The 288358-nt window shown below is 43.0% G+C and overlaps 2 protein-coding genes, 5 long non-coding RNA genes and 3 pseudogenes across 17 annotated transcripts; 5 read left to right on the top strand and 5 right to left on the bottom strand.

The window, feature by feature from the left end:
* LOC132356734 (AP-2 complex subunit beta-like) overlaps positions 1-256 on the top strand; it is an 860-nt pseudogene extending 604 nt beyond the window's left edge.
* A 15968-nt stretch (positions 257-16224) lies between these two features.
* Positions 16225-101387, bottom strand: LOC132356424 (uncharacterized). Of its 2 annotated transcripts, XR_009499854.1 has the most exons (4): positions 101307-101387; positions 53378-53504; positions 17916-20864; positions 16225-17082 (listed from the first exon to the last, which is right to left on the bottom strand). It is a non-coding gene; the product is annotated as an uncharacterized LOC132356424 (long non-coding RNA). The 2 variants fall into 2 exon arrangements; XR_009499853.1 differs by lacking the exon at positions 16225-17082 and having other exon boundaries at positions 17802-20864.
* On the bottom strand, positions 61772-62496 carry LOC132356716 (AP-2 complex subunit beta-like; annotated as a pseudogene).
* Positions 101388-111671: 10284 nt separating the features above from the next.
* On the bottom strand, positions 111672-114868 carry LOC132356425 (uncharacterized). Its single transcript, XR_009499855.1, has 2 exons — positions 114785-114868; positions 111672-112176 (listed from the first exon to the last, which is right to left on the bottom strand). It is a non-coding gene; the product is annotated as an uncharacterized LOC132356425 (long non-coding RNA).
* Positions 114869-115015: 147 nt separating this feature from the next.
* On the top strand, positions 115016-128834 carry ZNF596 (zinc finger protein 596). The gene is given in 8 exon segments (XM_059909666.1): positions 115016-115052; positions 121732-121948; positions 123244-123326; positions 124892-125018; positions 125738-125833; positions 126704-126795; positions 127265-128440; positions 128443-128834. Coding segments are annotated over 6 exon segments (1566 nt in total). The 5' UTR covers positions 115016-115052; positions 121732-121948; positions 123244-123314; the 3' UTR covers positions 128506-128834.
* Positions 128835-136092: 7258 nt separating this feature from the next.
* On the bottom strand, positions 136093-165142 carry LOC132356674 (uncharacterized). Its single transcript, XR_009499973.1, has 3 exons — positions 165010-165142; positions 137177-137308; positions 136093-136203 (listed from the first exon to the last, which is right to left on the bottom strand). It is a non-coding gene; the product is annotated as an uncharacterized LOC132356674 (long non-coding RNA).
* An 87-nt stretch (positions 165143-165229) lies between these two features.
* LOC132356673 (uncharacterized) lies at positions 165230-221620 on the top strand. Of its 2 annotated transcripts, XR_009499971.1 has the most exons (5): positions 165245-165277; positions 182450-182572; positions 183639-183863; positions 215579-216031; positions 221414-221620. It is a non-coding gene; the product is annotated as an uncharacterized LOC132356673 (long non-coding RNA). The 2 variants fall into 2 exon arrangements; XR_009499972.1 differs by lacking the exon at positions 182450-182572 and having other exon boundaries at positions 165230-165277.
* LOC132356715 (ubiquitin carboxyl-terminal hydrolase 17-like) lies at positions 177733-178870 on the bottom strand (annotated as a pseudogene).
* A 21-nt stretch (positions 221621-221641) lies between the features above and the next one.
* LOC132356672 (uncharacterized) lies at positions 221642-236479 on the top strand. 6 transcript variants are annotated; one of them, XR_009499967.1, is made up of 8 exons: positions 221642-222372; positions 223086-223215; positions 225588-225828; positions 226031-226239; positions 230168-230277; positions 231136-231261; positions 235383-236034; positions 236161-236479. It is a non-coding gene; the product is annotated as an uncharacterized LOC132356672 (long non-coding RNA). The 6 variants fall into 6 exon arrangements; XR_009499970.1 differs by having other exon boundaries at positions 225588-226239; positions 235383-235566; positions 235918-236034; XR_009499966.1 differs by having other exon boundaries at positions 221642-222027; positions 225588-226239.
* Positions 236480-237988: 1509 nt separating this feature from the next.
* Positions 237989-288040, top strand: FBXO25 (F-box protein 25). Of its 4 annotated transcripts, none has more exons than XM_059909439.1 (11): positions 237989-238107; positions 244430-244570; positions 261733-261836; positions 262782-262831; positions 265422-265514; positions 278697-278790; positions 280040-280224; positions 281315-281494; positions 282723-282866; positions 286286-286312; positions 286906-288040. In XM_059909439.1, the coding sequence occupies exons 2-11, from the start codon at positions 244437-244439 to the stop codon at positions 286993-286995; spliced, it is 1101 nt and encodes a 366-aa protein (XP_059765422.1). In that variant the 5' UTR covers positions 237989-238107; positions 244430-244436; the 3' UTR covers positions 286996-288040. The 4 variants fall into 4 exon arrangements, with proteins under 4 accessions (XP_059765422.1, XP_059765424.1, XP_059765420.1 ...); XM_059909437.1 differs by having other exon boundaries at positions 237990-238107; positions 281312-281494; XM_059909441.1 differs by lacking the exon at positions 286286-286312.
* The last annotated feature ends 318 nt before the right edge of the window (positions 288041-288358 follow it).

The raw sequence follows: 288358 nt of genomic DNA, 5'->3' as shown, positions 1-288358 counted from the left end.
TTAAGGAAAGTCATTTAATTGCTGACACTGTTTCCAGCAAGTTGCAAAACAACAACATTTATACTATTGCCAAGAGGAATGTGGAAGGGCAGGACATTCTGTGCCAATCCCTGACTCACTAATGGCGTTTGGGTTTTGGCCCAGCTCCATAGCAAGGCAGAAAACCCCGATTACACACTGTTGCTGAAGTGTAGAGCTAGCTCCTGAAGCCTCCCAGTACATCTATCGGGTCTATGACAGCGCTCTGAAAAACTAATAGACTGGTCCGGTGCCCTCAGGCCATCCTGTGATTGGTGCAAGCCAAGAACTCTTAACTGGAAGAAATTGTATTGCCGTGTGGAATCTGAACCCAAACACACGGAGGCCACCCGCCAAGGTAGTGATGGGTCTGACCTGTGCTAATATTAGAGCACAACCTTTTGGATAGTTTTAGCTATCCAACACTGAGCATTTGTAACCACAGCTTCAATCACTTCCCACCTCTTGCCACCTGCTGCTCTCTGTCCTTACTTGTGGGCTTCTCCATCCTGTGCCAGTGGCTGGCATTTTTGACTATAGTTTGATATTTTGTAATTGAGAGCTCGCTTCAAAAGCAGCAAAAGACAAAATATATTAAAGCAAGGAAAAGTGTCCCTGAAAGAAAAATAAGTTATTTGTTGTGTTTTTTCTACTCAGCTGTTTGAGCATATTATACATATTAGAGAGGTTTTCCAAATATTTCCCCCATTTTTTAGTACACTCTGCTCTCTGTAAATTGTTTCCTTTGCTGTTCAAAGCTTTATGGTTTAATGCAATCTGTTTTTCAAAAAATTTTTTTCTTTTGCTGCCTGTGTTTTTGTGGTCACATCTAAAAATACATTGCCCATAGCACTGTCAAGACGTTTTTTTGCCCCTATATCTTCTTCTAGTAACTTTACAGTTTCGGATCTTATATTTAATTCTCTAAACCAGTTTGAATTAATTTTTGTATACAGTGTGAGATACAAGTCTAATTTCTTCCTTATGCTTGTGAATATTCAGTTTCCCACGAATTTACTGAAGAGAAGATCCTTTTCTCATTATATATTCCTGGCACTTTTGTCAAGATCAATTGATTGTAAATATGTGGATTTATTTCTTAGGTCTGTATTTCGTTCCATTGTTCTATATGTCTGTTTTTGTACTGTGACCATACTGCTTTGATTACTATGCTTTGTAGTATAGTTTGAAATTATGAAGCATGATACCTTCAGCTTTGCTCTTTGTGCTCAAGATTGCTTTGGATATTTGGGGCCTTTTATGGTTCCGTATGAATTTTAGTATTTCTTTTTCTGTTTTCTGTGGAAACTGTCTTCAGAATTTTGACAAGGATTGCATTGACTCTGTAGATTGCTTTGGATAATATGGACATTTTTAATAATGTTCATTTATTCAGTCTATTAATATGGGCGATCGTTCCATTTATTTGTGTCTTCTTCAAATTCTTTCATCAATATTTTATAGTTTGCAGTGTACGGCTCTTTTATATTCTTGGTTAACTTTATTCCTAAATATTTTATTATTTTCACTGCTATTGTAAATGGGACTTTTTAAAACCTTTTCTGATAGTTTCTGTTGTTAGTATAGAGAACCACAAGTGATTTTTTTTAAATGGATGGCTAAATGGGTTTTTATTTATTTTTGGCTGTGCTGGGTCTTCGTTTCTGTGCGAGGGCTTTCTCTAGTTGTGGCGAGTGGGGGCCACTCTTCATCACGGTGCACAGGCCTCTCACTATCGCGGCCTCTCTTGTTGCGGAGCACAGGCTCCAGACGCGCAGGCTCAGTAGTTGTGGCTCACGGGCCCAGTTGCTCCGCAGCATGTGGGATCTTCCCAGACCAGGGCTCGAACCCGTGTCCCCTGCATTGGCAGGCAGATTCTCAGCCACTGCGCCACCAGGGAAGCCCCCACAAGTGATTTTTATATGTTGATTTTGTGTCATGCCACTTACTCGATTTATTTACTAGTTTGAACAGTTTTTGGAAGTGTCATTTTTAGGTTTTTGTAGATACAAAAACATGTCATCTGCAAACAGAAAATTTAGGGTTACCTTCATGATTTGGATTTATTTTATTTATTTTTCTTGCCTACTTGCTTTGGTGAGGAATTCCAGTACTATGTTGAAAACAAGGGGCAAGAATTGGTACCCTTGTCTTGGCTGAAACTTAGGAGAAACACTTTGGGGACTGTTAGCTTTGGGCTTGTCATATGACTTTTAATGTGTTGAGGTATATTCCTTCTATACCTAATTTCTTGACAGTCTTTATCATGAAAGGAAGTTGGATTTTGTCAAATAATTTTTATGTATCTATTAATATGATCATATTTTCCCTTTATTCTCTTAATGTAATGTATCACATTTGTTGATTTGCATACATTGAGCCATCCTTGCATCCAGGCATAAATCCCACTTAATCATGGTGAATGAATCCCTTCAATATGCTGCTGAATTTAGTTTGCCAGTATTTTGAGTGTATTTCATCTATGTTATTCAGGAATGTTGATCTGTACTTTCCTCATCGTGCCCTTGTCTGTTTTTTTTTTAATTTATTTATTTTTTTATTTTTGGCTGTGTTGGGTCTTTGTTGCTGCACGTGGGCTTTTCTCCAGTTGTGGTGAGTGGGGGCTGCTCTTCGTTGTGGTGTGTGGGCTCCTCGTTGCAGTGGCTTCTCTTGTTACGGAACACAGGCTCTAGGCGCGAGGGCTTAGTAGTTGTGGTGCACAGGCTTAGTTGCACTGCAGCATGTGGGATCTTCCCAGACCAGGGATGGAACCTGTGTCCCCTGCATTGGCAGGAGGATTCTTAACCACTGCGCCACCAGGGAAGTCCCCCTTGTCTGGTTTTGGCATTACCCTTGTCTGGGATGCCTCATAAGATGGGTTGAAAGTGTTCCCTCCTCTTTAAATTTTTGGAAGTATTTGAGAAGTCTTGGCTTTAAATACTTTAAATATTTGGCATAATTCACCAGTAAAACCATCTGGTCCTGGGATTTTATTTATTGAGAGGTTTCTCAATACTGTTTCATTCTCTTGACTCATTACTGGTCTGTTCATGTCTTCTATTTCTTGGTAGGTTGTATGTTTCTAGGAGTTTCTCCTTTTTTTCCTACATAATCCAAGTTGTTTGCATATGATTGTCAATAGTACTTTCTGATTGTCATTTGTATTTCTGTGGCATCATTGTAATGCCTTTATATGCGTGTGTGTGTTTATTTGTTCATTCATTCATCATTCATTCAGTTGCTCTTTTCCTTATTCTTGCTAACAGTTTGTCAATTTTGTTTACCTTTAAAAAAACTCCAATATTATTTATTCTTCTACTGTTTTTAGTCTTTATTACTTTATTTTTAATTTTTATTGGAGTATAGTTGATGTACAATGTTGTGTTCAGTAAAGTGAATCAGTTACATGTATATCCACTCTTTAGATTCTTTTCCCATATAGATCACTACAGAGTATTGAGTAGAGTTCCCTGTGCTAGACAGTAGGTCCTTGTATTACTTTTATAACTGCTCTAATCCTTATTATTTATTTCATTCTGCTAATATTGGGCTTAGTTTGTTGTTTTCCTAGTTCCTTTAGTTGTAAAGTTAGGTTCTTTAATTGATTTTTTTTTCAGAGACAAAAGGTTTTATTACTTATGGCACAGCAAGTGTGAGCATAATATTGTATTGGTTCTCCTTCTCCACACCCCAGTTCCCATTGGGATGACAGAGTGGGATCCAGTTGAGTGCTAGGCATGTACTTGGTTGTGTTACACTGAGGAACACTGAGTTTGAGGAGTCCACTGCTTTTAAAATGAGAGGTTAGCAAGTTCCTGTTTGTCTGAGGGAGAGACATTAGCTCATTCCTCAAGGCCGTTCATTACAAACACACTCCCAAGAAATGGCTCAGGTGAAATGCTGTCAGGGCATGCATTCTTTTTCTTTCCTCTTCTTTTTTTTAATTGAAGAATAGTTGGCATATAATATTACATTAGTTTCAGTTGTACAACATAATGATTCAGCATTTAAGTATATTAGAAAACGATCACCTTGATGAGTCTAGTAACCATCTGTCCCCATCCACAGTTACTGCAATATCATGAACCATATTCTTTATTCTGTATATTAAATTCTTGTCACTTTTTATCATATAACTGGAATTTTGTACTTCTTATACCCCTTCACCTGTCTTGTCAAAGACCCACTCACCTCCCCTTTTGCAACCACCAATTTGTTCACTGTGTCTGTAAGACTGGTTTTGTTGTGTGTTTTGTTTTGACATTACACATAGTGAGATCATGTGGTATTTGTCTTTCTCTATGTGTGAGTTACTTCACTGAGCATAATACTGTCTAGGTTCATCCATGTTGTCAAAAATGGCAAGATTTTATCTTTTTATGGCTGAGTAATATATAACTGTATATGTACATTTGTATATACATATATACATGTATATGTATCTCTATATGAGTATATATCTACATATGTGTATAGATACATGTATATATGTGTATGTATGTGTATATGTATATGTGTATATGCGTATGTGCATTTTGTATATTCATATGTATGTGTATACGTGTGTGTGTGTGTGTGTGTGTGTGTATATATAAAATCACTTTTTTATCCATTTGTCTATCATTGAACATTTAGGCTTCTACCACATATCGGCTATTGTAAGTTATGTTGCAGTGTACACAGGGGTGCATGTATCACTTTAAATTAGTTTTTTGCTTTGTTTTGTTTCCTTTGGATAAAGAACCATAAGTGGAATTGCTAACTCATATGGTAGTTTTATTTTTTTATGTTTTCAGAACCCTCCATAATGTTTTCAATAGTGGCTGCACTGATTTACATTCTTAGCAACAGTGCAGGTCAGTGCTCTTTTCTCCACATCCTCAGCAACACTTATTAACTGTTGTCATTTTGATGATAGGCATTCTGACACCTGTAGGGTGATCTCTTTTTGTGGTTTTGAATTGCATTTCCCTCCTGATGATTAGTGATGTTGACCATGTTTCCATGTGCCTTTTAGCCATCTTCTTTTTTTTTGGCAAAATGTGTATTCAGATCCTCTACCCAATTGTTTTTTTGTTTTATTTATTTTTTAAAATCATAGTTTATTTACAATATTATATCAGTTTCAGGTGATATTGGATTTTTCACAGATTACACTTGATTAAAAGTTTTTACAAGAGAATGGCTATAATTCCCTGTCCTATACAATATATATTTTGTTGCTTATCTATTTCATACATAATAGTTTGTACCTCTTAATGCTATACCCCTAATTTGCCCCTCCCCCCTTAGCTGTCCCCACCGGTAACCACTAGTTTGTTTACAGATCTGTGAGTCTGTTTCTGTTTTGCATATACATTCATTTGTATTATTTTTAGATTCCACATATAAATGATATCACACAGTATTTGTCTTTCTCTGACTTACTTCATTAAGCATAATATTCTCGAGGTCCATCCACGATGCTGCAAATGGTAGCATTTCATTCTTTTTATGGCTGTGTAAGATTCTACTGTACATATATCCCATATCTTCTTTATCCATTTGTCTGTTCATGGGCATTTCGGTTGCTTTCATATCTTGGCCATTGTCAGTAGTGCTGGTACGCACATTGGGGTTTATGTATCTTTTTGAATTAGTGTTTTCATTTTTTTCCTAGATAGGTACCCAGGAGAGTTATTGACGGATCATATGGTAGTTCTATTTTTAATTATTTTGAGAAACCTCCATCCTATTTTCCATAGTGCCTGCAACAATTTACAGTCCTACCCACAGTGTACAAGGGTTCACTTTTCTCCACATCCTCTCCAAAATTTGGTATTTGTAGACATTTTGATGAGAGCTATTTTGACAGGTGTGGGGTTGATATCTCATGGTTGTTTTGAATTGAACTTCTCTAATAGTTAGTGATGTTGAGCACCTTTTCATCTGCCTTTTAGCCATCTGTATCTTCTTTGGAAAGATGTCTATTCATGTCTTCTGACCATTATTGATTGGGTTGTTTGTTCATTTTTTGTGTGTGTGATATTGAATTGTATGAACCATTTATATATTTTGGATATTAACCTTTTGTCAGTCATATCATTTGCAAATATTTTCTTACACTTTGCACTTTGAATTTTGATTTTGTTGATGGTTTTCATGGCTGTGCAAAAGCTCTTAAACTTTATTTAGCTTCCATCTGTTTATTTTTGCTTTTATTTCTTTTGCCTTAGAGGCCAGATCCCCAAAAAATTATTGCTACAATTTATGTCACAGAGTGTTCTGCTTATGTTCTCTCCTAGGAGTTTTATGATTTGGTGTATTACCTTTAGGTCCTTAATCCATTTTGAAGTTTGTGTCTGGTGTGAGGAAATGTTCTAAAATCATTATTTTACATGTAGCCCTCCAGTTTTCCCAACACCACTTATTGAAGAGACTGTCTTTTCTCCATTGTATATTCTTGCCTCCTTGGTGCTAGATTTATTCACCATAAGTGTGTGGGTTCCTTTCTGGGCTCTCTATTCTATTCCATTGATCTATGTGTCTGTTTTTGTCATTATTGTAGCTTTGTAGTCAGGGAGCATGCTATCTCCAGCTTTGGTCTTTTTTTCTCAGGATTGCTTTGGCAGTGTGGGTATTTTGTGGTTCTATATTTGTTTGGGGATTATTTGTTCTGTTTGTGAACAATGTCATGGGTATTTTGATAGGGATTGCTTTAAATCTGTAGGTTGCTTTGAGTAATGGGGCTATTTTAGAAAGATTAATTCTTCCAATCCAAGAGCATGGGCTATCTTTTCATTTATTTGTGTCATCTTCAATTTCCTTCATCAATGTCTTATACTTTTTAATATATAAATCTTTCACCTCCATGGTTAAATTTATTCCCAGGTATTTTATTATTTTCGGTACAATTGTAAATTTTTTTTTCTTAATTTCTCTGATAGTTTATTAGTGAAGAGGAAAATAACAGATTTTGGTATATCAATTGTGTATACTTCAATGAAAATAAAAATAAAAATTAACAAATGGGACCTAATTAAAGTTAAAAGCTTTTTTGCACAGCAAAGGAAGCCATAAACGAAAAGACAGCACTCACAATGGGAGAAAATATTTGCTAATGAAGCAAGTGACAAAGGATTAATCTCCAAAATAAACAAATAGCTCATGTAGCTCAATATAAAAAAAAACAAACAACCCAATCAAAAAATGGGTGGAAGACCTACACAGGCATTTCTCCAAAGAAGACATACACATGGCCAACAGGCACATGAAAAGATGCCCAACACCATTAATTATTAGGGAAATGCAAATCAAAACTACAATGAGGTATCACCTCACACCAGCCAGAATGGCCATCATCAAAAAATGTACAAACAATAAATGCTGGAGAGGGTGTGGAGAAAAGGGAACCCTCTTGCACTGTTGGTGGGAATGTAAATTGATACAGCCACTATGGAGAACAGTATGGAGGTTCATTAAAAAGCTAAGAATAGAGCTATGTTATGATACAGCAATCCCACTACTGGGCATATACCCAGAGAAAACCATAATTCAAGAAGACACGTGCACCCCAATATTCACTGCAACACTATTTACAATAGCCAGGACTAGGAGGCAGCCTAAATGTCCATCAACGGAGTAATGGATAAGAAGATGTGGTACATATATACAATGGAATATTACTAAACTATAAAAAGGAACGAAATTGGGTTATTTGTAGAGACGTGGATGGACCTAGAGAGAGTCATATAGAGTGAAGTAAGTCAGAAAAACAAATATCATATATTAACGCATATATGTGGAATCTAGAGAAATGGTATAGATGATGTAATTTGCAAAATAGAAATAGAGACACAGATGTAGAGAACAAATGTATGGACACCAAGGGAGGAAAAAGGGGGATGGGAGAAATTGGGAGATTGGGATTGACAGATATACACTATTGATACTATGTATAAAATAGATAACTAATGAGAACTTATTGTATAGTACAGGGAACTCTACTCAGTGGTCTGTGGTGACCTAAATGGGAAGGAAATCCAAAAAACAGGGGATATATGTATACGTACAGGTGCTTCACTTTGCTGTACAGTAGAAACTAACAGAATGTTGTAAAGCAACTATACTCCAACAAAGTTAATTTAAAAAAAGAAAAAAGCTGTGTATACTTCAAATTTACTGAGTTTATTTATGCTAATAATTTGTTGGTGAGATCTTTAGGGTTTTCTCTACATATTATCATATCTGCAAACAGTGACAGTTTTACTTCCTTTACAAGTTAGATCCTATTTTGTATTTTGATTTTTGTCTTTTGACTGTGGCTAGAACTATTAATCCTGTGTTGAATAAAAGTGGTGAGAGCAGGCATCCTTGTCTTATTCCTGTTCTTGGAGGAGATGCTTTCAGATTTTCACCATTAAGTATGATGTTAGGTCTGCTTTTGTCATATATACCCTTTATATTTATTCATTCATTCATTCATTCATTCAGGCCGCACCGCACAGCATGGGAGACCCTAGTTCCCTGACCAGGGATTGAACCCACACCCCCTGCAGTGGAATCACGAGTTCCCAACCACTGGACTGCCAGGGAAGTTGCTGTCCTTTATTATAAAAAGGTATGTTGCCTCTATACCCACCTTGTTGAGAGTTTTTATCATAATTCAAATGTTGAACTTTGTCGAATTTTGCCACCTCCTTTGCTGGAAGTGTGAAGTTGATCATATGATTTTATCCTTTGTTCTGCTAATCTGGTGTGTCAATTGATCTGCATAGACTGAATCACTCCTGCATTGCTGAGATGATCCATGTGATCATGGTGTATGGTTCTTTTAGTGTATTGTTGAATTCAGTTTACTAATATTTTGTTGAGGGTTTCTGCATCTATGTTCATCAGGGATATTGGCCTGTAATTTACCTTTTTTGGTAGTGTGTTTATCTGGTTTTCATATATGGGTGATTCTGGCCTCAGAAAATAAGTTTGGAAGCACTCCATCAGTTTGGAATAGCTTGAGAAAGATAGATGTTAACTGTCCTTTAAATGTTTGGTAGAATTTATTAGTAAAGCCACCTGATCCTGGACATTTATTTATTGGGAGTTTTTTGATTATTGATTGATTTCATTTCTAGTAATTGATCTGTTTAGATTTCTTATTTATTGCTAACTCTATCTTGGAAGATGTATGTTTTTAGGAATTTATCCACTTCTTCTAGGTTATCCCATTTGTTGGTGTATAATTGTTTGTCGTAATCTTGTAGGATACTTTGTATTTCTGTGGTGTCTGTTGTAACTTCATCTCTTTTATTTCTGATATATTTGGGCCCTCCCTTTTTAAAAAAACATACTACTGTTGTCTTTTATTCTTTACAGAAGCTTAATAAGTGTTTGATCTACTACCCTTACTCTATGTATACTTTTTGCAGTGAGATTTTTACTTTTGTTTGTTTTCTTGTTACTATCAATAATTAGTGAGACTTCTTTTAAGCTTAAGTAAATTCCTTCAACATTGCTTATAAGGCTACTTTATTAGTGATGAACTCTTTTAGCTTTTGCTAGTCTGGGAAACTCTTGATCTCTCCTTCAATTCTTTTTTTTTCCACATAAATTTATTTATTTATTTATTTTTGGCTGCATTCGGTCTTTATTGCTGTGTGCAGGCTTTTCTCCAGTTGTGGTGAGCGGGGGCTACTCTTCCTTGCGGTGCGTTGGCTTCTCATGGTGGTGGCTTCTCCTGTTGCGGAGCGCAGGCTCTAGGTGCACGGGCTTCAGTAGTTTCGGCTCGCAGGCTCACTAGTTGTGGCTCACGGGCTCTAGAGCACAGGCTCAGTAGTTGTGGCACAATGGCATAGTTGCTCCGCGGCATGTGGGATCTTCCCGGACCAGGGCTCGAACCCGTGTCCCCTGCATTGGCAGGCAGATTCTCAACCACTGCGCCACCGGGGAAGCCCTCTCCTTCAATTCTGAATCATAATCTTACTGGTGGAGTATTCTTGTTGTAGGCTTTTTCCTTTTAGCCCATTGAATATATCCTGTCATTCCTTCCTAGTCTGCAAACTCTGCTGAAAAGTCAGCTGACAGTCTTATGAGAATACCTTGAACATACCTAGATGCTTTTATTTCACTGCTTCTATGATCCCTGTTTACCTTAAATTTTTGGCACTTTATAATATGTCTTGGTGTGGACCTGTTTGTCTTCGTCTTGTTTGGGACTCTGTGTTTCCTGGACCTGGATGTGTGTTTCCTTCCCCAAGTTAGGAAAGTTATCAGTTACTATATCCTCTAATAAGTTCTCTGCCCCTTTCTCTCTTCTCCTCTTTCTGGGACCCCTGTAATGCTCATGTTAATATTCTTGATGTTGTCTCAGAGGTCCCTTTACCTATAGTCTTAATTCTTTTTTCTTCGTGCTATTCAGCTTGGGTGATTTTCACTACTCTGTTTTCCATTTCACTGATCTGTTCTTCTGTATCATATAATGTGGCTTCCCTCGTGTGTGTGTGTGTGTGTGTGTGTGTGTGTGTGTGTGTGTGTGTGTTTTAATCTCATTTATTGTATTTTTCAGCTGTTTGGTTCTTTTTGACATTTTATTACTCTTTGTTGAAATTCTCACTATGTCCATCCTTCTCCTGACTTGGGTGAGCATATTTATAATCATTACTGTGAACACTTTTTTTTCGGGTAGAATGCTTATCCCTGTTTTATTTAGTTCTTTTTCTGATGTCATGTCTTTTTACTTCATTTGTAACATATTCCTCTATTTCCTTATGTTTCCTAATTCTCTCTGCATTTCTATTCATTAGGTTCAGGTTGTTACATTCCCGGGTCTCAGAGAAGTGGCCTTATATAGGAGATGACTGATAGGGCCCAGCAGCACGTTGTCCTCTGGTCAGCAGAGCCACATGCTCCAGGGGTGTCCCCTGTGTGGGCTGCACACACCTTTCTCTTATGGCAGGGCCAACTACTGTGGAGAAGCTGGTAGGCAGTGTTGGACCCTGGCCTAAATGGCTGTGAGGCCCCGTGGTATGTGATTGCCATGGGTGTGCTGGTAGCCCAGGCAGCCCTCCGTTATGGGTGGCTGTGTGGTGCTCCAGGTGCACAGGTGGATAGGGTAGGCCCCCAGTGTGTCTAGTTATGAGGCCTTGTGGTGCAGGAGTGCTATGGACATGATGGTAGATGGGGCAGGCCCCTGATTCTAATCAGTTCCAGGGAAGACTCTAAAATGTTGCTTGCCAATGTCTCAGTTCCTAGCGAGAGTCCCAGCTGCCTCTTGCCTTTCCAAGAAGCTCTCTGAGATTAGCAAGTGGGTCTGACCCACGTGTCTTTCACACTGCTGGCTCTGCACAGGGACTGAGAACGTGTGAGATTTGTGTGTGCCCTGTGAGAGCAAAGTCTCAGTTTTCTTTAACCTCCACCTTTCCTGAAAGTAAGCCCTGCAGGTTTTCAAAGCCAGACCTGCTGTGTTCTTTTCTTCCCAGGGCAGGAACCCTGGGCTGAGCAGCCTGATGCAGGGCTCAGACCCTTCCCTCCGTGTGGAGGACCTATGCAACTGTGATATCTTCCAGCTGTGGGTCACTGTGCTCGAGGTGTGGGTTCCAACTAGACTGTGTTTCCAGTCCTCCTACCTGCCTTGTGGGTTCTCCTTCCTTATATCTTTAGTTGTGGAAAAGTTTCCCTGCTAGTCTTCAGGTCATTCTCAGAGATAATTTCCGTGTAAGTTGTTGTAATTTGGGTGTGTCTGTGGCAGGAGGGGAGCTCAGTATCTTTGTACTTTATCATCTTGATCGCCTCTCAAGAATTCTTTTAAAATATATGCATTTATTACTGTAAACATAACTCTTTGAATTGCATTGTTTTTCCTGTATTCCATACATTTAGGTACTTTGTGTTTCCAATTTTGTTTGCTTTAAGATTTTTTAAAAATTTCCCTTTTGATTTATTCCTGTATTCACTGGCTATTCAGGAGCTTATTGTTCAATTTCTGAGTGTTCTTGAATTTTCAATTATTCTTTCTAATATTGAATTTCAGTTTCATACCATTGTGGTTGGAAATGACACTTGATATGATTTCAGTATTCTTGGATTTTTGAAGACTTGTTTTGTGGCTTAACATATGATGTACCCTAGGAAATGTTCTATGTGTACTTAAGAAGAATGGAAATTTTGCTGCTGTTGAGTGGAATGTACTGTATATGTCTGTTAGGTTCATTTGATATCAAGTGTGTTTTCAAGTTCGGTGTTTCCTGATTGATATTCTGTCCAGTGATCTATACAGTGTTGAAAGTTGGGTATTGATGTTACTTACCATTATTTTATTTCTGCATTTTCCCTTCATGTGGGTTAATATTTTCTTTATATGTTGAGAGGCTCCAATGCTGGATACATACATATTTATAATTGTCATAATTTCTTGATGAATTAATCCCATTATCATTATATGATAACCTTCTTTCCTTTGAGAGGTTTGACTTCAAGTCTTTTTTCCCTGATAACAGACTAGTCAGGCAAGTATCATTTTCATGGAGTATTTTTTTTCCAATCATTCAATTTTATGCTACATATACGGATTTAAAGTTAACATGAATCTCTTGTACACAGTATATAATTGAAGTTTCTTTAATCCATTCAGCCACCCTATGGATTATTTAAATTGAAGTATAGTTGATTTACAATATTACATTAGTCTCAGTGGTGCAACATATGGATTTAATATTTTTACAGATCGTGCTCCACTTAAAGTTATTACTAAATAATGGCTATACTTCCCTGTGTAGTACTATATATCCTTGTTTGTTTATTTCAAACATAGGGGTATTGGATTTAGAGAAACAAACTACTGTCTTTCCCTGCCCCCTTCACTCGCCCCACCAGTAACCACTAATTTGTTCTCTGTGAGTCTATTTCTGTTTTCTTATGTACATTCCTTTCTTGCATTTTTTAGATTCCACAGAGAAGTGAGAAGATAGAGTAATTTGTCTTTCTCTAACTTATTTAAGTAGGTATAAATATTCTAGGCCTATCCACGTTGTTGCAAGTGGCAGAATTTGATCCTTTTTAATGGCTGAGTAATAGTCTCTTGTGTATACACACCACATCTTCTTTATCCACTCATCTGTTGCTCGACATTTAGTTTGCTTCCATATGTTGGCAATTGTAAATAATGCTGCTGTGAACATTGGGATGCATGTATCTTGTCAAATTGGTGTCTTCATTTTCTTTGGACACATACCAAGCAGTGGAATTGTTGGCTAATAGTTCTACTTCTAGCTTTTTTCAGGACCTCCACATTGTTTTCATAGTGGGTGTACTAATTTACAATCCCACCAACAGTGTACTAGGATTCCCTTCTCTCCTTGTCATGAACAACATTTCATATGTGTAGACTTTGGAATAATAGCCATGTTGAGAGGTGTGACGTGATGTCTCATTGTGGGTTTTTTTGTGGGTCATTCATTTAACTTACACATGAAGGTGATAGGCTGGATGTGATCTCCAGGTTTAGTTTGCTGATGCCTGGTATAGGTTAATTTGAGGAGAATTAATACCTTTACAATGTTATTTAGTGCTTCATTTTTTCAGGTTGACATTTAATGATCGGTAACAGATTTAAAATTTTTTCTCGCTAACGGATATCTGAAGTCTGTCGGTTTGTTTCTGTTTTATAAATTAGTTCATTTCTATCATTTTTTAGACTCCAGTATAAGTGATATCATAGGATATTTGTCTTTTTCTATCTGACTTACTTCACTTAGAATGAAATAATGCCATTTGCAGCAACAGGGATGGACCTAGAGATGATCATGCTTTTTCATTTCTGAGTAATAATCGATTTTGTACATGTACCACTTCTTCTTTACCCATTCATCTGTTGATGAACATTTTGGTTGCTTCCATGTCTAGGCTATTGTAAATAGTGCTGCAGTGCATGTTTGGGTTTGGGTGCATTTGTCTTTTCAAATTCTGGTTTTCTGCAGATGTACACCCAGAAGCAGGACTGCTGGATGATATGGTAGCTCTATTTTTACTTTTTAAAGGCATCTCCATACTGTGCTTTATAGTGGCTGTTACCAGCTTACATCCCACCAACAGCATAGGAGGGTTCCCTTTTCTCCACGTCCTCTCCAGCATTTATGGTTTGTAGACTTTTTGATGATGGCCATTCTGACTGTGTGAGGTGATACCTTGTTGTAGTTTTGATTTGCATGTGTCTAATAATTGGAGATGTTGAGCATCTTTGCATGTTTTTTTTTTAAACACTGAGAAAAAGTTACAGTTGAAATTGGCTTCTTGAAAGTCTGACTATTTTGAATTTTTTTTCGATAACTACCACAGGACATTTGTTAAGGGCAGGTGTCATTTACACCCTGGCAGTCCTTGTGAATATTAAGTGCCCATAAGCACGTTTTAAAGTTGCTGTTGTGGAAATGTGCACAGGCGGTAGGATTTCCTTTATGCCCCTCTCTGGTTACTTGGGTAAGCTGAGCTGCTGTGGAAGATGGGCTCCTGGATTGTAAATTAGTGTGGACTGTGCCAGAACAAACCCAAAATCTTGTGTTTTGTTACTTCTTTTTTTTTTAAATTTAATTTTTCTTTTTTATTGGAGTAAAGTTGATTTAAAATATTGTGTTCGTGGTAGGCATACAGAATCTTGTTATGTATATTCATATGTCTATTCATCTTCAGATTCTTTTCCCATATAGGTTATTAGAGAGTGTTGAGTAGACTTCCCTTTGTTATACAGTAGGTCCTTGTTGATTATCTATTTTATATGTATTAGTGTGTAAATGTTTTTCCCAACCTCCTGATTTATTCCTTCCCCCCACCTTTCTCATTGGGTAACCATAAGTTTGTTTTCTAAGTCTGTGAGTCTGTTTCTCTCTCTTTTATTTTTTTGGCTGCACTGCAAGGCATGTGGGATATTAGTTCTCCCAACACCAGGGATCGAACCCACGCCCGCTGCAGTGGAAGCTCGGATTTTTAACCATTGGACCACCAGGAAAGTTCCTGTTTCTCTCTTGTAAATTAGTTCATTGGTGTCAATTTTTAAATTTCACCTATAAGTGGTATCATATGATATTTGACTTTCCCTTTCTGACTTACTTCACTTAGTATGATTATCTCTAGGTCCATCCATGATGCTGCAAATGGCATTCTTTCATTCTTTTTCGTTTCTGAGTAATATTTCACTGTGAACCTGTACCACTTCTTTTTTTTTTTTTATAAATTTATTTATTTATTTTTGGCTGTGTTGGGTCTTCGTCTCTGTGCGAGGGCTTTCTCTAGTTGCAGCGAGTGGGGGCCACCCTCCATCGCGGTTCGTGGGCCTCTCACTATCGCGGCCTCTCCTGTTGCGGAGCACTGGTTCCAGACGCGCAGGCTCAGTAGTTGTGGCTCACGGGCCCAGCTGCTCTGAGGCATACGGGATCCTCCCAGACCAGGGCTCGAACCCGTGTCCCCTGCATTGGCAGGCAGACCCTCAACCACTGCGCCACCAGGGAAGCCCCCATGTACCACTTCTTTATCCATCCATCTGCTGATGGATATTTTGGTTGCTTCCATGTCTTAGACATTGTAAATTGTGCTGCGGTGCACATATGGGTGCATGTGTGTTTTCCAATTTTGGTTTTCTCTCGTTATACGCCCAGGAGTGGGACTGCTGGATCATAATGGTAGCTCTAATTTAACTTGTAAAGGCACCTCCATACTGTTCTCTATAGTGGCTGTTACCACCTTAGATCCCAACAGCAGCTTAGGAGGGTTCCCTTTTTTCTACCTCTCAAGCATTTATTGTTTGTAGACTTTTCAATGATGGCTATTCTGACACACGTGAAGTGATCCCTCATTGTAGTTTTGATTTCCATGCCACTAATAATACACAAATTAGAGCATCTTTTCAAGTGCTTTTCTTTTAAACAGTGTGAGTAAAATTTACCTATTGAAATAGGATCTTGAAAGTCTGTTTGTTTTGAATTTTTTTTTTGGCTTACCTACCCCTGGATATTTCCTGATTGCAGGTGTCATTTACAGCCCTACAGTCCTTGTGAATATTAAGTACCCATAAGCATTGGTTTTAAAGTTGCAGTTGCAGGAAAGGGCAACAAGGTAGTGGAATTTGTTCATACTCAACTTGATTGCTAGGGCAAACAGAGCCTTAGTGGAACTCCTGTTCCTAGGTTGTAAATTAGAGTGGAAAGTGCCAGGACAAATACACAAAACCTTGTGTCACATTACTTCTTGTTTACTTTAATTTTTATTTCTTATCAGAGTAAATTTGGTTACAATGTTGTGTTTGTTCTAGGTGTACAGAATCTGGTTCATTCATACGTATACATATATCTAATCAGGTTTAGATTCTTTCCCATGTTGGTCATTAGAGTGTTGAGTAGACCTCCCTTGGCATCCAGTAGGTCCTTCTTGATTATATATTTTATATGTATTATTAAATGTATGTTAACCCCAACGTCCTAATTTTTCCATTCCTTTCACCTTTTTCTAAGTCTGTATGGGTCTTTCTCTGTGGGAATATGTTCATGGGTATCAATTTTTAGATAACACCAGTAAATGATATCATCGGATATTTGTCTTTCTCTTTCTGACTTCCTTTACATAGTATGCTTATCTCTAGGCTCATCTGTGGTGCTGCAAAAGGCATCGTTTCATCTTTTCCATGGCTAATATTCCATTGTGTACGTACCACTTCTTCTTTGTCCATTCATTTGTAGATGTACATTTTGGTTGCATCCATGTCTGGCTATTGTAAATATCGCTGCAGTTCACGTTTGGGTGCCTGCGTCTTTCTGAATTCTGGTCTTCTCGGGTTATAGGCCCATTAGTGTTTCAGCAGGATCATATGGTAGCTCAATTGTTACCCTTTAAAGGCATCTTCATTCTGTTCTAATTAGTGGCTGTTACCAGTTTACATCCCAGCAACAGCATAGGAGGGTACCCATTCTCGGAAACCCATTCAGCATTTATGGTTTGCAGACATTTTTTTCTGATGGCCATTCAGACTAGTGTGAGGTGATACCTTTTTGTAGTTTAAATTTGCATGTCTCTAATAATTCTTGATGTTGAACATGTTTTCATGTCCTTTTTGAAAAAAAAAGAACAGTGTGAGCAAATTTACCTCTTGAAATTGTCTTCTTGAGAGTTTGCCCTGTTTTGAATATTAATGTCCATTCCTGACCTCAGGACATTTTTTGAGGGCAGGTGTCATTTAAAGCCCTGCAGTCCTTGTGAATATTAAGTGACCATTAGCACTAGGTTTAAAGCTGCCGTTGCGGGAAATGGCCAAAAGGCGGCAGATTTCTACATTCCCAGTTTTGGTTACAAGGGCAGCAGAGCCTTCCTGGAAGTCGTGTTCCTAGGTTGCAAATTAGAATGGAATGTGCCAGGAAAAACCTCCAGAAGTTTCTGTCTTAGTACTTCTTGTTCATTGTTTTAATTTAATTTTTTAAATTGAGGTAGTGATTAGAATATTGTTTGTTCTAGATGTACACAATCTGGTTCATTTGTACAGTATATATATTTATTCACGTACTCATCCTCTTCCCATGTAAATTATTGCAGAGTGTTAAGCAGACCTCCCTTGGTATATGTTCGGACTTTTTGATATATGTATTTAATATGCATTTGTATATGTATGGTAACCCTAATCTTAATTTATCCATTCTTCCCACCTTTCTTTTTTTTTAATTTTTTAAACATTTTTATTGGAGTATAATTGCTTTACAATGGTGTGTTAGTTTCTGCTTTATAACAAAAGTAAATCAGTTGTACATCCACCTTTCCTTTTACATAACGATCATTTGTTTTCTAAGTCTCTGAGTCTTTCTCTGTGGAAATATGTTCCTTTGTGTCAGTTGTTAGGTAACACCTATATGTGATATCACAGGATATTTGTCTTTTGCTTTCTGACTTACCTCATGTTCTGTGACTATCTCTAGGCTCATCTGTGCTGCTGCAAAGAGCAGTGTTTCATTCTTTTCCATGGCTAGTATTCCACTGTGTACATGGACCACTTCTTCTTTGTCCATTCATCTGCTGATGGACGTTTTGGTTGCTTCATTGTCTTAGCTATCATGAATATGGCTTCAGTGCAGCTTTGCCAGCCTGCGTCTTCTCGATTCTGGTCTTCTCAGGTGATAGGGCCAGCGGTGGCCTGCTGTATCGAATGGTAGCTCAGTATTTACTTTTAAACGCAGGTCCTTTCTGTTCTCATTATTGGCTGTTACCACTTTACATCTCACCAGCAGCTAGAGGGTACACAGTTCTCTAAATCCCCTTCAGCATTTATTGTTAGTAGACTTTTTGATGATGGTCATTCGACTGTTGTGACTTGAAACCTTTTTGTAGATTAGATTTCCATGAGTCTAATAATTCCTGATGTTGAGCTTTTATCCATTTTCCTTTTTTTTTTAAAAAAAGAGTGAGTAAAACTTACCTCTTCATACTCTCTTCTTGAAAAATTTGCTCTGTTTTGAATTTTTTTGGCCTTTCCCTACCTCAGGACGTTTTTTGAGGGCAGGTGTCCTTTACAGCCCTGAGTCCTTGTGAATATTAAGTGACCATTAGCTGTGGGTTTAAAGCCGCTCTTGCGGGAAACGGCCACAAGGCGGCAGCATTTCTACCTTTCAAACTCTGGGTACTTGGGCAACAGAGCCTTCCTGGAAATCGTGTTAGTAGGCTGCAAATTAGACTGGAATGTGCCAGGGCAAACCCCCAAGAGCTTACATCTCCTTATTTCTTGTTTGTTTTTTAAATTTAATTTTTATTTTGTATCAGAGCAAATTTGATAAAAATGTTGTTTGTTCTAGGTGTACAGAATCTGGTTCATTATGTATCTATCTATTCATCTTTGGATCCTTTCCCATGTAGGTTATTACAGAGTGTTGAGCAGACCTCTCTTGGTAATTCCATAGGTCTTTGGTGATTATATATTTCATATGTATTAGTATATGTCTGTCAACCCCCATATCCTAATTTATCCATTCCTCACACCTTTCCATATGGTTAAACATAATTTTGTTTTCTTAATCCATGAGTGTCCTTCTCTTGGAAATAAGTTCATGGGTATCAATTTTTAGGTAACACCTATAAAGTGATATCATAGGATATCTGTCTTTCGGTTTCTTTCCTACTTCAAGTTGTGTGATTATCTCTAGGTCCTTCTATGGTGGTGCAAATGGCACTGTTTCATGCTTTTGCATGGCTAATATTCCATTGTGTACATGGACCACTTCTTCTTTGTGCATTCATCTGTTGATGGACATTTTGGTTGCATCCAAGTCTTGGCTATGGTAAATATTTCTGCAGTGCAGGATGGCCAGCCTGTGTCTTTTTGATTCTGGTCTTCTCAGGTGATAAGCCCAGCAGTGGGCCTACCAGATCATATGGTAGCTCAATTTTTACCTTTAAACGCACCTCCATTCTGTTCTCACTGCTGGCTGTTAGCAGATTACATCCCACCAGCAGCTAGGGTACACAGTTCTCTAAAACCCCTTCAGCATTTACTGTTTGTAGATTCTTTGCTCATGATCATTCTGAGTGATGTGAGGTGAACGTTTTTGTAGATTGGATTTGCATGTCTTTATTTACTCCTGATGTTGAGCATTTTTCCATGCCCCTTTTTTGTTAAACAACAAAAAAAAAGAAAAGAAAAAATGTGAGTAAAATATGCATCTACAAGAAGAAATTGTCTTCTTAGAGGGTTGCCCTCTTTTGAATTTCTAGGTCGATTTTTGACCCCAGGATTTTTTTTGAGGGCAGGTGTCATTTACAGACCTGCAATTATTTATTGTGAGTGTTAAGTGACCATTAGCACTGGGCTTAAAGCTGTTGTTGCAAGAAACAGCCACAAGGCTGCAGCATTTCTCCATTCCCAAATCTGGTTCCTAGGGCAACAGAGCCTTCCTGGAAGTCGTGTTCCTAGGTTGTAAATTAGAATGGAATGTGCTAGGAAAAACCCCCATAAGTTTATGTCTCATTACTTCTTGTCATTTTTTAAATTTAATTTTTATCTTTTATCACAGCAAATTTGATTACAATGTTTTGTTTGTTCTAGGTGTGCAAGATGTGGTTCTTTTACACATATACATATATCTATTCATCTTCGGATCCACTTCCCATGTAGGTTATGACACAATGTTGAGTAGTCTTCTCTTGGTATTCCGTAGGTCTTTGGTGATTATATATTTCACATGTGTTTGTATATCTCTGTTAACCCCAATATCCTAATTTATCCAATCCTCACACCTTTCCATTTGGTTAACCATATGCTTGTTTAATGAATCTGTGATTGCCTTTCTCTGTGGAAATGTCTTCATTGGTATCAATCTTTAGGTAACACCTATAAGTGATATCATAGGATATGTGTCTTTCGCTTTGTGACTTACTTCAAGTTGTGTGAATACCTCTAGACTCATCTATGGTGCTGCAAACGGCATTGTTTCATTTTTTTCCTTGGCTAATATTGCATCTGTACATGTACCAGTTCTTCCTTGTCTACTCATCTGTTGATGGACTTTTTGGTTGCTTCCATGACTTGGCTATTGTAATACTGCTGCAGTGCAGTTTTGCCTGCCTGTGTCTTTCCGATTCTGTCTTCTTCGGTTATAGGCCCAGCATATGGTAGCTCAAAGTTTACCTTTTAAGGGCACCTCCATTCTGTTTTCATTAGTGGCTCTTACCACTTTACGTCCCATTTAGAGCTGAGGGTACGCATCTCTCCACAACCCCTTCGGCACTTAGTGTTTGCAGAATTTTTGCTGATGGTCATTCTGACTGGTGTGAGCTGATACGTTTTTGCAGATTGGATTTGCATGTCTTTAATAATTCCTAATGTTGAGCATTTTTCCAGGCCTTTCTTTTTTCTGTTAAAAAAAAAAAACGAAAGAAGTGTGAGTAAAATATACCTTTTGAAATTGTCTTCTTGCAAGGTTGCCCTCTTTAAATTTTTTGGTCGATTTTCGACCCCAGGATTTTTTTGAGGGCAGGTGTCTTTACAGCCCTGCAATCCTTGTGAATATTAAGTAACCATGAGCAGTGGGTTCAAAGCTGGTGTTTCGGGAAACGGCCACTAGGCAGCAGCATTTCTACATTCCCAAATCTGGTTACTAGGGCAACAGAGCCTTCCTGGAAGTTAGGGTTCCTAGGTTGCAAATTAGAGTGGAATGTTCCAGGTCAAACCCCCAAAAGGTTATGTCTCCTTACTTCTTGTGTGTTTTGTTAATTTAATTTTTATTTTTTTTGCAGTAAATTTGATTAGAGTGTTGTGATTGTCTGGGTGTACAGAATCAGGTCAATTATTCATATATATATCTGTTCATCTTCGGAACCTGTTCCCATGTAAGTTATTACAGGGTGTTGAGTAGACCTCTCTTGATATTTGGTAGGTGTTTGGTGATTATATATTTTATATGTATTAGTCATTATATAATTTATATATTTTATATGTTATATGTTTATATACATATAACATACATTAGTATATGTATGTTAATCCCATAATCCTAATTATTCCATTCCTCCCACCTTTCATTTGGTTAACCATTGTTTTGTTTTATAAGTCTGTGAGTGTCTTTTTCTGTGGAAATATATTCATTGGTAGCAATTTTAGGATAACATCTATAAATGATATCATAGGATATTTGTCTTTCCCTTTCGACTTATTTCACATAATATGATTATTTCTAGTCTCATCTGTAGTCATGAAAACCGCAATGTTCATTTTTTTCTGAGTCTAATATTCCATTAGGTATATGTACCACTTCTTCGTCCATTCATCTGTTGATGGACATTTTGTTTGCTTGCATGTCTTGGCTATCATAAATATTGCTGTAGTCATTCAGACTGGTGTGAGCTGATACCTTTTTGTGGTTGGATTTGCATGCGTCTAATAATTCCTTATATTGAGCTTTTAGCCATGTCCTTTTTTTTTTTTTAAAGAGTGAGTACAACTTACCTATTCAAATTTTTTCTTGAAGTATGTGCCACATTTTGAATTTTTTGGCCATTACCTGCCTCAAGACATTTTGAGGGCAGGTGTCATTTACAGCCCTGCAGTCCTTGTGCATATGAAGTGACCACTAGCACAGGTTATAAAGTTGCTGTTGAGGGTAACAGCCACAGGGTGGCAGCATTTCTACATTCCCCACTCTGGTTACTGGGGAAACCAAACCTTCCTGGAAGTCGTGTTCCTCGACTGTATATTAGAGTTGATTGTGCCCGGATAATCCCCCAAAAGCTTATGTCTCATTACTTATGTTTCTTTTTTAAATTTAATATATATTTTTTATCGGAGTAATATTCCATTGTGTACATGGACCACTTCTTCTTTGTGCATTCACCTGTTCATGGACATTTTGGTTGCTTCCAAGTCTTGGCTATGCTAAATATTGCTGCAGTGCAGGATTGCCAGCCTCTGTCTTTTCGATTCTGGTCTTCTCAGGTGATAGGCCCAGCAGTGAGCCTACCAGATCATACGGTAGCTCAATTTTTAACTTTTAAATGCACCTCCGTTCTCTTCTCATTATTGGCTGTTAGCAGTTTACATCCCACCAACAGCAAATAGGCTACATGTTTCCCCAGAACCCCTTCAGCATTCATTGTTTGTAAACTTTTTACTGATGGCATCCTGCCTGGTGTGTGGTGATACTTTTTTGTAGATTGGATTTACATGTATCTAATAATTCCTGATATTGAGCTTTTATCCATGTCCTTTTTTAAAAAAAATGAGTAAAACTTACCTCGTATGATCTGGCCAACCCACTACTGGGACTATTAACTGAAAAGACTAGAATCAAAAAGACACAGACACCCAAACGTCCACTGCACTAAGATTTAAAACAACTAAAACATGGAAGCATACAAAAGGCCCTTTGACACATGTATGGACCAAGAAGAAGTGGTACATATACACAGTGGAGTATTAGCCACAAAAAATGATGAAACTATACTCTTTGTAGCACCATAGATGAGTGGAGAGGCAATCATACCACATGAAGTCAGTCAGAAAGAGAAAGAAAATGTCCTATGATATATTTTGTAGGTGTTATTTAAAAATTTATACCAATGAACAAATGTCCACGTATAAATGCTGACAGACTTATGGGAACAAGATCTGAGGATGAATAGAGGTATATATATGTGTGTATAAATGAACCAGTTTCTGTACATGTGGAATAAACAAAATATTTTACTCAAACTTGCTCTGATAAAAAATAAAAATTAAATTAAAGAAACAAACAAGAAGTAAGGAGACATAAGCTTTTGGGGGTTTGTCCTGGCACATTCCACTCTAATTGACAACCTAGGAATATGACTTCCTGGAAAGCTCTGGAGTTGCCAGCGTAGAAATGCCGACTTGTGGCCAATTCTTTCAAAAACAGCTTTAAAACCAGGGCTGATTATCACGTAATATTCACAAAGATTGCAGGGCTGTAAATGACACCTGCCCTTACAAAATATCTCACGGTCTTGAACTGAGAAAAAAATTCAAAACAGGACATGGAAAAGTGGTCAACATGATAAATAATTGGATGAATGTAAATCCAATCCACAAAGAAATATCACCTCAAAAAAGGAAGAATGGAAATCACTAAAAAGTCTACAAAGAATAACTGCAGAAGGGTTGTGGAGAAATGCATATCCTCCTATGAATCTGGAAATAGGAAAACTGGTAAGAGTCACTCATGAGAACAGAATGGAGCTCCGTTGAAAAGCTATAAATTGAACTACCATTTGATCCGGCAGGCCCGCTACTGGGCCTGTCACCTGGGAAGGCCAGAATCGAAAAGACACAGGCTGGCAAACCTGCACTGCAGCAATATTTGCAATAGCCAAGGCGTGGAAACAACCAAAATGTCCACCAACCGCTGAATGGACAAAGAAGAACTGGTACATGAACACCATGAATATTAGCCAAGGAAAACAATGAAACGATGCCTTTGCAGGCCTATAGATCAGCCTAGAGATAATCACACTGCGTGAAGTCAGAAAGAGAAAGACAACTATACTATGATATAGTTTAGAGATATTATCTAAAAATTAATACAAATGAACCTATTCCCACAGAGAAAGACACTCACAGACTTAGAATTCAAACTATGGTAATCCTAAAGGAAAGGTGGGAGGAATGGATAAATTAATATTAGGGTTACCATACGTATACAAATTCATAATAAATACATATATCAAAAAGACCGACCGTATACCATGGGAGGTCTACTCAACACTCTGTAATAACCTACATGGGAAGAGGCTCCGTACATGGATAAATGTATATGTACAAATGAATCAGATTGTATACTCCTAGAACAAACAATATTGTAATCAAATTACTCTGATAAAAAATTAAAAATTAAAAAAAAGAACAATAGGTCAGGAGACAAACTTCTGGGCGTTTATTCTGGCACATTCCACTCTACAACTTAGGAATACGACTTCCAGGAAGACTCTGTTGCCCTAGTAACAAGAGTTGAGAACATAGAAATGCTGCCGCCTTGTGGCGGTTTCCCACAACAGCAGCTTTAAACACAGAGCTAATGGTCACTTAATATTCACAAGGACTACAGGGCTGTAAATGACACCTGCTCTCAAAAAATGTCCTGAGGTAGGGAATAGCTAAGAAAATTCAACACATGGCAAATTTTTCAAAAAGTCAATATGAAGAGGGAAGTTGTACTCACTCTTTAATAAAAAAAAAAAAAGGTTATGCTTAAAAGCTCAGTATAAGGAATATTAGATGCATGCAAATCCAACCTACAAAAAGGTTTCACCTCACACCAGTCAAATGAACATCAGCAAAAAGTCTACAAACAATAAATGCTGAAGGGGTTTTAGAGAACTATGTAGCCTCTAGCTGCTGGGGGATGTAAAGTGGTAACAGCACTAATGAAAACAGAATGGAGGTGCTTTACAAGGTAAAAATTGAGCTACCATATGATCCGGCAGGCCACCTTCTGGGTCTATAACCAAAGAAGACCAGATCGGAAAGACAGAGGCAGGCAAATGTGCACTGCAGCAATATTTAAATAGCCAAGACATGGAAGCAAACAAAATGTCCATGAACAGATGAATGGACAAACAAGAAGTGGTATATGTACAGAATGGAATATTAGCCATGAAAAAAAAATGAAACAATGCCATCTGCAGTGCCACAGACGAAACTAGAGATAATCACACAACTTGAAATGAGTCAGAATGCAAAAGACAAATGTCCTATGATATCACTTGTAAGTGTTATCTAAAAATTGATAAAAATGAACATATTTCCATAGAGAAAGCCAATCTCAGATTCAGAAGACAAATTATGGTTAACTAAATGGAAAGGTGTGAGGAATGGATAAATTAGGATACTGGGGTTAACAGACATATACTAATACATATAAAATAAATAATCACCAAAGACCTAACGAATATCAAGAGAGGTCTACTCAACACTGTAATAACCTACATGGAAAAGGATACAAAGATCAGTAGATATATGTATATGTGTAAATGAACAAGATTATGTACACCTAGAACAAATGACATTTTTAAATCAAATTTGCTCTGATAAAAAATAAAAATTAAAGACACAAACAAGAAATAAGGAGACTAAAACTTATGGGTGTTTGTCCTGGCACATTCCACTCTAATCTGCAACCTAAAAGCACAACATCCAGGAAGGTTCTGTTGCCCTAGTAACCAGAGTTGGTAATGTAGAAATGCTGCTACCCTCTGGCTGTTTACTCAAACAGCAGCTTTAAACCCACTGCTAATGGTCACTTATATTCACAAGGACTGCAGGTGTGTAAATGACACATGCCCTCAAAAAATGTCCTGGGGTAGGGAATGGCCAAAAAAATTCACAACACGGCAAATTTTTCAAGAAGACAATTTGAAGTCATAAGTTTTACTCAATCTTAAAAAAATAAAAAGGATGTTGATAAAAGTTCAATATCAGGAATTCTTAGAGACATGCAAATCCAATCTACCCAAAGTATTACCTCACACCAGTCAGAATGACCATCGCAAAAAGTCTACAAACAATAGATGCTGAAGGGGCTGTGGAGAATAGCGTACCCTCTAGGTCTAAGTGGGTTGTAAACTGGTAAGAGCCAATAATGACAAGAGAATGGCAGTGCTTTTAAAAGGTAAAAATTGAGATACCATATGATCTGGCAGGCCCACTACTGGGCCTGTCACCTGAGAAGACCAGAATCAAAAAGACGCAGGCTGGCAATCGTGTTTTGCAGCAATATTTACAATAGCCAAGACATGGAAACAACCAAAATGTCCATGAACAGATGAATGGACGAAGAAGTGGTCCATGTACACAATGGAATATTAGCCACAGAAAAGAATGAAACAATGCCGTTTGCAGCAACATAGATGAGCCTAGTGATAATCACACAAGTCAGAAAGCGAAAGACACATATCCTATGATATCACTTATAGGTGTTATCTAAAAATTGATACTAATGAACTTATTTCCACAGAGAAGGACACTCACGTATTCAGAAAAAAAACTTACGGTTAACCAAATGGAAAGGTGTGAGGAATGTATGAATGAGGATATTGGGGTTAACAGACATATGCTAATATATATAAAATATATACTCACCAAAGACATATGGAATACCAAGAGAGGTCTACTCAACATTCTGTAATAACCTACATGGAAAAGGATCCGAACATGAAAAGATATATGTATCAATGAAACAAATTCTGTACACCTAGAACACAACACTGCAATCAAATTTGCTCTGATAAAAATAAAAATTAAACAAAACAAACAACAAATAAGGAGATATAAGCTTTTGGGGATTTGTCCTGGCACATTCCACTCTAATTTACAACCTACAGACCGGACTTCCAGGAAGGCTCTGTTGCCCTAGCAACCAGAGTTGGGAATGTAGAAATGCTGCCGCCTTGTGACCATTTCCTGCAACAGATTTAAACCCAGTACTAATGGTCACTCAATATTCACAATAACTACAGGGCTGTAAATGACACATGCCCTCAAAAAATGTCCTGGTGTAGGTAATGGCCAAAAAAATTCAGGACATGGCAAATTTCTCAAAAAACAATTTGAAGAGGTAAGTTTCACTCACTCTTTTAATAAAAAAAAAAAAAAACAAAGAAAATGGACATAGATAAAAGCTCAATATTTGGAATTATTAGATGCATGCAAATCCAAACTACAAAAAGGTATAACTACCCATAATACAAAATGCCATCAGTAAAAAGTCTACAAACAATGAATGCTGAAGGGGGTGGTGGAGAAATGCATACTGAATATGCTGTTGGTTGGATGTAAACTGGTAACAGCTAATAATGAGAACAGAATGGAGCTGCATTTATAAGGTAAAAATTGAGCTACCATATGATCTGGCCAATCCACTAATGGGCCTATAACCTAACAACCAGAATCGGAAAGAAACAAACAGGCAAACATGCACTACAGCAATATTTACAATAGCCAAGACATGCAAGCAAACAAAATGTCCATCAACAGATGAATGGACGAAGAAGAAGTGGTACATATACCTAATGGAATATTAGACTCAGAAAAAAATGAACATTGCGGTTTTCATGACTACAGATGAGACTAGAAATAATCATATTATGTGAAATAAGTCGAAAGGGAAAGACAAATATCCTATGATATCATTTATAGATGTTATCCTAAAATTGCTACCAATGAATATATTTCCACAGAAAAAGACACTCACAGACTTATAAAACAAAACAATGGTTAACCAAATGAAAGGTGGGAGGAATGGAATAATTAGGATTATGGGATTAACATACATATACTAATGTATGTTATATGTATATAAACATATAACATATAAAATATATAAATTATATAATGACTAATACATATAAAATATATAATCACCAAACACCTACCAAATATCAAGAGAGGTCTACTCAACACCCTGTAATAACTTACATGGGAACAGGTTCCGAAGATGAACAGATATATATATGAATAATTGACCTGATTCTGTACACCCAGACAATCACAACACTCTAATCAAATTTACTGCAAAAAAAATAAAAATTAAATTAACAAAACACACAAGAAGTAAGGAGACATAACCTTTTGGGGGTTTGACCTGGAACATTCCACTCTAATTTGCAACCTAGGAACCCTAACTTCCAGGAAGGCTCTGTTGCCCTAGTAACCAGATTTGGGAATGTAGAAATGCTGCTGCCTAGTGGCCGTTTCCCGAAACACCAGCTTTGAACCCACTGCTCATGGTTACTTAATATTCACAAGGATTGCAGGGCTGTAAAGACACCTGCCCTCAAAAAAATCCTGGGGTCGAAAATCGACCAAAAAATTTAAAGAGGGCAACCTTGCAAGAAGACAATTTCAAAAGGTATATTTTACTCACACTTCTTTCGTTTTTTTTTTTTAACAGAAAAAAGAAAGGCCTGGAAAAATGCTCAACATTAGGAATTATTAAAGACATGCAAATCCAATCTGCAAAAACGTATCAGCTCACACCAGTCAGAATGACCATCAGCAAAAATTCTGCAAACACTAAGTGCCGAAGGGGTTGTGGAGAGATGCGTACCCTCAGCTCTAAATGGGACGTAAAGTGGTAAGAGCCACTAATGAAAACAGAATGGAGGTGCCCTTAAAAGGTAAACTTTGAGCTACCATATGCTGGGCCTATAACCGAAGAAGACAGAATCGGAAAGACACAGGCAGGCAAAACTGCACTGCAGCAGTATTACAATAGCCAAGTCATGGAAGCAACCAAAAAGTCCATCAACAGATGAGTAGACAAGGAAGAACTGGTACATGTACAGATGCAATATTAGCCAAGGAAAAAAATGAAACAATGCCGTTTGCAGCACCATAGATGAGTCTAGAGGTATTCACACAACTTGAAGTAAGTCACAAAGCGAAAGACACATATCCTATGATATCACTTATAGGTGTTACCTAAAGATTGATACCAATGAAGACATTTCCACAGAGAAAGGCAATCACAGATTCATTAAACAAGCATATGGTTAACCAAATGGAAAGGTGTGAGGATTGGATAAATTAGGATATTGGGGTTAACAGAGATATACAAACACATGTGAAATATATAATCACCAAAGACCTACGGAATACCAAGAGAAGACTACTCAACATTGTGTCATAACCTACATGGGAAGTGGATCCGAAGATGAATAGATATATGTATATGTGTAAAAGAACCACATCTTGCACACCTAGAACAAACAAAACATTGTAATCAAATTTGCTGTGATAAAAGATAAAAATTAAATTTAAAAAATGACAAGAAGTAATGAGACATAAACTTATGGGGGTTTTTCCTAGCACATTCCATTCTAATTTACAACCTAGGAACACGACTTCCAGGAAGGCTCTGTTGCCCTAGGAACCAGATTTGGGAATGGAGAAATGCTGCAGCCTTGTGGCTGTTTCTTGCAACAACAGCTTTAAGCCCAGTGCTAATGGTCACTTAACACTCACAATAAATAATTGCAGGTCTGTAAATGACACCTGCCCTCAAAAAAAATCCTGGGGTCAAAAATCGACCTAGAAATTCAAAAGAGGGCAACCCTCTAAGAAGACAATTTCTTCTTGTAGATGCATATTTTACTCACATTTTTTCTTTTCTTTTTTTTTGTTGTTTAACAAAAAAGGGGCATGGAAAAATGCTCAACATCAGGAGTAAATAAAGACATGCAAATCCAATCTACAAAAACGTTCACCTCACATCACTCAGAATGATCATGAGCAAAGAATCTACAAACAGTAAATGCTGAAGGGGTTTTAGAGAACTGTGTACCCTAGCTGCTGGTGGGATGTAATCTGCTAACAGCCAGCAGTGAGAACAGAATGGAGGTGCGTTTAAAGGTAAAAATTGAGCTACCATATGATCTGGTAGGCCCACTGCTGGGCTTATCACCTGAGAAGACCAGAATCAAAAAGACACAGGCTGGCCATCCTGCACTGCAGAAATATTTACCATAGCCAAGACTTGGATGCAACCAAAATGTCCATCAACAGATGAATGCACAAAGAAGAAGTGGTCCATGTACACAATGGAATATTAGCCATGCAAAAGCATGAAACAGTGCCATTTGCACCACCATAGAAGGACCTAGAGATAATCACACAACTTGAAGTAGGAAAGAAACCGAAAGACAGATATCCTATGATATCACTTTATAGGTGTTACCTAAAAATTGATACCCATGAACTTATTTCCAAGAGAAGGACACTCATGGATTAAGAAAACAAAATTATGTTTAACCATATGGAAAGGTGTGAGGAATGGATAAATTAGGATATGGGGGTTGACAGACATATACTAATACATATGAAATATATAATCACCAAAGACCTATGGAATTACCAAGAGAGGTCTGCTCAACACTCTGTAATAACCTACATGGGAAAGGATCCAAAGATGAATAGATAGATACATAATGAACCAGATTCTGTACACCTAGAACAAACAACATTTTTATCAAATTTGCTCTGATACAAAATAAAAATTAAATTTAAAAAACAAACAAGAAATAAGGAGATGTAAGCTCTTGGGGGTTTGCCCTGGCACATTCCAGTCTAATTTGCAGCCTACTAACACGATTTCCAGGAAGGCTCTGTTGCCCAAGTACCCAGAGTTTGAAAGGTAGAAATGCTGCCGCCTTGTGGCCGTTTCCCGCAAGAGCGGCTTTAAACCCACAGCTAATGGTCACTTAATATTCACAAGGACTCAGGGCTGTAAAGGACACCTGCCCTCAAAAAACGTCCTGAGGTAGGGAAAGGCCAAAAAAATTCAAAACAGAGCAAATTTTTCAAGAAGAGAGTATGAAGAGGTAAGTTTTACTCACTCTTTTTTTAAAAAAAAAAGGAAAATGGATAAAAGCTCAACATCAGGAATTATTAGACTCATGGAAATCTAATCTACAAAAAGGTTTCAAGTCACAACAGTCGAATGACCATCATCAAAAAGTCTACTAACAATAAATGCTGAAGGGGATTTAGAGAACTGTGTACCCTCTAGCTGCTGGTGAGATGTAAAGTGGTAACAGCCAATAATGAGAACAGAAAGGACCTGCGTTTAAAAGTAAATACTGAGCTACCATTCGATACAGCAGGCCACCGCTGGCCCTATCACCTGAGAAGACCAGAATCGAGAAGACGCAGGCTGGCAAAGCTGCACTGAAGCCATATTCATGATAGCTAAGACAATGAAGCAACCAAAACGTCCATCAGCAGATGAATGGACAAAGAAGAAGTGGTCCATGTACACAGTGGAATACTAGCCATGGAAAAGAATGAAACACTGCTCTTTGCAGCAGCACAGATGAGCCTAGAGATAGTCACAGAACATGAGGTAAGTCAGAAAGCAAAAGACAAATATCCTGTGATATCACATATAGGTGTTACCTAACAACTGACACAAAGGAACATATTTCCACAGAGAAGGACACTCACAGACTTAGAAAACAAGCTATGGTTATCTAAAAGGAAAGGTGGAAGGAATGGATAAATTAAGATTAGGGTTACCACACGTATACAAATACATATCAAATACATATATCAAAAACACCGACCATATACCAAGGGAGGTCTACTGAACACTCTATTAATTTACATGGGAAGAGGATCTATACATGAATGGATATATATACTGTACACATGAACCACATTGTGTACACCTAGAACAAACAATATTCTAATTACCCCAACTAAAAAAATTAAAACAACGAATAAAAAGTACTGAGACATAAACTTATGGAGGTTCTTCCTGGCACATTCCATTCTAATTTACAGCCTAGGAACACAACTTCCAGGAAGGCTCTGCTGCCCTAGTAACCAGATTTGGGAATGGAGAAATGCTCCCCCCTTGTGGCCGTTACCCACAACAGCAGCTTTAAACCCACTGCTAATGGTCACTTAATATTCACAATAATTGCAGGCCTGTAAAGTACACTTGCCCTGAAAAAAAATCCTGTGGTCGAAAATCAACCAAAAAATTCAAAAGAGGGCAACATTTCAAGAAGACAATTTCAAGAGGTATATTTTAATCACACTTTTTACTTTTTTTTTTAACAACAACAAAAAAAAGGCAAGGAAAAATGCTCAACATCAGGAATTATTAAAGACATGCAAATCCAGTCTACAAATACGTACAAGCTCACACCAGTCAGAATGACCATCAGGAAAAATTCTGAAAACCATAAATGCTGAAGTGGTTGTGAAGAAATGCGTACCCTCAGCTCTAAGTGGGACGTAAACTGGTAAGAGCCACTGATGAAAATAGAATGGAGGTGCCTTTAAAAGGTAAACATTGAGCTACCATTCAATCCAGCAGGCCCACTGCTGGGCCTATCACCTGAGAAGACCAGAATCAAAAAGACAGAGGCTGGCAATCCTGCACTGCAGCAATATTTACCATAGCCAAGACTTGGAAGCAACCAAAATGTCCATGAACAGGTGAATGCATGAAGAAGAAGTGGTCCATGTACACAATGGAGTATTACTCCAATAAAAAAAATATAAATTAAATATAAAAAATAAACGTAAGTAAGGAGACATAAGCTTATGGGCGTTTATCCAGGCACATTCCTCTCTAATTTACAACCGAGGAACAAGACTTCCAGGAAGGTTCTGCTTCCCTAGTAACCAGAGTGGGGAATATAGAAATGCTGCCGCCCTGTGGCCGTTACCCGCAACAGCAGCTTTAAAACCTGTGCTAATGGTCACTGCAGGGCTGTAAATGACACCTGCCCTCAAAATGTCTTGAGGGAGGTAATGGCCAAAAAATTCAAAATGTGGCACATACTTCAAGAAACCAATTTGAATAGGTAAGTTGTACTCTTTAAACAAAAAAAAAGGACATGGCTAAAAAGCTCAATGTAGGGAAATATTAGACACATGCAAATCCAACCACAAAAAGGTATTGGCTCACACCAATCAGAATGACCATCAGCAAAACAACCAGAAACAATAAATGCTGAAGGGGTTGTGGAGAAATTCATACCCTTAACTTTAAGTGGGACGTAAACTGGTAAGAGCCACTAATGAAAACAGAATGGAGGTGCCTTTAAAAGGTAAACATTGAGCTACCGTATCCAGCAGGCCCTCTGCTGGGCCTATAACCAAAGAAGACAGAATCGGAAAGGCACAGACAGGCAAAACTGCACTGCAGCAGTATTACAATAGCCAAGTCATGGAAGCAACCAAAAAGTCCATCAACAGATGAGTACACAAGGAAGAACTGGTACATGTACAGATGCAATATTAGCCAAGGAAAAAAATGAAACAATGCCGTTTGCAGCACCATAGATGAGTCTAGAGGTATTCACACAACTTGAAGTAAGTCACAAAGCGAAAGACACATATCCTATGATATCACTTATAGGTGTTACCTAAAGATTGATACCAATGAAGACATTTCCACAGAGAAAGGCAATCACAGATTCATTAAACAAACATATGGTTAACCAAATGGAAAGGTGTGAGGATTGGATAAATTAGGATATTGGGGTTAACAGAGATATACAAACACATGTGAAATATATAATCACCAAAGACCTACGGAATACCAAGAGAAGACTACTCAACATTGTGTCATAACCTACATGGGAAATGGATCCGAAGATGAATAGATATATGTATATGTGTAAAAGAACCACATCTTGCACACCTAGAACAAACAAAACATTGTAATCAAATTTGCTGTGATAAAAGATAAAAATTAAATTTAAAAAATGACAAGAAGTAATGAGACATAAACTTATGGGGGTTTTTCCTGGTACATTCCATTCTAATTTACAACCTAGGAACACGACTTCCAGGAAGGCTCTGTTGCCCTAGGAACCAGATTTGGGAATGGAGAAATGCTGCAGCCTTGTGGCTGTTTCTTGCAACAACAGCTTTAAACCCAGTGCTAATGGTCACTTAATACTCACAGTAATTGCAGGTCTGTAAATGACACCTGCCCCCAAAAAAATCCTGGGGTGGAAAATCAACCAAAAAATTCAAAAGAGTGCAACCCTCTAAGAAGACAATTTCAAGATGCATATTTTACTCACATTTTTTCTTTTTTTTTTTTTTTAAAGCATGGAAAAATGCTCAACATCAGGAATTAATAAAGACATGCAAATCCAATCTACAAAAACGTTCACCTCACAGCAGTCAGAATGATCATCAGCAAAAAAAGTCTACAAACAGTAAATGCTGAAGGGGTTTTAGAGAACTGTATACCCTCTAGCTGCTGGTGGGATGTAAACTGGTAACAGCCAGTAGTGAGAACAGAATGGAGGTGCGTTTAAAGGTAAAAATTGAGCTACCATGTGATCTGGTAGGCCCACTGCTGGGCCTATCACCTGAGAAAACCAGAATCAAAAAGACACAGGCTGGCCATCCTGCACTGCAGAAATATTTACCATAGCCAAGACTTGCAAGCAACCAAAATGTCCATCAACAGATGAATGTACAAAGAAGAAATGGTCTATGTACACAGTGGAATATTAGCCATGGAAAAGAATGAAACAGTGCCGTTTGCACCACCATGGAAGAACCTACGGTTAATCACACAACTTGAAGTAAGAAAGAAACCGAAAGACAGATATCCTATGATATCACTTATAGGTGTTACCTAAAAATTGATACCCATGAACTTATTTCCAAGAGAAGAACAGTCATGGATTAAGAAAACAAAATTATGTTTAACCATATGGAAAGGTGTGAGGAATGGATAAATTAGGATATGGGGGTTGACAGACATATACTAATACATATGAAATATATAATCACCAAAGACCTATGGAATACCAAGAGAGGTCTACTCAACACTCTGTAATAACCTACATGGGAAAGGATCCAAAGATGGATAGATACATAATGAACCAGATTCTGTACACCTAGAACAAACACAACATTTTTATCAAATTTGCTCTGATAAAAAATAAAAATTAAATTTAAAAAGCAAACAAGAAGTAAGGAGATGTAAGCTCTTGGGGGTATACACTGGCACATTCCACTCTAATTTGCAGCCTACTAACACAATTTTCAGGAAGGCTCTGTTGCCCAAGTACCCAGAGTTTGAAAGGTAGAAATGCTGCCGCCTTGTGGCCGTTTCCCGCAAGAGCGGCTTTAAACCCACAGCTAATGGTCACTTAATATTCACAAGGACTCAGGGCTGTAAAGGACACCTGCCCTCAAAAAATGTCCTGAGGTAGGGAATGGCCAAAAACATTCAAAACAGAGCAAATTTTTCAAGAAGAGAGTATGAAGAGGTAAGTTTTACTCACTCTTTTAAAAAAAAAAAAAAAGGAAAATGGATAAAAGGACATTAGGAATTATTAGACTCATGCAAATCTAATCTACAAAAGGGTTTCAACTCACACCAGTCGAATGACTATCAGCAAAAAGTCTACAAACAACAAATGCTGAAGGGAATTTAGAGAACTGTGTACCCTCTAGCTGCTGGTGAGATGTAAAGTGGTAACAGCCAATAATGAGAACAGAAAGGAGCTGTGTTTAAAAGTGAAAATTGAGCTACCATATGATCTGGTAGGCCCACTCCTGGCCCTATCACCTGAGAAGACCAGAATCGAGAAGACACAGGCTGGCAAAGCTGCACTGCAGCAATATTTACAACAGCCAAGACTTGGAAGCAACCAAAACGTCCATCAGCAGATGAATGGACAAAGAAGAAGTGGTCCATGTACACAGTGGAATATTAGCCATGGAAAAGAATGAAAAACTGCTCTTGGCAGCACCATAGATGAGCCTAGAGATAGTCACAGAACATGAGGTAATTCGGAAAGCAAAAGACAAATATCCTATGATATCACTTATAGGTGTTATCTAACAACTGACATAGAGGAACATATTTCCACAAAGACGCTCACAGACTTAGGTAGTTTATCTAAAAGGGAAGGTGGGAGGAATGGATAAATTAAGATTAGGGTTACCACATGTATACAAATACATATTAAATACATATGTCAAAAAGACCGACCATATACCAAGGGAGGTCTACTGAACACTCTAATAATTTACATGGGAAGAGGATCTGTACATGAATAGATATGTATAATGTACAAATGAACCAGATTGAGTACACCTAGAACAAACAATATTCTAATCAATACCCCAATTAAAAAACTTAAAACAATGAACAAGAAGTAATGAGACATTAACTTACGGGGGGTTTTCCTGGCACATTCCATTCTAATTTACAGCCTAGGAACACCACTTCCAGGAAGGCTCTGCTGCCCTAGTAACCAGGTTTGGGAATGGAGAAGTGCTGCCGCCTTATGGCCGTTTCCCACAACAGCAGTTTTAAACCCAGTGCTAATGGTCACTTTATATTCACAATAACTGCAGGGCTGTAAATGATACCTGCCCTCAAAAAATGTCTTGGGGTAGGTAATGGCCCAAAAAATTCAAAACACGGAAAATTTTTCAAGAAAAAAATTTGAAAAGATAAGTTTTACTCACACTTTTATTTAAAAAAAAAAGTACATGGATAAAAGCTCAACATCAGGAATTACTGGTCAAATCCAAATCCAAACTACAAAAAGATATCACCATTCCACATTCAAAATGCCATCTGTAAAAAGTCTACAAACAATGAATGCTGAAGGGTTTGTGGAGAAATGCATACCCACTATGCTGTTGGTTGGATGTAACCTGGTAACAGCTAATAACAAGAACACAATGGAGCTGCGTTTAAAAGGTAGAAACTGAGCTACCATATGATCCGGTCAATCCACTAATGGGTCTATAACCTAAGAAGACCAGAATCGGAAAGACACAGGCAAGTAAACATGCACTGCAGCAATATTTACAATAGCCAAGACATGGAAGCAAACAAAATGTCCATCAACAGACAAATGGACAAAGAAGAAGTGGTACACATACCTAACGGAATATTAGCCTCAGAAAAAAATGAACAATGCCATTTTCATGACTACAGATGTGCCTAGAAATAATCATATTATGTTAAGTCAAAGGGAATGACATATCTTATGATATTTATAGATGTTATCCTAAGATTGCTATCAATGAACATATTTCCACAAAAAAAGACACAGACTTATAAAACAAACTAATGCTTAACCAAAATGAAAGGTGGGAGGATGGATAAATTAGGATTATGGGGTTAATGTACATATACTAATGTATGTTATATGTATATAAACATATATAAAATATATAATTTATATAATCACTAATACATATAAAATTTATAATCACCAAACACCTACCAAATACCGAGGGAGGTCTACTCAACACTCTGTAATAACCTACATGGTAACAGGATCCGAAGATGAACAGATATATGTATGAATAATTGACCAGATCCTGTACACCCAGACAATCACAACACTCTAATCGAAGTTACTCTGATAAAAAATATAAATTAAATTAAAAAAACAAACATAAGTAAGGAGACATAAGCTTTTGGGGGTTTGTCCTGGAACATTCCACTCTAATTTGCAACCTAGGAATACGACTTCCAGGAAGGCTCTGCTGCCCTTGTAACCAAAACTGGGAATGTAGAAATCTGCCGCCTTTTGGCCATTTCCCGCAACAGCAGCTTTAAAACCCGTGCTAATGGTCTCTTAATATTCACAAGGACTGCAGGGCTTTAAATGACACCTGCCCTCAAAAAATGTCCTGAGGTCAGGAATGGACATTAATATTCAAAACAGGGCAAACTCTCAAGAAGACAATTTCAAGAGGTAAATTTGCTCACACTGTTGTTCTTTTTTTTCAAAAAGGACATGAAAACATGTTCAACATCAAGAATTATTAGAGACATGCAAATTTAAACTACAAAAAGGTATCACCTCACACTAATCTGAATGGCCATCAGAAAAAAATGTCTGCAAACAATAAATGCTGAATGGGTTTCCGAGAATGGGTACCCTCCTATGCTGTTGCTGGGATGTAAACTGGTAACAGCCACTAATTAGAACAGAATGAAGGTGCCTTTGAAAGGTAACAACTGAGCTATCATATGATCCTGCTGAAACACTAATGGGCCTATAACCCGAGAAGACCAGAATTCAGAAAGATGCAGGCACCCAAATGTGAACTGCAGCGATATTTACAATAGCCAGACATGGATGCAACCAAAATGTACATCTACAAATGAATGGACAAAGAAGAAGTGGTACGTACACAATGGAATATTAGCCATGGAAAAGATGAAACGATGCCTTTTGCAGCACCACAGATGAGCCTAGAGATAAGCATACTATGTAAAGGAAGTCAGAAAGAGAAAGACAAATATCCGATGATATCATTTACTGGTGTTATCTAAAAATTGATACCCATGAACATATTCCCGCAGAGAAAGACCCATACAGACTTAGAAAAAGGTGAAAGGAATGGAAAAATTAGGACGTTGGGGTTAACATACATTTAATAATATATATAAAATATATAATCAAGAAGGACCTACTGGATGCCAAGGGAGGTCTACTCAACACTCTGTAATGACCAAACATGGGAAAGAATCTAAACCTGATTAGATATATGTATACGTATGAATGAACCAGATTCTGTACACCTAGAGCAAACACAACATTGTAATCAAATTTACTCTGATAAGAAATAAAAATTAAAGTAAACAAGAAGTAATGTGACACAAGGTTTTGTGTATTTGTCCTGGCACTTTCCACTCTAATTTACAACCTAGGAACAGGAGTTCCACTAAGGCTCTGTTTGCCCTAGCAATCAAGTTGAGTATGAACAAATTCCACTACCTTGTTGCCCTTTCCTGCAACTGCAACTTTAAAACCAATGCTTATGGGTACTTAATATTCACAAGGACTGTAGGGCTGTAAATGACACCTGCAATCAGGAAATATCCAGGGGTAGGTAAGCCAAAAAAAAAATTCAAAACAAACAGACTTTCAAGATCCTATTTCAATAGGTAAATTTTACTCACACTGTTTAAAAGAAAAGCACTTGAAAAGATGCTCTAATTTGTGTATTATTAGTGGCATGGAAATCAAAACTACAATGAGGGATCACTTCACGTGAGTCAGAATAGCCATCATTGAAAAGTCTACAAACAATAAATGCTTGAGAGGTAGAAAAAAGGGAACCCTCCTAAGCTGCTGTTGGGATCTAAGGTGGTAACAGCCACTATAGAGAACAGTATGGAGGTGCCTTTACAAGTTAAATTAGAGCTACCATTATGATCCAGCAGTCCCACTCCTGGGCGTATAACAAGAGAAAACCAGAATTGGAAAACACACATGCACCCATATGTGCACTGCAGCACAATTTACAATGTCTAAGACATGGAAGCAACCAAAATATCCATTGGCAGATGGGTGAAGAAGTGGTACATGTTCACAGTGAAATATTACTCAAAAATGAAAAAGAATGAAAGAATGCCATTTGCAGCATCATGGATGTACCTAGAGATAGTCATACTAAGTGAAGTAAGTCAGAAAAGGAAAGTCAAATATCATATGATACCACTTATAGATGAAATTTAAAAATTGATACCAATGAACTAATTTACAAGAGAGAAACAGGAACTTTCCTGGTGGTCCAATGGTTAAGAATCTGAGCTTCCACTGCAGGGGGCGTGGGTTCGATGCCTGGTATTGGGAGAACTAACATCCCGCATGCCTCACAGTGCACCCAAAAAAATAAAAGAGAGAAACAGACTCACAGACTTAGAAAACAAACTTATGGTTACGCAATGAGAAAGGTGGGGGGAAGGAATAAATATAAAATAGATAATCAACAAGGACCTACTGTATAACAAAGGGAAGTCTACTCAACACTCTCTAATAACCTATATGGGAAAAAAATCTGAAGATGAATAGACATATGAATATACATAACTAAACAAGATCCTTGTACACCTACCATGAACACAATATTTTAAATCAACTTTACTCCAATAAAAAAGAAAAATTAAATTTAAAAAAAAACAAGAAGTAACAAAACACAAGATTTTGGGTGTTTGTTCTGGCACAGTCCACACTAATTTACAATCCAGGAGCCCATCTTCCACAGCAGCTCTGCTTACCCAAGTAACCAGAGAGGGGCATGAAGGAAACCCTACTGCTTGTGCCCATTTCCACAACAGCAACTTCAAAACATGTGCTTATGGGTACTTAATATTCACAAGGACTGCCAGGGTGTAAATGACACCTGTCCTTAACGAATATCCTGTGGTAGTTATCGAAAAAAAATTCAAAATAGTCAGACTTTCAAGAAGCCAATTTCAACTGTAACTTTTTCTCACAGTGTTTTAAAAAAACACATGCAAAGATGCTCAACATCTCCAATTATTAGACACATGCAAATCAAAACTACAACAAGGTATCACCTCACACAGTCAGAATGGCCATCATCAAAAAGTCTACAAACCATAAATGCTGGAGAGGACGTGGAGAAAAGGGAACCCTCCTATGCTGTTGGTGGGATGTAAGCTGGTAACAGCCACTATAAAGCACAGTATAGAGATGCCTTTAAAAAGTAAAAATAGAGCTACCATATCATCCAGCAGTCCTGCTTCTGGGCGTACATCTGCAGAAAACCAGAATTCGAAAAGACAAATGCACCCAAACCCAAACATGCACTGCAGCACTATTTACAATAGCCTAGACATGGAAGCAACCAAAATGTCCATCAACAGATGAATGGATTAAGAAGAAGTGGTACATGTACAAAATCGATTATTACTCAGAAATGAAAAAGCATGATCATCTCTAGGTCCATCCCTGTTGCTGCAAATGGCATTATTTCATTCTAAGTGCAGTAAGTCATAGAAAAAGACAAATATCCTATGATATCACTTATAGTAGAGTCTAAAAAACGATGGAAATGAACTAATTTATAAAACAGAAACAAACCAACAGACTTCAGATATGCTTTAGGGAGAAAATTTTTAAATCTGTTACCGATCATTAAATGTCAACCTGAAAAAATGAAGCAATAAATAACATTGTAAAGGTATTAATTCTCCTCAAATTAACCTACACCAGGCATTAGCAAACTATACCTGGAGATCACATCCAGCCTATCACCTTCATGTGTAAGTTAAATTTAATGAATGACCCACAATGAGACATCACGTCACACCTCTCAACATGGCTATTATTCCAAAGTCTACAAATATGAAATGTTGTTCATGACATGGAGAGAAGAGAATCCTAGTACACTGTTGGTGGGATTGTAAATTGGTACACCCACTATGAAAACAATATGGAGGTCCTGAAAAAAGCTAAAAGTAGAACTATCATATTAGCCAACAATTCCACTGCTTGGTATATGTCCAAAGAAATTGAAGACACCAATTTGACAAGATACATGCATCCCAATGTTCATAGCAGCATTATTTACAATTGCCAACATATGGAAGCAAACTAAATATCCATCAACAGATGAGTGGATAATGAAGATGTGGTATGTATACACAATAGACTATTACTCAGCCATTAAAAAGGATCTAATTCTTCCACTTGCAACAACGTGGATAGGCCTAGAACATTTATACCTACTTAAATAAGTTAGAGAAAGACAAATACTCTATGTTCTTACTTTTCTGTGGAATCTAAAAAATGCAAGAAAGGAATGTATATAACAAAATAGAAATATACTCACAGAAAACAAATTAGTGGTTACTGGTGGGGCGAGTGAAGGAGGGAGGGAAAGACAGTAGTTTGTTTATTTCAAACATAAGGGCATTGGATTTAGAGAAACAAACAAGGATATATAGTACAACACAGGGAAATACAGCCATTATTTTGTAATAACTTTAAGTGGAGCATGATCTGTAAAAATATTAAATCCATATGTTGTACTGCTAAGACTAATGTAATATTATAAATCAACTATACTTCAATTTAAATAATCCATAGGGTGGCTGAACGGAATAAGAAACTTCAGTAATATAATGTGTACAAGAGATTCATGTTAACTTTAAATCCGTATATGTACCATAAAATTGAATGATTGGAAAAAAAATACTCCGTGAAAATGATACTTGCCTGACTAGTCTATCAGGGAAAAAAGACTTGAAGTCAAACCTCTCAAAGGAAAGAAGGTTATCATATAATGATAAAGGGATTAATTCATCAAGAAATTATGACAATTATAAATATGTATGTATCCAGCATTGGAGCCTCTCAACATATAAAGAAAATATTAACCCACATGAAGGGAAAATGCAGAAATAAAATAATGGTAAGAAACATCAATACCCAACTTTCAACACTGTATAGATCACTGGACAGAATATCAATCAGGAAACACTGAACTTGTACACACACTTGATATCAAATGAACCTAACAGACATATACAGTACATTCCACTCAACAGCAGCAAAATTTCCATTCTTCTTAAGTACACATAGAACATTTCCTAGGGTACATCATATGTTAAGCCACAAAACAAGTCTTCAAAAATCCAAGAATACTGAAATCATATCAAGTATCATTTCCAACCACAATGGTATGAAACTGAAATTCAATATTAGAAAGAATAATTGAAAATTCAAGAACACTTAGAAATAAGCTCCTGAATAGCCAATGAATACAGGAATAAATCAAAAGGGAAATTTAAAAAAAATTTTAAAGCAAACAAAATTGGAAACACAAAATACCTAAATGTATGGAATACAGGAAAAACAATGCAATTCAAAGAGTTATGTTTACAGTAATAAATGCATATATTTTAAAAGAATTCTTGAGAGGCGATCAAGATGATAAAGTACAAAGATACTGAGCTCCCCTCCTGCCACAGACACACCCAAATTACAACAACTTACACGGAAATTATCTCTGAGAATGACCTGAAGACTAGCAGGGAAACTTTTCCACAACTAAAGATATAAGGAAGGAGAACCCACAAGGCAGGTAGGAGGACTGGAAACACAGTCTAGTTGGAACCCACACCTCGAGCACAGTGACCCACAGCTGGAAGATATCACAGTTGCATAGGTCCTCCACACGGAGGGAAGGGTCTGAGCCCTGCATCAGGCTGCTCAGCCCAGGGTTCCTGCCCTGGGAAGAAAAGAACACAGCAGGTCTGGCTTTGAAAACCTGCAGGGCTTACTTTCAGGAAAGGTGGAGGTTAAAGAAAACAGACTTTGCTCTCACAGGGCACACACAAATCTCACACGTTCTCAGTCCCTGTGCAGAGCCAGCAGTGTGAAAGACACCTGGTCAGACCCACTTGCTAATCTCAGAGAGCTTCTTGGAAAGGCAAGAGGCAGCTGGGACTCTCGCTAGGAACTGAGACATTGGCAAGCAACATTTTAGAGTCTTCCCTGAAACTGATTAGGATCAGGGGCCTCCCCATCTACCACCATGCCCATAGCACTCCTGCACCACAAGGCCTCACAACTAGACACACTGGGGGCCTACCCTATCCACCTGTGCACCTGGAGCACCACACAGCCACCCATAACGGAGGGCTGCCTGGGCTACCAGCACACCCATGGCAATCACATACCACGGGGCCTCACAGCCATTTAGGCCAGGGTCCAACACTGCCTACCAGCTTCTCCACAGTAGTTGGCCCTGCCATAAGAGAAAGGTGTGTGCAGCCCACACAGGGGACACCCCTGGAGCATGTGGCTCTGCTGACCAGAGGACAACGTGCTGCTGGGCCCTATCAGTCATCTCCTATATAAGGCCACTTCTCTGAGACCCGGGAATGTAACAACCTGAACCTAATGAATAGAAATGCACAGAGAATTAGGAAACATAAGGAAATAGAGGAATATGTTACAAATGAAGTAAAAAGACACGACATTAGAAAAAGAACTAAATAAAACAGGGATAAGCATTCTACCCGAAAAAAAAAAGTGTTCACAGTAATGATTATAAAGATGCTCACCCAAGTCAGGAGAAGAATAGATGGACATAGTTAGAATTTCAAGAGTAATAAAATGTCAAAAAGAACCAAACAGCTGAAAAATACAACAAATGAGATTAAAACACACACACAAACACACACATGAGGGAAGCCACATTATATTATATGATACAGTGGAACACATCAGTGAAATGGAAAACAGATTAGTGAAAATCACCCAAGCTGAATAGCACGAAGAAAAAAGAATTAAGACTATAGGTAAAGGGACCTCTGAGACAACATCAAGAATATTAACATGAGCATTACAGGGGTCCCAGAAAGAGGAGAAGAGAGAAAGGGGCAGAGAACTTACTAGATGATATAGTAACTGATAACTTTCCTAACCTGGGGAAGGAAACACACATCCAGGTCCAGGAAACACAGAGTCCCAAACAAGATGAAGACAAACAGGTCCACACCAAGACATGTTATAAAGTGCCAAAAACTTAAGGTAAAGAGGGATCATAGAAGCAGTGAAATAAAAGCATCTAGTTATGTTCAAGGTATTCCCATAAGACTGTCAGCTGACTTTGCAGCAGACTAGGAAGGAATAACAGGATATATTCAATGGGCTAAAAGGAAAGAGCCTACAATAAGAATGTGCTACCAGCAAGATTATGATTCAGAATTGAAGGAGAGGGCTTCCCCGGTGGCACAGTGGTTGAGAATCTGCCTGCCAATGCAGGGAACACGGGTTCGAGCCCTGGTCTGGGAAGATCCCACATGCCACGGAGCAGCTACACCAGTGCGCCACAACTACTGAGCCTGTGCTCTAGAGCCTGTGAGCCACAACTACTGAGCCCGCGAGCCGAAACTACTAAAGCCTGTACACCTAGACCCATGCTCCACAACATGAGAAGCCTGCGCACTGAAACGAAGAGTAGCCCCCACTCGCCACAACTAGAGAAAAGCCCGCTTGCAGCAACAAAGACCCAACGCAGCCAAAAATAAATAAATAAATAAATTTATGGAAAAAAAAAGAATTGAAGGAGAGATCAAGAGTTTCCCAACAGAGGAACCAAGATGGCGGAGTAGAAGGATGTGCTCTCACTCCGTCTTGCGAGAACACCAGAATCACAACTAGCTGCTGGACAATCATCGACAGGAAAACAGTGGAACTCACCAAAAAAGATACCCCACATCCAAAGACAAGGAGAAGTCACAATGAGAAGGTAGGAGAGGTGCAATCACAGTAAAATCAAATCCCATAACTGCTGGGTGGGTGACTCACAGACTGCAGAACACTTATACCACAGAAGTCCACCCACTGGAGTGAAGGTTCTGAGCCCCACGTCAGGTTCCCAACCTGGGGGTCCGGCAACGGGAGAAGGAATTCCTAGAGAATCAGACTTTGAAGCCTAGTGGGAATTGATTGCAGGACTTCGACAGGACTGGGGGAAACAGAGACTCCACTCTTGGAGGGCACACACAAAGTAGTGTGCACATCGGGACCCAGGGGAAGGAGCAGTGACCCCAGGGGAGATTGATCCAGACCTACCTGCTAGTGTTGGAGGGTCTCCTGCAGAGGCGGTGGGGGGGGGGGCTGTGGCTCACCTTGGGGACAAGTACACTGGCAGCAGAAGTTCTGGGAAGTACTCCTTGGCGTGAGCCCTCCCAGAGTCTGTCATTAGCCCCACCAAAGAGCCCAGGTAGGCTCCAGTGTTGGGTTGCCTCAGGCCAAACAACCAATAGGGAGGGAACCCAGCCCCACCCGTCAAAAGTCAAGTGGATTAAAGTTTTACTGAGCTCTGCCCACCAGAGCAACAGTCAGCTCTACCCACCACCAGTCCCTCCCATCAAGCCTCTTAGATAGTCTCATCCACCAGAGGGCAGACAGAAGAAGCAAGAAGAACTACAATCCTGCAGCCTGTGGAACAGAAACCACATTCACAGAAAGACAAGATGAAAAGGCAGAGGGCTATATACCAGATGAAGGAACAAGATAAAACCCCAGTAAAACAACTAAATGAAGTGGAGATAGGCAACCTTCCAGAAAAAGAATTCAGAATAATGATAGCGAAGATGATACAGGACCTCGGAAAAAGAATGGAGGCAAAGATTGAGAAGATGCAAGAAATGTTTAACAAAGACCTACAAGAATTAAAGAACAACAGAGATGAACAATAACAATACAATAACTGAAATGAAAACTACAGTAGAAGGAAACAATAGCAGAATAACTGAGGCAGAAGAACGGATAAGTGACCTGGAAGACAGAATGGTGGAATTCACTGTTGCGGAACAGAATAAAGAAAAAAGAATGAAAAGAAATGAAGACACCCTAAGAGGCCTCAGGGAAAACATTAAATGCAACAACATTCGCATTATAGGGGTCCCAGAAGGAGAAGAGAGAGAGAAAGGACCTGAGAAAATATTTGAAGAGATTATAGTCGAAAATTTCCCTAACATGGGAAAGGAAATAGCCACCCAAGTCCAGGAAGCACAGCGGGTCCCATACAGGATAAACCCAAGGAGAAACACGCCAAGACACATATTAATCAAATTGGCAAAAATGAAAGACAAAGAAAAATTACTGAAAGCAGCAAGGGAAAAACGACAAATATCATACAAGGGAACTCCCATAAGGTTAACAGCTGATTTCTCAGCAGAAACTCTACAAGCCAGAAGGGAGTGGCATGATATACGTAAAGTGATGAATGGGAAGGACCAACAACCAAGATTACTCTACCCAGCAAGGATCTCATTCAGATTTGATGGAGAAATCAAAAGCTTTACAGACAAGCAAAAGCTAAGAGAATTCAGCACCACCAAACCAGCTCTACAACAAATGCTAAAGGAACTTCTCTAAGTGGGAAACACAAGAAAAGAAAAGGACCTACAAAAACAAACCCAAAACAATTAAGAAAATGGTCATAGGAACATACATATCAATAATTACCTTAAACGTGAATGGATTAAATGCTTCAACCAAAAGACACAGGCTTGCTGAATGGTTACAAAAACAAGACCCATATATATGCTGTCTACAAGAGACCCACTTCAGACCTAGGGACACATGCAGACTGAAAGTGATGGGATGGAAAAAGATATTCCATGCAAATGGAAATCAAAAGAAACCTGGAGTAGCTATACTCATATCAGATAAAATAGACTTTAAAATAAAGAATGTTACAAGAGACAAGGAAGGACACTACATAATGATCCAGGGATCAATCCAAGAAGAAGATATAACAATTATAAATATATATGCACCCAACATAGGAGCACCTCAATACATAAGGCAACTGCTAACAGCTATAAAAGAGGAAATCGACAGTAACACAATAATAGTGGGGGACTTTAACACCTCACTTACACCAATGGACAGATCATCCAAAATGAAAATAAGGAAACACAAGCTTTAAATGACACAATAGACCAGAAAGATTTAATTGATATTTATAGGACATTCCATCCAAAAACAGCAGATTACACTTTCTTCCCAAGTGCATAGGGAACATTCTCCAGGATAGATCACATCTTGGGTCACAAATCAAGCCTCAGTAAAGTTAAGAAAACTGAAATCATATCAAGCATCTTTTCTGACCACAACACTATGAGATTAGAAATGAATTACAGGGAAAAAAACGTAAAAAACACAAATACATGGAAGCTAAACAATACGTTACTAAACAACCAAGAGATCACTGAAAAAATCAAAGAGGAAATCAAAAAATACCTAGAGACAAATGACAATGAAAACACGACAACCCAAAACCTATGGGATGCAGCGCAAGCAGTTCTAAGAGGGAAGTTTATAGCTATACAAGCCTACCTCAAGAAACAAGAAAAATCTCAAGTAAACAATCTAACCTTACACCTAAAGGAACCAGAGAAAGAAGAACAAACAAAACCCAGAGTTAGCAGAAGGAAAGAAATCATAAACATCAGAGCAGAAATAAATGAAACAAACAAAGAAAACAATAGCAAAAATCAATAAAACTAAAAGCGGGTTCTTTGATAAACAAAATTGATAAGCCATTAGCCAGACTCATCAAGAAAAAGAGGGAGAGGACTCAAATCAATAAAATTAGAAATGAAAAAGGAGAAGTTACAACAGACACCGCAGAAATACAAAGCATCCTGAGAGACTACTACAAGCAACTCTATGCCAATAAAATGGACAACCTGGAAGAAATGGACAAATTCTTAGAAAGGTATAACCTTCCAAGACTGAACCAGGAAGAAACAGAAAATATGAACAGACCAATCACAAGTAATGAAATTGAAACTGTGATTAAAAATCTTCCAACAAACAAAAGTCCAGGACCAGATGGCTTCACAGGTGAATTCTATCAAACATTTAGAGAAGAGCTAACACCCATCCTTCTCAAACTCTTCCAAAAAATTGCAGAGGAAGGACACTCCCAAACTCATTCTATGAGGCCACCATCACCCTGATACCAAAACCAGACAAAGATACTACAAAAAAATAAAATTACAGACCAATATCACTGATGAATATAGATGCAAAAATCCTCAACGAAATACTAGCAAACAGAATCCAACAACACATTAAAAGGATCATACACCACAATCAAGTGGGATTTATCCCAGGGATGCAAGGATTCTTCAATATATGCAAATCAATCAATGTGATACACCATATTAACAAATTGAAGAATAAAAACCATATGATCATCTCAATAGATGCAGAAAAAGCTTTTGACAAAATTCAACACCCATTTATGATAAAAACTCTGAAGAAAGTGGGCATAGAGGGAACCTACCTCAACATAATAAAGGCCATATATGACAAACCCACAGCAAACATCATTCTCAACGGTGAAAAAATGAAAGCATTTCCTCTAAGATCAGGAACGAGACAAGGATGTCCACTCTCACCACTATTTTTCAACATAGTTTTGGAAGTCCTAGCCACAGCAATCAGAGAAGAAAAAGAAATAAAAGGAATACAAATTGGAAAAGAAGAAGTAAAAGTGTCACTGTTTGCAGATGACATGATACTATACATAGAGAATCCTAAAAATGCCACCAGAAAACTACAAGAGCTAATTAATGAATTTGGTAAAGTTCCAGGATACAAAATTAATGCACAGAAATCTCTTGCATGCCTATACACTAATGATGAAAAATCTGAAAGAGAAATTAAGGAAACACTCCCATTTTCCATTGCAACAAAAAGAATAAAATACCTAGGAATAAACCTACCTAGGGAGACAAAAGACCTGTATGCAGAAAACTACAAGACACTGATGAAAGAATTTAAAGATGATACCAACAGATGGAGAGATATACCATGTTCTTGGATTGGTAGAATCAATATTGTGAAAATGACTATGCTACCCAAAGCAATCAACAGATTCAGTGCAATCCCTATCAAATTACCAGTGGCATTTTTTACGGAACTAGAACAAATCATCTTAAAATTTGTATGGAGACACAAAAGACCCCGAATAGCCAAAGCAGTCTTGAGGGGAAAAAACGGAGCTGGAGGAATCAGACTCCCTGACTTCAGACTATACTACAAAGCTACAGTAATCAAGACAATATGGTACTGGCACAGAAACAGAAACATAGATCAATGGAACAAGATAGAAAGCCCAGAGATAAACCCACGCACCTATGGCCAACTAATCTATGACAAAGGAGGCAAAGATACACAATGGAGAAAAGACAATCTCTTCAATAAGTGGTGCTGGGAAAACTGGACAGCTACATGTAAAACAATGAAATTAGAACACTCCCTAACACCATACACAAAAATAAACTCAAAATGGATTAGAGACCTAAATGTAAGACCAGACACTATAAAACTCTTAGAGGAAAACATAGGAAGAACACTCTTTGACATAAATCACAGCAAGATCTTTTTTGATCCACCTCCTAGAGTAATGGAGATAAAAACAAAAATAAACAAATGGAACCTAATGAAACTTCAAAGCTTTTGCACAGCAAAGGAAACCATAAACAAGACGAAAAGACAACCCTCAGAATGGGAGAAAATATTTGCAAATGAATCAACGGACAAAGGATTAATCTCCAAAATATATAAACAGCTCATTCAGCTCAATATCAAAGAAACAAACACCCCAATCCAAAAATGGGCAGAAGACCTAAATAGACATTTCTCCAAAGAAGACATACAGATGGCCAAGAAGCACATGAAAAGATGCTCAACATCACTAATTATTAGAGAAATGCAATTCAAAACTACAATGAGGTATCACCTCACACCAGTTAGAATGGGCATCGTCAGAAAATCTACAAACAACAAATGCTGGAGAAAAGGGAACCCTCTTGCACTGTTGGTGGGAATGTAAATTGATACAGTCACTATGGAGAACAGTATGGAGGTTCCTTAAAAAACTAAAAATAGAATTACCATATGATCCAGCAATCCCACTACTGGGCATATACCCAGAGAAAACCATAATTCAAAAAGACACATGCACCCCAATGTTCACTGCAGCACTATTTACAAAAGCCAGGTCATGGAAGCAACCTAAATGCCCATCGACAGATGAATGGATAAAGAAGTTGTGGTACATATATACAATGGAATATTACTCAGCCATAAAAAGAAACGAAATTGAGTCATTTGTTGAGACGTGGATGGATCTAGAGACTGTCACACAGAGGGAAATAAGTCAGAAAGAGAAAAACCAATATCGTATATTAACGCATGTATGTGGAACCTAGAAAAATGGTACAGATGAACTGGTTTGCAGGGCAGAAGTTGAGATACAGATGTAGAGAACAAACGTATGGACACCAAGGGGGGAAAACTGCGGTGGGGTGGGGATGATGGTGTGCTGAATTGGGCGATTGGGATTGACATGTATACACTGATGTGTATAAAATTGATGACTAATAAGAACCTGCAGTATAAAAAAAAAACAAAAAAAACAACTAATACTAAACTTTCCTTGGGTTATTTGTACAGAAATATGTTAATATAAATGTTTCAGACATTACATGAAATTTCTAAAAATCTTATATGTTCTGGTATAATGTTATAAGTCATAATTCTAGTTAATACTTTAAAATGTATATCTCAGAAATAACTAAATTTCCTTGTCAATTGCATTATTATGAACTTTCATCAAATCTTTAACCGTGGTCATTTTTAAGTCTTTTGTCATTTACACACAGTTCTGGGTGTACTGTGATGCTTTTGCAAAAATGTTCCTATAAAAGGGTTTCATCTTCAAGGAATTCATGGAAAAGACTCTGACAAGTACAGGTTTCTGGTAACGGACTATACTGCTGAAATGAATGAATAAGCATTTTCAGAACTCTAATGGAAAACTGATGAACTCATAAAAGTGCTAACAGAAGATCAAGATGAAAAAAAAATTAATTACATGGGACTGAGTGAACTGATGAGGATGATCATAATTTTTGTGACTTTCTGTTTGAATAAAAAAAAATCCCACAAGGACTCAGACGTAAAAAAAATATACAAATCAATTTTCACTGCAAAGTAAAGGAGCTGTTACAGTGGAGGATTACTGGACTGAATGTCAATATTATGACGTAGTATGAGTGTGTTTCATGTTTGCAATCATTGTTGCTTTTGTTGTGGTCATCCATTTACAATGCTTGGTGTCAGTTTATTTATCTCTTGTAAAAATAAAATACAGTGTGTGTGTGTGAAAAAAAAAAGAATAGTTTTGGAGATTTTTGAAATCTATATGTATTTCTATATCTATATCTGTATCTATTCAAACACACAGTGTGTATTCTTTTGCTCAGTATTTTATCTGTGACATTCATCTATGTGGTTGCATATACTTATAGTTAATTCATTTTCATTCTATACAGTATTCCATTGCACAAGTATGACACTTTTTAATCCATTTTACCTTTGATGTACCTTTGATTCAATGCTGCTATACGTGTCTTGTACATATCTTTTGGGATGCATGTGCATGCATTTCTGTTGGGTATATACCTAGAAATGGAATTTCTGGCTCATAGGAAATAAGTATATTCAACCCCAGTAGAACATGCCAAATTTTTGTTTTCCCCAAATGGATATACTTACTTACATTACCACCACGAGTGTGTGAAAGTCCTCATTGTTTCACATCTCCATCAATATTTACTCTCATAAAGCCTTTCTAATGTTGGTCATTCTGATAGAAGTATAATGAGTTCTCATTGGAATTTAATTTGTATTTCCCAGATTGCTGGTGAGGATTAGCACCATTTCACTTTTTGGTTGACTATTTGAATAATCTATTTTGTGAAATGCCTGGTCAAGCCTCTTGCCAATTTTTCTATTGAGTTCTCTGTCTTTTTTCTATTAATTTGAATAACTTTGTATGTATTCTCAATATGGGTGCATTCTGGTTATATTTATTGCAAACATCTTCTTGTATGTTCCAGGGTGCATTTTTCACTTGCTTAATGATGTCCTCAACTTTCATTAATATAATCAAATAGAGAAAGATTTTTGATGGTTAGTGATATGGGTATCTGGCTTATTAAGATACCCACCCTGAGATCTATACTTTTGCCTTTACCTACCCAGAGATCATAAAGATATTTTTCTTTGCTAAAAAAAAAAAAAAAAATCGTTTCCCAGACTAGCAAAAGCTAAAAGAGTTCATCACTAATAAAGTAGCCTTATAAGCAATGTTGAAGGAATTTACTTAAGCTTAAAAGAAGTCTCACTAATTATTGCTAGTAACAAGAAAACAAACAAAAGTAAAAATCTCACTGCAAAAAGTATACATAGAGTAAGGGTAGTAGATCAAACACTTATTAAGCTTCTGTAAAGAATAAAAGACAATAGTAGTATGTTTTTTTAAAAAGAGAGGGCCCAAATAAATCAGAAATAAAAGAGATGACATTACAGCAGACACCACAGAAATACAAAGTATCGTACGAGATTAAGACAAACAATTATACACCAACAAATGGGACAACCTAGAAGAAGTGGATAAATTCCTAAAAACATACATCTTCCAAGATAGAGTTAGCAATAAATAAAAAATCTAAACAGATCAATTACTAGAAATGAAATCAATCAATAATCAAAAAACTCCCAATAAATAAAATGTCCAGGATCAGGTGGCTTTACTAATAAATTCTACCAAACATTTAAAGGACAGTTAACATCTATCTTTCTCAAGCTATTCCAAACAACTGATGAAGGAGTGCTTCCAAACTTATTTTCTGAGGCCAGCATCACCCATATATGAAAACCAGATAAACACACTACCAAAAAAGGTAAATTACAGGCCAATATCCCTGATGAACATAGATGCAGAAACCCTCAACAAAATATTAGTAAACTGAATTCAACAATACACTAAAAGAACCATACACCATGATCACATGGATCATCTCAGCAATGCAGGAATGATTCAGTCTATGCAGATCAATTGACACACCAGATTAGCAGAACAAAGGATAAAATCATATGATCAACTTCATACCTCCAGCAAAGGAGGTGGCAAAATTCGACAAAGTTCAACATTTGAATTATGATAAAAACTCTCAACAAGGTGGGTATAGAGGCAACATACCTTTTTATAATAAAGGACAGCGACTTCCCTGGCAGTCCAGTGGTTGGGAATTTGCGATTCCACTGCAGGAGGTGTGGGTTCAATCCCTGGTCAGGGAACTAGGGTCCCCCATGCTGTGCAGTGCGGCCTGAATGAATGAATGAATGAATGAATAAATAAATAAATATAAAGGGTATATATGACAAAAGCAGACCTAACATCATACTTAATGGTGAAAAGCTGAAAGCATCTCCTCTTAAGAACAGGAACAAGACAAGGATGCCGACTCTCACCACTTTTATTCAACACAGGATTAATAGTTCTAGCCACAGCCAAAAGACAAAAATCAAAATACAAAATAGGATCTAACTTGTAAAGGAAGTAAAACTGTCACTGTTTGCAGATGACATGATAATATGTAGAGAAAACCCTAAAGATCTCACCAACAAATTATTAGCATAAATAAACTCAGTAAATTTGAAGTATACACAGTTTTTTTCTTTTTTTTAATTAACTTTGTTGGAGTATAGTTGCTTTTCAATGTTGTGTTAGTTTCTACTATACAGCAAAGTGAAGCACCTATACGTATATATATATCCGCTCTTTTTTGGATTTCCTTCCCATTTAGGTCACCACCAAGCACTGAGTAGAGTTCCCTGTGCTATACAGTAGGTTCTCATTAGTTATCTATTTTATACATAGTATCAATAGTGTATATTTGTCAATCCCAATCTCCCAATTTCTCCCATCCCCCCTTTTCCCCCCTTGGTGTCCATACGTTTGTTCTCTACATCTATGTCTCTATTTCTGTTTTGCAAATTACATCATCTATACCATTTTTCTAGATTCCACATATATGCGTTAATATACGATATTTGTTTTTCTCTGATTTACTTCACTCTGTATGACTCTATGTACATCCACGTCTCTACAAATAACCCAATTTCGTTCCTTTTTATAGTTGAGTAATATTCCATTGTATATATGTACCACATCTTCTTTGTCCATTACTCTGTTGATGGACATCTAGGTTGCCTCCTAGCCCTGGCTATTGTAAATAGTGTCACAGTGAATACTGGAGTGCACATGTCTTTTTGAATTATGGTTTTCTCTGAGTATATGCCCAGTAGTGGGATTGCTGTATCATAACGTAGCTCTTAGTTTTTAAGGAACCTCCATACTGTTCTCCATAGTGGCTGTATCAATTTACATTCCCACCAAGAGCAAGTGGGTTCCCTTTGCTCCACACCTTCTCCAGCATTTATTGTTTGTAGATATTTTGATGATGGCCATTCTGACCCGTGTGAGGTGATACCTCATTGTAGTTTTTGATTTGCATTTCCCTAATAATTAATGGTGTTGAGCATCTTTTCATGTGCCTCTTGGCCATCTGTATGTCTTTGGAGACATACCTATTTAGGTCTTCCACCCATTTTTTCATTGGCTTGTTTGTTTTTTTGATATTGAGCTACATGAGCTATTTGTATATTTTGGAGATTAATCCTTTGCCAGTTTCTTCATTTGCAAATATTTTCTCCCATTGTGAGTGCTGTCTTTTCATCTTCTTTATGGTTTCCTTTGCTGTGCAAAAAAGTTTTTACGTTTAATTAGGTCCTATTTGTTAATTTTTGTTTTTATTTTCATTGAAGTATATGCAATTAATATACAGAAATCTGTTACTTTTCTCTGCACTAATAAACTATCAGAGAAAGTAAGGAAAAAAATTACAATTGTACCAAAAATAATAAAATACCTGGGAATAAATTTAACCACGGAGGTGAAAGATATATATATTAAAAATTATAAGACATTGATGAAGGAAATTGAAGATGACACAAATAAATGAAAAGATAGCCAATGCTCTTGGATTAGAAGAATTAATCTTTTTAAAATAGCCCTATACTCAAAGCAACCTACAGATTTAAAGCAATCCCTATCAAAATACCCATGACATTGTTCACAAACAGAACAAATAATCCCCAAATATAGAACCACAAAATACCCACACTGCGAAAGCAATCCTGAGGAAAAAAAGACCAAAGCTGGAGATAGCATGCTCCCTGACTACAAAGCTACAATAATGAAAAAAACAGATACATAGATCAACGGAATAGAATAGAGAGCCCAGAAAGGAACTCACACATTTATGGTGAATAAAAATACCACCAAGGAGGCAAGAATATACAATGGAGAAAAGACAGTCTCTTCAATAAGTGGTGTTGGGAAAACTGGAGGGCTACATGTAAAATAATGAATTTAGAACATTTCCTCACACCAGACCCAAAATTCAAAATGGATTAAGGACCTAAAGGTAATACACCAAACCATAAAACTCCCCGTAGAGAACATAGGCAGAACACTCTTCGACATAAATTGTAGCAATAATTTTTTGGGGATCTGGCCTCTAAGACAAAAGAAATAAAAACAAAAATAAACAAATGGAAGCTAAATAAAGTTAAAGAGCTTTTGCACAGCCATGAAAGCCATCAACAAAATCAAAATTCAAAGTGCAAAGTGTAAGAAAATATTTGCAAATGATATGACTGACAAAAGGTTAATATCCAAAATATATAAATGGTTCATACAATTCAATATCACACACACAAAAAATGAACAAACAACCCAATCAATAATGGTCAGAAGACATGAACAGACATCTTTTCAAAGAAGATACAGATGGCTAAAAGGCAGATGAAAAGGTGCTCAACATCACTAATTATTAGAGAAGTTCAATTCAAAACAACCATGAGATATCAACCCCACACCTGTCAAAATAGCTCTCATCAAAATGTCTACAAATACCAAATTTTGGAGAGGATGTGGAGAAAAGTGAACCCTTGTCCACTGTGGGTAGGACTGTAAATTGTTGCAGGCACTATGGAAAATAGGATGGAGGTTTCTCAAAAAATTAAAAATAGAACTACCATATGATCCATCAATAACTCTCCTGTGTACCTATCTAGGAAAAAAATGAAAACACTAATTCAAAAGATACATAGGGCTTCCCTGGCGGCACAGTGGTTAAGAATCCACCTGCCAATGCAGGGGACAGGGGTTCAATCCCTGGTCTGGGAAGATCCCACATGCCGCAGAGCAACTAGGCCCATGTGCCACAAATACTGAGCCTGCACTCTAGAGCCCGCGAGCCACAACTACTGAAGCCCATGCTCCTAGAGCCCGTGTTCCGCAACAAGAGAAGCCACCACAATGAGAAGCCCGCGCACCGCAACGAACAGCAGCCCCTGCTCGCTGCAACTAGAGAAAGCCCATGCACAGCATCAAAGACCCAACGCAGCCAAAAATAAAAAATAAAATAAAAATAAAAAAGATTGTTTTAAAAAAAAAAAAAGATACATAAACCCCAATGTGCATAGCAGCACTATTGACAACGGCCAAGATATGAAAGCAACCAAAATGCCCATGAACAGACAAATGGATAAAGAAGATATGGGATATATGTACAGTGGAATCTTACACAGCCATAAAAAGAATGAAATTCTGCCATTTGCAGCATCGTGGATGGACCTCGAGAATATTATGCTTAATGAAGTAAGTCAGAGAAAGACAAATACTGTGTGATATCATTTATATGTGGAATCTAAAAATAATACAAATGAATGTATATGCAAAACAGAAACAGACTCACAGATCTATATACAAAGTAGTGGTTACCGGTGGGGACAGGTAAGGGAGGAGGAGCAAATTAGGGATACAGGATTAAGAGGTACAAACTACTATGTATGAAATAGATAAGCAACAAAATATATATTGTATAGGACAGAGAATTATAGCCATTCTCTTGTAAAAACTTTTAATCAAGTGTAATCAGTAAAAAATCCAAGATCACCTGAAACTGATATAATATTGTAAATAAACTATAATTTTAAAAAATAAAACAAAAATAAAAACAATTGGGTAGAGGATCTGAATACACATTTTGCCAAAAAAAAAAAAAAAAGATGGCTAAAAGGCACATGGAAACATGGTCAACATTACTAATCATCAGGAGGGAAATGCAACTCAAAATCACAAAAGGAGATCACCTTACAGGTGTCAGAATGGTTATCATCAAAATGACAACAGTTAATAAGTGTTGCTGAGGATGTGGAGAAAAGAGCACTGACTGGCACTGTTGCTAAGAGTGTATAGCAGTGCAGCCAGTATTGAAAACATTATGGAGGGTTCTGAAAACATAAAAAAATAAAACTACCATATGAGTTAGCAATTCCACTTATGGTTATTTATCCAAAGAAAACAAAAAAAAGCAAAAAACTAAAGAGTTACATGCACCCCTGTGTTCACTGCAACATAACTTACAATAGCCAATATATGGTAGAAACCTAAATGTTCAATGATAGACAAATGGATAAAAAAGTGATATATATATATATATATATATACACACACACACACACATACATGTATACACATACATACATATGAATATACAAAATACACATACACATATATACATGTATCTATACACGTATGTAGATATATTCATATACAAATACATATATATGTATATATGTCTATACAACTGTACATATACAGTTATATATTATATATTACTCAGCCATAAAAAGATAAAATCTTGCCATTTTTGACAACATGGATGGACCTAGAGAGTATTATTCTCAGTGAAGTAACTCACATAGAGAAAGACAAATACCACATGATCTCACTTATATGTGTAATGTCAAAACAAAATAAACACAACAAAACCAGTCTTACAGACACAGTGAACAAATTGGTGGTTGCAAAAGGGGAGGTGAGTAGGTCTTGGACAAGACAGGTGAAGGGGTATAAGAAGTACAAAATTCCAGTTATAAAAATTGACAAGAATTTAATATACAGAATAAAGAATATGGTTCATGATATTGCAGTAACTGTGGATGGGGACAGATGGTTACTAGACTCATCAAGGTGATCGTTTTGTAATATACTTAAACGCTAAATCATTATGTTGTACATCTGGAACTAATGTAATATTATATGCCAACTATTCTTCAATTAAAAAAAAGAAAGAAAGAAAGAAAAAGAATGCATGCCCTGACAGCATTTCACCTGAGCCATTTCTTGGGAGTGTGTTTGTAATGAACAGCCTTGAGGAATGAGCTAATGTCTCTCCCTCAGACAAACAGGAACCTGCTAACCTCTCATTTTAAAAACAGTGGACTCCTCAAACTCAGTGTTCTTAGTGTAACACAACCAAGTACCTGCTAGCACTCAACTGGATCCCTCTCTGTCATCCCAGTGGGAACTGGGGTGTGGGGAAGGAGAACCAATACAATATTATGCTCACGCTTGCTGTGCCATAAGTAATAAAACCTTTTGTCTCTGAAAAATAACTCAATTAAAGAACCTCATTTTACAACTAAAGGAACTAGGAAAACAACAAACTAAGCCCAATATTAGCAGAATGAAATAAATAATAAGGATTAGAGCAGTTATAAAAGTAATAGAAGGACCTACTGTCTAGCACAGGGAACTCTACTCAATACTCTGTAGTGATCTATATGGGAAAAGAATCTAAAAAAGAGTGGATATACGTATAACTGATTCACTTTACTGAACACAACATTGTACATCAACTATACTCCAATAAAAATTAAAAATAAAGTAATAAAGACTACAAAAACAGTAGAAGAATAAATAATATTGGAGTTTTTTTATTGAAAAGGTAAACAAAATTGACAAACTGTTAGCAAGAATAACTAAAAGACTGAATGAATGATGAATGAATGAACAAATAAATAAATACACACACATGCATATAAAGGCATTACAATTTTGCCACAGAAATACAAATGACAATCAGAAACTACTATCGACAATCATATGCAAACAACTTGGACTACTTAGGAAAAAAAGGACAAACTCCTAGAAAGATACAACCTACCAAGAAATAGAACACATGAACAGACCAGTAATGAGTAAAGAGAATGAAACAGTATTGAGAAACCTCAATAAATAAAATCCCAGGACCAGATGGTTTTACTAGTGAATTATGCCAAATACTTAAAGTATTTAAAACCAAGACTTCTCAAATACTTCCAAAAATTTAAAGAGGAGGGAACGCTTTCAACCCATCTTATGAGGCATATCCCAGACAAGGGTAACGCCAAAACCAGACAAGGGGGACTTCCCTGGTGGCGCAGTGGTTAAGAATCCTCCTGCCAATGCAGGGGACACAGGTTCTATCCCTGGTCTGGGAAGACCCCACATGCCGCGGTGCAACTAAGCCTGTGCACCACAACTACTAAGCCCTCGCACCTAGAGCCTGTGCTCCGCAACAAGAGAAGCCACCGCAATGAGGACCCCACACACCACAACGAAGAGCAGCCCCCACTCGCCACAAATGGAAAAAAGCCCGCGTGCAGCAACGAAGACCCAACACAGCCAAAATAAATAAGTAAATAATAAATTTAAAAAAAAAAACAGACAAGGGCATGATAAGAAAAGTACAGATCAACATTCCTGAATAACAGATGAAATACACTCAAAATACTGGCAAACTAAATTCAGCAGCATATTGAAAGGATTCATTCACCATGATTAAGTGAGATTTATGCCTGGATGCAAGGATGGCTCAATGTATGCAAATCAATAAATGTGATACCTTACATTAAGAGAGTAAAGGGAAAATATCATATTAATAGATACATAAAAATTATTTGACAAAATCCAACTTCCCTTCGTGATAAAGACTGTCAAGAAATTAGTTATAGAAGGAATATTCCTCAACACATTAAAAGTCATATGACAAGCCCAAAGCTAACAATCCTCAAAGTGTTTCTCCTAAGTTTCAGCCAAGACAAGGGTACCAATTCTTGCCCCTTCTATTCAACACAGTACTGGAATTCCTAACCAGAGCAAGTAGGCAAGAAAGATAAATAAAATAAATCCAAATCATAAAGGTAAACCTAGATTTTCTGTTTGCAGATGACATGTTTTTATATCTACAAAAACCTAAAAATGCCACTTCCAAAAAACTGTTCAAACTAGTAAATCGAGTAAGCAGCATGACACAAAATCAACATATAAAAATCACTTGTGGTTCTGTATGCTAACAACATAAACTATCAGAAAAGGTTTTAAAAAGTCCCATTTACAACAGCAGTGAAAAGAATAAAATATTTAGGAATAAAGTTAACCAAGAATGTAAAAGAGCCGTACACTGCAAACTATAAAATACTGATGAAAGAACTTGAAGAAGACAAATAAATGGAACCATCACCCATATTAATATATTGAATAAATGAACACTGTTAAAAATGTCCATACTATTCAAAGCAATCTACAGAGTCAATGCAATCCATGTCAAAATTCCGAAGGCAGTTTCCCCAGAAAATAGAAAAAGAAATACTAAAATTCATATGGAACCATAAAAGGCCCCAAATGTCCAAAGCAATCTTGAGCACAAAGAGCAAAGCTGAAGGCATCACGCTTCATAATTTCAAACCATACTACAAAGCATAGTAATCAAAGCAGTATGGTCACAGTACAAAAACAGACATATAGAACGATGGAACGAAATACAGACCTCAGAAATAAATCCACATATTTACAATCAATTGATCTTTCACAAAAGTGCCAGGAATATACAATGAGAAAAGGATCTTCTCTTCAGTAAATTCATGGGAAACTGAATATTCACAAGCATAAGGAAGAAATTAGACTTGTATCTCACACTGTATACAAAAATTAATTCAAACTGGTTTAGAGAATTAAATATAAGATCTGAAACTGTAAAGTTACTAGAAGAAGATATAGGGGCAAAAAAAGGTCTTGACAATGCTATGGGCAATGTATTTTTAGATGTGACCACAAAAACACAGGCAGCAAAAGAAAAAACAATTTTGAAAAACAGATTGCATTAAACCATAAAGCTTTGAACAGCAAAGGAAACAATTTACAGAGAGCAGAGTGTACCTACAAAATGGGGGAAATATTTGGAAAACCTCTCTAATATGTATAATATGCTCAAACAGCTGAGTAGAAAAAAACACAACAAATAACCTTATTTTTCTATCAGGGACACTTTTCCTTGCTTTAATATATTTTGTCTTTTGCTGCTTTTGAAGCGAGCTCTCAATTACAAAATATCAAACTACAGTCAAAAATGCCAGCCACTGGCACGGGATGGAGAAGCCCACAAGTAAAGACAGAGAGCAGCAGGTGGCAAGAGGTGGGAAGTGATTGAAGCTGTGGTTACAAATGCTCAGTGTTGGATAGCTAAAACTATCCAAAAGGTTGTGCCCTAATATTAGCACAGGTCAGACCCATCACTACCTTGGTGGGTGGCCTTGGTGTGTTTGGGTTCAGATTCCACACGGCAATACAATTTCTTCCAGTTAAGAGTTCTTGGCTTGCACCAATCACAGGATGGCCTGAGGGCACCGGACCAGTCTATTAGTTTTTCAGAACGCTGTCACAGACCTGATAGATGTACTGGGAGGCTTCAGGAGCTAGCTCTACACTTCAGCAACAGTGTGTAATCGGGGTTTTCTGCCTTGCTATGGAGCTGGGCCAAAACCCAAATGCCATTAGTGAGTCAGGGATTGGCACAGAATGTCCTGCCCTTCCACATTCCTCTTGGCAATAGTATAAATGTTGTTGTTTTGCAACTTGCTGGAAACAGTGTCAGCATTTAAATGACTTTCCTTAATCTGAAACTGAAGTTCTTTTGCATTGGGAATATCCTTCTATGTTGCAAGGAAGACCTGGTCCTTCACTTTGCCGTCCTCTACAAAACCCACATTGAGTGGGATGAGGCAGTTGAAGTAGAAGACATCACTATTGTTTTTCACAGCCACCTGCAGATTGTTCAGAGGTTCTATCTTCATGACTGGGTCCAAGGTGTGGAGAGGTAGGGAGACATCAATGCTCTGGTTTGGCATCAGTGGTGTAGGGATGGCCAGAGGAGTGCTGGGGATGACACCAAAGCTATTCTTGTTAAACTGAATTGCCAAGTCTGTCATGTGCTACAGAGCTTTCTTCATGAAGTTCATTTCCATATAGATGAGCCCTTGGCAGTGAGAAAATGTTCCAGAAATCTCCAAGCCTTTAGCCTTTACTGCAGGCAGCCAGACAGCCTTAGGAACCCCATATCCACCAGGTGCCATGACTGTCGCCATAGAGTTCAAGGTGGTTATTCAGACCACTTCTGACCACAGCAGGAGTAGGTGAAGGAGCAAAGGTTGCAGGCACTGATGATGGGGTGAAGGACTGTCCCACCAGACTATGTAGCCCTCCCCACAAGAGGTCCATCTTTTTGAATTATACTTTTGTCTGGATATAAGCCCAGGAGAGGGGCTGCTGGATCATATGGCAACTCTATTTTTTTGAGGAACTTCCATACTGTTTTCTATAGTGGCTGCACCAATTTCCATTCCCACCAACAGTGTAGAAGTGTTCCCTTTTCTCCACACCCTCTCCAGCATTTATTTGTAGACTTTTAAATGATGGCCATTCCATCCGGTTTAAGGTGATACCTCACCGTAGTTTTGATTTGCATTTCTCTAGTTATTAGCAATGGTGAGTATCTTTTCATGTGCCTATTGGTATGTCTTCTTTGCAGAAATGTCTGTTTAGGTCTTCTGCCCATTTTTTTGATTGGGTTTTTTTTTTTTTTTTTGTCTATTTAGGTCTTCTGCCCATTTTTTTGATTGGGTTGGTTGTATGAGCTGTTTGTATATTTTGGGAATTAAGCCCTTGTAGGTTGCATCATTTGCAAATAGTTGCTCCCATTCCATAGGTTGTCTTTTCATTTTCTTTATGGTTTCCTTTGTTTTGCAAAAGCTTATAAGTTTGTATAGGTCCCATCTGTTCCTTTTTGTTTTTATTTCCATTGCCTTGGAAGAATGATCTACAAGAACATTGGTATAACTTATGTCAGAGAATGTTTTGCCTATGTTCTCTTCTACAAGTTTTAAGATGTCATGTGTTATATTTAACTCTTTCAGCCATTTTGAGCTTATTTTTGGGCATGGTGTGAGGGTGTGTTCTAACCTCAATGGTTTACCTGTGGCTGTCCAACATTCCCAACACCACGTGCTGAAGAGACTGTCTTTTTTCCCATTGTATAGTCTTGCCTCTTTGTCGAAGATTAATTGACCATTGGTGTGTGGGTTTATTTCTGGGCTCTCTAGTCTGTTTCATCGATCCATATGTCTGTTTTTGTGCCAATACCACACTGTTTTGTTTACTGTAGCTTTGTAGTATTCTCTGAAGTCTGGAAGCATTAGGTCTCCTGCTTTGTTCTTTTTCCTCAGGATTGCTTTGGCAATTCTGGGTTCTTTATAGTTCCATATAAATTTTAGGATTCTTTGTTCTAGTTCTGTGGAAAATATCATGGGTAATTTGATAGGGATGGCATTAAATCTGTGGATTGCTTTGGGTCCAATGGCCATTTTAATAATATTTCTTCCAATCCAAGAGCATAGGATATCTTTCCAGTTCTTTGAATCCTCTTCACTTTCCTTTATTAATGTTTTATAGTTCTCAGCTTATAAGTCTCTCACAACCTTGGTCAGGTTTATTCCCAAGTATTTTATTTTTCTGGATGCAATTTTAAAAGGGATTTTTTTTTTACATTCCCTTTCTGCTATTTCATTGTTAATATAAAGACATGCAACCGATTTCTGTATTTTAATCTTGTTTCCTGCTACCTTGCTGAATCTGTTTATCAGTTCTAGTAGTTTGTGTGTGGAGCCTTTAGGTTCTATATATCATATCATGTCATCTGCATATAATGAAAATTTTACCTTTTCCCTTCCAATTTGGATAGGTTTTCCTTCTTTTTCTTGTCTGATTGCCATGGCTAGACTTCTAATATTATGTTAAAAAGAAGTGGTGAGACTGGGCATCCTTGTCTTGTTCCAGATTTTAGTGAGAAGGCTAAGTGCTTTTCACCATTAAGCATCATATTTGCTGTGGGTTTGTCATAAACAGCTTTTAGTATGTTGAGATATGTTCCCTCTATACCCACTTCCATAAGAGTTTTTTTTTTTTATCATGAATGGATGTTGAAATTTATCAAATGCTTTTTCTGAATCTGTTGAGATGATCATGTCATTTCTGTCTTTTTTGTTGTTGATGGGGTGTATCACGTTGATTGATGTGCATATGTTGAAACATCCTTGTGACCCTAGGATAAATTCAACACGTTCATGTTGTGTGATCTTTTTTATGTGTTGTTGGGTTCGGTTTTCCAACATTTTGTTGAGAATTTTAGGTTCTATATTCATCAAAGGTATTGGCCTGTCATTTTCTTTTTTGGTGGTGTCTTTGTCTGGTTTTGGTATCAGGGTGATAGTGGCTTCATAGAATATCTTTGGGAGGCTTCCTTTCTCTTCGATCTTCTGGAAGACTATTGGAAGGAGTATGTGGTGACCAGAGCTTGCACTGGATGTTGAACGGGGTCTCCTGTTTGCTCTGTGGTTGACACAGGCCTCTCAGGGGCAGGGTCTGCTCCCTAGTTGTTGGAATAGAAGCCTTCAGGTCTGTTTCTATGCTGGATTAGAGAGCATAATGAGGTAGGCTGGACTGGAGCACTCCCAATGGGAGGGGAGTCACTGAGCATTCCTCTGCCAGAGCTGTCCACCAGGAAGTGTCCTCTGTGGTGTCACCTGTCACCCATGGTGCGGGCTCACAAAATACACTGGTGTTGGCACTGCCTTCAGCCCCTCCTCAACTGTGGGAATGCAGGCAATCAGCCCTGGTGTCCCTTAGGCACAGTGTTCACAAAGCCACCAGCGCAGATCCGTAGGTGCTGACCCACTGATGTCAGGTTCCAGGACCCAGTGTCCCACACATGGACCCACCATGGGAGCTATGGAAGCAGACTAGACCCCAGCCCTGCCCAGCCTCCATGTGCCCGTGCCCACGAACACCACAGCTGCTAAGGCTGGACCTGTCCCAGGCATGGGAGTGCCCACTGTCCACTCGGATGTCCCACAGGTACTGAGTTTATAAAGCCAGTGGCATAAATCTGCAAATTGCACAGCCATGGGGAGAGGGCTCAGGGATCAGCCCTGCTTCCTAAGTCAGGCAGTACCTGGGGATCCACTCTGATGTCAGCCCCACCTCCACGTGTGGGCAACCTGCTGGCACTTGTGCACTCCCAGAGGTCGTCATAGAGGTGGCACCAAGAAAGAGGCTGCTATGGTGGCCCTGCCCCTCAACAATGACGTTTTGCTTCTATGGCCAGCCTGGTCTTCTTCCGCATACACCCCGGGTTGGGCATATACCACACTCCAGCCCCTTCGTGCTGTCTGCGTGCAGCCAAACCCAGTCCACTCCCCTGGTCTGTCCTCTGAAGCCCACGTTTCAGCACCCAACCCCCACACACGCCAGCAGGCACACATCTTGGGCTGAGGACTGCAGCGAGGGAGCACAGGTCCTCTGTGCAGGTCTCTGTTTTGTCTGCTGCAAGCTCACTGCTGCGCTCTCCTCCAAGCCTCTGCAGCTCCGTTTCTGTCCCAGCTCACGTCCCCACTGGTTCAGGGGCTTCCCAGGGTGAGGGAAACTGTCCTCTTTCACAGCTCCCTCCCAGGAGGGAGCTGCTGCTGCTTCTTCTTTTTCTTTCATCCTATCTCATTACGTGGAGATCTTTCTTGCATGTCTGAGTGTCTGAGATCTTCTGCTGCCATTCAGTAGGTATTCTGTGAAGATTGTTCCACAGGTATGTATTTTTGATGTATTCGTGAGAGGAGGTGAACTCCACATCCTTCTGTTCTGCCATCTTGATTCAACCTCTATATAATTTGTTTGCCTTTTTTCTTCTACTTCAGGAAATCAAATTATCAATGACGCAAGGAGACTGACCAGAGGCCCATGGACACAGGAAATATCAAGGTCGTTACACAAACATCAGCCCCACAGAACCCCAAAAGCCCAGATCCTGAAGAAGCAAAAGAGGAGATAAACTGCCTCAAAAGGGATATTAGTCATGTATACTCCCTGCAAGAGTACATCAAAGGGCTTGTTTCCTCTGATGATGACAAGAGATGCTACAAAGGCACTTTAAGTTTTCAATATAATGGAAAAAAACCCGATCACGTTGGCACTGTAATTTATTTTCCCCGACCATCATTGAGGTTGGGTGCCTCTTCATATGTAAAATGATTGTTTTTATTTCTTTTTCAGTGAAATTTAATTTCATAGGTTCCAAATATTTTTATTTGGTTGCTTCTATTTTTTCTCTTGACTGAAAGGCAATTTGAATATACTGTATATTTGTGGCGTCTTCTCCCACAGCATCCTTCCAAACCAATTACTGTACACATAGTCACTAAAAAATTTGTCAAGAACTTGTTGTCATAGGTCATCCACCACTCAAGACACTTGATATGAGGGCCATCTGCCATGCACAGCCTTACATCAAGAGCTCTGTACTGAGCTCTTTGCTCTCAACTTGTGGACCAGATAAAGGACAGGATGAGGATATCATTATTCCCTCACCAGCTGCACTCAAGCACATTGGTCACTGCTCAAACATCATTGCCAAGCTGACAGACAACAGGCCTGGGATCTTCTATGATTTTCCCCTAGTTTGCCACCAAGACATTTGATCTGGACCATGTCACCATCACCTTACCCTGAGAAGTTTTTTTTTCTAAAATGAACCTGAAATACTGTATTTTTCTCCTTTTGTGTCCAGGGAGAAACATCTCTAGTTTTCTAAATCATAAAAAAAAAGTTATGAATATGATGTTCTGTGCAAGAGATAGAAAATCAACATTTTGGGGCTTCACCACATCACCACCCTGCAAGTCACATGATCGGGCTTTAAATCAATCAGCTGACCCTTGTCCCTCACTGAACAGCTTTAAATCAGCTCCACACCCTTTAATTTACCTGACCCTGTATGAACTCAGAATCTGCCCCTGAAACTTGCACCTTCAAAAGTCAGGAGCTTCACGTTGATCACAGCACTGAAAATAGCTCTGGGCATACAGGCTGTGATCACTGATGGTGCAACAGATAAGTAAGTGAGACCCTTCTGCTGAGGTCAGGGGTGTGTAGACAGAAGGAAGAGGCTCAAATGAAAAGGGAAGAAAGAAGTTTGGGGAGAACTCTGGAGAGCTCAGGCACAGGGTAGAGTACAGCCCGCCATCAAAAATGCCACTGGTTTTATATGCTCCACATTCACAACCACCTGACCTGTTTTCCAGGTTAAAACACTCACGCAGGCCTGCAGGGAATAAACTGTCAGCCCAAGATTCAAACAAAATATTTCTGAGTCCAGAATCCTGCCTCTGGTGAAAACAAAGGCAATCATAGTACAGAGAGCATGCCACAGTGTCTGGCCACTGTGCCACCCGACCAGGATGTAAGTTCACAATTGGATATTGATGGCAGACCTATATCCCCTCTGTGAAGGGACCCAGTTTGGGCCAGAGAGTCAGAGGTGTCTGATGTATCAAATCTTGTATCCGCCAAGTGCACAGAAGATTGATGGAATGGGGCGAAGAGCATATTTTCTTTGAATTCTTGTTAGTTTTTCAAAAGAATAGAGTTTTGTCTTAGTTAAGCAGAATATTTTTAAATAGCTTGGACAGCTCAAAACTGCTGCTTAGGGAACTGAAAACCAAGTCAGCCATGAACAGTGCTTTTAAAATCCTTGGAAATCAGTAACAGGTGAGGATTTGGTTTGGCATAGTGTTGAGCACAGGAGTAACGAAGCAGAGCCATCACCTCACAAAAGGCACTGAAATCCCATGACACCAATGGATCAGTTGAAGGGGTAGGGGTTTTGGGTGGAGGGTATTTCTCTCAAAATCTCCCAGGGCACTCACCCTTCTCTATGCCACCCCACTACTCCATTCACTTTTCCTTTCTCAATTTCTGGAACCCCTGGGACAGCACTTCTTAAGCTGAAGCCCCCAGGGACCAGCTCTGCAGTCAAGATTTTTCATTGGTCTTTACAAGGTCTCTACTGGAAGCCAGGTGGCAAGGCCCCCGGGTGTGCAGCTGGACCGGGAGTGCAGGGGCAACTGGAGCCTTAAAGCAAAACGAATGATCAGAAAGAAAAATGAAGGAAACAATCCTATTTACCATCACATCAAAAGAAATAAATACCTAGGAACAAACCTACCTCAGGAGACAAAAGAACCGTACTCCAAACACTGTAAGATGCTGATTAAAGAAATTAAAAATAACACAAACAGATGGAATGATACATTATGTTCTTGGACTGGAAGAATCAATATTGTTAAAATGATCATATAACCCAAGACAATTCACAGATTAAATGCAATCCCTATCAAATGACCAATGGCATATTTCACAGAACTAGAACAAAAAAATCTTAACTCTGTATGAAAACACAAAGACCCCTAGTAGCCACACTAACCTTAAGAAAGAAAAACGGAGCTGGAGGTATCAGACTTCCTGACTTCAGACCATACTACAAAGTTATTGTCCTGAAAACAACAGGGTACTTGCACAAAACAAAAATATAGATCAATGGAGCAGAAGAAAGCACAGAAGTAAACCCAATCACCTAAGGTCAATTAATCTATGACAACAGAGGCTAGAACATACAATGGAGAAAAGACAGCCTCTTCAATAAGTGGTTCTGGGAAAACTGGACAGCTACACGTAAAAGAATTAAATTAGAACATTCTTTAACATCATACACAAAAATAATCTTAAAATGAATTAAAGACCTAAATGTAAGAATGGATACTATAAAACCCCTAGAGGAAAACATAGGCAGAAGACACTTTGACATAAATTGCAGCAAAATCTTTTTGGATCCACCTCCTAGAGTAATGAAGATAAAAACAAAAATAAACAAATCGGACCTAGTTAAACTGAAACTCTTTTGCACAGCAAAGGAAACTATAAACAAAATGAAAAGACAACCTGTGGAATGGGAGAAAATATTTGTAAACGATGTAACCCACAAGGGATTAAACTCTAAAATATATAAACAGCTCATGCAGCTCCATATAAAAAAAAACTCAATGAAAAAATTGCAGTAGATCTAAAGAGACATTTCTCCCAAGAAGATATATAGATGACCAACAGGCACATGAAAAGATGCTCAAATTGCTAATTATTAGAGAAATGCAAATCAAAACTACAATGAAGGGAGAAAATACAAGATACATTTAACAAGGACCTAGAAGAACTAAAGAGCAAACAAACAATGATGAACAACACAATAAATGAAATTAAAAATTCTCTAGAAGGAATCAATATCAGAATAACTGAGGCAGAAGAATGGATAAGTGACCTGGAAGATAAAATAGTGGAAATGACTACTGCAGAGCAGAATAAAGAAAAAAGAATGAAAAGAATTGAGGACAGTCTCAGAGACCTCTGGGACAACATTAAACGCACCAACATTCGAATTATAGGGGTCCCAGAAGAAGAAGAGAAAAAGAAAGGGACTGAGAAAATATTTGAAGAGATTATAGTTGAAAACTTCCCTAATATGGGAAAGGAAATAGTCAATCAAGTCCAGGAAGACCAGAGAGTCCCATACAGGATAAATCCAAGGAGAAACACGCCAAGACACATATTAATCAAACTATCAAAAATTAAATACAAAGAAAAAATATTAAAAGCAGCAAGGGAAAAGGCACAAATAACATACAAGGAAATGCCCGTAAGGTTAACAGCTGATCTTTCAGCAGAAACTCTGCAAGCCAGAAGGGAGTGGCAAGACATACTTAAAGTGATGAAAGAGAAAAACCTACAACCAAGATTACTCGACCCAGCAAGGATCTCATTCAGACTCGACGGAGAAATTAAAACCGTTACAGACAAGCAAAAGCTAAGAGAATTCAGCACCACCAAACCAGCTTTACAACAAATGCTAAAGGAACTTCTCTAGGCAGGAAACACAAGAGAAGGAAAAGACCTACAATAACAAATGCAAAACAATTAAGAAAATGGTAATAGGAACATACATATCGATAATTACCTTAAAAGTAAATGGATTGGGCTTCCCTGGTGGCGCAGTGGTTGAGAATCTACCTGCCAATGCAGGGGACACGGGTTCGAGCCCTGGCCTGGGAAGATCCCACATGCCGCGGAGCAACTAGGCCCGTGAGCCACAACTGCTGAGCCTGTGCGTCTGGAGCCTGTGCTCCGCAACAAGAGAGGCCGCGATAGTGAGAGGCCCGCGCACCGCGATGAAGAGTGGCCCCCGCTTGCCGCAAATGGAGAAAGCCCTCGCACAGAAACGAAGACCCAACACAGCCATAAATAATAAATAAATAAATAAATAAGAATTTAAAAAAAAAAAAGTAAATGGATTAAATGCTCCAACCAAAAGACACAGACTGGATGAATGGATCCAAAAACAAGACCTGTATATATGCCATCTACAAGAGTCCCATTTCAGACCTAGGGACACATACAGACTGAAAGTGAGGAGGTGGAAAAAGATATTCCATGCAAATGGAAATCAAAAGAATGCTGGAGTAGCAATTCTCATATCAGACAGAATAGACTTTAAAATAAAGACTATTATAAGAGACAAAGAAGGACACTACATAATGATCAAGGGATCAATTCCAGAAGATATAACAATAGTAAACATATATGCACCCAACACAGGAGCACCTCAATACATAAGGCAAATGCTAACAGCCATAAAAGGGGAAATCGACAGTAACACAATCATAGTAGGGGACTTTAACACCCCACTTTCACCAATGGACAGATCAACCAAAATGAAAATAAATAAAAAACACAAGCTTTAAATGACACATTAAAAATGACGACTTAGGGCTTCCCTGGTGGTGCAGTGGTTGAGAATCTGCCTGCCAATGCAGGGGACACGGGTTCGAGCCCTGGTCTGGGAAGATCCCACATGCCGCGGAGCAACTAGGCCCGTGAGCCACAACTACTGAGCCTGCGTGTCTGGAGCCTGTGCTCGGCAACAAGAGAGGCCGCGATAGTGAGAGGCCTGCGCACCGCGATGAAGAGTGGCCCCCACTTGCCACAACTAGAGAAAGCCCTCGCACAGAAACGAAGACCCAACACAGCCAAAAAGAAATATAAAAAATTAATTAATTAATTAATTAATTAACTTTTAAAAAAAAGAATAAAAAAAAAGCTGATTCTTTAAAAAAAAAAATGTGTCTCCCTCACACTGATTTGCACTCTGGAATAAAGCAGTAGTACACAAGCTTTAAAAAAAAAAAAAAAAAAGACGACTAAATTGACATTTATAGGACATTCCATCCAAAAACTACAGAATACACTTTCTTCTCAAGTGCTCATGGAACATTCTCCCAAATAGATCATACTTTGGGTCACAAATCAACCCTCAGTAAATTTAAGAAAATTGAAATTGTATCAAGTATCTTTTCCGACCATAATACTATGAGACTAGACATCAAGTACAGGAAAAAAAATCTGTAAAACATACAAACACATGGAGATTAAACTAACCAAGAGGTCACTGAAGAAATCAAAGAGGAAATCAAAAAATACCTAGAGTCAAATGACAATGAAAACACGATGGCCCAAAACCTAAAGGATGCAGCAAAAGCAGTTCTAAGAGGGACGTTTATAGCAATACAATCCTACCTCAAGAAACAAGCAACATCTCAAATAAACAACCTAACCTTACACCTAAAGCAATTAGAGAAAGAAGAACAAAAAAACCTCAAAGTTAGCAGAAGGAAAGAAATCATAAAGATCAGATCAGAAATAAATGAAAAACAAGTGAAGGAAACAATAGCCAAGATCAATAAAACTAAAAGCAGGTTCTTTGAGAAGATAAACAAAATTGATAAACCATTAGCCAGACTCATCAAGAAAAAAAGGGAGAAGACTCGAATCAACAGAATTAGAAATGAAAAAGGAGAAGTAACAATTGACACTGCAGAAATACAAAGGATGATGAGAGATTACTGCAAGCAACTATATGCCAATATAATGGGAAACCTGGAAGAAACAGACAAATTCTTAGAAAAGCACAACTTTCCGAGACTGAACCAGGAAGAAATAGGAAATATGAACAGACCAATCACAAGCACTGAAATTGAAACTGTGATTTAAAATCTTCCAACAGACGAAGGCCCAGGACCAGATGGCTTCACAGGTGAATTCTATGAAACATTTAGAGAAGAGATAACACCTATCCTTCTCAAACTCTTGCAAAATATAGCAGAGGGAGGAACACTCCCAAACTCATTCTACGAGGCCACCATCACCCTGATACCAAAACCAGACAAAGATGTCACAATAAAAGGAAACTACAGGCCAATAGCACTGACGAACATAGATGCAAAAATACTCAAAAAATACTAGCAAACAGAAGCCAACAGCACATTAAAAGGATCATACACCATGATCAAGTGGGGTTTATCCCAGGAATGCAAGGATTCTTCAATATACGCAAATCAATCAATGTGATACACCATATTAACAAATTGAAGGATAAAAACCATACTATAATCTCAATAGATGCGGAAAAAGCTTTTGACAAAATTCAACACCCATTTACGATAAAAACTCTCCAGAAAGTAGGCATAGAGGGAACTTACCTCAACATAATAAAGGCCATATATGACAAGCCCACAGCCCACATCATTCTCAATGGTGAAAAACTGAAAGCATTTCCTCTAAGACCAGGAATGAGACAAGGTTGCCCACTCTTACTACTATTATTCAACATAGTTCTGGAAGCATTAGCCACAGCAGTCAGAGACAAAAAGAAATAAAAGGAATCCAAATCGGAAAAGAAGTGAAACTGTCACCATTTGCAGATGACATGATACTATACATAGAGAATCCTAAAGATGCTACCAGAAAACTACTAGAGCTAATCAATGAATTTGGTGAAGTAGCAGGATACAAAATTAATACACAGAAATCTCTTGCATTCCTATAAACTAATGATGAAAACTCTGAAAGAGAAATTAAGGAAATCCTCCCATATATCATTGCAACAGAAAGAATAAAATACCTAGGAATAAACCTACCTAAGGAGACAAAAGACCTGTATGCAGAAAACTATAAGACACTGATGAAAGAAATTAAAGATGATACAAACAGATGGAGAGATATACCATGTTACTGGATTAGAAGAATCAACATTGTGAAAATAACTATACTACCCAAAGCAACCTACAGATTCAGTGAAATCCCTATCAAACTACCAATGGCATTTTTCACAGAACTAGAACAAAAAATTTCACAATCTGTATGGAAACACAAAAGACCCCGAAGAGCCAAAGCAATCTTGAGAAAGAAAAATGGAGCTGGAGGAATCAGGCTCCCTGACTTCAGACTATACTACAAAGCTGCAGTAATCAAGACAGTATGGTACTGGCACAAAAACAGAAATATAGATCAATGGAAAAGGATAGAAAGCCCAGAGAAAAACCCACGCATATATGATCACCTTATCTTTGATAAAGGAGGCAAGAACACACAATGGAGAAAAGACAGCCTCTTCAGTAAGTGGTGCTGGGAGAAATGGACAGCTACATGTAAAAGAATGAAATTAGGGGCTTCCCTGGTGGTGCAGTGGTTGAGAGTCTGCCTGCCAGTGGAGACATGGGTTCGAGCCCTGGTCTGGGAGGATCCCACATGCCACGGAGCAGCTGGGCCCGTGAGCCACAACTGCTGAGCCTGCATGTCTGGAGCTTGTGCTCCACTACAAGAGGGGCTGCGACAGTGAGAGGCCCACACACCGTGATGAAGAGTGGCCCCTGCTTGCCGCAACTGGAGAAAGCCCTCGCACAGAAACGAAGACCCAACACAGCCATAAATAAATAAATAAATGAATGAATGAATGAATGAATGAAATTAGAACACTCCATAACACCATACACAAAAATAAACTCAAAATGGATTAAAGACCTAAACGTAAGGCCAGACACTATAAAACCCTTAGAGGAAAACATAGGCAGAACACTCTATGACATAAATCACAGCAAGATCCTTTTTGACCCACCTCCTAGAGAAACGGAAATAAAAACAAAAATAAACAAATGGGACCTAATGAAACTTAAAAGCTTTTGCACAGCAAAGGAAACCATAAACAAGATGAAAAGACAACCCTCAGAATGGGAGAAAATATTTGCAAATAAAGCAACTGACAAAGGATTAATCTCCAGAATATACAAGTACCTCATGCAGGTCAACATCAAAAAGACAAACAACCCAATGCAAAAATGGGCAGAAGACCTAAATAGACATTTCTCCAAAGAAGATATACAGATTGCCATCAAACACATGAAAGGATGCTCAACATCACTAATCATTAGAGAAATGCAAATCAAAACTACAATGAGGTATCACCTCATACTGGTTAGAGTGGCCATCATCAATATTACAAACAATAAATGCTGGAAAGGGTGCGGAGAAAAGGGAACCCTTTTGCACTGTTGGTGGGAATGTAAATTGACTCAGCCACTATGGAGAACAGTAAGGAGGTTCCTTAAAAAACTAAAAGTAGAACTACCATATGACCCAGCAATCCCACTACTGGGCATATACCCTGAGAAACCATAATTCAAAAAGAGTCATGTACCACAATGTTCATTGCAGCACTATTTACAATAGCCAGGACGTGGAAGCAACCTAAGTGTCCATCGACAGGTGAATGGATAAATAAGATGTGGCACATATATACAATGGACTATTACTCAGCCATAAAAAGAAACGAAATTGAGTTATTTGTAGCGAGGTGGATGGACCTAGAGTATGTCCTACAGAGTGAAGTAAGTCAGAAAGAGAAAAACAAATACTGTATGCTAACACATATATATGGAATCTAAAAAAAACAAAAGAAAACAAAAGGTTCTGATGAACCTAGTGGCAGGACAGGAATAAAGACACAGACATAGAGAATGGACTTGAGGACACGGGGAGGAGGAAGGGTAAGCTGAGACGAAGTGAGAGAGTAGCATTGACATATATACACTACCAAATGTAAAACAGATAGCTAGTGGGAAGCAGCTGCATAGTACAGGGAGATCAGCTTGGTGCTTTGTGACCACCTAGATGGGTGGGATAGGGAGCATGGGAGGGAGATGCAAGAGGGAGGAGATATGGGGATATATGTATAACTGATTCACCTTGTTATACAGCAGAAACTAACACAACATTGTAAAGCAATTATAGTCCAATAAAGATGTTATTAATTAATTAATTAATTAATTTTAAAAAAAATACATGCACCCCAATGTTCACTGCAGCACTATTTACAATAGCCAAGACATGGAAGCAACATGAAAGTCCACTGACAGATGAATGGACAAAGAAGATGTGGTATATATATACAGTGGAACACTACTCAGACATAAAAAAGATGAAATAATGCCATTTGCAACAACATGGATGGACCTAGAGATAATCATACTAAGTGAAGTAAGTCAGACAAAGACAAATACCATATGATATCACTGGTATGTGGAACCTAAAAAAAAAAAGATATACATGAACTTATTTACAAAACAGAAACCAACTCACAGATAAAGAAAACAAACTTATGGTTACCAAAGGGGAAAGGTGGGGGGGAGGAACACAGTATATTAACCATACTTCAATAAAAAATATAAAAAATAAATTGCATTTAAAAAGTTATATGAGTGCAAGGATAGTTTGGAAAAGGAGTCATTTTTCACCACAGAAGATTTGCTTTAACATACTTTAACTGGTGATCTCTGTTGTAATGCATGATATGTTTCAGAATGTTATTGATAATTTGTTGATTAAATCTAAACTATTTTTTTTAAAGTATAATACACTCCATAATTGACTGTTTCACCAGGCTGTACTCAGTGCTCGAGAATTCACTCATCTTTCATAACAATGTTTTATACCACTTGAACAGCATCCCCCATATCCCCCACCACAACTTCCTGACAGTCAGGATTCTGGTCTATACGTTACACCAAATGGACTTAACAAGCATATATAGAACATTTCATCCAACAATTTGTTCTCATGGAACATACTCCAGGATAGGTCATATCATAAAACACAAATACGTCTTAGCAAATTTAAGAAGATCAAAATCATATCAACTGTCTGGACAGAATGATATAGAACTAGAAATCAACAAGAGTCTATCTGGAAAATCTACAAAAATGTGGAAACTAAACAGTACACTTCCAAAAAATCAATGGGTCAAAAAAGAAATCAAAAGTGAATTATAAGGACTTCCCTGGTGGCACGGTGCTTAAGAATCTGCCTGCCAATGTAGCGGACACGGGTTCGAGCCCTGGTCTGGGAAGATCCCACATGCCACAGAGCAGCTAAGCCTGTGTGCCACAGCTACTGAGCCTGTTCCTCTAGAGCCCGCAGGCCACAACTACTGAGCCCATTCCTCTAGAGCCCGCAGGCCACAACTACTGAGCCCGTGTGCCACAACTACTGAAGCCCACACGCCTAGAGCCTGTGCTGCACAACAAGAGAAACCACCGCAATGAGAAGCCCATGCACCGCAGCAAAGAGTAGTGCCCGCGCACCACAGCAAAGAGTAGCCCCTACTCGCCACAGTTAGAGAAAGCCCTCACCCAGCAACAAAGACCAAACACAGCCAAAAATAAATAAATTTTTTTAAAAAGTGAATTTTAAAAAACCCTCAAAACAAATGAAAATGGAAACATAACCTACGAAAACCTAGGGGATGCTGCAAAAGCAGTTCAGAGAGGAAAGTTTACAGCCATAAGTGCATATGACAAGAAATTAGAAAGCACCTAAATAATCTAACTCTACACTTCAAGGAACTTGAAACAGAAGAAATGTATCCTAAAGTTATCAGAGGGAAGGATGCAATAAAGACTAGAGTGGAAATAAATAAAATAGACAAAAGAAAATCAATAGAAATGATCAATGAAATAAAAGCTGGATTTTCAAAACCATAAAATACACAAACTTTTAGCTAGACTAGGAAAAAAGAGAGAAGACAAAATCAGAAATGAAAGAGGAGACATTATCACTGATATGACAGAAATACAGTATCATAAGAGACTACTATGAACAAATATATGCCAACAAATTAGATATCCTAGAAGAAACTGGTAACTCCTAGAAACACACTACCTACCAAGACTGAATCAGGAAGAAATAGAAAATCTAAACAGACTAATAACAAGAGATTGAATCAGTAATCAAAAAACTCCCAACACAGAAACTCAAGGACCAGATGACGTTACTGGTAAATTCTACCAAGCCTATGAAGAAAAATTAACACAAGTTATAACTCTTCCAAAAAATTGAAGAGAAGCGAATACTTCTAAACTTGTTCTATGAGGCCAGCATTTCCAAAACACCAAAGTCAAAGAAAGACTCTGTAAGTAAAGAAAACTACAGGTCAATAAAAGTGATTAACATAGATGCAATAATTCTGAACGAAATATTAGCAAATCAACTTCAACAATACATTAAAAGGATCATACACTGTGACCAAGCGGGATTTATCACTGGGATATAAGAATGCTTCAACATTCACAAATGAATATGCAAGATACATCACATTAATAGAGTAAAAATAAAAAACACATGATCGTTTCAATACATGCAGAAAAAGCAATGGACAAAATGCTACTCTTTTATGATTAAAAACTCTGAACAGATTGAGTACAGGGGGAAATGTACCTCAACGTAATTAAGGCCATATGTAACAAGCCCATAGCTAACATCATACTCGTTGGTAAAAAGGTAAAAGCTATTTTTCTAAGATCAAGAACAAGACAGTGATGCCCACTTAATCACTCTTATTCAATATAGTACTGGCAGTGTTAGCTGGAGCAATTAGGCAAGGCAAAGAAAGGTGTCCAAATCAGAAAGGGAGAACTAAAATTATCATTATTTGAAGATGGTATGATTTTGTATATAAAATATCCCACAGAATTCACCAAAAAGTTGTAACTAATCAACAAAGTATGTAAAATTGCAGTATATAAAATCAACATACATCATCACTTGTATTTCTACACACAGATAGTAAAGCATCTGAAAAAATAAAGAAAACAATCTAATTTACAATAGCATCAAAAATAATAAAATATTTAGAAATAAATTTGACAAAGTTGTTGAAAAGTCTCTACATTGAACACTGTAAGACATTGATAAAATAAACTGAAGTCACTAAAAAATGGAAAGATATCCTATGTTCATAGATTGGAGGAATTTCTAAGATTAAAAGTCCTTAACACCATCTGTAGATTCTAACAATCTCTCTCAAAAATCCAATGACATTCTCCACAGAAATAAAAAATCAATTCTATACTTTCTATGGAACCAGAGAATATCTGAATAGCCAATACAGTGCTGAGAAAGAAGAACAAAACCTGAGGCATCACCGTTCCTAATTTCAAACTATCCTACAATCTATATTAATTAAAACAGTACAGTGCTGGCATCAAAATAGACACCCAGACCAATGCAACAGAACAGAGAGCCCAGAATTAAACCCCTACATATAAGGTTAACTAATTTTTGACAAGGTAGCCAAGAACAACCATAGGGAAATAATAGTGTCTTCAATAAATGGTGTTAGAAAACCTGGATAAGCACAAGCAAAACAGAAATTTGAACCCCTATCTTACGTCAGTCACAAGAATTAACTCAAGATGGATCAAAGACTTGAACCGAAGAACTGATACCATAAAAGTCCTGAAAGCATAAAATACTCTTCCACATTGGTTTTGATGATTATTTTTTTAATATGACACTAAAAGCACAAACAACAAAAGCAGAAATCCACAACCAAGAAGAAATCAAACTTAAAAGTTTCTAGGGACTTCCCTGGTGGTCCAGTGGTAAAGAATCTGCCTTACAATGCAGGTGACGTGGGTCTGACCCCTGGTCAGGGAACTAAGAACCCACATGCTGCAGGGAAACTAATCCCGTGCATCACAACTACTCAACTCGCCCGCCTCAGTTAGAGAGGCTGCGTGCTGCAAACTACAGAGCCCATGCACCCTGGAGCCTGCGCACCACAACTAGAGAGAGAAAAAAGAAACCGCATGCCACAGCTAGAGAGAAGCCCGCACACTGTAATGAAGAGCCCGCATGCCGCAACTAAGACCCAACGAGGCCAAAAACAATAAATAAAATACATGAATAAATAATAAATAAAGCTTAAAAAAAGTGCTACTGTACAACAATATAGACAATCAACAAAATGAAAAGTAAACCTACCAAATAGGAAAAAAATGTAAACCATAGACTGGATAAGGGGTCTGTAATCAAAATACATTTTTAGAAAAACTCATAAAACGCCACAAGAAATCAAACAATCCAATGTACGAATGGGCAAAGGAAACAGATTTTTCTTCCAAAAAAGACATATAGATGGCCAATAAGTATACAAAAATGTACTCAACATGACTAATCATCAGTACAATGCACATAAAAACCACAATGAGATATTATCTCACACCTGTTAGAATGGCTATCTTCAAAAAGACAAGAAAATAAGCGTTGGTGATGATGTTGACAAAAGGGAACACTTGTGAACTGTTAGTGGGGATATAATTTCGCAGCAACTATGGAAAACAATATGAAGGTTGCTCAGAGAAGTTAAAAATAGATCTATTACATGATCCAGCAATTCCATTTCTGGGTATTTATCCAAAAAAATAAAAGCACTAAATTGAAGAGAAATATGCACTCCCATATTTCTTGCAGCATTATCCACAATAGCCAATATATGGAATCAACCTAAGTTCCTATCAAAAGATGAATGGATAAGAAAGATATGATATCTATATCTATATACTTATCTATATTTACATACACACAATGGATATTATTCAGCCACTAGAAAAAAGGAAATTCTACCATTTTTAACACTGATGCACCTTGGGTGCTGATATATTATGCTGATATAAGTCAAATTATGCTGATATAAGTCAAAAAGAGAAAGACAAATACTATGTGATATCCTTTATATATGGAAATAAAAAGAAGCCACACTTATAAAAATAAAGAGTAGAATGTTGGTCACCAGGGGCTGGGGTATGGGGAATAGGAGAGATGTTGTATAGGATACAAACTTTTAACTAATAGTAAATAATTCCTAAAGATCTGATGCACACAATAGTCAATATAGACGATGGTATTGTATTATAATCATCAAACTTGCTAAGAGACTAGATCTTAATTTTTCTAACCACAATAAAGAAATAATAATTATGTGACATGATAGAGGTGATAGCTACTGCTACAATGGCAAAGCATAACACTTAAATGTATCAAAGCACCATTAAATTCAACTAATATTTTATGTTAAATATAAGAAAAAAATGCAATAAGCATAATCAATATACAAATAGATCAAGCAGAATAAATTTTCTGTAAGTTAGAAGACAGTAAGTTGAAAATATCCACTCAGAGGAGAACACAGAAAAAAAGAGTGAAGAAGGATTTTGTTATCTATAGGATACCATCAAAAGAAACTTTCTGTGAATTATGGAGTCTTAAAAGGAAAAGAGAGAGAGAGAAGGCTTATTTAAAGAAATACTTGCTGAGAACTTTCGTAATCAGGGGAGAGATTTGGATATCCAAGTTCATGAAGCTCATAGGGCACCAAACTAAAAAAAAAAAAAAAAAAAAAAAAATTCCCCAAAACACATTATAGTAAAACTGTCAACAATCAAAAACAAAGAATCTGAAAAGCAGCAAGAGGAGAGAAGCTTATAACTTACAGGAGAAACCTCATAAGGTTATCAGATGATTTCTCAGCAGAAACCTCACAGGCTAGGAGAGAGTGGGATAATACCTTCAAATTACTCAATGAAAAAAATACTGCCAACAAAGAATATCCTCTCCATCACAATTGTCCTTCTTAAGGGAAGAGATGAAAAACTCTCCAAAAAAAGCTGAGAGAGTTCATAATCACTATATCTGTCTTAAAAAAATTCTAAAAGAGTTCCTCAAGCTACAATAAAAGTAACCTAAATAGTACCATGAAAACATATGAAAATACACAAGACTTGTAAACATAAGTATATAGTTAAGGTAAGAATACTTTTAGTAATGTGATACGGTGGTGTGTAAACCGGTTAACTTTAGTATAAAGGTTAAAGTATGTGATTATTAAAATAACTGCAGCTATAATAATTTTAATATATAAACAATATACAAAGAGGTAAATTGTAACACCATATACAAAAATTCATGGAGGGGAGTAAAAGCATAGTTTTGTGTTTGTGTCATGAAGTTATATTATTATCAACATAAAATAGACTGTTATACCTGTAAGATATTTTCTGTACGCTTCATGGAACCACAGAGCAAAAATCTTATAGTAGATTCAGAAAACATAAAGAGAAGGGAATCATAACATACCACTACAGAATATCACTAATTCACAAAGAAAGGCAGCAACAGAGGAAAGAACAAGAAACAAGAAAAAATCCAGAAAACAATAAGATGGCATCGGTAAGTCCTTAACTGTCAATAATTACTGTAAACATAAATGTATTAAATTCTTTAGTCAAAAGTCATCGAGTGGCTAGACAGATAAAAATACAAGATCGAACTATATGCTGGCTATCAGAGACGCACTTCAGAGTTAAAAACACAAATAAGCTCAGATTGAAGCTCTGGTACAAGATATTCCATACAAGTGGAAACCAAAAGAAAGCAGTGGTAGCTAGAGTTATACCAGACAAAATAGACTTTAAGTGTTAAGCTGCAACAAGGAAAAAAAAATAAGGTCATTATATAATGATAATGTTTTCAATTTATCAAGACAAAAATCAAAAATAAATATGCACCCAACAGTGGAGGATCTTAATATATTAAGCAAACACTAACAGATTTGAAGAGACAAATAGACAATACTAAAAAAAAGTGGGGCTTCCCTGGTGGTTCAGTGGTTGAGAGTCTGCCTGCCAATGCAGGGGACACGGGTTCGAGCCCTGGTCTGGGAGGATCCCACATGCCGCGGAGCAACTAGGCCCGTGAGCCACAACTACTGAGCCTGCGTGTCTGGAGCCTGTGCTCTGCAACAAGAGAGGCCGCGATAGTGGGGGACCCGTGCACCGCGATGAAGAGTGGCCCCCACTTGCCACAACTGGAGAGAACCCTCACGTGGAAACGAGGACCCAACACAGCCACGAGTGGATAAATAAATTAATTAATTAAAAAAAAAGTGTAGGGATCTTTAATACCCAACTTTCAACAATGAATAGGTCATCCAAAAAGAAAATCAATAAGGAAGTACTGAACCTGAGCTGTATATTAGACCAAATTGACTGAACAGACAAAAACAGAACAGTCCATCCAACAGCAGCAGAATACATATTCTTCTCAAGTGCACATTGAACATTCTCCAGGACGGATCATGTGATGGGTCACTAAACAAGTCTTCGCAAATTTAAGAAGACTGACATCATACTAAGTGTTTTTTCAACCATAATGGTAAGAAACCAGAAATGAACAGGACAGAATCTGGAAATTTTACAAATATGTGGAAATTAAACAACATGATCCTAAATAATCAATGGGCCAAAGAAAAAAAATAAAAAAGACCAGGGGCTTCCCTGGTGGCACAGTAGTTAAGAATCTGCCTGCCAATGCAAGGGACAAGGGTTCGAGCCCTGGCCTGGGAAGATCCCACATGCCACGGGGCAACTAAGCCCGTGCGCCACAACTACTGAAGCCTGCACGCCTAGAGCCCGTGCTCTGCAACAAGAGAAGCCACCACAATGAGAAGCCTGTGCACCGCAATGAAGAGTAGCCCCCGCTCGCCGTAACCAGAGAAAGCTCAACGCACAGCAACGAAGACCCAACGCAGCCAAAAATAATAATAAATAATAAAATAAATAAATTTATAAAAAAATAAATAAAATAAAAATAGAATTGCCATATGAACCAGCAATCCCACTCCTGGGCACATATCCATACAAAATTATAATTCAAAAAGATACATGCACCACTATGTTCACAGCACCACTATTCACAATAGCCAAGACATGAAAGCAACCTGAATGTCCATCAACAGATGAATGGATAAAGAAGATGTGATAAATATATACAATGGGATATTACTCAGCCATAAAACAGAATGAAATAATGCCATTTGCATCTACATGGATGGACTTAGAGATTATCATACTAAGTGAAGTCAGACAGAGAATGACAAATACCATATGATATCACTTATATGTGAAATCTAAAATGAGACACAAATGAATCTACAAAACAGAAACAGACTCACAGATATAGAAAACAGACTTGTGGTTGCCAAGGGGAAGACAGGGGAGGGATGGATTGGGAGTTTGGGATTAGCAGATGCAAACTATTATATATAGGATGGATAAACAACAAGGTCTTACTGTACAGCACAGGAAACTATATTTAATACCCTGTAATAAACCATATGTATATATGTAATAAACAGTATGTGTGTGTGTGTATATATATATATATCTGAATCACTGTTGTACAGCAGAAATTAATACAACATTGTAAGTCAACTATACTTCAATGAAATAAACTTTATAGCTTAATTTTTTTTTTTAATTTTATTTATTTATTTATTTATTTATGGCTGTGTTGGGTCTTCGTTTCTGTGCGAGGGCTTTCTCTAGTTGCGGCAAGTGGGGGCCACTCTTCATCGCGGTGCGCGGGCCTCTCACTATCGCGGCCTCTCTTGTTGCGGAGCACAGGCTCCAGACGCGCAGGCTCAGTAGTTGTGGCTCACGGGCCTAGTTGCTCCGCGGCATGTGGGATCTTCCCAGACCAGGGCTCGAACCCGTGTCCCCTGCATTGGCAGGCAGATTCTCAACCACTGCGCCACCAGGGAAGCCCGAAATAAACTTTTTAAAAATTAGGTTGAGATTATACCATCAATAAGTTTAAAGTCACTTTTATAAAGTAGGCCTTTTCATTTTTCTTGTCCTTTCATCCTGGGACAAATGTATAACAGATAGAAACTAACCAGGATTACTCGAGTCTGAACTCATATCACACAGAACTTTAATTGTTGAACACACCATTAATACCAATTACACCATGGGATGTCCTGATCCAATATCAAGTTTGTAAACCTTGTATCAAGCCTGCAGAATCCACTAAATTTGGAAATTCAAACTGAAATGAAGCCAACTATCCCATGACTTCTCCAAAACTAGTTATACGACAATCCGCTGGAAACCATACGCAATCAAATGAATGTAGACAGAAACAACCATACCCTTCCTTTTTTTTCCTTTTAGATGAAGACGGTATTTAAGGTAATGTCTTGGGCCATTTCAGGGTGTTGCTCAATTTCTTGGGTATCTCCCATGCACACAGGAGGTACACATTAGTTAACTTCTTTGTGCAACTATATGAAAGTAGTTAATATCACAAAACTGTATACGTAAAATGAATTAAATGGTAAATGTCATGTTTTGTATTTTTAATGACAATGAAAAAAAAAGCGTAGTGCCGATATTTCTTACAACATAAATGAACATTAAAAACACCCTTAGTGAAAAAAGCCATACAGAAAAGGCCACCCAGATCCCATACTCATCTTGTCTGCTTTAAATACATCAAGGCTGTCCAAATGAGGGAAAAACTCAGTAATGGTTCCAGAAAAAGAAAACTGGATTGGGATGGAAAAAGACATTTTCATACAGTTGGGACAACAGGTGAAAGTTGAAGAGGGTCTGTGTATTAAATTATAATGTAGACATCATGATTTCCTCATTTAGGGGTTATGTGCTGATTCCTCAGGAGAGTGTCCCTGTTTTGGGTAAAACACACTGAACATTTTGTGTGAAGTGGCAAATGTGAGTACTTTTGGCATTACTGAAACTTTTCTGTACATTTTAAGTTACTGAAAAGTAAATTACTTTTCAAAACAACCATGTCAGTACCATGCCAGAAAATCAGATAAGACAGCCATCAAACTTTGTTACAGAGGCCAAGACTTACCCAGACAAAGTTCAACCAAAGTTGTGATTGTTATTTCCTTTGTAGGAGTACACATGGTATTAAGAGGCACAGTGGGAGGGACTTCCCTGGTGGCATAGTGGTTAAGAATCCATCTGCTAATGCAGGCAACACGGGTTCAACCTCTGGTCCGGGAAGCTCCCACATGCCGCGGAGCAACTAAGCCCGTGGGCCACAACTACTGAGCCTGTGCTCTAGAGCCCATGCACCACAACTACTGAGCCCATGCGCCTAGAGCCCATGCTCCACAACAAGAGAAGCCACTGCAATGAGAAGCCCACGTACTGCAACGAAGAGTAGCTCCCACTAGCAGCAACTAGAGAAAGCCCGTGCACAGCAACGAAGACCCAACACAGCCAAAAATAAATAAATAAATTTATTAAAAAACAAAAAAAATCTACATGACCTTGGGTCTGGTGATGCGTTTTAAACACACAACACCAAAAGTCTATCAACAAAAGAAAAATAATTGATAATGTGGACTTTATAAAATTAAAAATTTCTACTCTATGAAAGAACTTATCCAGAAAACCAAAAGACAAACCACACACTGGAAGAAACTATTTCCAAAACACATATCTCACTAAAGGGTTTGTACTCAAATTATACCAAACAATGCCATTAAAATTTGGTAAAGATTGAAACACACACCTGGCCAAAGAAGACAAACAGATACTAAATAAGCATACAAGAATATACTCAAGATGCTAGTGGAATGCATGTACAACCAACTTTGGAAGATGGTTTGGCAGTTTTTTCCAAATCTAAATAGTCTCACCTTAGGATCCAAGAAGCGTACCTCTTGTATGTAGACAACTGCTTTGAAAACCTGTGTTCAAACAAAAACTAGCATCAAGTAATGCACAGCAGCTCTATTCATAATGGCTAAAAACTTAAAGATATGAAGATATCCTTCTGTAGATGAATTCATAAGCAAATTAGGGCACATACATGTCAAGGGGAGCAGACTACACCACCCCAAAATGTGCCCATTTGACAAAAGGATTATTTTAGACAGATTAATTTAAAAGAACAGCAGACCCAGGAGAATCTTTGAAAACCAAGTAGAAAATGCCCTTTTATGAGGTAAATTTACATTTATTAAGGATATCTCCATTTGTAATGGTATGTCCCTCTCTGGACCAGGAATTGAATGATGACTAAATATCAAGAAAAAACTTGTTGGGACTTCCCTGGTGGTCCAGTGGTTAAGACTCCACACTCCCAATGCAGGGGGCCTGGGTTCGATCCCTAGTCAGGGAACTAGATCCCACATGCCGCAACTAATACCTGGGGCAGCCAAATAAAATATATTAAAAAAAAGCTTGTCAATGAAATAGGTCTGGATGTAAATCTACGTAACAACCATACCCTTGTTTACTGTGCTTTGCCTAATAACCTCCCTTAAATGGCTTCCTCCATTCCCTAACATCTTTCTTCTGTTCTTAGCTGAAGGTAGCCTTTAAGGTAATGGCTTGGGCCAGACTACGTTATCCTGGGTATCTTTCAACTATACAGAAGGTATGCATGGTATATATTAAACTTCTGATTGTTTTTCTCCAGTTCATCTCCCTTTCATTACAAGGGGGGTCTCAATGAAGAACATAGAAGGGTAGAGGGAAAATTATTTTTCCTTTCATATACATGCAATGCAATAGTATTCAGAGATATAAAAGAATGAATCATCAACCCATGCAAAAAAAAAAAAAAGATGAATCTAACATTTATATTGCTAAGTGAAAGAATCCAGTCTGAAGTGCTACACACCGTATGACCTCATTTATATGACATTCTAGAAAAGGCAAAACAGACATGGTAAACAGTTTACGGAATATGTGGTTGAAAAGGTCCGTGTGATACTTTAGTGGTGAATACCTGTCACTATGCATTTGTCTACACCTGCAGATTTTTTACAACCCAACAAGTAAATTATAATCTATTCAAATTTAGTTACTTAGGATATGGGAGTGTCAAAGACTGGCATACAGAATGTAACAAACAATCTAACTGATTTAGAAAGGTATGAAAAAAACTCACTATTGGTGGTGGGACAAAATGGGCTGACCTAAGTTAACTTTGGAAATGAGTGGACTCTGTAGGCCAAAGGCAAAATATGCTGTACACACACAGTGGACTCTGTAAGTTCTCTCCCATGGGGAGCAGTAGCTAACAGTACTGAAACTACTATATCAGTAATTGAATGCAACAAACACTGAATTTAATGACGAATGGTGGAAGCCAGGTTTCTTACCACTGGAGTGGGAAGTCACAGACAAACAAAGGGAGAAGGTTACAATACCCATGTCATAACAGATCAGGTTGGAGGCATCAGTATAAACTATCTTTAGCCTAACAGAGATACACGTAGTTCCACATGGAAATCTTTATAATTATGTGTATATGCATAGGCTGGGATACATGCACATATTTCCGTGCACTGTCAGCTGAGCATATTTAGCTCCCACGTGTAAGTTTTTAATACCATTCTCTAATAAAAGGAACGAGGGCTCTCTGAAGAAAGGGCTGATGCTAGGACTGAGACAGTAAATATATGAAGCAGGATAATCTTAAAATATCAGAAAGTAAAGAAGTACCAAAAAATTTTAAAACCCACAAAAGAAAAATTATGTAAAACGAAAACAGGAGCAAATGGAAAAAGCTCTCAACAGCCAAAGCAAGAATGAACTAAGCAGTCTAATAATGTAGTGCTGGCTTATAACCAAAAGTTTGCAATAATTATTCATGTGTCCAAACTGGTAAAAATAAGCTACGTAGTTTTTGATGAATGATGTTAAATAGAAATCTCCTATGCAGAAAGCTTCTAAACAATTCATATAGACACTCAGCTGTCCATCAAGGATGTGAAGCTAACCCCTCTCTCAAGTGTGGCTTCTGCATTATGACTTCCTCCTGAATAAGACACACAGGATGGACATGGGAGAAAATTAACCTCACTGTGGGAAAACTTCACAAACACTACCTCAGCCTGGTGACCAAAGTTAAGAATATAAGTGAGAAGTTCCCTTAAGAGCCTGTTCTCTCGATATATATAGTGAAGAGGAAGCACTTTACCTCTGTGATCTGCTTTTTCAAAGCCAGGTCTAATTACAACAAAAACAGCAAGCAAATCCCAGTGCAGGGCAGTTTACACAATACCTGACCAGTCCTCCTCCACACTGTCAAGGTCATGGAAACAAGGAGAGTCTGAGCAACTGTCAAAGCCCAGAAGAGACTAAACAGACATGATGACCCCGTGTCCTCTGAGACCCTGTAATAAGGAAAGGTATAACAAAGGGAACATGAATAGGGACTTCAGTTAATAACAAAGTATCAATATTTGTTCATTATTTGTGATGATTCTGTAGGAAATTAGACTGGAAAAATTAAAAGTCAAATAAGAGAAACCTATTGTAACAAACTGGAAATCTAGAGGAAACGGGTGATTTCTTTGTAAAAACACATTAACAAAATGGACCCTAAATTAAGGAAAATACAAAAAGACCAATTAACCACTGAGGAACCTCTTCCCCATACTGGTTATCACTGTTCCAGGGTTTCCCTCTTCAAGGACAGGGAAGGAACAGGGACAGAGCTGTTTGGCAGCTCCCCTAGTATATGACCCCACCCAGTGTCTTCATCTCCCCCAGCCACGCCTACCCAGGGAGGACACCTGAGGAAGGATCAGGGATTATTGATCCAGATGTGTCAACTAGGACTTCTTCTATTCCCAGCGACTGGACACACTTACTGAAGTAAAATAAATTAGTATTTATTATAAGGGTAGAAATAAATTAATACTTGCAAGTGGCAAGTTTAAGAATGGGTTTGGACCTGGCAGGTCCAGTGTCTCACACTCTCTCAGGAGACCTTACTTCTCTCCAAAGCTTAGTCCTGCTCAGTGCCTTTGGGGGACCCCATTCACAGGCACAGTCTCTCTCTCTGCCCTTGGGCCAACAGCAATTCTAGGCTGACAACCACTCACCATCCTTTTTCCGAGAAAAAGTTTCTCCTTTTCTTGGGTTCTAAGAAAAATCATGGTTTTGAATACCTTTGGCCTGGCTTGGGTTGCATTCTCATCCTTGACCCATCACCAGAAGATGGAAAATGGGACTGGCTAGATGTGGGTTGTAAAACCATCTTCGAGCTGGGTGGAACATGGGCTCATCCTTCTGGAACTGTTTGGACTGGACGCAGGTGAGATGTAATTCCCAAAGGAAAACTGAGGCACTAGACTTGGGCATGAGAACAGGTGCTGGCTAGGGGAAAGCAGCAGATTCTATATCAATGACAGCTCACTGCACAGCACAGAATCTGACACAAAAGGAAGAAAGGGGTTCACTTAGGGTCAGGGGCTGAAGCTACTCCTCCAGTGCTCTCACTGTCCTCCCAAGACTGCAAGAAGTTCTTTCACTTGCTGAAAAGGCAGGATCATTGTTGTTGGTTAACTCAAGTCTCCTGCCTTGGGCATCAGGTCCTCACATCTCAGAGGTTGGCCCAGAACAGCCCACGTGCCCTCAGAAGACACACCGACCTCATTCCTGCCCCTGAGAGGTGGGAGCCCTTGAGTTATGCCATCTCCCTGGCCATACTAATTACCCATCCCTTAAAAATAATACTGGTCCTTTTCCAGTTTCTTCTGTCTCTTATACTAAGGGAAGAAACCAAATGCTAGGGTGGTAAGGAAACTCTTGTGCAATGAGGTAATGGGAGGCTCAAGAATTATTCCATGCCATGGAACTCATAATTGGCAGGCTTTCCAGAGGCCACGTGGATGCATTTGGCTCTCCAAGACAACGCAGTCTCAGTGTGAATCTCCCACTGGGAGGCCCAGCTACTCCCATAACTTTGATTCTTAATGAATATGAATGTCAAAATTTCTAACAGCTGAAAGGACAAAGGATTGCAGGGTCATGGTCTGCTGTATGGTTGCTGTGTCAGGGACACACTCAAATATTTAGAGGGTTATTACCTCTCTTGGCAGGCTACGAGGCTGTGGAGGCTGTGAAGAGGAGGCCCTTTTCTCAGCCACATGGATGTTGGTAGCTGAAACATCTCAAAGGAGTGTCTACAGTGCCCAGGTAGCTGTTCCACTGCTCAGCAGCATGGTCAGCTCACTAACTGTCCATGTGGTCTTGAGAGGGCCCAGGCTGAACTGAGCTAGAGGACCACAGATGCCTGCCTGAATGGTCAGAGGTCAAGGACTGTCCTGCCTGAGACTTGACTGTCTATTGATACCCACTCAGATGGGACAAAGGATGCCTGCAGTCCCAGGAGGGCCCCACCAGCCCTCAAGTAGGCAGGGGGCTGGCAGGTTGCTACACCCAGTCCTGCATTAATCCACACATGTCCACTGAGTGCCCTCCTGTCTGGGCACTCTGCTGGCACTGGGGCTGCCCAGGCAGAGCAGGGCCAGCACAACCTTTCCCAGATGGGAGGGCAGGAAGGAACCCGGCATGACTCCTGACACCCTCCACAACCCGTGACTGACATCAAGTTCAATGTGAAACCCTCGGAGACAGTACAGACATTTCATTCTTCTCTCAGAGCCCAGGACTGGGGGGTAGAAAAACAGTGGTCCAGCTCAACTCCCTGACTCATGTGTGACCCTGGACAAATCCTATCCATCCTGGAGACCTCAGAGAGGAGAAGGGAAGGGCAACGGGGGCCAGTTATGCTTAAACCTAACCCTAACCCTAAAGAACCCTAACCTCTAACCCTAACACCCCAACTCCAGACCCTTTACCCTGACTCTCCAACCCTGACCCCTGACCCCTAAACCCTGACACTGACTCAAACCCCAGACCTAAATCCTAGCCCAGTGGATACCGAGGGATGACGTATGTACTCTTGAATAAACCAAGGGATTCATGACCTTGCATTTAGCAATAGTTTCTTGGATCTGACACTAAAGCTCAAGCAATGAAAGGGAAAAAAACCGGTAAACTGGAGTTCCTCAAAATTATAAACCTTTGTACACCAAAAGAGGCTATTCATAAAGTAAGAAGACAGCCCACAGAATGGAAGAAAATATTGGGACATTATATATCTGATAAGAGTCTTTATCCAGAATATATCAAGAACTTTTACCACTCAACAAAAGACCAACCCAATGATAAAGGATTTGCATGGACTGTTCTCCAGGGAAGGCACAGAAATGGTCTCAAGCTCATGAAAAGATGTCAAACATCAGCAGTCATGATGGAAATGCAAATTAAAACCACAAAGTGATAACCATTCTAGTGTATGTGAAAGGGTATATTAAAAATAAATAAAAATAACAAATAATGGAAACAATATAGAGAAATTGGAACTCTTAAACTTTACTTGTGGAAATGTAAAATGGTACAATCTATGTGTACAAAACTTTGGCATTTTCTCAAAAATATAAAAATGTAATTATCATATGTCTCAACAACTCCACTCCTAGATATCTACCCAAGCACTTGAAAACAGGTGTTCAAATAAAAACTTGTGAACCAATATTCAAAGCAGCACTGTTCACAATAGCCCAAGGTAAGAACAATTAAAATGTCCACCAACCGGTGAATGGATAAGCAAAACAGGGTAGATCCATAAGATGCATTATTCTGCCATATAAAGGAATAAAGTAAAATGGTGCAGCAGCTGTGGAAGACAGTAGGGGAGCTCGTCAAAAACTTAAATGTAAAAAAAAAAAAAAAAAAAAAACGTAAATGTAGATTTAATGTTAGGATCCCTCAATTCCGCTCCAGGGTATACACCGAAAATATTAGAAAGCAAGGACTGGAACAAATATCTGTACCCCATATTCATAGCAACATTATTCACAATAGCCAAAAAGTGGAAGCAACACAAGTATCCTTCAGCAGATGAATGGATAAACATAATGTAGTATATACACAATGGAATACAATTCCACCTTTAAAACTAAGGTAACTCGGAGGAGGGGCAAGATGGCGGAAGAGTAAGACGCGGAGATCACCTTCCTTCCCACAGATACAGTAGAAATACATCTACACGTGGAACTGCTCCTACAGAACACCGACTGAACGCTGGCAGAAGACGTCAGACCTCCCAAAAGGCAAGAAACTCCCCCACGTACTTGGGTAGGGCAAAAGAAAAAAGAAATAACAGAGACAAAAGAATAGGGACGGGACCTGCACCAGTGGGAGGGAGCCGTGAAGGAGGAAAGGTGTCCACACACTAGGAAGCCCCTTCGCGGGCGGAGACTGCGGGTGGCAGAGGGGGGAAGCTTCGGAGCCACGGAGGAGAGCGCAGCCACAGGGGTTCGGAGGGCAAAGCGGAGAGATTCCCACACAGAGGCTCAGCGCCGAGTAGCACTCACCAGCCCGAGAGGCTTGTCTGCTCAGCCGCCGGGGCGGGCGGGGCTGGGAGCTGAGGCTTGGGCTTCGGTGCGAGATGGGAGGGAGTCCGGGAAAAAGTCTGCAGCTGCCGAAGCGGCAAGAGACTTTTTCTTCCCTCTTTGTTTCGCGGCGCGCAAGGAGAGGGGATTCAGAGAGCCGCCTAAACGAACTCCAGAGACGGGCGCGAGCCGCGGCTATCAGCGCGGATCCCAGAGGCGGGCGCGAGCCGCGGCTATCAGCGTGGACCCCAGAGACGGGCGCAAGCCGCGGTTATCAGCGCGGACCCCAGAGACAGGCAGGAGACGCTAAGGCTGCTGCTGCCGCCACCAAGAAGCCTGTGTGCGAGCACAGGTCACTCTCCACACCGCCCCTCCCGGGAGCCGGTGCAGCCCGCCACTGCCAGGGTCCCGTGATCCGGGGACAACTTCCCCAGGAGAACGCACTGCGCGCCTCAGGCTGCTGCAACATCACGCCGGCCTCTGCTGCCGCAGGCTTGCCCTGCCTCCTCTGTACCCCTCCCTCCCCCAGGCCTGAGTGAGCCAGAGCCCCCGAAGCAGCTGCTCCTTTAACCCCGGTCTGTCTGGGCGGGGAACAGACGCCCTCAGGCGACCTACATGCAGAGGCGGGTCCAAATCCAAAGCTGAACCCCAGGGGCTGTACGAACAAAGAAGAGAAAGGGAAATCTCTCCCAGCAGCCTCAGAAGCAGCGGATTAAAGCTCCACAAACAACTTGATGTGCCTGCATCTGTTGAATACCTGAATAGACAACAAATCATCCCAAATTCAAGAGGTGGACTTTGGGAGCAGGATATATTAATTTTTCCCCTTTTCCTTTTTTTGTGAGTGTATATGTGTATGCTTCTGGGTGAGATTTTGTCTGTATAGCTTTGCTTTCAACATTAGTCCTAGGGTTAGGTCCATCCATGTTTTGTTTTATTGTTTTTTTTTTTTTTCACTTAAAAAAATTTTTTTTCCTAATAAATGTTTTCTTAATAATTTTTTCCTTATTTTCTATTTTTAGAAATTAAAATTTTTTTAATAAGTTTTTTCATATTTTTTATTCTAAAAAATTAAAAATTTTTTTCTTAATAAACTTTTTCTTAATTTTTTTTCTTATTTTTTACTATAAAAAATTAATAAATCTATTTTTAAAAATTAAAAAAAAATTTTTCTGAATACATTTATTCTTAAAATTTTTTTTTCTTATTTTTTATTATAATAGCTTTATTTTATTTTATTTTATCCTCTTCTTTTCTTTTTTTCCATTTTTTTCTCCCTTTTATTCTGAGCCATGTGGATGAAAGGCTCTTGGTGCTCCAGCCAGGCATCAGGGCTGTGCCTCTGAGGTGGGAGAGCCAACTTCAGGACACTGGTCCACAAGAGACCTCCCAGCTCCACGTAATATCAAATGGCGAAAATCTCCCAGAGATCTCCATCTTAACGCCAAGACCCAGCTTCACTCAACGACCAGCAAGCTACAGTGCTGGACACCCTATGCCAAACAACTAGCAAGACAGGAACACAGCCCCATCCATTAGCAGAGAGGCTGCCTAAAAACATAATAAGGCCACAGACACCCCAAAACACACCACCAGACGTGGACGTGCCCACCAGAAAGACAAGATCCAACCTCATCCACCAGAACACAGGCACTGGTCCCCTCCACCAGGAAGCCTACACAACCCACTGAACCAACCTTAGCCACTGGGGACAGATACCAAAAACAACGGGAACTACGAACCTGCAGCCTGTGAAAAGGAGACCCCAAACACAGTAAGATAAGCAAAATGAGAAGACAAAAAACCACACAGCAGGTGAAGGTGCAGGGTCAAAACACCAGACCTAACAAATGAAGAGGAAATAGACAGTCTACCTGAAAAAGAATTCAGAATAATGATAGTAAAGATGATCCAAAATCTTGGAAATAGAATAGACAAAATGCAAGAAACATTGAACAAGGATGTAGAAGAACTAAAGAGGAACCAAGCAATGATGAAAAACACAATAAATGAAATTAAAAATACTCTAGATGGGATCAATAGCAGAATAACTGAGGCAGAAGAACGGATAAGTGACCTGGAAGACAGAATGGTGGAATTCACTGCTGCGGAACAGAATAAAGAAAAGAGAATGAAAAGAACTGAGGACAGTCTCAGAGACCTCTGGGACAACATTAAATGCACCAACATTCGAATTATAGGGGTCCCAGAAGAAGAAGAGAAAAAGAAAGGGACTGAGAAAATATCTTAAGAGATTATAGTGGAAAACTTCCCTAATATGGGAAAGGAAATAGTTAATCAAGTCCTGGAAGCACAGAGAGTCCTATACAGGATAAATCCAAGGAGAAACACACCAAGACACATATTAATCAAACTATCAAAAATTAAATATAAAGAAAACATATTAAAAGCAGCAAGGGAAAAACAACAAATAACACACAAGGGAATCCCCATAAGGTTAACAGCTGATCTTTCAGCAGAAACTCTGCAAGCCAGAAGGGAGTGGCAGGATATACTTAAAGTCATGAAGGAGAAAAACCTACAACCAAGGTTACTCTACCCAGCAAGGATCTCATTCAGATTTGATGGAGAAATTAAAACCTTTACAGACAAGCAAAAGCTGAGAGAGTTCAGCACCACCAAACCAGCTTTACAACAAATGCTAAAGGAACTTCTCTAGGCAAGAAACACCAGAGAAGGAAAACACCTACAATAACAAACCCAAAATATTTAAGAAAATGGGAATAGGAACATACATATCGATAATTACCTTAAATGTAAATGGATTAAATGCTCCCACCAAAAGACACAGACTGGCTGAATGGATACAAAAACAAGACCCATATATATGCTGTCCACAAGAGACCCACTTCAGACCTAGAGACACTTACAGACTGAAAGTGAGGGGATGGAAAAAGATATTCCATGCAAATGGAAATCAAAAGAAAGCTGGAGTAGCAATTCTCATATCAGACAAAATAGACTTTAAAATAAAGACTATTATTACAAGAGACAAAGAAGAAAACTATATAATGATCAAGGGATCAATCCAAGAGGAAGATATAACAATTGTAAATATTTATGCACCCAACATAGGAGCACCTCAATACATAAGGCAAATACTAACAGCCATAAAAGGGGAAATCGACAGTAACACAATCATAGTAGGGGACTTTAACACCCCACTTTCACCAATGGACAGATCATCCAAAATGAAAATAAATAAGGAAACACAAGCTTTAAATGATACATTAAACAAGATGGACTTAATTGATATTTATAGGACATTCCACCCAAAAACAACAGAATACACATTTTTCTCAAGTGCTCATGCGACATTCTCCAGGATAGATCATATCTTGGGTCACAAATCAAGCCTTGGTAAATTTAAGAAAATTGAAATCGTATCAAGTATCTTTTCCGACCACAACGCTATGAGACTAGATATCAATTACAGGAAAAGATCTGTAAAAAATACAAACACATGGAGGCTACACAATACACTACTTAATAACGAAGTGATCACTGAAGAAATCAAAGGGGAAATCAAAAAATACCTAGAAACAAATGACAATGGAGACACGACGACCGAAAACCTATGGGATGCAGCAAAAGCAGTGCTAAGAGGGAAGTTTATAGCAATACAAGCCTACATCAAGAAACAGGAAACATCTCGAATAAACAACCTAACCTTGCACCTAAAGCAATTAGAGAAAGAAGAGCAAAAAAACCCCAAAGCTAGCAGAAGGAAAGAAATCATAAAGATCAGATCAGAAATAGATGAAAAAGAAATGAAGGAAACAATAGCAAAAATCAATGAAACTAAAAGCTGGTTCTTCAAGAAGATAAACAAAATTGATAAACCATTAGCCAGACTCATCAAGAGAAAAAGGGAGAAGACTCAAATCAATAGAATTAGAAATGAAAAAGGAGAAGTAACCACTGACACTGCAGAAATACAAACGATCATGAGAGATTACTACAAGCAACTCTATGCCAATAAAACGGACAACCTGGAAGAAATGGACAGATTCTTAGAAATGCACAACGTACCGAGACTGAACCAGGAAGAAATAGAAAATATGAACAGACCAATCACAAGCATTGAAATTGAAACTGTGATTAAAAATCTTCCAACAAACAAAAGCCCAGGACCAGATGGCTTCACAGGCGAATTCTATCAAACATTTAGAGAAGAGCTAACACCTATCCTTCTCAAACTCTTCCAAAATATTGCAGAGGGAGGAACACTCCCCAACTCATTCTACGAGGCTACCATCACCCTGATACCAAAACCAGACAAAGATGTCACAAAGAAAGAAAACTACAGGCCAATATCACTGATGAACATAGATGCAAAAATCCTCAACAAAATACTGGCAAACAGAATCCAACAGCACATTAAAAGGATCATACACCATGATCAAGTGGGGTTTATCCCAGGAATGCAAGGATTCTTCAATACATGCAAATCAATCAATGTGATACATCATATTAACAAACTGAAGGAGAAAAACCATATGATCATATCAACAGATGCAGAGAAAGCTTTCGACAAAATTCAACACCCATTTATGATAAAAGCCCTGCAGAAAGTAGGCATAGAGGGAACTTTCCTCAACATAATAAAGGCCATATATGACAAACCCACAGCCAACATCGTCCTCAATGGTGAAAAACTGAAACCATTTCCACTAAGATCAGGAACAAGATAAGGTTGCCCACTCTCACCACTATTATTCAACATAGTTTTGGAAGTGTTAGCCACAGCAATCAGAGAAGAAAAAGAAATAAAAGGAATCCAAATGGGAAAAGAAGAAGTAAAGCTGTCACTGTTTGCAGATGACATGATACTATACATAGAGAATCCTAAAACTGCTACCAGAAAACTACTAGAGCTAATCAATGAATTTGGTAAAGTAGCAGGATACAAAATTAATGCACAGAAATCTCTTGCATTCCTATACACTAATGATGAAAAATCTGAAAGTGAAATTAAGAAAACACTCCCATTTACCATTGCAACAAAAAGAATAAAATATCTAGGAATAAACCTACCTAAGGAGACAAAAGACCTGTATGCAGAAAATTATAGGACACTGATGAAAGAAATTAAAGATGATACAAATAGATGGAGAGATATACCATGTTCTTGGATTGGAAGAATCAACATTGTGAAAATGATTCTACTACCCAAAGCAATCTACAGATTCAATGCAATCCCTATCAAACTACCACTGGCATTTTTCACAGAACTAGAACAAAAAATTTCACAATTTGTATGGAGACACAAAAGACCCCAAATAGCCAAAGCAATCTTGAGAACGAAAAATGGAGCTGGAGGCATCAGGCTCCCTGACTTCAGACTATATTACAAAGCTACAGTAATCAAGACAGTTTGGTACTGGCACAAAAAGAGAAATATAGATCAATGGAACAGGATAGAAAGCCCAGAGATAAACCCACGCACATATGGTCACCTTATCTTTGATAAAGGAGGCAAGCATATACAGTGGAGAAAAGACAGCCTCTTCAATAAGTGGTGCTGGGAAAACTGGACAGGTACATGTAAAAGTATGAAATTAGAACACTCCCTGACACCATACACAAAAATAAACTCAAAATGGATTAAAGACCTAAGTGTAAAGCCAGACACTATCAAACTCTTAGAGGAAAACATAGGCAGAACACTCTATGACATACATCACAGCAAGATCCTTTTTGACCCACCTCCTAGAGAAATGGAAATAAAAACACAAATAAACAAATGGGACCTAATGAAACTTCAAAGCTTTTGCACAGCAAAGGAAACCATAAACAAGACAAAAAGACAACCCTCAGAATGGGAGAAAATATTTGCAAATGAAGCAACTGACAAAGGATTAATCTCCAAGATTTACAAGCAGCTCATGCAGCTCAATAACAAAAAAACAAACAACCCAATCCAAAAATGGGCAGAAGACCTAAACAGACATTTCTCCAAAGAAGATATACAGATGGCCAACAGACACATGAAAGAATGCTCAACATCATTAATCATTAGAGAAATGCAAATCAAAACTACAATGAGGTATCATCTCACACCGGTCAGAATGGCCATCATCAAAAAATCTACAAACAATAAATGCTGGAGAGGGTGTGGAGAAAAGGGAACACTCTTGCACTGTTGGTGGGAATGTAAATTGATACAGCCACTATGGAGAACAGTATGGAGGTTCCTTAAAAAACTAAAAATAGAACTACCATACGACCCAGCAATCCCACTACTGGGCATATACCCTGAGAAAACCATAATTCAAAAAGAGTCATGTACCAAAATGTTCATTGCAGCTCTATTTACAATAGCCAGGACATGGAAGCAACCTAAGTGTCCATCATCGGATGAATGGATAAAGAAGATGTGGCACATATATACAATGGAATATTACTCAGCCATAAAAAGAAATGAAATGGAGGTATTTGTAATGAGGTGGATGGAGTTAGAGTCTGTCATACAGAGTGAAGTAAGTCAGAAAGAGAAAAACAAATACAGTATGCTAACACATATATATGGAATCTAAGGAAAAAAAAAAAAGGTCATGAAGAACCTAGTGGCAAGATGGGAATAAAGACACAGACCTACTAAAGAATGGACTTGAGGATATGGGGAGGGGGAGAGGTGAGATGTGACAGGGTGAGAGAGTGTCATGGACATATATACACTACCAAATGTAAAATAGATAGCTAGTGGGAAGCAGCCTCATAGCACAGGGAGATCAGCTCGGTGCTTTGTGACTGCCTGGGGGAGTGGGATGGGGAGGGTGGGAGGGAGGGAGATGCGGGAGGGAGGAGATATGGGGATATATGTATATGTATAGCTGATTCACTTTGTTATAAAGCAGAAACTAACACACCATTGTGAAGCAATTATACTTCAATAAAGATGTTTAAAAAAAAAAAAAAAAAAAAACTAAGGTAACTCTCACACAGGCTACAATGTGGATGAACCCTGAAGTCATTATGCTAAGTGAAACAAGCCAAACACAAAAGGACAAACATTCTATGATTTCACTTGTATGAGGTATCCAGAGAAGTCAAATTCAAAGACAAAGTAGAATAAGGTTGCCAGGGGTTGAGGGGAGTTAGTGTTTAATGGTTACAGTTTCACTTCGGGAAAATGAAAAGATACTGGAGATGGATGGTGAGGATATTTTTACAACAATGCAAATGTAGTTAACTGTATACTTTAAATGATTTAGATTACAAACGTTATGTGTTTTTAATCACAATGAAAAAAAAAATGATACACGTTACAACATGGATAAACACTGAAAACATCCCAAATGAAAGAAGCCATACAGAAAAAGCCACCCAGATCATACTCATCTTGTACACTTTAAATCCATGAAGGTTTTTAAAATGAGGAAAAGCCCCAGTGATGGTTCCAGAAAAACAAAACTGGATGAGAATGGAAAAAGACATTTCCACAAAGTTGGGGCAGCTGGTGAAAGCTGAAGTGGTCCTGTGGATAGAATGATAATGGGTAAACCATAATTATCCCTCATTTTGGGGTTACGTGCTGGTTCCCTGGGAGAGTGGCCCTATTTAGGGTAAAACATATTGCAGTATTTGGTGTGAACGTAGAAAACTTTGTACTGCTATTTAAAGTTTGAACAGTTGAAATTTACTAAAAAATAAATCACTTTTCAATACAACCATGTCAATAACATGCCAGAAAATCAGAGATGACATCAAACATTGCTACCCAGACCAAATTCGACCACAGTGGCGATGCGAATCGTGCTTGTAGGAGCCCACATGGTATTAAGAGGCACTGTGGGAAGATAATATTAGGAGCCACTATGTCTTGGGTGCTGTGGATGACCTGGAGGTAGTTGAAACAGTGGGCTTTCTGAATTCTAGTTTTCCACATAAAACCACCAAAAGACTGTCAGAACTAAAAAAATGAATTCAGTAAAACTGCAGGATCATTTGTGATTCTATACACTGATAATAAACAATCAGAAAGAGACATTATGGAAACAATTCCATTTACAATTGCATCCCTCAAAAAAACTAGGAATAAATTTAACCTAGGACTTGAAAGACTTGCATCCTGAAAACTCTAACACATTGATGAAAGAAACTGAACAGACACAGAAAAATGGAAACGTATCCCATGCTCATGGGTGAAAATATTATTAAAATGTCCATTCTACCTAAAGCAACGTACACATTCACACAATCACTACCAAAATTTCCATGACATTTCACAGAAAAAAAACAAACAATCTTAACATTTGTGTGGAGCCACAAAGGACCCAGAAGAGCCAAACTGACGCTGAGAAAGGAGAACAAGCTAGAGGCATCTCGCTCCCTGACTTGACACTTCATTACGAAGCTCCAGTCCCAAAAAAGTGTGGAATTGGCCCAAAAACAGGCACACAGACCAGAGGAACAGAACAGGGAGCCCAGAAATAAACCTACAGGTATGTGATCAGTTAATTCACAAGAAAGGAGCCAAGAACATACGCAGGGGATAGGACAGTCCCCTCAATAAACGGTGCTGGGAAAACCAGACGCCACACGCCAAAGAAAAACACTGCACTCTGTCTACACCACACACAAAAGGGGCCAAAAACCCAGTTTTCCACATCAAGCCCTTCCTGTCCTGGGTCCTCTGAAGACAGACCCCCTCAGCGGTCAGCCACGCCCAGGAACCTTCTCCCCACTTTTCCTCACCTTCTCCCTCAGCGGCATCACCTCCCGGCAGGTCCTGAGGAGACCAGGCTCCTGTCAGCGTGGACTCGGCCCATGTTATCCGGAAGCTGAAGCCCCAGCGGGTCCTGAGGAGACCGGGCTCCCGTAGGTGTGGACTCAACCCCGAGTTGTCCTGAAGCCCAGGCCGTCAGCACGGACTCGGCCCCAAGTGTTGCAGAAGCCGAAGCCACATCGGGTGCTGAGGAGACTGGTCTCCCGTCAGCTGTGCGCGGAGCCAAGTCAGCCGGCAGGACGCGTTCCCGCGGAGGGTCAGGGAGGCGGGCTCACGTCCCCTGCCAGCCAATGGGAGTGTGCAGACCAAGCCGCCCTCACCGTTCAGCGGAGACCCCGCCCCCTGAGAGCAGTTCTGCTGAATCCATTAAACTGGAAATTCAAACCGAAATAGAACCGAATATCCAAAATAGTTAATGAACAATTAACTTGAAACGGTAGGGAATGAAATAAATGTAGAGACCAAATTCACTCAAATTTATTAACAGGCACTTAAAATGTAAAACTATCAAAATTATAGAGATAAACATAGAAAATCTACATGACCTTGGGTTTGGTCTGTAGATTATGAGCTTTGAGTTTTAACACACAATACAAAAAGCCAATCCACAAAAGAAAAAAGTAATATTGTGGACTTTATAAAATTAAAGATTTCTATGCTGAAAGACCTTATTCAGAAAATCAAAAGACAAACCACAAACTGGGAGAAAAATATTCGCAAAACTTGTATCTGATAAAGGATTTGGACTCAAAATATAGAAAGACCTCTAAAACAATCCCATAAAAAAATGGGTAAGGATCTGAACAGACACCCAGCCAAAAAAAGATATACAGATAGTAAAAGTCATACAAAAACATGGTCAACATAATATACCGTTAGGGAATTACAAATTACAAATTAAAATGAGATATCACAGCACACCTCTTAGGACTGCTAAACTCCAAAAATATGACAATACCGATTGCTAGAAGGTGAGGAACAAAAGGAACTCTCCCTGCTTACCGGTGGAATGCATGTACAGCCACTTTGTAAGACAGTTTGGCAGCTTTTTCTAAAGCTAAACAAGTCTTACCTTGGGATCCAACAATTGTACTTCCAGTATTTAGGCAACTGCTTTGAAAATCTATGTCAAAATGCAAACATGGATGCAATTATGCACAGCAGCTCTACTCATAATGGCTAAAAACTTGAAGAAATCAGAATGTCCTTCAATAGATGAATGCATAAGCAAATTGGGGTACACCCATGTCAAGGCGAGTGGAATATGCCACCCTAAAATACACCTCTCTGGCATAAGAATGATTTTGGTCTGCTTTAAAAACAAACAAAAAGGGCTTCCCTGATGGCGCAGTGGTTGAGAATCTGCCTGCTAATGCAGGGGACACGGGTTCGAGCCCTGGTCTGGGAAGATCCCACATGCCGCGGAGCAACTAGGCCCGTGAGCCACAACTAGTAAGCCTACGTGCGTGTCTGGAGCCTGTGCTCCGCAACAAGAGAGGCCACGATAGTGAGAGGCCCGCGCACCGCGATGAAGAGTGGCCCCCGCTTGCCGCAGCTAGAGGAAGCCCTCGCACAGAAACGAAGACCCAACACAGCCAAATAAATAAATAAATAAATAATTAAAAACAAAAACAAAAAAAACCACAAAGAATCTCAGAAAACTGAGATTGCCCTTTTGTGAAGGACATTTACAACAGAGAAATCTCCATTTGTAAGAGTATGTCCCTCTTTGCACCAGAAATAGAAGGATAATTAAATCTCAAGTAATTCTTATCAATGGAGAAGTCCTGACTTAAATCTGCAAACAATCATACCCTTGTTTACTGTGCTTTGCGTGGTAACCTGCCATAACCGGCTTCCCCCCTTCCCCAAAATCTTTCTTCTGTTTTTAGCTGAAGATGGTATTTAAGGTGATGGCTTTGGTCATTTCAGGGAGTGACTCAGTTTTCCTTGGTATCTCCCCTGTATTCAGAAGGTATACATGTTATCAAACTTCTGTTTTTCTCCTGGTAATCTGTCTTTTATTAAGGGTGGGGGGAGTCTCAACCAAGAACCCAGAAGGACAGAGTGAAAATTGTTTTTCCTCCCATACATATGCAATGGAATACTACTCAACAGCAGAAAGGAATGAACCATCAACCTATGGAAAGACATGGATAAATCCTCAGTATATACTGCTAAGTGAAAGTGTCCAGTCTGAGGAGGCTGCACACAGTATGACCCCATTGATGACATTCTGGGAAAGGCAAAGCTACATAAGTAATAAGCAGATCACTTCACTGGTTTGAAGTGATACTTTAGGATACATGGCACTATGCATTTGTCTAAGCCCACAGATTTGTATAGCCCAAAGGGTCAATCATAATCTATTCAAATTTAGTTATTTAGGGTGTAAGAGTGCCACAGGGTGGAATACACAATGCAACAGCATCTAACTGCATTAGAAATGCATGGAAAAAACCTCACTGTAGGGGATGGGGTATAAGGTGCTGACCTAAGTTACTTTTGGAAATGAACAAAATCTGTAGACTAAAGGCAAAATGGACCGTACATAAACAGTGGGCTTTATTTTATGAAGTTCTTTCCAGAGTGTAGTAGCTAACAATTATGAAAACTTTGCACATGTAATCTGAAGAGGAGAAATGAATTGATAAATGGCAGATGGTGGGAGCCAGGCACCTCACTGTGGGAGTGGGAAGTTACAGATAGCAAAGGAACAAGAGAATGAGGCTGAGCCCCTGATGGCCACCCCTTTTTGGCTCTGAGTTGCTTCCAACAGGACCGCAGTCACCTGCACGTAGTCTGCTGTGACCTACCTGCCCCCATTGGCCTTTCCTCTCCCTCCCTGGGATGATTCCAGTGACATTTCCAGCCCGGACCCCTCTCCTAGGCCAGATGCATCTGTCCAGCCACCGCTTCCCCATCTCACCTTGGGGGCTAACAGGCCCCCTCAGAGGACTGTGATCCTGCAGCTCCCCACACCCAGGAGCAGCCCCACCTTCCCAGGTTGCCGAGCCCAGACACCAGGTGTAACCGAGCAGGATCCTACGGGGCCTTCCCAGGACAGACCCCTCCCCCATATCCTCTGCTGTAGCTCCTCTCTGAAGTACCTGAATAATAGTATCTGATGCACGCTTCCTGGGTTGTTTTACAGATGCTAAAACCACCACCAAGTGGAAGAAATTAAATACTTGATGATCATGAACACGTAGCCCCAGAGCTACTGGTGCCTAAGAATTTATAATGTTAACCACCTGTTACCTCTCCATCAACCAATCAGAGAATTGTGTGCCAGCTGATCATATACCCTGCGAACCCCTCCTCCCTCACCAGGCCTTTAAAATGCTTTGCTGAAACCCTTCAGGGAGTTTGGGGTTTTAGAGCACAAGCCACCCGTCCTCCTTGTATTGGCACTTTTACAACGAACGCTGCACTTTCCTTCACCACAGCCGGTGTCAGTAGGTTGGCTTTACTGCACTCGGGCAAGCGGACCCAAGTTCGGTTCAATAACACTGGGGCTTCCCAGTCTCCCCCTTCCTTGTGCCCCAGTGGCTGTCAGCTCCTCCTCCAGAGTCTGTGGCCAGTCCCCACACTAATTCCCCTCTACACCCACAGCCCTGGCCCTAGCCCGATCTTGTGCCTGATTTCTCCATCAGGCCCTGACAAAGCTCCCCACCCCACGGTGCGTCTCACATCCCACCCCAATGTGGTCTTTCTGAAGCACAAACAAGACCTTGACTCTCTCCCTTGTGTGATCCCCCGAAGGTTCTCCCTCATTTGCTGGAGTGTCTGGTGGGGGAGGCGTCCCCCATGGCCCTGAGAGTCCCCGACATCCCCACCAGGCTGCCGGTTCCTAGGTTCCCTGACACCGAGCACCTCAGCAGGCCAGAAGACCCCGGGGGCCAACAGGCCCCTCAGAGGACTGTGATCCCGCTGCCCCCCACCTCCCCTGCTTGCTGAGCCCAGACACCTGGTGTAACCGAGCCGGACCCTATGGGGCCTTCCCGGCACAGACCCAGAACTGCTCACGTCAAGAGGGAGCCGGCACTGCCGCTGCCTGATCGAAGGGAGCGGAGAAGGCTTCCCCAGCTGGGACACAAACACTGCAGGAGTGGTCTCTCCCTCGGCCATCACATCACCCCCGTGGGACTTGAGGAAAGGAGGGACCGAGGCACATGTTAGTTCCTAAGCAGGATGGTGTGGGCTCAGTCGTGTCCCCCAAAATTCACATGCTTAATCCCTAACCCCCAGGACCCCAGGATGTGGCTGTATTTGGAGATGAGTTTTTAAAGAAGTGATCAAGGTAAAATGCAGTCACTATGGTGGATCCTAGTCCAATAGGACTGGTGTCCTACAAGAAGAGATTAGGACACAGATAGGCACGGGGGAGACCATGTGAGGATACGGGGGGAAGATGGCTGTCTACACGCCAAGGAGAGAGAGGTCTCAGGAGAAACCAGCCTGCAGACACCTTGATCTCAGACAGCATCCAGGACTGGGAGATGTCTGTTGTTTAAGCTGCCCTGTCTGTGGTGTTTGTTATGGCAGCCCCGAGCAGACTCACACACAGGGTAACTCAGGGCTCAGACTGGACAGAGCCCACTCTCCATTCCCCCTGTATGTGAGTTCCAGGAGCCTCAGGAACTGAGGAGGGGGGTCCCTGAGGAGAGGCACAAGATACAAGACCTTAGGCACAACACGACTGCATTCACATTAAACGTGCCTGAACTACACTCACACAAGATGGTTTTGTCCTGTATATACACCCACACTGGCACCTTCAGTCTGAACTGCAGACCTTTGGCTTCACCACCTCCACTGAGAGCATTAGCTTCACCTGCTGTGAACCACCTCCTATAGGATTTCCAGAACCACAAAGCATCAAAGAGCTCATGCTAATGTGTAATCACATTTCATTAGCCCACAGGGACTGTGGGCTAGTGTCCTGGCAACTCTGCCACAGCAGAGCTGCCCAGCTGCTCACCAAAACCTGTTTTCATTTTTCTTGCTCACGGCTACCCTGCGCCTCCCAGCAATCCCACTCCTTGCAGCTGGGACCACCAAAATGTCTGTGGCACTGTGTCTCATGTTACCAAGGGGAAGGGGTGGAGGTGGTGAGGGCCTTGGCCAGCCTGCACCCTAGGATGGGGGGCATGGTGCCCACGTGGTCACCCCACCCTGCTGGTTGGACCCCTCACCCGGAAGCAAGGAGAAGAAACAAGGTGGACACAGCCTGGGCCCTGGCATCCACCTGCCCTGGACTTTCGCATGAAGGGGACAGAGACACTTTGAGCTTCAGCCCATTTTGGGGGGGACACTTTGTTCCAGTAACAAACATTTGCCCTAAAAGCCGAAGTGCTTTACAAAGCCCTCCCCAACTGTAACAGAAAGTAAGGCTTAATTTTATCACACTTTTCTCAGACCATAGCCCAGGATGAGACCACCACTCTGGTAACGGTGCTTCAGAGCAGCCCCTTTAAAAGATCCCTGGAGTTCAGCTCCCTGAGCTCTGCCTTAAAGGGGAAGGTTCCTTGAAAACCTTGACAAACCTGCTTGGTTTCCTTGACAACAAAGTTTCACAATCTCCCGAACTCTTCTCCTTCAAACATTCCTATTCTAGGCTTGATGAGCCTAAAGTGACAGTGCCATCATCACATGCCAGAAAGCAATTCCTCCAAGCCCATAGTTATTGGTTACATGACTGTAACCTACTGATGATGAAATCCCAGAAGAGCCAGCTTTGCAAGGTAACCACTTCTGCACTTGGCACTAGGTCCCTTTCCACGGGCAGGATGGAGTGGCTGCTTTCACGGGCCCCGTGGTGGAAGAACTCACCTTCTGATGAAGCCAGGCCTTGATACTTTCCAGGTGATTCCAGGGTTCTCATTCTCCCCAGACCCCCACCCACATGGCTGCTGTCTGTGCCAGTCTATACGGGACCTTAGTAATCTCCTAAAATGAGGGTTATTTTATACACAGATAATGGGTTGAATGGTGGCCCCAAAAGATGGTGGCCCCCAAGAACACATGAACAGGTCCATATCTGGGAAAACGGTCTTTGTAGATGTAGTTAAGGATCTCGAGGTGAGGTCATCTTGGGTTAGGGTGGCCCTCAATCCAATTGACAAAGTCCTTATAAGAGACAAAAGAGGAGAGACAGACACAGAGGAGAAGCCACGTGAAGACGGAGGCAGTGATGGGAGGGATGCAGCTCCAAGCCTGGGGACGCCTGGAACCCCCAGACTGGAAAAGGCAGGAAGAACCCTGTCCTGGAGCCTCTGGAGGGACTTCGCCCTACAACACCTTGATCTCAGATGTCTGGTCTCCAGGACTGGGGGAGGATGAATTCCCGTTGATTTAAACCACCCAGCTTGTGGTCATTTGTTACAAAAGCCACAGAACAGTCACACAGACCCTGCTTGGTGGATCCTGGAAGTGTGGGTCTCACTAAAGGCCGACAGAGGCTGGATTGCAGAACCCTTAGAGTCAGCATTGGGCCCCCAGAAACCCTAAAGCAGTGGCTGGACACCAGAATGTTGAGGGGTCAGTCAGAAGCCCATCCCTAAGGGTGCCGGCTGCACACGGTCTCCCCAGGTCCTTACACCTGTACATGGGGGGGAAGGTACCTCAATCCTGATTGAGGATATTTAATGTCACCATTCACGTTGCTAATTAAGAACCCGCCAGTTACACAGATGAAAACCCAATCAGGACACTTACTACACCAATGAACAATTCTGAAGATGGTCGGAGGTGGGGAATTGTCTAACATGCAGCCAGCAGTCCCCACAAGGAGGGTCCTCATTGGAAAGCTCGTGGGCCCTGCGGAGGCGTCTCTGAGTAAACAGTAGCTGAACCCCAGGCCAGCTGCTCCTGAGCTTTATCCACCCTTCCCAGGGAAGCAGACCTAAATACATGCAAGGACCTTACAGGCTGGAGGAAAGGGCTTGGAGCCACGCGAGTGACAGCACGCTTGCTGAATTGGCTCCTGCAGGCCATGTGGGATGGTCCTGGCCCAGAGCCTCTTTGGAAAGCTTTCCATTTACCGTACCTGAGTTACCCCTGCTGTCCTGGCTCCGACTTCTTTTTTTCTTGCTTCCTCACCTCTGCCTGGGGAGAACTTTCAACAGCATGTACAGGAGACACACCTTCTTCCTTAGCAGGTGGCAACTCCTATAGGCAGTCCAGCAGAGGCCCACTTAGGCCGGGACACCCACAAGGCCGTGGCCGCTCACTCCCTCCCACCAGCCCAGCCCAGCCCCGCGGCTGCTGATGGAGCAGACAGTATGGCGTCAGGCACAGCTGCAGGGGATCTTGATGCCTGGAGGGGGCCGGGGGTGGGGGTTATATTGACCTCAACCCAGGCACACCTGGGGAGGGCTGGCCGGCCGGGTCAGGCTGCCCAGATCAGCCAATCCTCGCCCATCAGGGGCTCATACTTGCAGAAAATGGGCCTTGCTGAACCGGCCAGGTCCAAGGAACAGGTGTAGGGTTCTGAGAGTCAGGATAGACAAGGGGTTGCAGCTCTGGCTTGTTTTCTAATCATTTTAACTGGCCCATGAGTAGGAAACAACTTCAAGAAGACCCTCCCCACACAAGAGAAATCTGGAAGTCAGGGAGAGGAGGGGTGGTGGGTGGAGACAGAGGCCTGGTTCCCCGGCTGCAGTGGAAGCCTCTGGAAGACCTGGCGGAGGGAGGCCGCAGAGAGTGAAGCCCAGGGTCACAGACCTGTCCAGGAGCTGCTGTTTGTTAGTTCAGATCCTGCTCTGAGGTGCTCAGGCTGGGGGTGCTCTGCAACAAGGGCTATGGGCACGGTTCCTATGTGCTGAGCCCTGCCAGGGTGCCTGCCCAGGTGAGCTCCATATTCTGGGAAGGGCCTGCCCATGAGAGCCCCGTGGGCTGGGAGGGGCATGTGAATAAGCGTCCTGGCTTTGCAGGCAGCACAGCTGCTTAGCAACTCCCCCGTGAGTGGTGCTGGGGTGAGATGAGAGCCAAGAGCTACTGTGGGCCCCCTGACCCCCTGCCTCCCTGCCTGGGCCCGTCCAGAGTGATGAGGTCAGTAGGTGGGTGCTGGCCTCTGTGCTGCATGAGGGGAGCCCCACGGGTACCTCTTGTTTCTTCCACCTGACACCACGGAGGCCTCCCCCGGACAGAACAGACAGCCTGCCTGGGGCAGGTGGGAGCTCCTGGTGACCCTGCAGGGGACACGGAAGGGAAGGACCAGGCAGGATAGGAGTGGGTGCCCAGGTGGAGCCGTGGGGTGGGGACCGAGGGGGCATTTCTGGGTCTAAGCTGGGAGTGGACAAGCAGGTGGTGAGTGTGACCCAGGAAAGCTGGCCTGGTGACGTGAGGCTGAACCCACTTCAGGGTGACAAGCCTCCCGAGTGACTGCCCCGCCAAAAAAAAGGATTGTGAGACGAATCCTGTTAAAAGGTTTTGTAACGTGAATCTGCTGAAGGGAAGGTTTTGCAAAGTGAATCCCCCTAAGAGGAGGCTCTGTGAGCTGTCCCCTCAGAGGGGACACGTGGAACCTGCCGGGTGTGGGCAGTCACCCTGGGCGGCTGGTGGGTTCAGACCCCACTCTGGGGCCTCACCTTGTGCTTTGCCTAATAACCTTCCTTAACTGGGTACCCCCTGCCCCCAACATCTTTCTTCTGTTTTTAGCTGAAGATGGCACTCAAGGTGATGGCTTGGGGCCATTTCAGAGAGTGACTCAGTTTTCCTGGGTATCTCTCAAGTATACAAGAAGTATACACGCTATTAAACTTCTGTTTTTTCTCACTTATTACAGGAGGGCCTAAGCCAAGAACCTAGAAAGGTATAGGGAAAATTATTTTTCATCCTTCCCCATGCAGTTGAGTACTATGCAGCAATAGCAAGGAATGGACCATCAACCCATGCAAAGACATGGATGAATTTTATGTATGCATTGCCAAGTGAAAGAATCCACTCTGAAGAGGCTACACAGTGTGACCAATTTACACAACATTCTGGAAAAGGCAAAACTACACAGAGGGTAAACAGTTCATGGGGTGGGGGTGGGGGTGGGGTAGAAGTATTCCATGCAATTCTTTACTGATACACACCACTATGCGTTTGTCAAAACCCAGAGATTTTTTTCCAGCCCAATGAATAAGGTAGGACATCCAGTTGGTGTCAGAGTATCGGTCGTTGGTGTGGGAAAAACTGCATGCACACCACAAGTGCATTTGTGAGGCTTGAGAAACACCAGCCACAGTTCTCAAAGGTTATTAATCCCCTGCAGAATGTGGAAATGAGAATTAATCAGTGGCCTTTCCTCTCTAGTCAGTGATGGACACCAGGACTCTGCATGTTTGACAAGTGCACCAGGGATCCTTATGAGTGAAACTTGTGAAAGCATGGCTGACAAGATAAGGACCAGTTCTTAACATGGCTCAAATCTCATCAGGTATGGCCAGAGGGGTCATTTCAGTGTTACTCATATTTCCCTTGAACAGAAGCACCAGCATTTCCTTTATGGGACACATGCTGGTCTGCTTTACTGTCTTGTCCACACATGGCCTTTTTACTGGAACCTCCTTTTCATTCCCAACTTTGCCCTCCTGGACTTTATCTCATTCTACAGCAGTCTGCTTACTTAGGCAGTCTCCTTCTGAAGAAAAAAAAAAAGAAGAAGACTTTTTTTTTCTAAATTCAATGTATGGCTTGCAAAGTGAAGTAAGCACCAACCTCTATGGGAAATACCCTAAGAGACTTAAGGGCATGAGGCTACCTGGGATCCACAGAACTGTCCCAAGGCCTCTGTCCAATTAAGAGACACTCAGAAAGTGATCAGGGGATGCGTAGAGGTGTCTCACTTAGGGTCCAGGGATTAACTACCAGTCCTCCAAGCTCCCTGTATCTCCCCTTTCCCATATTACATAGTCTGAGGTTCCCGCCTCCTAGGTTTGGGGACATGCATCTGTGCATATCATGGGAAAAGACTACCCGGGGCAGCAGAAGAGAGAATGCTGAGAAAAAGACAGAAACTCTGCTCATGACTGCTTAAACCTGGGAATTCTTGAGCTCTGGTTTTAGGTACAGAGGCATTTACAGAAAGAGCTCTTCAATGCAATTAGAGGGGTAAGCTGAGCTCGGGGGACATGAACTCAGCCCTAGAGACCTGGAGGAGCAGTGAGCAGAGCTGCTCTCCCTCCTCTGTATGAAACCCAGGGTAGTTCCAGTTCTACTGCCTAAGAGAACGATATCTTCCAAAATTTAAATTGATTTTGGTTCACATGTTAATATGAAATAAATGTTAAACTTGGAGAAGATGGTATTTGTTCTATCAACCAAAAAATAATGCAGGAGGCTGCAAACAACAAAAGAGTTTATTTTGGAGGGGTCTTAAGAATTGCAATTCAGGAGACACAGACTTGGTAACCCCACAGGAGTGTTCAGGAGAACAGCAAGAGTCAGGGGCTTATAAAGACAAAAAGCCACAAGGTTGTTAAAACTTGCCTGGTGAGAACTGTAATTAATGCTGATGCGAGTCAGAAAATATTTGTCCTTGGGAATCACAAGTTGTTTTAGGGTAGGGGTGCAATACGTAGATAGGCTGTCATGAGTTTCTGGCAGATGTTCTGGATGACTTCATCAGGTCAAAAGGTCAGATTCCATCCAGGCTGAGAGATGCATTAGGTCACACTTCCTTAAGGGTCTCCAGGCTCCATTTTAGAGAACTCTCTCAGCAATACTGACTCCATTTTGATTTTCCTTTCACAGTTCTGGGAAAATCAGAAGTGTGTCTTCTTTTGGAAAAATCTCTGTAGCATGAATAATTGGGATCTGATCTTGCCAAATTCTAGCCAGCATGAACTTCAAATTTTCCAAAATAAATAAATAGATAGATATTAACTTAAAACATTCTTTTTCTATTATTTATCTATTTTATATGTATTAGTGTATATATGTCAATCCCAATCTCCCAATTCAGCCCACCCACCACCCCCACTCGCTTTCCCCCCTTGGTGGCCATACGTTTATTCTCTACATCTGTGTCTCTATTTCTGCTTTGCAAACCAGTTCATCTGTACCATTTTTCTAGATTCCACATATATGTGTTAATATACGATGTTTGTTTTTCTCTTTCTGACTTACTTCACTCTGTATGACAGTCTCTAGGTCCATCCACATCTCTACAAATGACCCAATTTCGTTCCTTTTTATGGCTAATATTCCATTGTATATATGTACCACATCTGCTTTATCCATTTGTCTGTTGATGGGCATTTAGGCTGCTTCCATGACCTGGCTATTGTAAATAGTGCTGCAATGAACATTGGGGTGCATGTGTCTTTTTGAATTATTGTTTTCTCTGGGTATATGCCCAGTAGTGGGATTGCAGGGTCATAAGGTAATTCTATTTTCAGTTTTTTAAGACACATCCATGCTGTTCTCCATAGTGGCTGTATCAATTTACATTCCCACCAACGGTACAAGAAGGTTCGCTTTTCTCCACACCCTCTCCAGCATTTGTTGTTTGTAGATTTTCTGATGATGTCCATTCTAACCGGTGTGAGGTGATACCTCATTATAGTTTTGATTTGCACTTCTCTAATAAGTAGTGATGTTGAGCAGCTTTTCATGTGCCTCTTAGCCATCTGTATGTCTTCTTTGGACAAATGTCTATTTAGGTCTTCTGCCATTTTTTGATTGGGTTGAAGACAAACATTCTTTGCTTGACCAAACTTTAGGCTCCTAAAGCTTCTCTTATGCCCATCTATGCACTTCCTTGTAAAATCCAGTTTTAGCAAGAATACTGCTAAGTCAGTTCAGCCAGAATCCACCACCCTCGCTATCTGCTCTGGTTCCTCATTCTCTACTATTCCACAGGTGATGTCTGATCACCATGGAGTATCTTCTGAAAGAAACCTGCTCATCAGTTTAGCCAGAATTCCCCTTACCCATGATGCTTCCTCTTAGTAATTTTCTATCCACTGACCCCCCGACCCTGCTCGTTGGCTATAAATTCCCACTTCATCCTGTATTTGGAGTGCAGCCCAATCTCTCTCACCCAATACAAAATCCCACTGCAGTGGTTCCTATACCAGTTGTGGAGATAGCCCACCCCCAGAATAAAATCTTCCTTACGATGCTTTGTCGAGGAACATTCAATTAACTGTCAAGTTAAGAAGAAAACTTGATAGTTAATTGAATTAAGAAGAAAAAAGGGAATTTTTTTTTAACCAAACTGAGGATTATAAGCCGGGAAGCAGATTCTCAGAAAGCTCTGAGAACTGTTCTGCCTGTTAGAACTCTAGGACATAGTCAAATACATTTCTGAGACAAAGGATCATATATCAAAATGACACACTGATATTTTACAGAAGTTCACCAAGGATACATAGTCCAGGTGAGCCCATACAAAGCAAGCTGCAAGTCATCATTACCCCCTACAGAGCTGGGAAAGAACATTATTCTTTTAAGAATTTACATTGCGGGCTTCCCTGGTGGCACAGTGGTTGAGAATCTGCCTGCCAATGTAGGGGACATGGGTTTGAGCCCTGGTCTGGGAAGATCCCACATGCTGCGGAGCAACCAGGCCCGTGAGCCACAATTACTGAGCCTGTGCGTCTGGAGCCCGTGCTCCGCAACAGGAGAGGCCGCGATAGTGAGAGGCCCGTGCACCGCGATGAAGAGTGGCCCCCGCTTGCCGCAACTAGAGAAAGCCCTCGCACAGAAACGAAGACCCAACACAGCCATAAATAAATAAAAATAAATAAATAAAAATTAAAAAAAAAAAGAAGTTACATTGCTAGCTTAAGAAGAAAGAAAAAAAAAATTGATCTTTATGGTTGAGCAGGCACCCCCATCTTTGAGGAGCTCTGGTTAACGTGTAATGCAGATGCACACAGCACATTATGGAGGGAGGAGGTCCAAACACAGAAAATTTTATGTTTAATTTTTTTCTTGTCCCGCCTTAAAATATAAATTTATTTCATCAGCTTTAACAAGTATCACTGACGTTTTTTCTTTAACACAAACATTCTTTCAGATAGCTGGGGAAATATAGATAAGGAAAATGGGAAAATATTTAGAAATTAATGACAAATTATGGGATGCCATCCACGCTTGGCCCCATGAAGTCCCCGATACTGAGCCCAGGGCTGCGTCTCTAGTGAACAGGGAGCAGAAATGGAAATAACGTTCGCTCTGGTTTCCATCGCCCGCACAGACAATTCCAGCCCTTGCTAAACTGAATAACCCATTCCAAGCGCAGGAACCACAGACGTTGGTCGGGATCCCACCACGGCCCACTTGGACCCAGCGAGATACCCGCCCGAAGCCGAGTCGCGCCCAGAGCACTCGCAGGGCACGAGTCTCCAGGCGCGAAAGGGGATTTCGACCTAAACCATTTTCAACATGTTAACAGGGAAACATCCCAGCATTCACTACGGAAGGCCTCACAGCTCTAAGCTCGTACCTGGAGTTGTCCGAAACATTTAACTTGAAGCCCCGAGGAAGCAGCCCGGCTCCCCGGACACCAGACAAATCAAACGCACCCAAACGCTGAGACTGGAGGTGTGTCTGGGCGGGGTAAGGGCCGACCCGGAAACGGCCTGGGGCGGGGCGGGAAAGCTCAGGCCTCGCCCACGCTGCTCCGCCCCGCCTCTCCCTGACTAAGGCCCCGCCCCGCGTGCGTAATTTCCTGCCGACGCGGAAGCGGATTTCGGGAGCGAAGGTCCCCTCGGGTGAGTGAGCCTCTGGGCTCTGAGAATCAGAGCTGCGCTCCACAGCCCCCTCCCGACCGCATCCTTCACACGCAGGTTCCGGGGTCCCCGTTCTCGCCCCTCCGGCCTGCGTCGCCTTGAGACTCGGGATGCTGGGCGCTCGGCTGCCGGGTCCGAGTCCGCGTCCGTTTCCGGTCAAAATCGCTCCGAGGCCGTCCCCGTCAGGCCTTTCTGCCTTCGGTCTCTTCACCGTCTCCCGGCCCGACCCGCGCCGTGTCAGGTCCCCACTCGCGACGTGGACTCTTCGCCCTTCGCGCCCCGCATCGCCCCTCTCGGGCCCTCAGGGCAGCCCGGGACGCCGCGCCCTCCCGCGGCCCTGGGACTCCACAGACCCCAGTGTTCTCCTGAGACCAGCTGCCCATCCTGGGCCTCCTGCGGCCGGGCCCTGCCGCTCGCTGCCCTTCGCGGTCACCGCCTCAGAAAGGCCCTAGAGCCCTGGGCTGGGGGCAGGGGACCAGTCCTGTGCAGTGACACCCCGTGTCCTTCTGTCCCAAATCCTATCCGCTGGCGATACCGGCCAACGTGTGTCCACATTCCCGATGTCTCACGGGAAAGTGTGCTCTTCTGGGCAGAGCATCTTTGTTCCACCCCTGTGGATGTCGAGTGGGCGGGGGAGGATGAGACAGAACAAGGAGACCGATGGAGTAAAGGAGAGTGAGGACTTGAAAAGTAAAATAGAGGAGGGAGGTAGGTGGGTGCAATGGAATTGGAAAGACAAAATACAGGTGAAAAAGAAAGTGACCTGGGCAAGAAGCAGTATGGTACATGAAAACAGACAAAAAGGAGATCAAGAGGGAGATGGCCAAGGACAGAGTAGATGAGGGGAATTTCACCAACAGTAGCGGTTGGGGAAAGTAGAAGGATTACAAATTCATTAGATTTTTTTTTAATTTTGAAATTACTTTTCTTTTTAAATGTATTGTGTCAGATTCAGATCATGAGGCCTCAGTGCTTTTCCTGTCTTTATTGTATACTAAAAGCATTCTTTAGTGCTTAGTAAAGAAGTTTTACACTATTTTTCAGTGCAGTTGGTAGGGATATTGATGATTTTTGTCTTAAAAGTCAAAACCAGGTAGTTTAAGCAGGTAGTCCAGTATTCAACAGCATCCTTTCTTCTGTATGTGACTTTTTAATTTATTGGTCTGTGAGCTAGTTTCCAACTAAGTATATGCTCTTTCCAAATTCCCTTTGTTTTTTTGTTTTGCAAATATTGAACGATAGGCTGGATGGTTCTAGAACTTTGTTCTCACAGATCTCATTTGTTCATGATGAATACATTATTAAGAGCTATTTCCACAGCTGAACTTTTGTGTTTTCCAATGCCGATAATTAAGTGTTCTTAATATTATATTTTTTGATATATTCATGGAAATGTATATTTTTATATTTATTATGGAAAAGAGAAATTAAATGATTTTAATCAGTATGATTAAAAACATGACAGAGAACTTGCCCTTGCTCGGGAGAATTAAATATTATCTGGAATCTTTAGGGGCAGGGGTGAGAATGGTAAGCCTTGCCACTATCCAGTCCAGACCACCCCATGCCTGTGAGGCCAGTAATGGTTACTCTCTCCTGTTGACATCTCTTCCTGCCCCCAAACACACACACATAGTACAAAGGCAGCTGGTAGGGAAAGACCAAGATTTTTTAAACTAAGCACAGAGCAAAGGTATTTCTCCAATGAGGAGATGACACTTGGCTCTGGGAAGGGAGCTTGGAGGAGAAAGGGCAGTGCAGTTTGGATGTTAAGGAATGGAAGAGAGCCTGGGGAGCTCAGGAATAGGAGAAAAGGAGACCTCTGCCCATCCTTACTTGGGGATCCTGTGCTCAGCAGGTACTAGAAGACACTGGGAGGATGGTGACTTGAAAGGGAGGGTCACACCAACTCACATTCCCATATCTGCCATGTGATGTGTGGGCTTTACAGTATAGAAGGGTGTATGGAGTAAAGGGCAGAGAAACTTAGCTGTTGGTCTCCATGTAGGGGTTTATCGTCCCTGCTCCCTGATAGTTCAGCAGACAGCAGAGGACTATTTTTTCCAAATGTTGAATTTCTCCCTACATATGTGGTTGTGGCCAGGAAGGGGATAAGTTATTTGAAGACCTGAATGGCACATTCTCAACACTCAGGAGTGACTTCTTGCCTGAGAAAGACACTCAGAGGAGGAAGAAGATGAGGAGTCAGGAATAAATCTTTATCTGGAAAAGGTCATATTATCTGTTGATTGTTCTGTCCTCTCCTTCCTGAAATGCTGTTTTTAGGACGTGCTAAAATCTGACTCTCAGATATCCTGCCTAACACATTTCCTCACTCACTGATGGCCTCTCCTGTCTCCAGACCAATTCTATCTCACTGTCAACCAGTGACATGGAACTTGTGAAGTGGCTCCATTTGGGGGATCATTATGAGAAATGCTGCATGCCCAGACATTGATTAGAGACAAGGACTGGGCACCATAGTGTCAGTAAGATTTGCCAGTAGGGATTGCATAGTGACCAGATCTGGATGTACTATAGACCAAGATTAAAGAAACTGCACACATTAGTACTGAATTAATGTCAGGAATACCTAAAAAATCATGGAGAAGGGGAAATTTGTTCTACCTGATTTTGTAATACATTTGAAGCTTAACAAAGTGAAGCTGTGTATTTGGCCTCAAAATATTAATGATTTGCAATAGAAGGGAGAGATTAGAAACTTAGCCATGACAAATTAAGGTGGCATTTCATCCACATCATGTAGTATATTTTATTCCGTAATTGTTTAAAAATAGAATCAACCCAAATGTCTAACAGTAAGAGGATTTTAACACTGTTCACATCACATCCGTCCCAGGGAGACCTTGGTGTTGATGGATTTGTAAAGAATTGACGTTTCTGCAGATATTTGAGGGTTCCTCCTCTTTGGGTATGTTGGGGTTTCATTGCTGGGCCAAGAGATGGTACGTTTCATTTTGTAATAGATTCTGGCACGATCCCCCGTACACACATAATACACAACTGTAAAGAAATCCTCATCCATCATCAACTCCTGAGGTTTCCCCCATACTTTAACCAGGATTCATTTAAAATTTATTTATTTATTTATTTTTGGCTGCGTTGGGTCTTCGTTGCTGTGCGCGGGCTCTCTAGTTGCGGTGAGCGGGGGCTACTCTTTGTTGCGGTGCGCAGGCTTCTCATTGCGGTGGCTTCTCTTGTTGCAGAGCACAGGCTCTAGGAGCACGGGCTTCAGTAGTTGCGGCACGCCGGCTCAGTAGTTGTGGCTCGTGGGCTCTAGACGCAGGCTTAGTAGTTGTGGCACGCGGGCTCAGTTGCTCCGCGGCATGTGGGATCTTCCCGGACCAGGGCTTGAACCCGTGTCCCCTGCATTGGCAGGCGGATTCTTAACCACTGTGCCACCAGGGAAGCCCCTCATTTTATTTATATATGCATGTGGTTGTAGATTTGGATAAAATGACAACTCTGTTTTTAATTTCCATTTTCCTAATTACTTAAGAGACTGAATGAATGTTGTTCTTTATAGACATGTATATGTAAAATGAATTTTTCTACTTATTTTTCTGCTTATATTTTATAGTTTATAGTTTAATTATACACACACACATATGTGCACACTTTGGTCTGATAACTTTGGTGAAGTGAAACCAAAATCCTTCCTTCATGGCCTTTGCTTTTTTTTCTTTCCTTTGTAAGGTGTCACCTATTTCATAGTATAAAATATTATGTTCATTTAGTCATAATATATTGTTTGTTTCAACTATTTAATTTGAATTATTTTAAAGTTTCACATAATATAGGTTCAGATGTAATTTGACCTTTTTTTCCCTTTTCACAATTATTTTGGCTGTATCCTCATCCCAAATCAAAATTGAGACAAAATTGACTTTTAGGATAATTCTCATTTTTTTATGTGAAATATCACATATGACTTTGGGGTTGGGTATACTTGATTTACAATGTTGTGTTTCAGATGTACAGCAAAGTGGTTCAGTTATACATATACATATATACATTCTTTTTCAGATTCTGCATATGACTTTTAAATTTGAGTCGCACCAAATTTCTGCAGTCACTGAGACATTTTTGTCACCATGTCCTCTAGTCTAAGAATTTGGTTTGGCAGGCTTTGTTCATGTCGTATTTATGTCCTCAAAAAGTTTTAAAATTTCTTTACATGGGTTTGCAAATTTATTTCAAGTGAGTCATAATATTTTGCTGTTGGCTTTTGTGTGTTTACTTAGTTTTTAAATTATTGTTACTAAACAGGAAATATTGATTTCAGTATATTAAGATTGGATTTGTTCTCTTTAAAAAATACTACGTATGATAGTTAAAATGGATTCTCCTATTTTGTTTTGTTTGAAATCATATCTTCTGAGAATCAATACAGTTTCAGCTCTTTGATGCTATTTTTGAATTTCCTCTCCTTTCCTCTCTTTTCTTGGTTCTGATTCAAGCACCCAGTGCACTGATTTCTAGGATACTTCCTACTTCTATTTCCTTCTGATAATTTTTGAATAAATTAGACAGACCTCAGACAGGCCATCTTTATCCTGTGCCCAACCAAATAAGTTTAGTTCTCTGCTAACCTGTCTTTAGGTTTATATAGTAACACCGTATTGTAACTTAATATTTATATTAATTAAATTGTAAATGCATTAAGGGGAGGAAATAATCATGTCATTGTTTTGCTTTACTGTATGCCCAGCCCATAGCACTAAGTCTGACTTGTAATCGGTGCCCAGCAGTATCTGAGAAACAAAAAATTGTTTTGCTTATGTTTCCTTTTCTTTTTCTCTCATATCCTTCCACCTCCCCCACCATAATTTCACTACCCACACCCTGTGCCAGACAACCATCATCTAATTCTTAAAACTCATTAAACCTTTCTGAATTACTTAACTCCATTCTTCAACAAAAGGCTCATGTACAAACACAAGTCTTCCTGTCACTTTCTTGCTATCAGTTCTCCAGTGAATTCCCACTAGCTTTAGAAGAAGGACCAATCCAATTACAGTGGCCTTTAGGCCCTGAAATCTACTTGCCTGACACCCTCTCCAGGTCTTCCTGTCACTCAACTGCCTTCCAACGTGTTCTCATTTCCTGGGGTACAGCACATTCTGTGATGTGTCCATGATTTTATACTTGTTCCTTCATCAGAAAGAAAAAGCAAACTTCTGAACCTATTTCCGTCTCTGCAAAACTCCCTCAGACTTTTTGCCCAACTGAATTTTTAAGGTGTCATAAAGTGTGCGTTTCTAGAGAGCTTCCCCACCTCCACAAATGAAATACTTCAGTATATGTTCACAGAGTATCCTTGTCATTATTTCTTTTTTGTTTTTTTTTTGGTTTTTTTCATTATTTCTTTAATCTCTTCTAAGCTCGTATTTAACTCCATAATGACAAATGATCTCTCTGCTTTATTCATCAGTATGATTTCACTCCCTGCTACAGTCTTGGCCCTGAGTTGACATGAAACATATTCATTTATGGCAAAAGGAGATCATCACTTGCCTCAAATATGTTGCAGTAAATAGGCTGAAAAGACATAGACCATCTCAGAAATACATGAAAATCAAATAGTTGATATAGTTTATTACAAAAGTAATACATACTAAATCCTTTTTTTACTGTCAGAAGAGTATAATTTTAAAAAAGAAAATTACAAAGAATTTCTTATGGGATCAAGTATTTCTTATGCCTTATACCTAAAATGAAAATACATTGCTTGATTTTCCTTCAGAAATAATATCCTTCTATAAAGTAATGTCTTAAGATTTTTAAATGTTTAATTTCCTTTTTAATATCAGTTTTTAAAAATATGCTACTTAGATGGGAATTCCCTGGTGGTCTAGTGGTTAGGATTCAGGCTCTCACTGCCATGGCTCGGGTTCAATCCCTGGTCGGGGAACTGAGATCCTGCAAGCCCCACAGCACAGCCCCACCCTCCAAAAAAAATCCTATTTAGAGACAGAAAGTAGAATGGTGGTTTCCAGGCATTGGGAGGAAGGGGAATAGGGAGTAGTTGTTTAATGGGTACAGAGTTTCAGTTTTACAAAATGAAGAGAGTGTTGGAGATGGATGGCAGTGATGGTTGCACAATATTATGAATGTATTTAACATCACTGAACTATACACTTAAAAATGACTAAGATGGTAAATGTTATGTGTATTTTACCACAATAAAAAAATTAAATTCTGTCTACAATAAAATCAATCCTGAAATTGATCATTTATTCTGGAAATTCTTAATATTTTGAGGATTGTAGGGTTTTTAGGACATGAGCTAGATCTGACTTGAAGAGACCTAACACTGGATGAGCTTTTTCTCACTTGGTAGTAAAAATGAAAGATATTTTCCTTCGATAGATATTTATTCAGCACAAACACTTACACTTCTGTAGAGTCACACTTATGTCCACAGCCTGAGAAAATGTTGGTAGATTACAAATCCTCCTACAAATAAAAATAGAGAGCAGGAAGGGGTCTCTTGGCTGCAGATTCTCAGTACTGCCCTGAACAACCAAAATCCATAAAACACTGAAGTCTCTGAGAAAAGGCATGAAGTTTGCTTTTGAGACTTTTAGAAGAAGCAGAATTAAAGGATATAATTTGTTGTCCTTAATTTCATCTACAGGGTTTACCTAAAGAGGCATTTCTTGATACATTTATCTTGATTGGGACCCAAGTTAATCAGATTTGTCCTTTGGATTACAAAACTGCATTAAAAGAGAGTTCACCATCAAAATGATGCATTCTCTAGAAAGAGAAAGAAGCTCTGAACTCTGGAATGTTGTGTCAGCATCCTCAATAAATATTTGGTTTCACTGGATTTTCCGTCTGTTTGGGTTCTGGTGAGTACTGGAGATCATTTTCACCAGGAGGGATGGCCCTCCTTTATTTTGTAAATGATTTTTTGTGAGAAGTGTTCATTTTGGTAGGAATTCAGTGACAGGATCTCTGAGGAACTGACATTCAAACAGATTGAAGGAAATAAGTATGGGTTAGGAAATTGTGTTTGTGGATTTGAGTAGAAATGAAGAATAATAGTGAACAGCGTAGAAGTAATAGCAATGCTAAATTGTATTTGCGATGTTCTGAGAGAGCATATAAAATGTCAACCCTTGGATGTCTGGTGGAGACATTGAAAAGTTTAGAGACTAGATAAAGAGTAATATTTGGGGAAAGTGGGAGATAATGGCCTGAGATCTATTTCCTTTCTAGTGTATGTTAGTTTCAAAAAAAAAAAAAAAGCAAACTCAGAAATGGAATTCAGATATGAGTTTTGTCACTTTCAATTTAGAAAAAGCAATGGAAGAAATTGAAGCAATTGAATAAATATGTGGGCATACCTGGGCAGTGTACATAAGTAGAGAAGGATGAAGGAGTAGGATGGAGTCTTGAGATCTTCCAACAATATTGTTTGAGAAGTTCTTGGCAAGTGATCAGGAGTTAGAATGACCAGATTCCTTTGAAGACTGTAGACTGAGATGTTAGAGAAACCTAGGAAAAAGTATGTTTCCAAAAAGAGGTCATGTTATACTTTTTATTAAGCTCTAGGTAAAAGCCTGAGGCGCATACGTTGGATTTATTTATGCAGATATTATCAGTACGATAAGTCAAGTGGTGACTGGGATGTGAGGATTCGGCAACTGCACCTTCATCTTTTAGTTTGATTGTAAAGGCAAGAAGGGAAAAGTAGGGATGGATTGAGGCACCAGAGGGCTGGAACGGAGCTGGAGAAACTGCTAGTGCACGGAGTAAGAATGATTCAACCTGAGAAGTTCCATGGTGGTTAGTAGAGGTGGGGACACATGTGGCATGAATCAGGGATCCCTATGGATTTTAGGAGGGGATTGGACAGTTCTGAACACCAGGGGTTAATTAGCATACAAAACTCAATGGTTTTTCACATTCTGCTCTCTAAATTGAAGGTATTTATATCTTCTTTACTAACAACAATAGTCATAGCCTTCTTGCGTTTGATCCTGGTAGAGGAGAGCTCTAGCCCTATTTCTCTTAGAGCACACTGCATGTTTCTTTTGGTTGTCCAGTGGGCTACTTCCACGTGAAGCATTGGGGCTTCATGATAAGTGAATATGGAGGTTGTGAACAGCTAGAGTCTAATGACTTTTTTCTTCTTCCTCAGCTTTGCCTCCTGTTGCTTGGACTGTGTGTAAGTGAAAACCCAGAAGTCAGCTGGCAGCTGAGCTAGTTACAATGGAATCACAGGTAAGTAGGAAATTACTCTTTCTACTGAAATTGCATCTCTGTTTTCAGTATATGGACATATTTCTCCTACAGGCACACATGTTCTAAGCACACTCGAGAGATTTTTCAAGGATCTGAGCTTCAGTTAAGTTTCCCCAGAATTCTGGAATGGTCATGTTGGATCAAGGACTCATCAAGTGGTAACTTCTTCCCAACATCACACTAAGATATTCCAGTCTCTATTAATGCTGTGTATTCATAGAAGAGATGAGAGAGGTTTTCTTTTTCTCATCTAGCCCATGGCCTAGTTGGCAAAAAAAAAAAAAAAATTAGTCATTAACCTGTTTATTAACTGTAATGAGCTCAGGATTGAGGTGAATACTGGTGATGAAGATGAGTGAGGAGGAAAACATTACAAACGAATAGAGAGGCAGATGTTCCCACAGGTGAGGTCAGTCAATCCAGTGTTACAGGTGCTGGGGGGAGTCTCAGAGCCTCTGGCTTGAGCTGCTGAATCATTTATCCTTTATAATGAACACCTCAGTTTTGTAGAGATGAAAGCCTACACCTTCTGATCCCAAGACCTGTTTGAATTCTAGTCAGTTGTGTAGAATCCTGGATGTTGCTTCAGTATTCTCTGCCATTTCATGAATAATAAACCTAAAAGTTATATTTAAGAAATATTTGCTAGATAGTTATTACTTTACACATTAGCTCATTAGATCTTTCAGAACTCATAACAGATTATTAAACCTTTTCACTGATGAAGAAACTGAGACCATAAAGGGGAATAATCTAACCATAGCCATGCTTTTTTTTTTTTTTTTTTTAATATATTTTTGGCTGCGTTGGGTCTTCATTGCTGTACATGGGCTTTCTCTAGTTGCGGCAAGCAGGGGCTACTCTTCATTGTGGTGCGCGGGCTTCTCATTGCAGTGACTACTCTTGTTGTAGAGCATGGGTTCTAGGTGCGCGGGCTTCAGTAGTTGTGGCATGCAGGCTCAGTAGTTGTGGCACGCGGGCTGTAGAGCACAGGCTCAGTAGTTATGGCACACGGGCTTAGTTGCTCCGCGGCATGTGGGATCTTCCCAGACCAGGAATCAAACCCGTATCCCCTGCATTGGTAGGCAGATTCTTAACCACTGCGCCACCAGGGAAATCCCACCATAGTCGTGCTTTAAAAGTGGCATATCATGGATACTTCATCCCTTGTGAGAAGTCTTTAAAAGATTTACTTGAAATTGGTTGAGAAGACTGTTTTCGATATAAGTTTTCAAGTGGAAATGTTATAATCATGATCTGGAAGTCGTAATTACAAATTTATTGGGAAATCTCCAGGGTGTATTACATCACACCTCATGTGTTATCTCTTTATAATGAAGTTTTATGTATCTAGAGTGTGTATGTCTCTGTAGGTATATCTGGAAGTCAGATGTTCATGTCAACACTGAGAATGATGTGATTGGACCCAAAATACTGTTTGAGATCTCTGTACACTCGACCTCCACCTCCTTAGTGCTTGACACCTGTACCATCCTCCCCTGGCAGAGATGGCCCTGTCTGAAACAATGTCCATAATATTTTAGGAATCAGTGACCTTCAAGGATGTAGCTGTAGACTTCACCCAGGAAGAGTGGGCCCTACTGGACACATCCCAGAAGAAACTATTCAGAGATGTGATGCTAGAGAACATCAGTCATCTGGTCTCAGTTGGTGAGTCTCTTACTCTTTATTATGTATGTATTCATTCATTCAACAAGTATGGAGAAAAACTTGCCTATTTCTTACTCCAAACTCTGTCTTGATCCTTTCATAACTCTCACAACTACCTTATCGCAGTTTTCTTTACTTCTTGCTTACATTTAGTTTGTCAGTCCCATTACAGTGTAATCTTCTTGACATAATTTTGTGTCTTTCTTGCTACTCAGTCTCTGATGCTCAAACAGTGGTGGGAACTATTTTTGTATGGGTGAGTAAATGTATTGATTTTTAAAAATGTATTTCTCAGCAAGGACTGGTTTGATCAGATCACAGTGTTAAAAATAACAGATATATTGTTTTCCACATAGAACTTAGATTTTTGTGGTGTATTTATTGGAAGTTATATTCATTGGATTGTTTTTGGAGGCTGTATTTTTTGGATTCTTTTTGGATATAATATTAAAACACCGTAGAATGAAAATATTGCAGATTCCACAGTCTGTCTTTGAACTTGGGCATGGGCATTAGCTGTGATAGGTTCTTAATGTCCTTGGGAACAAGTTCAAGAGCTATCATTTTGCTGGTCAAAGAGTATACATGTTGTTTTCAACGTACTCTTCTCTGTGCTGACCCTCAGAGGTTATTGTATTCTTCCTCATTAGTCTGCCCTATACTGATGCAACGTTATGAGCACAGAACTCAAAATCCACATATCTTTCTCCTACAAACAGGCAATCAGCTCTACAAATCAGATGTGATTTCCCATTTGGAGCAAGGAGAGCAACTTGCAAGAGAAGGGTTAGGTTTTCTGCAAGGCCAGAGTCCAGGTGAGATCCAAGAAGCTGTGCTTCAATAGGAGGAGGAGCCTGGTCAGTGAGTGAATAGGCCCTAAGAAATATCACATGAAGATATCTAAGTTTAGTGATATTTTTAAAATTTAGACAATATCATAGGAGAAAAATTTTTCAGATGATGTCATACCTTGCAGGTATCAATTTTCTATTCACGTGTCATTCTGCCTTTGTCCTTGGCTTTAGGCAAGGTGAAATTTATATACTCACTGGAGTTAATAAACATTCACAAAAAATCCCTTTTCATGGTCCTGTTCTATGAATAGGATCTTCTCTTTTCCTCCCCAACTTGCCATCTTTTTTTTTCTTCCTCTTAAGTGTTTGTTTGTTTGTTGGCTGCCCCAGGTCTTCATTGTGGCACATGGGCTCTTCGTGTGGCATGCGGGCTTCTCTAGTTGTGGCACTTGGGCTCAGTAGTTGTGGCTCCCAGTCTCTCTAGTTGTGGTGCAGGCTCTAGAGTGCGTGGGCTCAGTAGTTGTGGTGCACTGGCTTAGTTGCCCTGTGGCATGTGGGATCTTAGTTTCCCTGACCAGGGATCAAACCTGCATCCCCTGCGTTGGAAGGCAGATTCTTAACCACTGGACTACCAGGGAAGTCCCCACCATCTTCATCTTATTTTTCTCATATTTCAGTCCTGAGAATGACAATTGTTACAGTCCTATAATGTGTTTCTTCTCTTTAGAATATTCCTTAATTTGATGTTCTTTCGTTTTTTCTCTTCAGACTATTCCTTAATTTGACATTCTTTCCCATCTGTGTGTCAGTATTTGAAACATACACAAATGGGCATTGGGTCTCTTCACCATTTTAATTCCTAATACCACTATAGAGATTTATTTTTTCCAGTCATTTCAGGTAGAGAAGATGATCTGAGAAAACAAGAAATGATATCCATGCAGCATATCTACAAGAAGGACACATCTGTAATCAGTGCAATGGTAAGCTTCACGGGTGTAAACGTATTCTTCCAAATGAAGACCTAGGAATTGAATAAGTTGGGAATTTGGCACACTTACCTGATTTAAGTTGGGATCATGGGCTCCCACAGGAGAAAATTTTAGTTAGTTTGGTTTTAGGGAAGAAACATTAACCTGTAGTCAAAACCATAACTTGAGGTCTTACATAAACAGACAATTATATAATCATGGCTTATATTCCTAATCACTGAAACATAATAATGTCTTTAACATCTGTATAAACAGATGTCTCTGCAGTTGGGTTACTACAAAAGATAAAATCTATGCTTGCAAGAGAGTAATGTCCCATGTTTATGTAAATAACATAGGGACAATTTTAACTGGAGTCTGTCACTGCATGATTACTCTAGAATTTATATGTAGAGGAATGAATGAAGGAATGAATAAATGTGGGCAAACCTGTAACAGTCTCTCATTTCCTTTCAAAAAGCAGAGATCTCACAGTCAAGAGGATCCTTTGGAATGCAGTGATTTCAGAGAAAAGTTTACTGAAATCTTAACATTGGCTCAATATGTGATACCTCAAGTGGGAAAGAAACCCTTTATCAGCCAAGATTTTGGAAAAGCCATCAGTTACTTGTCATCCTTTAATATACATAAGCACATTCATGCTAGAAGTAAATCATATGAATGTCATCAACGTACGAATGCCTTTATTCAAAGTTCTGCCCTTAGGCAGCACAATAATACTCAAACTGGAGAGAAAACATTTGAATGTCATGTATGTAGGAAAGCCTTCGGTAAAAGTTCTAACCTTAGACGACATGAGATGATTCACACTGGAGTGAAACCACATGGATGTCATCTGTGTGGCAAATCCTTTACTCATTGTTCTGACCTTAGAAAACATGAAAGAATTCACACTGGAGAGAAATTATATGGATGTCATCTGTGTGGGAAAGCCTTCAGTAAAAGTTATAACCTTAGGCGACATGAGATGATTCACACTAGAGAGAAACCAAATGAATGTCATCTGTGTGGGAAAGCCTTCACTCATTGTTCTGACCTTAGAAAACATGAGAGAACTCACTTTGGAGAGAAACCATATGGATGCCATCTATGTGGGAAGACATTCAGTAAAACTTCTTACCTTAGACAACATGAGAGAACTCACAATGGAGAGAAACCATATGAATGTCATCTATGTGGGAAGGCCTTCACTCATTGTTCTCACCTTAGAAAACATGAGAGAACTCACACTGGAGAGAAACCATATGAATGTCATCTATGTGGAAAAGCCTTCACTGAGTCTTCTGTCCTTAGACGACATGAGAGAACTCACACTGGAGAGAAACCATATGAATGTCATCTGTGTTGGAAAGCCTTCACTGATTCCTCTGTCCTTAAGCGACATGAGAGAACTCACACTGGAGAAAAACCATATGAATGTCACCTATGTGGGAAAGCCTTCAATCACTCTTCTGTCCTTAGACGACACGAAAGAACTCACACTGGTGAGAAACCATATGAATGCAATATATGTGGGAAAGCCTTCAATAGAAGTTATAACTTTAGATTGCATAAGAGAATTCACACTGGAGAGAAACCGCATAAATGTTATCTATGTGGGAAAGCCTTCAGTAAATATTTTAACCTTAGACAACACGAGAGAACTCATGCTGTAAAGGTAATAAATGTGGAAGATTCACCACCCATAGCTTCAAAGTATAAACACTATTGTGGACTCACACAGTGAAGAAATACTATGTTTATATTCAGTGTATAAGAGCCTTTATTCATCCTTATTACTCCACTCAACTAAAGTTAATTCAAAGTGGAGAGAATCTATATGTATGTCACCTATGTAACAAAACATTTAGCAGTGGACTCAGGTGGGAGAACTGAAACTGCAAATGGAATGAATGTGGAAGAATCTTCATCCTCAGCTGTAACTGTTAAACTAAATGCATAAATCACATGTCAGAGAAATTCTATATCTGTAATCAGTGTGGAAATGCCTTGAGTTATAAGTTATCCTTTAAATAAATAAGTAAACTGCACAAGAGAGAAATTCTAGACCTGTAATCACTGTGCACTCTCGTTTAACTTAGCACCACCCTTAGCATTCATGAGAAGATTCAGTGTCAGGTAACTGCTAAAAAAAGAAATAAGTGGGAACAAATTAGGACATGAAGGAGATTGAAGACATTTGGAATGTCCCATTTCTGGAATGCCTAATATATTTACACTTACTCATGTAATGACAAAGTACTGCTCCTCCTAGTGATGCATAAAACACCCAGAAAGCTGGGAGAGCAGAAAGAAGCCAAGATAATCTGATCTTACCCATATTCCCCTGTCACAACAGCCATGAATCCACAAATCACCAACTGGGAATGATACCCATGAGTCCCAGCCCCTCCCATATACAAATACAGAAGGCTAAGAGAGAAAAAGTTGGAGCTTCTCTGCTGCCAGGGCAACAGAAGGGCTGGTTCTTGGTACTCATTTGAACATGACTAATATCTGTGTTTCACAGGTGGCAAAACTGAGAACACAGATGCTTATAATTCATTTATCCCATGTTTTTCTGAGGGATACATGTGGACTCAAAGTGAAGGGATGGGAAAATATATGCCACATAAATGGAAATCGTAAGAGCAGAGCTAGCTACACTTTTATCAGACAAAATGGACTAATTCAAAAACTGAGTTCATGAAGAGGATGTAACATTTGTAAATATGTTATACAATATAATACCCAGACTAAGTGCACAAGATATTTTGTAACGACGGAATAGAGGAGGTCTTCCAAAATAAAAGGAGACAACATGAAGGAAAGATTTATATTTTATCATATAAAAATTATAACTCAAATGGATCAAAGTCCAGGCACGTGTACATGTATAAGTCTGTGTGTGCACAATAAAACTACAGAATATAAAACAGTATGTAAAATTACATGAAAAATTGGCCAAGTAAGAAAGTTAACTTATATGTACATGTCTATGAAATAAAATGCATTGATAAATTTTATTCAGTAATCAGTGATAAGGAAAGAGACAATACTCATTTTTCCACATACATAAAAAATAATGTAGTATCAAGTCCTATTTAAAGCTGAGCAAAAAGCCCACATTCTGGTTGTGGGTGAGGATATCATTGCAGCTTTAGGCAGGGGGTAGCTTGCCAAAATTTGTCAAAATATGAATGCACCATAACTTGAACCAGCAACCAAACTCCAACTTGCCCAAAGCAGGGAAACACTCAGACATCTGCAGATAAGTCATTGTGCTCAGAAACAGCCACAAAAAAATTCTTTACGAATCCAGGAACATCAAGGTCTCCTTAGGATAGACGTAGTGTGAGCTATTTTAGACATTTAGGTTGATTGAATTTTAAAAAAGCAGGGAATAAAACCCACCCCATCATGTGGATAAAATGCAGTCTTAATTTTCACTGTTACCAGTTTCTGAGTTCTCTATTTTATTTTAAACAATATTTTGCAGCCAAATTCACACTGATTCACTTTGTTAAAGGTGGGATGTGTTATAAATTTAGGTAGATCAAGTTTTCCATTATCAATCTTGTTTTCCAGCTATTCCTGCAGATTAATAAAAAGTTTTCTGTGCAATTCCTTTAATACCTTATCCATAGAGAATTGACAGTGCATCCAGATGTGACCCCTGCTGTGCTATCTCATTTAAACTATAGTGCTCATTCCCCATTCAGGTCACATCTGAGTGTGAAGTCCTTCCCATGATTATCCCCCAAATGGAGCCAGTTCACAAGTCATGGTAAGATGGAATCTATCCTGAGGTGGAAGAGGGCTTAGGGAAGGCCATGAGTGACTGTGAGCAAATGTGTTGGTAAGATACATGAGAGTTAGAGATTAGCAGGTCCTGGGGTGGGGGAGGGGAAGCGTTTTAGGAAGAGAAGGTAACAACCAACAGAGAGGATGATTCCTAAGAAGCATTCCTGACTCCTCATTTCAAACGAGCTTTCTAAGGCAAGATCTAAGTCACTCCTGGGTGTTTGAAAATATGCCTTTCAGCATACCCCCTTCCTGTGACACAACCATACAGATAAGGAGGAATTCACTTGTGGATATGACAGTCGTCTGCTGTCCACTAAAAACTGGGAATTCAGGGTCAGTAAACTACGTGGAGCCTGCAGTTTGGTTTTTCCGTCCTTCAGAAAGTCCTATCCTGATGAAACCCACATATTACTTGGCAGCAGTGGGTGTGTGGGAGGGACTGACCTACCCTTGAAGTTGGAGACATCGAAGACACTTCTAGTACCTGATGAACATAGGATTTCCAGGAAAGGATGGGCAAAGATTTTCATTTATCCTAATTCTAAGCTTCCCAGTGTCCCACCCATTCCTAGCTCCTTCATCCACTATAGCATTCTTCTTTTCATTCTCCAGGCTCAGTTCACATAGCCAAGTGTCCCCTCCAAATGGGAGAGATATTTATGTTCTATGCTTAGTTTAAAAAATCTTGGTCCTCCCCTACCCAACTGACCGGGAACTCTGTGCCTGTGTTGGACAGGCAAGGAAGTCAGTGGGAGAAGCCAGTAGAATGTAGAAACCACTAGCCTCAGAGGAATAATGTAGCCTGAACGGAATAGGGCAGGGTTTACTCTATCACTCCTACATCTAAAGTTTATAGACCGTATTTCATACTCTCAAACAAGAGTACCTTCTCTTCTATGGTTTTAATAATTATCTCAAGTATTTAACATCTCTTTTCTAGAACATTACATTAAACTATCAGAAAATATACAATTAAGAACAAATTACCATCACTGGAAATCATGAAGGAAAGCCAGCTATGTAAACACCTCTATGCAGTGTATTCATCCTGAACAGATGGGCCTTGTTGGAACAAAATTCAGGTACAATTCTGTCAGTCCTTGAACATTTACAAAGGAAGGATAAAGGGAGCTTATAGACTTAGTGGGAAACTTCAGTTTACAGACCACTAAGTTAAAAGATTGCGTAAGGGAATTAATGAAAATTATTATTAGACAAACTGGTTAAACAAGATTTTGACTGTTAATACCAAAAAAGTTTTGTCGATATGCTTACCAAGTGCATATTGAAATAGAATAATATTATTTAGTAAGCTCAAAAGAATATTTTCAGCATACGATAAAGAGTGGAAAATGACATATAATCTGAAAGTGACACAATAAATTTAAGAGAAATAATTTTTAAAACACTGTAATGAATTTGAGATCTATCATTCTTTTACTCTCTTCCTATTCTGTCCTACTCCATCTCTCTGCTGATACCCTTTTTGTCTGTTTTCATTTAACACACTGCTTCTTGCCCAGGTCACCGTCTGACTCTTCTCGTATCTAGATAAAGTCCATCAGACCAACCTGTTCCTCCATCTTCTATGTTACCCTCTCATTTTCTCCCTCCCTGACTCACTCTGTCTCCCTGGTTCTCCATTTGTCTTTCTTCCCCCTTCCCCCTCCCCTGCCCTTCACCTCCATATTCAGAGGGATGGAATAAAGATGCCACCTGTTCAGGAATGTAAACACACCCTGGCAGGCACCGCCAGTGGGATGGGATCTGGGACAGGACACGGGTGTCACAGGACAGGGCCAGTCACCTTTCCTAGCCAGGGCTCAGGGGTGCCAACTAAAAATCGGCACATGTCATCTGCCTCTATAAGGACTAAGTCACAGACCGCTACAGCTGCTGACCTTCAACAAGCCCTGAAAGGAGATCAGGATGGAGATGAGGAAGGAGGCACTCTGTGTTCTGGGGAAAACTGGCAGAACAGGTCTTCAGATAGTTAGCTGTTCTGCTCCTTGTGATGAGCAGCAAGCCTCTGCCAGAAGGTGTGCTTGACTGCACATACCCCCTTCCCTGCAATCCTTTATAACACTGACCTTCCCCTACTTCTCTGGAGCGGTTTCTCAGAGCTATCTGAAATGCTGTCTCCCGGGCTATTGTCCTAATTTTGCCCCAAATAACACAGCTCACAACTCTCACCTTGTGCATTTTTTTCCCAGTATACAGGGGCTTCCCAGAGGCAGTGACCGCGAAGGGGAGACCTGTGGAGGTACAGGGCCCAGCTCCATGAAGACAAGGATGAGCAGGTTAGTCCTCTCCCGAGGACTGAGGTCTGCAGAATCCCAGGGCCAGGGAGGGCGTGGTGTCCTGGGGCTGCGTTGAGGGCCAGGATGGGTGATGGGAGGCGAAGGGTGAGAGTCCACGTCCTGAGTGAGGACCTGGCACAGCACGAGGCAGGAGACGGTAAAAAGACCAAATGCGGGAAGGTCGGCAAGGACCGCGGAGTGCTTTTAAGCAGAAAAGGAAATGACCCGAACTCTGCTGCCTGGCCTCCGGGCGTTTCAGGATGAGGCATTCTCCCTGAGGGCGGGACAAGGGGGTGCAGTGCCTGTGACAACTGCGGGGACCCACAGACCCAGGGGTTAGACACTTCAGACACGCCCTCTTGTCATAGGAGTCAAGCACTATACTTCTGCCTCTACGAACTGTCCATTCCCCCAACCCACCTTCCACGTCAAAGCTTGTGTGTTCATGTTTACATGCAGTGGGTGTCTGAGTGACGACAGTGTCTCCCCACCACATCTCTGAGACTCTATTTCCTAATGTGGGAATTAAGTCCAATGAAAGCTGAAGGGTAAAAGGAAGTGACAGTGCTTTGAAGTATAATTTAATTGGTTTTCTTTACTATTACTAGAATTAAATTTTTTTTCCAGGTATTCCTTTGCAAAGCCCCCTCATTAAAGAACTACTCCTTTGAGGGGAGAGATTCAGCCATACCTAACACATCTTGATGAGAGTCAGTCGGATGGCCTGAAAAAGATGTGGCCTCTCTAAAACATAACGCAGTGCACATAAGGGAACCTATTTCCACATTCCTGGGGTGGTGGGGGGACTTTCCTCCTCAAGGTACCCCTGGTCCTAGTACATGTGACCATCAAATGACCTGAGGGTACTCATATGTAAGGGACCCTCAGCTTGAGATGTTTGCTGTGAGTTAAAGTACAGAACCCTGGTGAAATGAAGCAGTTCATATGTTTGGTTTAGACAGATACAATAAGGGAGATTCCAATTCCCCTTCATGGGGACATGAGCACATTAGGGGAGTTAGTGAATAGGGTGTTTCCCAGTGTTGAAAACGTTTGCAAGGCTTTTGTCCTACTGAGATTCTGCTGAGATCATCAGGATGCTTGTGCAGCAACTCTTGTCTCATTTTTTTCATGAAGAATTGTACGTTTATTTTAATATTTTAACAATGCCATGTTGGAAGTGAAGAAAACACAGCCATCCAGGAGTGGAAAGTGGGGAGTGAAGAACATAAACACAATGAGTGTTGGCTGATAACCTTCACAACCAGCCTCAGATAAACACTTTAGAGGTCCCAGAGCCCCCATCATAGGGAATCACAAGTCATTTCCAAAGACAGACCTTCGTGAACAGGGCAACACAGAAATACCCACATACCCCATATTGCTGTGGTTCACCACCACATCTGTCCAGGGGCCTCTGAGAAAGGATCAGAATGTCCAGTTCTTTGTGAGGGAAGTTCACAGTCAATATTTGAAGTTGGCTCCTTCATACTCAATCAGGAACCCTTTCCTTCTACTATTCCTGGAGGAAGAATGAGTTTTGCAGATGAAGGAAAGAATGGTAGATGGCTTCTGAGTCATCTTAAGTGTCATAATTCCAAAAAACATGTACTGGGTTCTGAGTCTCTCCTGTTGTGGATATTAGGCCACTATTTCTCGTAAGATGCCTTCCTGTCAGGATGAGTGCTGAGGACTAAGGGAAGCTGGGGGTGTGGGGATCAACAGGCCCTGAGAGCCGAGTCTTTAGTAACCTCACCTTTACTCACGGTCCCTCCAGTGCCCACTCCTGTGCACAGGGTACCAACTTGCCTCCACAGAACCTGACGCTACCCCAGAGACAGGCTCCCCACAGCACCTGTCTGACTGAGGTTCCTGCTCAACAGGCTGCACACGTGGGGAGGATCTGCAATTAGCACTCTCCCCTTGCAGGTTCAGTATCTGCAGCAGCAACCTGGTTCTTTCACTGACTCTAGACTCTAGACCCCTGGACCAGTGACAAGGTCTCAGAGCACAGCAGAATTTGTAGCACAGTATCATTCTTCCACCAACTCTGAAATTTCCCCTAGATGTCCTTGCTTGCCTTCCGCCTCCCACCATTTCCACTTCTTCCTTCCTTTCATGCAATGAATATTACTAACTGCCAGGATATTAAGGATTAAATTACATAATGTATTGAGGTCCCCAGCACAGTGCCCTGTACACAGTGGAGCCTAACAAACCTGAGAGCACACAGGAGATGCTCAGTAAAGCTTGTTTTAGTGAATTGATGCATGTTGTTTCTCAAATACTGTCTTGCTCAGACACTGCTGATTTCTCTATTCTTCTCTCAATTTGACAAGGGTCAACAAATAATGTAATTTCGGGGAGGGGGAGGTAATGGGTGATATTGCTGGAACCAAATCTATTTGTGCTGAGAAATGATGTTGTGTCCCAGCATTTCCATTTTTAAGTTAAAAATAAAATTTCGGGGGCTTCCCTGGTGGCGCAGTGGTTAAGAATCCGCCTGCCAATGCAGGGGACATGGGTTCGAGCCCTGGTCCGGGAAGATCCCACATGCCGCAGAGCGACCAAGCCCGTATGCCAGAACTACTGAGCCTGCGCTCTAGAGCCCACGAGCCACAACTGCTGAGCCTGCATGCCACAACTACTGAAGCCCACGCGCCTAGAGCCTGTACTCCGCAACAAGAGAAGCCACCACAATGAGAAGCCGGCACCGCAACAAAGAGTAGCCACTGCTCGCCACAACTAGAGAAAGTCCTCATGCAGCAACGAAGACCCAACGCAGCCATAAATAAATAAATACATTTATAAAATAAAATAAAATTTCATTGGTCCCTCTCAAACTTCCTGAATCATAATTTCCTAGTGTTGAAACCCTGATCTCTAAGAGATTTGCATGTACATTAGAGCTTAAAAAGCAATATTTACTTAAATAATTCTCAACACTGCTTTCCCATTGGGAAACCTTAGGTAGTCGTAAGAAATACCATCACTCCAGAAATTATTTCAGTTGTTCTGAGGATGAGCCTAGGATCAATACTACTTTAACAAAACCTTCATGACCCCTTTTTTTGCAGATCAAAGAACATTTATTAACCCTCAGGTGATTCAAATATCAGGTTGCTATCTATATTAGACCTTAAAATTCTTTGACTCTTGTGGTCATCAGAGGATTCCAGAAAGAAGTTTTTCTGTGCTTCTCTAGACTTTCAATTGCCAGAAATTAAGACCCACGACACTCTTGTTTCTGTCGTTGTTGTTGTTTCAAAATTCATGACACAGTGATGAGGCAGGAGTACCACTATCGCCACTGCTGGAAATGAAGATGCAAAAAGGTTGTCTTAGGCTGCTCTGAGCCCCTGACTCTAAGCTAAATCCCCAAGGGTGTCCCGGAAAAGGTGGTGCTAGAATGGAAAGCAGGAAGACAGCAACACACCAGCAGGAACAAATGTAAAATTTTCTAAGTCCTCCAGGAAGCCCTGCAGGGTTCATATAGGCATGTGTTACCCTCTGCTGGCCTGGGCACATTGAAAATGGGATCTACCAACAGCCCCTCTGAGATATGAAAACCAAGATGTCAGACCTCAAAGGAGCTGATCAGAGCAGAAGGTAGAAGGGCACCCAGATGGCAAGGGCTGAGACTGTGCTGGACATATAAGGTATGTTGTAGGCGAGGCTTCTCCTTGCTGGGTACGGATCTGGTTCCTGTCTTTGTAGGGGTTGGCCTAACTCCAGTGTCCAGGGATGGGCAAACCCTGGACCAGGGCCTCTTTTCCTCTCTCTGGTAGTTCTCTTCTCCTAAGTGTCTCACAAGTTCCCAAGTTTTCCCATGCTCTCCTCAGGTTGGTTTTCTTTTCCCTCCTGATGTTTGTCTTTGCCTTGCAGAACAAGTTTCCTAGCACAAACCTAGAACTAAGACTTCAGACTACCCAGTGGGCCCAATGTCATTATCTTGTTATTCAGTTAGAGACGTCTGTATTCTTTTATCTCCTTAGGTGTATTATTATTATACTTCCTCATATTAATGTCATAAGGATAATAATCACTATAGTTATTTATTATTATTAAGTTTCTTATTATGGATTTTCATGTGTGGTTATAGTTACACAGCATTGACTAGTGATTCTCTACTTAAGAAAGATGTCTGATTTTCAGAAGATGATTGCCAAGGGTTCTCGAACAGACATACATTCACAGTCTCCCAGGCTCCTTGCCATACCACTTGGTATCTTTTCAATAAGCAAAACCCTTATTTTTCAATTCCAACTCCAGAAGCAGGGACAAACCTGTGAGTAGGTGAGTTCCAGATGAGGATTCCATTGATCTTAGTGAGGCTCTGCTCACTTTACAACAGCTCTTCAGGGACCAGGAATCTCTTTTTCCATCTGAAGAGACCCAGGGAAGTATTCCTTGACCTGCTAGAGAAACCACAAAGATTTGTAAGTCAACTCAGGGATGCAGAAACCATTCTTTTTTTTTTTTTTTAAAGGAATTCCTTTATTTTTATTTATTTTTGGCTGTGTTGGGTCTTCGTTTCTGTGCAAGGGCTTTCTCTAGTTGCGGCAAGCGGGGGCCACTCTTCATCGCGGTGCGCGGGCCTCTCACTGTCGCGGCCTCTCCGGTTGCGGAGCACAGGCTCCAGACGCGCAGGCTCAGTAGTTGTGGCTCATAGGCCTAGTTGCTCCGCGGCATGTGGGATCTTCCCAGACCAGGGCTCGAACCCGTGTCCCCTGCATTCACAGGCAGATTCTCAACCACTGCGCCACCAGGGAAGCCCCAGAAACCATTCTTATCTTCCTGAAAAGGTTGTAGAAGGTATCTCAACCTGACAGAGCATTGTCAGAATTTTCTATGTCACTTTAGGAGGTCCAAAGTACCATTGCTGAAAACTGAGGAGCACAGAGGATGAGCCACACCTGCCAGAGCCTCTGCAAATATTCTAAGTCCTTCTGGGTGCCCAGAAAAGCCAGGGGCTGGAATGGAAGGCAGGGAGAGTGCAACACACCAGAACGATCAATTGAAGAAATTTATAAGTTCTATGTGGCTACAAGGAACCTCTAGTGCCTGCTCGTGTCACACCTTGCCAGCTGGGAGCTCCAATAGTAACATCCTCCAACAGCCCCAGAATGATATATATGAACACAGATGTCTGGACCTCAAGGGGCCTGGGTTGACCAGATGGCAGAAAGAAAGCTAGGCACTGAGAACTGAGATAGCACTGGGGGCTTAATGTATGTTACTGGTGGGGTTACTGTATCCTGGATGTAAATCTGGGGTCAAGCTTTGTCAGCCCATTGACCTGAATCCTGATATCTGGTGGGAATACTTCTTTTAAAAGTATTTATTTATTTATATATTTGGCTGTGGTGGGTCTTAGTTGCGGCACGTGGGATCTTTGTTGCGGCATGCGGGATCTTTTGGTTGCAGCATGCAGGATCTTTAGTTGCAGCATGCAGACACTTAGTTGCGGCATGTGGGATCTAGTTCCCTGACCAGGGATCGAAACCGGGCCCCCTGCATTGGGAGTGTGGAGTCTTAGCCCCTGGACCACCAGGGAAGTCCCTCTGGTGGGAATCCTATGACTGGTAGGCTCCAGACCTGCATCCTCCACCTCTGCTAGGGAGATCCCTCTTCCCAGGGTTGGTACAGGAGATCCCTCATTGGCCCATATTCCCCTCCTTTGGGTTTTACTTCCCTCCTGTTCTCATCCATGACTTTCTAAACACATTTTATTGTGCAGACCTAGGGTTCAAACTCCAAAATATTACATGAGGTCCAATAACAGTATCTGGTCACTTAGGTAGGAGAGCCTGTATTCTATTCTACAATCTCCCTAGGTTTCTAATTATTATCATTTTTATAGTTACTACTTTTATTGTAATTAGGATAATCATCATTATCAATGTTGTTACTCATTATGATTTTTAGTATTACGGTTTTTTATTATGCATTATTTTTGTGGTGGTAGTTATACAGCACTGAGCAGAGTTTCTCTTTTCACCTAGGTGTCAGGTTGACTGAAGATAAGGGAAGGTCCCTCAACATACCTACACATTCACAGTTCTCCCAGGTTCCTGCGGTAGCTTTTTTTTTACGTGAAAGCACCTTCATCAGTTTTTTTTTTTAATAATATTTTTTAAATTAATTAATTTATTTTTGGTTGCATTGGGTCTTCATTGCTCTGAATGGGCTCTCTAGTTGCGCCGAGCGGGGGCTACTCTTCATCACGGTGCACGGGCCTCTCATTGCGGTGGCTTCTCTTGTTGCGGAGCAGGGGCTCCAGGTGCACAGGCTTCCGTAGTTGTGGCACGTGGGCTCAGTAGTTGTGGCTCACGGGCTCCAGAGCACAGGCTCAGCAGTTGTAGCGCACGGGCTTAGTTGTTCCATGGCATGTGGGATCTTCCTGGACCAGGGATTGAACACATGTCCCCTGCATTGGCAGGCGGACTCCCAACCACTGTGTCAGCAGGGAAGTCCCCCTGCAGTAGTCCTTGAGGCCTGTTTGTCAGATGAGCCTTTTGAAATATTAGAAGTCTCCTTCCAGAGGCAAACCCTGCCTGGGCATCTGGAAAATTTTACAAGTCTTATTGAGGGCCCCCAAACTGTTTTGCTGGCCTTAAAGACCCAGAAGGCTGTCTTAGACTAACCAGAGACTTCACATAATTTTCTAAAACAATTCAAAGGCACAGAAGGTGCTGTTACCTTCCTGGAAAAGCTGCAGAGGGCATCCTTGCCCACATGAGCCTCCTCAGGATTCTAAAATTCAGCAGAGAGGCTGGAAATCTGGCTTTAAAAACAACTGAGGCTCAAGGGAGGCATCCTAGGCCCTCCTGAGCCTCTGGGAATGTTCTTCAACCCCTTCGGTGTCCAAGAAAGGCTGGTGCTGGACTGGATGGCAAGGAGGGGACAACCTGTCATGTGACCTACCATCAAATTTTCTAAATCACTCAGTGAACTCAGTAACAGCTCAGGCTGCTACTGTCGCCCCTGCTGGATGAGGAGCACCAGCTGAGATATGTGAACTGAAATTTCTGGACCTGAAGAGGCTAGGTAAAGAACAAGAAAGGCAACCAGGCCATCATGAGGACTTAAAGTGCCTAGTAGAGGGGGCCTTTGAGCAGCAGGTGGATCTGGGCCCTGCCTTCTTTGCAGGGACCCAGGCCATCAGAAAATTGGCTCAACCCCTGAAATTCCGTGAGGTTCCTGTGGCTGGTTGGTTCTAAAACAGGGTCTCTCTATGTCTGCCCTATAGGGATCTCTTCCTGGGGTTGGCATGGGAGTTCCCAAGATTGCCCATGTCCTGAATATTATTACAATAATTCCTTATCTTTATTGTTGTTGTTGTTATAAAACATTGAATAAAGTTTCTTGATCCGTGAAGAACTGTCTGATTTCCTGAAGATGAAAGAGGGTTCCCAAAGCACACACTGCTGCTCTCTGGCTCCCAGGTTAGCTCCACAGTCACTTCCCCCAGGGAACTTCCAGAAACTTTCCAAGTACACTGCCAGATGCTTGGACTGGGGTTTTTTTTTTTTTTTTTTTTTTTTTCCTCAGGAGAAACTCAGGGAGGGCATCTTGCCTGTCTGAGCCCCTGGAAAATATTCTAAGTCACCGTAGGTGCAGCTTTGAAGTGGCTGCCTATTTGAAGTGGATGCCTCAACAATCAAAGCTTAACTCAGGCACTTGTATTACAAAAAAGAAAAACCAACTGTCACATATACATTACAGACATTTAAATGAACAAAAATAAGAGTTGTCTCGAATGACAGATTGTTCTTCAGATGAATATTTATGCCCTATCTTGCTTTTAGTTATTTCAAAGTCAGCATTTCAGAATAATGACTACATATAAATACTAGTCCATTTCATTTTTTAAATAAGAAAAATTAATATTGTTACTATGGCTTAGTTGGATTACACAAGAAATCAACATGACCAGCTAGTCTAGAACATCATTCTTGAAATAAGCAATATTTACAATAAACAAAAAATACACCATTGGCAAACCATTAATTTAATTTAATTTAAACCTCAATTAACGAATATCTACATTAAATTTGATAGTTTCCTTACATTATTTCTCCTGTTTGACAGAAACCATGAGCTCAATGAAAGTGGGTTCTGCTGCCCCCAAGTGATCTCTTTCTGTCATAGAACCTCCAGATGTAGCATGGGCCTACTTACACCTTGGTTTTGATGTAGCAAAAGCGATTTAGGACTCCCGGGTACAGAGTTGTAAGAGACTAATTTTGTGTTACTTTAAGTCACCAAGTCTGTGGTAATTTTAGAGTAACAGTAGGACATTATCCATGGAAGAATATCAATACAATCAACATTTAGATGGAATACAGTATGACCATGAGCAAGGTGCCTTGCTTTAAAACAGGTTAGGGAGCTACAAGCAGAATTGGGAAGAGCACAAACAAATAAATCAGATCACATACATTGCTATCTTTATGTTTATTTGTTTCTGATTGTTACAGATTATGATTTTGATAAGAATAAATAAAGTAGTCCTTTAATAACTTGATCCTATTTTAAAAAGTGTATTGGTGCAGACATCTTCCATCAGAACTACTGTATGTTATATTGTGTACAAGTTCACAGAAAATGAATTTGTCAAAACTCAATTTACCAAATATAGCAAATTTCCCACTCACCAACCTCACTGATTTACCAAAACGTAATTTGTGTCAAACATAAATACATTTTAAGGAGATTTATATTTGGAAGGAATGATTTTTTAACACAGTTTAAGGTCAGCTAGGTATTTCAGTTGACCAGTTACCACTGGATTTAATAGATTCAGTAAAATCAATTTGTTGACTTTCAGTGTGGTTTAGTCTTCTAATGAGTTAACATTCATTTAGAGATGTATACATTCTGATGTTGTGTACATGTATGCATACATTCACAATATTATTCAGCCTTTCAAAAGAAGGAAATATTGCCATTTCAACAATGTGGATGAACATAGCTGATGTTATGCTGAGTGAAATAAGCCAGACACAGAAAGACAAATACTGCATAATATCACTTATATGTGGAATCTTAAAAAGTGGAACTTACAGAAACACAGAGTAAAATGATGGTTTTCATGGGCTTGAGGTGGAGGAAATATGGGGCTTTTTTAGTTGTAAGATGAATAACTTTTGGAGGTCTAATGTAGAGCATAGTGATTATAGTTTAAAATAGTGTACACTTGAAATTTGCTAAATTAGTAGATCTCAACACGCACAAAACAGTAATCTGTGAGGTGATGGATAGGTTAATTAGCTTGATTGAGGGAATCGTTTCACAATGTGTATGTATATCAGAACATCACATTGTACACTTTTAGTATATACAGTGTTTGTCAATCACACCTCAATAAAGCTGGAACAAATAGTTTGAAAAAAGGAAAAAAGGAAATAGAGAACAGTATGGATCCTCTTGCTGCAGATTCTGTGCTGTAGTAATGATAACAATGAAAAACCTCAAAAACATGGGGCTTCCCTGGTGGCGCAGTGGTTGAGAATCTGCCTGCCAATGCAGGGGACACGGGTTCGAAGCCGGGTCTGGGAAGATCCCACATGCCGTGGAGCAACTGGGCCCGTGAGCCACAATTACTGAGCCTGTGCGTCTGGGGCCTGTGCTCCGCAACAAGAGAGGCCGCGATGGTGAGAGGCCCACGCACTACAATGAAGAGTGGCCCCCGCTTGCCACAACTAGAGAAAGCCCTCGCACAGAAATGAAGACCCAACACAGCCATAAAAATAAATAAAAATAAATTAATTAAAAAAAAAAAAAACCTCAAAAAGAGTGAAACCTCTGGGAAAGAACAGGAAGTTTGCTTCTGAGACCTTTAGAAGAAGTGCAGAACTAGAGGACTTGGTCAGTTTTTAAAAGTTGTATCTACATGATTTACCTAAGCAGGGGGACATATTTTGTCACTGGGAATGCTTGATTGGATTTATCTTGACATACACTCAAGTTACTTAGGATGTGTCCTTTGGGTTACATGGTGAGAGAGGTTAGATGGTTGATGGGATTATAGTTTATGAGGTTATATGATTGATGAGGTTATCAACTGCATAAAAAGAGAACTCACATCAGAGCAGTGCTTTGTGTAGAGAAAGAAGTTCTGAGCTCTGGAGTGTGGTGACAGCAACCTCAGGAAAGAACTGGCTTCATTGGATTTTCCATCCATTTGATTTCTGGTAAATAATGAAGATAATTTTCACAAGAAGGGACAAATGTCATTTATTTTAAAAATGAATTTTAATTGAAAAATGATCACATAATCTGTCTACAAGAATTTGGGGTAGGCCCCTTGAGGGTTGGTTCGGTTGTTATGGACATGGAAGTTTTCTAGATTAATAATTTCTACGTCATGGTCACAGGGAATTGTACCTAACCTTAGAATTCAGGTAATATTTTTTTGCAGTTATACCAGTGGAGAGCACAGTAAATAAATAAATGAGTTGCCTAAATGAATAGTAGAATTATATTTAACACAAAGGGGAGGGAAAGAGGAAGGCTAACTGCGGTTGAGATTTAGAAAAGGGACCTTTGAGGAGTTAACATTTAAACCAAGACCGAAAGAAACTGTATGGTGTGAGAGTGTATGTGTGGACGAAGAATGCTAATAGGTCTCCGTGTAGGGATGAGAGCAATACCTAATTGTATTTGTGTGGTTCTCTGAGGGCATGTGAAAGATCAACCCCTAAAGGTCTGGTAGAACCATTAATTAACAATGCCAAATAGAGGAGTCTGATTTACATCTTCATTTTGGTAGGGGAGGTAATGTCCTAAAACATTTAATTTTAGTAGCACATGACTATGCAATTAGAGTTGGTAGGTCAGGATTCCATAATCCCTGGGATTAGTGTCTTGATCAGCAGAGGTGGTAAAAGTTCAGACAGACATGAGAATCGCTGGTCTTTCTACTGAAGTGAGTAAATGTGGATTAAACAGGCAGGTACAGCGAGGAAGGTGGTGGACGGCAGGTTCCCAGGTGGTAGGAGAACCTGGGTGGGGAGTGATTCTGTGAGATGAGCTGAAAGGGGAGAGGCTGGGATTCCATGGTGGGGCCTCTGAGTCCTTCCCTGAGAGGTGATGATTCCTGGTGAAACCTAGGTGTGGCGTGTACCCCTCACAACAATCCTGCTGAGAAATTTGAGTTTGGGAAACAGACCAAAATTGAAAGGCCAGATGACCCATTTCCAAGCCGTGCAATTTTGTCACGTTACTAAAGCTCTCTAAACCCCTGTTCACAACATTGGTTCCCTCAGTAAAGGATTCAAAATCAGCAGGGTTATCGTGGGGCTCAATGAAGCCTCTCTATGGAACTCTGCAAGCAGGGATCTCATTTAATAAAACTTTTTTCTTTTTCTCTAGACATAGGAACAAGGAGGTGTGTTGAAACTCCTGCAGAGAGGACCATCAGAAGGGTGCACAGATCTCACACCCAGGCCTGAAAGATGGGGAACTGCCTCAAATCCAGCATCTTGGATGACAGCTCTGTTCCTGAGTCTCCATCCCGCTGGGTGGGCCCAGGCGGGAGGAGACGTTGGGATCAGGAACCACATCCGGAACAAGTTCCAAATCCCATCCATCTTCCAACACCCAGCCCACTTCACCAAGCAGCACAGCTGACGGAAGAGGAACAAGTGAGGTTAGCTCAAAGAATCAGCCTTAAAAAGCACCTGCCTCAAGGAGTGTACGGAACAGATGGATTTGAAGAAAAGATCCAGGAGGAGTGTGTGATTTGTTGGTTGGAGTTTATGTGTGGGGACTCCATCAGATCTCTGCCCTGCGAGCACTTCTATCACCTGAACTGCATCAATGAGTGGTTGACCAGGTCCTTCACCTGCCCCTACTGCCGGGGGCCCGTGGATGTCGTACAGCCTTCATCCCAGGACATGAATTGAGCCAGGATCTCTTGTTTGATTTCAAGTGTCCCATCATTTTTAGTGATTTTGATATTTTGTCATCGTGTCTAAATAGCCAGGGATTAGGAATTAAAATCATGCACAAAGACTTCCTAAAAATTCCTGTCATGTTGCAGATGATGGCAAACAATTTATAATGTTTTAGAAACTTAGGGAGATAATGGCATGTAAAGCCTTGACCAAGTGTTCAGAAGTGTAATTATATCTTAGCATTTTTCCAGTACATAGGATGTGTACCATGTTGCAGCAGCTATACATGTTGTATTGTGTCTGTTGAAGATTAGGGAAAAGATAATGGTTACTTTTCCTAAGTGATATAACTTTCTTCTCCCCAATCCAAACTGGCATTTGGACCAAGGTTTTATGAAAAACTACAATTTATACAACTGAACTAAAATGAAATCCAATTATATATGAGTGAATAAATGAAGAATCTTATTTTCAAATAACCCTCCTAAATGGTCTTATCTTTTTGTTCTCCATCATTTTGAGACATTTAACTTTTTGTCTTGTAAGTCCAATCAAGGTGAACAGAGTGTGTCACAGGGAAGAACAGTCCTGAGTAGGTTTATTAGCTGTGTAATTACGGTGTGTTCATGTAATTTAGCTGTGTTTGTGTAAAGGGATAATAAAATAGTTTTCCATCTAAAGTCAGAGTTGAGGGAGTGATATTGCTGGAGACCCCACGTGGAGGAGGGAGTCAGAATGATTCAGGATGAGTGTATGCAGAGGTTTGACTTGGATTTGCAATCATGATTTGGAATTATGGAGTGAACTGAACTTCTGATCACTGTGGGCTAACGAGCATACACACCTCCATGTTTTCCACATTTTTATCTCCCAAATGGAGGTGTTCATATATTATTCATTAGCAATAATAGTCATAGTCGTCTTCCTTGTGACCATAGGCAAGGAACCCTTCTTTCTCTTAGAGCACACTGCATGTTCCCGGTGATTAGGCCCACATCCTCGTGAAGGACTGATGTTTATGAGATGTGGGTCTGGAAATTGGAAAACTGGGGTCCCATGGCTTCTCTGTCCTTCCTCAGCTTTGCCTTCTTGATGCTTGTACTGGCGACCCTTCCCCTTTCACCCTCTCTCCTAGTTCAGATGAACTTGTGAGTCCCACCTAAACCACACAGACCCTGGGTAAATGCCTGCCACAGCTCTCAGTGCTCCATCTTGTGCAAACTGTTCCCCTCAGTTCTCTTCCTCCTCTGTCTCGGACCCTGACCCTGTGGAAATAGAGGGAGGTTAGGTGACTGGACACGCCCTGGGCACATAGAATCCTCTAGTCCACCCTGAGCCATATATGTGGGACATTCTCTCCACTGAGACTGTCCAACCAGTGCTGAGAGTGAACAAGAGGAATCTGGCTCCAGGGGATAATTGCACGACTTTCTCAGACCTCCTAGGACTATAAGCCATTTGTGATCTCCTGTTCCAAATACACCCAGCCAAAGGCACTTTAGGTTTGATTTCCCATAGCAATCCTCCCAGGGTCTGCACAAACATTACAATTCCCTATCCAATCTTTGGGGATAAGTCTCTGATGACTGTGTAGGGAGTGTCTTCTCTTTTCTCTTCTTTAAAATTTCTTTTTTCTTAATTTAACTATACTTGATTTACAATATTGTATTAGTTTCAGGTGTACAGCTTCACATTCTTTTCCATTATAGGTCATTACAAGATATTGAATATAGTTCCCTGTGCTATATAGTAAATCCTTGTTGTTTATCTATTTTACATATACTGTAGTGGTGTGGGTCCTCTACTCCTAATTTAATCCCATACTCCTAATTTATCACTCCCCCTCCCCTTTCTCCTTTGGTAACCATAAGTTTGTTTTCTATGTCTGAGGGTGTTTCTGTTTTGTAAATAAATTGATCTGCATTATTTTTTAGATTCCACATATAAGTGATATCATATAATATTTGTCTTTTTCTACCTGACTTACTTCATTTAGTATGATAATCTCTAGGTCCATCCATGTAGCTGCAAACTGCAATATCTCATTCTTTTTTATGGCTGAGTTTTATTCCATTGCATATATGTACCACATCTTATTTATCCATTCATCTGTTGATGGACACTGAGGTTGCTTCCATATCTTGGCTATTGTAACTAGCACTGCTATGAACATTAGTGTGCATGTATCTTTTCAAATTAGTGCTTTTGGTTTTTTTGGACATATACACTAGAGTGGAATTGGTGGGTCATACGGTAGTCCTATTTTTAGTTTTTTGAGAAACTGCCATACTGTTTTCCACAGTGGCTGCACAAATTTACATTCCTACCAACAGTGTACTAGGGTTCCCTTTTCTCCACATCCTTGCCAACATTTGTTATTTGTGTTCCTTTAGATGAAAACCATTTTGACAGGTGTGAGGTGACATCTCATTGTGGTTTTGATTTGCATTTCCCTGATGATTAGCGATGTTGAGCAGCTTTTCTTGTGCCTGATGGCTATCTGTATGTCTTCTTTGGAAAAATGTCTATTCAGGTCTTCTGCCCACTTATTAATCAAGTTGTTTTTTTTTTTTTGATGTTGAGTTGCATGAGCTGTTCATATATGTTGAATATTTACCCCTTATCAGACATATTATTTGCAAATGTTTTCTCCCACTCAGTAAGTTGTCTTTTCATTTTGTCGATGGTTTTCTTTGCTTGCAAAAGCTTTTAAGTTTACTTAGATCCCATTTACTTTTGCTTTTGTTTCCTTTGTTTTAGGAGTTATGATATGATATCAAAAACTGTAATTGTGAGGGAAGGAGAGTATATATGAAGGATTTTAAAAATGCATTTGGAATTAAGAGATCAGCAACTTAAAACAATCACGAATATATATAGACTGATATCATATACCTATTATTTATTATCAGTATTATAATTATTTATATTTATACCATTCTGATTATTGTCAAGTAAAATCAAATCCAGATTTACATAGGGAGAGACTTTAATTAGAAAGAAAGGTTATTGCAGGAATTCCCTGGTGGTCCAGTGGTTAGGACCCCTCACTTTCACTGCCATGGCTCCTCAGGTTCAATCCCTGGTCGGGGAACTAAGATCTCGCAAGCTGTGCTGCACGGCCCAAAAAAGGGAAGAAAGAATTAAAAGCTATTGCAATAGAGAGAACTATCTGATTGCAGAGATCAGCAAGCATCTCAAAGTCAAACAAAAAAAAGGATTTTCTTTCACATGGTAAAGGGGGTAAGTGGTAAGGGGAAGTTGGGCACTAGGAGGAGCTTAAGCCAACTGTGTGACCAGTGTGGTGTGGAGGGAAATATGTCTTGCCATAGCCCATCTATCCAGGCTTCCCATGTCTCCAACCCCCTCTGCTTGCTTTCCATGTCTGTCCTCAAGTATCTCTACCCACTGTGCCGTAGTTTGGTTATAAGTTTGCCTACTGAAGGGCATCTTGGCTCCTCATAGATTTTGGTCATTGTGCATAAAGCTGCTGAATATATTGCATGCTGTTTATTCTGTGGACACAAATTTTCAAACCAGTTGGGCAAATATACAGGGACACAAATGATGCATCGTATGCTGAGACCATGCTTACGTTTCTAGGAAACTACCAAAATGTTTTCCAAAGTGGCTGTACATTATGCATTCCCACCAGCAATGAATCAAATTTCCTGGTGTTCCCCATCCTCCTTTGTGACTCACATTATCAGTTTTTTCAGTTAGCTATTGTAATAGGTGTGCAGGGTATCTTGTTGCTCTTTTAATTGGCTGTTTCCTAACAACAAGTAATATTGAGCATGTTTTTGTATGTTTGTTTCCTATTTGTATATCTTGCATGATGATCTTTCTGTTCAGATACTCAACCTTTTTTTTTTTATTTTTAATTTATTATTTATTTATTATTTTTATTTTTGGCTGTGTTGGGTCTTCGTTTCTTTGCCTGTGAGGGCTTTCTCCAGTTGCGGCGAGTGGGGGCCACTCTTCATCGCGGTGCGCAGGCCTCTCACTATCACGGCCTCTCTTGTTGCGGAGCACAGGCTCCAGACGCTCAGGCTCAGTAGTTGTGGCTCACGGGCCCAGTTGCTCCGTGGCATGTGGGATCTTCCCAGACCAGGGCTCGAACCCGTGTCCCCTGCATTGGCAGGCAGATTCTCAACCACTGCGCCACCAGGGAAGCCCTCAACCATTATTTAATTGGGTAGTTTGTTTTCTCTATGTTGAGTTTTACAAGTGTCTTGTATATTTTGGGTACAAGTCCTTCTAAACATTTATGTTTTGCAAATATTTTCTCCCAGTCTGGGACTTGTGTTTTCATTGCTTCAATTGTTTCTTTTGTAGAGTGAAAAATTTTAATTTAATAAGGTCCATATTATCAATTTTTTTCTCATAGATTGTTGTTTTGATTTTGTACATTAAACTAATTAATGTATATTAAAATTCATGTATATTCTGTTTTCTTATGTCACTTTTTGTTTTAAATTTTACGTTTAAGTATATGAACTATTTTGAGTGAACATACATATAAGTTTTGTGTCTTTGTTCATTTCATCGCATATGGTCATCCATTTGTGCCATCATCTTTTGTTGAGAGACTGTATTTCCCACTGAGTTGCCTTTTCTTCTTTTACTACAATCATTTGACTGTATTTTCCTGGGTCTGTTTGTACACTCTCTGTTCTGTTTATTTATCTGTCTATTATTTCTCCAATGTCAGGCACTCTTGTTTACTGAAGATTTATAATAAAGTTTGGATTAGGAAGTGTGGTTCATCAACTTTGTTCTTCAATATTACTTAGTCTACTCCAAGTTTTAATAGAGTTAGCTGATAGCTTCAAAATAGCTTGATTCGTATTGGGATTGCACCGAATTTATAGATCAAGTTGGGAAGAATTAACATCATAACAATATTGTGTCTTTCAATCATGATCAAGGGATACCTCTCCCCTGATTTACATTTTTTTTTCAACAATTTTTTTTTCTACACACAGACTTGTACATATTTTGTTGGAGTTATACTTGAGGATTATTTGGGGGTATGCATTGAAAATTGCATTGTTTTTCTTTCCAATTCCAATCATTAAGTGTTAGTGTATGGGAATGCAGTTGACATATTTTGCTTCTTGTTATCTCCATCCATTCCAATCAAAGCACGGTGTGGTAGGTTCCATTTGGTGTTAACTTTCAAAATCGTGGCCTTGAATAATCCAACACTGGATTTCAGTTACTCAGACAGAGACTAGGAGAGGGCGCCAGGAAGCACCGAACAGCGAGCTCCGTGCGTCTTCTACTGCCCCCAGTCCTTCAGCCTGCAGGCGGTGCAAACCCTCCTGCGGGGACCCTCCTGGCACGCGTGCATATTCTGCCTGCTGACGTCACAGCGTCCTCAGTGAGGAAAGTTTTCCTTCTCCGATGACTCGCCAGAGCGCACCACCAGCTTCCAGAAGACATGGGACCGCGTTGCCCTGAGGAGAACGCTCCCTGTCCACGCCAAGGGCTGAAGGGGCTGTGGGTGCGTCTCCCCAACGACTTCCTTAAACTGCAGCAGAGCCCCTTGATTTCCTGGACGATCCCGCGTGGTTTATTCTCTACTTTCCCAGGCAGTATTTCAGCAGGACTGACTCTTCAAAAACAAAACCCAAGAACAACGGACATTGAGAGTTTGGATGGATAATCATAGAATACTGTGGTGTTTGCTATGGATTCAGGCTTGTTTTGAGGAAGGAACCCCTACACAGATTCGGAGAAAGGGAAACACATGGACACTCATGACGGGAATACGCGAACTGTCAGGCCCTTCCTGGGGGACGAGGGTGTGGGCAGTGCAGGTCTGGCCGTGAGAGAAAGGGAAGTGGGGCGGCCACCCCTGGGCTTCTGTTAATTTTCAGCGGTTAGTTCCCCCACAACTGTAACGTACTTGAACAATATCAGACGGTTGCAGAGTGTATGTCTTCTAATGCTCACGTTATTTTAAGTCCATACATTATTTATACCAAAACCATAACTTATCACACTTTGAAATGAGACTACTGTCAGCTGTCTTTCTCCCAGGTCTTTATGAGATGATGTAATTTGATACAAAGAGTGGAAATTTCGGGAGAAATCTTTTAAAATGGATCAGAAAGGGGTAGTGCTTTGTGATTGCGAGAATTAGAATACACATACCCCTCTCGTATGATTCAAGGCTTTCTGAAAGTTGGGCCCTCTTCACATCTGTGGTGATCTTCCACCTCCTCATTCTCTGAGAGAGCTCTGCATTTTGTGTCAGAGGCCAGTGGGAGAAGATTTTTAATATGACCCTTTGCCTGACCCACGATTCTGGGGTTGTTTACTCTCCAGGTAACCAAAACCTTCAGGACTGACCACATCATTTTAATATTAAGATACAGTGAACTTTAATTTGATTTTAAGTTTTGAGAGCAATAATGGCACTTTATTATTATTATTTTTTTAAGTGGAGTCTCTGACCTGGGGTGTCAGGTCCCCTGCGGGGCCCTTAGCATATGCAGGCCTCACATCTCTCTAGAGTTAAACTAAGGAGCAGGCTTCAGAGGATGCTGCCACAGCTTTACTTTTTCTTTTTCGTTGAGGTATAACTGACATAGAACACGATATTAGTTTCAGGTGTACGACATAATGATTCAGTGTTTGTATATCTTGTGAACTGATCACTATAAATCTAGTTAACATCCATCACCACACACAGTGACACAGATTTGTTTCTTGTGATGAGAACTTGTAAGACTTACTCTCTTAGCAACTTTCAAAGATGCAGCACAGTTTTAATAACTATAGTCACCGTGCTGTGCATGACATCCCCGTGACTTATTTACTTTATAACTGACAGTTTGTAGCTTTTGAACCCCTTCACCCATTTTGTGCACCCCACACTCCCCACCTCTGGCAACTGCAACTATTCTCGCTATCTGTGAGCTAAACTTATTTATTTATTTATTTATTTATGGCTGCATTGGGTCTTCATTGCTGCATGCGGGCTTCCTCTAGTTGCGGCAAGTGGGGGCTACTCTTCCTTGAGGTGCGTGGGCTTCTCATTGTGGTGGCTTCTCTTGTTGTGGAGCATGGGCTCTAGGCGCACAGGCTTCAGTAGTTGTGGCACTCGGGCTCAGTAGTTGTGGCTCGAGGGCTGTAGAGCACAGGCTCATTAGTTGTGGCGCATGGGCTTAGTTGCTCCACGGCATGTGGGATCCTCCCGGACCAGGGCTCGAACCCATGTCCCCTGCATTGGCAGGTGGATTCCCAACCACTGCACCACCAGGGAAGTCCCTATGAGCTAAATTTTTAAAAGATTCCTCATGTAAGTGAGATTTTCCTCTGTCTGACTTATTTCACTTAGAATAATGCACTCAAGAACCATCCATGTGGTCACAAATGGCAAGGCTTCCTTTTTTCTTATGGCTGAATTAAAGCAAGGAAACAGTCGGTCAGGAAACGCAGAACATTTTTACTGTGTTGCTTACTTGAATTGACTCCAAAAATGTTTGACTTTTTCCCTTAATGAAACAATCATAATAGGTAGGACTTAACTCTCTTTGTATTTTGACCCATAGTGTCCCCTAAAATAAATTGGAAACATAAAATCATATACGTTGCTGATGAGTTAGTGTGTAAACACCTGGCTCTAAATTTACCATGAGCTGAAAAGGACTGGGTGTCATTGGGTCCACCTGGGCCCATGTCCACGTGGACACCCACACCAGGGCAGCCTTTCTGGACCTGAAATACTGCCGGGCAGAACCAGGAGACCAGGGAGAAGCAGGAGAGGAAGATGGGAGGAGGCTGAGGGAAGAATCAGCTCCTCAACCGCTGTTCCAGGTGCCTGAGGAGTGAGTCCTGTGCAAGGTAGGATGTCCTTGGGCACTGCAGGGCATCGTGAGGGATGGAAGGGTGGAAGTCCTGTGGTCCTGGGCAGCTGTCAGCGCTCCTCCAAGTCACCTGCAGACCGTCCGTTGTTATGAAGGCCTGTGAGACAGGCATGCACAGCCCCCTCCAGACACAGACTTCCTACTGGAAAGTGCTTGTGGCTCAACTAAGTCTGCATTTTATGGTCTTTTCCTCTTCATGGCCTGCTACTAGTTGCACAATTTAACCTTCATATAGTGTTCTAAACGGAAAACGACAAACTCACAGAAGCAGAGATAGAATGGTGGTTGCCGGGGGCTGGGGTGGGAAAATGGAGAAAAGGTACAAACTTCTAGTTCCAAGTTCCAAGCCTCCAGCTTAAGATTACTTCGGCTATTCAGGATCTTCTGTGGTTCCATACAAATTTTAGGATTGTTTGTTCTATTTCTGTTTTTATAAAGAAAGCCATTGGGATTTTGATAGGAATCAGTTGAATTTGCATATTACTTTGGGTTGTATGGACATTTTTGAACAATATTCTCTCAATCCCTGAGCACAGAATAATTTCCATTTATTTGTTTTCAATTTCTTTCATCAATGTCTTAGTTTTTCACTGTCTAGGTCCTTTACCACCTTGGTTAAATTTATTTCTAGACATTCTTTTTGATTCAGTTGTAAATGGGATTATTTTTTATTGTTTGTTAATGTGTGGAAATGGAACAGATATTTGTATATGGATTTTCGTATCCTGCAACTTTACTGAATATATTTATTCTAACAGTTTTTTGGAGTCCTCAGGGTTTTCTATATATAATATGTCATCTGCAAATAGTGACAGTTGACTTCTTTTCCATGTTGGATGCCTTTTTTCTTGCTTAATTGCTCTGGCTAGGACTTCCAATATTACACTGAATAAAAGTGGTGAGAGTGGGCACTCTTGTCTGTTTCTGATCTTAAAAGCTTTCAGCTTTTCACCATTGAGTATGATATTAGCTGTGGGCTTGTTATATATGGCCTTTATTATGTTCAGCTGTGTTCTTTCTGTACCCATTTTGAGTTTTTATCATAAATTGGTGTTCAATCTTGTTAAATGCTTTTCTGCATCTACTAATCACATGGGTTTTATTCTTCAGTTTGTTAATGTGGCCTATCACATTGATTTTGTGGATGTTGAAACATCCTTGCATCCCTGGAATAAATTCCACTTGATCATGGTGTATGTCTTTTTAATGTATTGATGAAATTGATTTGCTAATATTTTGTTGAAGATTTTTGCATCTATATTAATCAGTACTTGTCTGGTTTTTGCTATCAGGGTAGCGCTAGCTGGTAAAATGAGTTTAGAAGTGCTCCTTCCTCTTCTATTTTTTTGTAGAGTTTGAGGATTGGTATTAATTCTCCTTTAAATGTTTTGTAGACTTCACTAGGACCTTCTGGTCCTGGACTTTTGTTTGTTGGGAGGTTTTTGATTACTGATTCAGTCTCCTTACTAGTAATCAATCTGTTCAGATTTTGTTTCTTTGAGTCAGTAATGGTAGGTTGTATGTTTCTAGAAATTTGTCCATTTCTTCTAGGGTGTCCAATTTGATGGAGTATAATTGTTCAAAGCAATCTCTCATGGTCTTTTCTGTGGTATCAACTGAGACCTCGTTTTTTCTTGGTGAATCTAGCTACAGGTTTATCAATACTATTTATATTATTCAAAGAACCAGCTCTTGGTTTCATTGATCTTTTCTATTGTCTTTTTAGTCTCTATTTCATTTATTTTCCCTCTGACGTTTATTTCTTTTCTTCTACCAACCTTGGGTTTCATTTGTTCTTTTCCTAATTCCTTTCTAGTTTGTATTGCTATAAACTTCCCTCTTACTATAGCTTTTGCTGCATTGCATAGATTTTTTTTTTTTAGAAATTTCATGTAATGTCTGAAACATTTATATTAACATATTTCCATACAAATAACCTAATGAAAGTTTAGTATTAGTTGTTTTGTTTGTTTGTTTTTTTATACTGCAGGTTCTTATTAGGCATCAATTTTATACACATCAGTGTATACATGTCAATCCCAATCGCCCAATTCAGCACACCACCATCCCCACCCCATCGCAGTTTTCCCCCCTTGGTGTCCATATGTTCGTTCTCTACATCTGTGTCTCAACTTCTGCCCTGCAAACCGGCTCATCTGTACCATTTTTCTAGGTTCCACATACATGCATTAATATACGATATTTGTTTTTCTCTTTCTGACTTACTTCACTCTGTATGACAGTCTCTAGATCCATCCACTTCTCAACAAATGACTCAATTTCGTTCCTTTTTATGGCTGAGTAATATTCCATTGTATATATGTACCACATCTTCTTTATCCATTCATCTGTCGATGGGCATTTAGGTTGCTTCCATGACCTGGCTTTTGTAAATAGTGCTGCAGTGAACATTGGGGTGCATGTGTCTTTTTGAATTATGGTTTTCTCTGGGTATATGCCCAGTAGTGGGATTGCTGGATCATATGGTAATTCTATTTTTAATTTTTTAAGGAACCTCCATACTGTTCTCCATAGTGACTGTATCAATTTACATTCCCACCAACAGTGCAAGAGGGTTCCCTTTTCTCCACACTCTCTCCAGCATTTGTTGTTTGTAGATTTTCTGATGATGCCCATTCTAACAGGAGTGAGGTGATACCTCATTGTAGTTTTGAATTGCATTTCTCTAATAATTAGTGATGTTGAGCATCTTTTCATGTGCTTCGTGGCCGTCTGTATGTCTTCTTTGGAGAAATGTCTATTTAGGTCTTCTGCCCATTTTTGGATTGGGGTGTTTGTTTCTTTAATATTGAGCTGAATGAGCTGTTTATATATTTTGGAGATTAATCCTTGGTCTGTTGATTCGGTTGCAAATATTTTCTCCCATTCTGAGGGTTGTCTTTTCGTCTTGTTTATGGTTTCCTTTGCTGTGCAAAAGCTTTAAAGTTTCATTAGGTCCCATTTGTTTATTTTTGTTTTTATTTCCATTACTCTAGGAGGTGGATCAAAAAAGATCTTGCTGTGATTTATGTCAAAGAGTGTTCTTCCTATGTTTTCCTCTGAGAGTTTTATAGTGTCCAGTCTTATATTTAGGTCTCTAATCCATTTTGAGTTTATTTTTCTGTATGGTGTTAGGGAGTATTCTAATTTCATTCTTTTACATGTAGCTGTCCAGTTTTCCCAGCAACACTTATTGAAGAGACTGTCTTTTCTCCATTGTATATCTTTGCCTCCTTTGTCATAGATTAGTTGACCATAGGTGCATCGGTTAATCTCTGGGCTTTCTATCTTGTTCCATTGATCTATGTTTCTGTTTTTGTGCCAGTACCATATTGTCTTCATTACTGTAGCTTTGTAGTATAGTCTGAAGTCAGGGAGTCTGATTCCTCCCGCTCCATTTTTTTGCCTCAAGACTGCTTTGGCTATTCGGGGTCTTTTGTGTCTCCATACAAATTTTAAGATGATTTGTTCTAGCTCCGTAAAAAATGCCATTGGTAATTTGATAGGGATTGCATTGAATCTGTAGATTGCTTTGGGTAGTATAGTCATTTTCACAATATTGATTCTTCCAATCCAAGAACATGGTATATCTCTCCATCTGTTCGTATCATCTTTAATTTCTTTCATCAGTGTCTTATAGTTTTCTGCATACAGGTCTTTTGTCTCCCTAGGTAGGTTTATTCCTAGGTATTTTATTCTTTTTGTGGCAATGGTAAATGGGAGTGTTTCCATAATTTCTCTTTCAGATTTTTCATCATTAGTGTATAGGAATGCAAGAGATTTCTGTGCATTAATTTTGTATCCTGCAACTTTACCATATTCATTAATTAGCTCTAGCAGTTTTCTGGTGGCAGTTTTAGGATTCCCTAAGTATAGTATCATGTTATCCGCAAACAGTGACAGTTTTACTTCTTCTTTTCCAATTTGTATTCCTTTTATTTCTTTTCCTTCTCTGATTGCCGTGGCTAGGACTTCCAGAACTATGTTGAATAATAGTGGTGAGAGTGGACATCCTTGTCTCGTTCCTGATCTTAGAGGAAATGCTTTCAGTTTTTCACCATTGAGAATGATGTTTGCTGTGGGTTTGTCATATATGGCCTTTATTATGTTGAGGTAGGTTCCCTCTATGCCCACTTTCTGGAGAGTTTTTATCATAAATGGGTGTTGAATTTTGTCAAAAGCTTTTTCTGCATCTATTGAGATGATCATATGGTTTTTATTCTTCAATTTGTTAATATGGTGTATCACATTGATTGATTTGCGTGTATTGAAGAATCCTTGCATCCCTGGGATAAATCCCACTTGATCATGGTGTATGATCCTTTTAATGTGTTGTTGGATTCTGTTTGCTAGTATTTTGTTGAGGATTTTTGCATCTATATTCATCAGTGATATTGGTCTGTAATTTTCTTTTTTTGTAGTGTCTTTGTCTGGTTTTGGTATCAGGGTGATGGTGGCCTCATAGAATGAGTTTGGGAGTGTTCCTTCCTCTGCAATTTTTTGGAAGAGTTTGAGAAGGATAGGTGTTAGCTCTTCTCTAAATGTTTGATAGAATTCACCTGTGAAGCCATCTGGTCCTGGACTTTTGTTTGTTGGAAGATTTTTTAATCACAGTTTCAATTTCATTACTTGTGATTGGTCTGTTCATATTTTCTGTTTCTTCCTGGTTCAGTCTTGGAAGGTTATACCTTTCTAAAAATTTGTCCATTTCTTCCAGGTTGTCCATTTTATTGGCATAAAGTTGCTTATAGTAGTCTCTTAGGATGCTTTGTATTTCTGCGGTGTCTGTTGTAACTTCTCCTTTTTCATTTCTGATTTTATTGATTTGAGTCCTCTCCCTCTTTTTCTTGATGAGTTTGGCTAATGGCTTATCAATTTTGTTTATCTTCTCAAAGAACCAACTTATAGTTTTATTGATCTTTGCTATTGTTTTCTTTGTTTCTATTTCATTTATTTCTGCTCTGATCTTTATGATTTCTTTCCTTCTGCTAACTTTGGGTTTTGTTTGTTCTTCTTTCTCTAGTTTCTTTAGGTGTAAGGTTAGATTGTTTACTTGAGATTTTTCTTGTTTCTTGAGGTAGGCTTGTATAGCTATAAACTTCCCTCTTAGCACTGCTTTCGCTGCATCCCATAGGTTTTGGGTCATCGTGTTTTCATTGTCATTTGTCTCTAGGTATTTTTTTATTTCCTCTTTGATTTCTTCAGTGATCTCTTGGTTATTTAGTAACGTATTGTTAAGCCTCCATGTGTTTGTCTTTTTTACGTTTTTTGCCCTGTAATTCATTTCTAATCTCATAGCGTTGTGGTCAGAAAAGATGCTTGATATGATTTCAATTTTCTTAAATTTACTGAGGCTTGATTTGTGACCCAAGATGTGATCTATCCTGGAGAATGTTCCGTGCACACTTGAGAAAAACGTGTAATCTGCTGTTTTTGGATGGAATGTCCTATATATATCAATTAAATCTTTCTGGTCTATTGTGTCATTTAAAGCTTCTGTTTCCTTATTTATTTTCATTTTGGATGATCTGTCCATTGGTGTAAGTGAGGTGTTAAAGTCCCCCACTATGATTGTGTTACTGTCAATTTCCTCTTTTATAGCTGTTAGCAGTTGCCTTATGTATTGAGGTGCTCCTATGTTGGGTGCATATATATTTATAATTGTTATATCTTCTTCTTGGATTGATCCCTTGATCATTATGTAGTGTCCTTCCTTGTCTCTTGTAACATTCTTTATTTTAAAGTCTATTTTATCTGATATGAGTATAGCTACTCCAGCTTTCTTTTGATTTCCATTTGCATGGAATATCCTTTTCCATCCCCTCACTTTCAGTCTGTATGTGTCCCTAGGTCTAAAGTGGGTCTCTTGTAGACAGCATATATATGGGTCTTGTTTTTGTATCCATTCAGCCAGTCTATGTCTTTTGGTTGGGGCATTTAATCCATTCACGTTTAAGGTAATTATCGATATGTATGTTCCTATGACCATTTTCTTAATTGTTTTGGGTTTGTTTTTGTAGGTCCTTTTCTTCTCTTGTGTTTCCCACTTAGAGAAGTTCCTTTAGCATTTGTTGTAGAGCTGGTTTGGTGGTGCTGAATTCTCTTAGCTTTTGCTTGTCTGTAAAGCTTTTGATTTCTCCATCGAATCTAAATGAGATCCTTGCCGGGTAGAGTAATCTTGGTTGTAGTTTCTTCCCTTTCATCACTTTAAGTATATCATGCCACTCCCTTCTGGCTTGCAGAGTTTCTGCTGAGAAATCAGCTGTTAACCTTATGGGAGTTCCCTTGTATGTTATTTGTCATTTTTCCCTTGCTGCTTTCAATAATTTTTCTTTGTCTTTAATTTTTGCCACTTTGATTACTATGTGTCTCGGCATGTTTCTCCTTGGGTTTATCCTGTATGGGACTCTCTGCGCTTCCTGGACTTGGGTGGCTATTTCCTTTCCCATGTTAGGGAAGTTTTCGACTATAATCTCTTCAAATATTTTCTCTGGTCCTTTCTCTCTCTCTTCTCCTTCTGGGACCCCTATAATGCGAATGTTGTTGCATTTAATGTTGTCCCAGAGGTCTCTTAGGCTGCCTTCATTTCTTTTCATTCTTTTTTCTTTAGTCTGTTCCACAACAGTGAATTCCACCATTCTGTCTTCCAGGTCACTTATCCGTTCTTCTGCCTCAGTTATTCTGCTATTGATTCCTTCTAGTGTAGTTTTCATTTCAGTTATTGTATTGGTCATCTCTGTTTGTTTGTTCTTTAATTCTTCTAGGTCTTTGTTAATCATTTCTTGCATCTTCTCAATCTTTGCCTCCATTCTTATTCTGAGGTCCTGGATCATCTTCACTATCATTATTCTGAATTCTTTTTCTGGAAGGTTGCCTATCTCCACTTCATTTAGTTGTTTTTCTGGGGTTTTTTCTTGTTCCTTCATCTGGTACATAGCCCTCTGCCTTTTCATCTTGTCTATCTTTCTGTAACTGTGGTTTTTGGTCCACAGGCTGCAGGATTGCAGTTTTTCTTGCTTCTGCTGTCTGCCCTCTGGTGGTTGAGGCTATCTAAGAGGCTTGATGGGAGGCTCTGGTGGTGGGTAGAGCTCTGCATTGCATAGATTTTGATATGTCATATTTTCATTTTTGTCTTCCAGTAATTTTTTATTTCTCCTTTGGTTTCTTCATTGGCCCAGTAACTGTTCAGTATCATACGGTTCAGTCTCCACATATTTGTGACTTTTCCAGCTTTCTTCTGGTAGTTTATTTCTAGTTTCATACCATTGTGATTGAAATTATAAGAAGCATCTTTTCCAGTCTTCTTAAATTTATTGAAACTTGTGTACCAAAATACGGTTTATTCTTGAGAAAGTTCCATATGCCCTTTAGAAGAATGTGTATTCTGTTGCATTTGGATGAAATGTTCTGTACAAATCTATCAAATCCACCTGGCCTAATGTTTAATTTAAGGCCACGATTTTCTTGTTCACTCTGTCTACATGATTTATCCATTGATGAAAGTGGGGCATTAAAGTTGCCTACTGTGATTATATTGATGTGTATTTCACTCTTTAGGTCTGTTAATATTTGCTTTATATTACTGAGGTGCTCCTGTGTTGAGTGCATAAATATGTACAGCTGTTCTATCCTCTTTTTGAATTGACCCCTTTATCATAATGTAATGCCTTTCTTTGTCTCAATAACGGTATTTTTAAAAGAAATGTTATGCACCAGCAGACTTCATTCACAAATTATCTATTTATTGACCTTTAATTCATCATTGTGATGTATGTATATATTAACAGTATAGTAATAACACATCATCCTGTGTTCTACATTTTCCAGTTAATATTCAAAGTTACTTTCTGGTTGAACTTATTCATCATGATTATGACTATTGCTGCATGAAAAGTTGAAACTGACCAACATGGTAGTTTTTTCAGCAACAACTTTGATTCATTAAAAGTAATTATTGCTTATTGTTACAAAATTCTGCATTCAGAATTCCCAGATGATGTCACAATCCTGGATATTTATCCTACATTTTTTTAATAATAGGCCACTGGGCAATATTATAAATTAATGTCTAAATTGTATGGCAAAAATATTGATAGGTGTTTTTCCCAGTCAGGGATTTCTGATGCAAACTCCAATCTTTTATTTGATTTTTAGCACTGATATATACAGTGTTTGAAATTGAATGTCAACTAAGGAATTAAAAATCATTGAAGACATCCCTTCATTCATTACACTGAAAGTGTTTTGTACATAGTGTGGAATCTTACATCTACAATAGTATCTCTTCAAGTAAAAGTTTCTTCAAGGCATATTGCACTGAATATGTTCTCCAGCACTAATTTTCTGTTATTACCCTAGCATGCACTCCTCCTGGTAAAGAGTTTCCCGTCTAATTTCCCATTTTAGGGAAATTAGAATATTATTCATAGTGAGTTTTGTGCACTCCACAACTAGAAATCAGCTTAAGTCTCTTCCACCTTGATTATAAATATAGGGCTCCTCCAAGTGGAGTTCACTCATGTTGTTTAAGGATAGATTATAAATGAAGGTAGTTCCATAATGAATATAGTCATAGAATTTTCCCGTGTAGCGTTCTGATTTGTTTCAGTTTAGAGCTGTGGCTGAAGACTCTTCCGTGTTCATAACATTTACAGAGTGAGTTCTCTCGTGTCTTCTAAAGCAAGAGCTTGTAACAAAGGCTTTCTCACACAAATGACATCCGAATGGTTTTTCTCCAGTATGAGTTCTCTCATATTCTCTAAGACAACAGCTTTGAATAAAGACTTTCCCACAGAGATGGCATCCAAATGGCTTCTCTCTAGAGTGAGTTCTCTCATGTCGCCTAAGGCAAGTGCTCTGAACAAAGGCTTTCCCACATAGATGACATTCATATGGCTTCTCTCCAGTATGAATTCTCCTATGTCTATTTAAAGATGAAGAATGACTGAAGGCCCTTCCACACTGATTACAGACATAGGGATTCTCTCCTGTGTGAGTTATTTTGTGAAAATGAAGTTGAGAGTTTTGGCTAAAGTGTTTCCCACATTCATTACATTTAAAAGGTTTCTCTCCAGCATGAATTAAGACATCTTGGGTCAGTGTGCAGTTGTGAGTGAAAACTTCATTGGTCCTTTTTTCTTACAATGACACCAATCCCTTCGTGGGAGACCCACTCTCATGACCTCATCTAAACCTAATTACCTCCTATATGCCCCACCTCCAAATACCATTATATTGGGGATTAGGGCTTCAACATATGAATTTGCTTGGGGGAGTGCGGGACACAGACGTTCAGTCAATAACAGTAAATAAACCAAAATCAGCAGGGTTTTTATGAGGATTAATTAAGCAAATATGTTTAAATCTCTAAGCAGAAAGTAATGTTTAATACAATTTCTGTTTTCCTTATTTTCTGAACTTTAGGTATAAGGAGGTGTGTTAAATCTACTTTTTTGTGATATATCATTTTTCCATGAAACACATTTAATTTTGGTGAAAATTTCAAGTTTACCAATACTTTCAAATATTGGGTTGGCCAAAAGTTTGTTTGGGTTTTTCCGTAATGGACCACAGCTCTTTCTTTCTACCATGTCAAGACACAGTGACAAGGCAGCCTTCTGCAAACCAAGAACAGGTCCATCACCAGGAACCAAATCTGCTGACACCTTGACCTTTCAGCCTCCAGAACTATGAGAAATAAATGTGTGAACTATGAGAAATAAATGTGTGTTGTTTAAGCTACCAAGTGAGTGGTATTTTGTTATAGCAGCCCGGGATGACCAAGACATTTACCTATCTAACAAATGACATGAACATGGTTTCAGAAAGTTTGAGACACATCTGTTAGATGGGAATAACATGCATGGTGCCAGCAAGATAAATTTATGGGGTTATCGTTGGTGATTTTAGTAAGTCAAAGCATGAGGAAATGTAAGGAAATGGTAACAACACTTTCAACTTTCAGTTTGATTGGGAAGGAACAGCAGAGCAGAAACTAGAGAGAAGATAGGTTCAGATGAAGATTTTGTTTCAAAATGGAAGAATCTTAATAGTTTAAAATTGAGTAGAGAGGTCAAGGAGAATAGGATATACGTCTGGTAAAGCAGATTTAATATAGAAGCAATAGCATAAAGTTCCTAAGATAGCAAGAGAGACAAGGACTTAATTGGAGAAATTGGAATGTCCCAGGGTAGAGAGGACACTTCAATTTACAGGAGAGCAGTAGTAATGGATGGGTATGAATGCAGGGATAACTGTAGACTTCTGGGCAGTCATCTGAGGTTTGACTTACAGTTTGTCAAATGATCTAATTCATCAGTGTAGTAGGGGGCAATCCCTTCTGTGGAGACTAGTAAAAGTAAGTGTGTGTGTATGAGTGTGCGTGTGAGTGTGTGTGTGTGATGAGTAAGGTTTGAAGTGCTTATGGAGCTGGAAGGATACTTTTGTTGGCAGGATTTCCAGATACATATGAAAGTTTCTGGGAGTTGGCTGTATTTAAACCAGTATCAATATCCTAGTCATGTGTTTGCCAGATGCAGCCACTGAGTAGTGAGGAATTTGGAGTCACCAGGATTGGTGTGTTGATTAACAAATGTAGTAAAAGTTCCAATAGACATAAGAATTGTTTGTTTTGGAAAATTATATTTAAAACCTAAATAAATTACTATTAAATTATAAACTGCGTTAGTATATGAGGTATACCTTAAAGTATAAGTTACTAGATGATACTTTATATTTTGTTGAGGACGGCATAGAAAAGGCTGTCTGAGGAAGAATTATCTAAAAATTACCAGATTGATGAAGAGTAGGAATTAGCCTGGAAACCGGTGCTGGGTAACAGAGGAGGGAGACAGAGAACGTTCTCCATAGAAGGAACAACCCTTATTGATAAGTTGGTTAGACTGATGATTATCAGGGGGAGAGGAAGAAGTCCGTGCCATGCATGCTCCAAGTCTGCTTTTCTAATGCCTGAGTCCTACCCCCATAGATACATATTTTGGTGAGGTTGGCATAAGGCTTAACACTCTCCAGATAATGTTAATGTGCAGCAAAGTTTGAGAACCATTGGAGGTGGTGGGCAAAAATAATGTATCACTCACACAATCTTTTAGGTGATGTTCAAAGATTCACCCACAAAAACAGCCCATGTACAAATAAAAATTCACATGATTATGTTGCAATAGTGTATAAACTCTAGGAGAGTGGTTTAGGAATAATCTCCATTAAAATAAACACTGCTTACATAGGACTCTATTTCCTCCTGAAAAAAGGGACTAGTTCTTTAGCGAGGTAGTTTTTCTAAGGAATCCCTGGAAACTCTTCTTTAAATAGTAATAATGACAATGAGAACATAAACTGAAGAAATTATTCTTCAATGCAATGTCACTTCTTTTACCTTCTCAGCTTTCATTAGATCTAATCCCCAGCCAAGGAAACAGACTCAGAGATGTGGTGTAAAGACTGGTTTACTCATAAGGTACCCATCTCATGGACTCAGCTTCTCCTAGGGAGATATGTATCCCATATGGACCCAAGAGGAATCACTACAGTCGATATGGAGACCCCCAAGCACATATTATGTATAAACCTAAATGCAGAAGACTTGGTGGAGAAGGTGATTTGGAGGCTGGATGAGTTACACATGCAGATATATATCACTTGACTCTTTTGTAAGCCTCATCCTAACTTGACATAAAACATTGAGAAATAGAAAACAAAGAGATTAAAATATCTCACATTTTTTAAATTAAACACTTTCAGGTAGCTCTGTGATACAGAAAAAGAAAAATGTGAAATTACAATATATTTAGAAATTAATGACAAGCATCCACGCTTGTCCCAAAGGTCTTGCATTTATATATCACCTCAAGATGAGTGAAACTGAACAAGTCAAATGTAAGGAGAAAAGAATTTACATCTACACACGCAGTACATTTTACTCTTGTAAAGCAATGCCTCAGCCCCTCAGCCTCGCAGCCCAGGTCCTGGCCCCATGAAGTCCCCGATACTGAGCCCAGGGCTGCGTCTCTAGTGAACAGGGAGCAGAAATGGAAATAACGTTCGCTCTGGTTTCCATCGCCCGCACAGACAATTCCAGCCCTTGCTAAACTGAATAACCCATTCCAAGCGCAGGAACCACAGACGTTGGTCGGGATCCCACCACGGCCCACTTGGACCCAGCGAGATACCCGCCCGAAGCCGACTCGCGCCCCGAGCACTCGCAGGACACGAGTCTCCAGGCGCGAAAGGGGATTTCGACCTAAACCGTTTTCAACATGTTAACAGGGAAACATCCCAGCATTCACTACGGAAGGCCTCACAGCTCTAAGCTCGTACCTGGAGTTGTCCGAAACATTTAACTTGAAGCCCCGAGGAAGCAGCCCGGCTCCCCGGACACCAGACGAATCAAACGCACCCAAACGCTGAGACTGGAGGTGTGTCGGGCCGGGGTAGGGGCCGACCCGGAAACGGCCTGGGGCGGGGCGGGAAGGCTCAGGCCTCGCCCACGCTGCTCCGCCCCGCCTCTCCCGGACTAAGGCCCCGCCCCGCGTGCGTAATTTCCTGCCGACGCGGAAGCGGATTTCGGGAGCGAAAGTCCCCTCGGGTGAGTGAGCCCCTCGGCTTTGAGAATCAGAGCTGCGCTCCACAGCCCCCTCCCGACCGCATCCTTCACACGCAGGTTCCGGGGTCCCCGTTCTCGCCCCTCCGGCCCGCGTCGCCCTGAGACTCGGGATGCTGGGCGCTCGGCTGCCGGGTCCGAGTCCGCGTCCGTTTCCGGTCAAAATCGCTCCGAGGCCGTCCCCGTCAGGCCTTTCTGCCTTCGGTCTCTTCACCGTCTCCCGGCCCGACCCGCGCCGTGTCAGGTCCCCACTCGCGACGTGGACTCTTCGCCCTTCGCGCCCCGCATCGCCCCTCTCGGGCCCTCAGGGCAGCCCGGGACGCCGCGCCCTCCCGCGGCCCTGGGACTCCACAGACCCCAGTGTTCTCCTGAGACCAGCTGCCCATCCTGGGCCTCCTGCGGCCGGGCCCTGCCGCTCGCTGCCCTTCGCGGTCACCGCCTCAGAAAGGCCCTAGAGCCCCGGGCTGGGGGCAGGGGACCAGTCCTGTGCAGTGACACCCCGTGTCCTTCTGTCCCAAATCCTATCCGCTGGCGATACCGGCCAACGTGTGTCCACATTCCCGATGTCTCACGGGAAAGTGTGCTCTTCTGGGCAGAGCATCTTTGTTCCACCCCTGTGGATGTCGAGTGGGCGGGGGGTTGAGGAAAAAGGGACAAAGAGGGAGAGCCAGGGAGACAGCCAACAAGGGAGAGTGAGGAAAAAGACTGCAAAGTAGAGGATGGAGAGTGGGTGGAATCTGTGGACTTGGCAAAACAGTAAGAGTGGGAGAGAGTGAGCTAAGCAAGAAGCAGTGCGATCAATGAAAATAGACAGCAATGGAATCAGAGAGATGGAGGAGGGCAGAATAGGAGGAGAGAGCCTTGATCAATAGCAACAGTAGGGGCAACAGGAGGGTGGACCCCATCCCATTCATTAGATGGCTTTCTAGTTTCCACGTTACTTTCCTTTTGAAATGTATCGTCTCAGGTTTGGTTAGCGGCCTAATGCTTTTCCAGTCTTTATTACATATTGAAAATATTATTTGGTACTTTACACTGTTTTAACGTGTTCTTGGTAAGGATGTTGGTAATGTTTTTATTAACAGTCAAACCTAATCATTCTAGTATATAACAGCTTCTTTTCTTTGCTTATATGATCTTTTGACTTAGTTGGTGAGCTAAGGTTTCCAACTAAGTGTATGTTCTCTTCAAGTTCCTTTTGGCTTTTCTCTACAAATGTCCAAGGATCCAGTCATCCTTGCCGCTCCTAGCCACCAAGGGGGACAGGTACAAGTCTTTCCCTGGGTCCCCCTGAGAACTTAAAGAACTTGTGATTTCTCAGTGTGTGCCTCCCTTAGTGCCTTCCGGTCCAGCACCAGCCTTTCCTGGGTATCTGAGGGGACTTAGAACATTTCCAGGCAGGCCTAGAAAGCTTTCCATGGGACTGCATTTGGGTAGTGGCATTTCCCAGGCTCCTGAACTGACCTAGAAAATTCTGCAGCAGGATTAACTGGCATAGGCACCCTCTCCATTCTTTCCAGACAAACACTAGTGTCTCTTGGGTCCTCAGGGCCACTTAGAAAATCTTAAGAGTGCCAGGCAGGAGGTAGATGAAGTTCACTGATGTTCCATGTTAACAAAAGCAGTTCCTGGCTTGACAAACTTTTTTTTTTTCCGGTGGCTCTTACGGGCCAAAATGCCCTGCCTGGTGTTTTTACTTTTCCCATGTCCCACCGGAAAAAGAGGTTTAAATAGAGGAAGGGGGTGGTCTGATGCACTTGGAAAGACAGTAAGAGTGAAAGAGAGTGAGTAAATAGCATATTTTGGTGTTTAATTTTTGCTAGAGATATGCAGTGTCCATTTTTCCTGTTCAAATGTTTTTCATATGGTACAGTTTCACTGAGCTTGTTTCGATATTTTTAGAATTAAAATTAAAATGTGAAATTTATAAGGCTTCTCTTCAAGAAATGGTATCTATGAATTGCGTAATATTTTGTTTGAAATTACAAAAGAGCAACAGTTGGCCTGAAGAATCATACTGTGTAAGGAGTCCTGAACACCTTGTTAGACAATAGTCATACCTTATTTGGCAGCAGCCTTAGAAAGAGATGCATTTAGGGGCAGCAGAAACTCACTTTCATAGAGCTCATGGTTTCTGTCAACTAGGCCAAGTGATACATGGAAACTATGAAATTAAATGTAGAAAACTACTTGTATGGATTTTATTTAATTGAGATATGGTTTCCAAATGGTACGTTATATATTTATTATAAGTTTTGCTTATATGAAGGATGTTCTAGAATAGATGTTCATATTGATTTTTTTGTGTAATCCAACTCCTAGGAGCAGTACTCATTTTTCTTCTTTCTTTTAAAAAAATACTGAAATAGAAATTAGCAAGAATGATAGGGCATGAAAATTCATTTGGAAAACAATTTGTCATTCAGAGACAACTCTTATTTTTGGTTCATTTAAATATGTTTGTGTGTATGTTTCCTCCAGGGAAGCTGGACTCAGGATCCATCTTTACTTCCCTCCAAAGCCTCACCTACACCAAATGTTAAGGCCTCAGCACTCTCATTGCTGACCGCCTTGCTGCACTTTCTGCTGGCCACCTTCAGGTCAGACATCTGGGCTTGTACTTCTTGTTTAGAGCTGTTCATGGGCCATGGGATTGTTCCCTCGGCATCCTCAGAGTTTCCTGGCTTTGAGGCTGTGACCTGGTGTGGCATTAATGGTTCCCTGGTTCTAGGGTATACTTAGAAATTTCTGCACAGGTGAGGCCTTCTCTCAAGACTTCTGAACTTGCCTTGGTGGTTTGTTGGCCCTGAGAGGTCTCAGGAAATTTGAAGTGACTCTTGTGGCCCAAAGATGGCCTCCAAGTAACTTCGGGCAGCCACGGGCCCTTGCTGGACCCCAGATAACTTAGAATATTTTCCAGGGGCTCAGGCAGGACAGGATGCCCTTTTCTAGCTTCCCCTGTAGAAATGGCAGGTCTGAGCATCTGGAAGGGGACTTGAAAATTTCCAGGGACTCGTCGGGGAAAATGCCATCAGGAGGTAGTGTGGTAGAGCAGGAACACCTGTGTGTGTGTGTATATATTGGAAATAGTCATCCTAGCCAGTAAATCAGACTGTGACTGGATAGAGAAATGTTATTTAATGTCTTATAACAACAACAACAACAATGGTAAATAATAATGTCAGGAAATGGGAGAATAGAGTATAGACTACCCTGAATTAGTGACAGAGCGCCAAATCAGTACTTACGGGGTGGTTTGAGTCGCAGTCGTACGTAGTTCTGTACCTTGAAACGTGTTCCTTGAAGGTGGAAGACAAGGCCAGAAGGGAAAAGCAAACCATCAGAAGTCAGGCAGAGGTGTAATTGGGGGATTCCTGGGGGACCCTAGGGGGGATATTAGGCACTCACCCACTGCCCTAAACCCACCTGCTTTCTGGAGAGCAGCCAGCTAGCTGATGGGGCGCAGCTCCCTGCCAGGAAGGCAGGACTCCTGAGCCACGCCCACATTCCTGCAGCGTAGCAACCCTGCCTACTGTGAACATTAAGCCCCCAGCAGCATGTGATCCTCACCACCACACTGCCCTCTGCCCTCTGCCCTCTGCTCTTCCTAGGCCCAGGAGGTCCAGACATCTCTGTGTGCAAATCCCCGAGCCCTGGGCCATTGGAGGGCTTTGATCTCCGTGATCCAAAGCCAGCAGGTGAGACACGGGCTGGTCTTTGTCCATTAGCAAACTCTGGACTTCATGTCTTCCCACACCATCACTTAACCACCCTCATATATATGTACCCCATTCACCTTTCATCAGCTCTTCCTGGAGAAATCGTTATTTCCTGTCTCTGAGACGACTTTCTAGTAAGTGATTGAGCTCTACTGGATAAAATAACACCACATATTGTATTATGATACCATAAGCTTGAAACTAGTAACATAGCTACTACTAATGGTCAAACTGCATAGAAATCATTCACTAATTCCACATAAACATGCTATGTGTCTTCTTTGTTTTTTGTTTTTTTGTTTTTTTTTAATTTATTTATTTATTTACTCTTTTAAATACTTTATTTATTTTATTTATTTATTTATGACTGTGTTGGGTCTCTTAGTTTTTGTGTGAGGGCTTTCTCCAGTTGTGGCAAGCGGGGGCCACTCTTCATCGCGGTGCGCGGGCCTTTCACCATCGCGGCCCCTCCCGTTGCGGGGCACAGGCTCCAGACGCGAAGGCTCAGTAGTTGTGGCTCACGGGCCTGGTTGCTCTGTGGCATGTGGGATCCTCCCAGACCAGGGCTCGAACCCGTGTCCCCTGCATTAGCAGGCAGACTCTCAACCACTGCGCCACCAGGGAAGCCCTAATTTATTTATTTTATTTATTTTATTTTTGGCTGTGCTGGGTCTTCGTTGCTGTGCGCAGGCTTTCTCTAGTTGCAGCAAGCGGGCGCTACTGTTCATTGCAGTGCACAGGCTTCTCATTGCAGTGGCTTCTCTTTGTTGTGGAGCACGGGCTCTAGGCACGTGGGCTTCAGTAGTTGTGGCATGTGGACTCAGTAGTTGTGGCTTGTGGGCTCTAGAGCACAGGCTCAGTAGTTGTGGCACACGGACTTAGTTGCTCCATGGCATGTGGGATCTTCCTGGACCAGGGCTCAAACCCGTGTCCCCTGCATTGGCAGGCGGATTCTTAACCACTGTGCCACCAGGGAAGCCCTAAGTGTCTTCTTTGTACTGTTAGAATACATCAGTGTGAAAAATAGAGTTCCTTGCTTTTTGGAGCTAACACCCAGATCTTTTCTATAGTCAAACTTTTTCTATAAGTGGTCAGATATTAAATATTTTATGCTTTGCAGGTGTCTCTGTGACAAGTTCTCAGTTTTTCCATAGCTGTACAAAAGCAGCCATCAACCAAACATAAACAAATGAGTGTGGTTGTATTCCAGTGGACAAGGACATTGGAAAAGGATTAGAATTTCATATATAATTTTTACACATCATGAATGTGCTTCTTTTGGTATTTTTCAAAATCGAAGAACCTGAAGACACCTCTTACCTAGAACTGTTACAGTGCAGCAAGTAAGATTCGCACATGGTGTGTAGTTCTAGGACCCCTGACTTGCATCATTGTTTGCATATCCAACTCTTTCATCCCTAACATTATTTCACATATTCTCCACTTCACCCAACTTCTGCCCTAACTCACTCAATAGATGTGCTGGATCCCACTTCATAAAGAAATTAAAGCCCATCTCTTTGGAAGTTTTCTTCACCAAATCTTAAAAAAAAAAAATCCCTTGTGGTACATCTATTCAATGGAATATTTACTCAGCCATAAAAAAGAATGAAATAACGTCATTTGCAGCAACATGGATGGACCTAGAGATTGTCATACTGAGTGAAGTAAGTCAGACAGAGAAAGACAGATACCATATGATATTGCTTATATGTGGAATCTAAAAATGGTGCAAATGAATTTATCTACAAGACAGAAATAGAGTCACAGATATAGAAAACAAACTTATGGTTACCAGGGGGTAAGGGGAGGGAGGGGTAAATTGGGAGATTGGGATTGACATATACACACTACTATATATAAAATAGGTAACTAATAAGGACCTACTATATAGCACAGGGAACTCAATACTCTGTAATGGCTTATATGGGAAAAGAGTCTAAAAAAGAGTGGATGTATGTATCTGTATAACTGATTCACTTTGCTGTACACCTGAAACTAACACAACCTTGTAAATCAACTATACTCCAATAAAATTTTTTTTTAAATAAAAATTAAAAATAAGTAAATAAATACAGGGTTTTGGTTTTATGCTAGTAGCACTTTATTGAGGTATAATTTAAATACAGTAAAATACACTAATTGTTGCAAAAAAAACAAAAACAAAAAAAACCTTTGTGTTCCTAACTTCCTTTACTCCTTCCATCATGTTATAATAAAAAATACACCCTTACAAGAGTATTCCTTGACCATTCCAAGCTGAGAAAGTTGCTTTTACTTGCCTAGACTTTTCACCTGGATATGTCTTGGTTTAACATTCTATCTAAGGACATGTCCATCTCTCACTTGGAACCTCCCTTTCTTCCCTTTCTACTTCCATCCAGAGAAAGCTGCTTTTTTTTTTTAATTAATTAATTTTATTTATGGCTGTGTTGGGTCTTTGTTGCTGCACGTGGGCTTTCTCTAGTTGTGGTGCATGGGCTTCTCATTGCGGTGGCTTCTCTTGTTGCGGAGCACGGGCTCTAGGCGCAAAGGCTTCAGTAGTTGTGGCTCGCGGGCTCGAGAGTACAGGCTCAGTAGTTGTGGTACACAGGCTTAGTTGCTCCGTGGCATGTGGGATCTTCCCGGACCAGGGCTCGAACCCGTGTCCCCTGCATTGGCAGGCGGATTCTTAACCACTGCGCCACCAGGGAAGCCCAGAGAAAGCTTCTTTTTAAGGGCTCTTGTAATTAGATTAGATCTAACTGCATAATCTTTCAAGTTCAACCGATAGTGACCTTAATTACATCTGCCAGATCTCTTGCCTTGTAACATACCATAATCATGAGAGTAACATGAGGGGGTATCCTGGGGGCAGTTCTGGCCTAAAGCAACTTCTTGAAAATATGCAGACTGCTGGTATCCACCCCAGACCAGATGGGAGTGACTGCTGGGTGATATTTCTCATTTCCACATTTCCCAAGGATTCCTAACCTGTGGGGTTTATGGTTGGTGTGAGTCAAGAGCCCCCGAAGTCTGGGGCTATTGTTGGGATCTTCTTGTCTCCCTTTCAGTTGTGTTCTGGCTACTTTAATTGTGCCCAAGAGATTGTAGCTTGGAGTTCTCAGCACATTTTTTGTAAAATGTAAGGCAATTTTTTATTTGCTTTGCTTTCTTTATCTTAACAGTTTGGTATTATTTTCTGGCACAGCTTCTATAGGTGATACATCTAGTCAGGCAACTTAAGACAGGTTCAAATGGAGAGACCCCCCCCCCCAAAAAGGCAACAGGGGCAACGAAATGGTCTTAGGGATCTGTGGAGATGGGTTCACCTTGAACTCTTGCCCTTCTGCTCACTTATCACCTGCAAACTGCCCTTGTTGCCCCATATGTAAGTAAGAACAGCCATGACTCATATTGTCCAGGTTTCAGCACTTTACACTCACGAAACCATTTCCACTCCTTAACAACCCTGTGAGGACAAGGGCCATCTCCGTTTGTGCATCGCCCAGCGTGTGGGGATCCTGGCTGGAATCCAGGCAGGCTGAGTCCAGACTTTGGGCCCTTGACTCCTGAGCATCTGGGTTCAGTATTCTTCTGGCCTTGGGGCCCCTGCCCTCCAGAATGACGGTGGTCACATGAATGACAAAGATACCCATGGAGGATGTGGATTCAGTAGGAAGAACAACTGCCGACACCGGTTGAGCACTTGTTATGAGACAGCTCAGGCAGACATATTTCAGATGAAATCATTTCCAAGCCTGGGGAAGTGGTGCCTGGTCACGTGAGCTCCTCTGGACGTCCCAGACCCAGCACAGTCTGGAGCGACGGAGAGAGAGGGCCTGGGCCTCAGATGTCGTTCCTGAAGGATAACTGTTCCTTGACCCTCTGGTCCCTATACCCCAGAAGAGGTTCAGAATTGCTCACAATTGAGACATGAACAGGGATAGGGACGAGGAATGGAGAAGGGGCTGCGTTGTGGCGGTGTGGTCGGCGGGGTGCGGGAGGGCGTCTTGACTCTGTACACAGCAGGCACGCTGTGCTTTCTTAGTGTGCTGTGCATTTGGCATAAAGTTGGCCATGAAGCCCTCTCCAAGCCACCCCTTGGTTTCCTCTATTTAGCAGTCGGAGAATCCTGTAACCAGTGTCCTGGCTGAAGAGAAGTGTGTTTCATCTCAGAGAATTCTGGGGTACACTGTATGGTGGGAATAGGGGCTGCTTGACTGTCGTCAGCTCCAGATCCCCATAAAAGCCTGGAGAGACTAAGGTCTGGAAATGCAAGCTGCAAGGGTACAGGCTTGGAATTTGCCTGTCTAGGCTTCTAGGAGGACCGGGAGGCGGATGGTATGTTGGGTGAGTAGAGCACATGTCCAGGCTCAGAGGAGAGGAGGCTGTGAGGCCCATAGAAGGAGCTAGATCTCCTCCTCTCCACCCCAGAGTCCTCCACTGCCGGTCAACGCGTGGGAGCCCCGTGTGTATCCAGGACCTCTTCCAGGTAGTTCTCTTTTCCATCCTCCTGCTTGTTCCCGTCCTCAGGGCACACGCCTCACCGTGCAGACTTGGTGTGACTCCAGTCCTCCCCGTGAGTGCTGGTATGGCCACATGGTCAGTGACTCTTAGAAGTCTTTATCTTTCTGCCATCTCCTTGGGCTAATTATCGTCCTCAACCTCACTGTCATTGTTCTTGTTAATCATCAGTAGTGAAGTTATTACCACTATTACTATTTATCATTCTTGTTATAAAATATTGCATGAAATTCTCTGCCCCCAGAGAGCTTCTGATTTACTAAAGAGGCTGACAGAGGGTCCCCACAGTACCTCCCAGTAACTTCTCGGGAGGAGCATCTGGGAATTGTCAGAGACTGGAAACAGTCCATGTGAGCAGGGATGGCGGTGGGAGGATATGCTGTTCTGCCTGAGACCCTGGAACGTGTCCTGAGTGAGGAACAGCAACTGCTCATGCCTGGCAAGAAAGGCTGGCGGGGTAGCCCCTGACCCCCAGAGCCTCTGTAATTTTCTGAATCCATGTGGAGGTGTTAATTAGATGTGTGTACACCTACCAAAATGTGGGTTCATAACACTGTAACAGTTTAAACTGCACAGTTTACATTGTAAACCATGTAAATGTGGGAGGTCTCACATTTCTTTGTAAAACTTTTTTTTTCTTAAGATCCCACCCCGGTAAGAGATGACTAAATTATGCCACAATATAGATGAACATTCAGTTTCTCTTGCTTCAGGGAGTGTTTTCTTCACAAGCGTGCCGTTTATGCACAGCACTAGCCTGGATTGTGGAAATCCACATTTAACCTGAAATCCTGTGCATGGCTTAAGGGGCCAGCATTCAGAGACCAAGTTTCAAAACAGGCAGGCTCTGAAGTAACATTTTTGAAGGAAGCTGGGAACTATTTTATACTTGATGTGATTATTATTCCGTATTAGAGAAAGAGGCATGTTGGTAACACTGCAATTTGTAGTGAATAAGGTTTCTGAAAGCACATAAAGTTTAGGAAGGAAAGACCTAAAATCTGTGTCCATCGTGCTAAACACACAGAGGCCAAAAAATACATTCGCCTTCTCCATGCCTTGGTCACTGACTGTGCTTCTGAGCCGTTTCAGACACCACTCACCTGCAACGGAGGCTGAAATGACGTCTGTCGTGGGTTGAATCTGTGACCCCAAAAAAAAAGCCCAAGTTGTAACCCCAGGGATCTGTGAATGTGAACTTATTTGGAAATAGAGTGTCTGCAGATACAGTTAAAGATCTCAAGTTGAACAATGAGGTATCACCTCACACCAGTCAGAATGGCCATCATCAAAAAATCTACAAACAGTAAATGCTGGAGAGGGTGTGGAGAAAAGGGAACCCTCTTGCACTGTTGGTGGGAATGTAAACTGACACAGCAACTATGGAGAACAGTATGGAGGTTCCTTAAAAACTAAAAATAGAACTACCATACGACCCAGCAATCCCACTACTGGGCATATACCCTGAGAAAACCATAATTCAAATAGAGTCATGTACCACAATGTTCATTGCAGGACTATTTACAATAGCCAGGACATGGAAGCAACCTAAGTGTCCATTGACAGATGAATGGATAAAGAAGATGTGGCACATATATACAATGGAATATTACTCAGCCATGAAAAGAAACGAAATTGAGTTATTTGTAGTGAGGTGGATGGACCTAGAGTCTATACAGAGTGAAGTCAGTCAGAAAGAGAAAAACAAATACCATATGCTAACACATATATATGGAATCTAAAAAAAAAAAAAAAGGTTATGAAGAACCTAGGGGCAGGACAGGAATAAAGACGCAGATGTAGAGAATGGACTTGAGGACACAGGGAGGGGGAAGGGTAAGCTGGGACGAAGTGAGAGAGTGGCATGGACATATATACACTACCAAATGTAAAATAGATGGCTAGTGGGAAGCAGCCGCATAGCACAGGGAGATCAGCTTGGTGCTGTGTGTCCACCTAGAGGGGTGGGATAGGGAGGGTGAGAAGGAGACGCAAGAGGAAGGAGATATGGGGATATATGTATATTTATAGCTGATTCACTTTGTTATACAGCAGAAACTAACACACCATTGTAAAGCAATTATACTCCAATAAAGATGTTGAAAAAAGATCTCAAGTTGAGTTTCCTTAATTTATTGTGGACCCTAAGTCCAGTGAATGGTATCTTTGTCAGAGATGAGAGGGCGTGTGAGCCGCAGGGAAAGAGGCCACATGGTGACGGAGGCTGAGACGAGCCAGCAGAGGCCAGGAGCTGCCAGAAGCTGGAGGGTGGGGGGCGGGGGGGGGGGTCCCCGGGGGGTCCCCAGAGTCTGTGGAGGGGGTGTGGCCCTGCCAGCACATTTTTGGGGGCTTTGAGAGAATAAATTACTCTTGTTTTAAGCTCCCAAGTTTGTGGTAATTTGTTACGGGAACCCTAGGAAACTAATATAGTGTCCTTTGTGACATCATCTAATTTTTCAAAATGATTTCTCAAAATGACATCACTTTTATTGTTTATTTGATGCTCTCAGATAAGATGCAAGTAATGCGTACAACTATGAACCATAAGAAAAAAGCCACTGTACATCCAACAAATACGGTCCCCGTGTGGAAGTTTACTATCTGACACTTGGCTCCTGTCCCACATGCACACTAACGCACACGGCCGGGCCTGTGTGTTTAGGAGGGTTTCTTTGGGAAGATGCTGCCTTTCAATGACAGTGGGCTTATCTTTATAAAGTCAGTTCCCACAAACACTGGGGAACAGGCTCAGAATTTGTGTTTTTTAGTGTCATTGTCTTGGAATTATTCATATAATTAAAAGTAATTCCCATATCTGCCTTGTCCATAATTATTTGCCCCTTTTTTCGTCTGTGTTTTGTTTGTTTCTAGTATTACTCTTTCACATGATGTGCCCCATGTGAATTCAGGTTATAAATCTTTTCAAGAACAGCTTCTGTTTTTCCAATACCCCATTTTTTTTAATACTCAGTTTTCCCAAGCCAGCATGTTCTAACATGTAAGTGTATCTGTTAGGAAATGTTGAAAACTGGTGACATTGTCATTTTTTGCTGTAAATGTTTCTGAATTCCTCTGTACCCCACTATGTACATAAAAATTAATTGAGTTTTCAGGAAGTTCTTATATAACTTCTATTTTAATGAACTGAAGCAAGTAAACATAGCATATAGCATTTAGTTAGTTTTCCCTGTATTTATATCTTTATGGATTTGGACATTTGCTGTTTATAATTTAGTTTCAATTTCATACGAGCTTTCTCTTTATTGCATGGAAAGATCATTGTTTTAGGGAAAGAGGATAGATAACTTTTAAAGATAGAGGTGGCAACCAGGAGAACTCCATAAGATATTAATACTATGCAGCCAAAATAAAGGAAAAGAAACTATTCCTAAAGCATTTACACGTCTCCATAAAAAGGTCCACCACTAAGGCAAAGTGCCTTCTGCCCCCATTGTCAAATAAAACTTTCCCTGCTGTCTCTGTAACCCCAAAAGTTAATGAATCTTCACACATAGAACGCCAACACACATTCCCCAGATCTCTGAATTTTATAAAACATAAGCTCAAATACAAAATCCCATATCTGACCAAGGCAAGGTGATATGCAAAAAATACCTCTGTTCTCATACTTAGCTCTCATACACTTATCCCATCTATGCCACCCACAAACCACAAAATCTATACTAAGAATCCCTCCAAATACTTAATTGCTCAGCCCCGGTACTCCCTGAGAACTCACCCTGAGACCTCTTTTGACAACCTATCAGCATCTGTGCAACACCCAATCCCACTAGAAAACCTCCAAAATCAAATATGCAAAGTTGTTAAGGAGATTCACACGTATCCCACACATGGGCATGGGATACGTTTCAGGGCATGGAGACACAGTTTCCCTTGTAAGGCCTCGGCCCCGGATCCGTCACCGTTACGCAGTGGCACCAGTGTACACGTCACCGAGCCTCACCTTTGTTTCTTCACCCCAGAGTGACTGTGTGTGTGCTCATTGCACACGTGTGCCCTCAACACTTGTACCAGGATAACTGGAATACATGCACAGCCTCCTCACCCTTCCTGTCTTTTCTCTTGGTGCCTCTGGCACTCGGCCCCAGACAAGGGGGTTCGCTACTGTTCTCCTCCGCCTGAGCTGGGATGTCCCTGAATGAAACGTTCAGCAGGTAGTTTTCCTGCTCTGGAGATTCTTCTCATCCCACCTCTTTATTTTGAGTGCTGAATCACAACTGCACTGCAGCACCCCAGGGTGAATTCTGTTTTCCTGAGGTTGAATTCAGGCTTTGGTCAGTTTTGTTCTTGGAGAAATTTCCACTGGTCTAAGGTGATTCCTTTGGTTGGTGTTACTTCCAAATTCTCCTGTGACTCAGGAACTTGGATGTAGGCGTCTCCTTCAGGGCTTCCTAAATCTGCTCCCATGGTTGTGTCATCAGCCCCAGGGCTGTTGGTTCCCTACCTATTGCCAAACTCCCACTCTTTCTTTCCGGTTCGCTCTTCTGTTAAAGAGGACATAGGCAGTTTGGCTCAGGAAAGAAGTCATGTCACAGGTGGCTACCTTAGATCATCCATTATCCCACTCTTTTTTTCCCACTTTTTACATATCAGAAATAATGTCCATTGAGACAACTCAAAGCGGCATAGACCAGCACAGCTTAGAGTAAATAGACAAGTGGTCCTGCGTTCTGCTGAGACAGGAAGATTTGCATGTCAAGACACTCGGGATATGGTTACTCAGCAATTTGGTCACCTGTGAACCGTTTCAATACAAGGATGAGGACCTTAGAGGGAGTGTGCAAAGTAAACATCTTGGCAGTAGGCATCTTCTTTAGACAAACACTACAATGACAGGAGTTTTCGCGGTCCAGCTCTTTGGGCTTCATCGACTATCCTAAAGCTTGGCTCTCACTCTGAGCTACCTTGATATCCAGCTTAATGTCCAGGTAAGGGTCAAAGGTGTTTAAAATGCCCTTGCAATGGAGACACTTGATTTAAGGTCTCCAGCACCCTCCAAATATTGGTCGTGTTAGGGGGGTGCCCTTGAAGTGACACTGTAACTACTTGTCCCCTTGCAAACGTGCCTTCTGCATGGCATTGACAGTGAACATCAGAAATTCATGGGCATCTTCCTGCTTGTGTGTATGGAAGCCAGCAACTCACTGGTGTGATGGCTTGATAACATCACAACGATGATGGCTTGCCTAGTACATAGAGTGCAGAATCCTTAACACCGACAAATCTGAGAGTACCCCTGAGTCGGTGTAGAGTTGGCAAGGGATGGCGTATATGTCAGATTTTGCAGCGCTGCATTCATGTAGCAGGCGGTCCCCATATTCCAGAGTCCCATAAAGTCTCTTTTAAGTCAGACGAGTTTCTCTGAAGGAGTGAGCACTGTTGCCACAGAAGCAAAACCATCATGCAGGTTATGGTGTCTGTGGTGATTGTGTTGGTTTTTCTGCTAGAGTGAGACCCCAGTGGACTTCAGCACCAGCTGTGGGTGCCTGAGCAGGTTTGTGTTTTGGAAAGATAATGAACTGAGTCTCACCTCCCCAGTGGAGAAAAGTAGCTTCAGTGTCTCAAACTGGCTGTACCATTTTACATTCCCAGCAGGAGTGAGCGAGAGCACCTGTTGCTCCATATCCTTGTTTACATTTGGTGTTGTCAGCGTTCTGTGTTTTAGCCATGCTAACAGGTCTTTTAATTTGCAGTTCCCTTATGACATGTTGGATCTTTGCCATCTGTATGTCTTTGGTCAGGTGTCTGCTCAGATAGTTTGTGCATTTTTAATTGGGTTGAACTTTTAAAATTTCTTTTAAGATTTATTATTATTATTTATTTATTTTTGGCTGCGTCGGGTCTTAGTTGCGGCACATGGGATCTTTGTTGAGGTGTGCAGGATCTTTCGTTGCGGCGTGCGGGCTCTTCGTTGTGGTGTGTGGGCTTCTCTCTAGTTGTGGCGTGCGGGTTTTCTCTTCTCTAGTTGTGGCGTGCAAGCTCCAGGGCGTGTGGGCGCTGTAGTTTACAGCACACAGGCTCGCTAGTTGAGGCGTGCAAGCTCAGTAGTTGTGGCCCGAGGGGCTTAGTTGTGGCATGTGGGATCTTAGTTCCCTGACCAGGGATCGAACCTGAGTCCCCTGCATTGTAAGGCGGATTCTTTACCATTGGACCACCAAGGAAGTCCCTTAAATTTTAATGAAGTCCAATTTATCAATTTTTTTCTGACATGGATCATGCCTTTGGCACTGTACCTAAAATGTCATCTCCAAACCCAGAGTCATCTAGACTTTCTCTTATGTTGTCTTCTAGGAGTTTTATAGTTTTATATTTTACATTTAAGTCTATGATGCACTTTCAGTTGATTTTTATGAAGGGTGTAATATCTGCATCTAAGTTCATTATTTTGCTTGTGGCTGTCCAGTTGTTCCAACACCATTTGTTCAAAGGACTGTTGTTTCCTCATTGAATTGCCTGTGTGCCTTTGTCAGAGATCAGTCCAGTATATTTGTATGACTCTCTTTCTGTGCTTTCTATTCTGTTCTATTAAACTATTTGTCTATTCTTTTGTTAATACCACAGTGCCTTGATCACTGTAGCTTTATGGTAACTTTAAGTATTAAAGTTGGGTGGTGTCATTGTTCCAACTTTGTTTTTCTCCTTCAATGTTAGGTTAGTTTTTGGTCTTTTGTCTTTTCATATAAACTTTAAAATCAATTTGTTGATACCCCCAAAATAATTTGCTGGGATTTTGACTGGCATTCTATTGAATGTGCAGGTCAAAATCAGGAAGATCTGACATCTTGACAGAATTGTGTCTTCCTAACCATGTACATGGACTAGCTTTACTTTTATTTACATATTTATTGATTTCACTGAGTTTTGTACTTTTTTTCATGTGAGTTTTATATATCTTTTATTAGATTTATGCCTAAGGATTTCATTTTTGGGGTGCTAATATAAATAATTTATTTCAAATTCCAGTTGTTCATTCCTAACATGTAAGAAAGTGTATAGCAGGGAAGCCTGTATTCTGTAGTAAGGTACTTGCAAGTGGCATGGTGTCACTTTAAAGCAGACTTAGATTAGTTGTAAATGCATATTGTAAACTCAAGGACAGTGACTAAAACATTTTCTAGAAGTATGATTGATTAATTGATACAGTAAGAACAAAGAATGGCATTATATAAATTATATAAAATGCTCAGTTAAAACCAGGTAAGGGAGAAAAAATTGGAATACAAGAAAAATAATAAAGGACAAGGGCAATGAATAGAAAACAGTTACAAATATGATAGATACCAATCCAATAGTAACAGTAACCACTTTAAGCATCAGACGTTTAAATACATCAATTAAAAGAAAGACTGGGAATTCCCTGGCAGTCCAGTTGTTAGGACTGTGCGCTCTCACTGCCGAGGGCCTGGTGCAATCCCTGGTCAGGGAGCTAAGATGCCACAAGCCTGTGGGGCACAGCCAAAAAAAAAGACTGTCAGAGGGGATTTTGAAAAAAGAAAAAAAGACTCAACTATACGTTATGTAAAAGAAACCCACATTAAATATAAAGATACAGATGTATTAGAAGTAAAAGGATGGAGAAAGATACATTTGTTAAAAATAAGCAAAGAAAGCTGGACTGTAGCTATGCAGAGTATAGTTAACACTCATATTCTACATATTTCCCTTAACACAGAAATTTATTTTGTAACTGACCCCAGTCATCTTAATTATATTTAGAGCTACGTAAAAAAACTGGAAAGTGACCAACATAATAGCTTTTCAGCTGCAACTTTTAATCTATATATTTATATATTACATTTTAAAATGTAATATAATAATTTTCACAAAATTCTGCACTCAACATTCCCAAATTGTTCCATGTTCCTACATTTTATTTTATTTTATTTTCAATAATAAGTCATTAGGCAGAAGTTTGAATTTATGGATGAATTGTGTTGTAAAACATTTATGTTAGAGGTTTTTCCAACTCTGAGACTTCTAACATGAATTTCCACTGAAGGCTTTTTCACTTTGATTTTAGGATTGGTATCTCCTCAGTATGGGAACTTTAGTATTACCTAAGGGGTTGGAAATCACTGAAGGCTTTCCTTAATTCATTACACTGAGTGTTTTATACAGTGTGCAGTCTCACATATTCTATAAGTAAAGGGCTTTTTACATTTCTTTCATTTAGTAACTTCTCCAGCATGAGTTATGTGTTATTTCACTTCCAACTTGCTTCTCCTGGTAAAGACTTGTCTACTTTTCTAAAGATTTTCCTGTTTTTATAGTTCTTCCTACCCTGAATTTTCTTGTGCACACTAACACTGAAGCTTAGATGAAGTCCCTGCTGCAGTGGAAACAGAGAGAGGCTTCCTCCCAAATGGAGGTCACTCGTGTTGTTTAAGGATAACTTACGGGGGCTTCATTGGTGGCGCAGTGGTTAAGAATCCGCCTGCCAATGCAGGGGACATGAATTCGAGCCCTGGTCCAGGAAGATCCCACATGCCGCGGAGCAACTAAGCCCGTGCACTACAACTACTGAGCCCGTGTGCCACAACTACTGCAGCCCACGTGCCTAGAGCCCGTGCTCCTCAACAAGAGAAGCCACCGCAGTGAGAAGCCCGCGCACCGCAACAAAAGAGTAGCCCCCGCTCGCCTCAACTAGAGAAAGCCCGCGCAGAGCAACGAAGACCCAACGTAGCCAAAAATAAATAAATAAAATAAAATAAAATTTTTAAAAAAGATAACTTACGGGTTACAGAGACGTAGATTTTCACCCCGTGTGCACTCTCTGGTGTGTTAGGTTAGAGCTGTGGTGAAGACTCTTCCACACTCGTCACATTTATAATTCGGGCACTCATGTCATCCAGAGTGAGAGCTTTGACAGAGGCGACCCCGCACAGATGGCATCCATATGATCTTCCTCCAGGGTGAGTTCTCTCACGTCATCCAAGGACAGAAAGTTGGAGACAGTGACCTTCATAGACCTCCCAGGAGAAATCCCTTCCCACTGACTTCATACGAGGAAGAGCAACAAATTCCCTGGATAATGGTTAGTTTTACCTCCTGGATGTTGACGAAACCATAGCTGAGGATGCCTCCCTTTTGGCAGATCATTCTAGGAAGGTGGGAACCAAATTCACAGCAAACTCATTCATCTGTGTCATCGTCTCCATTGAAGTGTCGTCCCTTTCCTTGGTTAATTAGTGCCCACCTTTTTTTCTTCCTTCATCTTAATTACAATTCAGTCTGCTTTATTCTGTTTTTTTGGGTGACTACCCAAGTCCCTTATGGTAGGTAGGTCAAGAGGCAGAGAGAGAGAGAGCTCTCCCCCCACCCCCAGGGAGACTAAAGACCGAGGATCTGGTGCAGGATGTCCCTTCTTCACTGCCTTGACTGGGGTCAACACATATCAAGGTTAGGGCAGTGGACTTGGCCCTCCTGCCCAGGCTCACAGGTCTGCTCCCTCCCCCAGCCCCTGAGGCCTGTGACTACAGCATCCTCGAAGCTTTAAACAGCTTCTCGGTGCTCATGGGGACTCAGGGAAAACAGGATCTGCAGACCAGGAAGCGGGTCCTCACCTGACCCCAGGTCCCCGGCACCTTGACCTTGGACTCCAGCCTCCAACCTTGAGGAACAGACGTCTGGTTTCACGCCCATCTGTAGTACTTCAGCAGCCGAAGGGACTCAGACTCAGAAGTTGAGCATCTACTCTGCCCCGTGGCTGAGGAGCTTCACAGATACAAATAAAGTGCAAAACCCTGTCTTAGAAAACCTTTGACCCTGGTGGGAACAATACCAGCCAGTAAGTACTGGAGGCTGAATTTAGAGGGTAGTTGAGACTCTTCCACTTTTTAGAAAGGGGACACCAGACTCAGGCAGGCCACCACTGTCCCGAAACGACAGAGGCTCCTGGGCCTGGAAATCGGCCTGTCTGCACCAAGAGGTGCAGTCGGTGTGAAATTCACACTGGAACCCAGACGTGCTAGGGGGGAGAAAAGTGTAAAATACCTCACTAGTAATGTTTAGATTGAGTACATGGTTAAAGAATCGTATTTTGGATCTATTGGGTTAAATAAAATGTTATGAAAATTAATTTCTTTTACTTTTTCTTGTAGCTACCAGCACACTTAACATTGCACGTGATGCTGTTGGACAGCGTGGGTCCAGAGCCGAGTCAGTTCCTGCTTTGGGAGCAGAGAGTCCTCCGTGTGGGGTGTCCTGCCCGCAGGACCTTGGGCAGCATCTCCAGCATCATCCACCAGATGGCAGTAGCTCCTCTCCAACACGACTTTGCCAAAGTCCCCAAGGGCTTGGAGTAACCCCATCTGTCCATGCTGCAGGTAAGCTTGCTGCCGCCTCTTCCTGCTCCGAAGGGCGCGGACCATCCTTGCTCCTGAGGACAGACCGGCCTGCGTGTCTTGTTTGCGGGGCAGGGTGTGGGGCGGAGCCCTGTGTGGTGGGAAGGGAGCTTGGGGGGGTGGGTGCCGTCGCTCCTGCTGTGTGTCCGTATGTGACTGGGCACCACAGTGCTTCCTGCAGATGGTGGGGCAGGCCGTGAGGCAGGGTCCCAGCACCCCACCTCTCGCACGAGTGCCGCGCCCGCTGCCCTCCCAGGAGGGAGGAGGGCCTTTCCTCCACAGCAGAGATCAGTGTATAATGCACAAAGAAGGCAGAGGGTGGAAGCGCCAATGTGAGCAGCTGCTGCCCAGCCAGGCTGGGTGTACCCCACCTCCTTGTCCGAGGGAGGAAGCCAACATCGTCCTGCACCCCTGTGTGGGAACTGAGTATGTCTTCCCAAAGGCCCTGAGTGACAGAGACAGGATCAAACCCAGACCCTCTTTCACCCAAACCCATGTTCCTTCCACAACCCTGAAATCCCTTTACTCTGCCCCACGGAGCCCAGGGACTGGATCCTGAAGATGCGGTGGGGGGTCCCTCGATCAGACACGTCCCCTTGGGCTGTGTCTGGCGTTCCCCAGAGCATGTGTCCAGGGGTTCGTCCTTCCACTCCCTCCCCATGGCTGGGCCTGTGACCAGGGGCTGAGAGCAGGCCCCTGCTGGGCAGAGAAGAGGGGGCATGGGGCGGCCGTGGGAGCCCCCAGCTCCTCCCAGGTCCAGTTAGGTGCATGACCCCGAAGCCCCTCTTGGACTGGTGTAATCCAAACAAGCGAGACAGGTTCTCAGAAAGGATTAGAGGGTTTAGGTGTACTCAGTCCCTGGAGGACGTGGACGTCTGTGTTCAGTTCCCTTGCAGAGCCTGGTGCTTCCTATCTGTTAGCCGGGGCCCCAGAGACAAGGCCACCTGGTTACTAAGGACTGAATTCACTTTTCACGCCGGCTCGAGGTTCCCCAATATGCAAGTAGTTCACAGCCTGCAGACACGACCAGAGGACGGCTTTGAAGAGACACTGTCGGCCCAGACAGGGACGTCAGGCCAGCAAAGGAGGCCAGTGTGCTGCTTGTTTGCACGGCAGATTACATTTTCAAATAACATATCATAACAGATTAAAGCTGAAAAAAATCATTTTTTCCAGGCCACTGAGCACTTTATAGGATTATTCAGTCCAAAGGGGCTCCTGACTGTCATCCTCTCAAGGTCAGGAGAGCAAAGTTTCTGCCAGTGGCCTCGGTCCCAATCTGAGCTGAGACGCAGCTGGCCATGCCAGGGAGCTGGTCCATAGCTGCCTCTTCCTAGAGAGACAGCCAGCTCTTGTCAAAGCAAATAGCAGACACCTGAACCAGTGAGCACTTTTTTTAATTAACTTGGAGCGACTGGAAGGGGTAACTGAAGGCCCCTTTGGGGGTTTGGTGTTTCTGTAGGAGGAGAGCTTGATTCCTGCAGCTGCTGAGCCTGGTCAACAAACGGAAACCCATCAACAACAAAAACGTTCCCGAGTGAGGCTCCCTTGGGGTCCAGCATCCAAGGATCTAGGAGAGACAGGAGTCAGGACCGCTCATGATTCCTGAGGGGGCAGCAGGGTCGCGGTGGGGGGAGACGGGAATGAAATGACCCCCGGGAACCTGGGCATCTGCTCCTCAGAGCCATGGGGCCTCATCTCTGGTCTGACTTCATCCCCCACGGCCCACCCTGCCCCTTCCAGACAGAGGACCCAGCGCTCAGGGAAGGTGCCTGGCCCCAGGTGCACCTCCAACGGCAGCATCTGCAGGAAGTCCCTGCAAGGGAGCTGACCTTGGCTTAGGGAGGATCTGCACCCTTTTCCTTCCAAGAAAATGGAAAAACGCATTGGGAGGGGGACTGACAAAACTTGCTCTGGGGAGACAGCAGGGGCAGAATGGAGACCAAGGGGCAGAAATTCCTTCACTGAGCACTCACTCCGGGCCCAGCACTGCGGCAGGACCCTGAGGTGGAGGGTGGGCAGGACCAGCAAGACAGGGCTGTTCCAGGATAGTGTGCACCAGCCGGGGAGAAAGAGGCCTCGCTAAAACACAGTCAGGAAAACACAGAGTGTTAGGTCTGTGATCAAATCAGTGGGATAAAGGTCCCCTGGAAGCCATGTCAGTTCACCAGATCTGAATCACAGCCGCACAGACAGATGTGAAGATCGGCACGTGGGACGGTGAGAGTGAGGGTCCTACGAGGGGAATGGGCCTCTCCCCTTGCAGCTCAGAGAGAAGCCCACAGGGGCTGGAGTCACGAGATCAAGGGCCCGGCTCGGGACCTGAGTTTGGAGAGAAAAGGCAGGGTTGGATTTGCAGAGCCTCACAGGCTGAGAACAAGTTTGGAGTTTTTTGAGCATGGACGTGACCACCTGATCCACCCCCAGAGGACCAGCCTGTCTTCACATTGGGGGGTGTCGAGTGGCGGGCAGCTGAGGAGCCCCGTCAGGAGGCCCTGGCAGACAGCACAGGTGCCCACTAACCACGGTACACACTCCGGGACTGGAGATTTGGGAAAGAGAAAAAGGAAGTTGCAGAGAGGCGAGTGGGACCAGCTTTGTGGGAGGAGCACGGCGCCTGCCAGCCCTCCCCTCCTTGCCGGGCTCCAGGGGCCGATGTGGGCAGAGGCCTGCAGTGCACGTACCAGGAGCAGGTGGGGCTGTGAGGAGGGTGCGAGGCTCTCAGCCTTGCTCCCCGCCTGCCCCTGGTCTGCAAGACCCCCAGGGATTTAGCCCTCCCTTGGGGTAAACGTGAAGCTCAGAGGGAAGAGGAAGGCCTGGGCAGGAACGCTAGGGCAGCTCTCTGGGGCACCTGCTCCCAGGGCCGCGTGACCCGTGCATCTCAACTCCAATTTGGTTACGGTACCACCTACTTCTAGGACTGCAGAGGCGAACGAGGAACAGCCGTGGCCTTCGAAGGCGGCACTCACACCAGAAGCAACGGGAAGGCGGCATTTAGCAGAAGTGCACTTTCACAGCTCTTTAGCATTTAAATTTTTTTAATTTAAATAAGAATTTAAAATTTTTAGGGTGCCCAGCATGCTGGTTTGAAACACGTACACGCAGTGAAACAGTTACTACAGTCAAGCTAGTTAGCACGTCCGGCTCACGTAGTGACCACTGTGTGTGGTCAGAGCACTTGAGATCTACTCCCTGAGCGAATTTCCAGGACCTGACCCAGCGTTATCACCTGCAGTCACTGTGCTGGACAGTAGTCTCAGGACTGCTCACTCTGTGTCCCTGCAGCTTTGTCCCTGTGACCAGCTCCTCCTCACCTCCCCCGCCTCCCGGCCCCTGGTCACCCCCATCTACCCTCTGCTTAAAATTTAAATCAACAAAGCTGACATCAGAGCTCCTTGCATAAGAATGGATCAGGGAGATCTCTTTTTGGTGAGAGTTTGGGTACAACTTAAAATGCTCTTAATGCTGCAAAACTGCTCAGGAGGTGCCGTAGAACAAAAACGTCTCCTGGTTCTAATTTCCACCCGCAGTGGCTCCACAAGCCCTGTAGGACCAAATCCATTCAGGTTCTCATCTAAATGAGTATGTGCGGCTTTGTGTGTGTTTGTCTTGTTTTTTTCTTATTGTGGAAATTTGCCAGTAGAGAGAATAAGTTACACAGCTGGGCGACCTGGTTCCATCTTTGCCCTTCCTACCCCTCTCCCCCAGGGGCGTTGGGGCAATTCCAGATATGGTACTGTTGCATCCACCCTAAGGACCTCTGAAAGATGGGAGGTAATTGCATTTCTATCATTAAGCAAAAAGTTGACAATAATTGCTTAGCAAAACAAAACACCCAGCGTGGTATCTGTTAATCTGTGGCCTCCTTTAGCGGGGAGAATGCAGGGCTGTGGAAGGGTGAGTGTTCTGGGGCCGGCTGGAGGCCTCTGGGCACCACGGCGATCCCATCATGGAAACCCGGGTGCCTGGCTGTCTCTCTCGGTGATGTTAGCAGCCTTTGAAAACGGTTGCCTAGATTTACTCAGGTATTCTGAGTTGTGAAACAATGACATTTTAATTCCAAGCTTCTATTTTAAAAAAACAAAAAACGCTTTCCCTCATCAACTACTTGTACCTTGAGGTTCAATTTAGATTTTGCGCTTCTTGTTTTAATGTCTTTGTTAACTCGTGGATTTACACTTTAGATGTGTTTCAATGCGGTAATTCTCACATCTTCAGTCGGTGGGGCCTCGTCAGTGAATCCTTTTGACGTGGACCTGGAGACCTTTGGTGGCTTTCTTGTTTTCTGGTGGACACGATGTTTTAGATGGTGCATTTCCTGACTCAGACATGAAATCTTCCATTTCTCCCAGAAGCCACGGATGGTTTTAGTGAGAAATCTACTCACTGGGGGTGACTATTGATTGGTTTTGGTCCCTGTTTTCAGTCCTTTTCTGTACAAAGCTAGTCATTTCATATCCATAATTTCCATTTGAATTTAGGAATACAGTGTTTTTACTTAACCTCATCCATTGTGTGACCGTCTCCTTTCACTCACACTATTTTGATTCTCAGTGATATCAAAGTAATGAATGACTCAATCTGACCTCAACGTAAAAACGTTAGTCTCAGAATAACAATGCCCATGCCCGCTCCCGCTTTTAACTTAGTGGTTTCCTTCTGTTATTATTATAGTTATTGCTATTATGGGTGTGTTTCAATATGCAGGAAGGCCTGTATTTTCCTGGCACGCCTTTATTGTTGGCAGGGAATTGACAATGCTTGTGTAGATTTTCCTGTGATTGTTCATGCTGCTTATTTTTAAAAATAAAACAAAACAAAGACTTTTCCTGAATCTCCAGGAGATAGCAATGGGCTGGCATAGCTTTTTAACTTCGAAGCCCTGGTGCTTCCTCTTTTGTTGTTTTCACAAAGCGATGAGCAGTTTAGCCTGGGCGGTTCAGAACTCAACCCGCTTGTCTCCCCTCCCCGACCACCTGCGAGGTGCCGTCTCCTCTGCCCCTCCGTGCGTCCTGCTCAACGTGGTCAGATTCAGTTCTCAGGAGTTTCTCCTGAGGGAAGGAATCTGGGTGCTGGGGGAGCTCTGATAGTTTTGAGTTTATAGGGTTCAGACTGTTCCAGAACTGTGGGATCCTTGGGTATTGAGTGGGTATTGGGTTCTTAGTTTTGCTTTCAAATCTAGTGTGTCTATTTCTGGGAGAATTTGGGGAAAATACAAAAACACTAAATTGCCACCATCTTCCCAGACTCCTCCTTAAATGGGCCTTCAACTTTCTAATGAGACTTAGAACAGGGTCAATTGTAGAAAAGAATACAATACATCACTGTTATTGTGGATAATATAATCATTCACTAAAATTCAAAGTCAGTGTGCTTCCTGGTACCCAGGATTCTCTAGAAGGCTGTCTCCAACGGTTCTGGTCTGTACTCTTCTCTTGAGGTTACGAAATAATTTTCCTGGCCGCCAAGCAAATCTGGCCGATATTCCCCTACCCTCTCACAGAGCAGTATATGCAGTTCTGATCACCACACACCATGAAGTCAGTAAGAAAACTGGAGAGCAAAAACAAGGAAGTGGTGATGAATTAGGTTCCCATTGCTGCTGTAGAACACTTACTTCCAAAAATTCACTGGCTTAAAACAGCACATATTTATGATCTTACAGTTGTAGAGACAGAAGCCTGAAGCGAATGCACAGGCAGTTCCTTCTGGCGGCTCCTGGGGGAACTTCTTCCCTGTCTTCTTCCAGCTCCTCGAGGCTCCTGCCCCCTCCTCCACCTTCAAGGCCTCCTGGCAGCTTCTTCTCACATCTTCTTCCTCTGACTCTGACCCTCCTGCCTTCTCCTCAGCCACCAGCAGGGAGTTTATGGGTGAAATTCAGACCTGAAGAAAGGGCCTGGGCAGAGGAAGGATGTGTGGAGCTTCTGGCCACGGTGGGGGCTCTGGTGCAGGAGGAGGGTGGGGAAAAGGAGCCCAGGGGTCAGCACATGCCAGCTGCCCCCGAGCCCGCACCCCTGCATTGGCCACTCGCACTCCTCCAGTGAGTTCTCAGTCTAGGGCCCAGGACCCGAGTGTGACATTATTTGGAAGATCCATCACTGAGAGACAGAGAATGAAACCACTGTTTCCATCGAAGCGCTGGCAGCTGAGATGGGTTCACACTCAGGTGGGGGCAGACTTAGTCAGCGGGGGGACGGGGGGCGCAGCAGAAGAGGCAGGGCGCCCGGTCCTGGTGGGGCCGTGGCGTGCTGGGGCCGCTCTGCGAGGGGTGAGCGTCCCTCTGAGCCCCTCCCATGGGGTGAGTGTGCAGGAGAGGGCTCTGGGTGGCAAGCTCCTGCTCGGCACGTGGGGCCAGCAGCTCCCAGCACCTGGTTCCTGGGGTCCTCCTGCTGAGGGGTGGTCTGAGCGCCATGGCCCTCAGAATGGAAGTTGCCCCTGGGGTCATTTCTGGGTAATCCTGCTTGTTACGTTTCAACCACACTGTCTTCCACTTGTCGAAAAGTTTTACAGAAAATGTTGCTCTGGGGCTTCCCCGGTGGCACAGTGGTTAAGAATCCACCTGCCAGTGCAGGGGACACGGGTTCGAGCCCTGGTCCGGGAAGATTCCACACGCAGGCTCAGTAGTTGTGGTGCACAGGCTTAGTTGCTCCGCTCTAGCCGCGGAGCAACTAAGCCTGTGCACCACAACTACTGAGCCTGCACTCTAGAGCCCACGAGCCACAACTCCTGAGCCCACGTGCCGCAATTACTGAAGCCCGCACGCCTAGAGCCCGTGCTCCGCAACAAGAGAAGCCACCACAATGAGAAGCCCACAAACCACAACAAAGAGTGGGCCCCGCTCGCCGCAACTAGAGAAAGCCCACACGCAGCAACGAAGACCCAATGCAGCCAAAATAAATAAATTAATTAATTAAAAAAAAAGAAAATGTTGGTCTATCGGGTAAATCCACCCCCACGACCCCAGACCATCCGCGCAATGTGCATTAACTTTAACTTTCCAGAATCTCCCGCTCGTAGAGATTCAGAAGTAGCCCTTGGCTGGTTTGTTGTTCTACAAGAGACATGACCCAGCTCCCTGGCGGTGGACAGTGGCCAAGGGAACAGAAGAACCAGCCTGTGGGCTGCCCTTAGCAGGAAGCCACCAGCTTCTGGGCTGGGCTGATTAGAAATTGGGTCTTATGTTGGGTTTGACCCCAAGAATTGAACCCACGGAGGCAACTCTGCAGACTGTTTTCCACTGTGACTTCTGGAGATGAGCTGGAGATTATTGGGCAAAGAAAATTGGAAAATTCCTGATACTCTGCCCCATTCAGAAGGGCAGAGTTTAGACGCCCCTAGAAACAGAGCGGCTTAGAAAGATTGTCCCTTGAACAAAGCGCTTCCTTCCAGGACTGCAGGATTTTTTCCTCAGCTGCCCTTTTTGCATCACCTCAGAGATTGTTGGGACTTGACATTCTAATATCCCACTGTCTGGATGGACCAAGTTTATTTATCCACTCACCTGCTGAAGGACATCTCGGTTGATTCCAGGTTTTGGCAGTTATGGATAAAGCTGCTGTAGACATTTGTGTGGACATAAGTTTTCAATCCCTTTGAGTAAATACCAAGGAGCATGATTGCCGGATCACGTGGTAAGGGTATGTTTAGTTTTATAAGTAATCACCAGACTGTCTTCCAAGGTGTCTGTACCCTTTTGCGTTCCCACCAGCAGTGATGAGAGTTCCTGTTGCTCCACGTCCTTGTCAGCATTTGGTGTTCGTGCTCTGGATTTTGGCCATTCTAATACGTGTGTGGTGGGATCTCATTGTTTTAATTTTTATTTCCCTAATGACATACGACGAGGAGCATCTTTTCATATGCTTATCTGCCATCTTGATGAATTTTAATATAATTTCTAAAATTCATAGAGGGAAAAAAAGGTGATTTTGGTTAAAGTTTTCTGGCAAATGGAAGAAGTAACACATATGTGTTCATATGGCAAGTGGTTTTACCTCTGAAACATTGATACAAAAACTCCACAAACATCTGCAGAAGGAGTTGCCATAAGGAGACACAACACGTTAAGCTTCAAGTATTCTGACTTTGGTTAACAGTGAGAGGCTCCTTTAGTGTAAAGAAATAGAGTGCAGTTATTTTAACCTCATGCAGAAGGAGGCTTTCTGTAAAGTCTGTCCACGACGGACCTGGAGTATTGAATAAAATGTTCTCTTTCTTTAACCGGTCATCTCTTGACAAGTAGAAATATATATAGATATAGATATTTAAATTATAAATATCTATATCTATATCTATCTATCTATCTATCTATCTATCTATCTATATAAAGCACAGACACCACTGCTCCAGATTTGTTCAAACTGGTTCAATGCTGCATTTCAATTCTTGTGTCACATGCTGGTTTAGAAGGATTTTTGGTGACGTGTAATCTATGGTCTAATGATCCAGGCTGATTGAATGTTGAGTCAGTAAGAATTTCTCATTTCTTGTTATATGATGTTCACTTTTTTGAAAGCAGATTTTTTTTATATAGAGAAAGAAGGTAAATGTCACACATTTCAATTTAAAATGTGAAATGAAGTATATTTTCTTGCTAATGGACACAAAAACGTGGTTTTTTTTTCTTTTTCCCAATCAACAGATTTTATAGAGCAGACCCATTGTTTCTGTTGAATCCCCACTATGCCCATGGACTGGACACATGGTGAGTCCTAGGACCTCATCACCCGTCTGCCTTCACAGCCTCTGCCGCGTCCCCTGCAGCCCAGGCTCTGTGGCCCATTGCTGGGTGCCCTCCATTTATTAGTCTCAACTTACTTTGCACGATTTCTCTTCCAACTTCTCTGATGCTATAAAACTCCTCTCTTTTAAATTCCATCAACACATTTTGTCTATTTCTGCCTCTGCGCATCTGTTTTTGCTGCTCCAACATGAATGCCAACCTCTTTCTCTCCAACAATTAAAATAGGGCCTGTGCCTCAAGGTCGCTACAAGGTTACCTGCCCGATGTGCGCACAGTTTCTACACTGCTTTGTCATCAGACCACTTACTAAAACTGCTCACATTACTCAACCCATCCCAGCTTCAATTCACCGTAATTCACGCACAGAATGTCCTTAGCACCCACTGCTGCCTCAGATGCCTCGATGAAGGGCAAGAAGTCGGCACCAGCTGAGGCCGCGAGCTCACGGCACCTGCAGCTCCTTTGGTCAGAAGGCGGAGTCGGCTCAGACACGCGGCCCCTCAGGCTGTGAGGACTCCCAGGAGGGCAAGGGGACGAAGTAACAGGGTGGGCTCAGGGTCACCAGAACTCCAGTATCCACGGCCTTCGAGTGGACGACTGCAGTGAGCCTGGAGAAGAGCGTGCGGCCAGCTTGGAATATTCGTCCCGGGGGGGAAAGGCTGACGACTGGGCAAACGGCGCCAGGAGAAGGCGGGAAGGACGGAGTTGGGCCTGTTGGGCACAGCGGGGGCTCTGAGCTCGGCCACGTGGGCTACTGGAGGGTGAACGCCGGCTGCTGTGCGGGGCCAGGTGCAGGGAACGAGGCTCCAGGCTCCCAGAGGCACGTGGAGGCTCGGACCCTGGGAATTGGCCAGACTCGGGACTTGCTGACGGACTGGGCTTGCGATGTAAGGAGACCGGGTTTATAGAAAGTTCCTGAGCCTGGGGCCTGAGCCGGTGCTGGTCCCTGCCACGCTGAGCAGAGCAGGGCAGGGCAGGGCAGGCAGGGGTCCTGCGCTGAACCTTTCCGTCTGAGCTGCCGGCCAGAGATCCAGGTGAGACGTCCAGGCAGAGGTTGGGTATGTGAGCCCAGAGAGCAGGGCTGAGCATCTAAATGTGGGAACCTGTCAGCATTGTGGTCATGCTTAAACTCTTGGGATAGGGTGCGACCCCCTGAGTACGGAGACAGACGAAAGGATTTCCATTATTTCCAGGAAGAGAAGAGGATCCAGCCAGGTGGCCAAGGGCACAGCAGGAAAACTGCAAGTTCCCAGAAAAATCACTTCAAAACCTGGTTTCTGGAAGGTCAGCAAAAGTGTCCAAATACTGTTGCAAGGACCAGGCAGATGAGGATGACATCTGCCAACAGGAAGATGACAGGGACTTTGTCAAGAGCATTTCAGAGGCGCCGCCACCACCCCTGGGCTGGAAGCCTGGTCAGCAGAGCGGGGGCGGGGGAAGCCATGCAATAACGGAGGACAGAGAAGTGAAGTGGAATCCGGAGGCTGACGTGTGCTCGTCAGAGGGGGTTCTGCTTGATTTTTGTTTTGCTTTTAGATGAAGACCAGCACATTTGCACATTGATGAGTTGACTCAAGGAGGGAAAGGAAAAAACAAGCCCCAGGTACGAAAGGCCGCCTGGATGTGCGTGGAGATTCTCATGGTAATGGGCAGGCCCCACCTTCACTCCGGGCTTCCTGTCTGGTTCACTCCTCGTTTGATCTGTTGTGGGAACCATCGTCTATGGTTTGTTTTTCTCAGATGGGTCTCTGTGCCTCTCTGGTTGGTCCAGATGCGGACGCAGGAGCTGTGCCATAGGGGCGGCCACCCCACGTGCTGGGCACTTTGCTAGCACAGGGCTGCGTGGTTGTGAACCCAGCCCGAAGAGTCCTTCAGAGGAAAATGTACGATCCCCAAATTGGCCGTGTCAGGTGGCATTCAGAATGAGTGCCAGAAATAGCCTGTATTTTTGGTGCAATCAGCCACCTCATACCTTTTTTCTTAAAGCTTAAAGGAAACAGAAAAGCACACACAGCCCTCAACATTTCTTTGGTCCAAGGTGTTTGTGTCTGAGACCCAGACCACCCACGAGGGAAGTGTTCTAGAAAAGTGAGGTGTTCTTATGTTTTCAGCTGGATCAGTGGGCTCCCTGTATCGTGCAATCAATGGGGAAACGGACCTTGAGATCCCAGAATGAGCATCTAGGAGACGGGCATCTCACCTGGGTACAATGCACCAACCCTTCAGCTTGCAGAACTATCCTCCCACTTCGACAACCTTGGCCGAGGGAGGCCTGTCCTTGGTTTCTGGCCGCTGTGAGCCACGTGTGCCCTGGGCATGAGTAGAAGAGGGGGGTCCTGCTCGCCCCCGTGTGACACATCGGCCAGCCCACTTTACAGGACCGTGGACGTGACCTGGGGTCCCCGTCCCCACTGCAGGGAGAGCCTGCTGCTCCTGGACTTTCAATCTGCGTAAAGTGTCTGAAAGGGGACTGTGTTCGGAGGAATTGGCTTCTGTCCATCTTCCCTGACAGACCAGCTACATCTAAGTCAGTGTGGCTTTTAATGCCATAAGCTTTGGGCGCTGTGCCAAAGTCCAGCCGCATACCCACCGAAAATGCAGCACACGCTGCAAAGAGAGGGAGTGACTTTGCCTTAATAGTGCTTCACGGGAACCTGTGTTTGTGGGCTGATTCCCATGTATGGTTCCTCACTTCCTGTGGGATGAGGCTGAGACTCCTTCACATCATCCATCATCTGGTCCTGTTTTTCCAGCTTCAGCTCCCTCCTCTCCCCACATCCCTGCCAAACACTTCCTATGTTCTAACTTAGTATTTTTTAACTTATTCACAAAGATTGCTCTGCACTAACAGCAAAGCCTATGCTTAACAGTATTCTTGTTTGCAGAAGGTTTTGTTTCTGTGACAGAGTCACTTACAACTCTGCACCCTCTCAGATTTTGTTTCCCTCTGCATACGACGTCTGAATACCTCATTACTGTCTGGTGAGCTCCTATTCATACTTCAAAGCCCAGTTCAAATGTTATCAGCTCTGAAACCTTCAACCACTCCACCCCTAACCAGAGTTGTTGCTCCACAGCCTTTTGCTGTAGAACTGATTATATTTGTGTATAACTTTGGGCGTTTTTGTTAACATCTTTGCCTTCAACATTATGTAATGAGCACCTCAGTAGAGGGACTAGCTATGATACGCCTGGGTGTTGCATATCACAGTGCTAGCACAAAGTGGGGTTACTAAATATGCTCTTCTTTGTCCAAGGAAAGAAGGATGCAGGAGGCACAGCACTAATGAGTGCCATGTTCTTAGTGGGTCATGTTTTAGTAAAAGCCAGCACAGCTGTTCTAGTGAACTGGCTGATGGTACCCTGCCCTGCTTCCTAATTAGAATTGACAACTGTAGGGGCACCTGCTCTGCTTGCCTGTCCAGCACCCTCTTTCTCTTCTTTATAAGGGCACCCTGTTTTCCTTTGGGGACTCACTTCTCTCCTAGGCATGTAACTTGGGTGACACTCATGAGAGTGTGACTGGGTGGGGCTGTCCCACCTTGTGTCTCTGGGGGGGGCCCACAAGCTAGGCCTCTCCTGGGAGGGTCTTCCATCCCCGACTGTGGAGATGGGTTCAAGGTGGGCACCTGACTCTAGCAAGACCAATACATTATTATACCCACGTCTGCTGGGATTATTGAAGGAAAGCCCCTCTTTTTCTGATGACTGGATGCAAAGCACATGAAAGCCCCAAGCTTTGGGAGTCGTTGTTGCTGCCACATGGAGAAACCAAGCCAGCAATGAAGCCTACTCAGAAGGAGCGACCAAAGATGGGGACAAATTTCCAATATGACCACCTGGATCCAGCCATGCCTGATGCTCACACCTGGGCCTTGGGCTACATATCCTAAGCCATTTTGAATTGGGCTTCAGTCCATTGCAATATACCATGTCCTGGCCATTCCCTGATGAATCTCCCTGTCAGAGAAGAACCGACTCAGTGGCAATGTAGTGATGGCAGATGCTATGCAGGGAGGAGAAGGGGGAATTCCTGCCGGGGGTCATTGTAAGCTTCCCGAAGGCTGTGGTCCTAGAACCCAGGCAGGGGCATGTCCGCACGCAGCAGTGGTCAGAGCGTTCCAGGCCAGCCACGGCTGGGAGAAGAACACCCAGTATCAGACACAGGAGAACACTTGCTGAGCCCCTGCCTGCACCCATGCCGGGCAGAGGACCCCGGGCCCCAGGGTGCTGCTCCTCTTCTGCTTTTGCCTCACAGACTGACCGGCTCTTCAACTTGAACTTGCTGGAAGGTGCAGTTTCCAGAACAGCGACCACTCCCAGGCCAGCATTTGTCTTCTGCCGCCAGGTTACAATATTGCTGAGAGCTGGATCACACACATGCGTATGTGTACATGTATGCATGTTTGTGTACACAGTAATACATAGCTTACATCTCTGACTCTGCCTCTCAAAAGGCAATTTCCTGTCTCATGAGCTCCTCCTGGCTAGGGGCTCGGCTGCCCGCGTGGCTGCTTGGCGACCTCAACACAGGTCTGCGGCCCCTCTGCCTGATTCTTGCCACGTTTTAATGGGATGTGACAGAGAGAAAACAGCTGTTTGCTCTAATGAATTCTCCTTGGCAAATGAGAGATTACTTTAAAATCAAAGCAGCCAGGGCTGATACCCCAAGTGGAAATAATTAAATTTCGTGCTAGAGAAAGATTAGAGGTCCTTACAGAGGGATGACAAAAAAGACTTTAAAAATCCAAGTTCAAGAGTGTTTTAAAGAATATGGAAGTGAGCTTATTTGCTGCAGAGATGGTTTCTGGTTGCGTGTTTAGGGTTTGGTGCATCCCACACGGGCAAGGGCACCAGTTCCTTCCAACTAGATTGTATAGTCAGCACTGCTGAGGGGAGGGAACTGACCACAAACACAACAAAGTGGGGACGGATGTCGGTGGAAATCTGGGCTCGGGCAGTGAGAAGTAGGCACTACATCTGAAGTGCTCATGTCACCATGAAGTGTCAGCAGGAAGGGCCTCTGGCTGGGTGAGTGGAGAGATGGTGGGAGGGAAGTTAGGGAGTTGGGGGAGAGTTAGGTAGGCAGCCCGGGCTGGGACAGGGCAGGTGGGCACGTCCTCAGGGCCCACTGCCCTTTTCCTGACTCAGCATCCAGTGAAAAGGAGGTGATGAGGGCTCTGAGCACCCTTCCCCGGCTCCTTCAGATTCCTGGTTCTAGCCTCATGGGGGATGCTGTAGGCAGGAATGCATCTTCCCAGACTCTGGATCCTCTGTAGTAAACAGTGCCCAGGAAATCAGCCTGAGCTGGAGGGAATCAGAGCCCAAGGCATTATAATGACAAAAGATTTCAGAAGGCTCAGAGGAGCACAGCTCTTCTCCACGTGAAGGAGCCTTTCTGATTGCCATGGACGACTAACTAGCTCCGTGTTTCTCTCCAAAGCCCTGTAATCCTAGAAATCAGAACTGATTAGAAAACTAAGGCAATTGCTAGGTAGTTTCAAAGGCTTGAGGAGGCATGTCCGATAAACCAAGGATGCAGTTTCACAGGAGAACCTAGACGCGTGTGGAAGCTGTGGACCACAGGGTATTGCAGATACCACGCAGTGGGAGGATAGCCACTTGGCGTAGATCAACTTGTCAGTCAAGATGTGTGTTGACTTTTTGACCTAGAAATTTTAGTTTTTAGGAAACTAGGCTAAGAAAATAATTAGAAGTACAAATATTCACATCTGAAGATGTTCATAACAGTGTTACTTATAGAAAAATTATTGAAGGTATCTGAGTTCAAAATGATGAACTGGTTAAATATAAATGCAGTGAAATGTTATTGGTCATTAAAATTGTTCTGAAATTTTTTTATCTATGGTGAAATGTTTGTAAAGAACTTTTTAAAAAAATATTTATTTTTGGCTGCATTGGGTCTTAGTTGCGGTGCGCTGGCTCTCTAGTTGAGGCGCGTGGGCTTAGTTGCCCCGAGGCATGTAGGATCTTAGTTCCCCGGCCAGGGATCGAACCCACGACCACTGCATTGGAAGGTGGATTCTTAACCACTGGATCGCCAGGGAAGTCCTGTAAAGAATTTTTTTTATTTAATTTTACTTATTTTTGGCTTCATTGGGTCTTCGTTGCTGTGCGTGGGCTTTCTCTAGTTGCAGCGAGCGGGGGCTACTCTTCGTTGTGGTGTGCGGGCTTCTCATTGCAGTGGCTTCTCTTGTTGTGGAGCACGGGCTCTAGGTGCGCGGGCTTCAGTAGTTATGGCTCGCAGGCTCTAGAGCACAGGCTCAGTAATTGTGACCCACGGGCCCAGTTGCTCCGCGGCATGTGGGATCTTCCCAGACCAGGGCTCGTACCTGTGTTCCCTGCATCGGCAGGCGGATCCTTAACCACTGCGCCACCAGGGAAGCCCCCTGTAAAGGGCTTTTAAGTGAAAGGGGAATATGGGACTCCACATAAAATATTTTAGCTATTGCAAATGAGAGTAGTTGCTTTCTGTATATGTACATGAATATTGCATAGAGGAAAAAATCAGAAAAGAATCCATCAAAACACCAACTATATATATTTCTAAGTTACATATATCTTAGCATTATGGGTACAGGTTTTTTGAATTTTCCTCTTTGTACTCTGCTGTATTTTCTGAAATTTTAATGATAAGAACGTATCACTTTTTAATCAGAATTTTTTTTTACTCAGACATGTCACTTAACCATTCAAACCCTCAACTTAACCCTCAATTTAACACAGTAATTTAACGTCCTCTTCCTATTTTTTTCCTGTTCTGGTTCACGCATCTGATAAAAGAAGGTTGCATTGGATGAGCGTCAGTCCTTGCCCAACCTCGCTTCACACGACGGTGACATCGAGTCAGCAGTCCCATGTCCTTGAAACGTGCGGTTCTGTGTTTTCACTCTGAAGCTCCGATCCTGCTCTGGACACCCTGTGCGGGAGCAGCTCCCACGCGAAGGGGGCGTCTCCCCCCAACCGTGCGCTGGGAGGGGTTTAAAGACAGCACCACGACCCTGGGCTCTCACACAACGTGGCCTGCCAGTCCCAGGTTCAGCCTAAAAGCAGCAGGGCCCCGTCCCTCTCCCCGCTTGGCAGGCCTTCTTGTCTGTCGTTGCATGTGGTCTCCTAAAACTGGGCGGACGGGCAGTGTTTTAGAAGGTTTTATCTCCACGTCTTATCACTACTTTCTTATTTTATTTTTAGGTAAAAGTTGTATATATTTGAGGTGTACAACATGATTTGAGACATGCATACATAGTGAAATTACTACAGTTAAGCTAATTAACATATAATTTCCTCACATAGTTACCATAGATCCCAGAACTTACTCTCCTTCTAATTGGAAGTTTGTGCCCTTTGACCAACATCTCCCCATAACCCCACCCACAGCCCCTGGCAACCGCCATGCTACTCTCTGCTTCCATGAGCTTGACTTTTTTAGATGCCTCATATAAGTGACATCATGCAGTAATTTTCTTTCTGTGTCTTGCTTATTTCACTTAGCATAATGCCCTCAAAGTCCATCCATGTTGTTGCAAATAGCAGAATCCCCTTCTTTTTTTAAGGCTGAATAATATTCCATGGTGTATATATCACATTCTCTTAATCCATTCATCCATCAGCAGACACTTAGGTTGTCCCCCTGTCTTGGCTATTGTGAATAATGCTGCAATGAACATGGATAGGTATGTGGATATCTCTTCGATGTAGGGATTTTATTTCCTTTGGATAAATACCCAGGAGTGGAATTGCTGGATCGTATGGTAGTTCTGCATTTAATTTTTTGAGGAACCTCCATACTTTCCATAGTGCTTGAACCAAATTCCATTCCCACCAACAGTGCACAAGGGTTCCCTTTTCTCCACATCCTCGCCAACACGTGCTAATTCATCTTTTTGTTGATGGCCATTCAACAGGTGTGAGGTAATAGCTCTTCGTAGTTTTGATTTGCATTTTCTGATGATTAGTGATGTTGAGCATATTTTCATGTACCTGTTGGCAGTTTGTATGTCTTCTTTGAGGAAATGTCTGTTCAGGTTCATTGCCCATTTTTTAATGGAGTTGCTTGATTTTTTGCTGTTGAGTTATATGAGTTCCTTTTGGATATTAGCCGCTTATCAGGTATATGGTTTGCTAATATCGCTTCCCTTTCCGTGAGTTGTGTTTTCATGTTGTTTCGTTTGCTGCTTCTCACTACTTTCTAATCTCATCACCCACCTTTCCTCAGCAGGACTCACCCTTCCTGCCAGCCTGGACGGTGCGTGGAAGACCTGGCGCTTCCCATGCAAACCTCCCTGGGTCCTTCCACTGCCCGCAGTGCCCCTCTCCCCCCTCTTCACCTGATGAAACCCTAGGCTGGTAACATTTTTGGTGGAAAACCATGTCTTCATCACTTTCATCTACCTCTAAGCCTTATACAGTGTTTGCACTTAGTGGATATTCAATAAATATTTTACATAAATTGCTGTTGGAGTCCATTTCTGAACAATGTAAGAAAACAAACCTTGGTTTTTAGCCTCAAACTTAATTTTTAGCCCCAAACAATATTCTTATCCTTGATCACTCTCCTTATTTACCATATTTAGCTTGGAATGATTTTAGCTTTTCCCAAAATAAAATTTACCCTCAAATGATGAAGTTTTGCCACCAGAGAGTAGATCTTAATGAATATACCCTTGGCTGTAGAGGTGGTTAAAAAAAAGAGTTGAAGAAAAAAAATTAAACAGTAATAAAACCATTGGAACTAATATGTAGGTCTATTTTCAAAGTTATCACTTGAATGTAGATATTTCTATATTTTTAAAAAATCAGACTTCATATCTATTGTCATATCTTATTCTTATTTCCCAATTCTGAAAGCATCCTCTTAAGAAAAAAATCTAATTAGCATAAATTACAAAGGAGACAAGGAAATCCTCCTCCAAATGGGACGTATTAAGACCCTCGCTCCTTGGGGGACGTGACTCACTCCACAGGATCACATATGAATATCTTCTTGATACACAAGTTTCAAAAAACAGCTGGGGTTTTAAAATTAAACTTGCCTTCGTTTTTATGCATAGTTTGGAACAAGTCTGGCACTCCTAGTCACAACTAAAATCGGGTGGCACGAGGCAGAGGGAGATAGGGCTTCAAAAGCGCCAGCCGTCCCACCCCGTCTGCGCGCGGGTCCCAGCAGGACTGTGTACTAAAGCGCTGTCCTCCTCCGGTGGTTAAACTCCTCGAAACTTGCGAATCGCTGACGTGCCGATTAATCTTTGCTTCATGGCTCTTATCCTGGTAGTTATTCTCATCAGGCCACAAATGATTCCATTTATTACCTCCCTGTTCTTTAAGGTTTGTTCCCCTTTTGCTCCGTCTTCCTCGTAATGAGAGACCACAGCTGCGGCCCCTGGGCTCCTAGGATTTCCTTTGCGTTTGAGGAAAGTATGCAGAGTTCTAAGCCCTGGTTCCTGATTTTCATTGAATAGGTCGTATTTTCTGAGCCTCATAACCTCGGCATCTCCTGTAATCAGCTTTTACGTTACAAGTCCCTACTTGGGATAGTGTGACTGTTGGGTAGAGCTGATCAGGAAAGAAGTTTATTGTTGCAGAAGTGAGAAGAAATTATTAGGCTAACTCATATGTGAGGGAGATGTACCTGGAAGAAAGTCTGTAATAGGGCATGTATGTTCGGGGGTATTTTTAAGTTGTATTGACAGACATGAAATCTGTTGAACCTGAATCAAGCAAATATGACTTTGGTCAGTTCAAAGAAACCTCTCGCTCAGCAGGAATGAGGGCCTGAGGAAGGAACCGCCCCTGGGCTGTAACGCTTTCTCGAGCTCCGGATCCGAACTCTCGGGCAGTGGCTGGAGGAGGAGGAAGGGCCTGCGGGAAGAACGGGAGTGGAGTCTCTGCGCTCAGGACGCGTGCACGCAGCCCGCTTGTTCCTCCTGAACACGGGGGTCAGGAGCCCCCACCGGCCCCGTCGCCAAGGGGCTGCACCCTTGACCTTTGACCGATCCCGCCAGTAAAAGCTTGAGTCCACCCAAGAGGATTGGGAAACGCCGTCAGCTGTTGTGTCCCTGCGTAGACGCCCCTCAAAGGGGCAGGACTGGAACAGACTGGAACAGGATGGGAGAAGCTGACGGCAGGATTCCAGTGAGCGGCTCCACCGGGTGCGGGGAGGAGCCTGGCAGGTCTGCCCCCAGGCCGGAGCCTCGCCTGCGCTCACCTTTCCGTCTGGATGCTGGTTCTCTCGCGATATCTGTCTCTGTGGCAGCTCAGCGGCCTCCACCTCCCCTCATCCCACCAACGCTTGCACACAACACACGTACACATGCATAACGTGCTCACAATCACACACGCATGTGCAAAACACATACACATGCACACACATGTATACACATGCACGTCCATGCAGAGGACATGTGTGCACACAAAGCAACACCCACAGAGGAAACACACACAGACACACAGTACACACATGCATACGTACATACACAACATACACCCACACATGTACACACGCACTTAAATACACATACACTACACATGTGCACACACATGCACCCACACATACGGAAACATACAAACGCACACACACAGGTGCTGGAGTTGGCCTCTAGTCCGACCCGTCCTCACCCACCAAATTCCCCTGAGGGTTGGCACGGCTAAGGGGATGGAGAGTGCTGCCCGAGACAATGAGTCCGCGGCCCACTTACCTCAACAAGGCTGGCTGAGCGCCACGGCAGCCACCACGCCCACGGCCCATGCTGACCCGCGGTGCCGGCGGCACTGCCCCGTCTTGGTTCTGACAGCACAGCCCAGGAGGCTGGGGGCCTGCGTGTGCAGGAAGCTTCGAGGTCGAAGCGTGGAGGCGCAGGGCCACATCACACCCCCCGGGCTTCGCGCACGTGCACGTTGTGAATGGGTTTTGTAGATGAAGGTGGAATCCGCGCACGTGCACGTTGTGAATGGGTTTTGTAGATGAAGGTGGAATCCGCGCACGTGCAGGTTGTGAATGGGTTTTGTAGACGAAGGTGGAATCCGCGCACGTGCACGTTGTGAATGGGTTTTGTAGACGAAGGTGGAATCCGCGCACGTGCACGTTGTGAATGGGTTTTGTAGATGAAGGTGGAATCCTGTCTTTCTACGCAGTCTGCCCGCTTGATGTCGAGTATAGGCCTTACACAATATTTTTGGTTCATTAAATTGTAACTTTTCAATAAGCTGGCTGGTCCCACACATTAAACATTTTCGAGAATGCTGGGGAGGGGAACATGTACCAAACCACTGAATTACTTGAAAGTCGGGTTTCGAGGACCGGTGAGCTGTGGACGAGCAAACGGGGAGTTGACCACCACCCACGTTTTATTTTCCCGGTTACAGCCCGTTTCCTCTGCCACCTCATTTCCCAGTCCCTGTGCTTTTCTCTGTGCTGTTGATTCTCAATATATTCCTGGTTCCAGTCAGGTCATGTGTGCACACATCTTGATTTCCAGACAAGGTTAAAATCCCCTTCTGTCTCTTTTAACACCTATAGTACCTAGCAGAGGGTTCAAATATTTATTGCTTGTTAATGCATGATTGATTAGCAGGGAACAGAACTAATTTTTTAAATTGGTTGCCAGTTGAAAAAATTAAACAAGATATCCCAGTGCTTAACCATAGAAATGTGACGACCTGACTCCTGTGATCACCTGGTTAAAACTCCTTCCAGCTAACTGCCCCTGGTTATCCACATCTCCTGGTTACACCTTCTGTTTCTAAGAAACCTCTCCGTAGACAATCTTGTTGGATACTTTACAAGACCCCACAGCCCTTCTCCAGTGTGTGTCCCCCTGAGTGGGCACCCCAAGACCCCCACCAGCCCCCCTCAACATTCTTCTCTTTCAGTGCATTTTAATGAACAGTTTTGAAGTCTGTGGAAATGTGGGTGTGTTTCTTGGGGCTAGTCTTTTCAAAAGGAGAGCAGACCTTTCGTATTTGAGGATGTTTCATCTTTTGGAGCTGATAAAGAGTCTTTAAAAACAAGGGAAATAGAAACCAGAGGGAAAGTACAGTGAGTGAACACAGTACTTTTTCTCACGCCCCAAGTGGGAAAATGCGCATCTTAAATAAAGGAATACATAGTCCTGGATGGCTTTAAACTAGCATGTCGTGGAATCAACGCATCCCTCTTCAAACGACCTATTAAATAGAGAAGACCTGTACTCCACATCTGCCAGCTGACCCTTCTGTTCAGAGGCTCCCTTTGCAATGCTAGGGTTACAAGCATGATCTCCCCTCTCATCCCATTTGTGTTGAGCCACCACTGACCTGCAGAGCTGGGTGAGACTCACCAAGATCACTGGACACCTTTGCTTCGGAATGAGACCACACTCACCGTGCGGTATAGTGCGTCCCAGGACTTACAAGTGGAAATTTGTAGCTTTGGACCCGCACCCATTTCACCCACCCCTAATCCCTCCTCTGGTAACCACCAATCTGTTTTCTGTAACCATGAGGTCAGTTTTTGTCATGTGTTTTTTTTTTTTAATTCCGCATATGAGATCATACGGTGTTTGTCTTTCTCTGACTTATTTTACTTGGCATAATACCCTGTAGGTCCATCCATGTTGTCACAAATGGCAAGATTTCCTTTTTTATGGCTGACTAGTATTCGTGTGTGTGTGTGTGTGTGTGCGTGTGTGTGTGTGTTACATTTTTCTTTATTGATTCATCCATCAATGGACACTCAGTTTGCTTCCATATCTTGGCTATTTAAATGCTGTAAATATGGGGGTGCATATATCTTTCCATGTTAGTGTTTTCATTTTCTTCAGAAGTGGAATTGCTGGGTCATATCATAGTTTAATTTTTTTAATATTTATTTATTTATTTGGCTGCGCCAGGTCTTAGTTGCGGCATGTGGGATCTTTAGTTGCGGCATGCAGGATATAGTTCCCTGACCAGGAATGGAACCCAGGCCCCCTGCATTGGGAGCACAGAGTCTTAACCACTGGACCTCCTGGGAAGTCCCTAATTTTTAACTTTTTGAGGAACCTCCAGACTGTTCTCCATAGTGGCTGTACCAATTTACATTCCCACCAACAATGCACAAGGGTTCCCTTTTCTTCACATCTTCGCCAACATTTGTTATTTCTTGTCTTTTTAATGATGGCCATTCTGACAGGTGTCAGGTGATATCTCATTGTGGCTTTGATTTGTATTTTCCTGGTGATGAGTGATGTTGAGCATCTTTTCATGTACCTGTTGGCATTTGTATGTCTTCTTTAGAGAAACATCTCTTCGGATCTTCTGCTCATTTTTTAAATAAGATTGGGGGTTTTTTTCCTATTGAGTTGTTTGAGTTTATTATATTTTGGATATTAACCCCTTGTTAGAGGTTTTCTCCCATTTGGTAGGTTCCCTTCTCATTTTGTTGATGGATTCCTTTGCTGTGCAAAAGCGTTTTAGTTTGATGTAGTCCCTCTTGTTTGTTTATGCTTTTGTTGCCTTTGTTTTTGGTGTCACATCCAAAAAAATCATCACCAGGACCCATTCGCAGAACTTACCGCCTATGTTTTCTTCTAGGAATTTTATGGTTTTAGGTTTTATGTTCAAGTCTTCAATCCATTTTGAGTTAACTTTTGTGTACTGGGTGCCATTCTGAAATATCCACAAGACAAGGAGAACAAGGATGAGATCACTGTCCTTCTTCTGATTTTCAAGACAGTGGATAGGTATTTTTCTAAAGCTCCTGAGACTCCACTAGGACCCGGTGGCCACAGGCAGCTTCCACGCTGGGTCAGCTGTCAGAGGCACTTGTGCTGCGACTGTCCAGATCCTGAGCTTCTGGAAGGGAAGCAGAGCCTTTGGAGAGAGACTTGGGAAGCGGGTGGGCTGTGAGGGGTGGGTGAGAAAGAGAAAGGCAGATCTCCGGGCTGTTCAGATGAGCCTCAGCAAAGCAGCGCAGGCAGGACCAGCACTGGTCACCAAGCCACAGCTGCCCTCCTTCTACAGGCTCTCCAAGTGTGGAGAAACCTGCCGTTTTCCGTCTGGGACTGTCTCTGTGCTTTTTCAACCAGATTTAATCTTTACAAAATGTGATAACCAAAATAAAGGGATTAATTTTCCCTATCACCCTTTTCCCTTCCTTGGCCAGATCCTGGTTTTAATGGGAGTTTCCAGAGGGTTGAACCCAATGCTCCTCAGAAAGGATTTTTGCTCTTGTTGACTCCTTGATTTGGGGTTTGCTTGAAGGTCTGTTTTAACAAGTTTTTGAATCAAAGTCCGGTCTGTTCAGTCTGTTTCAGGCAGAGAGGCTGGGAAATGAACATAGCAGTCTGGGTAGTAGAGCCAGAACACCCAACCTGCCATAGCGCGGTCCCGGCAGGAGGCGCCTGGCCTGCTGTGGGGGTGAGGGGGGGGTATTGCCCAGGCGAGGGAGGGAAGGCAGCCCTGTGAGAACTGCCTTTGGGGGAATCCTCCCATTGAGGTTGATGTTGCCAACAAGGGCCCGGCTCTGTGGGGGATTCTTCTACCTTGGAGACAGTGTTCAGCTGAGCCCAGGCCTTCCATTCTTGGCTTCAGTCTTCAGTCATTTGCTTCCGTTAAATGTACCAGATTCCTAAATCATCTCCAATGCTGACCAGTACTTTTAGACAGAGCAGGACTCTTAACACTCTTTATGTGTGGTTGTCAGATTAATTTTGATGTAGACTTGAGTGAATGATAATGCCAAAAATTTGTTCAGTGACCCTGCACCCTCCAGATGCCATTTCATCAAACTAACAGGACTGTGTATCAACTTCTAAACTGTATCAAGGACAGAGATGTGCTTCGGGGACATGCTGTGTCCCACATACCAACTTTCCCCCGAAGTCTGTAGATTTAGTGTTTGTCCACTAAGCATCATTGGACAACCATTAGCCGTGAAGGTCACCAGCGTGTGTGTGCCACATTTCCCCCCAACCAGAGAGATGTCCTGGCCCTTCCTCTGGGGCCTCGTGATACTGTGCACACAACTCTGCGGTCGTTCTGGACACTTCCTATGCTACGGTTCAGACACGCCCACAGACAGTGACAGGTGGGGTGGGGTCTACGTGTACGACAGACAGAAGCACACAAATGAGGTGCAGAGAGAGGGCTGCACCAGCGAGCAAAGGGAGGGGAATCTGAAGACAGAAAACCCCGTCTCTTAACACTGCTCTGTCACAAAGTGGCTCTAATATGAATAATAAAGATTTTAAAGAGGGGTGCAGATGTCACATTAAATGCAAGTCAACTGACAAACTGATACTTTGAAAAACTAAGTGCAATTTTGATGACCGATAGTGGTTAATATCAATACAATATAAAGATGCCTTAAAATGACAAGGAAACTGAAATTGTGAAGAGACAGGCAAGAGGAAAATGTATAAAGCATAAAATAGGTTATTTACAGAAGGAAAATACATGTAACTAAAAACTCTTCAAAAACATGGGAACAGAGTCTCCTCCTTCCTAGAATTTAGGGGAAATTACAGGTAAAATAATACCTATTGGTTTGAGAAATATTAGAAGCGTCCTACCATAAACTGCAAGACATGAAGGGAGAAGGGAGTTCTCCCACAGTCCTTGTGAAAATACAAATTTTTGTCTTTTGAAAGCGTGGCCAGATATATCCAAACTATAAGTACACTTATCCTTAGTACCAGTGACCTGACTCCTTGCCCCATAGAAATAAAAGAACGTAGGAAAATGGGTATCAGAATGTCAGTTGGCCGAGGTCACCAAACCCATTAATAGCAGAAGTGCTGAGATGAGAAGGGGAGTGTTGGGGGGCGATTCTGAGACCCAGGAAGGTGAGTCAGTCGTGACCACCAGGCTACCTTGTGGGTGAACCTCTAGCCCGAGAGCTTTGGTCGGCTGGCCGCCCATCCCAGCCACTCCACTGAACCAGGGAGTCTTTGAGGGAAAATAACACTCTCCCTCCCGCCTTGGGAGAATGGCTTAAGGTGAGCGCAGCACACGTGAACTGGGCATTGTCTCGAGTTCTGTGTTTCAACAGCCCCAGACCTGGAATAGCTCTGTACATAATTCCATCCGCTGTGGAAGCCATAATGCCCCCTGTTTATTTACGACAGAAGAAATTAGAACAGGTCACCAGTCCATCCCTCTCGCTGAGGCAGGATTCTTCACACTAATCTCTCTCCTGTCATTGAAAGCCATCAGCAAGTTACACTTAATGTTCTGCGTCCTCTAGGGAGAGTAGAAATAATGACAGTTGTCAGCACTTTCTTCCTGGGCCCCAGACACCACAGCCAAGTCGATCCCAATGACAGGAGGAGTGGTGTCACTGGGGTCGTGGAACGCCCCCCTCCTCCCTCCCCGCCTGAGCTACAGCAGATAAATCTCTGCCACTGAGTTTCCTTCGAGTGGAAACCCTCATGCGTCCTGAGGAGGAGGGAGTTGTCCATGGGAGTCATATCAAAAGATGAAAGACTTACACAAAGAGGAAAATCCCAGATTGTGTGAGACTCTTACCTGCATCCAGGTGTCTCCTCCTCGCCGGTCCCCTGGTCACAGTGACCACGAGTCACGGGCTGTCTTCACTGGCATCCAGGTGTTTGGAGCAGGAGAGCGTGGGGTCTCTCAGCCCGTGGCAGCCCCTGTGCCGTGTGACCTTGGACTCTTCCTTAGAGGGGGGAGCAGGGGCCTCCAGGGCCGTCTCTAGCGTTGATTCTGCGGGCGGCACCTCCGTCCACCCTCCCCCACGGCTCCCTGTACATCAATCGGTCTCAGACAACTCATCGCTTAAGTCACAATGACACGTTTCAAATTTTCTGCAACAACCGTATCTCACTTTACAATCAGAAAAAGAACAAATGTTTTTAATATTTGAAATTTTCAGGGAAAAAAGTTAAAAACCTAAACCTTTTAAGAAGTTGCAGCAGACTGAAAGATGCTGAAATTGCAGATGACTAAAGCAGGGACCAGACTGACTGCTAAACAATAATTCTTAGAAGAAGGGGCACGTGCGGGTCAGAAAGAGGGAAGCAAGTGCCAGCCCCCTGGAACATGGCAGGTTCCACCCGTGTTGGATGAGGAGGTGAGCGGGCACTAACTCCGGCTCAAGGTCTCCTACTTTCCTGCTGAAACTGCCAGTAAAGGAGGAATGCAAACACTTCCACAGCCGCACCACACTGGGAAATGAAAGATTAATTTTTCTTCGCAGGTACTGATTAAGGAAGCTTTGATCAGCTGCCCAATTAGGGAAATCAATGCAGCATCACATGAAACAGGTCGAAATGTTCCCTTTTTATGGAACATACACAAGATCTCCTAACAACCACCACGTTGCCTACTTGGTTATTTAACACAGGAGAAAACAGGCCCTGAGGAGTTAGGTAACTGGCCTGAAGTCACAGAGCGAATTTATAGCAGGGCTGAGACTAGGCCCGGAACTTCCCACATCCGGTGACTGGTTCCCCATCTCCTCCGAACACCCTCGTCCGTCCATCCCTAGGTGACCTCCCTCCAGATATGTTTGAATATCCCACTTCTCCCGTCTCCACTGCCTGCTGGAGGGGCCTGCCTGCCCCCACCCTAAATCCACCCTTCAAATAACAGGGCATCATTTCAAGATGTACACTGTACAGCTTGGCTGCTTGAAATGCTCCAGTGCCTCCTGTGGCCCTCGGGATGAACCCAAACCCTTGGGTGTGTGAACAGCCGCCGAGGCCCTTGCCTCACCCTCCTTCTCCCCAGGCTCCCAGACTCCTTCCTGCCTGGCCTTCGGCCTCGGGGCTGCATCTGCTCCTGGGAATCCCTTCCACCCAAAGGCAGGTCCGAAGCGGTCGTTACTCTCCTGAGAGCTCCCGCTTGCGAACCAGGAGGGCGGCACAGCCTCGAGGTGCAGAAGGGGCAGCTGCCTGTCTGCCCACTGGCCACTCTCTGGTCACCTGAGCTATGGCGATTATTCAATGTCTCTGACTCGGTTTCCTTGCCTGTAAAATGGGGATTGAGTTATACTCAGGAAGACTCTAGCTCAGCCCAGGGCGAGTGCTGTATGTGTGCGTGCTACATAAAATGAATAAGTTACATACAAGTAATGATTTGTATTAACATTTCAGTTTGAGGGAGAATCATAGCTGGGGGACTGTTTTCTGGCTTTGGCAGCTGCTGCTGAGAATTCCGATTCCCTTCTGAACCCCCGGCCTGTGTGTCGCCAGGTGAAAGATCACAAGTGCAGACCTTTCCTGATCCACACGCATTTCAAGTGTCCCTCATTAGTCAGACGTGTCCGTGCACCTCTCAGTTCCAAGACCAACCCTGTGAACTATTAATCACTCTGAGGAGGAGCTCGATTGCCCCAAGGTCCCACAGATGCAGAGAAATAGTGAGAAACCAAGATGTGGTGTCCCTGATGGTGACAGCAGGACAGGACTGCATCGCTGAGCATGGGTGTGGGCGAGGCTCTGACTGGCCATCGGGCAGCGCCGGGGTGAAGGTACCCTGGAAAGGGAGGTCCGCATCCAGGGGAGGTGTGCGTAGCAGGCCACATTGAGTAAGCTGTGCATTAAACCCAGGGTAGCTAAAGTAAAAATGCAGTGGAAGGGCCAGGCGACAAAGCTGAAGAGCATGGACCAGGAAGACAAAGAGATGGTTAATAGGAGAGAAAGGACAATGGAAAGAATGTGGACGGAGGAGGATATTATCAAAAACAAATGCAAGAAACTTACCAGCCCCTACGGACACCCGCTACGGGGCCGTAACGGGAACTCAGACCGTCTCAGTGGCCACAGGTTCAGTCCGAAAGTGTGGATTGTCTGCAAACGGGCACCACGAGGGGAGAACCTAGGGCTTAGGGTCTGCCAGGCGGGGCTGACCTAGGAAGAGATGGCTGGGACATTATGGAGAGGGTGACGGGGGGTGGGGGGTGGGGTGATGCTGAATGCGTGAGGAGCAGGGCCGGGGTGCCCCGCAGGGAGCTCGAGGCGCCCACCCACACAGCCCTCCTTAAAGACCAGCTTGTGTGTCCTCCTTCCTCTCCTCCCGTCAGCCCCCCGGGGAGCCTCAGCTCAGGTCTTTGCAAATCCAACCATCCTCCTTCAGTGTGCCAGGTACAAAGTGGTCGAGGCAAGTGGATTTATCTTTATTTCCCCGGTGGGATTGGATTAGCCATGAATGCCCTCCTCTGAATAGATCACCTGTTTCACACCCTCCGTGTTCCTGCTGGCATCAGAGTGATGCCTTTCAGTCTAGGTAGAAATTAAGTGAAATCAAATTGAAGATGTGGTTCACGTTACACAGGGTCATGGAGGACTTGGGCACCTGGAGGAAGGACTCAGCAGCAGGTGAGGGAGCAGAGCCAAGCGTGGATTCCAAAGTGGTGCCATGACTCCCTCTTGGAAGACGCGGGGCTGTTTATGGGACTCAGAGGGGAAGGGGTTTGCTGGTGGGGCAGCAGCGGTCGGAGCAGGCTCTGGGGACTTGACCGCCTAAGGACAGTCCCGTGGTGGGAACGGGGCGGGTCCAGGCTCTGTGGGGTCTGAGCTTAGGCAGGTCAGGGAGCCTCTTCACAAAGAAGAATTCAAAGTGACCGACAAGGTGTGTCGAAACAGGGCCCTGGCGCTTCCTCAGCTTGGAAACCTTGGAAACAGGTCCCTGGCACTTCTTCAGCTCCGTGGTGCATCCCCCGTGGGGCTGGGACTTCTCTAACGGAAGTCTGATGAGAGGAATCTTATGTTACTGTGACAGAATGACCATTGGATCTGTAGTGTTTCTTGGTTTTGTTTCAATATAAAACTTTCTCCCTCCACGCTCTGGTCAGTGTGCCATAAACCAGGCAGTCTGTGCCAGCCACCATGGTTCAAAGGGACCCTGATAACAGTTTCCCAAGAGAAGCACAGCCAAGAAAATAGTGATGCCCCTCGGGCTTCCCTGGTGGTGCAGTGGTTGAGAATCCGCCTGCCAACGCAGGGGACACAGGTTCGAGCCCTGGTCTGGGAAGATCCCACATGCTGTGGAGCAACTAAGCCCGTGTGCCACAACTACTGAGCCTGTGCTCTAGAGCCAGCGAGCCACAACTACTGAGCCCATGCACCACAACTACTGAGCATGTGCTTTTAGCCCATGAGCCACAACTACTGAGCCTGTGCTCTTAGCCCATGAGCCACAACTACTGATGCCCGCGTGCCACAACTACTGAGCCTGCGCACTACAGCCTGCGAGCCACAACTACTGAGTCCGTGTGCCACACTACTGAAGTCTGCATGCCTGGAGCCTGTGCTCCACAACAAGAGAAGCCACCGCAATGAGAAGCCCGCACACCGCAACCAAGAGTAGCCCCTGCTCGCCCCAACTAGAGAAAGCCTGCGCACAGCAATGAAGACCCAACATAGACAAAAATATATAAATAAACAAATTTATTAAAAAAAAAAAAAAAAAAGAAAGAAGGAAAATCGTGATGTCCCAGAAGCCACACTGGTTGTTTCCATGTTTTGGCTGTTGTAAATAATGCTGCAATGAACATGGGGGTGCAGGTATCTTTTCCAGCTAGTGTTTTTGTTTTCTTTGGATAAATGCCCAGAAGTGGAATTGCTGGATCATCTGGTAGTTCTATTCTTAATTTTTTGAGGAACCTTCATACTGTTCTCCATAGTGGCTGGACCAATTTACATTCCAACCAACAGTGCACAAGGGTTCCCTTTTCTCCACATCCTCACCAACACTTGTTATTTCTTGTCATTTTGATGATGGCCATTCTAACAGGTGTGAGCTGATATCTTATTGTGATTTTGATTTGACTTTCCCTGATGGTTAGTGATGTTGAGCATCTTTTCATGTACCTATTGGCCACCTGTATGTCTTCTTTGGAAAAAATGTCTATTCAGAGCCTCTGCCCATTTTTTAATCAGATTGTTTTTTGGTGTTTGTTTTTTGCTATTGTGTTGTTTGAGTTCTTTATATCTTTTGGATATTGATCCCTTATCAGGTATATAATTTGCAAATATTTTCTCTCATTTAGTAGGCTGCTTTTTCATTTTGCTGATGGATTCCTTTGCTGTGCAGAGCTTTTTAGTTTCACATGGTCCCTCTTGTTTGTTTATGCTTTTGTTGCCTTTGCTCTTGGTGTCAAGTCCAATAAATTATCGCCAAGACTGATGTCAAGGAGCTTATTGCCTATGTTTTCTTCTAAGAGTTTTATGGTTTTAGGTATTACATTCAAGTCTTTAACCTATTTTGAGTTAATTTTTGTGTATGGTGTAAGATAATGGTCCAGATTCATTCTTTTGCATGTGGTTGTCCAGTTTTTCCAGCACCATTTAATTAAAGGGACTGTCCTTTGCCAATTGTATATTCTTGACTCCTTTGTCATTAATTAATTGACTGCATGTGCATGGGTTTATTTCTTGGGCTCTATATTTTTTCCATTGATCTGTGTGTCTGTTTTTTAATGCCAATGTTAAACTGTTTTGATTACTATAACTTTGAAACATCGTTTGAAATCAGGAAGCATGATGCCTCCAGCTTTGTTCTTCTTTCTCAAGATTGCTTTGGCTGTTTAGGGTCTCATGTGGTTCCATACAGATTTTATATTTGTTATATTTCTGTGGAAAGTGCCATTGGAATTTTGATAGGGATGACCTTGAATCTGTATATTGCTTTGGGTAGTATGGGCATTTTTAACAATACTAATTCTTCGAATCCATGAGCACAAAATACATTTCCATTTATTTGTGTCTTCAATTTCTTTCATCAGTGGTGTACAGTTTTTAGTGTACAGGTCTTTCGCCTCCTTGGTTAAATTTATTCCGAGGTATGTTATTGTTTTTGATGAGATTGTAAATGGGATTGTTTTCTTAATTTATCTTCTGATAGCTCATTATTAGTGTATAGAAATGCAGCACAACCAAGTGATAGGAGGGTTGGAACCCTCAGTCGCACCTCCACTCCCCGCCTCTGGGGAGGGGAAGAGAGCCGCAGGTGGAATCTACCCCCAGTGGTCAGCAGTTCAATCAATGAAGCCTCCATGAAAACCCAGAAGACGGGGTTTGGAGAGCATCCAGGTGGGTGAGCACATGGAGATGCTGGGAGGGGGGCGCCTGGAGGGATCGCGGGGCCCCAAACCCCCTCTGCACACCCTGCCCCACGTGCCTCCCATCTGGCTGCTCCTGAGTTCATCCTTTTATCATAAACCGGTCATTTAGTAAGTAAAATGCTTTCTGAGTTCTGTGAGCCACTCTAGCAAATTAATTGAACCCAAGGAGGAGTCGTGGGAACCTCCAGACTATAGCCAATTGGCCAGAAGCACAGGTGACAACCTGGACTTGCGTTTGGCACTGGGTGGGGGGCAGTCTTGGGGCCCTGGGCCCCTCCCCTGTGGAATCTGACACTTACCTCCAGGTACAAAAGCCAGAACTGACTGACTCGTAGGTCACCCAGAGAATCGCTTGGAGGCATGGGGGAAACCCACACACATTGGAACAGAATCATACCTGTTCACATTACACTGGATCTTCCTGCAAGCGGGACCAGCCAACTCACCAGGTGTGCAAAGACCAGTGAAGTCAAGCTGTGGGTGCACCTCTGTCCACAACAGCCACCAGGGCAGCCTCAGCATCGCCCAGGTTTACACCGGGCCCTGACCTCAGCTATGCTGCCCAGGTTCTTTCCGGCTTCTGGCCCCTGAACTTCGCTTTGCCTCTTAGTGATCACAGAGGCTTATGCTTTCCCGTCTGCCTCTTCTGCTTCCCGGCCACACTGGAGAAGAAATAACCTAGAGGGAATCACCTGCTTTGACAAATGATTTAGGCCAGTCAAGTTATCCAATATCCCCCAGCCTCTGTTTCCTGACCTGTAAAATGCGTATTTAAAAAAATGCTTCATATGGTTTTGTGATATTTGGTTGGTTTTCAGTCCCTTTGATACATTGTCCAAAGGCACCTTTGCGTTTACTTTCGATTTCACAGGCTACTTCTTGCTGTTTAAACAGATGATCGTCCAGTTGGAAGTTTCAGCCGCAGCTGCTTCCTGCTTTGAATCCCAGCCTCATAGAGTTTATTTAAGTAAGATTTTTCTCAACCTGTGAAGCACAATTCCGAAGGTACAGAAAAGAAGCAATGTCTGCACCTCATCCGCACAATGTGGTCGAGTGCCAAGTGCCACAGAATGTCCCGCAGAGGCCACGGGGGAGTGACCCCTGGGGAAACGGTGCTCCAAGCTTGATGGACTGTAACGTCGTAGGAAAGAGAAAGAAGTGCCACAAATGAGAAAATACAAACGCGGTCTTGTCACGGATGGAGCTAGTGTAACCCTGGGAGACAGGAGGCTGCAGAAGAGCCTCCTGGGGAGGGGTCGGAGGTACTGAGACGGCTGAAGAATAGAAGGAAGAAGATCCAGACGCAGAAATGCCCTCTGGCTGAGTCAGCAAGGAGGGCACCACCAGGTGAGCCGCTGGCATTGTTCTCAGTTATGCGTGTGTATGACATGCGTTATATATTTTAGGTTATCATATGTATAGTTATGTATGTATATGTATATATATATATATATAGTTACGTATGTATGTATACTTCTGTAGCAGATTATGTAATTATGTAACAATTTGTGTTATCTAGTATTTAGTATGTAATTATAATTATATATTACATACGGTATATGACATATAGAATGTATTAAATATTCCATATATACTATATAATATGTACAATACTATATATACAATATAATGTATACTATATTGTATATAAAATATATTGAATATAAAATAGTATATATAGTATAATAGTACATAGTATTATAGTTACATATGTTATAACCATAATATATAGCTATACTATATATAGTATATAGTATTCTATATAGTTATATATTATATAAATGTTTTATATGATATATAATCTAAATGTAAATATATGGATATAAAATATTTTTTAAATACATTATTTTAAAAAATAAATGGAGAAAACTACAAATATTATACATTTGATCTTTCCAACAAAGAGCAGCAGATTAAGAAATCCAATAAAAGCTAGAAGGAGTTCTGCCTCTCTCTAATCAGCTGTGGAGTATTGGAAAAATCAGTTAAGCTCCCTGGTCCAGTCTTGTCCGTAACTGAAAGATTAGCTGGTGCCCCTTAGGGGCCCTTCCTGAGCTTTCCTACAGAGTTTGATCCAACGTAGGGCATGCAGACCCATGACTAAGCACTCGAGAAGCTCCCTTCAGCTGGTTCCTTGGGTGTGGGTCACCTCTGTCCCTGCCCAAGGCCCACAAGGACCCCGCCCTCTTGTGTGAGCCGGCCAGCGGCGATGACAGAACCCCTCCCTCTGCCTGGCACCCCCAGGCCCCTCCCCTGGCCCTGGCTTCTGGACCTCTTCCTGCCTTTGATACTTTCCCTTCTAGAAACCAGGGGTCTTTATCTCTCCTTGAAGTTGAGTTACTTAATCAAGATATTTTATATCCATCTTCTTGTATCCCTTTTTTGTCCTGCAACATGAGACCAAAAGATAAAAATTTTTCATTTTTTAAAGATAACCTTTATGCATTCGTATCTTTAATTTTCTCTCTTTTATTTCTTCTGGTTTTTTTCGTTAGGAGCACCAGTTATACACATGTTATTTTCCCACCGTCTCCACATCACTCCCTGGCCCCCGAGTCACTTACCTGCCTTGCACTGTGCATGCCCAGCACCCTGAGTGACTTCAGGTTTGCCCCCCGTGTCCCGGACAGCACTTCCCACCTGCTTCTCCTACTTCTGATGGCTGCTGTTGGCGCTTTCGCCTCCTGGCCTCTTCCTCCTTCACCCACTCCTGATCCTCTGTCCTTGTCCTGCAGTCTCTCCTTGGAGCCCTTACAGCTCTTCCTTCTGCTTTTCTCCTAGGACAGCTTGTCTTGACTCCAAGTTTGTTTAGTGATGTTATTTCTTTGAATGATTTCTTATTTCTTTGTCTTTTTGCAATTTTGAAAAAAAATTAAAGATACAGGAAAAGTATAAAGAATTTTTACAAAACACATTGTGTTTCCATAACCCAAATTTAACTATATATTTTGTCATACTTGTTTCTAATCCTTTTAAAAGAAAAAATACATAATAGATATAGCTTAGGAATCCTTTATGAACAACACAGAGGCCTGTCCTCACTCACCCAGTGGTAAACAGTTTGGTAGTTTGTATTTTTATATTCCTTTTTTAAAAATTTACATATGTACATGTGTCCATTATACAAACTTATTTTTGAAAGTGTTACTTTACATTAAGTGGCACTATGCTGTATTAATTATTCTGCCCCTTCCTCTTTTCACACTATGTTCGTGATCACAAAGTCCTATATTACCTATATTTCATCCTACTAGTTTTTGGTTGGTCACATTTAGGCTTTACAAGACTGCTTCTGAGCTCTTCTTTTCCCTTGGTCTGTTTTTCTACTGCTGTACTGTTGTCACAATCTTTATGACTGTACCTTTGATGTATTCATTTTCTTGTAAATTCTCCCAATTTGGCTTTTTCTCAGAAAAAGAGTTTTTGGTATTTTTCCTTCTCAAACTTTTTTAACCTTATATTATAGAAAATTTTAAACATATGTAAGTAGACCCAATAGGATAGCCCAATCCCAGCTGCAGTGATAATCAATTCATGCCCAGTCTGGTTTCATCTACGCCTCCCCCTTGGTCCCCCCACCCCTGCCCCAGATTCTTTTGAAGCCAGTTCCAGGTAGTGTATCATTCCAAGCATTTCTTTTTTTCTTTTTTTTTTTAAATTTATTTATTTTTGGCTGCGTTGGGTCTTTGTTGTGGTGTGCAGGCTTCTTATTGTGGTGGCTTCTCTTGTTGCAGAGCATGGGCTCTAGGCGTGCAGGCTTCAGTAGTTGTGGCATGCAGGCTCAGTAGCTGTGGCTCTCGGGCTCAGTAGTTGTGGCTCGCGGGCTCTAGAGCGCAGGCTCAGTAGTTGTAGCGTACAGGCTTAGTTGCTCCGTGGCATGTGGGATCTTCCTGGACCAGGGCTCGAACCCGTGTCCCCTGTATCGGCAGGCGGATCCTTAACCACTGCACCACCAGGGAAGCCCCCAAGCATTTCTTAAGCTATTTCTTTACACATATTCTCTAAAATCAGTTTTTTAAGTTCCCCATATATTTTGATGGAGTTTTGATTGAATTTTCATTGAATTTAAAGATTTTGGAGAATTCACTTAAAAAATTGAATCTGTCTATCCGTGAAATTGGATAAAATTTCTAACCATGAAATTTTTCCCCATTTATTAAATTCTTCCTTTATATCTTTTAATAACACGTTTGTTGTTTTCTCTGTGAAGATGTTGCACATTTGTTAGATTTTGCTGCAACTATGAATGTTATAGATTTTGCTATGACTATGAATGACACAGTTTAAATTATAATTCCCACTTGGTTATTGCTACTGTAAAGAAATGATATGAATTTTGTGCATTGCTCTTGTCCCCTGCAAATCTTGCTAAACTTTTATTTTTTATTTTATTTTTTAATAAATTTATTTATTTTTGGCTGTGTTGGGTCTTTGTTGCTGCACACGGGCTTTCTCTAGTTGCGGCGAGTGGGGACTACTCTTTGTTGCGGTGCGCGGGCTTCTCATTGCGGTGGCTTCTCTTGTTGCGGAGCACAGGCTCTAGGCACGCGGGCTTCAGTAGTTGTGGCACACGGGCTCAGTAGTTGTGGCTCATGGGCTCTAGAGCTCAGGCTCAGTAGTTGTGGCACGTGGGCTTCAGTAGTTGTGGCACACAGGCTCAGTAGTTGTGGCTCACGGGCTCTAGAGTGCAGGCTCAGTAGCTGTGGGGCACGGGCTTAGTTGCTCCGCGGCACGTGGGATCTTCCTGGACCAGGGCTTGAACCCGTGTCCCCTGCATTGGCAGGCAGATTCTTAACCACTGCACCACTAGGGAAGCCCTAAACTTTTATTAATCTGAGTAGTTTATTCATAGATTCTCTTGGATTTTATAGGTAGACAATCATATCATCTGCAAGAAAATGATAGCTTTGCTTTCTCTCATCCCTTATAACTCATGGTTTTTATTTTTTATTTTACTGCAAAGGCTTGTTCTCCAGTGCACTGTTGAGAAGAGTAGTGATAACTGGCTGTCGCGCTTGTCCCTCACATTCGTGGCTCTTGTACATTCCCCATCTGCCTAACATCTTCTCGCCCAGCTGGGCAGCATGTCTCCACCTGGCCCCGGGCTGACTCCGGGCAATCTGCATTCATCTTTGAGGGAAGCAGGTCTGCTGAGCCAGCCTGGTCCTGAAGGCCCATGGGGGCAGGGACAGGGCTGAGCTGCAGAGAAACCACGACACCACCTGGGTTTGCTGTCGTCCCCTGCAGGATCCCCTCACTCACACAGGGTGACGGTGGCCGCACCCCCCCGCCCACCTCCCCTTGGCCGACTCTTAGCTAAAAGGCTGGGTCATAGGCCAAAGAACTAGCACGCAGACTGGCCTTCAGTTTTACCTCACACCATGTGAGAGGGGTCTCAGCTCACCCTTCTCAGGCCCATCAGCCCAGGGAATCCCCCTGCACCCCTACCTCTGGGACAGAGCCAGGGTCCACGACCAGGTCAAATAGGGGTAGGCATCCCCAGCCGAGCGATGCATGGATTTGCCCAGGCCCTCATCCCTGATGCATGACAGGTCCCCGAGACTCCACCGCTTTCTCTTCCCTGCCCTGCTCTTTGCCTTCGGTGTGTGGCAGGGACAGGACGCTCGGATGGGGTGAGTGGCAGGCGACCCTGGGGTGCGGGAGACCCTGGGCGTTCATGCTTCCTTAGTTCCTTCCCCTCCTGCCCCTGATTCCCAAAGTTGTAAAACTAGGTTCCACTTCCCAGCTTCCTGTACAGTGATGTTAAGAAAGCCCAGGAGTCCGCTTTCCCATATTCTCACCTCAGGACATTTGAACAGTTAATACTTTAGCAGCAGAAAATAAGCCACCACATAAGCAGTAAGTTTCTTGGTTAGAAAACGAGCCATCAGAGAAAAAATAATTTTTGCAGAGAAGGAGAAATAGTGGGTGGGCTGAGTTTTCTATCTTTCGTATGGTAGATTAGTGATTATATGTCTGCACAGCGGCAGCTAACATTTTCAAATAGGAAGGCATATGATTAAATCTCTTTTGATGTTATCTGCAAATTGTTTCTCTGAGCTCTGCTTCCAAAGGGTAGCTCTCCAATTAGAGTCAGAGATGATTATTGTGGAGTTAGCCCTCACTGTCTACTGCTTAGACAGGTGACTTCTTCTTTAAAGCGCTAATTAGCCCTACATGCAGTATCTTGTATCGTATGTGACCTTCAGCATTTTGTTCTTTTCTAATTGGAATCATCTCTCCTCATGCTTCTCCAATAAAATGGAGAACCTGTTGGGAGCTCTTTGCTGCTCCCTCCCAAGGCCCCTGTGATCCGCCACGAGGCGCGGGCAGTCCTGCGGCTGCTGCTCCCCTGCCCCCGGGGCAGTTCATTCCGTCCCCAGGGCTGATGCTTTAGTAAGTTCATTTCCACTCAGCAAATTTACAAACACCTCTCTTGAAGTAATAGATTGTTCGCTCTTGAGGACTTGTTATTATTATTGAAATGGACCTTAAATTAGGGTCAGTGATCCCTAAACCTCTCATGGTCACTAGTGAGCAAAACGAAGGTTAAGGAGTGAGGACGTGTTAGGTACGATGTCCTCACACCTTCGTTTTGCTCACTAGTGACCATTAGAGATCAATTTAGAGACTCTTGACGTTAGGTCCTTTTTTGAAGGGTTAATTAAATGACATTATATAAACCACCTTCACGTGCTTTAAAAAACATTTCCATCCCTCTTTTCCGAGTGAACTCCAGTTCCTGGCTGGTCCACGGGTGACGGCTGTGCTGTGGCGTCGGCGTGGGGACTTCTGACAGCTGTGCTGATGAGGACGGTGTGTGGCTCTCAGGGACACTCACAATGCACCGGGCTCTGCCCAAGTCCGAAGAAGACTGATCACCGTGCACTCAGCCATCACTACACTGCTGGGGGGGAGGGGAGGGTGGGGCAGGTACCACTACCGTGTTTTGCAAAAGAGAAAACAAGGAGGCACAGGGGGTTAAGGGCCTGCCTCGGGCGGGCGAGCTGGGGCTGAGCCTGTCGGTCTGGCCCCTTCACCACCGTCTCGTGAACAGTTTCCATGATGAAAGCAGAGGCACTGTTGGGTGGATCCTGCATCCTGATAACCCGTCAGCTTCAGTCATCAAACCCGCGTCCCCTGCTGCTCACCGTCCTCTGTAAACCTCCTCCCATCTCGTGTTCATTCAGTGGGAGGCTCATTCCTTCAGCAAACATTCCCGGAGCACCATCGAAGTGTGGGTTCTTAGAACTGTGTCACAGCTCCGATGGGGAACAGAACAGAACTGCACTCCCCCACGGAGATTACAGTCCAACTCGGAGAGGCGCACCTGAAGTCACTTGGTAATAAATTAAAGGTTGTAACTGCGACAGTGGCTCAGAGGGACAGAGGGGCTGGACTGAGAGTTCGGAGGGTCGAGGGGCACCAGCAGGAAATGCCTGCGCGAGCTGAGTAGATGGTGGCGAGGCAGTGGGATGCAGGGGTCCTCTTGGTGGGAGCCTGGAGCACCAGTGGGGTGGAATTCACAGATGGCGCAAGTCGGGACAGTCCCGCTTCCAGTGGGAGGCGTTGGTGGCTCAGTGGCAATGCTTGTGCCTCTGTCCCCACACTGGACGAAGGCACAAGATCATCTGCCTGTGCAGAACCATTGTTCTGTGAAGACCAGTAACCCATCTGTGGGCAGCAGGGTAAGGCCCCAGAGATGTCCAAGTCCTAATCCCCAGAAACAGTGACTACCTTAGGCTAAGCGGTAAATGTTGCTTATCAGCTGACCGTGAGGTGGGCGGTCAGCCGGGATCACCCAGGTGGGCCCAGTGTCATCAGGGTCCTTATGAGTGAGTGGAGGAACCAGGGAGAGGGGGGCGGGAAATCCTTGGTGGTCAGGGCTGGCTTTGAAGGGGGAGGGTCCCGGGAGCCGAGGAAGGTGGGCAGCCTCCAGAAGCAAGAAAAGGCAAGAAGTGGGTTTTCCATGGGACACGGCTCTGCCAACACCTTGATTTTAGCTCAGAGAGACCCCTTTCCGTTTCTGAGCTCCAGAACCATAAAGTGATAAATTTGAGTGTTTTAAACCATTAAGTTTGTGGTAATTTGTTCTAGCAGTGGTAGGAAACTAATACGAATACTATGATTTTTCTTCCTGAATATTTTGTTAACCACACTGACTTGAGTGTGAAACAATAGGTTTGACTGTGAAAATGCAGCTAAGATCGACCTAACCTTCAGCCAGTCAGGCCCAAGCACGTTTCTGAATAATGCCCAACTTGGTGTTTACACCCTACAGTTTAAAAAAGTGATTATAATAGAAATATTAAAAAATGTATTTTTGCTTTTCTCTTGGGTTTTGGATAAAGATATGTAGGATTTAGCATCTCTTATTTCATGTTTCTCCTTTTTATTCAAGATGAAATATTCCCAGAAATGTCAAAATGACACAGACATGTTCAGCGTTTGCTGTTTCCAGGTCGTGGGGCTGGCAGAACTCCTGGCACCTGTGTTAGTATAAAAACTGGAGACCCAGGACCAACACCGAGGTCTGTACTGGTTTGGTTGTTGTCAGATTATATGATCTAAGAATGACGGTTTATAATCACTTCTTTACTATGGTTTATTGTTTTTTTCCCCTCCAATTTTTTTTTAATGAAATTGTGCTTATACAAATTACTAGTCTTATAAAAGTACAAAAGGGCTTTCACCTAGTTTCTGAAGAATAATAAGATCAGTGTTGTAGGGGAATAAACTGTGGCTGCTTAAGAAAGGCCGAGGACCACCCTTCACACTCCGGCCCCCGTTTCTCAGGTCACACAATCTGTTTCACCAGCTCTAAGGTGTTCCTGACGGTAAGACTCATCTTTATTTTTCTAAACCAAGAGAGAGAAAACACTTCCAATTAAACTATTATGAGCTGTGTAACTAAAGATACATTCTGCCTCCAGAAATGTTAAAATGTGAAAACACGGGTACCCAGAATTGTGGAAACACGGTGGTCCTGAGAGGGGACACATAGAGGCACCAACAGGAACGGGCTGGGCCCCGGGACAGCCGGTGGACGGCCTGGGGCACAGGACAGCGTTCCCGTGGGTGAGACGTCCGCCAGGTAAACGGACTTTACCAGCCACACACCTGAAGGCACTAGAGGGGCAGCTTCCAGGGTGCAGCTTCCCCTCCTGGGCCTCGGCTTTCCCACTCGGCTGGGGCTCCTCCTGGGAGCAGTGGCCACGCCAGACTGGCCGGCTGTCCAGTCTGCGGGCCACCTCCCTCATGCACCTTCTGTGGTTTTAGCTCTGGTTCCCAAACGATGGTTTGAAAACCCACTTTACCTCACAATTTCTCATGAACACGTACTTGATACTATTGTACTCAGAAATTTTGTGTATTGGGAAAGGGCATGACAAAAAGGTACTATTCAGTAACATTTCAGAAATGTGTGTTTTATTATCACAAATACATCTAGGTACATGCATAGACAGGGGGCCACACGTGAAAGACATTTGATTTTTGGACCACGCTGAGTAGAGGGTCCTTACAACACATGCCTCCAAAATGTGGTTTAGGGCTGAGCCTGGTGCAAGCTCTCAGCTTCGTGCACCCTTCAGAACGAGAACTTTATTTATGTATTTTTTATTTAAGTATAGTTGATTTATAATACCGTGTTAGTTTCAGTTGTACAGCACAGTGATTCAGTTACATGTGGATAACTGAATATATATTCCTTTTAGATTCTTTTCTGTCGTGGTCCAAACGCAGGTTGGAAAAGAATTTCCAGACACAAGGCAGAATGTAAAGAGGATGGAATTTATCAGAGGGAACGGTTGCTGCCAGAACAGCGGGCCGACTTCCTAGTAGTCTGGGAGAGCCGACCCTGAACATGTGCTATTAGTCGGTTTTTATAGCCAGAGAACAAAAAGAATGGTCTGAGGTGAAAATTTCTTTTCTCGATTGGTTGAGGCACATATATATACCTTCCTTCTCTAGGGTGGGAGTGGGACAAGGCAGATGCCTTTCCTTATTTGGGACGAGAGAGGAACAGTCCCGTTGCCCTGGTGGGCTCAGGAATTTCGTTCCCATCGCAACATGGCGCGGAGGGCGAGAGAGTCCGGTGGGGTGTGTAACACAAACTTTTTCAGGCAGGGCTGTCCTTTGTCCTTGAAGCACCATTGTCCTTGGAGCACCACATTTTCCCTTATAGGTTATTACAGAATATTGAGTAGAGTTCCCTGTGCTACACAGTAGGTCCTTGTTGGTTATCTATTTTATACGTAGTGGTGTGTATCTGTTAATCCCAACCACGAGAGCTGTATTTAAAGCCACCCTGGGCCCTCCCGAGCGTTCCAGCCTGAACTTCCACCCCAGCCCCTACCCCCGCCCTCGGCCATTGTGCTGCTAAATACAATCTCTTACTGTGTTTTAAATAGTGCCGGATGCCTCACTGTCATTTATTGTAGTCACGTACGTGGGCCTTTGCTTTCAGTGATATTTAAAGCTGTGCCTAATTAGATTTAACTCCATTTGCTTGAAGACTTCTTAAGAATCCTTTGCAAGGTGGATTAGTGCTCCAAACTCATGTGAAGTCTGGGTGTTTATTTATCCGCTGATTTTAAAGGATGGAATGCCTACCTCACACTTTTAGGTCTTATCCCCTTCTTCCCACTGGAGATTGGAAGGAAGGCTAGCGGGAAAGAGTCTGCGGTGAAAGAACTGTTCCCCCAGCCTTGTGCTCTCTGCGGGGGTGTCTTAACCTCATCTCAGGGCCGAGGGGGATTGTTCAAAGCCCAAAAGCTGCCTCTGGAGTCCGGTGAACCGACCTATGAAGCTGCTGCTGACAGCCCTCAGGGTGGTCTTTTTTCCTTTTTAAAAATCTGCTTTTGCTTTATTTGTTTCAATTGCATTTGTTTTTCTTCCCTAGGAGACATTGCAGCGATGGCCCATAGGGGAGGGTGAATAATTACCCGGGTGAACAGAGGGGCACACAGCACGCTGGCGGGCGTGCGAGCAGGTGGCCAGGAGGGGCTCTGTCCCTGACGGACGGTCTGGCTGATGCCGAGGGCTTGAGCGGCCAAGAGCCTCTGCTGAGAAGTCTGCTCCCTCAGAGGGGGGCCGACGGCCCAACCCAGAGCCCAGGAAGCCACGAGCCCCAGGGGCCACAGGTGGGCTCGCTGCAGGTGGGAGCTGCCCGCAGGGAGAGCATTTGCCCGCCGCCCAGCCTCCTCCTCTCCCACCCGGTCCCCCCCCACCCCATCATCAACCCCCTTTATCTTACAGCTCGGGAGGTCAGGGTCCTACTAGGTGTTGGCAGGGGAGGGTTCCTTCTGGCGCCCAGAGGAGAATCCACGTCTTTGTTTTTTCTAGCTCTAGAGGCTGCCTGCACGCCCAACAGGCAGGACCCACAGCAGGCGGCCAGTAGGGGAGCAGAGTGGGGCCCCAGGGCTGTGCAGGGCCGGACCTGCGGGCGGGAAGGAGGACGCAAATCTACAGCCTTCCAGAGCCCCCAGGCCCGGAGCTGAGATGCGCCTGAGCTCAGGGCGTGGCCTGCCAGTCTCCAGGGTCAAGGCTGGCAGGTAAGCAGCCTGGATGGTGCCACCCCTATGGTTTTACAAGTAAAAAGCGAACAAATTGAAAATCAACAATGCTTCTTAGACCCCCTCAGAGAACTGAGATCACAGGGCAAACCCAAGGTCTGACCTGAGGTGGGGAGAAAACAGAACTGAGAGGCTCTTGTGAAGGTCACGGTCCCAGTCGCTGGCACCCTCAAACCTGAGAGGTAATCACACTCTCCACGACGCCCACGTCCCCGCCCCCTGTCCCCCACACCCGCGTCGCTGCTCCCCAGGCCTCTGCCCCCCAAACCCACGTGCCTGCCCCCATGCACCCTCGTCCCTTGGACTGGGCTCCTAGGCACAGGGGATTCCAGTGGAAAACACTGCACGTCTTGATCTCAGGTGGCCTCGGCCTGAGGCAGGATTTCGGCTCCCGGCCAGAGATTGAAGTCGGGCCGTGGCAGTGAGGGCACTGAATCCCGGCCACTAGACCAGCAGCCAGTGACAAGGCCCTGGCCCTTCAGCTTTGTAGAAATGAATTTCCACAAAGAGACGGAAAGCAGTGAAACAAAGTGTTTATTAGGAGGAAAAAGAGTACGTGTGGATAGACACATGGGTGGACTCAGAGAGTCCCGCCCTCGTGGTAGTTTGACTCACTTATATGCGGCAGTTCTTCCGGGTTTCCTCCGGCCATTCATCTTGCTTTGTCTGGCTCTGAGTCTGTATTTGGTTTATCTCAAGGTCCTGCCCTGTGTGTGTGTGCATCTCTTAGCCAAGATGGATTCTAGCGCAGAGGCCTGTGGGTAGGTTGACATCACCTACTATGGGGTGGCGCCCCCTCCTGTTGACCCCCAGGAGCCTTTCTGCACGTGTGTAATCGGGAAGTCTCCTTGACCTCGAGAATGAGGAATATGAGGTCTCGTTATCTCTTACCTGGGCTGGGCTCAGGTCCTCCTCCCTCCTGCTGCTGTCTTCGTCTTGAAGTATCTGTCCAGGGGGACAGACTCTAGCAGCTCAGCCTGGGGCCATCTATCTCCTGCCTCACCAGCTCGCCCCACACCCACGTCCTATCGACAGGGCTCCGACGAACAGGGGATTCCAGTGGAAAACACTGCACGTCTGAGACCTTGTTTAAGGGGAACTGCCTCACCTATGTCTCACTTCTAAACAGTAAATTGTTTAGTTACACATTTAACAAACCACCTTGTGAGAGCCGTAACACGAATGGAAGTTCACATGCAAATCCACTATAAACAGCATCGTGGCATCTACTCATCAGCAATAAGGAAACGTTACTATGTTTCCATAACCATAAACCGCTTGTCCTGGGTTATCAGGAGGTCTTCCCTCTCACCAGGAATGAATGCGTAGCTCAGGCGGTCCCACCTCTGCGGCCTTATTCCCTGGCATTGACTCTGCTCACCCAGGGTGAACACAGGACTGGCGCGTGCGTTCCCCAGCCCCAGGGACTACACCGTCCCTCCTGGGTTTCCTAAACCCTGTCCACACCGGTGCACATAGTCCCTTTATTAAATCCTCCTTCAACTACCCCCATTTGAATGTTCCATCCTTCCCTGTGGGGATCCCACTACATCTGAGGAGGTAGAGAGGGATCTAGTATGTAATACAGACCTCTTTCCACTGGCTTTGTCAAAATAAATGCCTGTAGTTGCTAGAAAAAGCATGTGGTTTTCTGTACCTTAACCCGGATGGTGTGAATGCGTGAAATTTCATTGAGCCATCTCACCTCTTCTGGGGAGACTGGCGGGCAGAAGGAATGCCAAAGCACAGGTTAAATTAAACCCCAGGAAGCCGGAAGAGCCGGAGAATTCTGATTTGCCGCACTTTTGGCAAGGCCCTGCTGTAGAACGCTATTTTCTTTTTATTTTTGCACTTTTCTTAACCGAAATACTGTCTGAAATACTTTTACCATTTTCCTGTTGCCACTATGAAAAGCACTGTTGGGGAACTGACACTGGGTCAAGTGGGCAAGGGTTATTTAACATATAGTTTTGTATTAGAAATTGTGGTCCTGTTCTCTCGACGCCATTCCCTGGAAAAGCCCTTGTTTGCGCTCAGAGACCAGCATTGTACAGGACGTCGAGCAAATGTTTTCCACGCGCACACAGTGTTTACAGAGCAGGAGCAATCGCGTTTTGATTCTGTCCTCTTGTGTCACATTTGGCGCTGACACTGGGCTGAGTTCCAGATGCAGTGGACGTCTGTGTGAACTGGGCCTCGCCCCTCTTAGAGCTCAGCTGTTCTGTGAAAGTTCTTGGGTTGATTATGAGATGCCAGCCTCTCTGCTGTGTCCCCTGTGGAACGTCAGACACATGACAACTGCAGACCACAGAGGTCGGGCCCTGTGCGCCGTCACCCGCGGGGTCTCCCCCACCCAGCAGCGGTGTTTAGGCTGCAGGATGGGGAGCCCTCTGGGCACCGCGGGGAGCACAAGTTTTGCCCAGATTTCTCTGATTCAAACAGTAACTGCTTTCGCTTGTTTTACACATTAATTGAAAGCCCAGTCATTGGAACAAAGAGTTTGAGGGCTTAACACAAATAGGAAACAACTGATCTAAAGCAGGGGCTTCCAAATCTGGCTGCAGAGAATCAACCGGAAAGACTTTGGGTAACAGAAGTGTGCGGGGTTTACCGTGATCAAAGTGAAGAGAATCTCACAGGGATGGGATGGCAGCTTTCACAAGCTCGTTGGGTGATCCTCGTGCACACATCCTGGCGAGCTTGGGAAACGTTCGTCTGGACCAGCAGTTGAAACCGTACTGTGCCTTAGAATCTCCTGAGTAGCTTGTAGATTAGCAGCTGCCCAGACCTCAGCCCCAGAAATTCTGACTGAGAAGCCACAGGTGTGCCTGGGATGCTGCATTTAAATAAACGCACCAGACGATTCTAATGTAAGTAGTTTGAGGGCCGCGTGCAGAGAAACACGTGAGCACAGTTAACGGCATGTGTACCCCATGGTGGACCTTCCCTCTTCCAAAGGTGAACGTTTCCTGCATAGCTATCTGAGGCTTAAAAACAGGGCTTCTTTTAAAAACAACAGTGGTTGTTTCCGAGTGGTGGAATTATGGATGGTTTGTAGATATTTATTCTTTATGCTTGTCTGTATTTTCTAACTTTCGTTAAACGTGTAGTATATTCCATCTACTGTATTGTTTCAGTAATAAAATAATAGTGATCAATAATTTTAAAATATGATAAAGAGGAGTACAACTGAAAAATCTGTCTCCTTTCTAAGCAACAAGTTTAGAAAGACATTCTTGCCCATTTTTTAGAGTTTGGTTCTTGGTCTCCTTTTCCATAGTACTCATGTCATGTGTGTTACATAGATTTCCCAAGGTAGCTCATTACAGCCTATTTAACCAACAGCAGCTGACACGAGTGTTTGATCTTTTCACGTGTGCTGTCTGCTTTATAAACCGCAAGCTGTGTTGTCCTGCTCCACCTTTTTTGTCTCCTATTGTCTTTTTATTCTCTTCTGCCTCTTATTGTTTGTGCTCATATTTCCCTTATTCCTCATCCTCTCCTGCCATCCCCACTTTGAATCTCTAGTTAATACAGGAAAAGCTTCAGGCAAAGCACAGACAACGGTAGCTTTACAAGGCACTAATCCCATTCATGAGAGCTCTGCCCTCGGGGTTCAAGCACCTCCCAAAGGCCTCACCTCCTAATGCCATCACATCAGGCATTAGGATTTCAACTTGTGGATTTTGGGGGGACAAACTTTCAGGCCATAGTAACATCAAACTTTATCAAGTAAATAAGCAACATAATCTGAAAATATCTCCATTTACCAACCCTCCTGGTATATTCCTTCAAGTCTGTTGTGAGATCAATAGAATCTTCTGGTCTAGAACATGAACATGCATATTTAACATTTTTTATATGAAGGATGTGTTTCATTGATTTGTTCATTCATTTATTTATTCAGCAAGCATCTAAGTGTCTAGTATGTACCAGGCACTGTCCTGGGAGCCGGGATGCGTTGGTGAACAAAAGAGAAAAAAGAAACTTCTGCCCTGGTGAAGCTTACATCCTGGGGTAATTAATAAATTAATAAATTTATTGATACATTAATAAGGGTGAAAAATAGACCAGTGTGAGGGGGTTTCTGAGTGTCTGGGGGAGGTTGCAATTTTAACTGAAATACTAAAGGTAGGTCTAATGAGAAGGCAACCTGTGAGAGGAGCCTTGATAAGGTAGGAAGCCATCATATGTAAACGTATGATACTTGCAAGTCACCTGAAGGCCCAGCTTTCGCAAGATCTTGTGCAGACACTGTCTACCGGGCAATTTTCCTTCCATCTCAGGATAAGACAAGGCAGAGCAAGGGGGCACTTCCCTTGTAACAGCAGGAATCACAGCAAATCTGTGTTTCCTTCTTGTAAATGCCCTGTTAAGGTTTTATAGCTCTAACAACTATTGTAGACAGCACAATTGTCCTTCAGTCAAAGGAGAAACATCTATATAAAGTAGGTTATTTATTTTCCTCTCAAGATTTTTCTTTAAAATACATGCAATTTCCATGGACCTATGAGGCTCTCTGGCTTAGAACGCTGGCTGAATATTTTCCATCAGTACACTTTTTCTCCTGGTAGGGAAGGATAATATCTTGAAATATGAATCTCCCTGACTTCCGTTTATCTACTCCCTTGTATGTGACTTTGCACTAGTTAGAACATCCACGTTGCCTTGAAAAGAAGTAGGAGTTTTAGAGCTGGAATGAGAAGCAGAAGAAAGGGTAAATGTTTGATTTATTTTGCTGCAACAGCTCAACATGAGGCAGTGGAGCCAAGAAACAGAAAGTAAGCTCCTGTCTCTAGACTTTGCTGCATCACTGGGGCAACTTGACAGGGTCACTTAAGCAGCCACACTAATCCTTGGGATTTCCATCGGCAGCTGCCTACACATCAGACCCATGGGTCACAGAGACGAGAGACCCCAGCTGTGCACAAAACCTCACCAAGTCCCAACCAAGTAGCTACACTGGGGACCCTCCACTGTCCTCCACAGCTCCGGACACGTGTAAGTTCCCTCCTCGGTTTGGTTGTGCCTCAAGGTTTCCCCATTATATCTATAAAATATGCACCTGGGATTGGGCTCCCTGCCTAAGCATGGTCCTAGCTTTGGCATCTGCTTTTCTCTACTTCTGCCCACTCAGACATAGTACAGAAGTTCTTCTTGGAAGAATGACTTCAGCAGAGAAGTTGCAGGCAGTTATGTGCCATAACTTAGGTACTCTTCAAATGTTAGGCTTTCAGCGATGCTACACCCACCAGTGGCTCACGTCACTTATGTTGCTCTGGGTTTCATGTTGCAGTAAAAGCAAAGAGCATTTGTAGAAAGACTGAGCAAAATTGTTGGTATTTTTGCTGTTCTTTGCTTCCCCTGTCCTTGGAGGTGGATTGAGACACCTGGAATGAGGCTCTGTGGGCCAGCAGACAGAAAAAAGGTGAGCCGTCACGGGGCCAGGAAGTGCCTCCTCTGTTTAGACATCTCTGTGAGTGTGGGTCCTGGTGTGCACAGAAACAAATTCTGGCCCTCGTACACACCTACTCTCCTGGCTGTGGCTGCCTTTATCAACTCGGTCCCACAGATGCAGACTCCCTAATGGCGCGAATTCATACTCTTTCTGTCCTGCCATCCTCAGCATTTCAGATGAAGCTGAGATTTTCATCTGAACAGAGAAGCTAAATTTCTGTGTTCTGGTTATATAGTTCCACGTGTGCATTAGACACTTTTTTCCAACAGATGAGAATCATTTCTGTTGACATTTTCAACCATTCAATTCCACTTGCTTTTCTAAATTAGATTTGCTTTAACTTCATTTTCTCCCAGACATTATTGGAAGAATGATTATGGAGCCCATTAACCATTTCATCATTTTATTGCTAATAGCCAAACCAGAATTAATTTTCCAAAATTATGTAGCACGTTACCATAATGATTTAACTAAAACCCAGGTGTATTTAAAATACTGCCTTTCTATTGTTTCTGTTTCTTTTTAAAAATGTTTTATTTCATTTTATTTATTTATTTATTTATTTTGGCCGCATTGGGTCTTTGTTGCTGCATGTGGGCTTTCTCTAGTTGCGGCCAGCAGGGGCTACTCTTTGTTGCCGTGCGTGGGCCTCTCATCGTGGCGGCCTCTCTTGCTGTGGAGCACAGGCTCTAGGTGTCTGGGCTTCAGTAGTTGTGGCACACGGGCTCAGTAGTTGTGGTGCACGGGCCCAGCTGCTCCGCGGCATGTGGGATCTTCCCGGACCAGGGCTGGAACCCGTGTCCCCTGCATTGGCAGGCGGACTCTTACCCACTGCGCCACCAGGGAAGCCCCTGTTTATTTTCAATTCTATCAAAAAGCAGTAAACTTCTGCTGACAAAATTGCTTGGAAAAACCCAGTTGTTCAGCAGGCAGTGTTGCTGTTTTCCATTTATTAGGTTTCTACTGTAGCCCTGGTGACGGGGCATCTGTGGCACATTGCCTTCATTTGTACGACTAGTGACCCTAACCAGGAACTCGGAAAATTCTCATGGCTGGACATGAGAGGATCTGCTCATGCCTCTTCTTTCAAAGAAGGGTCCCCTTAATAGACTTTGCTCATCTCACCCAGAGGCTGAACCTCTGTGCTTCCTCCCAGGAGGGTATGGTCAGTCGTCCCCCATTCAGCAGAGGGACAGAGTCATGATGGGCAGGAGACCACGGTGACCTAAGGTGACTGGAAGTCTGGGCCAGTCAGAGAGCAGCCCAGCAATGCTGTTGATAAAAGGCTACAGACACCTTAGCGACCACGCCCAACCCATGGTGGTCTCGCATTTGCTGGACGTGGGGAGAGGGATCTGGGACTTCCAGGCTCAGACACAGAGACCATCTGCTGTGTTAGGGGAAGAAAACCATGTTTGGCATGGGAGGCTCGGCTCCAGCTCTGCCGTTCCTCCACCAGCTGAGTCTTGAGGGTGTGGTCTTATCTACAAGGACGGATTCGGCTCCACGCCGAGTTCTCTCTTGGTTCTAACAATCTATCGAAGTTTATCCCATTGCTTGGATCTCACAGAAAGCAATATAGAAACAGGAGAAGCACAGGCCAGCACGGAAATAACCATGCAGAGGACGAGCCAACTTCAATACCGTATCTGAGGTGACTCTGAAGGGGACTTGTTCCCACTGCTCCAGCTGTGGTCGTGTGTGTAGGTCAAACGATGTTGGCTGGCTCCCCTCTCCACCGAGAATTCTACTTTCAGGGCTCTGTAAAGTGTCAGACCCTAGTCCCTGCCTTCAGAGAGCTCACGGTCTTCACGGAAAGCTGAGATGTTTTTATAAGTCGAGGGCAGGGCGAGCTGGGATTTAAGTAACTGAAAGGAGTTACAGGAAACTGTGGTTGTCTGGTGACTGGTAACGACTCAAGCACTGGAGGGCTGGGGGAAGGAGGATCACCTAAAACAGGCCTCTCAGGGGGGCGCCTCCCAGGGAGGTGGACACGCAGTGATGGCGTCACACAAGCTAAGTCACACCCTGGATCCACGTCTGCCTACTTGTGGGGTCCCGGCAAGGCTACTGAGCTTTCTCGAAGCCTCGGGGCCTCGTCTTCAAGACACAGTAATAACAGGATTGACCTTTCAGGGTTATTCGGAGCATAAGGCAAGCAGAGTGCTTGAGCACAGCCGGGTGTGCAGTGAACAGTAAGTAAAGGTTAGCCATTTACACCATCACTGTCATGATCAAAGCTGTCATTGTTATCAGCATAAAAAGAGAGGGTTGGTCTGAGCCTTGAGGAGCGGGGTCATGCGGGCAGGCTGAGAATAACTCGGGACTTCATGGAGATGCTCCCTTGAATCCGTGGATGGAATTTCAAGACACCAGAACTGGGAGAGACTTAGAGACTTACCACTTTTGTTTCTAGATTGAAGTGCCTGCTTTCTGAGATTTACATTAGAGGAAAGGGAGCCCGGCTCTAAGAGGTGTTACCGAAAACGACTGCCCTGTTAGAGTCCGTATTAAGTTAGGAAACTATGTTTTTCCCCCTCACCTGCCACAGTGAATTTTAGTATCTTCTTATGACTGCTCAGGCTAAAGTGATTTCCCTGCACCTGTGACCCCCATCAAAGTTCACTTGTGCGAATGACCTGGGGTCATTCCTTGGGGTCTTTTGAATTTTCATTTAAATGTTCGATTGCTAACACTTCTTCATGTATTTCCTGCCTCAATCACAGACCACAAGCTCCTAGCAGGCAGGGAAGGTTTCTACATTTCTGCAGTTCCCACAACTCTTAATATGATTCTGGGTGTGGGGTAAGCCCTCAACATATTTGCTGGTTGTTTGATTTTTTTAAATTCAATATGTTGCATAAAATTTGGCCAGGAATATGTCAGATAGAAACGTTCCTCCCAAAGAAAAAATATGTATTGGCTTGTCGAGGTTTAACATACTTCCAGTGAAATGCTCGGTGATATTTAACACAGGCATAGTCTCATCCCAAACTACACCAGACACTCCCATCACCCCAGAAGGTTGCCCTGTCCCTACCCTGGCCCCGCAAAGCCACCACGGGCGTGATTCTATCGCATTTCACACGAATGGAGTCACACGGCATATACTTCCGTGTCTGCATTCCTTCACTAAGATACTATTCTTGACAAGTGTCCACGCTGTCACACGTATCAGTGGCTCATTCTCTTTCCACGGCTTGAATATTCCAGTCTGTTAGTCCACTTCCTTGCAGACAGATATCTAGGTTGTTCCAAGGAATAAACTGCTACGAACATTATTGTACACGCTCCTCGTGGCCATGTTTTCATTTATCTTTGATAAATACCTAGGGTGGAACGTGCTGCAGCATCTGTATTAATGTAAACATGTCCATGAGTGGAGTTAGAGACAGCCTTGATACCGAGCAGGGCCCAGTGGGGCTCCTGGGCACAAAATCCTTCCTGTGTCCCCATTTCTTTGATTATAGGAAACAGGCTTCAGTCAGCCTCCATGACCTTCCATGAGTTCCCTGGGGCAGATTCAAGCAGTTGTTAATTAGGGAAGGGAGGGGGTGTGAGACAAGGGAGGAGGAGTCAAGAGAAACAATAGAGCAGCCTTGGGGCAGGGTCCTGGTTCCCCATCAAGGGATACACAGAACAACGTCTTTGAGCTGTTTTGCAGGTACTGAGACCCCCACCAGGTGGGAGAAGTTAACGGTTAATGGCATGCTGCCCACAGAGGCCGGATTCGGCTTCAGCTCTGCGCCAGGCGAACAGAGAGGGTTTGGAGCTGGGTGAGGAGTTGTGGGCTTGCAAATCGGCTGCTCTCAGGATGAAGCCTGATGACGACACGTCTTGTCCGGCAAGTACGAGTTTCAGAAGTGGAGGGATGAGGCGCCTGCAGGTTCTGTGCAGTCAGCGGTCCCATCCCTCCGTCCCACGCTTACCACGTGCTCCTGGCCACCTCTTAGTTCAGGATCCTAAGATTCTATTCCGATTCCTATTTGAAAGATAAGGAGGCCCAAGACGGAGAGGAGATCTGAAACAAGCCAGCAAACACAAGCTATCTCCTCCTCTGCCCTGGCCATCGCTGCCTGCTGGCCTGGAGGCATCTGTCAGAGAGGTGCTTTTGGCCTAGGCCTCTCCATATTTTGTACGTCTTTATAGCCATCACCCCATTTTCTGTGTATTTGCTGTCCTGTATCTGCCTTGAACAGTGAGCTCCTGAAAATCAGGGACTTCAGCTTCACATCCTCACCGCCTGCCATGGTGCCCAGCATGTGGTCTGTGTGGTCACCCTAATGTACCTACTGCTCTACCAAGTCTGCACCAAGGTGACAGGGTTTTGTTTGGGTAGTTTGGTTTGGTTATTTTGCACCCCAGTATTATCGTTGCATGGAAAACAGAATTAGTCTTCATGTGTTGTATAAAGATGCCATTAAACATCTTATGTGTTCCAGACAGGGTGGAGCATGGAAAAAGAGACAATTCCCTGAGCCTGGAAGGAGCAAAGCTGAGCTTGTCTCCAGAGGATCAGGGACACACTCCCCAGCGGTGTAGCGGCCTTCAGGACGCATGGGGGCCCCGTGCTGGCCGTACCCCAAGCCCCCGGTGAGGCATGGAGGCACCAGCACGCCTGTGACCAGTGACTGCCCCAGCTCACTGCTACGGCGGACCCCAACTTTGGGGAGGGGCTGCAACAATGTGTTTAAGTGTCCCCAAATCCTTGGATCGAATCACAATTGGATTATTTTTAGGAAAATAAAGAACTCGAAATTCTCCCTCGTCCCAGTTGATAGACTTGTTAGATGAAGGGACGGCTCTCCCCTCACTCCCGGGGCTCCACAGCGCCCAGCCACACCCTGCCTTTGCAGAGCATCTTCCTGCCCCTCTGCTGCTTTCTCCTCCTCCACTGGTGAAGTTTCTAGAGGGCCGTGAACATGCCCCTCTTTACAAGCAGAAAGCTAAGTGTGCTCTCAGAGATATTTGCTGGACGGAATTGACCTGAACCACGTGGGGGGGCCCCTGCGTTTCTCTGCGGATGGCTGTCACTTTGCTTCCTCTCAGTCCAGCCAGTGGAACTCCTTCACAAGGAGCTATGTGGACGCTGGCCAATTAGTCTAGACTTCATACTCCTCTAAGCCCCGTGCGGTGCCGGCGGGGCTCTCGCCCTGGCGATGTCGACCACAACTCCACTTGCACTTGTCTTTGGCCCAACAATTCCAATGATAGTAATTTACTCGCACACACACCACCCCACAAATTTAAAAAAGAAACCAAAACCGCCCACGCATACAGCTACTCATTTATTTTTAACGGCAAAATATTGGAAAGAACCGAACGCTCATCCATGGACGATACCTAAAACTAGGAAAAGAAGGGGGCGGTTCTTAAATTGGGGATATGCAAGCAACACTGCTGACCTCTGTCCGTAATCACTTTTCCTCTATTTTAAAAGCATGTAAAGAACACTATTGTAATAAGCACGAGGAATAATTTACAAAAAAATTTTCTAAAATATGAATACCTACTATATTTTACACATTTTACAAAAAGAAAAATACTAAGATCAAATACTTATGTCTTGCTCACCATACCCCAGGTACTGTTTTTAATGTTTGACCATGTTAATTCAATTTTCATAAAGATCCTGTGAGGTAAGCCCCGCTGCCGGCTCCATTTTACTTGCGGGGAAAGTGAGGCAGAGAGAGGTTCAGGCCTTAGTTAATGCCCACGCCTCTCGGCAGCCGGTCCGGCTCCGACCCGGCCGAGAGCTCGCACTGGCCAGAACCGGGGGCCCTGCTCCTACCCTGCCCTCCGGAACCCCACATTCTTGTCTCCTAACTGGGAAAACCCCACTAAATCGTTTATAAATACAAAGTACTTGGGCCTTAAAACTCAGTATACAAGGTAACGAGGTGCACAGGGGGATTGGGGGCAAATCGAAGCTGCATTCCCGAAATTCAGGTTGGGTTGGAAAGCTGAGCAGGTTGGGGTGAGCGGATTGGAGTATCTGTCTGCAGTCGGCCCGGCAGTCAAGACCCAGGTGACCCACGCCTTCTCTGCTACCTCAGCACCTGGAGCCTCTCGGCGCCCAGACGCCCCCTCCACCTCCCCCACCAGCCCCACGGGCCGCACAGACTGCGCACGCGCGGGCAGCGGCACCGGGGGGGGCCGGGAGCGATGCCCACTGCGCACGCGCGCGCCGCCGACTCAGGGATTAGCGTAGCAACACGGCCGCGCGGAGCCGCGCTGGCCAATCAGCGCGGCCGGGGGCGGGGCTTCCCCGCGGCGGCTCCCGGGTAGGCGGTGGGCGATTTCCGGCAATAAATCCCGACGGGCCGCCGTCAGGTGCCGGCTGAGGGTTGTCAGTGCGCCAGGTGGGGCCCGGACCGTCGGCGCGCCAGGTAAGGACTGGGACGCCGCGCGCGCTAGGTGGGGACTATGGGCGTCCGCGCGTCAGGTGGGGACGGAGGCAGTCTGCCCGCCACACGGCGCGGCCCACCCGTCCTCAACCCCACGCCCACCCTCCGCGTCCCGCAACCCAGCTCCCCTCCCGCCCCAGCATGAACCCGCCCCCACCGGGTCGGCCCCCTCCTCCCCCGGCCCGGGGCCTCCGGGACCACCCCTCCCCGGCCCGGCGTCTCCGGCGTCCGCCCTCCGGCCTCTTCCTCCCCCGGCCCGGGGCCTCCGGGACCACCCCTCCCGCGCGGGCACCTGCCCGGGCCTGTCCTCGTCCTCCCGGCGTCCGTCCTCTGCTCCCGTTCTGCTCCGGCTCCGGCCCCTCTTCGGTTGCTTTTCTTATATTTCTTGAGCGGACGCGTTTCAATTTTGCGTCCTTCTCTTCGCGGTAAGCTCCGTTTGGACCCTTCTCCCAGCCCTGGCCCTGCTCAGACTCATCTTGAAGGAGTGTGGGGAATCGTGCCTTTTCCAGCGGAGCCCTCCTTTCTTGCCTCTTCCAAATCCTTACCTCCAGCCCTAATCACAAAAGACACGCTTTCCCTTATTGTTTCGTGTTCCACTTTCCCCTCTTACGGGAATGTTTTCCGTTTCCGTGAGGCATCCGTGATTATCTCTCAGGCCTTCTTGCAGTAAACCCCATTTCTGATTCTCAGCCCTCGGTTTATCATTTCTTGATGGTCTTTCTGGATCAGATTCTTCCACATTTATAAGCCGTATTCATGTTTGACCCTCAATTATTTGGAAATCTTGTAAGGAAGAGAAAGCAATAGAAAAAGCCAAATGCTTATCAAATAGAGGATCAGTCATTCTTATCTCAGAACAATGCAAATTATTTTCTCAAAATTTATGATGAAATTTCCAGTATAAGAAATACTGGAAGAGAAACTCCTTTGCCAGCTTTTTTCTCTGAATATGAAAGTGCCTTTTATTTTCACTGTAACTTGTTTGTTTATCTGTTTGTAATGTGTTTAGCCATAGCTCTTGCTCTACAGGTATAGTCTTTATTGTTCTGAAAATCAGTTTAGTAACTGAAGAGAGTAAGTACTGTTACTCATGTAACCTTTTCAAATTTTTTAGAGCTGTTTCCTGTCGTGTTTTCCTTGTCTTAGTGTTTTTATATTTAGATCATTCATTACTTTAGATCATATCTGATGATGTATGACATATAAGCTAAAAAATGTAAGAAAAAAAAAAACTCCTGCAGTTTCATGACATCTGTTTCTAATAGGGTGTTCAGGAATTGCTGTTTTAAAAATATAGTGGTAGAGCATGGATTGTGGATTGAGATTCCATGACTGTAAATCCCAGCTCCACCAAATTTTTTGCCTCAGTTTCTTCATCTATAAAATAGAGATTTAAAACTTTTAAATGCGGATTGCAGCATTTCCTACCTTATATGGTAGTGTGAGGACTAAATGAGATAAAAGAGGTAAATTGTCTAGGGTGATGCCTAACCCATGCTGAGATCTAGTAAATGTTTGCTGCTGTTATCATTAGTTAACAGAAAGTGTGCTTATTGAAGGAAAGACATTTCTTGTCTTGTGCAGGAGTTTCCACTGGCAAATGAACTTCATGAAGCCCTGTTCTCCTGCAGTGCTTCACCCCCATGTCCTGCCATATAAAATAGAGATTGAGGGAAGATCTACAGCAGATGGCCCCATATGCTCTCTGACATTAGTTGGCATGAAATGTGCACAAAATTGCAGATTGTACCAGCTATTTTACAAGAGTAGCCACTTTTGAGTAGTTGCTCTTACACATTTAATAATTTTCAGGAGTAATTTCTAGTTCTTATTTTTGTATTTGGAAATTATCAAAACAAAGGTGATTTTAATTAAATTTATAACATGATAGCGATTCAGATCTTTTAGCAGAACAGATAAATACACTTCCATAAAAAATGATGGCTTGTCATCATTCCACAAGTTTAACAGTATTTTTCGATTTGCAAACTTGTTAGATGCTTCAGACTGGGACTATTTTTGAAAATTTGAGTCCGAAGCCTTTCACATTGCAACTCGTGTGTTTTTTCTTTCTTTTCCCTGATGGCTTTTTTGTTATTGTGTGTAATAACTGTGCTTCCAGAATCTCTGCTTTAGTTCATGAACTAAAGTATAAAGTATAAAGATTACATATAAGTATTATATAAGGTTATATATTGTAATAATCTATGATGGGAAAGAATATGAAAAAAAATGTACATAATTGAATCACTTTGCTGTACACCTGAAACTCACACAACATTGTAAATCAACTATACTTCAATTTAAAAAAAGGTTATATGCAAGTGTAAAGCATAAGTATAAAGATTATACACCTATATGGAATGGAATACACACATTTATTTTGAAACAAATCTTTTCCTCTGTGTTGAAAATAAAACTGTTGGAAATGTACTATTTTTATTTCCATGGTCCATTTAGCTGCATTTCACTCCTTCCAGCCCATGGAAATATAAACACTTAGCAGCTGAAAAATTCAGGCTAACTATATCTGTTTCTCACAGAGTTGTTAAAGTCAGTATGAATGATCTGTAGAGTTCTGGTAGTTGTAAAGGAATCAATTATCTTACAGGAAACCCCAAGCTGACTCTTAACTTTACAGCAGAAACTTAGTGTAAATGTTATAGGGATTGCTTGTGAGGCCTGAATATAAGTGCATTAAGTGGTGAGTGGGCATGGTGTCTAAATAGGCAAGTACAATGTGTGTCATCAAGTCTTAAAATATCTTGTTAGCTGAGGTGTTGGTAAGAAGTTTCTGTTGCTTAAGTAGTTGTTCTTTCTGCCTCTGTTCTCCACTTCAGTCTGTCCTTCACGCCCTGGCAAATTATTCTGAAAATAGCACTGCTCACGTTGCTGGATTGCTCAAAAAATTTAATTACTTAGAGAATAAAGTCCACACTTTTGATATTCTGCATTCTCCTAGTCCCCTTTCCAATCTGTTCTCTATTTCAGCCAGCCTATTCTGCTTATTCTCAAACATGTCACATGTATTTCTGTCTTCATTTTTTTCAGCCACCATTTCTGTGATTGGTATTTTTTTCCTTTCTTCATTCACTTAAGATCTAACCATGCTTTAAGGCCAAGCTCATGTCCTAGTTTCTCTTCAGAGGTTTCCCAGGTGGTTTGCTTTTTACTCTGAGTTTCTTTTAGTTATTCTCTCTTTACCACTCATTTAGTACTCATATTACAAGATTGCATGTATGCACATTTATATATATATGTATATATTTAATGAGAAACCAATTTTATTAATTTAAATGTATGAAGACTTCTAAATTCTACAAGAAAGGAAAAAACTAAAATAATAAATTTGTAAAATCTGTGAGCATACAGCTCACAAAAGAAAAAAGGAAACATACTGGGGACAATTCTTCAACTGCATCAGGAATCAAATAATATAGGTTAACAATGTCACCATTTCTGCCTTTCAGATCAGCAAGTCATGTTCTATAAAAATTGTCACATGGGTAATACATTTTCATCTAATAAAAGAAATATTAAAAATAAAAATGCCTCAAATAAAAAATAATGTAAAATCTCTTGAAATTCAAACATACAGAGATATTCACTGTTTACATTTTGCTATATCTGCTTTCAGATTTTTTTTCTATACACACGTGTATAAACTTGTGCCTGCATGTAGAAATACACAGAAGTATCACATATATTTTCCTAAAACTTGCTTTGCTTTCACTTAATATACTGTGAATATCTTTTCACGTTAACAAATATTTGCACAATTATTGTTAATAGCCATTTACAATCCCAGTGTAATAACAAATATATTTAACAAAACCTCTTTTAGATATTTTAATTGTTTATAGTTGTTACAGTTTGTTCCTGTTACAAAGAATTCTTCAAGGGACAGTTTTCTACATAACATCCCCCCTGCCCCGGTTTTATTGAGATATAACTGACATATAGCACTATGTAAGTTTAAGGTGTACAACTTGATGATTTGACTTACATACATCATGAAATGATTACCACAATAGATTTAGTGAACATCTATCATCTCCTATAGATACAACATTAAAGAAAAAGAAAAACTATTTTTCCTCATGATGAGAACTCTTAAGATTTACTGTTTTAATAACTTTAAAATATAATGTGCAGCAGTGTTAATTATCGTGTTGTACATTACATCCTTAGTGCTTATTTATTTTATAACTGTTGGTTTGTACATTTTGACTACACATATGCATATATTTTAAAATATTTTAAATATACTTACATACATTGTGTGTGGAGGGGGTTTTCATTTGTTTTTTTAGTTCCTCAAGGGTTTACTGGTGTACCCTTAGGGAAGGGACACATAAGGTAATAACACATTTAGTCTGTGTTTATATGTTTGTCATTGAAGTAATACTGTATTTGACCTATTAGCAATATTCTGCACAGTTGCCACTTGATTTTTTTTATAAACGCAGTTTAAATATGATATTGAGAGATACTTTGGCAATTGTCAGAGGTGGTCCTCACAGACATTCTTCTCTTGTTTGTGTTTTATGAGACTAAATTTGCCGTTTAAGCATTATCTACTACATCATGGTACTTGCCTTCTTTTGTAAAAGTGTTCTCTGGCTTCTGTCTGAAGCTTCATGAAAAAGTATCAGACACCTGCTATTGGAGACAACCTTAAATAATCTGGATGGACTAGACATGGGTGGTGGCTTTTGCATTTTAGGGTGATCAGTAGTTGTGAAACAAGAGCGTAAGATGAGGCTTATCAAAATAGTGTTGAAATTTAAGGAATTATTTTTAATTATCTTCTAAAGAAAGAATTTCAGTTAAACAATATATGACTGAAAAAGATGTGTCTGATTATTACTTAGTTTAGCAAGGTTTTGAGATCCTCTTGGTACAAAGGAAAATTACTTTATCATACGTTTCATGTTGAGCACTTGTAGTTGACACAGGAATATTGTTGAAGAGTTATAATTTCCCTCTGAAATTTTTTTGTCTCTTCTAAGCCAGTATAAATGCCTATTTAATAGCCTATTTTTTGTTAGTTATATTAAATATATTTGGGAGATGGTATTTGAACACTTTCATCTCTTGTGTACTCTATGATATGATGTGATATGATACTTCCACGTTAGTGAAATATCCCAAATCTCCATCGTTGGACATGAGATTAATATAACACATTACTCTATGGAAACTTTTTGTTGAGTTATCAACTACCTTTTTGTAGCTAAATACGATGTATACTTTTTCATTCTTACCATACTGGCTTCTTTATAACACTTTCCTCTCTGTTGATCATTTCTTTCTTAAACCCGTTCTTCTCTCGCCTTCCCACTTCCCCTACATCCGTGGCTCTTCCTGTTCGGTGTCCTTTCTCGACTCGTCTTCACCTGCTTGTCCCTTCAATGTCAGCGACCCTTGGAGCTGGCTCCTTGGCTTTCTTCTGTCCCCACGCTGTCTGGTCTCTGGCTGGACGGTCTAGATGCTGGTGGTTTTCCTGCCTTGCTCTCCAGCCTTACCCTCCCCTCTGAGCCATTCATTCAGTGATTGTTGAGCTACCCTTGTGCGCCGGGCATCGTTCCAAGTGTTGGGATACAGAGTTGAACAAGACATCGCATTTTCTTGAGGAAGGCAGACTGTAGCCATGTAAGTAATTTCAGACAGCGTTTATTACTAGGAAGACACTAGGCGCTGGCAGAGACCGAGTAGCCCTGAGGTCTCTGTGAAGCTCAGATCTGGTTGAATTGCCTCCCTGCCGAGTGGAGGTTCCTTTCTTGGCCACTTGGTGTCCTCAGAGTGCAGTCCAGCTCCTTTGACTTTGTTTGCCCCCAGTGGCCTCTCCATTCTCACTTCCAGCCACTCCCCACTCCCCCCTTACATGGTCAGCCTCAGGCCGACTGGACTGTGTACAGGGCTGAGCATCCGTGTTTCATGTTCTGTTGCTTCTAATTTCTGGCATGAGTTTTCTGTTCGGCGTCATACTCCTTTTCTTCCTCACTCCCTGACTGCTTGTTCTTCAGGCATGAGCTGACATGTCCCCTCTGGGAAACCTTTCATGACACGTGCAGGGTTGGGCTAATAAATCCACCAGTCCTCATCCGTGTTAAATCATTTTACTACAACTGAAGTCCTGTGTTACCTTCAGTGTTTTATCTCAGTGTCCAGCTGGCACATAAGGCACGTGCAGACATTTAAACATTAAGTAAGAATTGTATTCATTAAAGTTAACAAATAAATGTTCTAAATGAAAAGAAACTTACATCAATTACACATACATTTTTAACCTAAATTATAGGAGAGCTATGCCATTTTTGGGCCAGGACTGGAGATCTCCTGGATGGAGCTGGATTAAAACAGAAGACGGCTGGAAAAGATGTGAACCCTGGACTGAGGGACTTGAAGGAGAGAATAACCGGTGTGGCGCCAGCCACGGCACGTGAGTCGCAGCTCAGCAGAGCCACACCGTCCCCGCCTGACTCTTACGGCTTCACCTGTTGGAGCCCATGACTTACCGCTTGGCTGAGAATCCCCCCCCGCACCTGCACAAGGCTGGTGTAAGGAAACAAGTTACTAGCCAAAGTCTGAGCCTGGTAGATCGCCTAGTGCCCACGCACAGATGCTGCCGTCTTCTTTTTAATTTGAAACGTTTAACCCTTACAGTAGTCCGAGAGATAGGTATTATTCTTATTAACCTCCCGTTACAGCTGAGGAACCTGAAGGAATGAAAAGATGTAGTTTTGGCGGCCTGCGTCAGAGGCCCGTGGTGACAGTGGCTTGTGCGAGACAGGAGTATAGTCTTCTCTGTCAGAGGCCTGAGTTGGTGAGGTGGCCTTTAGCTCTGCCGTGCCCAGAGGGTAGCCTCGTCGGCGGGGTTCAGGGTGGAGCTCTGCCCCCACCTCCGCGTTCCGCTTGGCAGGGTAGAGGAGGAGGTGCCCGTGCCACACGTCACCGGCTGGAGTGGGAGCTGCAGGGCAGGCCGGAGGCTGTGGTCTTTCTCCAGAGGAAAGTGAGAGATTGCCTGGATGCAGGAGCAGGCCAGCGTGGCCGTGGTGTGCTCGCCCGCAATCCCCGTCACAAGTGTATTTGAGCATTTGGGGGAATGGGGAGGTCTGCAGACCTCTTCCTCCAAAGTGTCACGGGCCTCGTCATCCATTTTACTGCATGTGTTTATCTCACATTTGCGTAACTGTCAATTGTGTATTTCGAACTGACAGGTCATCTGTTTTTCTGATAGGAATTTGGTACCTTTAGACTGGAGATTGGGGTTTGCGGTATTTAAAGCAGAAATTAATTTTATATTTAAGATTATAGGAAGGATAACACACAGTGTTCGTTGAATTTATATTGTGGCATTTCTCTGCCTTTCTGAATTCTAAAATGTCAGTTTAAAAAAAGCTGTAATGCATGAAATAGAAAGTTACTGCTACTTCTACACTAAGGAATTTGCATGTGTTTTCTTTCCTCATGTATTCTTTATTTCCCCTCATTCCAAACATGTTGTGAATATCGAAGAATACTTTTTTCTCATATATGCATAGACTTAGAGAAATACAATCAAAACCTGTTTTCTTTGCATGATAAACTCCATGTTCTCCTGTCTCCCTTCCCACCTTCCCCACAGACACTCCCACTCACCCACTCCTGTTCACACTCATTTGAAAATCCTTTGAAATATAGTGGTGCTGGCAGAGGCCTTTCTGTGTGGGTGTCCTCACAGGGACAGAGGCTGTGTCACAACAGCCGTGGACTCTCCACCACGGGTGGAGTGAAGACACCTTGCTCCCATCCAGGTGCCTCACAAGTCTGGCTGCCCTCTCTTTATACTAATGGTATATGTAATTACCAACCTTACATAAACTTTACAAACAGGGTGGGACCGTGGGCAGCTCACTCACTCCCTGCCAGAGAACATGGTGGGACCGTTGTAAATGAATTGTTCTCAGACCCTTGCAGTTGGACTTTTAGTTTTCATCTTTATTAAGTTCATCCTGAATCTTTATCAGCTTCATCCGGAACACACAAAGATGTGTGGGTCAGAGATGTTTTTATTAATTACCTTCTGTGAACGGAAAGTGTGTTGGTCTCCCCAGCCCAGTGCTTACTCCAGACCCTTCACAGTGTGGGACCAGGAGAAGGTGACTTTGCTTCGCTTGTCCACAGAAAGGATGCGGCCGTCCCCTCCCCTCCAGAGGGGGCTCCTTGGTAACAGAAGGGGCCTGAGTCCTGCCTGTGCTCCTTTGGTGTGTAGATAGATCCCTCCACGAGCCAGACCTGAGATGCCTCTGGTTTTGTTATTACACATGGTGTTGTATGTGCTGAGTCTATACTGTATGTCAGGCATTTACTGTGTGTTCCCAGTGCTGGGATCCAGCAGTAAACAGAAAGAGGCAAAACCCATGCCTGGAGGAGCTTGCATTCTAATGGGACAGTCAGACGAAGGACAAAAGGAGCTCCGTGTGGTCTGTTCCATGTCATAAGTGCTGTGAAGGAAAAAACCTGGGGTGGGAGGGAAGACCATTGGGGTGGGGGTGGTGCGTGGAAGTGTCGAGGCGGGGCCTCTCTGAGAAGGGTCAGCTGAATGACGCCTTGGGCACCGAGAGGGTGGCCCAGGTGGGGAAGGGAGAGCAGAGACCCCGAGGCAGGTGTCGTGAACTCGGGAGCAGCGGGGACAGCGAGGTGGGAGGGATGAGGGGCAGCAGGGGACCAGATGCCAGCGTGGCCGTGGCCGGTCATGAAGGGCCAGCTGGGTTTCCTCAGAGCTAGACGGGGGGTCAGAGAGAGGGGGGGTTTGTTCAGGTTTGTGTTTTAACAGGCTCCTTCTGGCTTTTGTGTTGGAAATAGGCTGCAGAGAGGTGAGGCAGAGCGGATCGACTCATTCCTAAGAGCCTGTGTAATGACCCAAGTGAGGAGTGACTGTGGCTCAGAGAGGATGGAGGTGGCGGGTGATGAGAAGTGCTCAGATTCAGATGTTTTGCAAGTGGAGCTGGCAGGTTGCTGAGCTGTGGAGTGGGTGGGCAGTGGCGAGGGGCATCGGCGAAGGCAGGCAGGTGGTCGGCCTGCGCGGCTGGGAGGGTGGCCGTTCATGCGATGACAGTGGAGTCTGACCGTGTAGCTTCCTGCTCACGCGCGAGATCCTCAGGGCTCGTGCCCGGGAGAGGAGCTGCTGGGTCACGGGCAGGCCCACCTTCCGTTTTCCAGTGAGGTGGTGTCTATTTCTGCTCCTGCTCTCGGTGCCTGTTCATCTGACCACACTGCTCATCGTTTCTTCCCATTTTTTATTTCTTGCAAGTAAATCTGGGCAGAGAAGAATAAGCTCAACATCATTAGTCAGCAGGGAAGTGCAGGCAATCTGGGAAGACACACGTCGCAGCGAGCCTGAGATCACAGTGCAGTGTGGGGTCAGCAGCAGACCAGCTGGAAATGGAATGGAAGTTCCAGAGGAGTGAGACAGCCGAGGTGGCCTAGACAGAAGTGTGGAGAAAGTGTTCACCTTCCAGATAAGGTGCCATGACACACCTACCACAGCGGCTGCAATTAACAAACAACAGAACGTTACAGGTGCTGGTGAGGGCAGTGCCGAGTGCTGGCAAGAATGTCCTCTCGTAAGCTTGATGGGAGTGTAGAATGGCACAGCCACTTTGCTGACTAGTTTGGTACTTTCTTATTAAGTTAAACATAAAGCTGCCGTATGACCCAGCATCTCAGTCCTAGGTATTTACCCAAGGAAAATGGAAGTTTATGTTTACACAGTACCTGTATGTGAACGTTAATAGCAGCTTTTTTCCAGTAATTGCCAAAGCTTGGGCATCACCCATGCTTTTCAGCTCTCCAGGGGAGGGCCACTCAGGAGCGAAAGGAACGAACCGTTGATTGACACAACGTGATGAATCTTAATTTCATCTTGCTTAGTGAGAAAAACTAAACCCAAGAGGCTTCATATTGTGTGATTACATTTATATGGCCTTCTGGAAAAAGAAAAACTATAGGGACAAAGGGGTGAAAAACAGACCAGTGGATGCGAGGGGTCTAGAGGTAGGGGAAGGAGTTGATTACACAGATGACAGGAGGCTTTTTGGGGAGTGGTAGAGCTGCCCTGTAGGGAAGGCGCCGGTCCCTTTATGACTCTGCATTCGTCAAAACCCATAGAGTTGTGCAGCACGAAAAGCAAATTTTGCTCTGTGTAAATCTTAAAAAAAAAAAAACCAACCAGGATGTGTGTGATGGGGAGCTGGTCACCCAAATGATCTAAACTGTGACAGATGGATGTGATTGTGTTACAGACGAACCCCATAACCACACTGAGGTGGGTGTGGAAGAAAGGAGCTGACTGGGAACTTGGGAAAACCATGTTGACAGGATATTGTCAGGCTATAGACAGACACTGTAGGTGGTAAATGTGCTTCTCATGCCCCAGGGTGTGGGTTAGCAATTCTGAAACTACTTTATTATGTATAGTAGGGTTAATCAGGGTGAGTAAATAAAATGCAGATAATGACAGCCAGATCTCTCACTTTGGAGAAGGAAGTCACAAAATCATGCTAGACTGTACCTTGTGGTGCTGCATTGTTGTGGTGGTGTCAGTGTGTACTTAGGCCGTTGTTGCTCTTGTGGGTGGGTGGGTGGATAGATAGGGATCGGTGTGTAGGTGAGTTAATATAACGTGTTCCCCAGTTCTGTCTACTGGGAGGTCAAGAGCGGTGGTGCCCCAGTAGCCATGAGCAGACTGAACACCAAGATCTTGGTTTTGAAGGGTTCCTGGGGAAGTGGTTGATTCCAGAGCTGGGGTAGGGAAATATAAGCTGAGCCTAGAGCATCTTGTGGTGTCCAAAAGTAAGGAAATACTTAACAAAAAAAGGGGGGGGCTGTGGATGGGAATATGTCAGATGTCAAAAGGGCAGAGGCCAACCTGAAAGCAGTCCAGTGGCCAAAGCTGGAGCCATTTGAGCAAAAAGCAAATAATGGTGGTATTGGATTATAACTCAAAGGAGAAGATAAATACCCCTGAGTTTATGGGGATATAATACATGAATAAGTGGGGAAGAAGGGACAGCTCTTCCTGACAGAGTAATTCTAGTTAGTGAATGTGGAAGGAATAGGGAAGTAGAGTGTCAGCATTAGGACACCACAGTAATGATGGCTATAGGCAGAGTCCACTGATAGATGCTGAGATTAGTGGGTGAGATGTTTAGGGAAAACAATATTTGCAAAGCGTTCTCCAAAATATCTATGAATTCACAAAGGGAAAACAGTAGCTTTACAGTTGAGAACCCTGGCAGATCCCACCTTAAGCGAGTGATCCAGGTGACATGACCAGGAGCAAGACACAGGGGCAGCGTGTACCCCGATCGCATAGGTCCGGATGGGGTCCTGGAACAGCGAAGGGCACCAGCGGGAGGCTGGCGAGACACAGGTCTGTGGGCGAGTCAGCGGTACTGTGCCAGCATCCACTCCTGGCTTTGGTCGCTGTCCTGCATTCCTGTGAGATGGTGGGGAAGCTGGGGGAGGGGACTTTGTACTGTTGCTGCAACTCTTCTTGAAGTCTAAACCGATCTTTGAAAGTTGCTTTAAAAAGTCACCGTTGAGAACATCAACAGGCAAGCCAGTGACTGGGAGAAAGTATCGTGTTTTGTAAGCTGTCACTAAGCTGTTTTCTGGGCTCCGTTCTACCTACTCACACCTCCCTGTGACGCTGCAGCCGGTGGGCCCTGCTAGGCCCTGCCTGGGGAGGGTGCCACGGGGCCTGTGCGGTGGGACTGGGGCAGCTGCTGCCGGGGCCCTTCTGTACCTGTCCCCCCAGGTCAGCAGCACTGGACTCTCCCTCCCAGCTTTTCTGACATTTGCAGACCTGGCTCATCGTGTCCCTTCAACACCAGATGCTGGTGCCCCCACCCCACCCCGCAGCTGGACCCCAGGCCCTCGGGGCTTCTCATCTGAGCTCAGACTCCAGCACCAGCCAACAGTGCTTCCTCCTGCTGGTGTCAGCCTGTGCCCTTCGCTCTCCCAGTGCAGTGTGGTGACGGCTGTTTGCAGTCACTACCTCTGGAATGCTTCAGTGTTCTTTTCGGCTGTTAGGTTACCTAGTTAACAAGGTTTTGTACATATTTGTACATTTTCATTTTAAGTTTCTCAGTTAAAATAATTGATGTGTCTTCTGTGTCCTGATTGAACCCAGCTGTTATACTGACAGAGGCTTTTCTTCCAGGATTTCGGCAACTTAGTAAAGAGACAAGCAACTCAATTAGCAGCTGGGAGAATGACTTGGACAAACATGCAAATAGCCAGTATGCTAAAAGTTCAAATCTTTAGTTATCAGGGAAACTAAATTAAAACCCCAGTGATGTGCACCTTCTTCTTGGTTTTGTTGTAAACCTAAAACTGCTCAAAAAATAAAGCCTTTTAAAAAAGCCGCAGTGAGGTAGAACTATCCACCCACCAGAATAGCTGAAATTAAAAAGGCTGACAATAAATGGTGATGCAGATGTGGAGCAAACGGAACTCCCCCGTTCAGCTTTTCACCATTGAGTATGATGATAGCTGTGGGCTTATCATATATGGCCTTTATTATGGTAAGGTACGTTCCCTCTATACCCTCTTTATTGAGAGTTTTATCGTAAATGGATGTTGAATTTTGACAAATGCTTTTTTTGCTTCTATTGAGCGATCATATGATTTTTTTTTCTTTTACTTCATTTTGTTAATGTGGTGTATTACATTGGTTAATTTGCAGATGTTGAACCGTCCTTGCATCCCTAGAATAAATCTCACTTGATTATGGTATATGACCCTTTTAATGTATTGTTGAATTCAGTTTGCTAGTGTTTTGTTGAGGATTTTTGCATCTGTGTTCATCATTGATATTGGCCTGTAATTTTCTCGTGGTTTGCTTGTGTGGTTTTGGTATCAGGGTAATGCTGGCCTCACAAAATGACTTTGGGAACTGTTCCCTCCTCTTTGATTTTTTTGGAAGACTTTGAAAAGGATTGGTATTAATTCTTCTTTAAATGTTTGTTAGAATTCACTAGTGAAGCTCTCTGGTCCTGGACTTTTGTTTGTTGGGAGGTTTTTGGTTACTGATTCAATCTCCTTACTCTTAATCGGTCTGTTCAGATTTTCTCTTTCCTCATTATTTAGTCTTGGTAAGTTGTGAGTTTCTGGGAACTTAACCATTTCTTCAGGGTTGTCCAATGTGTTGGCATATAATTGTTCATAGTAGTCTCTTAAGATCCTTTATTTCAGTGGTATGAGCTGTGATGTCTCCTCTTTCATTTCTGACTCTGAGTCCTCTCTCTTTTTCCCTTGGTGAGTCTTGCTAAATGTTTGTCAATTTTATCTTTTCAGAGAACCAGCTCTTAGTTTTATTGATCTTTTCCATTGTCTTCCTACTATTTTTTCCATTGTTTTTAGGCTTTGTTCTTCTTTTCTAGTTCCTTGAAATATAAAGTTACATTATTTAAGATTTCTCTTGTTTCTTGGTGTAGGCACTTATCACTATGAACTTTCCTCTGAGAATTGCTTTTGCTGTATACCCTAAGTTTTGGTATGTTGTATTTCCATTTTCATTTGTCTCAAGGTATTTTTTTGATTTCTCCTTTGAATTCTTCTTTGGCCCATTGGTTGTTCATTAGCATGTGTTTAATCTACACATATTTGTGCATTTTCCAGTCTTTGTCTTGTAATTGCTTTCTTGTTTCATATCATCAAGGTCAGAAATGTGCTTGATATGATTTCAGTCTTTTTTAAATTTATTGAGACTTGTTTTGTGGCCTTATAATATGATCCATCCTGGAGAATGTTTCCTGTGCTCTTGAGAAGAATGTGTATTCTCTTGTTTTTGGATGGAATGTTCTGTATATATCTGTTAAGTCCATGGGGTCGAATATGTCATTTAAGTCGCCTCCTATTGTTGTATTGCTGTCTGTTTCTCCTTTTAGGTCTGTTAATATTTGCTTTATTTATTTAGGTGCTCCTGTGTTTACAAATGTTATATCCTCTTGTTGGGTTGATCTGCTTATCATTATATAATGACCTCCTTTGTCTCTTATTACAGTCTTTGTCTTAAAGTCTATTTTGTCTATTTCTGATGTAAGTTTAGCTACCCCAGCTTTCTTTTGGCTTTCATTTGCCTGGACTGTCTTTTTCCATTCCTTCACTTTCAGTCTTAATGTGTCCTTACATCTGAAGTGAGTGTCTTGTAGGCAGCATATATATTGGTCTTGTTTTTTTAATCCATGCAGCCACTCTGTATCTTTCAATTGGAGAATTTAGTCCATTTACATTTAATGTAATTATTGATTGGTATGTACTTATTGCCATTTTGTTAATTTCTGGCTGTTTTGTAATTCCTTTGTTCCTTTCTTCTTCTCTTGTTTACTTCCTTTGTGGTTTGATGACTTTCTTTAGTGGTATGCTTAGTTCCCTGTTTATCTTTTGTGTATCTACTATAGATTTTGCTTCGTGGTTACCACAAGCCTTACATAAAACAACTTGTATTTGTAATAGTGTGTTTTAAGTTGATAACATCTTATGTTTTGAATGCATTCTACAGCTACATTTTTACTCTCCCTCCACGTTTTATATTTTTGGTGTCGATTTACATCTTTTTATGTTGTGTATCCATTAACAAATTATTGTAGTTATAGTTATTTTTACTACTACTATTTTTGTTTTTTAACCTGCATACTGTCTTTATGAGTGATTAACCCACTGCCTTTACATTAGATTATTCTTAATTTTACTACATATTTACCTTTACAAGTGAGATTTATACTTTCATGTTTCCCTCTTTGTATTTAGTACCCTTTCATTTCAGCTTAAAGGTATCCCTTTAATATTTCTTGTAGGGCTGTTCTAGTCATGACGAACTCCTTTAACTTTTGCTTCTCTGGAAAATTCTTTATTTCTTCTCAATTGTGAAGGACAACTTACTGAGTAGAGTATTCTTGGTTGGCAGGGTTTTTTTTTTCTTTTTTTTTTCCAGCACTTTGAATATATTGTTCTACTCCCTTCTGGCCTACAGAGTTGCTACTGAAAAATCTGCTGATATTCTTATGGAGAGTCCCTTGTATGTAAGGAGTTGTTTTTCTCTTGCTGCTTTTAAGATTCTTCTCTTGTTTTTAACTTTTGACACTTTAATTATAATGTATCTTGGTGTGGCTTTCTTTGGGTTCATCTTATATGGAACTCTCTGAGCTTCCTGGATCGGAATGTGTGTTTCTTTCTCCTGGTTAGGGAAGTTTTCAGCCATTATTTCTTCAAGTAAGTTTTCTGCCTCTTTCTCTCTCTCCTCTCCTCTGGGACCCCTATAATGTGAATGTTGGTCTGCTTGATGTTGTCCCCAAATGCCTTAACGTATCTTCATTCTTTTTCATTCTTTTTTCTTTTGGCTGCTCTGATTGGGTGAGTTCCACTCCCTGTCTTTGAGTCACTGATATTTTCTTCTGCTTCATTTAGTCTGCTTTGAAACCCCTCTGTTGTATTTTTCAGTTCAGTTATTGTATTCTTCTGCTTTGTGACATCTATTAGGTACTCTTATATTTTCTATCTTTTTGTTGAAATTCTTATTTTGTTCATCATTTATCCTTCTCCAGAGCTCAGTGAGCATCTTCATGACCATTATTTTGAACCCTTCATCAGGTAAATTACTTATTTCCATTTTATTAAGGTTTTTTTCCCTGAGGTTTTATCTCGTTCTTTCATTTGGAACATAGTCCTCTGTTTCTTCATTTTCCTTGACCCTCTGTGTTGGTTTCTGTGCATTAGATAAAACAGCCACCTCCTCCAGTCTTGAAGGAGTGGCCTGCTGTAGGAGATGAACCTTACTGTTCAACCCTGCCCCAGCTCATGGTTGTCTCTCAAACCTCTGTGATTGTCCAATCAGCCTACTTTATTTTTAGTCTCTCTCAGTAGTTGAGGGTGTGCCAAGACCTGTCAGTGTCACAAAGGGGAGTATATCAGTTGTTACCTAGATTCAAGCTGATTGGAAGCCAGACCCTGAGGCAGCAGCCTTTGAAGTATGCACATATACCTCTCAGGGGAAGACTGGGAGGTGGGCTTTTCTGTCGGTTTCCTCTGAGTTGAGCCCTGGGGTAGCCAGTTAAGAACGGTTTCCTTCTCTGCTACTGTCCTGTTGAACCCATGAACAGCGCCACTGGCCACCAGAGCCAGGCTATCAAGGGTTGGGTTCTCTGGGCAGCAGGCATGACAGTCCACGCACCAGATGTGTGCATTGCTTCTCACTCAGAGATGCTGATGACCCGCAGTGGGGCAGGGAGAGAGTATGAATGTAGCGCCTGCCAGGCTCCTGTCTCTAGAGAGGGTTGCAGTCAGCCCCCAGATGAGTATTTCATTAGCACCCTGCCCTTCCGGCCATAGCTGAAGGTAAACTGACAGGCCTCTTTCACAGGGAGGCTGGTGCATTTTGGGCTGAGGTCTCTGTACTGTGTTCTGGAGGCAGCTGGTGGAGAGCTCCCTCTGGATGTCTGGGGGCTTGTCTCTCAGGTGCAGGTCTTAAAAGTTGGGATGCTGATGTGGGTTCACGTCCCTCACTCCTCAGAGAGAAGCTCCAGGCTGGGAGTTCCCTCCCAACTGTGGGCAGCCCTTCGGGGCTGAGGTTTGGGGTGAGATGTGTCAGGGCCTCTCCTACCCACTTAAATGTGTTGTTTTCTTGTTCAGCTGATGTGTAGGGGTGCTCTGCTGGTTTGGGGTTTTTCCCCAGGGAAAATTGTTCCATATGTAGCTGTCATTTCCATGTGTCTGTGAGGAGGTGAGTTTGGGGTCCTCCTTTGTCACCATCTTGAACTGGACCAGAGGCAGTTTTCTTGAGGCTTTATAATTTGTTTTAATATCAGGTAGGACTAGACTTCTCCCACTGCTGTTCTTGTTCTGAATCGTCTCCTAATTCTTCCTCGCTTTCTTCTTAAATGAACTTTGTATTTAACTAGCTCTAAAGGAAAAATCTGATATTTTTATATTGGTTAAATTTATATTTTTAAAAAACTTGTTTAATTTCTTCCCATTTATTTACAAAGAGTTTTACAAAGTAGCCTTTTACGATTTTTTATATTTCCTGTCTGCGTTTGTAATTTTCTTCTTGTCATTAATTTTATATAGTGTACTTTCTCTATTTTCTCTGATAAGATATCTAGTGGTTTATCTTGCTGGTTTGTTTTGTCCAGTGAACCAGCTTTGGGGCTTATTTTTCAGTTCTATTCTTTTACTATTTATTAATACCTGTTTTGTCTTTTTTTTTCTTTTTTTAATTTATTTGGCTGCACTGGGTCTTAGTTGCAGCACACAGGATCTTTTAGTTACGGCACACAGAATCTTTTAATTATGGCATGTGGGATCTAGTTCCCTGAGCAGAGATCAAACCCGGGCCCCCTGCCCTGGGAGCATGCAGTCTTAGACACTGGACCACCAGGGAAGGCCCCACCTGTTTTTATCTTTAACAATTCTGTCTTTTTGTTCACTTACTCTTTTTCTAGCTTTCAAGTTATATGTTTATATTATTTGCTTTTTTATCGATATATGTATTTAATGCTATAAAGTTTCCTGTCACAGTTGTCTTTCTTGGGTTCTGTAAATTCTGATGTGTACTTCCCCATCCGTTTATACATGTGCGTATTCAGTATGGTGTTTGTTTTGCTTTGTGAGCCAACCCCAAACACTTATCCTTTAAGAGTGAGCCAAGCCCCCTCACACTTACTGCTCCGTTTGGCCTCAGTTCCCTGAAATTAATGTTTTGGATGTACAGTACACGTTTGCATCTGTATCTGTCTGTCTTTATTTATGTTCACCTCTCTCATACACACAACAGAGAGTCTGGCCCCTTGTGTTTTGTTTTATTTGCTTTTACTCTTTTGATATTTAGGAAGTTTTTTACCTCTTATTTTCACCTTTATGCTAATACCTTTGTGTAGTATCCTTGGTTTCTTCTTTTTGAACACTGACTGTTGGCTCTGTACAGTGTGTAATATTGCAGTTAGCTGCTGACCCGTCTCCCCTGCCCTCCCATACCTTGTTAGTCATTGTTCTCTGCTATGTGTCTTATAGCCATCACTTGCTGTGTCTTTTCTGTCATCATGGACCCTTTGTGTACGTGTAGAAACATGTAATTCTACAAGTACATACATGTTAACTTGTTTAACACCAGCCTTCTTGCCTCTGCCCCTGTAGTCCTGGTGGCTTCCTGAGCTCATTCTGTAGTGAATTCTCCACTAATTTCCTGGTTGCAGTACTTCTCTGTTCATGCACATTCATAACGTTTGTTGTGACCTTTACCTTTAAGACTGGGTTTGTCTAAATGATAAATCCTTGGCTCACTTGAGTATGTTAAATATGTCACCTGAACCCATTCCATTCCTGGCCTGTGATTGCTCCTACAGAACTGCTGTCAGGTCTTTGTGTCTTTCTCACGTTATGGACGTTTCTCACGTTATGGACGTGCACTCTTAGAGTAAGCGGGAGTGTGACCGTCATGAGGTGCTCGGTGGGTCTGTCATTCAGGCGAGGCAGCAGGTTGGAGGCAAGCCATCAGAGCACGCCTGCGGGGCATAGGTGGAATGCAGAGGGTGGCCGCTGTGCCCTCGTGCCTTCCCGGCTCTCTCTCATGGAGTCTGCAGCTGCTGTGGTTGGACTTTTTACACGGCCCTTCTCCAAGAGAGCTCCCTCTGGAACCTCTGAAAGACGGTGTTCCCCTCGCCAGGTTGCATGGGGGTGTCCACCACTTCTCCCGCTGGCAGAGCCGTGGGGCTGCCTGGGCCGCTGTCTGCCTTGGTCTTCAGTATCCCATCCTGCCACCTGCCTGCTGCTCCCTTCATGCATCATGTCTGCGTCAGATTCCTTAAGCATGTCACATGAGGTGTTTAGGACAGAAGTGCTAATGCAAAAAACAAACAGGTTCTGCATTTTTTTTTTAACTTAAAAAAATTGGACCTTTTTTTTTTTTTTTTTAAATTTTTATTTATTTATTTATTTTTAATTTATGGCTATGTTGGGTCTTCGTTTCTGTGCGAGGGCTTTCTCTAGTTGTGGCAAGTGGGAGCCACTCTTCATCGCTGTGCGTGGGCCTCTCACTATTGCGGCCTCTCTTGTTGCGGAGCACAGGCTCCAGACACGCAGGCTCAGTAATTGTGGCTCACGGGCCCAGCTGCTCCGCGGCATGTGGGATCTTCCCAGACCAGGGCTCGAACTCGTGTCCCCTGCATTAGCAGGCAGATTCTCAACCACTGCGCCACCAGGGAAGCCCTGGACCTTTTTTTAATATCTTTTTTTGCAAGAGAGGCTAATAATACACTGATGCACAAGTGACTTTATATCAGGAAAACAAACATGAACATTTGGCCAGCAGGAGAAAGTAATATAACCCTGACCCTTTGTGGGTAATGTGAGGATACAAAGCTAAGTTTAATAGGTGACCGACATACAACTGAAAACAGTAACCTGGGACTGTTAGAGCAGAGACTGTGGCCCTGCTGGGAGAGAAGTTTCTTTCACTGAGAGAAACTGCCGTGGAAGTCAGCTTGGCAGTCAGTTACTGGTGACTGTGTCTGAGGGGTTCCTCTGTTTTGTTTTTTGGTAAAATGATCACATTTTGTTTGTCATGTTTACTTTGGTATGTTAAATATTTCATTTCGCTGAGTTTTTCTTCCCAGAGTCTCCTCTATTTGAATGGTAGAATTGATAGCCCATATGTGCTGTCAAGAGCAATACCAACTGAAGTAATTTAAGAAGGTAGAGAATTGTATTAGTTTTCTAGGGTTGCCATACTGAAAACCCAGTGGTGTAAGACAACAGAATTTTTTTCCTTGCAGTGTGGAGGCCAGAAGTCCGAAATGCAGGTGTCAGCAGGGATGGTCCCTTCTGGAGGCTCTTTGGGAGAATTTCTAGCTTCTGGGGTTGCCAGCAATGCTCGCCGTCCTTCAGCTCCAGTCTCTGCCTCTGTTGTCACTCGGCTGTTGTCCCTTGGCTGCTGTCACCCGCCATCCCCCCCTGTCTGTCCTGTGTGGCCTCTCCCCATATAAGGTTTAGGGCCCATCTGGTTAATCCAGGATGGTTTTGTCTTGAGATCCTTCATGTAATTATATCTGCAAAGACCCTCATATTCACAAGTTCCAGGGGTTAGGACTTAGACATATTTGAGGGGCCACTATTTAACCCAGTGCAGCAATAAATATTTCTGGTTTAGTACAGTTTTTAAGATTCTGATTTCAAGCAATTGGGTGGGGATGGATGCTGCAGTTTCCCCTAGCAAAATCCTAGAAATGACTAAAAAGGTATATATTATCTTAAATACTGTAAATACATATTGTACTTGAGAAAAAATGGGGGGTGCAACTCTCAGTGTCTTGGTGCACCCGAAAGGATACGGAGTCTGTGAGACACGCTTGCATGGTCTGTAGCTGAAGGGCTTCCCGGTGGGGAGAGTGGTGGGTGGTACCGCCAAGGAGGTGGCTGCAGCAGGGGGCTCCTCCCAGGGGCAGCCTCGGGGTATTTACTTGAGAAATGCAGTGGGAGCGACCAACAGAACACGTGCTGGGCACCCCTCCCTCCCCCAGGCTGTGGAGGTACCTGACGCCAGCACCGAGCAGTGACGTGGTCAGGGCAACGCCATAGGTGGCCGGGGTGCCCGCAGTTCCAGAGCTGGTATACACACGGGCCAACAGCGCAGCCCACCTATTCCCCATCGCTCACTGAGGGCCAGGCGGGGGCACCCAGGGAGCAGTGCCTGCCCATCCCCCAGCCAGGGGGTAGTCCAGCAGGAATGCCTGCCTTCTGGGCACCTTTGAGAGACATCGGATGCTGATGGGAACGCCCCGAAGAGCTCATCCATGAAGAAACACTAATTACACAAATCACAGCAGGACTGAGTATCATCCTGAGACGTTTACACCTGAAATGATAGCCTGTCTGGGATTTATGTCAAAATAATTGAAGTGGGTCCCCGGCCAAGAAATGGGTGGAGAGAGAGAGATGAGGTAAGATGGGTCATGAGTTGATAATCGTTGAATGATGAATTGCCAACCAGAATGGAGAGGAGGGTAGTAATGAGGTTAATTCCTTGTCTCTTACAGGCAACTCAAAACAGAGGTATGTGCCTGGGTTTTTTGTTTTGTTTTGTTTTGAATTATAAAATTAGCAACCAGAACAAGTGAAGATAGAAATAATGAAAATTTAGCCAATTCTCACGCGTGAGATTGGCAAGGGAGACTTTTCATTTTATACTTGGTTGGTTTTTTTTTTATTAGTACAAATTACCTTTATAAATATTAAAATGTAAATCATTCACAAATCTTGGTAATTTTTCTTACTAATTACAAAACTTTTGTGACTTGTCTTACAACATTACAGTTACAAACTGCCGATTAACCATTTTCAAAACCGGAGGTTTACCCTCCCTTGTCTTATTTCTTTGAATCGGGTGGAAATGATTGGAAGGTGATAGCCCATCACAGAGTATTGCATTCAAGGCTGTGCTGACCCGAGAAAGGTCTGGGGGTGAAGCTTAAGACCATGTTATGTGACTCTTGAGGAAAATGTCACCAGTTGTCTAATGGGTCATCACTAGGGTGAGGATCATAAGGTGGGAAAAGGTCAGGTCACACTTGGACAGTGTTCAAAGCTGCAGGCTGACTTCAAGGAGTGAATTAGGAGAAGAGAGTAACTTCTTTCCTCGGCCCTTGGTTATTTCTCTCAGGAGATTTTTTTTTTTTAATTGAAGTATAGTTGATTTACAATATTGTGTTAGTTTCAGGTGTACAGCAGAGTGATTCAGTTACACATATATACATACATATCTTCTCTTTTTCTAATTATTTTCCACTATATGTTATTACAAGATAGTGAATACAGTTCCCTGTGCTATACAGCAGGTCCTTGCTGTTTACCTGTATGTCAGGAGATGTTTTTGATGGTTCTTCTCCACATGCATCCTTGTCTTGGTTGGAAATGGACATGGGGTGTGGGGAAGCCATGCACCTTTGGTGGGTTTATCAGAAAAACATTCCCGAGAGAGACGGTGACGGGGTGCTGGTGGAGTGCTGAGCGGTGGGCCTGGAGGGCTGAGAGTGTCGCCTTCGTAAGTCAACGCGGTTGAAGTGTATAGGTGTCTGTGCTTCCTTCCTGTACGTCTGTCCCCTGGGCCTGTTGCCTCCCTTCAGGCGGCCCAGCCCTCCCAGGGCAGAGTCAGGGCAGAGCACACGTGGGCGCTTGCCCAGTGCCCCTCGCTTGCCTGCGCGTAGCCGGGCACGGCTCCCTCTCCCAGGAGATGACGGGCAGCTCCCTCCTCTCCTGGTGCCTGGTTTCCTTTCTGTGATGCTGTTTCTGGAGAGCAGTGTACTTCTGCTTTCCCTTGATGCCTTTGTGATTGTAGTTGGAAAAGCTGTTCACATTTGAAATCTTCTACCTTCAGTATTTGAATCAGTGACAACAAACCAATGTGAGATACAGCCAGGATCAACCCATTTCTATGAGTTGGTATTATTTAACGCCTGCCACTGAATGTTAAGTTGTTTGTTTTTTCTAAATGCACTTTTGCTTGTCTTCATGATTTACAACTATTGCCAGTGTTCTGTAAGTCTATTCTGATGGTGATAAATGGATTCATTTGGGAAAATCAGCTGTTTTGATTAAAAGTGAATACAGGTTAGTGGAAGGAGCTTGTGTACAATTTTCTTGTCAAAGAGTGGCGATGAGGCAGCCAGCAGGGTTACTCCCTGGGCTTTGAGTATCAGTCCCTGGCCCTCCGCTAGCCAGCTCATCTGCACAGAGCCCCTCCTTGCTGTCAGACTGAAAACAATCCAGCTGTCAGTGTGCTGAAAATAACATTGTGTGCATCTTTAGTTTTGAGGGGGTGGACTGCTTTTTGCATAGTCTTATTTTTTACTACAAGGAAGAAATTTTTTTTAAAAAGAAAGTGTGTTCAAGTTGTTTAGTTATCACCTTATGATTTTATTTTCTTATTTCATCGAAAAGAAAAAAAAAGAAAAAAATGGGAAAGCTTTTAATTAGATGTATTTAAGTGGAAAAAAGAAATGTTTTACTTCATCTGGCTTCAGTTAAGCGCCTTAACAGGTAGCATTATTTGGTTGATGCTTAGTAAGGAAATACGGTAGTAGTTCCAGTTAAGTCTTTGGAAGTATGGGGACAAAGAGAAATGTTGAGTTTACTCGGCACTGGGTCAGGGATATAGCAAATCATTAGTATTAGGTATCATGTTGTCACGTTAACTTTTTTCCAGAGTATAAACTATAAAACTATAAGTTTTAAAGTCTGAAACTACCTTGGTTGAGCATTTCAAAATCCTTAGGCGATTCTAAAACTTGTGCATCACTTCCTGATACAGCATTCTGATAAGAACCAGGATAAATCTCAGGTTTCTTAAAACAAGCAAAAAACATAGACATTAGCCTTGTAATTTCAAACCTGTGATTTGTTGCTTTGAAAATTAAGGATTGCTTTCAGAATTTAACATGATTTTTATTTTGGGCTCCTGAATTGCAAACCAAATATTTCTTTTTTCTTTTTTCTTTTTAACAAAAGAAAATCCAGATGAAGAAACCCCTGTAAAAATATTTTAATAAAATGTTATCTTTATTTCAGTATCTTAAATAGTGAAGATGAAGAAATATTCAATAACGAAGAGCATGAATATGCATCCAAAAAAAGGAAAAAGGACCATTTTAGAAATGACAGAAATACTCAGTGTAAGATCATTTTCATTAATAATTTCATATTTACTTGTTGAATATGTTGATAAATTGAATTGCATTGACAGTGCCGTCTTATGACGTAAATGCTGATACAGTTATATAAGCAGCAGCACTGTATCCAGAGTTGCCCACTGACTTAGTGGTCAGATATTTGCAGCTCAACCATTTAGCTGAGTAAGTCATTAGTAAGATTTGCTACAATGAAACCGAGGACAGGAAAACCTACAAAACAGCCTCTATGTCTGAATGTTGAATAGCAGTCCTGAATTCAGGTCCATTCACTCCCAAGCAGTGAGGCCGAACCTTAGGGACCTTGACATTGGGCTTTGGTGCAGGAGACGCTTCTGGTTCGGAGCAGAAGGTAGACATGGTCAGAGCTGGAGCCATGCAGGCGGGATGGGGACGGGGATGGGGACGGAGATGAGGAGGCTCTGAAAGGGCCCCTGTGCAGATGCCCAGACTTGAGTCACTGAGACCCTGTGAGTGAATCCAGTCGTGCGCCCTCTGGAGGCTCCCATGGACCATGTAGTCGTGATCCTTGAAGCTTTGGGATATGAGTTACTTAGAAAGTGTATTTAAATGGAACACCATATGGGGCAATGAAAGAGGAAGAGAACTTTTATTAGGGTGTATACCAGATGCACTTTTATAACCATTTATGTTTGGATATGACTGCAGTCACTTGGTGACACTATTTTCTTCCAAGTTACCTAGACGTGGTACTGTCATAAATCATCTTTCATGTAAAGATGTTTCAGTACCTCTGAAACTGATATTAGGAAACGAAGCAATTCTGGTTGCATTTAGCCAAGTCAAAGCATCTCTTATCTATATGATGTCAGATAATTTTGTTAGCATGTGCCACTGTTGAAGTTCCTTAAAATCTTCATTTTGTAATGATTCACCAGCTTTTAAAAACAAAGTTAATTTTTATTCTAGGTTTTTATCGTGAAAAATGGATCTATGTCCATAAAGAAAGCACAAGAGAAGTAAGTATTTTATTAAAAATAAGAGTATATTTTGTATTGTTACTGTTGAATATGTGATGTTACATTAAATTGTTTCTTTTGCAATATCAGACCTGTGTCCACATTCTAAGAGGTGAAAGCATAAGAGGGTCTTTGAGACAGTGTTTCGTGTGTGTGGTGTATGTCAATGCCCCATACGAATCTGAATCAGCAGAGGGCTGTTTCAGGAGAAGTATGGACCCCCAGATACTTTGATATTTTCTCCCCCGCCCTCCCCAAAAGCTGTTCATAGTGAGCCTCTGGTACTAGTAGGGCTGTGTCTTGGCTCGCCTGTGTTTTGGGTTGGTGAGAACAGTTTGTAAACCCCTCATTTATTTTGTAGAGTAGTAGCTAAGGTGATGTTGGTAGTTAAGCTGGAATCTGCAAAGAGCAGTTCGAGCCCTGCCCGCCTTTCTTTTGCAAAAGGTCTGTTCACCTCCACTCTGCATGTTTACTTTTTCTCTTGGTGTCTGGGGAAGCTTGCTTCCATCTGTTGTCTGAGAAACTCTGCATTTGCCTTATTTTGCAACAATGGGGGAAAATATTCAGGGAGCAGTTGTTTAGCATGTATTATGTTAGCGTAAGTTAAGGGTTCCAGAAGTGTTAATAGTGGGTGTTCTGAAACCAGCCCAGCTTCCTAGAAGCTTAAGGATTAGATTCTGAGATAGAAAATTTATCCGACCTATTTGGCGATGGTTAACATTGTTAAATGCGTATGAAACCACTCTGACCCGTAACATACACTCCAGTACACCATTGGAAGGTGTTTGGCGAATCTGACCTAGTTTGAGCTTATGAAGACTGTTAGACATGTGGACTTCCCTGGTGGTGCAGTGGTTAAGAATCCACCTGCCAATGCAGGGGACACGGGTTCAAGCCCTGGTCTGGGAAGATCCCACATGCTGCGGAGCAACTAAGCCTGTGCACCACAACTACTGAGCCTGTACTGTAGAGCCCGCGAGCCACAACTACTGAGCCTGCATGCCACAACTACTGAAGCCTGTGCGCCTAGAGCCTGTGCTCTGCATCAAGAGAAGCCACCGCAATGAGAAGCCCTTGCACTGCAACAAAGAGTAGCCCCCGCTCGCCACAACTAGAGAGAGACCACGTACAGCAATGAAGACCCAATGCAGCCAAAAATAAATAAATAAAATAAATAAATTTATTTAAAAAAAAAAAGAAAGACTGTTAGACATTTCATTTGCTGGGTGTCACCACACTGATTACAGAACAGAGGTCCAGCTTCGGCTGCACATGCGGCAGAGGGGGAACTTGCTGTGAGTCTGCAGGGTGTTGCATGGGTCCTGGGAACCGGCACAGGCAGGCACAGGAAGGGGCCAGGACTCGGAGCTGGTCCCATCTCTCTCCGCATCACGTCACGCCTTTGGTCTTCTCACCTGGGGCCCGCCAGGTGTTTGCTGCTCGTGTGCTTCAGACGTGTGATTTTATTTCCCCCCAAAGAAGAGGCTGTTGTGAGATGGGTGGCAGCCTGGGAGGAACACCAGTGTTTGGAATTCTGTTCACTGAGAAAGAGAATAGTTACCGGCTGTGATTGATTTCAGGTTATGATCGATATCCAGTTAATCTTGGCTTCCTCCACAGCTCCCAGGAAAATATTCTGTACTTAGTGGATATTCAGGAAAAATACATAATGAATGTTTTAAATAAGTGTATCTTGTTGGCTTGTGCACACATTGAGAGTGTTGTTGGGATTTGGGTGTAAAACCAAATCAGCCCTCACGGTGCGTCTTCTGTCAGAGACTGAGGATTTCCCCTCCAGCTCCCCCTCTGGCCCCTCTGCTGTCCTCTGTTTGAAATGTGAGGCGTATTTGTCACCTCATGTTTTCTGTGATTATTCCCCACTTTATCTATACCCACAACTCTGCATTGAAGATCTCTTTATGTTCTAAGTATTCCAATACAGAAGATCGAGTTTAAAATGTCTTCTGAAATCTAGGGTAGAGATCTGTACAAATCAGTATGGAATATAGGGCATATCACTGCCCACGGTCACGTCCCGTCACCTCTAGCCCTTTGCACCCATACGCTGGTATTCAGAACCCCACCCCGCTCAGGTGCCTCTCGGCCTTGATCCTGAGCGTCTGGGCGTACGTCCAGGCCTGCAGGCACACAGGACTCCCCGCAGAGGAATCGAATTCCAACGTGTAGTTTATACTAGATGCTTCTTCATAGTGGCCAAGCATGATTTATGTATTTGTAGTTGCACAGCCTAGAATACATCCAGTTATTTTATGATTTTAGGCTTAATTTCGTCCTCCCCCAAATGCATGCCAACAAAGGAAATTGACAAATATTTAATCAATATTTATCCTTGTCATTAAGTGGTGTAGAAATGTCAGTGCACAGTGTCTTGATTATACATAAATGACTTAAATTTAGCATTGTTTTAATTTTACTCAACTTTCAGCTAAATATGGAATAGATCATAATAAAAACGAATATCCTTTGCCAAAATTAAAAAAGAAATTGTGCAGACTAATTCACGTTAACTGTTAGCTCATTTTGACTCATGACTCATTTGACAGATTTTCACTTGTGTCTGTTTTTCCAGAGACACGGCTACTGCACTTTGGGAGAAGCTTTTAACCGCTTAGACTTCTTCAGTGCGGTCCAGGACGCCCGGAGGTTCACTTACGTGGCCAGAGTGAGTATTTTATTTCAGAGACACTTGATGACACTTTGGAGCGACTGCGTTTTGAGGATTATCATGTGAAATATTTAAGATGCTTTTGACGGCTGCGTACAGTTGTGCTTGTTCGCTGGTAGAGAACCCCCGGGGGCGGGCGGGCGGGCGGGCGAGGCTCCGGGCTGGCGCTGGGGCTTCTGCAGGCTCCCGCGGGGGCAGGGGCACGCTCCCCGCCCGTCGCGCTGTCGGAGATGCAAAGAGGAGGCAGAAGTTATCCTGGGAATCCTTACCCGGTGGTTTCACATGCATTTTCTACTTTGTGTTTTTCACGGAGTATGATCCCTGCTTAATGGAGGGACAGTGGGCTAACAGAAAGAAGGAAATTTATACCGAATGGAACTCCACAGAAGCCTTATTGTGTTAATAACATGTTTTTAGAGGAAATTTTTATCTTGGCCTACATTCAGAAAAGAAAGGATCTTGCCATATATTCCGTTTACTGTCTGCTTTTATTTGCCTAACAAATTTATTCACCTTCTTACTATTATAGGCAAAGAGTAGGTGATGGGTCGCGAAGCTGTTAATTTTGGATTTTTGATGGTGCTGTGAGACTCTGGAAAGATACTCCTTGTAATGGCTGCTAGGCATTTGGAAGTGCTACCGGAAGGACAGAAAACTGGGCGGTTGAATGATTTTGAGCCCGAGGGTTTGGTTTGCTCCTGGTCGGAGTTTGCCTGGCATCCGTGTGACCAGCACCTGGGGTTCCTAGCCACGTGCTCCCTGCAGCCTCGCCAGGTGGGGGCTGTGTGGAGGCCCTCCGAGGGTTCGAGTTCTCCCAGGTGCCTGCGCACCAGACAGGGGCCTCCGCCAGCTACCCCTTCCCTCCAGGTGACCGAACCGGGATTTGACTCCACTTTGTAGAAATGCCAAGATTTGAGTATCCAGGAAAACGTGTGTCAGCAGAGAGGTCTGTTATACAGTAAGCGTTTACCCACATGCTTTTTGATAGTTCAGATCATGCTTAGTTGTCTAATACCAGCCGCTCTGGACCGCGATCCACACAAGGGATTTTACTCGTGGGGGCGTGAGAGAGACTCTGGGGCAGGACGGAGACACGGGAGGGAGGACAGAGATGCGGGAGGGAGGACGGAGATGCGGGAGGGAGAACGGAGACATGGGAGGGAGGACGGAGACGCGGGAGGGAGGACGGAGACGCGGGAGGGAGAACGGAGACATGGGAGGGAGGACGGAGACGCGGGAGGGAGGACGGAGACGCGGGAGGGAGAACCGAGCCTCCTGGTTTCAGTGCCGGGCTTTCTGCTCGTCTTGCTGGTCCAGGCCCTTGGTTTGCTGACCAGAGAAGGTCTGAGCGTTCTGTACTCTGTGTCCTACTGAACCTGGTCACCTGAACAGCCTTGGGATCTTTGTTTTGTCCGCATGCCGATCTCTTTTTCACGGAGGAGGCTTTCTTCAGATGTTGTCCTCATCCTAGACAGTAGTACCTGGCAGATCGTAGACTTTCTCTACTGGTTCTTTTGTAGTACGTGTAAAAAAATACGTAACTAAAAAGTAAAGTGCGTGGTGTGTCCACGTGCTAACGCGTGAAGTGGCGTTTCTCTGCGTCGCCTCTAGAAATGGCCGCCGGGGCTGGTGGCTTTGGCAGCTGCTGAGGCCACTGTGCAATGCCCGCCGCACCACTGGGCCCTCCCACATGGCTGGCCTCTCTCTGTGGCACTTCCATGATGGCCGAGTGCTCCCGCCAGGTGGGGCCTCCCCATCAGGGATCCTCACCTCCTCACCCTCCTCCTGCCCCTGCTTCCTGCTCCTTCAAACCCTTCCCGAGGCCAGTTACCTTCCCAAACTGGTCTGCTTATGTCTACCTTCTCCGAAAGACAAAGACAAATGAAGCCAGCTGTCGGTGACTCTGTGATCGGGTCCACGTGCCGTGGCCATGGCACGCTGTCCCCTGGCCCTAGTGACTCTGTGATCAGGTCCACGTGCCGTGGCCATGGCGCGCTGTCCCCTGGCCCTAGTGACTCTCTGATCGGGTCCACGTGCTGTACTGTCTCTTCTCCCTTCCCTTTCCTCCTGTTGCCTCCCCAGCAGGCCTGACGCCCCCACTTGCTTTCTTTTGATCGTGCTCTGTGCCTCACCTCTGGGTGACATGTCCCCCTGCACTTGCTGCCACCTTGTCTGTGGGGGTGGGATCCCCTCTCCCTCGGCATCCCGCCACTGGGGCGGAAGCACTGCTTTGCGAGTCTGTTAGTGCGTCATCGTGCAGTCAGTACCCCTGAATCCCACTGAATCATAGTTGGCCTCAGTGGCTGGAGCGGTGTCCTTGGCACCTCTCTGCTGCTTTCATGTTTACACCACACTTACCAGGACAGTGAGGGTCTCTTGCAGTTCTTCTCAACAAGACAATTTCCCATAACTTGTGCTGTGTTGTCCAGATGGCCACTCCTTAATATTAGAAGAGCCGTAGATGTACACACGGTGGTTTTGAGGTGACTGATGAAAGAGTGTCCTTACGTTTCGGATGGCATGCGGTAATATTTCCCCTAAGAATTTATATGAAAAAAATTAGTAGAATGCATCTTTTAATTAACATTTTATATGAAATCCCTTTGTTTATCTAAAATTTGCATTTTAAACTGAGGCTAATCTATAATTACTACATAGTTTCAGAATAAAAATTAGTATTAGAGTTTAGTGTTCAGTATAAATTGTTTTAGTTGTCAAAATAAAAATAAGTAGTTTGGAATGGAAGTTCAGTCTTTATTCTCCTATACTTTGGCAGGAATGGAAATTTGACGTCTTCTAATTACACAAATCTAAATTAAATTGTCTTTTCCACATCCTGTATATGAAATAAGCAACTTTTGGTATTGTCTGTTACAAAATATTTGAAACATCTTCATACCTAGGTTACTTTTATAATTTTTCAAAATTTTAGTCTGATTTTGAGGAATAAACATTGTTTTTCCAAGCTGCATTCACTCAACTTTTTAAAGGAGAACAGAGAACTAATTTCATGTGCCATGTTCCTCAGAACATGGCACCTAATTCAGGGTCACTGTTGAATCACATAGGCAGTGCCTGCCGGCGCTGGCGGGAATCGTAAGGAAACCTGTAAACATGGGGTTGTGAGCTGCCCCCTCAGCACTGTGGTGGGATGAGTGGGTGGTCTCTCACACGCTCCTCGTGCATTCGGCCTGTTCTTAAACCTCATTCACGTTACGTTTTGTCCATCTGGCCACAGATAAGTCCAAACACCACTTCTTGCTCTGGGCTAACACGTGCGTAAACACACACGCCGCCTCCGCTGCTGCACTTCGTCGGCACACTTGTAAACAGTCGTGTTCTTCACCACCATTCAGCAGAATTTGCGTTACAAATGTAATGCTGTATATTTAGTTTCAGACTAGTTGGTTGTCAGTGATATGGCTATTATGTTAAACTGCTGTTAAAACTATCTTGTAGTTTACAAAAAAATACTTATTTATAGATTGAGAATGTCGTCTTGGCCGGCTACTGAAAAGCCCTTAGCATAATTTATTGAACTATTAAATTTATTTCCAGAAAATCAATAAGAACTGGTCTTTACTCACAGTAATTTTTCTCTCCTTAACTGATTATTTGCAGTTATTATTTTATAATATGTGCTGAGAAACTTTCTTATTGGGGGAAAAAAAATGACAGTCAAGATGCAGTTTAGATTTGGCCCTGGTGAGTGGACAGTTCTTAATATCTGGTCCGTAATTGAGCTTACTTCTCATTCATCCCATTTCTATGTAATGTATAAGTAAATTAAAAGCATTTTTGGTCAGTTTTAGGACCTTACTTTCATTAAGATAAATCAAAGACTTAAATTTGGTGGAATTTTGAAAATTTTAAGTAGAAAAATTAACCAAAGACGTGGAATTATTAGCACATAGGTAGTTATTTATTTCGCCGCAGAGGGGGAGATGGATAGCAGTCAGAGTTGGTATTTTAGAAGGCCTTTGAAGTGGGCTTTCAGCTCGGTGTCGTGGTTGGAGACTGAGTGTCAGCACCTTTACCTCCCGTCTAGCAGTCGGTGTCCCCTGGTCTGAGGTGGGAGGGGTGAGAACCTTGGTGCCCATATTGCTGAGCACCCTTAGGAGAGGTGCACGGCCACATCCTGTGAGGTTGACTTGTCTTTCCAAACTAACAGTGTCAGGGAAGCTTCTAATTCACATTCCAGCCATAGACCTCGTCCCGTCTGTCAGCGATACACACTGAAGTTCAGCAGTGCAGAGAGGCGGCGTCTGGCCTGACTGTCAGTGCACACCCGGAAACCGGGCAGCCCCTCAGTGCCAGCCCTTCCTGGGGGAGAGTTGCGTTGTGTCTCTCTGCGGGGCGTGTAGGTCGTGCATGGTGGCTCCCTGGAGTCCGAGGCCCCCAGCACTGCGGGTCCCCTGGGAGAGACGGGGCGGGCGCAAGGAGGGCATGGAGTGGGAGGGTCTGCGTCTGGGGGCGGTGGCCAGAGAGGCTGTCAGCAAAGTGCCTGGGAGCAGCGCAGGGTAGCAGTTGACATGTATAAAGATGCCAGGTGTGCTGTGCTTCCTAAAGGAGGTTCCTGTTAGGGGAGAAACTCTCAGAATCGTTACGCTTATGTACCTTTATTTGGGTTATTTGGAAAACGAGTTTATACTTCATTCCCTGCCTGTGGTCAATGAGACTTTGCTGCCGTCTGTGACACATTATTCACTTTATTTGGCTTGTAAATAGTGACTTTTTTTTACCTTGGTTACCTTAACTTCCTCACATTAACTTCCCTGTAATTGGAACGTGTTACTCACTGACAGTTTGGTTTCTCTGAGCTTTATTTGAAGCCTTGTCACAGGAGCATCAGGTTTTATCTGTGACAGTAACTCAGCCTCTTGACGGCCCTTCCAGCTCGCCCGAGGCTCCGCCCTGAGCCCCGGGGAAGCCGCGCCCGGCGGCTCTCGGCTCAGGAAGCTGCCCGGGCCGTCCTGCGTTGCCCAGGGAGCAGCGCGAGGTGTCGGATGCTGGCCGTGTGTGCTGCACCGTCGTATTCGTAGCGTTAGGAGAGTTGAGCTCTGTAGCTTAATTATTAAAATATTTGTTAAGAAACATTTTAACAGACGTTAATACTCGCTGCTAGCGTTCACGGCCTGTTTAGAGAACAGGTGCTGTCTGGCAGGGCAGGATCTGCGAGGTTTAATAATTGATCAGGCCTTTCCAGCGGTGCTGGTGAACCTGTCGTCTGTGACGTATTTAAGTCCCTTCTTGTACTCGGGGTCGTACAGAAGGAATCTACTAACCCCCTAGTCACAGTAGGGGATCAGGAAATATTAATAAATACAGGGTGTGCTTAGGGTGTAACAGATGCACTTATTAGGGTGCTTACGAGAAGTCGGTCATGGAAGGTTCATGTTTATACAAAGTGGGATCACGCAGAATAGTATTTCTCCATTCAGAACATTTCACTAAAGGGGTAGGTCTTTCCAGAAGCGCATACAATATTCTGAAAGGATATTTCAACAACTTTATGACTTAGAAGGAAGTTTGGCAGTGGAAACCGGATTTCTAAGAGGGATTGTTGGGTAGGGGTAGGGGATTTAGAGGAACAAACTGCTATGTATGAAATAAACAGGCTACAAGGATATACTGTGCAGCACGGGGAATGCAGCCAGTAGTTTATAATAGCTGTAAATGGAGTATAAGCTTTAAAATTGCCAGTCCCTGTTGTGCACCTGAAACTTATACAAATGAACAAAATAAAAGGATTGTTGAGTGGCTTGGCCAGGAGGATGCAGCAGGGCCGATTTCCTGGTTTTGCGCTGTGGCTCTTGAAGTGAAGGGCGCCAGGGACCAACGGTCGGGCTTGGAGGCCCCATGGACGCCAGGGGAGCTCTGAAAGGCCACAGCGAGTGCAGCCCCTCTGCCGCTCAGCCCGGCCCCCAGCGACTGCCCGCGTTTTGTCACAGACGTGTACGTGCAGGATCCCACCCCGAAGAGCCAGAGACGAGGGTGTCGGTGTGAGCCGGAAGAGGGGCAGTGAAAAGGTCTGGCGACAGGAGGCAAAGGGGACGAGTGCGGATGCGCGACTTGATCTCAGTGGACAGACGCTGAGTTCTCACTGTCCTTCGAGATGGCACACCTCTCGTCACTTTCTTTCCATTTTTGTCCTGTGTCAGGATTAACTGCGGGAGGTGGTGGTCAGAACGGGACCCGGCCTCGGGCCGAGGAGTCGGGCAGCTGAGTGGTGGGCCCGGCCCTGCTCCAGGTGCACACAGGCCATCCCGGGAGACTCGACAGCTCACAAAGCACCCTCCCTGCTTCTTCATTTCTGATCCTCTGCCAGCTCGATGGGCTGGGTCACCGTGCGTGGTAGATGCTGACCTGAGCCACAGAGGGGTTAACGTCTTGCGCGTGGGCTGCTTGCATGAAAAGTTTAGTTGTAAAGTTTTGCTTAAGTCTTTTCACTGTTCCACGTTCCTATATTAGAGGAATTATCATGTTTTTGAGGAATTACTTCTAAATAGCGAGTCTGCGGGCCTGAACAGTGTCCCCCAAGGTTCACGTCCACCTGGAGCCTCAGAACGTGACCTTATTTGGAAGCGGGGTCTTTGCACGTGTATTCAGTTAGGATGAGGTCCTACTGGAGTGGGAAGGGCCCTAAACCGATGGCTGTGTCCTTAAGAGAAGAGGAAACAGAGACACAGTCACAGGGAGAAGCCATGTGAAGAGATTGGACCAGGAACTCCACAACAGTAGGAGCTGAGTGAGGCGAGGAGGTCCCCTCCCTGGGCCAGAATGTAACAGGGCCCTGCCGACACGGGGGCCTGGACCTGCGACCTCAGAACCCTAAGAGTGGTGGCCGCTGACGGTCCCCCACGCGGCGTGGGGCCAGCCGCGGAGACCGTGCAGAAGGGCCGTTACTTCTCCCCTGGGGCGCCGTGTGCTTTTCTCCTTGAGAGGAGCGGTCGTGCTTGTTCATGGTTTGTCTTCTGCGAAGGACCAAGCATACTTCTCTACACGATGATCAGATATTCTCACACCACCTCACTTTGAACGTGTGGAAAATGAGCCTGTGTTAATGGTGGGTGAGATGACATGATTGCAAACTAGTCAGTGGAAAAAATTACAAGGAGCAGAACGCGGGAGGCCTTCGGTTTTCTGGCACAGATTGGAAGGAGACCCTGTTGCCACTGGATTGCGTATGAGAACACATTTTGCTGATGAATCGTTGAAACCGACTGACGGTGAAAAGAGCAGGGGGCCTCAGCAGACGGTTGTGGTGCACGTGGGTCTCCTGCAGACTTGCCGCTGGCCTGCGTGCCAGAACTTCCCTGCGTCGGAAGGCTCCACGGGGAGGGCCGTCCCTGTGCCACGGAGGTCCCCAGGAGGTGCCCGTCATGGCGACTCTGCGTGAAAAATGTACCTGATGCACCTCCTCCATGTTAGTGACACCCTTTCCTTCTGTTCGAGGTAAGGGATTGGTGGGGGGGGGGGTGTCATTTGGGCCCCTTAGCTGTCTGTCAGCCCCTCTGGGAGGTTGGGCCTCCTCACCGCGGGGCACCAGGTGCAGTGCGTGCAGGGCCGGGGCCACTTGGGTGTTCATGTGACCTCTGCCCTTGAGCTGGGGAGCTGCTCTGCTCATCTTTACGTGCCTTCTTAGGTCCTGGGACTTTGGCCCCAGGAGTTTGTTTCCAAACACTCCTCAATTTTTGGACGTGAACTCCAGTTCCCCATGTGCTTCCTGGGTCCTTTAAATAGTGGAATCATGAAAACAAGGGAAAGGACGTCTCTGGCTGGACCGTCTGGTTATGTGAAGATGTTTAGCTTCTTCCTGATCTCTGCCGAGGACGACGTGGCATGAACAGTTCACGAGGAGATGGGAGTGGGGAGACCATGGTCGCGGACGAGCTTCCAGGGACCCACGAGGCAGCAGCAGGGCCGGGGGGTGGAGGGGCCAGACCTCTGTGTTGGGTTCTGTCTTGTTTTCTCAGTTACTGACCGGGGATCTCCTCTTCCACGACACCTAACGGGGTTTGTATCTGCCCCGAGGCTGCCATGACGAGTTCGTGGTGGGGTCGTAGCGAGCCCTCGGACATGCTCAGCTCAGGAGTGCTGCTGCGCTTGGCTGGTCTTTTGAGGGTGGCTTAGATGGAGGGACAGCCCCCATGCAGGTCCAGCCCCGTCCCCGGATTCAGGGAGGAGAAGCGGGCAAGGTGTGCCTCAGGTCACAGGCGGTCCTGACCGCAGAGGCGCCTGTGTTAAAGGTCTTCTTTGTCTTGATCCTATAGCCTTTTCCTCTCATGGAAAGCAGTGACTTCCTGACATGCGTGGAGACATTTTAAAACGGTGGCCTTTTGAGTTCAGGGCGACTGTTGAGAGGGACTGTCCGTAGAACCTCTGACCTGAGCCTTTGTGTGCCACGTGGCAGTGTCTTGGGTCACAGCCCAGCTAGGTCCCTGTCACGTGCCCACTCCCTGGGCACCCGCCACACACATGTCCCCGGCCCCCGGCACAGACCTGGAGCTGCTCCACTCGCAGTGAGGGGACGGTTGAGCCGGCTGCTCTGTGAGTTGTTCCGGTTGTTTTCTCCATGGTAAACATTCTGCGCAAATTCTACCTGAATACGAACTGGCTCGTAAGAGACTCTAAAGTAATTAATTTGCCAGTGGTTTTACTGAACCTCCAGGCACCTCCAGGCACCTCCTCTTTTCAAGAAAACTGGTATTTAGAAATGGAGGAAGTTCCTGATTAGAAAACAAATTCTTCACAAAAGGAATGCCCTCTGAGTTCCTTAGCACAAAAAGATATTTTTACATTTTATTTTTTTAAAAACGTCCTTCTTGTTGATTCAAGAATTGGCTATAGGCTACTTACTCCAGGAGTTTCCTCTAATTTTTCCCCTTTTAAAAAGTGTTGGATTAAAGTGAGCTAGCAAAATACGTAACTGCTCCTAAGAACAAGATTCATGAAGGAGAAGAGACCACGTGGGACCTCCCAGGGGTGCCTGCTTCCAGTCGAAGGAAACACGACTGGACGCTAACTGGACAGTTTGACCTCAAGAGAATTAAATTTGATGTCGTAGCTCTGCCGTTTCATGGGATGTGTGTGTCCAGCCAGCGGGAGTGCCCTGATTAGATGGCATGTCCTCTGGAAATTTGAAATGTCACTAGCACAGAGTCTGCAAGTGTCCAGTACCATCTTCATTTTTCTTTAGCTTCCCGCATGTTTATGCTGCCAACAATGTAACTTGTAGAATGTGACCAAACGCAAGAACTAAGAATTCTCTTAACAAAACTGAAATTATAAATTGTGTAACAATTCAATTCATAGAAGACAACAGTTTTTCCTTCTGCCAGTATTAGAAGTCAGTGACTAGGATGAGAGTCAAATGAGGTGTTAATTCCCACGGAGGGTGGACAAGAGGGACAGTCCGAGAAGAGGTCACTTCTCACAGGCCACCTGCCCGAGCTGGTCCCCCAGACGGGAGCCTTGTTCTCGGCGCAGCCTGCGTTCGCTCTGCGTGAGATACCCTCATCCCTGGGGGAGGAACGGGGCCGCGGACCTTGGGAGAACCTGATGAAAGCTCCTGACTCTCCCCAGAGAGCGATGACAACATGGACGCAGAGTCTGTGAACAAGCCTGGGTGCTGGCACTGCTCCGGCTTCGTGAACATCTAGGTGAGAATCTGCTATTGCAGAGTTTAGGTCTCATTCCTTTTTCATTAAATACAGTAAAACTGAGAAGACCTTTTAAAATCAGGTAATCAAATTGCACATCGCTGAAGCCTGTGGAAGCTGTTCGCTGTGTCCTGACACGCGTGAGGTCCACGGGATGCAGCGTGGCAAGAGTTTGCAGTGTTTCAGTCCTGAATCCGGTCCCTGTTACTGTGTGACTTCGGGGTCATTTTCCTCATCTCTGGGCCTCAGTTCTCGCTGTGCAGCGTGATAATACAGTACGTCTCCTGGGGGTGTTGTAAGAATTAGGCAGTCACGTCCAGCCCTTCCGGTAGCACCTCGGTAATAACGGGTCAATGTGGAAATCTGCGTGAAGCCAGGAGTGAAGACGGCACGGCCCCCGGCCTCTGCCCGTTGAGGGTGCCCTGTGCTGCACGGGAGAGCGACCTGAACACGAAACCGTCCCCCTCTGTCCTTCCCACATGCACACCCACACCGTCATCCTGACCACGTAACGCGTGTGCTCGGGCATTCCAGACGTGCCTGGGAGCTCAGATAGCTGAGGTTTTCTGTACTTTTATTTAATTCTAGCTTTAGTATATTATCATTAGAGAGTTCGGCCTGTACGATCTCTGCTTTTTTGAAATGCGTTAAATTTTCCTTTGTGGCCATTTTCATAGTTGATTTTTGTAAATATTCTATTGACACATAAGAAAAATGCAGATTCTCTATTTGAAGGATGTAAGTTTTTCTGCTTATTTATTAAACAAGGTTTGGTGGTTATATTATTTAAATCGTCCACATCCCTACTTGTTTAGAATTGTTAAATTTGAAGAGACGTATAAAAATCTCCCACAATATTTGTATTTTTGACAAAATCTCTTCAAGTTTCCAACAGATTTTGTCTTACATATCTAGCTGAATAGAGGCTAATGCGTGGTTATATTTTCTTTGTAAATTGTCTTCTGGGGGTTTCCCTGGTGGCGCAGTGGTTAAGAACCCACCTGCCAATGTAGGGGACACGGGTTCAAGCCCTGGTCCAGGAAGATCCCACATGCCGCATAGTAACTAAGCCCGTGCGCCACAACTACTGAGCCTGCGCTCTAGAGCCCGTGAGCTACAACTACTGAGCCCATGTGCCACAACTACTGAAACCCACGCACCTAGAGCCCATGCTCCACAACAAAGAGAAGCCACTGCAATGAGAAGCTTGCGCACTGCAATGAAGAGGAGCCCCTGCTCACCACAACTAGAGAAAGCCCACGCGCAGCAACGAAGACCCAAAGCAGCCAAAAAATAAATTAAAAAAAAAAAATTGTCTTCTGCACGTTTATGTTAATTACCATTTTAACCTAAGATTTCACTGTCATCTATTAGCATGGCCACTCTTGTGTTTGCACATCCCACTGTGGTGGTTTTCCTGGTGGGTGCCCTGTAGGTAACTAGCTAACCCACCGTGCCAACCCCACGCCTTCTGCTAGTGAGTTCAGCCCTTTTCTAAAAGATTTTTTTACGTGGTATTAGAAAACTGTAGTTTTTGTTGATGATAGGAGGGGGTAGTTGGAATACTTATTCCCTTTTGTGACAGAATATCTATTCTCAGACTAAGACCTGGTCTCAGGGGTCCTCCTCACTTTGAAACTACTGAGGACCCCAAAGAGATTTGCTTATGTGGGTTTTGTCTATTAATATTTACCATATGGAAGTTAAAATAAGTTTTAAAAAATTTCTCTATTTAAAAATGAAGAGTGCCTGTGTCCTCCCGTGCCCATCTTCGCAGCGTCTGCGATGGTGGAAGGTGGCGCGTTCTCAGGGCTGGATTCAGCGTGTGCAGCCTCCTCGGGGGGCCCCGGGACCCTGCACTGCACACGAGCGAGGCGGCAGTGGTGCCAGGGAAGTAGCTTAGATCTGGGGTGCTGGGGGCTCCCTGGACGGCTCTCTGAGGGCCGCGGCCCATGGGCTCCGCGCTCTCATTTTTCTTTGCGGAGCAGGAGAGGCATGTGTTTGCATATTCTGGTCTGTTTCTCTCAGGTCCTGAGGGTCTTGAGAGCAGGGAGCCTGTCAGGGAAGGTTGGTTGTTACTCACACTGCCCAGGGCTGGTGGCTCGGTCTGCGCTGGGAGCCCCACCCCTTCCGGCTGTCCTTAGCAGTGAAGCTGGCCTCAGGTCTCTAATTTGGTTGTAAACGCAGGCCCGGGGGTGGGGGGTGTGGGGGGGTGTGGGAAGGGTCTGAGTCAGCGTTAAAGTGGTGCTGATTGTGATGCTGGTCGAACAAGGAAGACGCTAACATTTTGCTTTGTGACCACCTAGAGGGGTGGGACAGGGAGGGTGGAAGGGAGATGCAAGAGGGAGGGGATATGGGGATGTATGTATATGTATAGCTGATTCACTTCGTTATACAGCAGAAACTGACACACCATTGTAAAGCAATTATACTCCAATAAAGACGTTAAAAAAAAAAAAAAAAGATTGAGGAGCCGGACTGACCTTGTAGCCTTGGGTTTCTCAGGTGTTCTCTGGCCAGGGCCCTGGAGTGTTGTTTCTGTAATCACTGCAGTATAGGACACTTTTATGTAAATATACTAGAAGTTGCAGAATGATTTTTTTCCCAACAATCCTCATATGATTGTCATATTTGTAATTTTTTTTTAACTTCCACGGTCAACATGGCAATGTGAGTACGTGAGTTAGCATTTTCTTTTCTCCTTCTGGAAACTCACGGAGGCAGCTAGGAGGATTGGAGAGGAGGGATGAAAAATTCCTTTTTCAGAGAAATAGGCAGATGTAGTTCACAGATTCTAAAACCTGTTTAAGGCTTACCCAAAGTGGCTCAGATTGGGCACAAACAGTATGGGAAGAAGTGAATGGATGTGTCCGGGTGGCGAGGACTTGGCAGAGGCAGGTCTGGACCACACCACAGACACACGTGGTCCAGGGCGAGGCCCGGCGTGGGTGGCGGAAGTTACAGTTCGTGAGGGGACACGGGGAAGGAGCTGACACAGGACTCCTGAGACCCAGGTTGTACAGAGAGGTGGGCCGTGGGTTCACCGAAGACTGATAGGGATGAGCCGTGTTTGTGACAACCAGCTCTCCCCGGAGCAGCAGAGGGGAGGGGACAGCACTGGGGCAGAGAAGCGGGAAGGCTGTCCCGTCCTTCCCAGGCCTTCCCCGCCGGCCGCCGTGCCGGCATCGTGTGCTGAGAGCAGCCGAGCCCCTGACCGAGCAGGAGCCTGGGAGGCACGACGGGCAGCAGCTGTGGGAGGCGGGAGGCTGGGGGGGCAGACGTGACGTGAGGCCGTCGGGGAAGGTCCGGCTCGGCTCGTGTGAGGCTGGGACGTTCAGAGGAGAGGGCACAGCAGGGTGCTGGGTGGACGCCCAAAGAGGTCCAAGAACACAAGCCGAGCCGAGCAGTCGTGGGGAGGGCGTCACGGCCCGCGGCCTGCGCTCTCCTTCCTGTCGCTCGGGGGCGTTTCCCTTCAGAGGTGATGCTCACCTGTAACTACCCCCCCCCAACCCCACAGCTGTTGCAGCTGATCGCAAAGTCCCAGCTGACCTCGCTGAGCGGTGTGGCCCAGAAGAACTACTTCAACGTTCTGGATAAAATCGTTCAAAAAGGTAAGGTGATGTCTGATACTTTCAATAATCTAAATCTTAATTAGAAATTCAGTGCAAGGAGATTGGATTTTTCTTTTATTTCCCCCCAGTATTAATGATGTCAAATAATGTGATGGTGTCAAGGCAAGGGCAAGGGCTCGGGTTGGCTGCTCAGTTCTTGATGTTGTTATTGTTCTTTAAAAGGTGCTTTTGCATACAGAAGAACATACTGTAATGAGAAAGATAATTTTTTTTGTTTTGGGGCCACACTGCGTGGCATGTGGGATCTTAGTTCCCCAATTAGGGATCAGACCCGTTCCCCCTGCAGTGGAAGCGCGGCGTCTTAACCGCTGGACCGCCAGGGAAGTCCCAGAGAAAGGTAATTAATCCCTGAGTTTTAAAAAGACACTGTTCCATGGTTAGCTAGTCACAGCTCACCTTATCTGTATAGTGTTTCTATAATAAGCAAGGTTGTGACTTAGTTCTTAGGTATCATATAAGCCTGTAATTTTAATTTAATGTTTGTCCTGATTAGTTAGTGGCCAGTAATAAACGCAACTTTGAGTTTATGCATATATATGCCATTTTAAATATCCATTCTCATGATTAAGTATAAAAGAAAACAGAGACTGACAGTTTTAAAGGCAAAACTGTAGACTCAACCAAAAATACACTATCAGACAATATTTTGAAGTTTTAAAATCTCATCATACTTGTGATATCTCAGAAATGATGCCACTTTGGAGTTGCAGTGAAATTAGATCATAATTTTTTATTGTGGTTAAATATACATGAAATTTACCACCTTAAACACTCTTAAGTGCACAGCTCAGTGGCGTTAAGTACATTCACATCATTTTGCAATGATCGCCACCATCATCTGCAGAGCTCACCTTGCGGAGCTGACACTCTGTCCCCACAAACACCAACCAGCACAACCCTCCCCCCACTGCCCAGCCCCTGGCGCCCACCGTCTACATTCTGTCTCTATGAATTTGACTATTCTAAGGACCTCATATAAGGAGAATCACACAATACTTGATCATTTGTGGCTGGTTCTTATCATAAGGTCTTCAAGTTTCATCCACGTCGTAGCACATGTGAGAATTTCCTTCCTGTTTAAGGCTGAGTAGTATTCCGTTGTGTGTGTATATCACACTCTGTATATCTGTGTTATCTGTTAATGGGCCCTGGGGCTGTAAAAGCAGGTCATTCTTAACAGCAGGGGTTGACTGTATCAGTGCATTGTTTTTGTTTTTGTTTGTTCCAGTTCTCGATGACCACCAAAACCCTCGCCTAATCAAAGATCTTCTCCAAGACCTAAGCTCTACCCTTTGCATTCTAATTAGAGGAGTGGGGAAGTCCGTTCTGGTGGGAAATATCAACATTTGGGTTTGCCGGTTAGAAACTATTCTCAACTGGCAACAGCAGCTACAGAATCTTCAGATGACTGAGGTATGCATTTCTTGGCCTACAAGTGAGCATGCTCTGTTTTTCTATTACAAACACCGTTGTTACTTCTGAGCATATGTGCAAGACTATTACAGCTTTTCCAAAGGTTTTTTTCCTTTACATTTCATAAATATTAAACTGTTGTAAGATGGATTCAGACCAGAAGCCCCTTTAATGTGTTATATAGGTGTCATTGGAAAGACGGTGGGGATGGTAATTATTAAAAAGAGCTGATCCTGTGGGTGATGAGGTGGTGAATTAATTTACCTTTACAGGAGATTAGGTATTTCAGGCTAAAATAACATTCAATGAATTAAGGCTAAGTTGTATAGTGACTCTGTTCATCTGCTGTTGCTTCTCTAGGGTTGATGTGTTGTACGTTGCTTGGTGTGCGTACATGTGTTTATAGTTCAAAAGGAGCATGCAGATCACTCCAGTTGTTCTGATGTTTTTTGTTTATTCTGGTAACTAGTTTCATCAAGAAAAATGTTGACCCTGTTGACTAAAGTAAGTGTTTTAGGTTGTGTTTTATTTATCTCTGGTTGCTTTCAAAAGTGGCCTTGGAACACTGTAACTTTGGGCCATTTATTTGCTATCTAAACGTGGGATTTACAAAGAGCAGTGATTCCCTAATTAAGGCCCTGCAGTTACAAGGGACGATCCAACATCCAGCGTCCAGGCGGCCTTGGTGTGAGCGCCGCACAGACCCCACCTCGTTCCCACGGGCAGGGGCTTGTGCTGTGAGGGCCACCTGCCTGAAGACACATGCACCTGGGGCGTGTCTGCTGCCCAGGCCTCGATGGACGTGGCCAGGTGCCACTGTCCCCTAGTAGCTGATGCGCGGTGACGCCTCACCAGCTGGCGAACTCGGGGAGCGTGGGTGTCAGCGGCCGGGATCCCCAGGGAAGGGAAGGGAAGGGAAGGGAATGCTTGTCGCGCAGGTCCAGGCAGAGCCGCTGCTGGGCGTTTTCTGGGGAGAAGTGGGGAGGAAGGAGGGGCGGCGGCCTTCCCGTCGCCTGGGCCTCAGACATCAGCGTCAGTGCCGCGCTCCTGCGCCCTCTCACTGGAGTAAGCGCACGGGTCCTCCCAGCAGGTGGACAGCGGCCTGACGCTCAGCGACCTTCCCGTGCACATGCTCAGCAACATCCTGTACAGGTTCTCGGATGGGTGGGACATCGTCACTCTGGGTCAGGTGACCCCGACGCTGTCCGCGCTTAGCGAGGACCGGCGGCTGTGGAAGAAGCTCTGCCAGTACCACTTCGGCGAGAAGCAGGTGAGCGTGGGCTCCGGCCCCAGCGGCCAGGCCTGGCCACTTCGGGGAATGGACGAGAATCACTTACGGGAAAGCTTATTCTTCATGTTGAGAAAGAGCTGTGATTCTAAACACAGCCCAGAACAGAGACGCAGAACAAGAGCAGGTTCTTCCTGTCGAGGACGGGCCCCTCGTCTTTCCCGTAACTCGAGGCCTCTCTGCGGGGGGCGTGTCACCTCCGAGATCATGGGTGGCCATCCGCTCCCCGCACCCCTGCCCTCCTAGGACCGGGACTAGCCACGGGGTCCGGCGGACTCCTGTGTGTCCCCCGCGTCGTTGCCCCCCTGCTCGCCCCCTGCCCCGTGTTGTTTCTGGAGGGAAGCACCGGCAGCTGGGCACCCACGACACCCACGGCCACGTGAAGGGCAGGGGACAGTCTCGGACGAGGCGGGACGCGGTCCTGCCCCAGGGAGTCCTTGCCGAGGGGACAGACACCACGTGTCTCTTCAGACACGGGCTCGGGGGACGTGTGGGGTCACGTGCCCGTCCCCCAGGGGGACACGGCCACTGCGGAGGGCATGGCGGGCAGGGGCGTCCTGGCGATGAGCAGGTTCAGGCCCTGAAACGGAGAAGCGCGCGCTGGAGGGGGTGAGGCTGGGCGCGGCCAGGCCACGGGGCCGCCATGGTCCCCCTTCTCAGGGCGGGGGGGGGGGGCGCCCCGGAGTGGAGTCTAATGTTCCGAGGAACCGAGCAGCTGTTTCTCAAAGTCGCCGCCCCGTCGGGCAGCCCCCGCCTGCTCCACGTCCTCGTCCCCGCCTGTTACTCTGAGTGTTTGGTCACAGCCTCACGGGGGGTGTGACGTGCTGCCTCCTCCCGTCCCCGAAGCCTGAGGTGCTGAGCCTCTTTCCATGTGCTTGTTGCCCATTTGTATGTCTTTTCAAGTCCTTTGCCCATTTTGTATTTGGATTGTCTTTCTGTTACTGAGTTGTGTTCTTTCTGTGTTCTAGTTACAAGTCCCTGTCAGATACACAATGTATGTAACTTATTTTTAGCTTAATAGTATGTCGTGGACATCATTCCAGATCAGAACCTTTAAGTCTGTTTAACAGCTGCATGGTATTCCATTGTATAGATTGAATTACATTTGAAATTTAATTTCAAATAATTGAATGTTTCATGCAGTATATTGCTTTTAAAATTGTTATGCTATGAAAACCATCTGATTCTGAACAGAATTTTGTTTGTCTAGTTTTGTAGACACTTGATCCTTTCAGAAAAAGGTCACATCGAATGGAAGCTGATGTATTTTGCGCTTCAGAAACATTACCCCACTAAGGAACAGTACGGAGACACACTGCACTTTTGTCGGCACTGCAGCATCCTCTTTTGGAAGGTAAAAATTTCAGATGTGCTCTTGGAGTTTGAGGATTAAAATTTGGAGAAACAAACTATTCACCTAATGGTAATGGTTTAAAAAAAAAAAGGCATGTTGTATTTGTGATAAGATAATGATGCATCACGAAGGACTGGGGCAGGGGAACAGGTTCACAAAAGTAGAACAAGTTGCGGTTGGACCTGAACATCGGGCCACCCACCCCGTCCCCTTGCACTGTGGTAGCAGGTGGGGGCCTGTCCCCGAGGGCGGTGAGCGCACTGGCTGACGCCTCGGCCCGAGTCCTGGCGGGGCTGCTTTCTGCTGTGGTCGAGGCTCATCCTGAGATGAGGCTCAGGATCCCCCACCCTCTTCTGGAAGCCGAGGGGGGCCCCTCACCTGTCCTCCACACTCGGCCTCGGCCTCCACTGTCGGGACCCCCGAAGACGGCGCCTCCAGGGGGCTTCTCCTCACAGCCCTGTGCCTGGAGCAGAAGCGAGGCCCACGAAGGTGCCTGGGTTTCTCATGTGTCTGAGCCACACTTAGCAAGTCTGGTCCTGGGTGGAGACTGAGCCATGTCCGCAGTTGTCTGGGTGCATCCCCTCCCTCTCTGGCTCCCTTACTCTCCTGTCCAGACTCTGATAAAAACAAGTTTCCGGGGCGGGGGAGTGGGGTGCTTCCGTGCACCTCCTCTCAGTAAAATCATTTCCATAGTTTGCCTTGAGTTTCAATTTGCTTATTAACGTTGTGAAATTTCACTAGGGAGAAAAGTGACGAACCTGGCAGGCGGTCTGCGCCTGCCCCTCCGTGTCCTCGGGCGTGGCTGTAGGGCCGTGTCCTCGGGCGTGGCTGTAGGGCCGCAGGCCTTCCGCCTAGTCAGCACCTTGGCTGTCTGTGTATTTCTTCTGCTCTTCGTTTATCTGTAATTTGTTGCATGGATTACATGGCAGACTCTAAACTGTTGGAAGAGAAATGACTACTTTAAACTGTTTTCATTTCAGATTATATCCGTGGTAATGTGGCTCTTTTTTAACTATAACCCGTGGTTGTGGGGTGGGAGTCCCTGCGTCAGCAGAGCTTTACCTCCTGTGCTGCAGGCGAGCGGGTCCTGCTGTCCCCACTCATGACCAACAGGAGGTCACGTTATGGGTAATCTGTTGTTTTGTATTCTAGTGTGGCTTTTCCCACACAATTAAAAAGAAATGTGTTACGTGGCTGCAGTGGCTGTTCTGTGGAACCTTGTTCCTCTGGGGCAGGGGCACCTCGCGCTCATTCTCGCCGGCGTGCCGGCTGCGTACTGCGGGGACGCGGGCGAATCAGTCAGCGGGATGACAGTACGTAGAGTGGAGCCCTTACTGTGCGCCCTCGGTCCCAGTCACAGGGATAGAAATGCACACGTGGGCAGGTGCCCGTGGAAAACACGTGAGGAGGCGTCTTCACGGCCGAGTCAGAGCAGATGAGACCGTCTGGTTGCTGCTGTGAACTGGCGCTCCTCCCCGGGGTTTTCTGTTCTGCGCAGACTGCTTTCTTCCAGAGAGAGACCAGGAGCAGTGGTGTTTCCTCCTGGGGCACAAGTCTCCGCCCTTGCATGTGATGGGCGTTTCTCAGAGAATGCCGTTGCCGAGTGTGGGCGCCCTGTCTCTGAAGTAGTGAACAGAGAAGCACCCGCCTTAGTCTCCCTGTTGTTGGTGTAAGAATGTGCTGCTGAGGCATCGAGAAGCACGGAAGTTCTGGATTTTTTAAAATTGAGAGGTGATTTTTTAGGTTTCTAGAAGAATTGGCCTGCAGATTCTTTTATGAAAATTGAGAACAAGTGTCTCCTGCTGGTCTTTTGGCTCTGAAATGTTCCATCTTGCCTTGAAGGCTGAGCACCTCGATGTCGGTGCAGCCTCAGGCCTCAGGGCCTGGCTCGGTCCACCCATGGGGTCACATTGCAGCTTTTTCTCCTAGAGGCCCTTCCAACTTTATTCTGAATTTGTGGGTGGAAATTAAAAAAAAAAAAACACAACGATGAGTCTCTGGAATTTCTGGTGGAAACTGCTTGCAGTGTCAGCTCCCGAGGAAGGCCCCCCTGCGTTGCCCCAGCTGACCGGACTCTCCCCCGGGCTCATCCCGCACCATCCCGCGGCCTCACCCCAGTTCCCAGCCTCGTGGAGCCTCCTGTCGGGGCAGACCTGCCGCGTGGAGTCGTGAAGGTTAAGCAGTGCCCTGCCCTGCACGGGGCTGGTGCTCGGAAGCGGCCCCTGCGCTGTGACTCACCTTCGCCAGCACTTTCTGCTGATGGGGAGACAGCAGCGTGACACCGTCAGATGCCACTGGGTGCTGGTGGGGACCCGCCATGGTCCGGCTCCCGCACGCTGCCAGACTCGTCCTCTTCTGCCCACGTGGGCCTGGGCTCTGACCTCTCAGCTGCCCCAGCCATCCTGTCTGTTCTGGCTTCACTCTCTGGAGTCTGGGGGTTAGTTTTCTACCTGCCTTTGTGGGAACTCTTCCAAAGTGAAAGGAGGGGAAATACTGGGCTTAAGAACTGTGCACCATGGTCTTGGAGTCACTGAGCCGAGTCACCCAGGCGAGCGCAGGTGCCCGGCTCTGGGTCTGTCTGGCTTCCGTGGGGCGGCCCTCCCGGGTCGCTGAGTAGTGACACGAGACCGCTGTGTTCCTTCCGCCTGACCGTCCTCCAGCCGAGTTTCTCGACTTCGTGGAACTTCAGTCAACACTGGGGGTTGGGTGAGTTGGAAGCTGGACAGAATGAGTCCAGTTAAAGGCTGGGAATCAGGACCCCGTGTCCTTTTTTGTCTCGGCGTGTCCACTGCCAGGTCCACACTGCGGGTCTGTGGCCGGAGCAGGGAGGCTGCTGGCCCCAGCCCACGCTGATGGCCAGCCCCCGTCTCCAGCGAGGGTGGGGAAGCCGGGCCAGGTGGCCGGGCCGGCAAGAGGCGAGAGCGGCGGGTTGGTGCTGACCTCGAGCTGAAAACCATGGATGAGCAGGAGGGCTCCGGGGCGCCGGGGCTCACGTGGGATCTGGTTCGTGCACTTGATTCCACGGAGTTGACTCTCAGACAGTAAAGAGGGAGTGAGGGAGCTTCCGAGAAACCTGCCGTAAATATTTGCAGTGTAAACCGTGTGTGTCAGTGTCACTCTGCGTACTTTCAGTGAACAGTTTCGGGGATTATTTAGCTCTGCAGCCTCATCAGTTGTCAGTCCGAGACTCGAGGAAGTGGAAACTGTGGCAGTGTCCCAGATGTCCTGCGGGTGCTGTGGCCCTTCAGGTGCCGGACGGTGACTCTGATTCAGCTACCCGATGATTTTAGCTATTTTCGTAAATAATACACATCCAGCCTAAATGCTAAGTACAGTCTGGCTCTTCCTAATAACCCTGTTTTCCCTTTTTTCCTCCCTTCTCTGCACTCCTTCCTGACCCTTTCTCCGCCGTCTCCAAGGACTGCCGCCTTGCTTTATTACTCGAGGTACCTCCTGCTCTGCCCGCATCTGCGCGCGTCCCCAGGAGGCCGGTGCCCCTCAGGCCGCACCCTCTGCCGATGTGCGACTGGCCTGCTTGCTTCGCCACGACCGGGGGTCCAATGAGCTGCCCTGTAGACCAGAGGGAGGGTGTAGACTTGGCCGCCGGGTCCCCGGCCTAACTGGCCCCCAGTCCTGAGGCTGCTCTGTCTCCTGACCTGAGCCCTGTTTCTGCTGCGGGACGCGGTGCTGGGCCCTCGGGTGAGTGGGGCGGGCTGTGCTGAGAGCAGGTTGCGGGGTGGACCCTGACCCATGGCGGGAGGGGAGGAGCGCGGCCAGGATGGGGGCGCAGAGCCCAGGGCTCCCTCTGGGGCCCTAACTCAGGGCGGCCCGTCTCCCCATCCACTGGAGCAGGAATTCCTTCGGGAAGTCTCCCCCGAGGAGCCACGTGGCTGCCTTCATTTTTGTAGTTCTCATCGCTTGCTGTCCACGCACCTTTGTGGTGGGGTCCGGGGCGCGTTTAAACAAGCAGCTGGCGACTTCTGAGCTGCATTCCCTCCAGAAACATGCCCCATATGGTAACGACCCACTCCTCCCACAGGACTCGGGCCACCCCTGCACGGCCGCCGACCCCGACAGCTGCTTCATGCCCGTGTCCCCGCAGCACTTCATCGACCTCTTCAAGTTCTAAGGGCCCCGCCGCGCCGTGGCCTGGGCAGCGTGGTAGGACGTGTCCTCCGTGACTGAGCCGTGACCTGGTGCCCAGGCTGGAGGGTGTGGAGGGACGTGGAAAACTGCCCTCGCAGCTGCGGGCAGGAGCACCTGTTGTTTCCACCTTTGAAGCGGGGTCAGGGAACCCAAGGAAAATCATTTCTACTTCCTTCTTTAAAAAATTCGTTTCCTCTAAGCGCATTAAAATGTGCAACTTTGCATGTTTGTGAATGTGGTTCAAAAAGAGTGTATTTTCAGCACCACATTCTGTGCTGAACTGACACTAACAGCCAAGCATATGCTTCTTAATTGTCAAATGATAGTTTCCTGATTTTGTAGTGATTGGGGGTGGGGATAGATCATTGATCCTTGTAAGGACATTGTGCAGAATATTTATTTTTCTTGAGATGTATTTTAACTGCATTGGTCGTGTCCATATGAATCCTGTTGGATACAGAAGGAACCCAGGGAAGTATGTGCATGTCTTCTGGGTGCTCAGCGTTGGGTTGTGAATTGTGCAGACATCCGAGACCCGCAAAGGCGTGAGTCTGGGGCTGTGGTCCTGGGCTCATGGCCCGATGCTGGCAGGCAGGGGCCCTGACCTGGGGGCCAGCCCAGTGTGACCTGCACTGTACTGCTCTGAATCCCCTTTTGCAGGCAAAGTGATAAATCATGTTTATCTACCGATTTTAACTTCATCAGTTTTGCATCTTACTGAAGGAAGTAGTATCAATGATTTTGATATCATTTATTGAAACCTTTCAAAGATTGTTTTATTTTAAAAATATTGCATGTACATTTTAGAAAATTTTGAAAATAAAGGTTTATAAAAGAATAAAACTTGCATATAACCCTGCCACACAGAGATAGCTGTGCCTGCCAGAAGGAATGCAGGAATGGCCCTGGCAGGTGTAGGGGAGACTGAACAGGGTCAAGGCCCAAGCAAAGTCATTTCTACTTCCTTCTTAGCACATGGAAATTTGCTGTTTTGCATATTTGTAAATAAAGAGTCTGTATTTTCACTACATTCTGTGCTGAACTGACACAGCCAAGACTATGCTTAATTATCAAATGATAGTTTCCCTCTGTGTGTATTGGGTGAAAGCTTTTCATAAAACCGTAAACATCACATATACTGTTTTCATTTTATAACCAGCCTTTTTTTCAAAAGTTTGTGAAAATATGGTTTTTACTGGCGACATGGTACCACACAGCTGGAACAGATCACTTTTTGATCAGCATCACCACATGTGCACTTTTGTGCATCTGATGATCTCCTTACGATAAACGAGAAGCAGAACCAGGGAAACGAGTCAGTTGTTTGTAAGGATGTTTCCAGAGCA

The sequence above is a fragment of the Balaenoptera ricei genome, chromosome 21 (assembly GCF_028023285.1).
Source record: "Balaenoptera ricei isolate mBalRic1 chromosome 21, mBalRic1.hap2, whole genome shotgun sequence".
In the NCBI taxonomy this organism is placed as follows: domain Eukaryota; kingdom Metazoa; phylum Chordata; class Mammalia; order Artiodactyla; family Balaenopteridae; genus Balaenoptera; species Balaenoptera ricei.
The sequence above is the reverse complement of the archived record's forward strand: the minus strand, read 5'-3'. Positions and strand labels throughout refer to the sequence as shown.

Bases quoted from the DNA above. Each gene is read 5' to 3' on its own strand.
- FBXO25 (XM_059909437.1), top strand. From the start codon at position 244,437: ATGCCATTTTTGGGCCAGGACTGGAGATCTCCTGGATGGAGCTGGATT. The intron at 262,832-265,421 runs GTAAGTATTTTA...CTGTTTTTCCAG, and splicing joins ATAAAGAAAGCACAAGAGAA to AGACACGGCTACTGCACTTT. The intron at 265,515-278,696 runs GTGAGTATTTTA...CCAACCCCACAG, and splicing joins GGTTCACTTACGTGGCCAGA to CTGTTGCAGCTGATCGCAAA.